The following is a 270,854-nucleotide window of genomic DNA, read 5'->3' on the forward strand; positions in this document are numbered from 1 at the left end:
CCCAATGCCACGGGGCCAACAACACTTCAATGGACATTACTCATTACTACATAGTAATTATGAGAAGGTTAGTGAATTTGTGTAGTTTACTAGTTGAACTATACTTTCATTAGCTCCGTGGCCCGCTCCCAGCAGTGGGATAGGAATGGTATTATTACATTTTATAATAAACTGGCTAACAGTTCAACACAACGGATGAAAAATTCGCTATAACGGTTCGATATAATGTATTCCGGTGTCAATTATTATAGATCCACTGGATAGGCCGATATCATTATAGCGATCGAACGCAGCGGCTGCTCTTCATCGCATTAGGCATAAATCTGGAGATAGACTGAAAAGGCAGTAATCCGTTAGGGGAAACTGTAATATTATGTATTGAATTTATCCATCAAATACAGATGCAATATGACATTTACCAAGTAAGTCAAACTACTACGAAAGGTTACAGAATCTGTATCAAATGGTTAAAACTTATATATACCTATAACGTAAGAGTGGAGAGCACTGAAAACTAGGATTGACCGGTGTTGTGTTACACTGCTCACTGTCAACATAAGCCGACTCCACTTCTTTGCCATTTAAAAATGATGTATTATATCTATATAGTTTGTAATACTGTATATAATAAGTGTCTGTAATTTAATTAATGGTGGCTATAAAGAAGTGTGTTTTTATTTATTTTATGGTTATTTGTTTTAAAGTACTTTAAAAACTGTGTCACTTTAATATTAAAGGCTGTAAATTTTTAAAAAATAAATAAAATATCGAAAAATCATTTTTACCCGCCGTAAAGAATCTTTTTTCTACTTTTCATACGTTTGTTAGATCAAAGATCGGCTTATATAAACACACCGGACTTTCGGCTGAGTGCTTTATACGCTCGCAATCCTTGGAAATTGAGTGACCATGCTGTAGGCATCCCACTAACGGGTTATGAACCTCGCGTCAAGACGTCCACTGGAAGATGCTGGCGACAACAACGATTATGGAAAACACTCTTTATAATTGCTCTATTTAAGTAACTAATTGAATGAAAAGAACGAACAGTTTATTTCGTACCAACGTACCGGCTATTCATATCAATGTTTACCAATTTTCATGTATCAGTAATACGTACTAAAACTATGTAACAAACTACATCCACCTTGCGAAAACTTCACGCGGATTTAGATTACAGCGCTGAGATAAGACCCAACATATGAAATAAAAAAATCTATGCATTATGTATTTTTCAATTTATGACGATTATTTTCTCTTATAAGCAATGTTGATTGATAATATCTCGTTTTTATCTATACTAATAAAAAGGAAAAGTTTGTGAGTTTGTAGAAACTAATATCTGGAACTACTGAACCAATTTTCAATTTATTTCCCTAATAGAAAGCTATATTACTCCTTAGTGTTAAAGGCTACTTTTATCCCGGAAAACCTTTTTCACGCGGACAAAGCCGCGGGAAAAGTTAGTGTTGCTATAAAAGCAAAACATTTCACCATCGAGAGAATTATTTATTATTGGTGATAGAAATAAATAATAATTGGGGCTAAAATCAGTTTTTTTAGAGTCTGGTTATTCAAATGGTAAAAAATTGCAACGTTTTATGTAGATTTTGTAAATTAAAAACACAAATAGTAATTTGAACAATCGCTTATTTATTTTTGGTCCCTTAATTTTAAATTATAAATCAATCTTATAAGATAGATCAACGTAAGATAAGATTTTTTAACAATATTTTTATATCACATAATATTCACTTAATAAGAACGAGCATATGTTAAAATTATTAAACGGTGTTATTGATAATTACTAATCAAGAAAAATAATATTAAGTAACATTATTTCTTAATAATATCGTGCTTCAAAACGCTCTCCTTACATTAAAACTGATATTTCTGACGCTACTTTTGTAGAATAATCATATCTACCAACCATTCTTTCATTCATAATCTGCGGTATTATCAATTAATTACACACTATATTCCCCAAAACAGCGAATCTACAACCGAAGAAACTAATACATTCGATTTTACCAATTATATTCTAATAAAATTCCAAGACCGCAGACACGCCAACAATATCACACCCGCCATTCAAAAACCACTCATCCATTCAGTCTTATAATACCATCCTTCCCTTTCGGCAAATCACGGCTGTCCTTACATCTCTTTCTTTCTTCAGCTCTTCTCGATAGGCCCGTACCGCTGCCTGAACCAGGTCATTCCGCTATAATCCGGCTCGTAAACGTCAGGGATTTCTTTGTCAATGGCCTCGCAGTACACCATTTTCACGGATGCTTCTCCGAAAAGCCGCTCCTCGAATTTGATGAGTTGCTTGAAGAAGCCCGTATTCGGTCGGATTTGGTGCCTAGAAACAAAGATTATTAATCTAATTCTGTGACTTGCACATCGCAACTATTAAAAATAATCGTGCTAAAAATATTATAAATATTTGACAGCACATTACGTGTTCCCCTAACAACTCTCGTTATGAGTCACGGTGATGCTCAGCTCGTTTTAAATATAATCTTAAACATTTGCAGACTGCTGGCAATTACGTCAGGTTTGTGTCACGATACGCGCCCAGCTGATTTCGCCGTGATCATCTAAATAGAATTTTTCTATAGTACTACATCTTTTAAGACAATTATTGGATTTCGTACCGTCTTTGCTTCATATGATGATAAGCGTCGCGCAGGGTCATTTTTTGCCACTTGACGAGGTACGCCAAGCAGAGAGTGACAGAACGCGACACCCCCGCCACGCAGTGAACCAGTACCACTTCTCCATTTGCGACCACCTGTACAGACGTTATAAAATATGAAATGAATATGATATTACAAAATAACAATCTTAGTCTTTACGTGTATTAATATAGAAACTTTATTTATAGCTAGACTGCCTGGCCTTATCTTAATATAATGTGGGGTCGGCCCAATTTACACGCAGGTTGCTGAAATAATTCCTATGCCAGGCCGCTTGTATGATTAACATTTTCTAGCGGTACCAATGAAAGCGCTTAACAATCCCAAGCAAATCGTGTTAAAATAAACTCAGTTAAGTTATTTCCATATCTAGGTATTGAACCCAGAATCTCAATGAGTAATGGCAAATGCTCAAGCAAACAAATTAAGAGTATGTTTCAGGTCGAAAACATTAACACATCCCTATATTATCTAATCAATGCTACGTAAAGTATTATACAAATCCGGATTAAAAATAAGGTTAAACACCTTACCTCATTAATCAGGTCAGCAACACGTTCCATAAACGGATAGATGTCTGAGTTGGGCGTGTCCAGGAGAGGTACAAAGTGTCGAGGCACGTAGTCTTCAGGAGGTGGGGGAAGTTCGGGAGCGGCGCTGACGATCAGCCTGGGATGCAGGGCCTTCACTGCACCAGGCAGGGCGTGGGCTCCACATACATACACCGACGACGTCACACGAGACACTCCGAGAGGACATCCTCTGTTAGACAAATTTAACATCAGAACAATCGTTGCAAATTGTGAAAAAAAAATAAGGAATGCTTAGACAGGATTAGGTCGTGTTTAAATTGTTGGTAATAATGAATAATTGGCCTAAACTTCAAACGTGTAAAACGAAGTATCAAAGCAAAAGAAGAAAGACATCGATCAAACTAAAAGGGCAGTCGTAAACATACACGTTGCCTATAAACAAGGTTTTACGTCCTTAGTGTAGTAATCGAATCGTAAACAGAACATAAAGTATGAAAACATTATTGAGTGAGAACATTCCTGTCCAATTCATGACAACAACGCGACTGGCCGGGCACGTAAACACCGAATACCACGAGGTTGTGTCACCCTGGCAAACTTCCAGGGCGGCTGACCTAGCGAACTTGCTACACTGCGTGCTCTTTTTGCCTAAAAACGTCTTATGGAATTAAATAGACGAAAGGATGACTGTGTGTATTTTCGTGCTTGTAAATACACTTTTTTATTTCCTCAATAAATTAAGCTACCTTTAAGTGCAGCGAAAGCATATGTGCTCTATCATAAAGCAATTTTAATAAAAATCGGTTCTACACGAAAAAATAACACATTACTTCTAAATAGAAGCCGATAAAAATCATTATTGTGTGTTATAATATAGCTATTGTTATAAAATCTGTCACCACTTAAATTCTAAAATAGTTTGCCTCGAGTAATCAGATTTAAATATTTAAATTCGTAGTGCATTTATTTTATGTGGATAGTTTTCCTAATTACCTGTTCAATTCCTCTCTAGCCAATTTCTGTGTATCGACCACAACAGTGGGCTCATTCTCGCCCCCAACACTCGCTACTTTATCGCCGACGGTGAGGACTTTCATGGCTACAATATCACTAACGATCTCTAAAATGTCGATTGTCACTCTTCACTATCCACAACACAAGCTACACTTTGTTTATTTTATCGTGTTCAGTTTCGATGTTTTGTGTTCGGATGTTCGGGACATGCGTACGCTCGGTGCGTGCTCTCGTCGCGTACTGAGCTACTGACTGAAGCTGTACTCCGCTTCAGCCACCTGCGGGTACGTGGCATGCCACAGCCCGTGACGGACGGATTGCAATATCCGGCATTCCATAGTTATTCTCAGCGGCGACGATGACGCTTATTTTGTTTACATGCGCCTTTCTGTTTTTGGTTAGTTGCGGATTCTTTGTTTCATTCAGTTTTGTTTCCATTGCTTATAGTACGTACTGTAATCTCATTTCTAGTTCAATATCACAATATAGGTTACTACAAAACAAATGTGTACATACACATGCATAATCTTTCAAATAAAAAACATTTCAGCATATTTCCATATCGCATGACCTTTATAAATGAACTTCGATTAATTTATTAACTGCTTTGATTAACATCTACATGAATTCTAATTCATTATTGATATCAGAATATCACTGGTTTAGCTCGTATAGTATTGACGATAGACTTATACCGACTCTTTCATCTACAATCACTATGTGTATATATTTAGTAAGTCCTCTTAACTCACCACTTTGGGTTCTAAGTCCTCCATAAATGTAATAAAAAATTTGCCTGCAAAGTAAACAATTCCATCTTTATTTTTTTATGAAACAAAGGACGTGCCTAAATTTTACCTTACAAATCACAACTCTTCACGTTGTTCTAAAATATAATATTGTGTATAATTATCTCTTATCTTCGATTTATAAAAAGTACGTATATTGTATAGTATATTATAATTTATCACATAAGTATATGTGTACTACTTTATGACCATAATATATCTATTGCACTAAATCTTAGATCTTTATAATGTAGCATAACGTATGAAATACTACCAAAATATTGTTATATTTACTTCAGAAGCATTTACATAATGCAATTTTTGTTATAATAAACAAAACAATGTTAGCCAATATTTTGTTTCGCGTAGTAATAGATAACTTGATGTTTTATTGCGGTAAACATGGCTATAACGTTTGTTCGACTAAAGATAAAAAGACATAACTCCGATTTATATTTCTTGATCGCAAATAATATATTTTCTTTCCCTTAAATTTTTTTTAGTTGCTTGTCTGAATAACATAAGTCAGACAATTTTCATTAATTAAATCTCTTACACGATTCATATGATGTTCCTTAATCTTACTTCCCTCAAGAAACAATGAAATTTTAATTCAAAGTTATTCGTTGAAGTTATAATATTCTGCATATACGATGTTTAATTGAAATAAAACACCCACGGGTCCGCTCCGTGACCGCGAAGGCTGCAAAATCTTCGAAACGTCAAGAGAAAATTATTATATAAATAAAAAACCGTGATAAAATCTGTAAAATAGTTTTATTACAATGTCTAATATTCACATAAATATAAGAAATCATTATACAATTTTTCATATAGAGAGGTAGGTCTACCCCGGGTTTCACCAGTTTGGAACTAGTCACTTAAATACCAACCACGTGCAACAAAACCACTAAGACAAAATAACTGTGCCAATTCCAAGCGTACATATCTAATTTTTCAAGCAACATCTCGAGCGATACTCATAAATATAACTAGTAATAAATCTCATTTCAAGAATGGCGAAGCAACATTGTAGGCTGGTTCGTTTCTATTTGCATCGCAAAGCTCAGGTGTCGTCGCTTCCTGTTACCTTGGATTGTATCATTTCGTAAAATATTTTGTGCACTTTGTACGAAAATATAGAGCGATTCATCTTTGTAGCTACATCTCAAGGGCGTTGATTCTGGGAACGGTTTGCTGAAAAAATATTTAAATTGTTTTTTATATATTCAATTTATTTTATTTAAATTTTGTAGTGCCCCTACAACAAGTGACCGTTGGCAGTCAGCTCAACATCATCCTTTGTCTTTTGCAATAACTTCTAGATATGTACGATTAAATTATGAGCCTGCCTCGGTGGCAGTGCAAGTTTGTATTTGCAGTGCTGTGATGTCGGGCTGATCCCCAGGTCGGGCAGTGATATTGGGTTTTCTGCTCAGTATCAACCCGGAGTCTGGAATTTGTGCCCGACAGGCCCGCCCCCTATCAGATCATGGGACGGAATGTGCACGGATATATGGTACTCGGAGCACCAATTACGCCTCTGCCAACCTCTTCGAAAATAAAAGGCACGAGTGTATGTGTATGTAAATTATGATAATTTATTTATAATGAGACATACAGTCTTCCGGTACTGAAATCAATTGTTGAAAAGTTTTGTTTGTTTAAATTGGCTTTTATAATTTATTTCCTATCAACTGCATTAATCCTTTTCAATATTATGTTTACAATACGCACATCCTTATCTTTTCACATAGTTTTTTAATTTCAATTAAAATCTGTATGTTGAAACTAACATAGCGATAATGTATATTTAACGCCAGATTATAATGAACGCTTTTTGTAGTAACAATAATTAAATACCAAAAAACAGACGAAGCGGGATAGCGACGCGACGCTGGCACTTGACTGTATGGAAGTCGAGCGCGAGCAGGACGACTCTATGTAACTCTACAGTAGGGTAGTATACTACATACTAGTATACTACAGTAGGGTAGTTGACGACTTTTTTTAAATACATTTACTAAAAATGTATTACATATAAAATCCCTCAGAAAAAGATTTTTTAAAATGCACGCAATAATAAATAGGTTATAAAGCTTTGAGATTTGGTGTAAAGGGAAGCTGTCAAATTACAGTAATAGTGAAATGTGACGTCACCTAGTGGCACCTACCATAACGCTAAGTGAGTGAGAAAAGGACAGCGCTATACCCCACCGCGCCTCATTTTTTACTTACACCAATATTTCAAATATGAATAACTTATTTAATTTTCAACCAATTTTGTTGCTGATTTCACAGAAGAATTTCTTTTTCATATTATTTTCTGTTACATATAAAATAATAAACTAAATCAAACATTGGAAACTAGCCTGTTCACGTCTCGTCAACGTCGCGTCGCCGTCCCTCCCCTACCGCGCAGTCGCACGCCATACTGCACGTAGATATGTCTACGTATGTACCTTGGAAATATGCGGTAGATGGTTTTCGTGCATTGTTACGCGCGCTACGAATTATTCATTTTGAACTTCGTAGCACAATACTACAAGCGTTCGGAAGCTACGCGTTAAAAAGTTTCCTAACCAACTAAACTCTACTACAATAACTAGTAACTGACTCAACTATAAAAATGGTAGAAACATTAAAGACGCTCTTCAACACTTTCACTAACAACACTCAAGGCAAATGTTGAATAATCACGTAGGCGGCATTTCATTTAAACTCTCAGCACGAAATAATTTCTTCCTGAAACAAAAAAAAATAACAGAAAGTAAACTGTGACATGGAACGAAACACGTTATACAAAATTTAAAAGTATTTTTTTGAAATGGTCGTATTAAAAATGTATTTTTAAAAGTTGTGCTGTAGGAGTATTAAAAACTATCTGCAGCAAGAAAGGGCCGGCTCGACCATGTCAGTGCCACAAAAAAACTGATGTGAAAGGACTACTTGATAGGACATTTCGTATAGCAAATGTGACTACCGGAGATACACGTCTCTCTCCCTTCCTCCTAATCATTATTGCTGATCATCTTGTTTCACAGTTAAGTAAATGTTTTATATGTATTCTTAATTCAAAATATCTAAAATTAGTGTTAATATGCCGTGTATTTTTTAACTAATTATTACTATCTCTGGATTGAACACACTCGAACAATTTGTTATGTAATACGATCATGTATGTTTTTCTGGACGACAAACGAGTAAATGAATCACGTGTACTACCGTAGTAAAGCTGACCCGTGATGTAAACAAATACATCGTGTCACTACACATTAACCGCGAATGAAACTGTCGGATCATGCAGCGTTAGTGCTTTAATTCTTACTTATATTTAGGAGATACTTAGGTGTTTAATGTCATAAACCTAAAATCCATTATTTCTTATATCTAAAAAAATAATTTAAATAAAACTATTTTATCGCGGTTTTATATATTATGATTTTTTCCCACCGTTTCGAAGAATTTGCAACCTTCACGATCACGGATGGACTATAAATAAATAAAATAATTTTATTTAACATTTGAGAACCCGAATCAAATAAACTTTAGGGAATATCATGCTACTTTTTGTCGTTAACTATGCACCAATCCCAAACCCGAGACAACATCAATTACAGCAATAATCCTTTAAAAAAATTTAGCTTAACGTTCGACTATCCAACACTCGAGCTGTATAAATAGCGCCGGATCATAAATGCATTCAACTGAAAATAAGAAATAATGTTATTAGTGAGAAGAGTAGGTTTGTGCCAATTTGCACACATTACGGTTTTCAACACTTTAATACGTATTTATTACGTTGATTCACGTGCTCTATGGGAACGATGTTGGTGGGCTGATTGTCAACAAAAGTAGTATCTCTAGAGATAAGACAAATTTCTACTCTAATAAGATCATATGGCGTACGGCACCGCACGATAGCACACAACTTCCCCTAATTATTGTATAAATTTGACGTCATCATTTCGTGTAACTGTTACAATAAACAGCACTCCTCTAGTCCGTATCATGGCGCCGATTGATCAAACACGCCCGCCTTCAATGCGCCTACCATAATATTAACAGCAATATTAACCTCGCTGCGTATCGAACCCATATCATAAGGCGTTAAGTTTTTAATAAAGATCTCTACTAACTGAAAATGTATTCTTAAGTACCTATAACTTTAATTTTAAAAATATACATATTCTAGCGATACTGCTTGTGTATAAACATGAATTATACACAAGCAGTATCGCTAGAAATTTCATAGATTTATCAGACTTAAATATAATAATAAAAGAGTAAAATTTAGAGTCAGTTAATAAATTACCTCCATAGAATTTATATTCGTTGACATGGATCAATATTTAGTGCAGAGCCTGCGCAGAGCTGAGATAGGCAAATTTCCAGTCAGGTTCCAGTTATGAAATAAATAATCTTTTCGGGGTTGTTTCATTAGTTTCCAGTAATCATTATTTGACAGTTATGGTATTAACCAGCAAATGTATGTAGATAGTATTCATTTTTAACCGACTTCAAAAAAGGAGGAGGTTATCAATTCGACGTGAATTTTTTTTTTCTTTTGTTTGATTGTTACCTCTGAACTCGCTAATTTATGAACCGATTTGGAAAATTCTTTTTTTATTCGATATAATTTCTCTCCAGATTGGTCCCATAAAAATTTTTTCAACATCGCTTCGTTAGGTTGGTTTTAAAATTAAAAAAAACTAGAATAATTATGTTGTCCAAGAAAACGAAATCGCGAATTTAGCTTTCCTGTGACGTATCTATACTATTATATAAAGCTGAAGAGTTTGTTTGTTTGTTTGTTTGTTTGTTTGTTTGAACGCGCTAATCTCAGGAACAACCGGTCCAAACTGAAAAATTCTTTTTGTGTTGGATAGCCCTTTGTTCGTGGAGTGCCATAGGCTATATATCATCACGCTATACCCAATAGGAGCGGAGCAGTATTGTCTTATCTCAGGAACTACCGGTTCGAACTGAAAAATTATTTTTGTGTTGGATAGCCCTTTGTTTGTGGAGTGCTATAGGCTACATATCATCACGCTATACCCAATAGGAGCGGAGCAGTAATGGCTAAACTCAGGAACTACCGGTCCCAACTGAAAAAATATTTTTGCGTTGGATAGCCTTTTGTTCGTGGAGTGCTATAGGCTATATATCATCACGCTATACCCAATAGGAGCGGAGCAGTAATGGCTAATCTCAGAAACTACCGATTCAAACTGAAAAGTTATTTTTGTGTTGAATGGTCCTTTGTTTGTGGAGTGCTCAAAGTTATATATCATCACGCTATGACAAATAGGAGCGGAGCAGTAATGTCTAATCTCAGGAACTACCGGTTTCAACTGAAAAATTCGTTTTGTGTTGGATAGCCCTTTATTTGTGGAGCGCTATAGGCTATATATCATCACGCTATGACCAATAGGAGCGAAGCAGTAGTGGCTAATCTCAGGAACTACCGGTTTGAACTGAAAAAATCTTTTTGTGTTGGATAGCCCTTTGTTCCTGGAGAGCTATAGGCTATATATCATCATCGTTTGGAGCGCTTCCGTTGCGTGCGCTGCGTAAACGGTTAAAGTTATGCAACAATGATGTATGACGGGATTGTTCCTCTTAAAAAGTTCTAAAAAATATATTATAAAACAAAGTCCCCCGCTGCATCTGTCTGCCTGAACGTGTTAAACTCAAAAACTACCCAACGTATTAAGACGAAATTTGGTATGGAGACAGTTTGAGACCCTGGGAAGAACATAGGCTCCCGGGAAACTACTACTTTTATAACGGAAAACTTAAGCCTGAAAAACTTTATAACGCGGACGGAGCCGCAGGCAAAAGCTAGTTTAGTTATATTTTTGCATTGAGTTTGGTTGACTGTACTTCTCACATACTTATACATATAGCATAACACCTTTTCCCCGTGTGAGGGGTAGGCAGAGGCGTAACATTTCATCGCGATAGTCGTACTGTGTGAAACATATCAGTTGTGTTTTTGGGTTGGGTTTAATTGACTCTACTTCTTACATACATACATATATGTATTTAGCATCACACCTTTTCCGCTTTTCAAGGATAGGCAGAGGTGTAACATTTCAGCGCGATAGTCGTACTGCGTGCGAAACACATTAGTTGTGTTTTTGCGTTGGGTTTAGTTGACTCCACTTCTTACATACATACATATATAACATCATACCTTTTCCCCTTTTCAGGGGTAGGCAGAGGTGTTACACCACAGTGCAATAGTTGTATTGTGAGCCAAATATATCAGTTGTATTTTTGCGTTAGGTTTGCTTGAATCTACTTCTTACATACATATATTTAGCATCACACCTTTTCCCCTTTTCAGTGGTACTCAGAGGTGTAACTCCTCAGCGCGATAGTCGTATCGTGAGCGAAACACAACTACGCCATCGAGACGGTCTATTTTTTACTAACACAAAAAAGCAAAAAATAAAAATAATTTTAACAAAAAATTAAACCGCCTTTATAAACCACTCAAAACCAAAAAATAATTTCACATAACAGGTATATATTGGATACCAATTTTGGAGTCGGTGCCTAATTAAAATTGATTGGCTTATAAATTTATGTGTCAAGTAGCATTTCCTAAAAAGTAGTGAAACAGACTCTTAACTTGTAACAGAATATAGAAGTATACATTTTAGACTATGAACTCTTTTATTTGATTGTCATTTCTTTCATAATATAATAAATCATCAAACATTTATGATATACCTAAGATTTGGGATACTTTCTTTCCAAGTCCCATTCGTTTCTTTTTCCTTCTGCATATGTTTTTTTTCTATTATATATACGACTTGTTTTTCTTTTTATTTTTTTAAATTTATAAATAAGACTATAAATTATGACCTCATGAAAATTCTATACGTATGTTATTGTTATTTTATGTTCTGCTCACGTGATAAAGAACCATTAATAGCTCGCGCCCACTCCTTACTTGATTGATTGATTATACTTTGTGTGCAATGAATATCTAATGTTGCTTATTTGTTAAAATTTTATTGATTAAGTATCAACAGTAGTTACAACTATGTAATCTATACTAATAAAATATGAGGAGTTCGTTTGTTTGTTTAAACGGGCTAATCTCAGGAATTACTAAATGTTTTTTTTTTTGCTAACTTATAGGAAGCTACATTACTTTTGAGTGCTATAAGTATATGCTATTCGTTATCCCGGACAAACATGCCCACGTGTGCGGAGCCTCAGGCTAGTGTGCTATAATAATATTCCTTTAATTAGACATATAAATTAAGGAATATTGGAGTGCTTTAAAGTACTTAGCCGAGTTGAGAATCGAATGACGCGACGTGATTGACGAAACGCTTCAACAAAACTCCAGATTGGTACACCGATCTATCTATTGTATGACAACATTTCTGCTATATGACCTGTGAGCTCTATAATCGGTCAGCCTATGTATTCTTCTCGTAAATAATCGGTTCCTAAATTGTATATATTTTTCCGCTAGACTATCGTCCTACGTCAATAGCATCCATGGAATGCATGACCTTCTGGATTTAATAGAGTTGTTGTTTGATACCTCTAAGCCAATTGTATTATTCTCTGTATACAATATACTTACTGTACTTAGTTAAAGATTACTTGTTGTTATAATCAACAAACACAAACACCACTCAACTTGTCTGATAAGATATTAATGTCATCAAGTGTTATCCGCCAGACTTTTGAAAATAAATATTATTGTCACTCGCGTCCTTGATGTCCAAAGAGGTAGGCAGAGGCGCAACTAGTGCACCACTTTTCGCGTATATTCCATCATGTGATGGGGGGGTGTGTATAAAAAAATGAAGGAAATGTCAATAAATATAATGACATAAAATAGCGATGGATAAAATCAGAACATTCGTTAGTAACCTCTATATGAGAACTCAGGTTTCAAGTGTACAAATAGGGTAACCGCAGATAATATTATAGACTTATTACGTATAGATATTTGTTGTTATAGGTAAATTAATAAGTATAGTTAAATACACGCTATAAAACATATCATTCTGGTAACATATTTAAATTTAGTCAACTGGTACTAGTGGTAATAAAGCGATATTTCAATAAACAATTTATATTATTTACTATCGTATGTGAGGAAATGGTGAATAAATTAACTAAAATAAGAGTCATAATACCTAAAATTATGGAAATGATTTCATGAAAATCATTACAATTTTGTCGTGGCACAATTTAACATAACTGATTTCAATTTGTGTTTGTAATATATATCTAAATACCACGCATTGTCGATGGCGGGCTGCCTTTTTATTGATGACTAGCTTTTGCCCGCGGCTCCGCCCGCGTTATAAAGTTTTTCGGGCTAAAGTTTTCCGTTATAAAAGTCACGCTATATATTTTCCCGGGAGCATATGTTCTTCCCAGGGTCTCAAACTGTCTCCATACCAAATTTTATCCTAATACGTTGGGTAGTTTTTGAGTTTAACACGTTCGGGCAGACCGATGCAGCGGGGGACTTTGTTTTATGATATATTTTTGTAGAACTTTTAAGAGGAACAATCCCGTCATACATTATTGTTGCATAACTTTAACCGTTTACGCAGCGCACGCAACAGAAGCTCTCAAAACTAATAAATTGTCCCCGTTTTTGCATCATGTTTCATTACTGCTCCGCTCCTATTGGTCATAGCGTGATGATATATAGCCTATAGCACTCCACAAACAAAGGGCTATCCAACGCAAAAAGAATTTTTCAGTTCGGACCGATAGTTCCTGAGATTAGGCATTACTGCTCCGCTCCTATTGGGTATAGCGTGATGATATATAGCCTATAGCACTCCACGAACATGGGGCTATCCAACGCAAAAAGAATTTTTCAGTTTGGACCAGTAGTTCCTGAGATTAGCGCGTTCAAACAAACAAACAAACAAACAAACAAACAAACAAACAAACTCTTCAGCTTTATATAATAGTATAGATAGAATAATATCCAAATTAAATAAAAACGTTTAGTTCCCAAATTTTATATTAGGTATTAAATAAATGACTACACTTAAAAGTTGTTACAAGAAAAAATATTGACTAAAGTATCGAGTCTCTAATGTGTGTTTCTCTAGTGTTGTGTAGTGATAATACATAACTAGCTTTTACCTGCGGCTCCGCTTGCGTGAAAACCTTTTTCTGAGATAAAAGGTAGTAAAAAAAAATCAAAATTTGTTTAGTATTTTCTAAGATCAACGCATTCAAACAAACTCTTCCGCTTTATATAATAGTATAGAAATAGATTATAGTTCGTTGACGGAACCATTGTATGGTCTATACTCTAGACTATTATTACTCTCTAGTGTCCACTTGAAATCGTAACCTTTTAATTAAAAGCATTGCTACGCCCTCAAGACATGACATTGGACCTTGCACTTTTCCAATTGATATAGTTACACGTTTCTTAGAACATACAATAAGTATATCTTAATCTCTACTACGTACAGGGTCCACTTCCAAAAATACTTAAATATTTAAAATTTACAAACCGTACAAATTGTTTTAAAAGATACAGCTGCAATGGAATACATAAACACGGCACAGTAAAAACAAAGTATTTTAGTATGGATAAAAGTGTAATTACCATTGCCGTATATTCTATATACCGAAGGTAATTTCCCAAATGATTGTCATAAGCATTTATTTGTACTACAATTCTCTATTAATTTGAACAAAGTACCAACAATAATAATCGTAAATAAATAACATATACATGTATGTAAATAATAATTCGCATTCCCAATTCTTTAATACCTATTATTAGCTGGTGCGACGTCGCGCCCGCGGCCGCCCTGCCCTTTAGACGCTCTGGGGTACCCCGTGGAGTTTGCACTGTTATGTTTGCAAGTAGTGCTAAACGCTCGTGCGGGCAAATGACATCAGGTCTGGCTAATTGCCATTCAGTAGACCTCGGCCCAAAGTGTAACTTCCAACTTTATGGCAATGGTAAAATACAATGTCTTTTATGATTAGAAAAAATACTTAGTAAAACATGGAGTCATTAAGATAAAACATTTTTATTTTTAACTAACAATATTGTTACAATTTTTATGTTCAAGTTTTGTTACTTTAATTGTTTTCTATCTGCCTTTATCCCCACGCAATGTGGGGGTTGCCGCATCACATTTTTATAAATTATCCTTTAAATTAATGAATATTGTACATACTTCCTACCAATAATTATGTCAAATACTTTACTTTTTATATATCCTGTTGTCGCTAGTACGTACCAATTATATTCAATTTGAATATTTAAATACAAATCATCATTCAATTAAAGTTAAGTTAATTTTTACATTGTTTTCTTAATAATAAATACTGTACGCACGACTAATATTAATATTCTCTTTTATCTTGTTATGTATACACCAGACATAGACAACAAGACAAATATAGAGTATTAACTAAACAATGCCTTCACAAGATAGATTATTCTAGAGATAATGCGGCTAATACGTTTTTAATTCCAATATTATTATTAGTATGAATAATCAGTATTAGTAGACCACCCGACTTCACTTTAATAATTACAACAGCTTTATTGGTTTCATTATTTTCACATCGAGCGCGAATGAAAACGTTTCTAATAAATACAATATGATAATTTAATAAAAAAAACTACTTTAGAAACTTCTTGAACTCACTAACCTTTTGAAAAAAATATATAAAATTCTGAATAATGGCTAATGATAATTAAGATGTAACGATTTGAGTGCGGCAGTTACAAATTAACATCGTAATAGTGACTCAGCAATATTCTGACCGTCAATATAATTACAAACTACCTGTTTACGTATGTCAAATGACGAGGCATATTTTGTTCAATATCACAACAATACGATGAATAATATGAGTCACTTAAATACTCTAAGATTTTCTATTTAAAAATCTCAAATTGACATTAATATTTTACTAATTAATTATTAATTAATATCTCAGAACAAAGTGCTTGTTATCGTTCCAAGATTAATCTGAGATTAATACCAATTCTTGAATGACATCACTAATGCTTTGTTGCTAAGAATTTAAGGAATAAAACTTTCCACCTTAACAATTCTTTATTTTTGCAAACATCATTCAAAAGGCAGTCATACATATTTGAAAAGAAAATTATAAAACTAAAAAGGTTTTGTACGTTACATCTTCACCATTTAATACTACAAGTCGCGGTAAACATAACATTCATGATAAACTAACAAAACTTTAAACATAAAACTAGTCTACAATCTACACCTTATAATTAAAGTTTTTATTTCGTGTTGACCTAACCGGATATCGTAAGGAATTTACCTTAGATTCCATCCTCTTGATTCCACAAAACCACTTATATTATAGCTTTATTATCTGACTCAACAGATTGGTCAGTACCAACATGGGAATGTCACTAAGAGTAAATGTTATACGATGATCAATATCAGGTTGGAAGTTGGAACGTCACTTCCTCCGCCGAACGAGGACAAGCCCAACTACGGCTACCATCGACCCATCCAGACCAGACCATGACCACAATACGATAGTTGATGAGATTTTTTTAATTACATTTATCAAAAATGTATTTCATCCAATATCTATAAGAAAAATAAATCCACGCAATAATAAATAAGTTATAAAGCTTTGAAATTCGGTGGAAAATGAAGCTGTCAATTTACAGTAATAGTGAAATGTGACGTCACTTAGTGCCACCGACCATAACGCTGCGTGAGTGAGAAAAGGCCAGCACGATAACCCCGCCACGCCCCCATTTTCGCTCACAACAATATTTCAAATATGATAACTGCTTTATTTTTCAACCAATTTTGATGCTGATTTCACAGAAGAATTTCTTTTTCATATTATTTTCTGTTACATATAAAATAATAAACTAAATCAAACATTGGAAACTACTCTATTGATCGACATGTCTTTTCACGGAGTAATTCCATTTAAATAAATGACAAACAACCTCGTGTTCGCTGATTATTCCTGATTGCTAGCCACTTTTCCCAGCATGATTGTTTTACAAACCTTACATCCTTAATTGAATTAAGTTTCCTTCTACCTCTATATTGCTGATGCTGAATGCTATTTGAACCTACTTTTGCATGTACCTGTTATTTATTTATAAATAATAAATATATTTTACATTAATTTAGTTATATTTCTGGGAAAATTATTTGAATGGTCAATACCAAGTCGTCTTACATTTAGATCATTCAGTCAGTTTTATTACAAGTGTGTGTTTTTAATAACTACACGGGGACGGAATTAATACATAAAATCATTTTTTTAATCTTAGGATAAAACATAAACAAATTAAAAATCACAGTTGTATGTATAAGGTGTTCAATTGTCCCACTTTTTTATTCGTTTAGGTTATAATTTATTTAGTGGATAATTTTATCTATTGAAAGACACATCGGCCCGAACTAAATGAAGCATACGTATGGTTTTTACTTTATGCGATATTCTCTCTACGTTTAAGAATAAGAGGCAACCCTCCCTCCACGCCTTGGACGATATTATGAGTGTGTTTCACTTGAAGGACCCGACGCGTGTTGGGTGCTGGCTCCACGGTGAACTTCTGCAGCACGGCCGCCAGGCCCGCAAGAGACTGCATCTCACCAAGACGAGCACCTGCAATAAGACATTCATTCATCAAAAATTTCCGAACCATCTAATGGTAAAATTAATACTGGTACGCGACATCCGAGAAGTACCCTTCACTCGCATATACCAGAGAAGTATATGTCCTTTTAGAAGAACTAATCAAGTGAGTTATTACTCACTGTATTAGTGGAAAATATTAGTTTTACTAGATTTACTTTATTCTACATCCTTACGTTGATTCCATGTAAAATTATAGCAGTAGGTACATCATTTGCGCTAGGAACACATAAGTACTTAAAATGTTTATCTATAATAATAAAAAGAATATAAAAGAAATAAATGTTTGTATACGCTAATAGGAGGATCTATTGTTCCGATTACGAAAATTATTTTACTAATATTTAGCTATATTATATCTAGAATTTCTTTTTTCGTGATCCGATTTTCTTGTGCGCTGAGTCACAAGCAGAAGTTAGTAAACAATATTACTAGATCGCCATGGTGGAATTAAAAAATCGGTTACAGATATTTTTCACATTTTTATAACGAGAAACTAGGTTAACGATAACATATCACCTTTTAAACAATGAAACTAAACAACGTGTCATTGAACTGTGTTCTAGGAACGTTAATGAGATATTATATCTATATTCAGCCATACATTTATCGGCAAATTAATTTACATGTCAATGGAGTAAATCAGCAAAGGCACTTTTAAGAAAATATTATTTTATCTTTTAGTGGCAATTGTTTTTATAATAATAAATGTATTTTTGTTAAAACTCATAAACTAGATTCTAATGAAATCACACATCATAATATGCTGATTTTTATCTCATAACTGGTGCACAGAGTATGTTTTATTCCGTTCAAAATATTTCACGTGTAAAAGATTTCATCATTAAAATTCTCATAAATATTTTGATAGACATTAAAATAGAGAAACTGACGGGATACTTTTTAGATTATAATTTGCAAATATTACCATAGCGGTAACAAAATGTCTTAATGTATTATGTACTGTTATAATAGTTGTTATTTGTAGCAGCTTTCAACCACAATAACATTTACGCGGCTACATACAAAAAATGATTAGCAGTCGCATGTTTTGGGGTCAATGGCATTCTCAGTGACCCAAGTATAACTCATCAAACATGGTTTCCTTCTATTTAAGAGCAAACAAATACGAGTTGATTTTCAGTATACTATTCATGGATGCTGATGGTAAGTTACCGATTGTCTTTTTCAGTATAAAAATGTATATTGCAAGGCAATGCAGAGGAGTAGCGAACTTTTGAAATTTTACGGGCGATAATAAGTACTTTATTAATTTCTAATATTAATGTAATAAAAAAGAACTAATAATCATAAAAAATAATAATTTGCCCAACTTTACCTTGTTGACCTTGTATCAAACCGCGTGATTGTTGCGACGAGCCCAAGTGGACTTTGAACTTTCAAGGCGGACGCGAAGTTATTACACACATTAGAGCAAAATTAAATCATAAAAGGATTGTGTCTATATTTTTATGATAACTGGGAGGACAAATTAACAAAATAAGAATTTGAGGTCGTTTGTACACATCAATTATGAGAAACTCTCATCTTGAAAAATTTTAATCCTCGCATCACAGCGATGATGTACAATTGACGGCACTTAATTACCACTATGCAACACCACATTCTACTTTCTATTTATCGCGTCACAATAATAATTTGTTTATGCAAGCAATACTTTTCACTAGCCGAAATTAACAATAAGCAATAATTTTATGTAACTATAATAAGAACCGCGACGATACGACGGTCGCCTTCTAGAAACCCTCTGCCTGAACGACTACTATGCATGTAATCCATGCTTATAAATGCGAATGTATGCTTGTCCTTCTGTTACGCTTTCACGGCTAAACCATTGTACAGATTTATCTATAGATAGTGTAAGACACTAAGGAAGGAAATAAGCTACATTTATCCCGAAAAAACGTTATCACCTGGTCGAGGCCGCGAGCTAACGCTATTAAAAATATTTACTTCACTTACCAATACAAGCTCGAGGTCCTTCACCAAACGCCATAAACGTGTACTTATATTGTGATGGCTCCATTCCAGCGAATCTCTCTGGATTAAACCGTTTCGGCTCGTCATAATACTTCGGATCGTTTTGTATGCCTTCCACAGGGATAATGATTTTCACTCCGGGATCTATTGTAATATCTAGTCCCGGTATAGTATACGACCGAGCACAAACCCTATGTAAATTTCCCAGTGACGGAAAAATTCTTAAAGACTCCTTAAAAGCCATACTTAACAGAGACATTTCTGCAACGGCATCATAGCATAATTCATTGTTGTATTTTGCCAAGACTTGATCTATTTCTTTCTGAATCTTAAGTTGTACGTCTTGATTGAAAGCTAGTTCATGTAAAGTGAAACTGGTGGCTGATGATGACGTTTCGAAGCCGGCAGCGAAGAATACGAACATTTGAGCAACAATACATTTGGTGTCCATGTCCATCTCAACCATCACCGGGGGCCCGTCGGAGTTCATTTTCTCTATGGACTCTCCCTGAATTTTCCCCTTCTGTTCCAGCTCCAACAGAAGATCCACAAAATCATTACGGCTTGAAGGCTTACCGTTTCTCTGACTTCGAATATTTTGATATATTGTAGTAATAGCTTCCTCCACGCCACTATCACCGACCTTCAAAACACTTCTTAGTTCTGGAAATATGTCCCACAATGCTACCACAACAAGTGACACCCAACTCCGTGAAAAAATTAACTTTCCCATCTCCCTGAAGCGTGAGTTCTCGTCGTTGATGGTGTCGGTTTGTATTCCGAAGCCGCAGGCGGCAATGAATTCGGTCGTGAAGCGCGCCATCATCTCTCGCACGTCGCAAGGGGCGCCGCGGTCCGCGATGCCTTCAGCCGCAGTCTGCATTTTCTTCGCGCACATCACCACCAGAGGGAACATGCGCTTCAACTTGGCGGTGGTAAAGGCAGGCGTCAACCTTTTTCGCAACAATCTCCATGAGTCACCGTCAGCGTGGAACAGGTTTTTTAGTAGCGGCTCCGCATCATTATTCCTACCCAATCCCCGGGGATAGAAATACGGAAAATCAACATTTAGAACATACCTTACTATGTCCGGGTCGCGAATGATTAATTCCGGAGTGTTTCCCCTATAATATCCAACCACTTTCTCATCGGGATATTTATTGTAGAGCTCCGTGGCTATTTCCGTAAGACTTTTTAGTCCCAGTATATTTCGCAAATGGTTACCGAAGATCGGTATCGGTCGGTCATGTTTCACATTACGTTTTGCCCAATAAGAATGATTCCTAGTGAAGTATGCGTACAGCACAATTCCCAGCACCAATAACAAAAACAGTATCATGTTGACTGCCCGCGAGCTGGAGCAACAGTACACTGCCGTTAGCGCAAGCTGTTGATGTATATATCTGGTAATCGTGAGCGCATTTTAAACAACGCCACGGTCAAAGTCCAATTCGCAAAGAGCCTATAGGTAAGTATATTCGAAAAGCAGTATTCAGTATGATACATTGTAGAACGTGTTAATAAATTGAGATAAAACATTTATAAATTAATTAAGGTTTGATCGAACGTATTATTTGAAAAAATATTACAAAGATAATTACTTATAGATAGATAATTCTAATAATACTTATAGAAAATTTATAATAAATAGTATTCAGAACTCTACATTGTAGGACGTGTTAATAAATTTAGATAAAATATTTAGAAATTAATTAAGTTTTCATCGTAAGTATTATAATATTTGTGCGAAAATTATTACATAGTATTTTTTTTTTACCATAAACAATATGATACAATAGCTTGAGATAATAGCATTGTCAACATTTTTATTTTTTCGTACGTCTTCAAACATGGGGTTGCTATGCTACGTAAAGATAGAACAATGAAATAATATATGGAAAAAACATAATTTTACTAGATAGTATAGCTAGACTAAATATTCGGAACCCTAAAAAAAATATAGTAATATATGATTTCTATAACTTTAAGACAGGACACGTTAAAAAGAATATAAAATGCTGCGCGGAATGACGTAAAAGGTTAGACTAGATCCCAGATGTGCATTACTCCCATGCACAATTATGCACATTTAAGATACTCCAGTAACATGTGCTGGAAAGTCATTCAGCCAATACATCTTCATGAATGGTGCGTGCTAATTCAATATCTAACTCGATATTGTTCTATGTTTTATATTTTCGACCAATAGTTAGAAATAAAAATATATTATAAATATAATATTTATAGTATTATTATACTAAGCTAAAGAGTTTGTTCGTCTGTTTGTTCGAACGGGCTAATCTCAGGAACTACGGGTTTGTATTGAAAAAAATCTTTTAGTATTGGATAGACCATTAATCGAGAAAAGCTATGTCATATCACATCACGCTATGACCAATAGGAGCAGAGCATCAATGAAATATGTTGCAAAAACAGGGAAAGAATATTCCTTTTGAGAGCTTCCGTTGCATGTGCTACGTAAACAGTGAAAGTTAAACAACAATAATGTGTAACGGACTTGTTCCAAGTAAAAGTTAAGTTCTAAAAAATATACTATAAAACTATAGGTATAAAATATACAAACATAAATAAATACTTAGTTGTTACACAACAGAAAATAAGTAACTAATGGTATTTAATGTCGCACAATAACTTTTTTATTGCCTGAGGAAGTGTTCGTTTACCATTTTTTTAAACTAGTAGTGGTTGCGCAAGTCTTATATTGCAGAACCTGACAGCGACAACAGTAGAGGATTTACAATAGATGTTGTAGTAAATATACAAAGGTATTATGATTTTCTCAGATGCTCGAAGAGATATCTCATGCGTGTCGTGAACAAATAGGAACCTAAACTTAAGATAGGTACAAATGTTCTTCCCATGGTCTCGAACCATCTACATAAGAAATTTATTCGAATTCCACTGGCTAGTTTTTGAGTATATCGCGTTCAGACAGACAGACCGATGCGGCGGAGAGTTTGTTTTATAATATATTTTTTTCCGATATACATGATTGATGTGTAACTTTAACAGTTTTTGCCGTGCACGCAATGGAAACTCTGAAAAGATATAATTTTTTCCCGTTTTGCAACATTTTCCATTGGTGCTAAGCTTCTATTAAGTAAACGCCTTCCTCGATAAATGGGCTATCCAACACTAAAACAATTTTTTCATTCGAACCAGTAATATCTAAGATTAGCGCTTTAGAACAAACAAACAAGCAAACAAATTCTTTTATTAATAGTATAGATATATTATTTAGCGACATTATAGCGCACAGCTACGCAACGTACGCCACACACTAGATAGTCGACTTATTCGAAATCATTTTCATAAGAATTCCTAGAAATCCGTCGCTTATAATCTGCGGCCGACGGCTGCGCTCTACGGCTCGTCTCGGGCTTGTAACTTTAAGCTATTACTTTGTACTGTTATTTTACGTCATTCATAAATCGTTCAAGAGATGTACAAACTTGTTACCTAATCTTAAATGGCTACTTGGTCTTAACTAAAATGGTTAAAACATTAGCGAAAAAAATAAAGTCGGAATGAATGACTCGCAATTCATTTATCATCGTACCCGTTACCATGATGCAAGTCTGTGATACATTACGGACATGTAGCTCTGCCATGACGTGTCACTCGCTGTGAAACATTTATGTGGTACCTCGCTTAGCTTATTGCAACGTATGAAGAAATAAAAGCTATTGTTTGAAGTTTACAAAATGGTCACGCCACTTTTCATAAGTCAGTACTCAGTATAGTTTGTGTGCTTATGTCAGAATATATTCAGCGCTACCTATATCGAAGTCTCGCGTTATAAGCGGGCGGAAACTCATTTGGAACAATGCCACTACTAACGTTGTGACTCGAAATCCTTTAAAATTAAATGAGTTCAATACTAGTTGTTTATTAAATATAGCAGATTATGTGCGGGCAATATAATTTGGAACAAGAGAAAATACATATATTGACCATTTATGGAAAAATCATTCAACCAAACTGCCAAAAATAAAGGGAGATTTTTAAGTATGGGAACATTAATGAAAAAATACGTGTCAAAAGATATTTTGACACGTATTTTTTCATAAATTTAACAGTAACTCTTAAGCAGGTATATTACTCTGTGACCAATAATCACCGTAATATTCACGTTTTGGATATATAATCTTCCAAAAAATAGTTACCAAAGTTCATACAACGTAAAATTATTTATTTTCGTATTTAGGCAGACACGTAAATGTGATTATCGACGTTTCATAAAAATTACAACATTTCAAGAGCTGTAATAGTCGCAAACATCAAATTAATTTTTGATAACTAATTTAAAATAAAATTCGATGTGAAAGTGGCAAATTCGACCGCTTCAATGTTATCGACCAACTTGTAATCTTACGTAGATTACTCAACAAAATATCATGTTCATAAAGTAAAGACGAGTTTTATTTATTGTGTACAGAGTACGGACCGATAACGTTAAATCCGAATATTTATTAAAGTAACAGTTTCTATAAAGTCGCGCTGCATATAGGTAGCATGATTTTAATTATTACATTTGTGTTATTTTTGTACGCGTTATACGTTTTCTCAACTAAAAATCACAACTATTGGAAAAAGCGGAACATAAAACATGATCCGCCGATACCGCTATTTGGGAACCATTTCGTCAATCAATTCGGGTACAAAAGTATCACTCAAGTCGCAACGGAACTGTACAACAGGTATCCAGAAGAAAAAGTGGTTGGTTACTACCAAGGTACTACACCATTATTACTAGTGAGAGATTTGGAAATAGTGAGACGGATATTGACCGCAGATTTTTCACACTTCTATCTGCGAGGACTCGGGAGGAATCCAGATGTAGAACCAATATTCACTAACCTGTTTCACACTGAGGGTGACTCGTGGAAGCTACTTCGGCAAAGATTAACACCAACGTTTACGACAGCGAAATTAAAAGCTATGTTCCCTCTGGTTGTAGAGTGCGCAAAAAAACTACAAGGAGTAGCTGAAGGTGTAGCTAAGCGCAATGAATCGTGCGATGTGAGAGAATTAGTTGCGAGATTTACCACGGAATTCATTGGAGCTTGCGGCTTCGGTATAAATATGGACACTATAAACAACGAAAAGTCAATGTTCAGAAACCTAGGAAAACTCATCACATCTTCCCGCTCTTTGGGATTAATAGCAAAATATATGCTATGGGAAAATTTTCCTTACGTGAGAAAATTTTTATATGTCGGCGATAGGAGAATAGAAGAAAGCATTGTAGAAATACTGCAACAGATACGTAAGAAGAGAAATTATAAACCGAGCGGTCGAAATGATTTCATAGATCTACTATTAGAGCTCGAAGCTCAGGGTAAAATAACAGGAGAATCAATTGAGAAACGCAACTCTGATGGAACGCCAAAATGCATCGAAATGGACATGGACATGAATTGCATGGTGGGGCAGGTTTTTGTATTTTTTGCTGCAGGTTTCGAAACCTCCTCATCAGCTTCGAGTTATACTTTGCATCAGCTAGCGTATAATCCTGACATTCAACGCCAAGTTCAAGAAAATATTGATGAAGTACTGAATAAATACAATGGCGAATTGTGCTATGACGCAATAGCCGAGATGAAACTATTAAGCATGGCATTCAAAGAAGCAATGAGAATGTTTCCATCTCTAGGCGTTTTGAGCAGAGTATGCGCCAGACGATACACAATACCCGAGCTTAATAACACAATTGATCCAGGAGTAAAAATACTAATACCTTTAGAAGGTATACAAAATGATGAGAAATACTTCACAAATCCAAAGGAATTTAGGCCGCAAAGATTCTCTCCTGAAGCGATGAAGGAACAACAAAAGTTTTCATACATGTCGTTTGGAGAAGGTCCGAGAGCGTGTATTGGTGAGTTTCTAATAATAATAAAAACGAATATAACTAATAAAAATCATGATTTTACAGGGTGTCGAAGGCGAGTGGAGAGGAGTGTCATTTTCTCTTGCATATTTGGCGCGCCACTCAATAGAAAATGTTCTCTTCTTATCAAAAGACCGGAAATTAGTAAATATTTTATCTGTTGTTAAAAAAACTTATTTATGTTGTCGACTTTCAAGAATGGATTTCGTTCATGATTTTATATACGAGTGAAGAAGCAATTAAATAGATTAAGTACAATCGAACTATAAAACCTTCTGCTGTTTACAGTTAGCTAGGTATATTTAATATATATTTGTGTTTTCAAGATCTTTCGTTAAACATAGATAGCGTCAACGGCTGCCTTATCATTTCATATAGTAACAAGTGACAATAAATTATATTGATATATCAGCTTATGAGAAATATTTATGTTACTATTTCACTGGAAAATTTCTTTGCAACTTAAATATTTACCACAAAATACACATACATTAACCTCTCGCCATTACTTACGAAAGGAAAGTCTCTACCTAGAGAAAACTAATGCCATCGGTTGGCCGACCGTATTTCGTCCTATAGTGGAATAGGGATACATCTAACGGTATATTGATACAGTATTATTCCCAAAGTGTAAATCAAAGCGAGAATGTCACGCTTCGCAATGCTTAAATATGTTATGCAGACCAATGCGATAAATAAAAGTGAATCTATCGTTAAGTCTACTGATAGAATATATTACTTCGATTATTTTTGTTCTCTATTACCGTTAACGATTATAGATAGACATTGGACATAGACATCTACGGCCCCGGTCTTCTTTGTCGTAATTAATTCCCTAACCAATAGATACGTCAATGCAGATAGGAAAAAATGCAAGTAGCAACAAAACAACATAATTGAACTAACTTTTTATCCTTAAAAATCTTCAAATTATCGAGTGTTTTAACATTACGCACTGTAGTCCTCACTGCCCCATACACGCTACGTTACGTTAGCTCACGATTAATGGCCGCAAATCTATATAGCGTTTGATATTTTTTTATTTTTTTAGGAGCGCGACTCGGTGAGATGCAGTCACTGGCCGGTCTGGCTGCGATCTTGCACAAGTTTACGGTAGAGCCAGCACCTTCGTCTCGCCTCGAGGTTCAAATAGATACGACGATGAACGTGATCCAGAAGCTCGAAGGAGGTTTATACCTGACTCTTAAATCAAGAAAAAGCAAAGATGAATAATTCTAATTATTATAATCTATGCTAATATATAAAGCTGAAGACTTTGTTCGTTTGAATGCGCTAATCTCGGGAACTACTAGAGCGATTTTGATTTCTTTTATTAATAGGAAGCCACATCACTTCTGGGTACTATAGGCTACTTTATCCCGGGAAAATATTGATTCCGGAAAAACTTTTAACGCAAACGGAGCCGCAGGCAAACGCTATTTTAAATAATAGTTCAACTTTAAACGCCTACATAATAAAATCCACATAAAATATGTACAAAATAAAATACATTTTCCCATACAGATTTAATGTCTTTTAATTTATCCTATATTTTGTTATTTGAACATCATTTTTTTGTTATCTGTTAATAGTATTCCGTCTGACCGTTAGATATTATCTCAAGGTGAATTCTGATGTCGTGTAATTATTCAAATTGCAATGTAAATTGTACCTTTGTACAAACTAAAAAAAAATAGACATACGCCACGTGTTCATGAAATAACATTAATTCTAACAAAAAAAATATATATATATTAGGTATGTAATATGTAACAGTATACCTCCGCAATGTCAAATGAAAATGTAAATATAATTATTAAAAAAAAAGAAATACCAGCCATAACATCATTATCATAGTCATAATAACGACAAAGTATAATACATACTTGAAGTTTCATAAGTAGATTCCCTATAGACACATAGTAAACAATATATTTGGCGTGTGAAGATGCATTTATTTAAAATGTTATATTTATATACAGGGTGTCCCAGAAAGTAGTGTCAACCGGAGGTCCAGAGATAGAACACCCCTTCGGGTATCCGAATCACCCCCATGTATGTTCCGCGATTTTTCATAGTTTTCAAGTTATGAATATTTTTCTGAATTTTTAATAATTTTAGATTTGAACGATTAAATTATTTCTTTTTAAAAAAAGTAGAAGACTTTTTCGAGATTTTTTTATTGCAACTAAATTTTCATTAGTTGTACTTTTTTACTAAAAACAATCAGCTTCGTAACTTTAATTCGATCATCAAAACCTACGTCTCCGTCTAGTCGTTTTGTCTGAACTAGTTTGTACTTACAATCTGGTGTAATGCTACCGGATAGAAAATGTAATTTGCTAAGAATGGATTGGTCTTACAGATATTTATTTACCCTATAGGCGATAACAGTCTTAGAAAAAATAAGTAAGTGGGCATCAGGAGAAAAATGTATGTATATAAATAATGAAACCTCATTTCTTTAAGAATAAAAATACTACGAAAATGTTAACAGACTTTTATTGGCAGTTCGCTACACGTGATTTATTTAAAACATTTATATTTGTGTATATTCTGTGGTTTATAATATAAAAGATTTGTATGAAAATATTTAGGGTATAATCTAAATCCAGGTGTATTTTTAATATCTGTTAAGTCAAATTCCTAAAATGTCAGTTCAATATATCAAAATTTACTACGGACCTTGTGATTCATTCCACACGGTGACCCACAAGCCGCAGAAGCTCAGAGGACTCAGAGGTTAGTAGTGCTATACTACAGCATTTATTTGTGCCAATACAACTTATTACCCAGTCATTGAAATCTGCAGATCGCCTCCAAAAACTCGGTTTTAGAGTTGATTTGGTGCCGGTGGAGTTTGTTAATTACTGCGTGCTGGAGATCTGCGGGCACGAAGTAAGTTTAATCTAATTTAATCTAATTAAGGGGTTGTAGCGGATATTTGTATATTTGTATCCGTATTTAACATGCGGTTTTTTTTTCGGATAGATTCATTACTTATTCCCTATTTTCAAAATATTCCTGGAATTAAATCGATAAATAACGAGAAAGATAATAAAAATTACTATTAATAGTTTAATATTTGAAAAATATTTATTTCGATTAATAGGCACAGTTCCACTTGCCGCAAACTCTCCTTCAATTTCCCACGCACCTTATAGTCCATTGAAAAGTTACATTTGGGGTTGCGTTTTTTAGAGGACGCAATTTTATTTTTTTGAAGTGTAGGGGGGGTCAGTCTAAAGCTAAAACCAAGTTTGTGGGGTCGCCACCCTTGTCCCACGGCCGCCATCTTGAAAATAGGGGTTGAAATGGTTTTTACGATGTATCTCTTAAACTATTTATCTGACAAAAAAAATGTATGAACATTTTTTGTTGCAAATTAAATTCTCTACAACTTTGGTTTAGTAACTTTTGTCGTAGGACTATAAATAAGAAAGTTATAAGCGAAAATGTTAAGAAATTCAATGTTAAGCAATGTCCATTGCAACGTCATCAGAACGTGTGTTTATAAGGTTCATAATATTTTTTTTGTACTCTCATTAATACCCAAATACCCAAGGGACCATTAGGGAACAAAAGAACATCTGCCTGCTATTATTATTATTATTTCTAACCTCTCTTATTGTAAGAATAGCTGATAATATCAATGGATAATATTGTGTTGAAGTTGTCGTAAGTAAGTTATTTATTAGCATTTTGACTTTTAAAAGTCTTTTAAAAGTCAAAATGCTAATAAAAAAAGTAGTTTTCACTAAAGTTAAAATCGTGACTAAAATCATTCGAAATCGTCTTCACAATTAAAAACAGAATAAAATACATCCGCACGTACAGAAATATGTAGCACAACTAAAAGATATAAGTTGAACGACAACTTCAACATAATATTATCAGCTATTCTTACAATAAGAGAGGTTAGAAATAATAATAATAATAGCAGGCAGATGTTCTTTTGTTCCCTAATGGTCCCTTGGGTATTTGGGTATTAATGAGAGTACAAAAAAAGTATTATGAACCTTATAAACACACGTTCTGATGACGTTGCAATGGACATTGCTTAACATTGAATTTCTTAACATTTTCGCTTATAACTTTTTTTATTTATAGTTCTACGACAAAAGTTACTAGACCAAAGTTGTAGAGAGTTTAATTTGCAACAAAAAATGTTCATACATATTTTTGGTCAGATAAATAGTTTAAGAGATACATCGTAAAAACCATTTCAACCCCTATTTTCAAGATGGCGGCCGTGGGACAAGGGTGGCGACCCCACAAACTTGGTTTTAGCTTTAGACTGACCCCCCCTACACTTCAAAAAAATAAAATTGCGTCCTCTAAAAAACGCAAGGTAAGGCCTAAAAAATGTAACATTTCAATGGACTATTAGCAAAGACAAGTTTTTAAAGCGTTAGAGGTATTTCTTGAATTTTCGAATATTTATCCTGTTTGGCATTTATTTGTAATACACGCACGAGTAATATAATGTATATTACTATTTGTGTTACTATGTTATATTCACATTAAATAAGTTAGTGGATTCGCTAAAATACTTTTTCCAATATATCAATGCGTGCCGTGGCAAGTAAAGGTAATGCATTTAAAATATTGTTAGTGATTTGTAAGATTTAATTGATTTAATGTAATCGCCACTGTTTGTCCTTAACATAAATAAATATATAATTAGTTTGTGCACTTTGTAAGTATATTCGAAATAGAAAATATCTAGACCGCTACCCTAATTACATCTATTCACATGCAAATTAAGTACATCTCTTAAAAATTACCTAATTCACATCAGCGGATATGAAACCAAGAATATCCGCACCCACATCTGCTTCTGCGGATGTCTAAGTTCTATGTTTGCAACATCCCTAATCTATACTTAGGATTCAAGCGATCATCACTTACCAGCTTAAGTTTTCTCCGCATTTGGAACCAAAAAAACAACATATCTGCATACCTATGGAACATGGATTTAACAAACTAACCTTACAATTATTATTTAAATAACCTTGTTGCTTTTTTGCCGTGTTTGACGACTTCTGCGTGACTTAAAACAATTTAAGTATGAGACTAATAAATTGTTGTACTTAATGGCCCAAAAGTCCATTTTTTGATCTTGCAATCATGCTTGTCAACAATCTTCAATATTCAACACTGAATTAGTAAACTATTTCTATCGGGCAGAAAACCGTCCTAACATATTAGTCCGTAAAAAATCGATTTACTCTATTCGACGGCGCTAAATGGAAACGCATTCTATTCTAACCCATCTGGAGGACGATGTCACTCTATTTGCCGTAAAAACGAGTTCTTAAAACTCACACACTTTACAAGACGGCAGTTCCGTTTTTACTGCCGAGGACCTCGCCGCGTTCCCCGTCCTCCCGACCCTTTTAGTAGTCCCAGCTCGCGTGCCGATGTATACGGTAATGAATAGTTGTTAATTCGCTCATCCTATACGGTAATGGTTAGATTGATGTCTCATCCTCTCCCAGTTGCCGTCGTGAGTCGATGTACGCAACCCGTTAGTGAGTTGCCCTTAGTATGGTCACTTAATTTCAAAGGGTTGTGAGCGCCTAAAGCGCTAACCCAATAGTCCGATGTGTTTGTATAAGTCGGCCTTTGCCAGGCTAACAAACGTATGGTCATGGTAAAAAAAACGCTCATCCTATTATTGTTGATGCCTCCATCCTCTCCCAGTGGCTGTCCCGAGTCAACGTTTGTAACTCATTAGTGGGTTGCCCTTAGTATGTTCACTTACTTTCAAAGGGTTGCGAGCACCTAAAACGCTTACCTGAAAGTCGTGTGCGTTTTGTATGAGTCACACGTGTGAGTCTAACAAACGTATGCCATGTCTAAAAAGAAAAAGAATTAGGAGGTTAACTCAGTGGCCATTTGCGATGATCTTACTAACCAAAAAAGTGAACAATTATAAATACTAGTCTTCTATAATCCACTCAACTGTGCAGGTGTTCCGCTGCAACATCCAGAATCTTCTATTTAACACCCCATACCACCTGGATCCTGTGTGCCAGCGTGCAATCCAAGCAGTGCTAGAGTCCACCGTGAAGTTCAGGCGAGCGCGCAACTACCTCTGGTTCTGGACGCTGATTGGAGACCAGATCTTCGTGAGGAACGAGTATATGCCGAAAGACCAGTGGCCGTTCAGCTGGGACACCAAAGACTACACATCCTGCTTGGAGTGTGCTAACTGTTGCGCTATTCTTGCAAACTGGAAGAAAAATGATTAAAGGTCTTTTTACGTCAAACATTGTATATTTAAGAAATAAAATTATATTTAATAAATACATTATGGAGCGACTGTCTAAAGTGTTTCGTCTGCTATATAAGTAGCGTTTGCAACGTGCATCTGTATCAATACAGACGCGCGAATTGTAACTGTGGCGTTCATATTGATATGAGGTGACCAACTTTGTAGAAATTTATTGCGAAACATTTTGTGTTTTGACAGTCCTTAGCTAAGGACCTTTTTTAGCTTACCACCCTGTTGATGGAAAAAGTAAATAACCTTACGATTTTTTTAAAATCGGGTACTATTTCACTCCCTCGGTGTACATAGCACATTGTTTCACATTTTTTTAATTACACATTATTGTCTCCGCAATGCGGTTGTCGCTGAGAACCACTTCCCGTTATTTTGGAAGCAGCTAAATATTTTCATCTCTTAAAATAATCAAATGAAACAATTATGGTTTTGAATTGTCTATATTGAAACAAATTACAGGGCTCTCGAATTAGTCCGCTAACAGTGCCGTAAATAAATACATCAGTGCGTTGCTGCAACGCGTTCCATTGATCAACCTCAACCGTATATACCAGCATAAAGTAGATATAAATGTTTATATCATGCATAGAATTTCAATAATGCCGTACAATTTAACGGACGTGTACAAATTGTGACTTACTTTCAGACAGGCTAAAATTAGTCGCCATGATAGTTATACCAACACCAAGAATTATAATTTTGATAATTATTATTCTTAGAACAAACAAATGACAGTTTGTGGCTTGAGTTCGTATAGAAAACATTTGCATCCGTTCCAGGCTGTAAATTATGTTCCCGATTATTTTGTTTATAAAAACATAAAGAAACATTTTTATCAGTTTTATAAATTGACCGATAAAATTAAATAGCGAATTCTGAAACGGATTCCTTGTTATAACATGCTATCGCGATTGTCACATATTGCAGCAATAAAAATGTGTGCAGTCATAATAACTACATCCCATATAGCTTTATGATAAATTATGAAATTACAGTCGCTGAATAATTTATCAAGCAGCGGTTATAATACATATTTTCCAAGTTGTACACAACTTGTTAGTGTGATGTAATAATTTAATTTTAAATAAACATTTTTGATATTATAATTTATTAAGCAACACTTAATTTTGCTCACACCGTTGATCAGTACTTTAACATTAACCATCTTACTTATAAATTTTGCAATAAGTTTAATAAATATTTTTTGTACTTTTACTTTTAAAACAAAATTCACTCGGTCTAAATACTGATTTATTCTTTATACAAGTAAGGGGGTTAATGTTTTTGCGCTTTATACAAAGCAAGTACAGTTGAAAATCACAAAAAATGTGAATATACAATATGCTTTAAACTTTGACGGCAAACAATATTATTTATCAACTGTAAATCATTGAGATCACGCCATTTTTATCAGTAAATTATATGGAATATTGTGTGCTCTGAAAATTTTAATCGATTTTATCTTCGCATTATTCCTTCTCAGTCTGGACTCTGGAGCTATAAAATCGCATAATAAATTAAACATAAGAAGGCTTGTAACGATACGCCTGCATAAAAAATTGCGTTGATGCGTCTTGATAGTTTGCTGATTCGATTTATAAAATTGCCATTTATAAGTCTTGATACTTTGCCGAGTTTGGTGTATAAAGCTCTTTTATAGTGCGACGAACATGATTAATAAACCGGTAAATATGTTTTTTAATTGAATCTGCTAAACCAGAACATACGCAAGCGCTTAGTTAAAGCATCATTCTTTGTCTGCTTAAATTTATATTCTATGTTGTTTTATTATCGTGCTATTAATGTTTCTTACGACTGGACTATAATCAGCAATTCCGATCGCAATTCTCAGAACTCAAAACATTTCAACAAAAATAAGTAACATACGATCATTATGACCAATCTTATTATGATGGGGTAAATTTCCGCGATGGATCTGAAGATATCGACAAGTTCATTTATTAATTTCGGCCTTACTAGCATAGCAAAATCAATTTATTACATAAAACATTTATTACATAATAAAAATGAATTTGCCAAAGACCCATGAGGATTTTTGTTCCGATCAAAAAATCACACGTCGCACAACACAAGAGTCGAAAGGCAGAAGCCGAAGGTTTCATTCAATATGAGAAATATAGTCATGTAATAGTCAATCCAAGCAAAAGAGTAATTATAGGCACTGATTTATTTGTGTGCGTAGCAAAGTACACATATATTCATAAAACAATAACTTGATGAACATCTAAACTCGAATATATTATCTGAACCGATAACGTTCCAGTATAAAACCGATATCTACCTAATAATTTCATAAATATTTTATGTTTAATTTACAATCGAACAGTGTCGAGTGCTAATACATACAATGAATTAAAATTATAAATACACCTTACACCGAAATTACAATAAAAATAAAGTTGTTATCTCTTTATTGCATTCGAACATATATTATGTGATAAACAACATTCCGCATTTACCGACACGCCCTAATAAACATAGAAAAATAATCTTACATGCATTCTGTACACAAAACTCAGTGACGTCACACAGAAGGTGCTCGTTATTGCTTAACAAATATTCGCTTCTGCTCAAATAACTGTGACGTAATATATCGTCAAGCCATTAGCATATACTAGACGATAATATGACCACGTTGGGTCAAGCCATCCATCATTACATTACAAATAAAATATAAATTTACAATAACGCAAATACTATTCACAGCGTTGATATAATAATTATATTTTTACTAAGCCAAAGTAATAAACCAAAGGTCACGTTGAAGCTAGCTGGCGTCATGGCAGCCATGTAACACCTGTTCTAATCATTTAATAGAAATTTTGCCTATTCGTGGTAGAAAATGACGTTAGAACAACCGCACCAGCTGTGTGACTATACCCTGAGCCATATCTGACGGAAATTACGTCGCGGTTCCTCAGTCGCGTAAATGTCCTCATTCTTCCATACGATTATCGTACATTTAACCTAGCATGAGTTAATAAAACTAACGACGAATTGCAAGAAACAACCCCAATAGCTTCGGATAAAGTCGAAAATGGACAGGATTGGTATGTTTGACTTTTTCTTTTTACGAGCGTGGCAAGGCGACCCCGCTGCACTTGAGCAGAGTGGGATCCATAGACAATCGACTATCGAGAGATGATTATCCTTCACTTATCGACACAGTTACGCCGGCCTAGTTGAAACCGGATATACACAGACAGATTTCTGAACGCGACACAATTACTTGAGCCACTATGGCGGGTTTTACACATTGTATGGCGGTCGATATCCGCACGAATACATATATCGAACCACAATCAACAGTATATTGATTGGTTTGTTCTCCTCGATCCGAAGTTTCGGGATTGAGATCATTTATTGAAATCATCCGTTTCACGCGTCAGATGTTCGACAACGTAAGTTCTATCTGATACAGCTCTACACTAATACACTGGACATTCACACGATTCGTAACAGGCACATAATACAGCCACTTACGCTACCTGTAAAACAAGTTAAATACCCTTATAAATAACAACCAATTTATTCGCAGAAACATTTTCTCCCATTCTAATTGTAACATTCTCTCTCGAGTTTCGAGCAGTTAAGAGTACTCGTCAGACAGTGCATCTTGCATATCGATAATGTACGAATATGGACAGTTTATCGATAAGTGTTCAATGTTTGCGATATGACATTTAGGAAACAAAAATTATCATATCGATGACAACCTTCGTCAATAATATTAATTTAAATGCGCAAGCAATTTAGTTGCTTATATTGTAAGAGCTGGAGACAGTATAAATATCACATGAGTTGGTTTGTGTTGTATATCTTCTATCGATACTGCACACATGTAAAGAACTACTACATAGATATCATAGTATTGCTTTTCATATAAAAGATAACGATTTTTATTCAATTTAAAACAATCTATACAACTGGCGACTATTTATTATTTTATTGTAAAATCCAATCTTCCACTGTTATGTCTAATGTTTTATTTTTGTTTACTATTTAAATATATTATGTTCTTAAAATGTATATTGTATACCCTCCAATCTATTATGATTAGTTAATTAACCATGTATGTATAAATTTAAATTATAACGGGCGTTTCGGATCCATGTCGCAAATTAAATTATTTTAAAGTTTAGAACCATGAATATCTGTATTTTAACAAATTCGACAATACTACGAGTTCTATTGTCATAAACCTTTATAACATAAACTGTGCATTCGAGTAGAGTTTCGATCGAAAACTGGATACTAATCTATGCGAATCAGTCATTCGGTAGAGAGACAAAGGACAACTATGTTTCATTAATGCCATTTATAACTTCATACTCTTGTAGCCTCATTTTAGAATATACTTTAACACTTTATTGTTCTCTTTCGATAAGAAACCAGCAGTTTCAGTCGCGCAACAACTATTATAAAATATCAACAATTCTCCCATTCGCCATATCGAGTTTTCTCGAATCTCGACATCTGAGAATGCGAATAAAAACCTTAATACACTTAGGGCAGTGTCGTGAGTCCGGTCCTTTGGCAATCACTTCACATTAACTAACACACACACGGCGCGAGCCGTCCGCACGGCGCACTGTCCCGGCCGACACTAGTCCGCGAGTCTCTCGCCACTCATTTCACTTGCGTTTTCACATGTTGCAGGAACTCGTAGTACGAGAATGCCGACTCGACTCTGTCGTCGACGAGCCGGTCCGTGAACAGTGTTTTTGATGGCGAATTGTCTCTGGAAATATTAGAACTCGATTAATAATAGTTATTAATTGTCATACAATTTTTTTTACAAAAACCACTCATTCATTAGAATATTTTCTTATAATATCTCAAACCGTCCAAACAATCGTAAATCTCACCTGAGCATGATAATTTCTGAAGCGTATGGTCGATCGTCGTTTAGTTTGTCGATGAAGGCGTGCAGCAGCGTATTGCCCTCGCTGTCAACGCGCGGGATGGAGCGCGCCTCGTCGGGCAGCTGGCTGAACGCCGCCACACCGAACATGTCGGACAGGAAGGCGGGGCTTACTGCGTGACCCACGTATACGATCATACATTCGCCGTCATCTAGTAGGTACGCTCCCGTTGAGTTAACTCTGTAAGAAATTAATGATTTAATAGTTTATGTATTTTTTATAAAACTCATTAAAAAAGGAAATTGAATTGACTTTGTAAATTAAAAGCCCTATAATGTTTACCGTTCGGCGGATAAATGCAGACGCGGCGGGTCAGGCGGCGTCTCCTCCTCCTGTTCGGCGTGTCGCGGCACGTGGTCGCGCAGCTGGTGCAGCGGGTACAGGTCGGGGTAGACGAGCCGCACGAGCTGCTGCAGCGGCAGACACTTGAGCGCGCACATGTCGGCCACGCGGTCGTCGAGGCGCGTGCTGGTGCCGGCGCGGAAGGCCCGGCGCTTGAGCAGCGCGAGCAGGTGCAGCGGCAGCAGGCGCAGCGCGTGCGGCGCGAGCAGCGCGGCGGCGCGCGCGCCGGGCGGCAGGTTCTGCGCCAGGCGGTGCGCGCTCAGCGCGTCCACGGCCACGTTGCTCAGCGCCTCGCGCGCCTCGCTCAGCGACGCGCTCACGCACCGGTCCACCGCTGGAACCAGACACAAACACTGAGAACACCCATCAAGAAAAAGAAGGAAATATCGCCTGTTAGCGAGGATAAATTTACACACACACAACAGCTAACCATGAAGTACAGTTAGTGTACTAGAATAAAAAAAAATATAATAAATAAAGTCTCACCCATTTTGCTGACTAGTCCTATGATACACTGTTGGTCGGCGGCGTGTAATACTTCAGTCAGATTTGTCGCTAGAGGCAGCGCGAGCGTGTGCACTCGTATCCGCCTCTCGCCTGTTCACAAAATACATATAAATACAACAAAAAACGCGTAACTTTGAGTGTACCTGTACCCTGCCCTAACCTGTAGTATAGAATATTAATAGTAATAAACCAAGAATGAAAATTATAAATGCGTCGTAACGAAGAAAAAGAAAATGTTTTCAACGCCGGAAACAACATGCAAGACTAAATAATATTGAATTAAGACTGGTCTTATTTCAGTACAATCCGCAAAAAGTATCAAATTAATGAATATTATCAGGTGTTGATACCTTTACTGCTGGTGTAGAGCAGAGCGGCCTGGAAGCAGACCTGTTGCAGATCAGACAGGGACTCCTCGATGGTGAGCTGCATGCCGAAGCCGGCGTCGGGGGACACGTTCGGTAGCGACAGCAGATCAGTCGAGCGCACAAAGAAATTGCCGTGGAACGTGTGTATCGCGATACCTCTGAAAACAGAATTTGTTATATATTTAGTGATGAAACAAACTCGATTGCCAGATGAATATGATAGTTCCCAAAATTAATACTGGTAACACCGGCAAAATAATTATAAACTAATTTTATGTATGTACTTACATTCAACTATTGGTATTTATTTCATGAGCAACTCTACTCGTAAAATACGTTTAATATCCATTATACATAAGTACCTCGTGCAGCGGACCCTCATAACGGCCTCGAAGCCGATCTTCCTGGTCAGGTAGCGTGTAAATATGCGCGTGAGATGCTCCGATTGATGCGCACGCGCCGCTTTGAACAAAGGTATGTGGTACACAGAGCCCGCGCTGAACTTGCTCATGCCACCTGCAAAATTTTAGAAAATAAGATTTTTTAAATCCGTTAAAAACATGAGTTTCCTTTGAAAATTAACAGAAACCAGGCGGTATAATTTGTGTTTGTACGATTTCACCCAATTGATTTCTTTCCAACTATGCAATAGCAATACCGTATCTAGGGCGCTGCCAGTAGTCTACAGTCACATGGCGCACACCCTGGTGGAGTGCAGAAATTATCAGATCACGACCAAGTTTTGGTCATGCATGGCACAGTTATAAAAGCTAGCATGAGGCGCATAAAATTCCCCTATGTATTATAGAAATCATCAGCAGAACCTTCTGCCATAAGTCATAAATTCCAAACCCGAACATATATTTTGTAAACTAGGAACTTTTTAACGCCAATATATACACAGAGACTCATTAGTGACATTCACTCACTGAGCGTGGCGAGGTCGGAATACTGAGAGTTGAGCAGGAACAGATCGACGGCGACCTGCGCGCCGCTGCAGTCCAGCGCCAGACGCTTGTAGAAGTCCGTCGCGGGGTTCAAATGCGCTACGTCCTTCGACGAACGAGCATTTGGATCCTCTCTGCAAACATCATACAATATAACCATGCAAAACTATTAAAAACTAAGTCCGAATTCGACTTTTCACAATCATTATGATAAAAAATTTAACAATATCTACCTCGGTTGTAACGCTCCCGGTCCAATATTAGGTAAACACGTTTGAAATACTGTGATCCTTCCTCCTGTAGGGGCCTGAAAACAAAAAAAAGATTTAATAAAGGCAAGGGAACAACTTGGAGCGTTTAAGGCCAAGATCACGTGGCTTGATAATTTTAGGTTTCATTATCATAATGTTCAGACTTTGAAAATCAGAAACAAAAACCATACATCTTAACTTTACCAAACATTGCGTTAGTGAATAAAACTAATGCGCAATAAAATAAACGCGACTATAGACAATAAAAATGTAGTGTCAATTTAACCACTACACCATGACCTTATTGACGGCAAAAAAATATAAAATCCAGTAGTGGCCATAAACTACGCGAGGCCCCGGTTTTAACGCTTTTTTTTCTTTTTTTTTTAGTCAGTACAATCCATCCATGGCGGCACCGGGCGTACCATGAGTTTGTAGGCGGCCTGCAGCGCGGCGCCGAGCGCGCAGGCGGGCGGGCCGGGCGCGCCGAACCGCGCCGGCAGCGCGCCCAGCAGCTCGCGCACCGCGCCGCGCCGCTCGCCCAGGTTCACCAGCAGCGACTCCGGCGACGGCAGGAACACGTCTGCAACACACTGCCTAATCAACGCCCGGCTTCTCATACACTGGGCCCTTATTCTGTATGATAGTGTAAACGCGTAACGCGGCCGTGTCATGTTATCTTCGAGAAATGTGCGTGGAATGGTATTCTGTAAGCCAAATTTCTATAGTCCTAAACACGATGCGTTGTGTTACGTGCTTGTTACGCACTGTCAAAATAACGTGCGGGATAGAGAATAAGGCCCCTGGACGAGCGCTGCACCTTCGCCTCGCTATCCATTCGCTTGCAATGAGCCGGTGTGATTAGACCCTAACTTTACATCAAAATGGAGCCTTAAATATAAAATGTCTATAGTGTCTTTTGGTATGAAACTAAGTTCAGATTAGCGAGTTCTTTGAGAAAGAACTTCCGGATGCACTAGCCGCAATGTTTCAATAATTATACATATTATATGCGGCTCATTGCAAGTGCTACTAGCTTCAAAAATTATCAAATTCAACATGCCATGATTGTTTACACGATAAAAATCACTTGCCGAAGATAATTGAAGATGAATTTAACAAGTTATCTTGGTAACCTAAACTTTAAACTTGTTAACATTATGTCAAAATATTGGTGTAGTAAAAAAAAATTATAAAAAAAATAACAGCAATTTGCCTATAAACAAGCAAAAAAGTTAGCCTAATAGTACGTAGTAGATATATAATACCCATACAATACCAAAAGAATCATGAGATCATTGTTTACTTGGAGAGGAAAGCAAAGGACATGAAAAAAATGTTTAAAGCTTTCCACAATACCAATAATTAAATTCTTTATATTGAATCAATGAACTATAAGTATTCACATAGTATTTTCGTTCAACAATTAATTTTATACAAATGTATGACTAGACAATTATATTAATATTATTGGTCAATCCACGATAAGGAATCGCCGTCCAGCAAAAAGGATTATAATCACAATAGTAAGGATAACAATAATGATGTTGACCATAATAACCATTAATAGTTATACAAAATAAACAAGACGCTGTTGTATGATCGTTCATTTGCCAAATTTGGGAAAAAAATGCTCATGTACGCATAAATAAAACTGTTTTATTTGGCACATTAGTGTGCGTAAAACAAATGAAAGATTCAGATTTATTTATGTGTGCGTGCATAACGACACGGTATAAATATGTGTATTGCGGTTTCTATCAGTGGCGAAGGATCAATATAACCCGATTGCTGCTGGCTCAATATCAGCCCTGTATTACATAGTTGCCCACTGCTGAGCACGGGCCTCCTCTACTACTGAGAGGGATTAGGCCTTAGTCCACCACGCTGGCCTAGTGCGGATTGGTAGACTTCACACACCCTCGAAATTCCTATAGAGTACTTCTCAGGTATGCAGGTTTCCTCACGATGTTTTCCTTGACCGTTAAAGCAAGCGATAATTCACAAAGAATACACACATAATTTTTTAGAAAAATCAGAGGTGTGTGCCCCTTGGGATTTGAACCTGCGGACATTCGTCTCGGCAGACCGTTCCACAACCAACTAGGCTATCGCCGCTGCTGGCTCACCTTTTGTAATTTATGTAAAATCGAATATTTTTTTTATTCCCTATAGTAAACACATGTCGTCCTTTTCAAATGTTCTAATGGCTAATAGTGGTGTGGTGCGTACCGTCGATGTCGATGACGGTCATCTCCTTGGGAAGCGCGAGTCCGTCGCTCATGAGGTAATAGTGCACGTGCGCGTCGTAACAGATGAACCCGATCTGCGTACGCGCATCGCCCGGCAACTGATCCAGGTTGTTCTTCAGCGTCTCACATACCACCTGATAACAAATATTCACTTGCCATTATAGCACAGATTACATTGGCTTATCTAAATCTAACAATAGATCTATTAATTGATATAGATCTGCAATTGATTATATTCAATTTTCTGAATATAAAGTGCTATTTATAACATCGCATTCACACGTCACGTTAAATCAGAAACCAGTTTGTTTTCTAAAAACTAAACCATTACAAACAAATATAAATATATTTTTATTAAATTAATATACAATCGATTACAGATTTTAAACGGACCAAAATCAGTCGCTGAGAGCTGATAATAAGTAACACACCTGCAGATATCCAGAGTCTCTCGCGATCTGCGACACGTCGAACAGGAACAGATAGACGGCGGGCTGCGGCGGGCGCAGCATGTACTCGCCGGGCGCTATGAACTCTATGGTGGCCGACTTGATCTCCGGCCGCCGCGACGGGTCGCCGTACGACTTGCTCACAGGGTCGTACTGGAACTCCTCGGGCACTGGAATTAAAACAATATTACAGATAGATGCCCATTAAATTGTAATTCCTTGTTCATTAAAACTTTACAAAGACTCAATAGTAGTATTTTGCTAAATTCTTCAATAATCTATTGAGGTTTTAGGTTGTTGGTAGGTAGTACGAATGTCAGCATCGACAATTTCTCATAGCAATAATGATGTTTATGGTTGTTGGTGACAACTGATCATCAAATGGCTACCCACTTGTTCTTTAATTTTCTCATGGAGTGAGGTTATTTTAAATCACTATTCCACCCACTCTAGGATATAAAATGATCCTTGTTCTGCTACCTAACTAGAATTGAATTTAACACTAGTTTACAAAAAAATAACATCTCGTTAGTAACTAGTGGCTTGGACATATTAGGCAATAAGAAATTTGTCCTTTATGATTAATCCTACATGACATGAAGACACACATTACAAAACTATTATAATAACACAACATGAGCGCATTACCGCTTACTGGAAGATTTTTTTTGTAAAAGCCCACCATGCAGTAGTATGCTCAAGTTGTTGCTGACTAATATACATAATATTGTAAATAAATAAAGAAAAACTGAATAAAATTTATGTCAAGTATCAAATATCCAATATGCTGAAACCAACTTTCACTCCCTTAACCCGAAAGGCATAGTTTTGGCAAAGCTCCACATTCAAACTAAGCTCTATATTAGGTATTCAAAGGATCGCTATTCGCTACTCAATGGCACACAAACCTTGACATACATAATTAATGTTATTGACACAATTGCCTAATCGTCAACCAGCTGACCATAAATTAAATTCAATGTTTTTACAACAATGTTTTTGTAACTATGTAACATAACACAAAGCTGTATGGCTCTTTAATAATTAAAATCGATATTCATTTTTTGATAACATCTAAATAAAAATTTAATAAGATTATAATATAATCTGATGTGGTTAATTTAAATTTCCTGTTAATATAAAGATAATATTAAATAACGTGTGAATTGATGTCTCGTAAATAGAAACAATGAAAGTATGTAAATATGAAGATGTTTGTTAAAAGTAAATGCACAAAGCGCCGAGTGGATTTTGATACGATTTCGTACTGCCAAGTCCTATATAATGTATAGGCTACATTTGTATTCCGTACAAGTCCCGTGGGACTTTTATTCCGGAAGAGGATGTTCTATCAATATAAACATTTACGCTGGCAAAACCATCGGAAAAAGCTAGAAGTTAATGAACTCACAATCATTCACTCTGTAACAAAGATTGCACTTCCACCGCTTGGCGTCCACGAAGTACACGAACGGATTTATGTAAGTGCGACACGAGCGACATCGCACTATCGTTGTGCACTGGATCACTGGAAGATGCTGGAAAACAGTAAATTCATTTTGAGTCACCGGTGATACACACATACACACACATTTATCTCCGAAGGGGTATGCATAGGCGCAGTCAGGGCACCCACTTTTCGCCAAGTGTGTTCCGCCCTATGATGTGATAGGGGGCGAGCCTATCGCCATATCGGGCACAAATTCCAGACTTGGACAAATAATGAGCAGAAACACCGCAATATCACTTTGCCCGACCTGGGATTCGAACCCAGGACCTCAGCGGTGCCGTACCGCGCTTGCAGTACAACTACGCCACCGAGGCGCCTAATATAATGCTTATTATTTTATTCCTTGGCAAGGAAGTCCTAGTCACATTGAAAGATTGTTTAAAAAAATATCAACTTTACATACCCTTTCTATAATATCATGTCTAAGGAAATATATACGAATTTAGACCCATTTTAACGCATTTATTTACGATAGGTAATATTATTGCAATTAGTTGCGTCGTAAAAAGGTGAACGAGTACGCAGAGGTGAACCACCAAACAACATAAATATACCCTTAAAGTTTTGATGTTTCTATTTTTTACACGCATGACGTAGTGGAACTGATTTAATTTATTTACTACTTTAACGTTGTTAAGGATAAACATGCTTTTTAGTGTGACTATGTATAATTACCTTTTTAAATATAATATTCTTATAATAAATAGGCAATCTTCTCATATTTTAAAGCTATGTTTCGGAACATATACATTGAATCCTTCAAAGTATGTTGACTGTCACTCGTTATAATTGACTTATGTATAATCTTTGAATGTTTACATTTACATTTCCGCACATGTTAAATTGATATACAAACACACATTAATTCTTTATCGTTACAACTTAATAATTTTATATGTTTAAAGTTACAGATTTCATTGTGTCTCAAAAATACATATATTCTTTTACATCAAAGTCCTTGATATTATTTTGTTTATAAACAACAAAACCGTCTTATTATTTTAATTATTGATAATAAAATTGATTGGTGTGTGTGACTAATGAATCACTTTATGAGTTATTCTGTCTGAATATAACGTAAACATGTACTTACATTAAGATCCTTGAATGGGTGAATCAATATACCGAGGGGTAATCTTGATTTTTGTAGCAAACTGTTTGTTTCTGGTATACGATTTAACGTACATCGGAATATTCTGGAAAAAACATACAAATTGAAAAATAAATTAATTTTATCTTTGGCGGAAGTCAACGTTAAAGATCTTCTAGCTGTAAAACTTTCTATTGAGTGATTCATTTCAGAAATTGTTCCGGAGATGTTGATCAATTTTGATGAAAGTAAAAAAAAATGATCTCCTTAATTAAATATTGGTCAATGTCGGATATTGAATACTCACTCAGGGAACTGGGTTCCTCAGTCCGAAAAATAGTTTTATTTCTAATAATCTCGCGAACATAGAAAATCATTATGTGAATTAGATATTTAATAGAAACAAAAAGTATAAATATAAACGATAGATAAAACTCATAACAATAAGCATTATCATCATGAGGCAGTTCAACACTATTCGGAAGCAGGTCGATCGCATCACGTTATCTAAAACGCATATAAGTTTAATGTTGCTGTTCGTGGCACGTGTACATGATACATCTGACCTTACTTCAACAGAAGTATCGTATCGCGGATTGTGTAAACGAACGCGTTTAGTTTTTGATAACGCGCGTCATTACTCACGGATTTGTAAGGAGATACACTGGAGTAGTTCAGGATAATCATGTGATGAGCGCTTTACTTAGGCCACTTAAAAAAAAAAACTATAATAATAATCGATCAAAACCCATATCTTCTATTTTAAATTGTAAAAAAATCTTCGTTTTTTTACTTTATTTGGTGCATAAATATTGACATACTATAGTGTATAATGGCCTCTAAGAAACAGATATAGTGATTTCTTATGTTTACGCGAATATAACATTGAATTAAAAAATTTTTCGTATTATATCGCGGTTTTTTATAATAAATCCGAATAATTATTTTATTTATACAGGTATAGATTAAAGAAAACTTATTTATTATGAATCATAGCCAATACAGCAAATACAATTGTTATTGATAACTGATAACATGTTGATGACCGGATTAGTCAAAATCAAATACCCTATTAACTAAATGATTACAAGTAGTATTAAAATAAATCCCAATAAAATTATAGAAACCAAAACTGTTTTAACTTAATTTTATATATTTAAACATATAAAGTGAATATAATTAAACGAGTTCAGAATAGTTTGTAAACTAAACTAATATTTCAATTTCCAAAATAAAAATCATGGCTTGGACTATAATCTTAATGATTTCTAGTCACCTAGTCACTTAGTGTTACCAGGGCATTATAAGATCTTAGACTCTTGATATTCGAATTTGGACGGTTGTATATCATTACTATTTGTCATCACATTCAAAGGTTATTTTAAAAATAAGGTTTCTCTTTAATGTCTCTCTAAATATTATATTTTTTTTTTTTATATGGGCTTGATAAAGCGACCCGACTGCACCTAATTGGAAATGGAGTGGAAACAAAATATTGTTGCTCGATAACAGATGATTATACTTTGTCAGTCAACACAATTTGAAATAAGACATATTTTGAAACCAAACTATACATAGGCTGATCCCAGAAAGCGACACTTATAAACCACTATGGTGGGTTTTAAACCTTGAGTACAATGGTCTCTATCCAGGAGGATACAAATATCCAAAACCAACATAAAAAAAAACCTGAATACAACTTATTTATTTGTGTAAATCAGAAGAATAATTATTCAATACATAAACAAACTCATTAACAAGCAACAAAGACACTCATTAGCGTTAAAACTAAATTTATAATAGTAATTCAAATTAGTAATATCAAAACAAATTTGCAAAGAACAATGGCCTTGCAAAAATGTTTGTCTGAGGACAGTGCTTTCCTTTACCGTTAACATTAGCTATACTAACCAAATTATTTCAATAATTTAACATTACACTGTTCTTGTCATCTTGAGGCATTTGATGTTATGTCTTAAAATATCCAACAACTTCTATCCCACAATGTAACAGTAGTGTCATGCGACTACTTAGTGGTGGAAATAAATTAAACACTAGACTCCACCTAAACGAGATCATCAGATCATCATCTCAGTAGGAACTGTTATTTATAATAATTATGTTACGAGATGAAAATATTACTAATAAAAAAAGTAAAAGACTTAGAGACTTACTCAGGGCTGCAATTTGGTGCATCGGCAAACTGGTGGGCCAATCGTATTTCTGGTGGATCCTCGGGATACTCAGGGAGTATTTGTCGACAGGTCAGTAAATCCACCATGTGATGGCCCCACAGCTGGTCAAATCCTTGTTTGGTCACACTTAACTGACCCATTTGTTGAGTCATTTTCTGTGTGTTATATTGTTGAGGGTATTGGTTAGCTTGCATCGCTGGTTGATGGTTGTAGTTACTCTGTGGCATCTGAGGATATCTGTTCTGCATATTTGTCTTTTGTGCCCCAGGTGCACTTCCACTTGGTTGAGGTCCCATTTGTTGCCCTATTGGTGCCACAGTCTGTCCCATTGGTGGTAGATTTTGCCCCATTTGTGGTATGTTTAGTCCTGCAGGAGACATATTTTGGCCTAATGGTGGCATTACTGGTGGAACATTATGACCACCAAATTGATTTTGTGCAACTGCAGGTCCAGGTTGGTTCATTGATTGATTTGAAGGAATTTGCTGGCCTGGATAATGCTGCAGTGGTGGAACACTGACTGGAGGCATAGATGGAGCATTAATCAGTCCAGGTTTAGCTGCTGCAGGAGGTCCCATTAAAGATGATGGTTGGGGTGGTAAATTCGGTCCATTAATCCCCATTCTTTGCCCTAAAGGAGGTCCAAGATGCCCAGGCATAGGTGGCCCACTTACAGCAGGTTGGGCAGGCAATGATTGAGGTCCAGATAATGGTGGCCCACTCACAGGCGGAAGGGCGCCCATTGGCTGGCTGCTCATAGGTGGTCTTATCATAGAAGGTGGTCCACTTACTGGAGGCCCTGGTATGACAGGACTATCTCTAAGTCCTGAAGGTGGCCCAGAAAATGGTATATTAGGCTGACTTGTCATAACAGGTGGACCACGAGGCCTCAGTGCAGGTGGTGGCATAAAAGGTGGGTTTATAGATCCTGAGCCATAGGCAGAGGTCACAGGTGGTGTCACCATGGGAGCAGCATAGACATTAGATGACGCTGGATACTGACTCGGCATAGATCCAGAAGGAAAAGACGGAGGGCCATTCACCATGGGTTGATTAAACTGACTAGATGGAACAAGAGGTGGTGCATTTTCATTTATTTGTCTCTGAGGTTGGTAATTAGGAGGAAACGGTGTTGGGGAAGGATTGGCATTGGTGACAGGTCTAGGACTGGATGAAGACAAAGGGTTAAACTGCATGGGCTTAGAATTTGATGGTAAAGATGTTTGTGGTCTGATTGGAGATGACTGCAATGTATTCTGAGATGGATTCATTACTCCTGGCTGGTTAAATGCAGGAGAACTGCTTGCACTTTGATTGTAGTTGTTCACATTTTGCACTACACTGTTCTGTGGGGACACCGCCCCATGCAATGGGCTGTTAGAATTAGTATCCTTCAGTCCTCCATAACCCGGCGGCAACTGGCTCATGGGCACTTGACTGAACTGCTGGTTGTGGTTGAAAATCGGCGCTGAGTTAGCGTTGGCCTGAGAAACCACTGGGTGGCTATTATACGGATTCGGAGGCAAATTCGACATGATTGAATCTGGAAACACATAATTGTTGTAAACGTCAAAACGAATGTAGCCACTTGGATAATACATTTGTGTCCCTTCCTAATGAAATGTTTGTGTCGAGATAAAGAAAAGTCTGATATCAACAAGAATTTAATTAAAACATGCTAATTCACTCGTTGTGTGACGGATAGTCTAGTGAAGAACTTTAAATAACACTTACCGCTTTATTAGACGAATTTTACACAATTAAACTTCACAGGCACTTGTATAATGCTATACCATTCTTACAGATTATGATGGTATGTAAAATAACGTAATTAAAATAATTCAAGAAAGAAAAATACGACCCTGACTTACGTGGCCGAGCAATTTAGAGCGCCCTCTGGATTGATTTTTGACATAACATGACAATTAGCGTTGTATAATAATCGATATTTTAGTCGATTTTTCTTGTAAAGATAAATAGCACTACAAAAACCGTAACAATAATAATTTTGCGTAACAGAATCGATATTTATGCATTTATAAATAAATGAAAAAAAAAACGATTTTAGTCCAAAGTAGCGGTGGAAATTCCGAAAAACAATGGAAACATAGTTTATGTCGCGGTAATCATTAATAACTTTAAGAATATGTCTAGAAATAATACCAGTGACTAAAAACTTCAAACGCGTAGAAAAAAATATAGGCGAACTGCTCACCTCTACTTCCCCTTCCTACGCTCAATGCGCTTTGAACCGTCACTGTGTTTGCTCGTGTTGTTATCTCTATTATAGTGTCATATTCTCTTTGTTGTTACCCAAAATTATATCGTTTAAAAATGTCTGTTTGTGTCTTTAAAGTGTGCAGAAACTATAAAGGTCGATCTAAAACAACGCATAATGTCACCTATCACCGGTAACTTAGATTATTAATAATTATAGTCACTTCCTGCAAAAAAGACCTTTTGAGATATTTCTTTCAATTCAAATAAAGTACTTAAATTTCTCTTTGTGAAATTAAAAATGTATTTCATTACACATAGGTAATGAATATATTTTTCAGAATACCAAGTGATCCTATAATGAGAAGCCGATGGACACAGATTATACAGAGAAGTCGCTGTGAGGAATTGTGGAAACCATCAAAATATTCTTTGGTTTGCTCTGACCATTTCAATAAAAATGAAATGTATTTTGTAAATAATGAAGGACGCCGAAGATTAAAAAAACAGCGGTTCCATGTAAGGTAAGATTTTTATTTTTTAATCTTGCTTTAATAATATTATTACATAAGTACTTTTTTGGTGATTATATTCAAAACGTTATATTTCAGGCTTTATTTTTATCGTCAGTGCAATCTGACGGCAGTGATATTGTCACCGATGAAGAAATAAATGTGAGCGCTTGTAAAAATTCTCAGAACAATGACAAGCATAGAAGTAACACTATGACATTTGAGTGTACTCTGTCTTTGACAGCAAGAAATTTAATTGTGTTGCGATCCCTTCTGACATCTTATCGATAGATGCTTTGTCTATCGGCTATGGTAAATTCACAGACCTGCTAAAATAAACACTTTTCGGTCAGTCAAGTACAAACCGTTGCAAATTGCTATTTTAGATAAAGGTTAAAAAAAAGATATCAAAAGCCTGATTTGGTACTTGAATATCAAATCACTCGTTAAGAAGCTGTTAAATTACAATAAACTATAGAACTACCGCCTTTTTTCGAGCTAAATTTTGTCCAATTTTCATTGGTAAATTTTGTCCAATTTACTGTCCCATTATAGTAGCTTCTGTCACATCACAAGAGGTGTGATGTGACAGAAGCTACTATAATGGGACAGTAAAATTTAAACACAGCGGTATCATTCATGTCACATATGTTTGATAACTTATTTCAATGTTAATAAAACTTTGTCAAAATGCTTAGAGCAAACACGGTGCTGTTTTTTCCAATGCCAATTGGGACGATCTATGGCAACGATCCATTTTTGCCGCATAGCATCATCTGTGGGGAATCTGCAATGAAATACATTGTATGAAACACACTATGAAAATCAGATAGTTTCCTCGACCCCAGCCTTCACGCACGGTTTCCAAGTGGCTTTTACCACTACACCACCGTATATTGAAAGTAAAAGGCAATTTATGCAAAATAGTAAAGTACAATATACTAACATCTATGTTATCGACAGAATATGCAGCACAACACTATTGAACACGACTACGTAAATTGGTAAAAATGAAAAAAACTTAATAATGACTGTATCGAATGGCCAACAGCAGATTATAATATGACTACAGCATAATAAAGTATAATTCATAACACTTTTTGCACTTATATACAGGGTTTAAGCAAATATATTAGGTTTTTTGTTTACTCACCGATGGAAGCTGATGATTTCAGTTTCATTTTCTTTACGAGAAGAATGAGATTTACACCCCACAATAACGCAGGCCATTGCTTGTTCCTAGGGCTATATTTTACTTAAACAGCACTGAGTATTTATTAAAATTAACAACAAAAATATTACTCAACATGTAGCCACTTTTGAAAAGCACGCGCTGAAGTATAACGTAACTAAATTGTGTGGGCGCGTTTATGACATTGTTTTGAGATTGGCAAGTTGGAACATTTGACATTTTATTTGCTTTTTAATTCGGCATCATAAAGATGACCAAAGGTAACCATTTGATTATTTTAAAGTGTACGCAAGCCGACCTTAGCAACATATTATTTGTCTCGTTCTTTTCAACGGTTTTGACCTATTTGAAAAAATAGGATAAGTATATGAGGGTAATTTAGATTCCTTCTATGCTTGTTCTTGTTCTGAGTAAAAATTATAAAATTCTCTATAGGTAGTAAATATAGAAGTATAGTTCTATAGAGGTAGTAAGTTAACCTTATGATACAAAAAAGAAAAAAACGATACAAGCCCCGTACCATTGCTACTCTGCTATTTTAAAAATAGTTTAAGTACACCACATTAAAAAAAATGTAGCTAGAAAGCCTGAAACAAAAAACCGCGTTTGTTGCTAATTACTTGAACTCTAAGTAAGTTTTAAACATTATCCAGGTAAGATAAAACCATTAAAAATCAATGTTCCTATTATTCTATTATTTCATTTTATATTATTCTGTTATTTCATTTCATTTCAATATAATCATCTACATCTATAGATTCATCCCAGACTCGACTTTACTCTGAGACTTTACTAGGTGTCCATCACTAGGATCGTTGTTCATTATTGGATGTCCATGACTAGTTGGAGCTGTCTATAACTGTTAAAAATAAATCATTTAAAAACTAAAATTACACTACCTTAAGCTTTTAATGTTAAAAAATCACATTAGTGATTTTTTTAAACTGCCCTGATTTTGGTGTTTTCCTAACATGTAAAATAATAAAATCTAAACAAAAATAATATAGATCCGTTCCGCAAATACCTTATCACGAAATTATAGCACATTTTTGTCGTCCTCCAGAATTCTTCCATAGCTTTTGATGCTGGATCTGGTATTTCAAGAGATAAACCACACATAAACTTCGTAGACATGAGGAACACATCAAACGCTCCAGAGAATACAGGTCATTGGCAACATACGAAAAATACTTCGAACGATACAGTGAGTAAAAATGTATTATTTTATATAATTATTATTTTTCAATGTTTACCTTCTGTTAACACGTATCAGTTTTTAGTAAAAAAATATTATGTTTTTCAGGAAATTGAGACTGAAGTCTATGAAGAATTTTCAGACCTCGATTCAGTTTTCGATACACCAAAGGAAGCAAAATTAAGACGGGATTTACACAGAAAAAATATTCTTCAAAGAAAACATATATTAAAGATACAATCACTTAGACGAAAAATTATACGATTGAAAAAGAAGATTACCACTTATAAAGAAATTATAGGAAACCTTAAAAAAGAAAAATAAAACGTACTAAGTATAAAACTATATAATCATATATGGGAGGGGATTAGTTAAAACAAATACTACTTTTCAAGTAAAGTGCTTGTTTAAGAATTTTTCAGTCTAGTCTTTTGCCCGTCGTTCCCAAACTTAGTCACACCAAACGTCGTTCACACTTCTGTCTTTTATCTCGCTCGCTTACGAACCTTACATTCCATGCCATGCATCACACACGTTCCACTACCACATACAGCCGTCCTGACATCATGACTATCCTCAGGAATACCTACAGAATATAACTAAGAAAGAAATTATATAAATTACTTATGTAAACCATCATCATATCCACTATCACTTTATATATTAAGTTGAAACTCGAGAAACTAAACTAAATACTCATAATCATAACATATCAAACAAATTGTAAATACCCAACAAACAATTTTTGCAAACTTACTAAGTGCACTAATGAACATTAAACACTTCGTATGTAAATCTCTTTCATCTATACATCTTATCTCTGAAATTACATCTACGTATACTTACTTACAAAAATTAAAATGACCTGGCATAATGTACTATACCGGCATAGTGTACGTTTACCTTAGTTAATTAGAAATCTATTGGAAGATCAGCTGTCATTGTCAATTTGTTTAAAACGATTTAACAAAGGCGTTAAATATCTTAGAAGTCTGAATAAATTTAAAATAGATGTGTATTTTGATAACTGATCTTGCCGATGCATTTTTAAACAATCTAACTTTCGTATCATTTTAAGCCATTATTCCTGCCTACTCAAGTGAAATCATAGGCATTATACGAAATATAACCGCCCTGTGGATTGGGGACGTTTGGAGAATTCCACCACGGTATCCCCTGCCTGTCATAAGAGGCGACTAATAGGGGCCAACGGGGGGTCGTCGGCGGGCAGGAGAGGGCTGTCCGCCCTTAACGTAAATCGTGCGCTTTTGCACATTCGGGTGATCCCCGGGATGGACGGCAGCGTGGGAAGGTAGGCCTCATGCTGCCGTTGATGGCGACAACGCCCTTCGGTGCGCGGGGGCTTCTGAGCCCGAAGGAGACGGGCCGCATTAAGCGGCACCGCGTAGGGACGGCTGTGGACGAAGACTTAGACACTTCCGTCAGAGGAAGCCCGCAGCCGTCCCAAATGCGGCGAAGAGTGCCATCGCAGAGTTTTAGTTGGTAGGCCGTGCGTAGGGTGCGTAGTGCGTAGTGTTAGGGACTCGACCCGGCGGTCGCCCGAAGGCCAACATCAAATCCGGGCGGCTCAACGCCAGGCCGTAAGGCACGGTTACCCCAACATAACCGTTCAGTTGCCCCCCAATGAAGGCTGGGCGGTAGTAATAATGTAAGTACTTGCTCCGCGACACAAAAATAAAGGCATTATACGAAAAATACGAATAAGAAAATATTTACCATGTCTGCCTATAAAAAAATCTGTGAACATATTTGTACAAAACTAACACTCACAATGGTGCACTTTCCACGACGCTGTCCATCGCAGTATCAAGGGTGGATCCAGAGGGAGGGTAAAGGGAGTCATGACCCCCACCTTGAGCTGGGTCCAGCACCTAGATGGACCACTAATTAAAATTGTTTAACATAAAGTTTTTATATATATTTTGACACAATACAGATTTTATTTAAGTACTTTCAGTATTTAATTAATTTGATATAATAAGTACATACTTTGTTTGACGGCAAACGAATTATCAATAAAATATCTACTTTTTACTTGTATTTATTATTATCCAAATAAAATTAAATTAGGTATAACTTCTTGTGACTTGTCCACGACTATGTGACACCCCACTGGCGCCAAAACTGGATCCGGGCTTGCGCAGTGTGCGTGTGCACGTATGCTACTTCGCACACTGTAACCGATTAGGGAAAGTAGTGTGACGCGTTGTCGTGGAAAAAACTTCGAAACCTAAGTAATCAAATTACCCCACTAAATATTAACGATGTCCATCACCAAGCGGTGAATAAGCACGTAGGTATAGGTTTTAAGAATGGGGTGGATGTCAAAAATCTTCAATGTTCAACCGATCCGACATTAGATCGGGTAAAACAGGAATGTATATAGTGAAAATGGATGGATGCGTTTAGATTTCCTTATACAAATACGCATCGACTTGCGAGATACGAAACAAAAATCAATTCAGATATATTTTTTAATTTAACACACATACCAAATTACAAACGAATGTATATAATAAACATCGGGTTTTAATTGGAAATAAAATGCGACATAAAAATTCAAACATCTGTATTTCAAATGACATTTCAAATCAAAGATTTAGTCGAAAACAATTTTAACAAAGTACTGCGTAAGTAATGTTTAGATTTGATTGGATAAAGCCACCCGGATATAATTACAAAACATAATAATATAATCTGAAAAATATAAAATTTATGTAAATGTAAACAATAACGGCCAAACTGGATGTACTACGCGATTCTTTCTCCAATCAACGATCTACGCAGATTACAGTCTAGCAGGTCTACACTTAACATTATCTCAACACTTCATTCTTCCAGCATTATAAAAGTATTCAAACTGATCACAATGGTATGGCAGCTCCATGGAACCCCATGCAACACTTAACATATCGTATGTACCGACTCAGCTCATACATGACATTTCTACAATCAGCTCACAAGTGTCCCGTGTCCTTCCCTGTCTAACTTTACGAAGCGAATTTATACTCTTAATTATTTAATAATATATAATTACATCGTAATCGTAATGATCGAAATACATTCACTACACTACACTTGCACCCTCAGATAAAATGTCACATATCGCCCTCATTATCATTTCATATAAAACATTTAATTCACTCATTCTTAATTAGTGAGATGCGGTTTTTCCATTGTCGGTAAAAATGCAAAAACAATCACATAAACAGACTAGTATCCGAAAACGCCATCGAAAATTACACAATTTTTATTTATTGCAAGGGATAGGCCACGAACGAAAGGCGACTACACGAGTACACAAGCTCAACTTCAAATCGCGGATTTCATAAATCCAAAAATAATCGAGCGGAGCGTCGGACGCAAGACGAGAGTCGCGCGCGCAGGCGCGGGGCGCGAGTGTCGGCGCCTCGCCTCCGCCGCGCCGCTGCATATCGATAAAAACTACTCAGTCGTTTTTATTTATAATAACAATATATCTTTAAAGGCTCGATCTGGAGCCGCCGCCGTGGCGCGGCTCTCACTGGGAACGCGTCGCTCGGTGGAATGTGTGCGGCGGCCGGCGTGGTGGGGCGGGTGCGGGCGGGCCGGCGCGGCGCGGCTAGTGCACCGGCAGCGGCTTGTCCTGCAGGCGCCGGCGCAGCAGCTGCGACTCCGCCGGCGGCGACAGGCCCAGCGGCGCGAACTCCTCCGCCTCCAGCAGCTCCGCCGCGCCCGGGCTCGGGTAGCACGACTTGCTGCAGCGCACCGCCGCCGGGCGCTCCATGTACGAGTAGTTCATAGAGAAGTGCTGCTGGATCACGCGGTTCACCGCCATCGCCGACTCCGCAAAGTTGGACAGATTGCGCGCGGACATGTTGCTGTGGAACAAGCAGACACGACTGTAAGAAAATCTATTGCCAATACAATATATTTCTTAAAACAAGAAACATAGCAGGTTTGGAGAAGTGTAACGTATCTTGTATCTTGAATCATGGTGTGGAACTATATTGTAATATCGTACCGTTTAATATTAAGAGGCGTGTGCAGGTTGGGGTGTATGGCGCGCGAGTCGGCGCGGCGCAGCCAGGGGTGCTGCAGCACGCGCTCGGCGCTGAGGCGGTGCGACGCCTCGCGCACCAGCAGCTGACGGATCAGATCCTTCGCCTCCACCGAGATGTGCGACCACTCCTCTTCAGGGAACGTGTACCGCCCCTCCTGACGACAAAAACGAAAGCCAATGTTCAACAAATTGCTCAGTTGCTATTAAGTCATGGCTAATAAAATTCTTAATTTCAATCACAAATAATTAAATTTTCGTTTATTCTCAATTATTTATTTAAATCGAAACTCGTTGCTTTGACTATAATAAGTCTAAATGTATTAAGTGTAACGATAAAAATTGCAATTACGGCAGGTGAAAACGTGATCAGAGTAAAATAATTACTATTTATGTATTCAAACACGAAGGATAGTAAAAGTGAAGCTAAAATGTGTGCACTCCTTCTATCATAGTTCTACGGTTAGTCCGGATAAATGTATTGTTTTGTAATAGAATGACTACTTATGTTTATGTAGTAGTATATTATGGTAATTTAAATATAGCACTCTCAAAAACATCAGGAAAAATTTAGTTCGGACTGTAATCAGTTTCTTATCTGCCACTTCAGATAAATAAGAGTTGTTATCTAGATAATAGATCATAAAGATATACACGTGGCTCAACTTCACTTATCAATTATATTATTCACATAATTTTTGTTAAATACAGACGCTACAATTAAAGGAAACACAAGTTTTGGTTTCCCTTACGAGTGATAAATATGAACACACATTGTCTCAACAAACATGACGTTAGTGTTTGCAAAACAACTACAAGAATATGCCTCACATTAGATATGATGCAGGCATATTATTTAACAACAAATGTATTCTTAAATCAAAACTCACCTGTATGGAATTGAAGAGGAGCTCCTGACAAGCGCGACAGTTCTCTCCGCGCTCCCATCCGCAGTCCGCTCCGCAATCCGCGCGGAACGGCGGATATCCGCACAGAAGAATGTACGCGATCACCCCGAGCGACCACAGGTCGCAGCGCTTGTCGTAGTGCGCCGCCGCCGAGCCCGCAAACAGGGACACCACCTCGGGTGCCATGAACTCCGCGCTGCCCACCTAGCGACAAAACAAAAGGAACAATTAATAATTTTACTCAAAACAACAAATCACACAGTTTAACACTGACCACTGCGGTCAGAAGCCGCAGATTCAACTTCTGTTTTACGGCTGAGGTCGCGATTATAGGAACAAGCTAATACTCCGTAGACTGACAATGGATATAAAATTGTCACTAGACGAAACTCTTTTAAATATAATAAGTTTATTCTTGCGCTGTGTACAAGCTTATTACTTTAATATTATAGTCCCAACCACCACAATAATTTGACAATTTTGATCAGGAGAAAAACCCGTCCATGGTAATGAATAATATCATAGAAAAATGCCAAAATCGGCTATTTTCCTATGTCATCGACCACGTGTCCCCAGTTGCATACGTATAAAATTACTGCTGTTAGTAAAACGCGGTCGGTAAAAGTGACCACGACACGACACGATAAGCAACAACGAAAAATGCATCATTCCAGGATCCGTCATAGTCTCTTTAGTTAAAACAGCAGATTGTGAAACATAAAACTGGGATAATAGACCAAAAAAGATAGATAACAATTCCTTCAGGAGTATTTTGCTGCGCCAACAATTAAAATAATAATGGCGTCACACTTATAATAGCTTAAGTACCAACTACCTACTACAAGTGGTATACAAACTTATATAACCATATCTTAGTCAATGGAAATCATTAATATCAAGTAGTAATAAAAGATATCACAAGTTCCATTAAAAGTACTTTTAAAACTACTTATAAATTCTAAGACGCAAAATCTAGTAAATTCAATTTTAACCGGTACCGAATTTATACTGTAATAAATAAATAAGCTATATATTATATAGGTTAATATGAACATACGATAGCACATGGCACCGCGTCTAGTGCCGGGGGTAGCTACTAGCTTCGATCGCAGCCCGTCTGCCTGGCCTATTTCGAGCCACAATTTTAACCCAAAATAGACATTCACATCACGTTTGAATATGACAACGTTTATCGACCACGGTCCCTAAGTAAAACGTGTCACGGCTAAAAGCATAATGTAATAAAAAATTGTAATGTTTATCAATTTATAGCCAGCGTATTCATGGTTTTCATACGGATATTATTCGAAATCAGTACAATGTGTGATGTATTTATTGCAATCTAGTGATTCTTTTATTTAGACAAACTGCACGAAGCCTCGACACTTATCAATAAAAGCAAAAACATAGCGAGCATCTCTAATAACGCTGACACCAGTTACTAGCTAAAATTTAAAGACAAATAACTCAAGGAGTCATGTTGTTATATTATGTTAATAATATACAGTATATTTCTAAGTTTTAGTCAGTACTACGGAGATATTTGAAATTACTTATTCTATTTTGAATATACTTTCTTGCCTTTTTTCGAGTGAACGGACTTAATACGGGCGGGAAAAATCTAGTAAACAATATGATAAAAAACAACCCGACTACCATATTATCACATTCGGCATCGGCCACAGCCACCTATATAACGTCCTATCCAAGCAATAATCATTTAATAACCAGCACACGTATCTTATCGGCATGAGGCTTCCTCGTGTTGTTTCGGGGACATGTATGACAATTGATTTATAATATATAATATTAGATACCTTAAACATAAAACATTGCAAACGATTTACATTATTATTGTTTTTTTTTATATTTATTGATGTAATATGTAGTGCTATTGATGTACCTTATTACAAATAAATAAATAAACATCAGAATTTCATAAGATTGAATTAGTTTATTAATGAGATAAATGCACCATGTAACTAGTTGGGAATAAGGCGGCCAATAATATAATTGCGAGGTAGACTGGCGGCGTAATGGATTTATTTTTGCCCAGTCTCACAGCCACGTCGTTATTACCTCTGATTAGTATAGTATACTCACATTTAAAATCATGTGAATATACATGCAACAATATATCAAATAAAATTAAATAACAATGAACTAAGATCTAGAAATACATATAAAAATTAAACTATTTTTCGGATTTTATCACGGTTTTAATATTTTTGTTTTCTCCCGATATTTCGAAGACTACACTGTGAATACATAATGTCTAACATTATAGAAATATGTATTCACGGTTGAGGATCGATTTTGAAATAATGCTTCTAATCGTCTGAACACCCATATCGGTTTATAAAGATCATTAGTCATACAGTAATTATAATATTGATAGTAATTTGAAACGCATTGTTTGATACTGTAAGGTGACGGCAGATGTGGTAATTCGACACACATCACCAGACCTATTGTTATCGGTAAAATTGTGTTTTTCACAATGGCACCAACTGTAATACATTTTTTCTATACATATATTTCTTTATTTCTCAAGGTCTTGTGAGACTTTCATACACAGTGCATATTATTATGCATTGCATAGAGTGTAATGGAAAACATCATGTTGCTAAAGTAATATCACATCGAAATAACACTTTAAAACGAAAATAAAAATCGTAAGGCTGGATTCGCAATAATTTATTATACCAGCTCTATATTATGTATTAGTCACGGCCATAGGGCCCCTATGGCCCCTCCTTTACTACTGAAAGGTTTTACGCCTTAGTTAATTAGTCCACCACGTTGGCCTAGTGAGAGTTCTAGGCGAAGGTGAAGTCGCCACATACCGTTAGATATATTTTTCTGCAATTCTCAATCATATATATAATTTTAATATTTTTTTTTGGGATTTCAGAAGCGTATATTATTATAACATAATACTTAAAAAGATCTATCTACATCGCTTGAAAGGACACTTTTACAAATTGAGCTCTTCACCCAATATAAAATAGAAACGTACCATATTTTATAAGGAAGTCCTACGGCACGGTTTTATAAGCACATATACGAAAACAATGATGCAGAACATCGGAACAGAGATCGAGGTGTCAAAACAATCCGCGTATGAGAATACGCGTTGTTACACCATTATAATTAACACGTACCGACATTCGTCAGACATCTTATTTACAAAATGGCGGCACACGCGTCCATTTTATATAACACTTCAGTTCATTGTCAATAAAGTTGTTAATTTCATCATCTGACATTGTGTCAGGGTCCTTTGTTTGTTATTAGCCAAATAAGTATTTGAAATTGAGTATTATATTGAAATCATTTTCCTATCCGATATATTTCTATTTACCACCCGTGCATCTTCGTCCGACAGACTTGGCATTAAATATAAGTGTCTATTAGATTAAATTTAGTTATAAATGTAATCAGTCAATGACTCACCGGTGTCATAAGCTGCGGTGTGGCGAGCGGACTGGCGAGACTGGAGGTGAAACTGATCCCGCTGCCCAGGTCGAAGTCGCATATCTTGACCGGGCAGAGCCTGTCGCGGTGGACGCACAGGATGTTCTCCGGCTTGAGATCGCGGTGCGCCACGCCCTTGCCGTGCAGGAAGTGCAGGGCGTTGGCGATCTCGCGCACGATCTCAGCCGCTTGCGGCTCTGAGAAGTAATGGTGCTCCTGTATGCGCGACAGGAGCTGGCCGCCGTTGATCTGTCGACAAACACATAATATTCAAACACATAACATATAAATAAACACATAATTATGTTGTGTGAAAATTAGCACAAAATAAACTTTATTCAGCAATTACCAACGACTGGCGGCTTCCAAAGTCAACTGAGACTTTTGGCGGTCGTCGGAGTTGTTCTGAACAAAAATATACGCCTAAAAGTGGACGTAAGGCAACATGGACGTCCCTAAAATCACTCGTGCGCAGATGTACGCATTCGTTTCCAAACAGTTCGTCGTAAAAGCTGTTATATTGCTAACTCATGTTCGCACGTGGCTTTGTTTATCTACCGACAGTTCGGGAATCAAACGGGCTGACTGAAATACATTTAGAGATGACTGCGTTAGGGCCTAGGTTACTCCAAGGTGACTGCTCAGTTTATCTTCCCTTTATTAGCTTATTACTATGCTTGCAAGCGTTGATTTAATTAGTACAATAACTTTTTTATACCTTTTTTTCTTAACATCTGGCAAGCGTAGCATTATTTACTTATACCTCTACATTAGTACATAACAGCAAATTGCTAATATCAAAATTAAATTAGATCTTATTACATCGAAAGCCCGAAATAAATTGAGTTCACGAGTTTATCACGCCACATTTGTATGTGTCACCTATCACAGCTATAATAAACTATGTAATATCAGACCACTAACCTGGAGTTTATGTACAAGCCGAGATTACGACGTGTCTACACACGCGATAACTTTAATAGATCGACTTACTCTATAATATAGTACTTGGAAATACATATAAGATATGCGTGACTTTATCAGAATATTTTCTTTTTGAAAAAAGTCACGTTACTTGGAAACTAGGATTGACGTAGACACGTTAATAAAATCGAAATTCAGCCGCGTTGCAATGAAATCATATATATTATAGCAGTTAAGTCATTTATAACATGTGAAGTTGTTTGATTGATATCAATAGAAACACATTGCTAATTTCCTGTACAATAATAGAATCAAGAACATCCGTATCTAGGCGTTATTGATAAATAGTTGTTTAGATTAGTATTGTTTCCTTAATATTGTCTCATCAGCTGAAAACAATGTTAGCTCTTTGATGGATGATCAGCAGCAGTGCGGTTCATAATTTGTTTCCTTCATACGTTGCTAACAATTTCACATCGTGAATAAGGGGTCATTATTTATACGTGATAAATTATACGATTGATTTACTTTTTTAATGAAATGAATTCTAGATACTTAAATATGAATGTAAAAATAAATGTGTGATTAAATTTGCGTTTTAGTAGTGTTTGGAAATCAACGTTTATAACTGCTAACTAATTGAGTTCTAATAATATTAAAATGACACCATACAACCAAGTTCTTAAATAAGCGCCCCTTTTGCATATATAAAAAGAATAAAGCCGGTTTGATTTTGGCACGTGACTTGTTTTATAAGGTCAGGGCTAAACGTGGTTCTTATATAACGTTAATTATGTATAACAAAACAATTGACAAGAAAATAAACCAGTCGGACTGTCGTCTGTAGATTATAAACATTAAGTTGTCCCACTTATTCATAATAAATGTTCGCGACCTGTTTCCTTATTATATCTGCGCAGTATTTACTCAGGCCCATGTCATAAATAAAACTCACTTGCGAGTTGTGACATGTCGCCCTTTTAAATGCGTTAAGTACATCGCGCATCGGGGTGAAAGTCAAGCATTATTGTGACATAAAGATAGAACTGATGATTGTCACCCTATCCTTTCGTACAGCTGTTGTTTTACCGCCATTTTGAATAAACGATCCCGATCACTTTTCTCGATCTATCTCAAAAATGGACCAATCAGAACAAAGCCTTATTGACATGCTTACAAATGAATTCTTTGATTGATTCATTATATAAATCAGATTGAAGGTTTTGATTGGGATCGTCTATTGAAAACTGCTGTTAATGCATCAAATTGCATTTACACGAAATTATTATATAGATAAGGGAAGATAAACTATGATCGTGTTACTCTCATTGAGCAGAGGGTACATGGGCAATCAACTTAATAACATCCTCGTCATTATCACGTGACACAACTCATCAAGAGATGGCGTGTTAAAATTGCATTATTAGACTATTGGCATTGAAATGCCTATTAACGTCTGGACTGACATGGCGATCTTCATGGATTAATTCCCTGAGTTACACGACAACCTTCCCAAAGTTAAAAAAAAAATTAAAAGGAAATTTCCGAGTTGCCAGTTTCTATATGGTTACAAGTTATATTTCTTACTAACACATATTTTCAATGAGTACAGTATGTGTTTTATAGGTATAGTGATAGATATTTGCTTCTAACGAATTATGAGTCACGTATTGTACCGCGAGATTGAATGGATCACGGCATGAGCTCACACACTTTGCAATACTTTATGAAAAATCGTACCACCGTTTCATCAGCCGATTAAAACCATTAACATACGTGAATATACATTGCATGGAAAGTGTGAGTAATGTGTGCGAAAAATGGAAATTCTTCAGGCGTGCGTCATAATTTATTAGTTCACCGACATCGGTGGTATGTTCACCAATTATCTGTACCCGTGTCTGTCTTGAATGTTGTAGACATGCAAATTATTTCACATATAGTATAGTTGAACATTTTCGTCATTCAATCGAAATTATGACTTGCAAATAAAATATACTCAATACCAAAACCATTCTAGAATGCTCTTTAAACATTCGTGAATAAATTATACTTAACATATATACTATCTCTATCGTCACCGTTGACGTGAAGACTTTATCTAAATCTCTTTATTTCTACATATTATTGTTTTCAATTAAAACAAAAGAAAGTTGCCTGTGCAAAATACTAAACACCGAAAGAAGACAAAAATAAATTCAAGTAATTTATTTGAAATGTTACTTCCTTTATGATTTCTAGGGTGCAGTACTAACGGGTTAATCATTAAACTCACCTTCTCGAAGACAAGATAGAACTTGTCCGTGTCCTCAAAGAACTCAATGAGCTGGATTATGTTCGGGTGTCCCTGGCAGTAGTGGAAGGTCTCCACCTCGCGGAACACCCTGGCGCGGGCGTGCCCCGGCACTTTATCAATGATCTTCACAGCGAACTCGTGGCCCGTGTATATGTTTACGCATGTCTGAACCGAGGCATAGGCGCCCTCGCCCAACACTTCGCCCGTAAGCTTGTACAGGTCTGTGGGCAACGGAAAATGATCATTATTACACTCATTCAAAATTCATATTTGTCTTTTGGTAGATTTATTGGATACAATATGTTGTTTTTTTAGTTTATAACTGTGCTTTAATATCGGCAATATAATTGGATCTATTGTAACTTTAACCTTGTATGCACAGGAAAGTAGTTCTTGAATGTCGCTTCCGATTGTTTGTCCTTGTTGAATGGTAATGTTGACAACAACAGTATTAGTTGAAAAATTTTACTCCATACTTGCAATGAATATATAAGACTCGGTAAACATAACATTGTTATGACTCAGAACGTATTATGCAAACCAAAACTATTAATTAAATGATAAAACTGAAGCTTCGAGATATGTCATCGTAGCGTGTAGCTAGATCCTTGATAACTCTTAACATACAACTGCTAATTTTAGAGGAATTAAACTATGCCATCATCACCATTCAATTCGTCCTTAAACCTTACAAGAAAATCCGCGAGAAATATATAAAAATTAATTGAATTGTCAAGGATCGGTACCTTGGAAACATGATGTAACCACGGAGCTCCCAGAGCGCTTCTTCCTGCGGCGCTTCCTGCGCGCCTCCTCCTTGCGCCGCTGCAGGTCCTCACTGTCGGGGATGGGCACCGGCGCGGACGCCTCGTTGCGCGGCGTTTCGTCCTGCTCGCGCTCGCTGCCCGACTGGCTGCTGCAGCGGCCCACGCCTGCGGACAAACAAATATAGCATACTTTATAATATTTATAATAAAATAATTTTAGGGAAGTGATATTTTATGAACTGATAAATTTTGTTTCCTATCATTGTAGAATTGATATTTACCAAGCCTTGCTATGGCTGTTTTGTATATGAATGCAAATCGGCCTATTACTTCTAGGTGAATGCCCCGTGCGTGTGTATAGAATAGAGCGTAATACTGGTACACCGCACCAGTACAATGGGTCAGGCTACTCATGACGGACAACTCTCACTTAGCATCTGTGCCAACAACAAGCCTATTGTTTCTTTCAAATTTCAATTAGTTACGTAATATCGACATGCACACCGTGGTCTAAAAGCAAAGGGATAGGACCAAAGCTTCGAACATCTTATTCCAAGGCGACAAGGATTATAAATATGAAACACTGTATGACAACACTACAAAAAAGGTAACTAACTAAATTCGGAGGTAATTTACCGCAAATCCGGAATAAAATAAACACAGAAGTTTCATCGGACTAAAAAAAATGACGACAGACGTCGATAATATACTTGTGACGCGAGTCGCGAGTATGCACGCAGCACGCTGAGTTGGCAAACAAAGCCGGTTCAACGACCCACACGGGCGCACCCAGCACGCACGCACGCCCACCGCGTTAGAGCCAGCGTAGAGTGCACACCAGACGGAAACTGCACATGTATGCCACCATATTTCTACTGATGATGTTAAAATATATATCGACCTTACGCGATTTCAATACCGATGGATAGAAGATAAATAGTAAAAAAATTCAATTATTATTTTATATTGAAAATAAAATGTATATCTTATCTAATTAAAAGAGTTGAAATTGTATGCATCAACTTGTATGTAGGCATGCGCTGGATTTCCTCCTAGTCTAAGCTAATTATTATGCGTCTCGACTTTTGACATAAAAACTAATTTGATGAATTATTTAATCGATCGATTTCTATATTACATCAATCAAAAATATCGTATCATCGATGTGGGCTTTAATGGTCCCGCATTCTTATACCAAATTTGGTTGACACACCATTATGAGAGGGATTAAGGCGTATTCTGCATAGTAGACATCCGAGATAATCCATTAGACATCAGTACAGGCTTAGTGTACTTACCGTAATTGGAACGAGTATTATCTGCCGGTAGCTACATAAAGATTAAGATAAAACCATAGCGTTGCGGAAAAGTTTAACTTTGTATTTTAGATTCGTACGTGACCAGTTAAGGCGAAATAGTCTTCCTTGTTAATATAATGCGTATTTTCGTTTCAACACGTTCAGTGGACGACAATGTTTACGCTCGTAATCGTGTTTGCGTACGATCCGTTATACTTGATGGTCAAAGCGAATTATCACACGCGATGACCTAAGCAAAGAGGCGCAGCAATAGACAAAACGCCGGTAAAATGCGCAATAACCACACGAGTGTAACAATCGCGCTGGAGGCACGCCCGTCGCCCACACAGTCACCCGTTTCGACACACTTCCTGTTTATACACAGAAATTGTTAATTCTAGATTAAAGTACTTATAATTTAATGTTTCGAAACATTATTGGCATTGGCGCCATGTTTGTAAACACGATTAGTTTTGCATGGAAACAAAGAACCATGTGCGGGAAGAAAAGGCGATTTGAAGTGACTCATTCATATTGAACACTTGTCACTGCCCACATTTCGCCTTGACGACTTAAAATGAAGGTTTTATATTTTTGTGGAATTGCTTTTATAGCATGAGTATCAAGGAAATGAAATAGGCACCAATAAAACAATCCCTAACGTGTAAGTAAGAATAGGTCTTGATGACGGTGATTCAACACTGGGGGGGTGTAGTAAACGTTAACATCAGAGTAATTGTACACTAGCAGACAGTATCGTGTGAGGCACCACGTGGCGCGGCACACGGCACTCGGCCCGCAACGTGGCCGGTTACGTAAACGTCTCAACGGGCGCGGAGTGCAGACGAGGTAGCCCTACAAACACGGGCATTCGCAATAAATATCCTCAACTCTTACGAAATCATACTAGTCTATTTTCAGATACAGAATTAATAACTGATTTAATAACAAATATCTCCCAAGGTTCTTAGGAGACGATAAAAGCAACAAACAGACACTTATCTCAACAGAAACATATTCAACACTGAAAAGATACCATTTATTTTCTATAATAATTCAGCCTTGATTACAATTGATTAAATAAAGAGCGATTACATTAACATTTTAACAATCCTATTAACTGGTTCAGCAAATACAATATTGAACAATAAGTAGTTACCGGCATGGTTTGGCAAATTGATCAGACGCTCACGCAATCCAATGTATATTTATGTATTGGCCATGCTTTATACTTCATTCGAGTTATGCCGAATCATAATGACTCTACATCGAGTGTGGCGCCAAAAAGCTTTGTTTAATGCTCAAATTGTCACCGCGACATTTGCGCCCTCAGACTGGAGGTTTCTACTTTCTAATCTGGTCGGTCGACGATCGGCATAAACGTTCGGCCGCGAGCGTTAGCGCTCTCTATTTTCTGTTTCTTTGGCCATTATATTTTTGTTTCATATTCCTTAAGGCTGGCAAGAGAAGTGACGCTTTCTGAGAAAATACTGCTGGAGTAACTTGTACTAGCTACTAACTACATGATCAATCATTGAGTGCTTCTAAGTTTGAGCAAACTTGAATTGTTTGTCGAACTTGCTAACCTGAATTCCTCATGCCACCTAAGAAAGCCAACAAACTTTACTTTGCAGATAACGAATTTCCAAAAAACGCATGTTAATTCCTTAGACGGTACATGCCAGTCATTGAGTTCAAGTTGAACGAATGCACATATTAACAGTGCTGTTAAACCGGTAAACATACGTGGCACGTTCTTACTGTCGTTTCTAAATCAGCGTCGCGATCAATCATAATCACTATCACTACGCCAGGTCGACTGAGGCGGCATTCTGGCATGATATAAATTGCCATTCTCTGACACCACCGAACTTAACGGATAACATCTAATGAAACTTTCAAGTAGGGCGTTCCAACTACATTACATGTCGTACTACTTTCACTGTTTACTGGCTCAACTCCTTTCCTAATGAACATGGCATAATCAGAACGTATACTTTTTGTTAACTCCAGAGACGTGTGAGCATTAATGGATTTCCAATTTGGTAATATCTAAACACAAGGATTCCTTTTATTTCAATTTCCACGAGTTCATAGCGAGCATTAAGCGGATGAGTAGGAATTATAAAGTCGGTTGCGTGGACTGAATAAGAAACACGAAACGAGACCAGATGGTGACCACCATGTTTGATAAAATTTTTAAGCTAAATGAATCATTACAAATGCTTTGAGACTTGCGTGACGCAAATGGTCTGCAATAAGTGGAATACATATTATTAATTATCAATTACACACTTAATAGAGATAACGCTTGCTTTTAAATAAAGATTATGAATAAAATAACGTGAGTATTCATTTGGTGTATTTTGAATTTACCAGACAACAAGCTGAAAGCACTCCTTTTATTTATAAAAGTCAATTAAGGTCTTGCTTTATTTTATTTCTTTAGTAACTAACTTCACGTAATTCATTAAAATTCAAATGAGAGGAGAAATTACAAATATTTTTTTAACGAACAATCAAAGTAGTAAGTACCTACAATATTTTTTCGGGTGGTTAATATTTTTTTTTACTCAGACGCGCAATCGTAATTCAGCAAAATTACAATAGTGACTATTAACATCTCGCTTAATTAGCAAACATAGCACTTGAAAGAGATACAATTACTTTAAATTGAGTAAGAATGCCTTATTCAATTCGTCTACAAAAATATTTTATTACGCGGCCAATAATTACCTACAAATTATTTAAAGGCATCACTTAAGTCTTGCTCCGTAACTGTAAGTAGTAAGTACCATATACAATGCAAGCAGATAAATATTCAACAAGTACACATACAAATACGAAGACAGGCCTGCGCTTCATGTCCACCACAGGCTCATGAAAAAAATAAATATGAGTCTATCTCTGCACCGTACACACGTATCAGCGCTCTCGCTCAATGAACACGCAAATCGATAGCACACATACAAGCGTTGCCGGTTGCGTACACCCCGGGAGCCGGTGCAACTGCGCCAGAAATCGATTCGGAAAATAAGGCGCAATGGGGTACTCGGGGGTTGAGGGCGATATAACGCCGACACAATATACCTACGCTCTCACCACTCACGGCCAAGGTTACTCGGCTTTACGCGATAGACACGGATGACTGCATTTAATTGTCGGCGAATCAAATTTGTAAGCATTATATAAGTTTCGAGAATTAAACATCGCGAGTGGAAAATGGAAAGAATGGCAGAAAATAAATTATAACAATCGCTTCACGTACACAGACAATGCTGTCACTATTATCCTGGTTTTTAATCATGTAAGTAGAGGACGTTGATAATTTTTTTATGAAATCTGTTGGCATTTCATAGATAAAATACAATATACGAATAATGAAGCTGTCAACAAACCTTTATAATTTATCAATTATCAGCTGTTATCTTTTTTTAATACTTCTCTGAATGACCAGGAATTGTTTTTTTTAAATACTAGAGCATGATCCGATTACAACGGACGGACGTGATGGGTGAAGGGCATCGCTTTAAAGAAGTCCATCTCTTACACTTAGTTCCTAATGTAATTATGATGTTCTGATAAAGTCACTTATTAAAACAGCTAACAAATAAATTTTTACATCAAAAGATGTTTAATCCAAAAAGATTTTGTTAATAGAGAAAAAACCCCTATGGAGAAAAACTTTAATTAAATTTTGAAAGTACCTACGCAGTTAGCCTAATGGTTGGTGGACAAAAGGTTTAACCCTTCTGTTCATTAGTGGACGCCGTTACCCAACGGCACGGCAAATTTTAAAAAAGGGGGAAAGTATTATTATTCATGTAAACACTTACACAGTTCCATCGTACGATAAGAATAAGAATAACAAACGGAGTAAGGTAGGTATATAATAATGCGGTAACACGAAACGAATGCGCAGTTTTGTTTTAGTTGACGACCTTGGCCGTGAACGGTGTGGGGCGACTCGCGTCACCGACCATGTTGAAAACCGTGGAGAGTAATCGAATTGCATTCAATTATGCACGCATTCCTTGCCAATTTAATATTCACTCTTATAAGCCAGTACATTCTATGTTATGCTATTTTAGTCATGATGACAAACTAGATAGGCTCCACGTGACTTAAACTAGGTTTTATTCGGGTCAATTTCCTGTAATTTAGGTAACATTTACAAAGTTTCAAGAACCATATCTTATCTTATAAGTATACACAATGCTAGTTTTATCGTGGGCATAAAAAAGCCAGTCATGATAAGCATATTTCGGGTAGAAAAACAGTGGAAAAACAAGTAAACAAATATCTAACCATTTTCCATTGATTTACCTTAGTAGGACAATTTGTGTGCAAATAACAGTAACTAATAATGTCACTGTATCTAAATAAAATACAGATTGTTTACATTTCATGTTCTCTTCCTGAATATAGGTTCACCTATAAGGATGACACGGAATAATTAGTACGACCAATTACTTGTAATATAAATTTCTTAATAATACTTATAACCTTGATCTGAAGATTCTGCCTTCATTTCCCAGCGAGGAAGCAGATGTACAGCCGTCGAAACTGCTTATTTCATCAGATAACGAAATACCACGTTCTATCAAACATGCTGCCAATAGACTTTACATCGATATTGGCAAAAAGCAAGAACATAAAGCAACTACTACTTCAAAGGAGGATGTCGTGAAATTTTAAAGCTAACAGATCGTACAGAAGGCAGGAAATTTGCTAATAAACAAAAATTTCACAAGCGATCACGTAAACTCTACTAGTATCTCAAGGACCATACAAAATTGTCTATAGTTTTTTTTACTTTTAAGAGCAATTTTTCGATCGTCAAATAATATTTATTCATCTAATAAATTATGACCACGGAATTAAAAGGTGAGACAAACTGTCAATTTTATACATAAAACTGTCATTTATAAATAGATAGGTAGTTATATAGAAAACAAATAACAACACAACACGCGATGAGTTTAGAGATCTCTTCATGACGAATGATGCAAATTCCAGAACATAACCTATTTCAAACGCAATAAGAAACGTGACGAAGAGTCTCAGAGATGTAAAAATCAATTACATAAGGCCTGGTGTACTTAATTGTCAAAGATCTCACATAGCAAGGACAGAGTTAGGTGGGCTTTGACGAAATGCGTCAACGATTACAACGCGAGTCTATTAGGATTCTTTTAATATAGCTAATTTGTTTGTATAATATAGTCTACAAACTTACAGTCCTAAAGTACTACAATCTATTTAGCTTGGGACATACCTATATATTTTGTAGTATGGTTTGATAAATCTACATGTGGAGTCAAAATGATAGTAAATATTGTCTTACGATGCATAATATGCATGTAAGGTTCCAGAAAACTGATTTAGCAAAACGCCGGTGCAATTAGGTGGGTGACCGACGACCGGTCAACGGTCGGCACTCCGTCGATGTTACGTGAACTTTGACATTTAAGACAATGTCCAATCGCTAGTTGGGTACCTAGGATGTCGCATTCGCGTGTAATGTTTTATGTAAGTATAAAACGGTTATTCTTCATTCATGGATACTCTCAGGATGGTTTGCCATAGTAAATACCTAAGGTATTTTATTTCTCATTGAAAATAATACTTATCCAGGTTAAACTTATTAGTTTTTTTGTAACAGAATCCCGCGAAACACTATCTATATAAGTATTACTATTTACTGGAGGGTTAGCATAAAAATTACGATTGAACGAATGACCGAATGAGAATATTTATTCCCTTCTGGGAAATTTTTAAACATTTATGTAATATTGATGAATTACTAAATACTTATTTCAAAATCATAAGTACATGTATAAAAGTTGCTAACATGATTATGGTTCTACAATATACCCAGGTATAACAGATGAGTTATAAATGTAAACTTGAAACGCATAACACAAAGAGCGATAGAAATAGCCAAGCCCTAGGCACTGAACTCAGAAATAATATCGCATCATACCATCGTAAACTTATAGGTAAGTACCTAGTTTGAAATTGTATTGAGCCTGGTCAGTTACGTATATTATTATTGGATTGTTTTGGGGAAACAAATTTAACTTTGTTGGAAATATATTCCAGCGGAAGTACGTTTGGGAACATGTAGAATCTTATGTAAGACACATCACTATTTTTTTAAAAAAGGTCCAAGATTGAAACAGCTCCTATGTTAAGTACTTACTCATTTTACACTACCCGCACAACACGATGCTTATATTATAAAATTATATCTAATCTAAATCAACACAAAAGACGGCTAAATCAATTCATAATGTATTAATAAACCTTGATAAGCTACTATAGATATCTAGATAATCTTTAAACGAAAAATAAAAATAATAGATCGTAGTTCCAGCTTGATATGAAGAACTGATTTACAAAACCCAGTAAAGAAGATCAATAAAGCTACTCAATACAATAAAAACGCCAGCAGTTATGTAAATGTAGAAGTACATACAGAATACTGAATATAGATCTATATTCTACACACAAAGCCGGCACAGAAGTCGAATAGGTACCGACGCATAATCGTATGATGTACACAGGCAATATAAAATGAATGAGCAGCCGTTCAAATTGAATGAAATTATTACTCACCGCTATCTACACTCTCTTCTGATACCTTCTTCACCATCCTGATAACTTGATGCGTTGTTACAGCGATATTTAGATTTACGACGAGTAGGTGTACTACTCTTGAAAAGCCGCTTTCAAACTTGTGGCGGCCGCCTTCTCGACGTGAAATCGGTACGACGTAAAGTTAAGATAAAAATACGACACCAAAATAAACTATATGTAAATATATAAAAGCACCACTGTCGAGAAGGATTTGCGGAAAGTGTGCCGGAAGGTAATAAACAAACACTGCTAGAAGGCGGAATTGAAAAAATTGCTGTTGTCGCTAGCGATCCATCCTACACACGCCCGCCCGTCCGATGTTCTGAAATCCAACTGAGGTCTGAGGAGTGAGGATTCGGCCGCGATGCCGGTTCGGCTCGGTGCGCACATACGTAGAACGGTTCTACCCCGCTCCGCACCACGCCGCACCTCACACCGCCGCGCCGCGCCGCGCCGGTCTACAAAGCTGTGCGTCGTTGTTGTGGCCTCTATCGCCCGCGCATGCGTATTCACTCGCACCACTGCTGACGTGTTTATATTTTTTGTCGTTTATTTTTTCTTACTTCATAGGCACACCGGTATATTATTATTAATATCCTTTAAACGATGTATAGGCATGAGGTTATAGGATAAAATATAACGCACACATCATATAAGTACGTACTTATTAATATTAACTCAATTAACCTATTGTCTCACTTGTTAGGAGAAATATACGTACGTAGGTATATATAAATAGGCAATAGAACCTAAAGGATATTTTGATTTGTTATGAATAAAAAAATATGTATACTTATACCTGTCTAAGTATCGTTTTCTCATTGACGTGTGAAAGAACTACTTATTATTTTTTGTAGTCGCTGGACTTATCTGTTTAAATATAAAATATTTACGTTAATAATTATTAAGGTATTGGGTAAGTACAGACAGAGAAAACAGATTAAAGAGTTACGTAGGTAGTATATTCAGTGACCGAGGCCCTATACTTACCTAGTTTAAGCATAGTAAAATCCAATAAAATCTATTTCAAATTAAGCAAAAACTTGTATCTACATATTAGAAGCCCAATTCTCTCTAACTATAAGCTACGCTTAAAAATGAAACAAAGAAAACATTGAATGAAAACAGCCGCGCACAGTTTATTGCATCATCATCCAAATCTAAATCTAAAACTACATAGGTACATACGTTCAAACAGGGCCATTAATGATGTAATATCCCTTTTTTATCAAATTATGCAATGGGGACTCCTTTGTCTTCTCTCTCCCCATGAATGACCTTCATAGGGCATTTGTTGACAAACAAGGCACGGGAACGGCTGTACGACGCAAAACGCACGTGGTATGGGCCGACCGGTCCAACCGGCAACCGGCTCCGCCATGTTTGTTGTCACGCCATTCTTACATCTCTTTCTAACAACAAGCGCGCCTGCTCCGTGCCGCCGCGTCACACTCGCACCAGCTATCTCACTCGCTGGCCTACGTGACCGACAATAACAATAACATAACCCAAACAAATAGTCATCGCGAGTCGATAACTAAGCATTACATAAACACAGAACATCATTTTAACTTGGCGTCATTACAATCAAACTTTACAACATTGGTGCATTCTAATTCTATCAATTAGCACACTTAGTTGCGTTTAAATGTATATGAGTATTCGGTGTATTTCGTGAGACCTTAGATTAGAATCAAGAGAAGTTACAAGGCGGTGGGTTGGCATCTCGTCAGTGAGGTGTATTATAATATTATTCCTAATTATATATCACTGGAAAACCTTTAAGACATCTTTATAAAAATATATTTATATATTATGCTTACGTAATACCTACCCCAGTAGCGCAACGAACTATGCTATGAGTGATCCAGTCATGTTTTTAATGCATTTAAATAACCAATTGAAATGACAGTTCATAATTACGTTATGTAGGTATTAACTACCTAGGTACATGTTTTTATTATTCAGGGAGGTGTGGCTGTTTATAAACTATGTCATTGCATTCCAGTTTGAATGGGCAAGGATTCCAACTCTGACATGACTCACGCTATGTCTCTGATAAAAAATGTTTAGTAAGTCCAATTTTTTATTAACCAATGCACGTCTGATACCAAACGCCACCCATAAACAATAGCAACAGCTCAGAAAACTTCGAATTATAAATTCTTATATAGTAGTTTACTACGTCTGTCACTCTAAAGACTGACATAATAAATATCTCACCAAGGTTTATAGATGCCAATAAGACATGCTTTATGTTGAGAGACGACGAAGTATGCTGCTACCTGACAATAGAAATTGACACGAGAGGTGCTGACTACCTTAAAGTGTCGTGTACAAGAGACTACTACCACTTAAGTACTCTTTATTCAAGGTTGGAAAAATTAGACATAAATAAATAATAAATAGCACTGCAGAGGTGGAGACGCTACCTGGTACCAACGTTTTTTACAGTTGGAAAATATGTTTGGACTAAAAAAATATAGAATATCGATCGAATAATTGAATATGTTGAAATACTGGATAATTTCCTCATCAGCTGTAGGTACTAGGTACTTTATTTGTTAAGCTGTTGGGTTATTCAACCATTGTATTTTAACTTTATATTTTAAAATAATTACTATAGAAACTCACTTTTTTCAGGTTGTTTTTGTCGCAAAAACAAATTTATTCCATTTACGGCCTCATTCGTTCATTAGGTTTCATACATTTGTTTTTTTTTTGCCAACCGTAAGGGGGCCAGTGCGGTGCGGCGGACACGCTGCGTGCTACCGTTTTTTTTACATTAATCAGAGGGGTTGTGTCCAATGACCATCGTACTTACGGTATCCTCCAAGAGAATATATCACAACACACTACATATTATATCACGCAGAACAATTTATTTGTACTGTTGTTTGTATCAGGATTTGTGCCAGACGGAATCTAAGTAATTACTTATACCTAATATTTTAAATTGAGTTCCTAGTAACAATTGTGTAAACACTAAACACTAAATATACTCGAAAAGCGACATTTTATAAACTCCCTATTTAGATAATTTGAAAGCCCACTAAGGTTTCCATGTCTACAATTTTATTTTCGTCGAAGTGCACAAATGAGGGGAACTGTTATTTCTGCGAAATATTACGCACCCTTTACCATTACATTTTTCAACGCACGTAGCCCTTCTATTTATAAACTGCGGCCACACTATCTATCCTTTTGTTTATTCCTTCATAACTTGGAACGAGATTTCTTAAGTTTACGCGAATGTTAGACATTTAAATTAAAGTATTTTACGAATTTTATCGCGGTTTTAATATTTTACTTTGGGAGAAAAATAAAATATTAAAACCGCGATAAAATTCGTAAAATAGTTTAATTGGAACGAGATGTTTATATACATAACTAAGTAATTGAAGCATAATTCATAATTATAGGTAAATGTTATGGAGGATATGTGTATTATTAATTATGAATAAGACACTTAAATGGAAATATGTGTCGGTTGGTTGGTACATATTATTTATTCTTTAATTTTTATGAATGCCGCAAGTCAGTTTAACAAATACAAAATCTTCTTGTAGTTACCCCAATGATAACGCAAAAGAAGCTTTCTGCGTAGACTTTGAAATGAATCTACGTGTAACTTTGAAAGCTTCCACAAGAGGGTAAGCGAAATTGCGCAACATTTTGGTACTAGTAATGTATATTTGCGTGTAAATATTTCGTTAACTTAAACGTTTCCTAATATTTTTGGTCGAAATCACAATTAACCAAAAGTAAGGTTCAGTTAGCATTTCATACCTATATGTATAATATTTTTTGTAATAATATGTATAGATAAATTGCGATTAATATGTTTGTATGTTTGGGAGGTTAATGTAATTATGACCACCGTCTTCAGACACAGAATCTGTTGATGGTTGTCTTTGACTTATCGAGCCCGAATAAAAAATATAATTTTTCCCTTAAGTAACTCAATATATTAAAATTAATATTTTTATCTTTACTTAATAAATCGTGACTTACACCTTTATTGATAGTTTTCACTTTTAATATATGACTCTTAACTAAATCGTATGTAACAGTATCATATATTTTTTTTATAAAGACGACATCATTTAAAATTGATTTCATATTATTGTTAAATATCTGTAAGTACTTACCTATTACGAATGCAGTTGGTAAGTAAACCCCAAACTCATTCCTGAATAAAAAAAAACTGCTATATCAAACTACTTTTTCGACAAACCTAAATCTACGCAATTGTTGAAGTCGTTAGTCAAATTTATTAAAACATAATACCCCCGTTTCATTGTTTGAGTATTCGGCGAAATTACGTGCGTCTCGTAATGGCCGTAGGCACTGCGCATTCGCGTATGTCGAGTCGGGAGCCGGGACCCTTCCTTTGTGTAAAGCCAGGGCCGTGAACACGCCGCGATAAAGGCTATTGTTGGCATTTGGATTATTCGTTGTTATGCAAATGTTCGTATTGGACTGTCAAATAAAACGCACAATATGCGACTATCAACCAAAGTTACATTTCTTTCATATTTCTTCTCATTTGTGACTCTACAATTTCATTCTCGTAAAGCTAAATTAATGCTAGAGGTTATTTTTATGTCTTTGTATGTCAAATCTGTCGGGATTGAAACCTGATTTTAATTTGATGTATTGTAAGTTCGGACAATCATAAAAATATTCAAGCGCTTTTCAAATATCTGTGTACGATAATTCAACGTAAAAACGTTTCCGATGCAATGCAAGTGTTTCAACTTAAAATAATAATATATAAAATTGAAAAACATGTTTACAATACAATTATACAACTAAGTAGAGACCACTCATCCTTGGGGAACATTTAAAGCGGGTTGTAAATTTATTTACTAAAAATTTATTAGATGTACCCTTACCTCACACGTATAGTAGAAAATAATCTTTGACTCTAGCATGTAGAGTTGAGTTTCGTTTACTTTGGCTACTTTTTATGTTAAGGTGTCCATTATACTTACAGAGAAGAGTGCACTGGGGTATTCCCAGTAAAAATTTTTCCTTCCTATTGTTTGAGTTTTTGAATATTGTGTTTACGTGTTAAATTGTACGACGCTACGCATATTCGTTTTATCGTAACAACCCAATTTTCGGTAGGTCGACGTTTTTTATAAGCCGCATCTGTGAGAGATTAAGATTTTTTTATGGAATGCGGTTGTAATAAAATTACTGTGGCGGTTTTGTATGCGTTAGCATAATATACTTTGTGACCAGAGAATACAAGGCAATAAATACGTTGGTAGATATTTTAAAATTATTTAATTCAGCGTAACGTTAAACTTATCTGTATAATCAAAAAACTCGTTATATCACATCTAAATTAAAAACATCGAACAGTATAAATGTTAAAATATGTATGAATTAATGTATTGCTTTAATAACCAATTAAGTAAGTATATTAAGACATCAAAGTAATAAAAAATAGAAATCTATCTAGTAGTAAATAGAGTACTACTTAAGAATTTGTAGTATAAATTCACGTTACGGGAAATGAAATAAGTTTGGAGACGTTTTCTGTTTGATTTTGCCTGTTAGAGTCTTTTCCTCATGTGGACCGATACTGATAGGGGTAAGTAAATAATGCTAGTCTGACTTAGATTCAATCCAAGGCACTTCGGAATGCACAGCTTCAGTACGCTGTAAATTCTGAGGCTGATTCTGATCGCTGTCACCAGGAAACAGCAATGAGGTAATAATCAGGACAATACCAACACTAACAAAACCACTCTTGACTTGATGCCTGGTCGGAGTCCAAATCGTGTTGGAAATCACAAAAAAAAACAAACATAGGCCACTTACCCGAGAGCCATGAAACTGACGCTCCAAGCTTTAATATGCTTTGTGCTGCAAGTGTTAGTACTACAAATGTACAATTTTACATAACATATTCTCGTATATTTGTTTTTGTCACATGATTCCTGAAGCTGACTCTTGCAGCGTAAATCGAACTTGCTTTGAGCATCAGTCTTGTGGTAAGGAAAGCATACGCCGTCGTTACGTGATCCACAAGATGCAAATGAATATATTTACTATATTGCAAATGAACACTAAAATATTTATGCGAAAGAGGGCTCTAAAATATTAGCAGTTAGTTCACTTCGTAGAATAAAACATCGTGTTTGAGATACACAAGATAGGTTTAGAAATGTAGAATGCATAATCAATGGCTGTACGGGTTTGAATACAATTGCATGTCAATGGAATGACCGGGGACGTATCTGGAAGTTCGTTTGGGGGAATTAAATATTAAAACGGTACTTAATTGGGGCCCAGAGAAAGATCAAAAGAATATGCTTAATTTTTCTTACAACTGCATTCTCATTTATTGAATGAGAAATTATAGTACATGGATTGAATAGTATCAGATTTATAAGAAACTTATAAGATTATTAGACATTACAATAGGGTTGATTACATTGAGAGACAGAGATAAAAAATTTACACATAGTAAAATTGAAAATTTAGTTAGTAGCAAGTTTAATATTCAATTTGGAATTTGATATTCTTTAAGTCTCCAACTTGATTCCGGTTTGAGAATAAGTGCGATGTAAACTGTTTTATGAGACAGTAAACATAGACTTATATATTTACTTATTGTATATCATTTTGTATGAGTGCGGGAAACACCTATAGAAAATTGTTATGTGCTTTGTAGTTGGTATATTATTACTGAGAGTATATTATTGGTTTCAGACATGACTTCTACATAATGACATTCATTTATATTATCTTGTACATTGACGATTGTATAGGCGTCCAAGAAATGAAGTTATTTAAGGTTATAGCTTAAGGTCCATTTTTCATACATTTTGTTTCACCTTTAATCTGGGTAACTAAACAAGTATTGACAAGTAAAGAATTTAAATTCACGTCTAGTTAGTGATTAGTTCTCGCAGTTGAAAGAAAAACGTAAAAATAATTAATATGCATGGATATTTCGGCCTTTAAAATTTAATACGACGAAATTTACCCAGATTAAAGGTGAAACAAAATGTATGAAAAATGGACCTTAAGCTATAACCTTAACGTGTTATTATGATGAATTGTACATCACAGAAAGTAAAATTTATGTTAATAATCATATTTGAACTTATTAACACAATTTTATTTTTTTGATTCAAAGTATATAGTTATTTATTACTACGCTCAATAAAAAGACGAACTTGATTTCATCACCTACTTTTGAATTATTCTGCAACACTGCATTTTCATTTTACATTATAATATCTTGAAGAACTGCAAGTAATGTTAAAGTACCTACGTCTCAACAAAGTAACATTAAACTACATTTTACTGTATCTGAGGGCATTCTATAATTCATATATCTCGTTCGTATTGTGATATACGGCATAAGATCTACAAAAAACGTCAGACCAACGGGTAGTTCTATTTTACATTTGCTTACAATTACGCGGGGAATTTAGAGAAAAATAAACTTACTAATTGAACACGCGCGGCAAGCAATTCCATGCTAAATGAGTACATTGGACCTTCACCTTCTATTTAGAAATACATGTGTGTAGTTATGCTATATTATGTAAATTACGAGCAACATTTTTTTTTATTGTTTTGAATGACGAGACGATCTTGCTGTTCGCCTGATGGTAAGCGATGCAACCGCCCATAAACAGTAGAAACACCATACCTTTAATTACAAAGTATTGTTTGGTATTCCACTGCGCTCGCCATCCTGAGACATAAGATGATAAGTTTTTTAGAAATTTTTAATTACTATAGCCCTAATCATATTATAAATTATACATATCAAAAAACATTATTTTGCATTGCGGCCGATTACCGAGTATCTATATGTCTATACAATACTTTTAAAGGTCTTCACGATAATTAAAAACTCCAGGATATGTTTTTATAATACACCACTTTTTCGCATAAAGACCAACAAAACATTAGAATTATGGATATGCTGCCAACTTTATAGGAAAGAAATAGGAAGAAAACGTGGTGTGTCGAGATGACTCACTACCACGATATAAAAAAAAACAGCAAGTTATAACTAAAAGCAAAAGACAAAGACGCTGGTAGGCAAAATAAGCTTGATAGGATAAAAGAATGGAGGCGCCATAGCCGCTGTCAATTACTCGCGGACTGGCATTATAGTAAGTAAGTACTTACAGTTTCTAGATAATAACAATTGACGGCAGAACAAATGGGCTATTTTTATGACATAAGTACATATGTTCGCTGCTCGTAAAACTGGCCACAGCTATTCAGTCTTACTTATAAAAATTTGGCAAAACTATGCTGAGTTAAAACACAAATTTACTTGATCAGCTGTTAAGTCAAAACCCGGGCTCTTGCCTTCTAATAAGGTGACTAGGAAACCGATAATGTTTTTGACAGCTATTTAAGCAATTCCTAACCACTCTTTAACAAGTTTATAAGTAAGACTGATTGTCTTTATATAATTAAGTAAAAGCAGACAATCATTTAAAAATAGCAGCTTATAACTACAAACAAAAATAAAAACAAAGACAACGTATCTCACAGCATTGTATTAATATATGCTATGCAATTTTATCTGTGGTTACAATGTTTACGTTGAATTTAAATATATTCAATATCAACCGAGTATACACAAATAAACAAACCTTTTCTCAATAAGTAATATTAGAATATTAAAGTCATAAACCTTTTCAATTGTTTGAAGAATGTTTTTACTTTATAAAAATTGGTTGAGTATTGAGAATTAGTAAAATAGAATACAACACTGGGTAATTATATATCTATTATATACAAATTGACTACTGGTGTTGTAGGATAATGCATGCATGTAGACAGGCGCTGATTTGTATGAAGCTATGTAGTCCATTGAAAAGTTACATTTGGGGTTGCGTTTTTTAGAGGACGCAATTTTATTTTTTTGATGTGTTGTACGTAGTGAGAGTGCAAAAAAAAGTATTATGAACCTTATAAACACATGTTCTGATGACGTTGCAATGGACAATGCTTAACATTAAATTTCTTAACATTTTCGTTTATAACTTTTTTATTTATAGTTCTACGTCAAAAAGTTACTGGACCAAAGTTGTAGAGAATTTAATTTGCAACAAAAAATGTTTATAATTTTTTTTGTCAGATAAATAGTTTAAGAGATACATCGTAAAAACCATTTCAACCCCTATTTTCAAGATGGCGGCCGTGGGACAAGGATGGCGACCCCACAAACTTGGTTTTAGCTTTACACTGACCCCCCCTACACTTCAAAAAAATAAAATTGCGTCCTCTAAAAAACGCAAGGTAAGGCCTAAAAAATGTAACATTTCAATGGACTAATGATGTTTAATTTCGTTTGGACAGTTCGACAGCAAGAGTCACAAGAAATCCTCACACCTTCCCAATTCCAATTCTGTTGTCTTAAATGTCGGCAATGCACCTTTAATTCTTCTAGCTACGTTGGTGATTATGGGCGGTGGTGATCACTTGGCTTCAGTTGACGCACTTGTATCTCTGGTTCCCCTTGCAAAAACAAATTAAACTAAAAGTAGATCAACAAGCTTTCAGAGCACCAAAACATTTTTATTGGAAATGCCTAAGAATTTTTGTCTCCTTCTATAACGGCGGGGTAAAAAAGATGATTTATATCCAATATTAGTCGGCGAAACCTAAGTTTTATTTCGATCATGATATGTCCCGCAACACCCAATTACTCTTGTATAACGCTGGAAAGGGGATGCGTCACTGGCTACAGAACCTTTATCCTTTTTCAATAATTTATACCTTTTTTCGCGGGTACCACCTCGCTTCCACCCACGCCATACTGCCAGAAAAACAATAACGAACCGAAAAATTGCATATCTTGCGAAGACTAATTGTTTTGCGAGAGTGTTTCATTTTATTGTAAGGCAGTGTATTATTATACGGTCACCCAATCCAAGGTTACGGAAAAACTATTTTGCAATGCTGATGTGAACGTTTTGCGCTGTTCTGTCGAGATGTTTTATACATATGGGGCTCGGATCGGTGAAGCCGTGTCGATCACCTCACTACGCTTAATGTACATCTTTTAGACTTTCATATCAATCCGTCTTTGAATGTTGATGTAACTTCGGCCACAGTACAAGCGTTATACAGGAGGAAAATCTTAGATCTGTTACAATATCGATTTTATGGAGACGAAGTTATACTTTTTCTTGCTTAAACAATTCATTGTTATTCTTCCCTCGAGGTGAAGTAACACCATTGCAGATGTTCTGCAATTTGAGTACCTATTCCAATTACAATGTACTACCCACTAATAAAGGTTATTATTCTCCGTGTTAATGCAATACCAACTGGATACGTGAATTTATTTGACGATGTATCTCCAAAAACATTACTGTAGTTCATAAATAAATACCAATATCTTATTCATTGAACACTATTAAGTTTAGACATAAGTTGACATAACATACTATCTAAGTTTAATTTAGATCTTGAGGGGTAAAATAAAATGAAAATATGATTAACAACATCCGTAACCATTCAGGGAAGCAGCATATGTCAATTACCTGGTTGAACAACACCTTACAATGTCGGAATGAAACGCAAACGGCATAACAAGTGCAAGACAGGACGTGATACAGCGCCGCTTAGAAAGGTTTAAGGGCCCTGTTTGATAAATCAATTCAATACTATATATAAATAGACAATTAACCACAGAATGCAGATATGCAAAAAGGTATGTATAGACTGAGGTACAAAATGTAATATTTATTAACGTAACAAGCAATTAACGTACCTAATTAGGTCGTGTGTTGTGTGGTTAACCGCAGAACGTTCATTACTAATTATTATGATCCATGTATACTTATAGTAGTAGTTACATTTATAAAGAATTGGTAAAATTCTTTTTTTAGACGAATCCAGGTGAGCAACGGTATGGCTGTCAGGGGCGAAGGGTGGAATTTTCCGAAAGAGAAGCCGACACAAAATATAGGAACTAATACTAGTTATAATTCGATTTTAGCCTACTACGTTGTAAATATTAATTATTTATTTATTAAAATTATAATTTATTTTAATATTGAAATTAAACAAATTTTCGGATTCTATCGCGGTTTTAGTATTTTTTTATTTTTTCCCGACGTTTCGAAGACTTTGCAGCCTTCATGGTCACGGGGGGGGACTGAGGTGTTATTCATCCGTAAAGTCAAAGTTACAATATCTACATACATTTTACAATTATACAACTTTTTTTAATTTTAACTGTTGGTGGTCCGATCTACGCAGAATGAGCTCACAGTGTCTTGAAGATTTATTTTAATAGTTTGCTTGCATAAATAACTTTTTGGGAAGCCGTCAGAAATCGGCTTATATGGACCCTTCGCCCCTGATGTCTATACCTCTGGCATTGCTTTAGGCCATGGGCGGCAGATGCTGCTTAATATCCAACCGCTCGCTTGTTTGCCTACTTAAGACAAAAAAATATAAACATTTAAAAGTAATTACTGTGTAAAAAGGATCTTAGTACACAAATTTAAGTACCGTTTGGAGGTTCAATCACTTGCAATGCTCATAGATAATATCTACCTTCGGAGAATTGTTTTATTACATGACACTAATAAATATGCGAATAGATAAGAATTAAATAATTCAAAAACAACACAAACGCGCGTGTTTACAAATATTAGTTTAGCAAAAACTTAAAGTAGGTATTTAAACTCGTCTTAAATTGCAAACACTTGCGTCATTTTATGTTCGAGGAGTAAGTAAAAAATTGGACAAATGCAAGTTAGACGCGCATCGAGGGTTCCGTACAAACTTGTAGGTAAGATATCTAGTAGTACTAGTAGATGTGTAAGTTCAAATTTAGCAAATTTATTTTACACTAGACACAGTATTTTTTTTAAAGGAAGTACACAATAATTTTTCATATCCGTGTGTAACCGCAAATATGGAAAAAATGAAAAATTTGAACTTGATATCTCTTCGCGTTCCTGAGAAAAAGGGTCTTGAAGGATAGATAGACAAACAGACAAACGGACGGACAACAAAGGATTACTATAAGGGTTCCTTTTGAGGTACGGAACCCTAAAAAATGTAATACTCAATGCAAAAGTGAATAAAATAATAATATACGTGTAACACTTTAGAATTAAAAAGCACTTGTTAAGCATTTAAAACTCATTATTTTTCGACTATTTGGTATCATCGTCGAACAAAAACCTTCTATTATCGAAAGCCATTGTTCTTTTCGGAAAGTATAAGTCTTATATTGTAGTGTTTATAATGAGGATACTCAAATTCTCTTACTGAAATGGGTATTGGTGAGTTTATAAATATGTGTGGGAACACAATAAATGCTTCCCAGCGGCAAAGCAAACATTTCCAGAATAAATAAGACCATTTTATTGCAATAATTAATATGTTGTTCAAAAAGTTCACTACATAATTTATATTAAGTAAATGAAATCAGCCCTCTATTGTCTAATATTTAAGTACATAAAAAAATCACGCACCTGTACGGTTCCATAGTCCACGAGGCACCGGAGGTCAAGGACAAGTGTATTAGAATTTCAAATTCCCGAAAAATACAACAATTCCATACAAGCAAGCGAAATCTTTGGGTTCGTTGCTCCCGCGCGGACGATGCCCATTCCACACTGACGTTAGAAAAATCTGTTCCAAATATATCTACGAATTATGTGAAAAACAAGAGCCGCTTTATGGTATTCGTTAATAAATAAATTCATGGCCTGACATCTCTTAAATATTGAACGAGTTGGCTGTCTTGCGGCTTCCATAATTGATTGACACTTGGTATCTGTATAAACTGGCTTGGTGTTTTGCCGATTCCTTGACTATCAATTCTAACGACAAACATTGTTTGTTAGCTTCATTCGGTTCTCGGATACGCATACTTCGATGACAAATGACATGATTTCAGATTCAGGTAAGCTAATTTAGTAAAATTGTATGCATTACTACCCAAAAAATAACAAACGCAGTATTAAACAAATTGTAGAGCAAATCATACTGCCATCACCGCTGGGAAATAATGCCTGTTGAAAATGTATTATTTACATATTATCTTGACGCGAGACTGGCTTCATAACAAGTTTGGCCAGATTACTTCGATACGAGACTCAAATGATGTCATCGGTAATACTGCTTCAAAAACTTTGTGAGTGAGTGTGGGTATGTGTGTGTACATTATCTAAACAGAGACACGTACAAATTAACTCCATAGTGGAGTGGAAAGTCCCATGGTGGCTGTATGTACTCACATTTAAAATTTTAAATCGACACTTTATTAACCTCTTTCAATGTATACTATTATGAGCCGATTATAATAAGAAATGAAACAAACAACTAACAAAAATCCACCTAAAATATTTGACGATAAAAACAATTTTTTTTTATGCATTGGCTTACTTACTATTCATTTTTTTGTTACAGTGAGTGTAAAAACCTATCCTTTCCTTCAGTCGAACATGATTAAATTTCGGTCAAGGATGATAAGTTGCATGCAAATATTATGTTCGCCGATTAAACGCAATGTTTAACGAAGAGAGAATTCTTTGCATATGAATGTAATGTGCGTCAGCAGCGATAATGTACTCATGTGACGCGTGATAATTTTTAATTTATAATATTGTATTCACTTATTACAACCTCTTGAATGTCACTATGTAGAGTTTCACAAAAATTTCTTTTTTAGGGTGGCTTTAAGACTTAAGGCAACTTCATTTAGTATAAGTTTGAGTTATAAAGAAACTTACCAAATTCATGCGTTTTTTTTGTTATTAAATATTTTCAAGATAATCTATAACTGAAATATATAATTACATATTACCTAATCACTAATAACGAAATCATAATAACTATAAGGGTAGACACAAAATCTGAATTCGAGCAAATGTGCCGCACGCGCTCTGAATACATTCAGTTAAGTGCAACTTTTGATGTCGCATAAAGTCGGGAGCTCTACGATTATTGGCACTTCAAATCGCTCCTTTAATATTCTTTATAATTAAGTTGTTTTAAACAAAAACACGGTATCACAACTTTAATTTGTATACTGAACAGAAACATACAAAATCTTAAACATGAGTCACGAATTTTAAAATAGTAACAAGAAAAGCAAGCTCCTCATTTCATGCAAGTCGCAGTAAACGCGTCCCACATTTCCATTGGCAAGTGCCGACAAAAGAATCTTTTACGAGCCCTCAGAGCGAAGTCTTCAAAACTAAAAGCGGGCCAACAACTTACGAGTTGTGTTCTAACGTAAGGCGGTACTAGTCGAGGTCAATAAATGTTCTACCCACGTAGAGCTAAGATGCGTAGGGGTGGGTATCTTCCTACTGGATTAACAATTTTGAGTTAAAACAGGCGCTCGAAAAGTTTGCCCCAAACTTCTAAAAATAAAATATCTATTATATAATCGATGGTATTTATAAATTTATAGATGGCATAGGACGATTCAAAGTTACATTATACTGAATAGAGCTCGCGCCTGCTACGTTATACGCCATTTACATGTTTATCACACGTATGTATGTTTAACTTAGCTATTTGCACGTGTTTGATATTTATAATGCCGTCTAAGTCCGGCTCTAAATTATATTTAGCATTGTATTATTTGATAAATATTGGATAATTTTATTATGTGACACAATTTTTCTCACATGAAAATTACATATTTTGAATAACTTCTTGTTTTTTCATGAAAATTAAACAAAGTATGCATTAATTATTAACTTCATAATTCCTGGTACTCACATTCACAATACGATGAAAAGATTTTGCCTGTAATGCCAACTTATCCGTATCGGTTGATGGATGCCGAGCATAAAAAACGTCCTTAACTCGCCAAGCAATTTAAAATAGCACGCCTATAGACCATCATGAAAAATTTAAAATAAGATTTTATAGTTAATTAATATTTAAGTTATATCTTTATTTATCTAAATCTATACTATGCTATACTATCTGGAACTATTCATTCGATTGTATCTACTGCTGATTGATCTTAATAATACGCAGCTAGGAAGCTACAAGTTTTAGTCTTCACAAGTGTTTTACGCGAGCAGTACCGCGAGGAAAAGGTAGTTTAAATATCCAGTTTAAAATCGATAGTAATAAAATTATAATATACATCAGAAACGGAAAATATAGATGCGGTTGTTATGGATACCGACTGGTTCGCCGATAAACGAATGAAAAACATAATAATCATTTCCTATGTTTTGTCACGGTGTTTAACCGAAGCAAATAATACTTATCGAGACATAATCTCGCATTCTTTACGTAAAACTGTTACTGATAACCTGAAACGAACGCCACGTCCACGATAACGGACAAAAACACTGATTATACAATCGTCTTATTAAAAAAACTCTATTTATCGCGGGTATTCAAATAATAAATGCGTCTTAATTTTTATATCCTAAGCAATAAGTTGAAAAACAACATAATAATATGTAAAATCGTTTTTCTTTGCGTTGCTATTAATGACATAATTAAATCCACTGGAACTTTCGAGTGTCTCTAGGTTGTGTAAAGTACATTTTTTATATTTTAAACCGTTGTAATTAGTATTATGCTAATAAGAATTTCCGATTTCAATGAAAAATGGTTTTAACATGTTTTTTTTAAAAGCATTGTTCTGGTCTCTACGTTGAGGAAAATTAAGAATAATCTTTTGTATTTAATTACAAATTACTTTTCCAGTTGCCTTAGTCGTTGCATCATTCACTGTAAGCCAAATAGGATTTTTGTAAGTCGCAATTCTTTTGGCTTCCAATCAAATTCGCGTGTAACAAGATTAGAGAAATGTAACATGTCTGTGTGCATCGTTAGACCTAACAATATAATAACTGTTATACAAAGTAGGTATTTTTTTATACAAAAGTATTTTTTTACTAAAGCTTATATTATTCTTTACTATCGGAAAGGTTGATTTTTAAACAAAAATCTTTTTTGGTAGAACTTTATACCTCCATAAGAACGGTATATGAATTTTCTATTTCTGCCAAGCTTAAAGGTTTTATAATTTTTGAGAATAAGGCACTAAGTAAGCCAGTGATGTTTTGCTTTTGCACATTGATATTCAAACAAATAAGTCAATACTTTTGCATTTTCTATTCATTAGTTTTATCATAATTTTTATTTTACTAACAATGCCTTTATCGACATCCTGCACAGAAAATGTAAGCCATGAATCATAATTTAATATACTAATGATAACCACGATTTCATTAAGTGTTATTGACAGATCTAGACAGTTCATATACATTGTTCTGGAATGTTCTGTAATATACAATAATTTGTCGTACCTTTGTACACTTTAACAGAGAGAATATTGAAGGCAAACATCAATTCAGATCACGAAGTTCATAAAATTCTTGAACTTACGTATTGATTTTATCGAATCTCTTTGCATTCCAAATTTTCAATTTATTTCTGAATAAGTAATATTATGCGTCCCACGACTTTTAAAACGTGGTGGACAATAATTTACTGAGCAATTATAATGTATCCGGGTTGCTTTTCCAAAGTATGTAAATTTGTAAGCACAGAAAATATTTATTTAGGGGACCTAAAATGCTTTACCAATAATTGACACTTTCAGTATTATATTATTAGATGCGTTTAAGCGCAAATTATACATGACTTAAATAGGATGTGGTGATCTCAAACGTTTCTTTACTTTCATTTTAGAACACCTACGTTATGAAACACTAATCAGTACGCGTCAAAAATCAATTTAACACATTTTGTAGATTTTACCATTCATGGATAAATAGTCTCCAAGCTTTCCATGATCTCTTACAATGTGTGTGAGTACTATGAGTGCACACACACGCGACTATTGATATCGTGTCGGCGTAAGAGATAAATAAACGTATATTATAAAATTAAATATTTTTTGGTTTTCGGAGGCCGGTTTTTTTTGTTAAAATATTTTATATTTTGCTTTTACATCATAAAGACTTTTCAAATCGGTTTGAAAAAAGAATTTTATAAGAACATAGAACCACCTTCATATTGAACTCAGTTAAAATTACAATAAATAATAACAAAAATACTGAGTAAAGCAAATTTCGTGATGAATTAAAGAATTTGCACATCGTGGAACACATTATACACTACTCGTGTCCATCGAACAGTGAGGCTTGGATCAGTCCTTTCACCCCGCAACACGCCGGCTCACAAAGTGGAGGGGCGCGTCTTCATGTATGAAATTACTTATAGTAAAATCATTTTGACAGAAATTAATTATGCCAGGGATGTAGTCAAAAATACACATGAAATGTATGTTTGAGCAAAATAAACACACATGCATACTGAATTCGATTCGATCGACGAGACAGATTATGAATAGGATTCGATAGATTATCCTTAATCAATCATGTATTAAAGCGCTTTGTAACAAAAATAAAGTTAATAAATAAAGTGTATGTTAATGTTAATTAATCTACAAACTACTGAGTATATTATTACGTACCACAACCGATGCAATAATTACGTACTTATTTGTTCTTCCCTAGGAGTTTTAAGATTACATAGAGCGGAAATAGCATTGGAAAGATTGTCAATCATAAATATTTTGCGTTTATGTGATGGTTACTGAATTACCGTGAAATAGCAAAACATCAATGTAAAATAATAGTATAATATCAGCACTGTATTATATACTGTCCCACTGTTGGGCACGGGCCTCCTCTACTATTGAGAGGGAATAGGCCTTAGTTTACCACGCTGGCCTAGCGCGGGTTGGTAGACTTCACACACCCTTGAAAATTCCTAAAAGACAATTTCTCAGGTATGCAGGTTTCCCCACGATGTTTTCCTTCACCGTTAAAGCAAGCGATAATTCACAAAGAATACACACATCATTTTTTAGAAAAGTCAGAGGTGTGTGCAATGTAAAATACTCCATATTTTTTCCATATCATCATTTGCATGGTTTTAATGCGGATATTAGCATATTTTCTGTAAATATATTATGTTTATATTAATATGTAAGGACGCTGTGACATCTTGTCATACGGACATTTCATATACGACAGCGACTTATTATCAATTGCTAATAACTTTTGGAGCAAACATTTGGCCCTGATATCAGGTCTATAACTTAATATACATTAATGTTTTTGGTTCTACCATAATAATAAATTTCCTAAACACGCATAAAAAATAAACTTACATCAACAATCTTGGTAAATTTTGAATGGATTTATTCTGCCATAATCATTCAATAGGCATTTCATAGTAATTACATGTCGCCCACGCGAGGTCTGTTGATGATTCGTGAAGTAAAGCCCAGTGCACACAAAAACAAGCATAGAGTTTTAGTAAGCAATCTACAAGTAACAAGCGAATACGCTTTTTGGCGCTAATAATGCTCACCTATTAGTGTCAATAAAAGTAATAACCAACAATATTATACGAAGTACTGGCTAGTATGGGAATTACTTTATCATCGCAATAATTATTTCTCCATTGTTGGACATGGGCTTCATTTCCAAATGCTCTCAGAGCTTTAATGATGGCGTTTTCGCATTAAGCTGGTCTGTCTACTTTTCTCTTAGCATTTTATTACATCAATAGTCACACAATGGTTAAGCATATTATCTCTTACACGAGCGATATTTAGTCGCCTTTTTATAGTTAAGCTCATCTCAATGTGCAATTACCCTAAAATCTTAGTTCATCGATTGAGCCGGCGCAGCGGTGCTTGTTCGAATCGAAGGTTGTATTACAATTATTAACGCTTGACAAAGATCTGACCCGTTTTCGATTTCGACTCCGCCTTAGATTTGCGCATTTGAAAGGAATTCGAAGAATAATTACGACAAGTTTAGTTCTTCAATTCAATTTTAGTAAATTCGCTACAAGGAATGGTACAGGTAAACAAGTTTTGTTTCACTCTTCTGCTAATTAACATAAAATTGAATGTTGATTGCATGCATTAGATACATTAAAATTAGCCATATCATTGTGCTTAACTACGCGCACGAAAAAAAAAAAAACGTTTGTTTTAAAAACGATTGAAATAGTTTTTATAAGATAAACGGCGTGAGGTATCGTAACATTTATAGTCCATTAATTTTATTGCTTCATTTCTCTACTACTGGTTACTGATTGATAGGCTATCATAAATATACAAAAGATCGGTACCTATAAGAAAATACGTAAACTTTGTCATAATATTGCGTCTTATTAAAGGACTTCGAATATTTACATACGTTTAACGCCGATTCAAGTGCGATTGTGGAAATGTCCAAATAGTCCATTGAAAAGTTACATTTGGGGTTGCGTTTTTTAGAGGACGCAATTTTATTTTTTTGAAGTGTAGGGGGAATCAGTGTAAAGCTAAAACCAAGTTTGTGGGGTCGCCACCCTTGTCCCACGGCCGCCATCTTGAAAATAGAGGTTGAAATGGTTTTTACGATGTATCTCTTAAACTGTTTATCTGACAAAAAAAATGTATAAGCATTTTTTGTTGCAAATTAAATTCTCTACAACTTTGGTGCAGTAAGTTTTGTCGTAGAACTATAAATAAAAAAGTTCTAAGCGAAAATGTTAAGAAATTCAATGTTAAGCAATGCCCATTGCAACGTCATCAGAACTTGTGTTTATAAGGGTCATAATACTTTTTTTTGTACTGTTCAGTATACTTTCACGGATAAAATAAAATATATTTTTTTGTGTTCAGTGCATTGTGTACCCGGGTTCTGCGATATCTGGGGTAAAGCTCTTTTTATAGCTCTATTCTTTTACATTCCCCGGCCGGTGCTTTCGCTTTTTTATGTTTGTCATGACAAGATTATGCATTTTCTTCTGAAGGTTTTTCTCCTAATATCGTGTAACAGGTTTTTTATTTATAGAGTATTATTGCCCTGGAGTGGTTTCTAGGGGTCAATATATTGTGTTCGTACATTACATTTTCCTTTTTATTTCTATCGAAACATGTTCTGATTATATCGCTAAAATACCTCGGTTAATGTCATATAAATCAGTAAAACAATTAAAAGATAATGTTATATAAGTTAAAACACATACAAGAGCGGCCAAACCAAAAAGTATATCTAAATCCATTCGATTAATTACAAAAATAGATTAATACAACTCAAGAAGGCACAGTTACTATTTACAATTATCGTAATGTGTTGAAGGAAGTCGCATTTCCTCGCAACTACAAGTATGTGTGATAACAATGTTAATTTTGCTGCACCATGTTAACATTCAGTGCAACATTGTGGTTGCACACGCAATACACTTCATGTTGTTTACGATCCATGACCTGCTTATCCGAGTTTAGTTGATGCCCTCACATTAATTTAACATGCAATGTTTATATTTTAATCGGACGATCTACTTTATAACGTTCAGTCATTTTACAATGTTAGCAGATTTGCGTTTATTGTTATTAGTCAATAAGGTTGGCTTACTCTTTCTTAACGCAGAGTATTTAATTAGACGGCCGTTTTAAAATATACTTACAATTTTCCGTGGCGAAATGCGTCTGAGTAATCTGTTTTTTTTTTTGTGAAAAATACGCGTTATGGCTACCACCACTGGAGCGATGAGTGGAACGGTTATATTGGCGCTACCGATTTTACGACCCAATGTTGATGGGAGTATAGCATCATCCGAACGAGTATTCGACCGAGTTCCTAACACTAATTACACACCGGAATACCGACCAAACTCACGGTAGACTTCTCCGGCGCACATAAAACGGCCCTGGAATGTCCTGTTGCACTAAAAGAATTTTAGCATTTTCATAATGGAATTAACGAAATAATATACACTTTATAAAACATTGTGATATATGTGCAATCTGGCAACACAGTTTTGACGTTGTCAATATCGCATCAATTCCCGCTCTCTCCACATTAAACGTTGAGTCTATATAACCGTGTTTTTCTTTCGTTCTCCGAATAATAGCAGTAATCCTGGCCAGAAGCATCGATAAATATTTATCAAACATTTTAAACAGCCAATGTAAAGCGGTTAGCGCACCGGTTTGCTGAAGGCGCCGCCTTAATTTACATACCGTATGTTTCAAGATATCTACGTAGTACAATTTAAAAACGCTTCAGATCGCATTTATGAAATCAAAATACTGTAATCTTCGTATATCTTATAAAACTTTAGCCAGTATAGTAGGTAGATATGTAACAGCATTAATAAATTAAATATAAGTCGATGATGTGATCAAATAATTATTTAAGATAAACACCATAAACCCGTGCATACTGATGGCGCAGCGGCGTGTTTTTTTCGCTCACTGGTTGCCATATAGGTGTTTATCTACGTGCCTAATGGTACAAACGGCCAGTGAAGAGTCAAGGCCAGCTATTATATAACATGGACTCACGTTGCGCGCGCGCCCCACCTTGCCACCGCCATGTTTTTTTCATTCCACTTTTAGGGTTCCTTTTTCGTGGAAAAAAGCTCTACGGCTGTATTTATATGTTTTTTACGCTCAAAATCAATATCCTACTTGATCAAGTGCCATCGAGAAATAATGTAAGGATCTGTAGTAAGATAACTGACATCTAAAGGTTCCAAACGCGCAAAATTATACACAACATATTCGATTGTGAAGTTTATTCAGTTCGATCAAGCTTATGAATGTTTACACCTATGGATGTGTGCTTCTGCCTAATAAAATCTTGATAGAAATAAATTGAACAAACAAGGTATAATAATGACAATTTTAGCGTAGGTAGGTTTAACTTAACCGATATTCTACAGCTACGGGTCGCCGAAGTAAACTCACACTTGACACTTTTAGTTAATATTATTACTGCGCTCTTCAGTCCCCAATCTAAACCGTTTATTATGGAGTTGTATTATTTTACTCCGTTGTTAATATAACTTAAAATTTATGCGTACAAAATTAAAACTACATTGGACTTTTTATCGGATTTCAACGTGGCGAATCAACGAGTTTATTTGTTCTAGATTCAACAAAGCAGCTGCATCGAATTACTTGTAATAAGGTAATGTTAAAACATATTGCAATAGTTTTTTTTATTTTCGCATTATTGTATGAAATAGCGAATTTAGTATTATAAGTTTAAAAAACTTTCTTTTTGTTCATTTTTGACAGTGAAAACATCCCAAAATCCTCCAAACATAATTATACGTGTAATTTTTTTTATTTTCGACATAGAACGACGAGACTAGCTTGCCTTTCTCCAGATGGTAACCGATACGACCGCTCATAAACAGTAGAAACACCATTCAACACCTTGAAAATATTGTTTGGTATTCCACTACGCTCGCCATCCTGAGACATGAAATGTTAATTTTTATTATGTTCAGTAGTTACATTGGCTACAATGTCCTTGAAACCGGAACACAACAGTGACTACACACTGCTGCTTGGCGGCAGAAATAGAATATTGGATGATATTATTCTCTACTTTGACATAACACGACGGGTGCTTAGTACTTTATTACGATAGCTAGACAAAAATTAAAAATAGTATAATAAGGTGTCTTTGTTTTGTCTTAACGGATAACGTAGTCAATATTACATGATTGATTGACTTTTGTAATAACAATCTTAAAAACATTTACCAGAATTCGTTTCTAGATGGTGTCATTTCTTATAAATAATGTATACAAACAAAAAACTTGCGATCATTTTACACTGTGATCGATAACGTCTTGTGATAGCGAACGTAAACAAAAACAAGCACACCACGCATGCGTTGTAAGGTATTATCTACTATCAACCTGCTATCATTGCTCAGTCTTATAAGTATACAAGAGTATATTACTCATCAACCTATTACGCACCTTATTACCTTCATGTTACATAAATTCGAATTCACTAGTACAATGGTTCCCTAAGTTGACTGGGCCGGGATCCACCTAATAACTTCAAAATTTTGGCCTCACCTCTTGCGTGTCAAGTAATTTGTAATACTTCATTACATACAAAGAGTGTTTCTATAAGAAATTTAGTTACTTTTTTCATCCATCATTGCGGTTTAATTGTTCGCCTGGTCGTCGATGTATTGTCCTATTTTAGGGCCCGCCCAATATTCCCTCAAGACCCATAGTTTGTAAAGAGTTGTACTAATATATTATAATGATAGAGAAAATTATAAACAAAGAAAAGTAAGTACACTTGCATTAAGCATCTTATTAATTTTTCGGGAATTGTTTAATATTATCCAACTGCAATATTTTATATTATATAAGTAATTCAGAATTTCTAAGTAATAATATCCGTATACGCGCAAGTGCTAACAAAAAATATAAAACTTGTTGGTCACTTTATTGAATTCACACATTATAGCACTTATGTCAAAGTAACCATGTATGTTATTTGTACAGCCAAATTTACTTTGGAACCGCATTTTTACTCAGTATAAAATTCTAACCATTCGACAGCGGCCTTTATTAAGCAAATAGTTATTTTATGATCAACGGTGTACAAAACTAGAACTGCTAGTGGACAAATAGTTTAGAGAACGGGTTTATATTGCGTGCATGTAGATTGGGCCGGGCCAGCTGCCACCGGTTGTCGAAAGCCAAATGTCGAGTTCAGTGGCGCGCCTTGGGCGAGACTTGGGTCTTAAGGCCTAGGTCCTTATCGATTTAAACCAATTTATAGCAACATTCTGAATTTATTCAAACTTATGACGTATATATTAGATTAATAACGGCAACCTGATTTGTAAAATTATTTATAACAACCACAATATTTTGTTATTTGTGAATTCAACAAGGCACATAATATTGTTTGGAATACGTTTTATAGATACATTATAAGTGGGTTTGGTGGGCTAGTCATGTTTAATTTTATCAAATATGGCGAGTGGTAGAATCCATTATTGCCTGAAATAATCACATTATAATAAAGTCACTATTACTATTAATTACAGTCCTTCCGAACATACATCGACTAAAACATAGAATGCCTATAGTTTTTAGAATTACTACTCTAACGTTCTTGACACGCCTTGTCATCCCTCGTAACATTACCACCAACACGATGATCAAGCAACGGGTACACTGTACAGACGATAAGACATAACTTAGATAAAAATATAAATACACACACAAATTCCATTACTTTTAATCCAAACATTGCATCGGACAGAAAATGCCGAAAATATTCTTTTGTATTTAAATTCGACGGAGGTGCTTATATATACATACTTGCTTTGTTCGCTCACAAAGCAAAAACAGGCGGAATTATAAAAATATGCAAAACATACAATGTTGATCCACAAAGACAACTTATTCATCCTGTACCAACGCGAAATTTAATAAAGACTTTATTTCGAAAGATTTATATTGCTGGTTAATCAAAACGTATTAGAAATGCAATTAAAAGAAAATATCTGGTGCACATGATTGCGGTAATCTACTAGTACTATGAATTACGTCGAAGAGAGCAAACTATATTCTATTTGAGATCAAAACGTTGCGGCGCGGCGTTTTATTATGTCTACAATGGTCTTTGCTTTCTAGGACAGAAAACCTAAACGTGGCCATTCTTCTTATAAGCCCTCAAAAAGTTTATAATTAAAATGTCACAATTTGAAGACATCAGTATAATTGATCCCTAGTGAATAAAATTTCAATTCAAAATATCAAATTCGACCTGGCTAGTTATGTGTTTAACAATAGTAGAGTCACGCTACCACGCACGAGATAAAATATTTGACTATAGTATGATTGGGTCAGCTCCACCGGGGTACTAAATCTATCTCATAGCGAACACCATTAGACACCTTAGTCTCGTATGACGTGTAAGATTCCAGAGTCCCAATCAAACCCCTCCCTTTCCTAAATCCCATTTTCTTCTTTCAAGGTCGGTATCGAATTGTTATTAACAAAACATATTATACTTTACTTATATATTCTGTGCTTCATCACACGGGACCTATTACCCCACTTGCCATCCTATGCTACAAAAACGAATGAACGCGTAAAGATTTGCAATCATAGTTATCTATGCTATATATCTATATATCCTTATACCAGATCTCCCCGAAATTGGAACCCTTGTCGTGAGAGAGATCACGATCCTCCTGTAGGGCTAGGCCCGTCTAATTGCCTAATGGCACTGGCCACCTTCAAATTCCCAGTAGGATTCCAAATTAGTTAACAATATAATAGAAACATAAAAGAAGTTGAATAACAATAATATCACACTAAATTTTGAATTTCGAACATAAATTTATCAACTGAATATAATGATGGGGCAGATGTGAACAACAACATTATTAAATGCTTAATTGCACGAATTCAAAACCGAGTTACGTAAGTCAGGTGAGACATCGCAATAAATTCAAATGTGTTTGATAACGGAATGTAAACAAGTCACAGACCGTTTTTACCTATCAAGATCAGACACGTAATCCGTGTAGGTAGAAATATAGTATCCTTGAAATATAATTCGCATTGACAGAATCGATATAATAACGGTTACATGACTAATGAATATAGAATATGGTATAGAGAACGTGTGACTGATTTTACACACAAAACATGTGAGCGACTGACTGTTTATTATGAGACTTATCGCGTTAAACAATATTACAATTTACAGACACTCACACATCCGTTTCAGCAATCACAAATACATTATTATCACAGCTCATTGTGCTGTAATTGAAGAGTAAGTACATCTTTCGCCCAATGTGGCCTGACGATGTCATAAAACTGAATATAAGGTAATGTTTGGATGGATAACAAAGTGAACGAAGCGTGGCAACCCTACTCCCGGTTTAGTTTTAAAGATAAAAAATGCGATAACACACGCTAAGTTGGCGCAAGTCGAATGTAAACAAAGACATTGATAAGTGAGGCAAGTGGGTGAAATCTCAGGGCTCGTGGCAACAACAATCAGTCAATCATCTCGTTAGCGCGCGGTGCCAAAACGTTGAAGGTCACGCGTATCTGCGCACAAATGTCGATCTACGCACTACGAAAAAATTACGATCAATAGGTAACTTCTGAAGGAAGTAAAACCAAGCCGTTAATAAACTCCCTTGGGTCTAAGCCAAACATGTGTTAGGAAATTCTTCGCAAATTGCGTAAAAATCTGCACAAACGTAGTTTTCAAATCTAAAAATACTTCTGCTACATTATTAAATGTAACTATAAACCATACATCATAATATTATAATGATAATACATGTATGTCAAATAATTACTAATAATTGTTAAATATAAAAAACATATAGTGTTATTGAGGGTGTCCTGACACGCGTTTCTGAATATTTTCTGGAATCCCTACACATTATAATTACAGGTAAAATAAACATATAATGGTGAAAACTTCTGCAATAGTACTAGCCCAGGCAAATCATAGATGTAATTAAGACATGTGTTAGTTTCGTTGTACAGAATTACATTTTCATTCCAAGTCAGGTGAGTTCTTTCACTACCAAGTTCCATATTGTACGAATTAATTTTGAAAAAAAATTAAAATCTTAAAGCAAAATTATACCTAGTTACTGCTTTATAATAATATACAAAAAATGAGAAGAATTCTCTATTAATCTCATTTGGTGAAGTCCATATAGACAAAAAAGTTTAGCATAGTAATGTTGTAACTACATAATGTTTGAATGTTGGTTTGATTGTTGATGTATCACGTAATATACTTACTATCTTTTGGAACGCTATTTTGGCAATATTAGTTTATAGTTTTGATAGTCATGATGATAAAAGACAAAATTTACTCACATTCATAAAAAATAACACCTCTTATATTTACGCGAATGTTAGACATTGAAATTAAACTAATTTTTCGGATTCTATCGCGGTTTTTTGTTTTTTATTTTTCTCCCGACGTTTCGAAGACTTTGCAGCCTTCATGGTCACGGGGGGACTGAGGTGTTGTTCATCCGCAAAGTCAAAGTTACAATATCTACCTACATTTTACAATTATACAACTTTTTAAAATTTTAGCTGTTGGTGGTCCGATCTACGCAGAATGAGCTCACAGTGTCTTGAAGTCTGGCAGCCGGTCTTTTGGGTTCCGATTTAATTAAATGTAGAACTGGATCCCAGGCTTGTGCAAGCTTCCAACCATCTTCCCCATTGAAATTAGGATGTGTTTTAATTTCAATAGCCTCGCGAATCATCCTGGGCAGGAATCGGTGTTCTTTGGCGAGGATTTGTGGCTTAAAAGTACCCGCGTAAAAGAACGTATAGCTGACGTGAAACACCGACGCTCGACGAAGTCTGCAGTCGCTGAAAACTCTGAAGGAGGCGCCAATCATTATCTGCGACTAGACAAGCCACAAATCCTCGCCAAAGAACACCGATTCCTGCCCAGGATGATTCGCGAGGCTATTGAAATTAAAAAACATCCTAATTTCAATAGGGAAGATGGTTGGAAGCTTGCACAAGCCTGGGATCCAGTTCTACATTTAATTAAATCGGAAACCCAAAAGACCGGCTGCCAGACTTCAAGACACTGTGAGCTCATTCTGCGTAGATCGGACCACCAACAGCTAAAATTTTAAAAAGTTGTATAATTGTAAAATGTAGGTAGATATTGTAACTTTGACTTTGCAGATGAACAACACCTCAGTCCCCCCCGTGACCATGAAGGCTGCAAAGTCTTCGAAACGTCGGGAGAAAAATAAAAAACAAAAAACCGCGATAGCATCCGAAAAATTAGTTTAATTTCAAATAACACCTCATAACTAAATTCTATTTCTATATCTATTAGACGTGCCGAATTTAAAAATATAGTGCAAATATTAATCAAATGCTGATTTTTTTCTATATTTACGGTGTTTCTTACATTACTTTTTTTTGTTATTATATATCTGATATAGGTACTATCTACACATACAATTTTTCACTTGTTTGCTAGTAGTACGATACTGCGACCGCGATCTCGGGCGGCCTTCGCTTCATCTCGCGAGAGGTTTTTTAGGTCACTAGTTTTTTGGCACGATAAAAATTTTGTAGTACAAGATTTTTTCATATATGCATTAAGTGTTGTGTAGTTCATGAGGCAGGTAACTCAATATTCATAATTGTATAAATATGTGAATTTATAAAGTTGTTGTTGTTAAAAAGGCATTGGAATTTTTATTTAGTGAATGAAATTTCACCAAGTCTGAACCGATTTAATAATGATTTAAAAATAAAAATCGCAGGAGGTCGCTAAATGCGGGCTGCTTCCAACGGGTCGATATGGAAATCTTTAGAGGAGGCCCATGTTAAGCAGTGGACATCGTGCGGCTGATGATGGGTAAAATAATTATGCTTGTACATAATGTAATATTTAAACAAAAAATTGCATCAATATTAAGCAAGCTGTATATTACGTATTAAATATAAAAAGAAAAAGGTTTGCTGTGAAGTAGTGTTACAAAATAAATATATAATTAATAACAAATTACAACCAGGAAAAAAGAAATAATTTAGACATTTTACGATGTAGAATTGAGAGAATAACACGCGTGTTTGATAGCGATAAATATACTTGTGAGTATTAATGTTGCCGGTAGTGCAATGAATTTACTAACCTTATTATTTGTACCGAACTGGTGGCTATTTCTACTACGACCACGTGTAGGATACGCTGATGCTTGGTGGAAAAACCGCCACAATAGCTCTTGCCGCCGAATTGCGTTCCAAGGTGGGTCGGTGTACACTGTACGTACACTAAGGTATACTACGTTGGCCAATATTATAACTGCACAGAAGATGAATAAGGGTAGCCACTATTGAATTTAAGCTAGAATATGTAGTGGAACTGTAATATACAATACGTAATCTATATACTTATCTATAATCTATATAGTTATTTTAGATATGTCTATCTAAAATAACTTCAAATGATTATATACTTACATAAATGAATGCATATATATTTAAGAACAAAATCAAGTAAAAAAACTTAATTCGTACTTATAATATTTGTTTAAATTCACTTTTTTTGTGAGGAATTATTATTTATAAAGCGGTTCAACATACAGCGTGACGGACTAATGCAATATTAGCATTAGATAATTAGCGGATGACAAAGCTGCCCGGCCGGCCGAGCGGTGAGCTATGGTAGCCGATTGACGGTCGGCGCTGCGCACGCGCATCGTCATTCGGGCAATCAACTATCAATTGTCCGACGCGTCACACGATACGCATGACGCATCCGAACCCGATTATTGTAAACAGCTCAGCGAACTAAACGTCTCCTCGCTTATGTTACTCGTGTTCCACTTTCTATACTTCTGTTACTTGTGCTGTAACTAATAAACTCTTATTGTGATTGTAACTTCTTCAGACTTAATCATTTTTATGTATCTGATACAAGTACAGATATAAAAAGATTATTGAATTATTTATTTTTTTAGACGTGCACGGCATAGTGACCACCCTGCACCTGATGGTAAGTGGAGTGGGGTCCAATAGAATGTCGACTGACGAGGGATGATTACCCTAAATAAATACCTATTTTATGTAAATGATTGGGTATTGCCGTCGATGCTATTGAATACTTATTCATTTCACACGAGGTTATTAAAACTTCATAATTTATACTGTAATCAAAAATTTTTAAGCAATGACAAATGGTATAAAGAAATACCGCCATGCTGTAACTCTGCCTATCTCTGAACTCTAAACGAATGAGTTTCTAACTGCTCTATCGGGTACACTCCTGGTGATTTATGTCGGCTCCCACTCATCTATAAAAAGATGTGCCATTTTTCCACTTTCCGAGTATTTTAGTAATATTCTATATTTCATTCTCTTTTTCCGGGTAATATTTGTTTTATAAACTACTTATTTATATTTTGAACAGCGGCCTGACACAGCAGAAATGCCCAATATCAGTTTGCGCGAGCCGGGATACCAACGAGTGATTTCGAAGCTGCGCGGCAGTCGCACCGCACATGCATTACAACTATGCCACCGAGACTATTAGAACTTGTGCCCGATTTGTAGGCTTGCCTTATCACACTATTAGACGGAGCACCAACATTTGCCGAAAAGTGGGTGTATGTACTAGTAGAACAACTGTAATTTGAAAAGCATTTTTTAAATTACTACATAATAATTAATTAGTAAGCAATTATTTGACATAGACGTTTATTCACAAGCGGACACATAGTATTTCGTAAGCAAACCGACATTAAGACATTCATCTTTATATATTTACACACAGTTCAAGTGGTTTGATGCCCTCACATTAAACGGTTACGTTTATAAATCGTCTGAATGGACCGCTCGCTGAGGGAATGTTGGTACTTCTTAACAGTCTGTAGGCGCTGTTTAAAATTCTCGTTATTACAACCTTGATGGTTTGGAATTCAAAACATCGTGTATAATGAACACTGGTAGAGGTAAATAAAACAGGTTATCTATTTCCGGCGTCTATGTGTATTTCGGGCTCTGGTTTATATTTCAAAATAAGCGTTTCGTACTGTATTTTGTAATGAGTTCGGCCATGAGTGGTGCTGCGATCTGTCATGGTTTTCCTGGCTTTGTCGTTTTTGGGAGGACATATTAAAATGGTCTGAAATGTAAATTATAAAAAGAAAACAAATTGTATTTTTTTTTTCATCAAGGAAGGATTATTAAAATACCAACGAGTCCAGAGAAATATTCATTTCACCCATTTTAAAAGTTACGGGCAGCGTAAAATTTTATTTTACTGTTTGGCCCAGTTTCATTTCGTATCCGTTCCGGAGTTTCGAGGAATATGAAACTCTACATTCTCGAGAACAAACAATGGCAATTTCAACGGATTTATATATACTAGTGGTTATACAATGGCCGAAAGTCGTCCACCGAATTTATTAATTATGTATATACTCTTTCTCTATACAAACTTTAATTATGCCAAATCTTACATTCCTCTGTGTGCGCTATATGCTGATAAGGGGTACAACGTTTTCTCTTCACGTATTAATATGTAGATCTTTATAATTATGTTTCACATTTAGTAAGACTTCACAAATTAATAACATGATACATAACAAAAGAAATTATTGATCCCTGACCAGAGTTAGCTAAACACAAAAGAGTATACATAGGTTTCAAATGTTTTATAGTGCTTGCAAGCAGGTTTCTAATATTTTTTTTATTCATTTAATTCAATATAAGTACTAATTTCACTAAATTAATTAATATTAAAGTAATTATTTTATAATTATTAGTAATTAATCCTAATTGACTAATATAATGACATAGAATGTTATCATCATCAGCCACATAAACTCCACAGCTAAATATAGGCCTATCCCAAAGATTTCCAGACAGACCTGTCGAAATCGGCCTGCATCCAGCATGTTCCTGCAACCTTTATAAAGTCGTCTGTCTTTGCCGGTGGACGTCCAACGCTGGTAAGAATGTTATGCTGTGGAGGATGTTAACTGCGCATAAATACCTACGTTGACAAAAACTACTGCGTCTCTATGTTAATTTTGATGCACGTGTTTAAATAAATGTATATGTTTTTCCTCATTTTCTAGTTTAAATTTGATATATATTTTTAACAAAAGGTAAATGGGACGTAGACGTTAATTAATTAACATGTGCGGATTGGTTCATTTTATGTAGTGTTGGATATTTAACATGATTTGCAATTTGGGGTACCATAGGGAGTCCAGCAACATTTTCGAGAGCCAATCGTGTACCCTGCTAGTTAGTAAATTCAGTATTTTAATGTCATAATATTTGTTATATAAATGGTTATTGATATGTATACTGGGAGTTATTCGCGTAGGTAATATAAGTGGCACTACTAAAACATTTTTACGTCGCGATGTTACAATCTTCCGAATTTTACACGACAAAGGGAGCGCCCCAGTTACATAACATTACACAAGAGATAAAGTATGAAAAACACAATAAAACAAACGCACCATATTCGCTTATCTCACACTACAGCGTAAAAATATAATTACACAATTGTGTAATTGTTTTTGTCGTTCCTATATACGCATAGCTTTTGCTCGCGGCTTCGCCGGCGTGAGAGTTTTCCAGGATAAAAGTCCTGCTATGCATGTTCCTGGAATAGAAATTAGCCTATAACCTTCCCAGGGTTTTAAACTATCTCCATACCAAATTTCATAAAAATACTTTCAGACTGAGAATTAGCTACAAACAAAAGAGTATACATAGGTCGAGTATATATAATCGATAACATATTATGTACAGACAGTCAGAAAAGGAGACTTTATATAGATTACATCTAATCGTAATGTTTTGGATACAGACGTGATTTCAGTAGAACAACACAATAGGTAATTTACAAGATTGTAGAAATATTGCAACAAACTATGAAAACTTACTTGCCTTTTGGTAATACATAAAAAACATTTGTATTTTAGTTGCAACTTAGAAATAATTCAAAATTTAACGATACAAAAAAGTTGTAATCTGTATAAAAACTGCCAATTGCTAGAATAATGACAAGTCATCAATGTTACGGTTTATGAATTATATAACTTAAAGCATCGGAAATAATAGCATGATTATGAGCAAACCATGTTCATTTTCTGAATTCAATGATTCTAATTTAAGTAAAATAAATAAACATTGTATTGACTGACGGCTTCACACTATCACACCACTATATTATTTTTCAATAGCAGAGGTAAAATACATTTGAGGTAGGCAACTAGGCAAAATTAAATATCGGGCTTTACAGTATTTTGAAAATTCATGATAAATGTGTGATACACATATTATTATTCTGTTTAAACCTAGATAATTTGGGTTTTTACAAACACATTTTTTTTTTCACAAATTCTCAGTATGCATGCCTTTATTTTTTTTATTTATTTATTGCACTTAATATACAAATGTATACAGGCGGACTTAATGCCATAGGCATTCTCTACCAGTCAATCTTAGGGTGGTGCAGAGATAATCAAGGTAGGTGCATCACGGTAATATGACATTGAGAAAGAAGGTATATATAAAATACCTATAATAACTATAAATACAATATAAGTAACATTGTAACTATCAAAATACATAAAATACATATTATAATTACATAAACATATACGTATAAATATACATATATACATAAGAATATAATGTAATATTATAAGTTAAGGTGGTGACTATTCCGCTTCATTAAAGTCAACACTTTTGATAACTATATACGAAGCTGAGATATAAGCGTTGTAATAAAAGCGGGTAAATTTCAATCCTATGTAAGTTTATAGAAGTTATAATCCGTCAATAACTACAAATAACAATAACCACGCGTAAGGTAAACTACATGTAATAACCTTCTTAATACTGTAATAACCTACCATAAAAAATAATTAACATTTACAAATACTCAAAAGTGTTACATAAACATTTCGCATTCAAACACCTTTATCAATCAACAATACTATCATACACGTTATCAATACTAATGAGTGGAAAAATTCATATGTAATAATGCAAGTTGTTGACTATTAACCGGCGACGTGTGTCAGCGTTGCGAAGTGGGTCAAACTCGAGATGCCTATATAGTGCTGTGTTGTGTACAACAGCTGACGTGAGGTCAACGACCGGCGGTGTAACGAGGTCGACGACCCCGCGCCGCACCCCTCGCTAAGGTGAATGGTGCGAGGGTTGTTTTGGTACAGTTACCGGATTCTGTGAATATGTAGGATTATGAGGATAAGAGATTATTTTGTTGGATATAGTAGGTCAATATCACGTCTTATTTCATAATGCAAATGTTATATGTGGCTATCAATACAATCTGACTACATATATGAAAACTATATAAACTTTTGGAGCATTACTTAAAGAAAAAAAAAGGTAAATTATTGCTTCTGCAATACACCAATATATATTTATTGGTAAAGTTTAAAATACTTCAAGAATTACACTTAATGTTTCCGGTTGTTACAAATTTTATTATGAAAATTAATATGATGTTTATTATTTATTAATATAGTTAGCTAAAGATTGGGCGCAGTGGAACTATCGTAGCATGACGACGCGCGAGTTCTGGCATTAGCCCGGGACAACGCCAGCAATAAAATAAATATTAGTTGACCTATATTTAGATAACTATGTTAACTGACAAAAGTGTACAGGAAACGTTAAAAAAGTAAAAATATGCGTGTTCCGAAATTACTATAACAACTTTGGTGGTTAGCCTTACTCGTGTCTTGAGATTTATTTATAAACATCAGTAAAAATAAGCTCCACGCACGTATATTCAAATAAACTATTAAAAAGTAATTACAAAGTAAAATATAAAATATCAATAGACCTACTCGAAGCTATTAACCCTCATTTAATAAAAACAAAATTCACACAAGTACGAAGTTTCTACAAGGAAAACGATTACGCACGAAGGGATGGAAAATTCTACTAATTAACAAATAACAAAAACGATTAAGTCCACAATGAATTTATCAAGGCGATGTAAATCGGTCGTGTAGTACCATCTTACTGATTATTGACGCGTAAACATTCCTGGTAGGTTATTCTTATAGCCGATTTTATCACGTGCGACATCCTTATCTTAAAAGATGTCTGAAGCCTTTATATCGAACCCTTTATGTGTTGAAGTTACTTTAATACGAAAAAACTGCATCGACTCTAGTCGCTTATATACTGCCGAATCTATTATACTTATCTTATGATATGTTTGGATTAAATGTAGAATAGTAAAAGCTTTTACTCATGTGAGAAAAAAAAACAAATATTTTTAACACGAGTTATAATTAAAATCAGATTACCGTTCAAAAATACTAGACATTCATCTTGATACACATTAACAAAATTCATGTGTCGCTTGTGACAAAACTCGAGTACGAGAATTAGAGCATCGTCGGGCGGGTGCGTTCTCGGGCGCACGTACGCACCACGCCGGCCTTGTCGTTATTTGTGACCAGACAATAAACAACCTTAATGAAATCTACTAGCTATCAAAATTAAATTACACACATTTTTTAAATAGCTGGGTAAATAACTAACACACGTACGAGCAACGTAGCAATCTAAGTAGAAAATGTTCCATTGAAAAAAGTATACTTACTTTAAAACTAATACTGGGTGGAAATTTCAAGCCAATGAATTGCTTTACGGTGGAAAATATGATGAAACGGATGAGCAAGGCTTTTCCGCTTGTTTTGGTTAAGAAAATTTCTGAAATCCATCGTTGCTATAGAATAACAACAATCGTATTATCAATCGAAACACACATTAGCGAGTACATGAACCACAAACATGTAAAAACACCTTCGCAGCATGACCTGTACATCACTCGATAATGAAGCTAAAACACAACGCAAATAGAAATGCGAATTAGCAACAGAAGAAGCAAACAAAATATTTCCATAGAATCGTACGATGCTGCTTTATATGGCGGTGTCAGAATTGATAGACAATTAGTTGCATCACAAACGACCTTCCGGAAGCATCAATCCTTCTGTATAAATATCTATAAATTCTTGTTTACGTGTTTTGTATTAATGTGTTATGTCAAGCCTATTTGTGTTAAGTGTGTGTACCTTATATGCCCTTCGCTATTGTGTTACGCATATATTAGTGCTATTTTAGTACTCAATCATGTAATGTCTTTGTACTAGGGATTTTCAATATCGTGATTGACGTGGTTTCTTTCAGCTCTTCGCATAAGATCATATCACCATTCAAGCTCATTTTCTAGATTGTAAAAGTGCTTTTCCATCGAATTTATTTGGTAAAATTGTTGAAATAAGAGTAAAGTAAAAACAAAACTGATAGGTAAATAATAAACTAACAACACAAAATCAACAATGTATGATATGGAACAGATATTACTTTAATATGCAATGTAGAATACACTTGTGATCACTGTGCCAAATACTAACAAAAGCTAACTGGATCGTTTTATTTTATTCGACATTCGAACAATGTGCATTACCGATGTCTCACGATGCTTCCACATACGTCAGCAATATGTCGCGAATTGTAAATAAGAATTACACCCGAGGCTAAATTTAGCGGATACTTTCTCGGTTATTTGGCATCGAAAGTGGAAAACAAAGTCGAATGTATCCGCCGAAAGTACACGTTTTGTTAACTTCCATATGTTGTTATGGTCCTGTTATTTTGTTTTGTGATAAAAGTAATTGAATAACATTTGTTGTTGAAGTGTAAAAAGTATTAGATTTTTTTTTCTTCACTCGAAAAACATATTCTTAAGTAAATTGCGTTCTCCAGAAAAATAATAGCACATGTTCCGAAGCATATTACAACAAACATCACACTGGGTATAAATTCAACGGTGACTTCAGTATCAAATTAACATATAAGAAAATTAAAAAGCAAAAACCCAATCTATTATATAAATTTAATACTTAATAATAAATATGAAATATTACACACACTTCTATCGACGAGCGTACCTCCATCTTCCCACGTAGGAAATCCAAATTTAGCAATTGGCAACTCTTTGCCCACAAAAGCATTATCGTTTATGGTTAATTTTTTTCCAAACACGCAAGCGTGAAATTCCTTAGGTGGCCCATTCACTCGTGGGTCGAATGCACTCACATGGCCAAGGCCCCGACCGCGTCGCACCTCTATATGACATTACGCCAGTTATAGACGAAGAACTAAGCTAAATTACCTTAGCTCGCATAGCTCAGCGTACATAGCCTTGTTTAGTTTGCGGTCTCTATAAAGTACTAACAAAACATCACAGATATGCAAGCTAAGCTACACTACTTAGCTTATATTTCGGTCTGCAACTGTCAAACTGCATGCGTGTAGCATAAACGCAATGATTCTAAGCCCACTACAGCAAGATCTGGCAAAACTCTAAATAAAACCAAACTGCTTATGATATACCAAAATGCTGATTACACAGCAATATCTGGATCGCCATTGGCTTAATTTTATATATTATTTACTTGTCTTGTCTCTAATTGAAAAGTTACACGGTTTTATATGTGAGAGTAGTCAGATATAACCGTGTAGTTAATTTTTTTTTCAAATTAACAAAATGTAACTTTGCCACCTGCTTCCCGAAATATACTATCGAATATTTTAAAACTTCTCACGTGCTTTCATACAAAGTGTAACTTTTTCTGAGTACCTAGTTATTAATAGCGCAGTGACCCCAATTAAGACATTGCGAATGGCGCGCTTGCATTGCATGTGTCATGACATAATAATAATTATATTGTATAGCTTTAAATTATATTGTTCACATTTATAATTGTGGAAGTAAACTAAAAATCTCTGAAGAACCTTTTGAAATCGTATATAATTCTTATAATGACTTAGTTTTGTAGAAGCCATGTTGATACGGCAGCATACTCTAACTAGTAGCATTATAATTCGGTGTTACATCAACAGCCTAAAATCATTGTTTATCCACTCACATAGACTCTAGCTTAATGATTTGCATATTTTATTAGCTGTATGTTCCGTGTCGTTACACTGAATGAGTTTAAATCCTATAACATACAGAATGAAGGATGAATTATTGAATCATAACCATTTGAACATAATCTAAATGCGATAAATTTAATTACATTACAATTAACTAAATACCGCTAAAGAAAAATTCTGAAAATAAAAATCATCGAGAACAACAAATAAACTTACGTATACTAAAAGAAAGCTATAAACGCCGGCAAATTGAAATCTTTAAAAAGATAATTCAACAATAACACGCGACAATTCATGTGGCAGACAAAATGCGAGATAAATGCATTTGTTGTGAAAGTTTAAAAACGTAACGTTCCGAGAAAAGGTTGGTGTTTTAACTCAGACATAATATTTTATTGTAACACGACGCTATCAGTGTTTACAGGCGCAAGGCAACTGACGCACGGCGGGTAAACTTTTGTCGGAATGCGGGATTGCACTGGGCCCTTATTCTGTATGATAGAGTAAACGCGTAACGCGGCCGTGTCATGTTATCTTCGAGAAATGTGCGTGGAATGGTATTCTGTAAGCCAAATTTCTATACTCCTAAACATGATGCGTTGTGTTACGTGCTTGTTACGCACTGTCAAAATAACGTGCGGGTTAGAGAATAAGGCCCCTGTAGGTTGATTCCCTATGCTACTCGCGAAAACACACCGTAAACGCGTGTTGTCAAAACAAGCTCTAAACACAAACGCGTTTCATACACGCGCCACGATGTGTAATTGAAAAATAGGTATTGTGTATGCCGTACGATAGGTTGTCTATGCTTAATATTTTTATATTACGATGTGTTAATGCGTTCAGAAATCTTTCATCCCCTCGAATCGGCAAGTATCGGTTTTTTGAAAAGGCTTTTTTGTTTGTATTCGTGATATTAAATGATGTAACTCGAATAAATCACTGCCAAACTTTATTTAATCCCATTTTTGTATATACTTAAATGTAAGAAACATGAAAGGAATATAAAAATAATTTAAAGAAATTTCTGTAGACTGTGATTGTTTTCAAACGAAAAAATATAACTTCAAAATGATTGTCAAATGTCAATGTCATAGACTTATTTACTTGATTTGTTTACTAAAGCCACATTTTAAAAAATTTATTGAATTGATATATTTAATGCTACTGAAGATTTTACACGAATGCTGTTATATGAGTAATAGTAAATGCTGTTGTGCTAATGCAGTTTGTGCTAAATTGGCGCTAACAACGTATATTAAGAGGAATTCTACGGACCTTCCATCATAAAATTTGTTGCAAAATCGTTAAGGCATTAACTCAATTTTTTTTTTTATTTAGTTAAATAATGTGACGAGGATGCCGTTTATCTGATGATAAGCGATACGACCGCCCATAAACAGTTACAATGCCATCCGGAACTTTGAATTGCAAAGCACTATGTGACGTTCCACAGTAGGTTTTCAGAATGAGACAAAGATTTTAGGTCTTATAAAGTAATTACGCTAGTTACAATTTCCTCTAAACTGGTACATATCAGTGCATGGACACAGTTTAACTTGGCTATAGAAACAGACATTGCCGTAGACACCTTATAACTATCAAGACAGACATTCACATATAACAGACTTACCACCAATAATTAAAACAAGTGTATATTGCCTATTAAACGTTATTTTTAAAAAAATTATAGCTCTATTACCTAGTAACTTCTATTAGCCGCTCAACCGGCATTAATCTTTTTGGAATAAAAAGTACTATATTCAATCCACAGCTCACTGCCTGAGTACCATATTTCATACACATTCATTTAGTTATTAAGGTGAAACTGATTAATTAACAAACATTCAAACTCATGTATAGAAATTTTACTTGTTATCTAAGACTGAACAACAAATAAAAAATAAAACAAAGATAATGTGTTGTTAAAACTGAGTATATTTTACTATTATTTATTTGGAATATCTTGCATTACATTCACTATCCTGTAAAAGTAAATAATTTTATTATTACATTTGATATTATCAGTTTTGTTAACATTAGTATTCAATGTAAGATGCCTTTGGTCTCCTAAAATAAAAAAGGAAGTGTTTGTACAACCAATTTTAGATTCAACATGATTACATACTTTTGTATGTAATTGTTTAAAATGATTGGGATTACCTACATGAAATTTTTGCTTTGTTTCCCTGGATCGATATTCATATTTTGAAGATTTTGATATTTAATTTAAAGCTGGCTAAGCCCTTGATTAAGATGTCTACCAATTACTTATAACAACAATAATGTATAACTAGTAAAAATTTCTTCAATAATCTTTATTGTTATCAAACTTTATAGGTACAAAACTTTCACCACAAAGAAACTACATAGTATTAATTGTAATGTACATAATTAATTAATACTTCATTAGTGTTTTATATTTGTTTGCCTATCTATTTACTAATAGAAATATTACATCGAAGTAATAAAAAATAAACTTGATTGACCTCAATTGTTGTCAAAAGTCGGGTTGCCAGTAGTAAAGTAGCTTATTTTTCACCGTTGAGCCCATAACACAAATTTGACTATCAAGATACAAAAACATAGGTTTGAATATTAATTCGATCATTTAGGATTTATGTTTGTTTTTGTTTCTGATAAGGTAGAATATTATATTTGAGTTTTCACGATGTAAAGAGGATACTATCGTCAATAGAAATTATACAGTCGTTGTATCTAAATAATTAATTTGTCTAAACGCGCATAGACGCGCTGGATTACCGCACGTTATTTTGACAATTCGTAACATGCCCGTAAGGCGGATGTGTCACACCTTATCGTGTTCATGAAATGTCAAATTAGCATCCAGAATACTCTTACACAGTCATAACGCGAAGTTAACGAAACACGCCGTGTTACAAGTTCGACATTGTCGTAGAGAATCATGCCCCTGTTGTGTTTTGGTGCAAGTTGATAAGATATGAGGGATATTAATACGACGGGGAAAGTAATTATTTATGGTTTTTTTTCTACCATGTCTCCTTCTGTAGTATTATGATTTGATGTGTATTGTACATAAAATCTCTCATTAAATTTTAATTATCATAGAACAAAAAAATCCCTGGCAATGTGTGGCCGCACTTGTTGTACTTCTGTTAGTTCATTTAAAATACTAACGTGTCTGCTTGTAGTAGTGTACATAAAACAATTTAAAAATCTTTTCAGAAAGTAATATGGGTCGATATCTCTGCTCTACCCACTGCATTTTCAATAAATAATTCTAATATATTTTTTCCAATCATCGCGATAATAGACCAATTAGAATAAAGGTTTTTCGACGTGCACATAAATGACATATTTTAATTGGTTTGTTCGCGGGATTGAAGATTAAGATGACGATCGTTTATTAAAAAAATACTCATTCCATGAAACTTATAATTTTAATCTTACTTAATCTGACCATTGCACCGGTGTTAATTGTTTATCAATTTCATATGCTTAAAATAACTTATGATCTTAAATATTCCCAAAAAAACACTCACTCCATTAATTATCTCCCTGAGTAATTTCCGCGCATACTTGCGTAGAGTTTTCTAACAAATATTTCTCCCACACAAGGTCATTTACCTAGAACAACGTCAGTAAACTCATCCATTTTATTTCTGAAAAACAATTTACCTCATAATAGTAAATTCTTATTCCTTAGTGTGTAATTAATTGCACGCTTGAATTATTTATAACTATACATATATTATTATTAGGACAAAACAATTCACCGCCGTTCACTATAAAATACCAGTTTTGTTAACAACTTTATTTACCATAACTACTTCAAACACAAAAAAATACGCAAATGTACTTGAAAATTTTACTAAAAACATTATTTACGAAGTCCAAACCGAAGACACACGAAGTGAAAAGTATAAACTTCGATTACAATAAAGCTGAATTGTAATCTACCAAAGAATACATAAGACCCTTAATTAATTTCATATGTTAGTTTTTTCCATATAAAGAGTCCGTCGATAAATCAGCTCAAGTTAATGACTTGGAGCCATGTGCCGCCTGTTTGGAGGGACATAAAGACATGTTGACAAATGCCGCGATAATATTGTACACGAACTGTGTGTACACCGATAACCAGATAAAGTAAGTGTTTTTAAAAATCATACGAAGCAGATATAATATCTTAATTTAGTCGTGGTAATTTGAAAGCATTGTTGAGCACTAAGAGGATCTTGAAACTTGTAGTTTTGATAACCAGTATAATAATTGTTTTGATTAGATTCTATTAGAGAAGCATTTGTGTATAATATGCTTTTCATTATTAGTTGAAAGAAACAGCACGAGGAAACTGCAAAACCTGAAACTTGTTGACAATAATTGCAAAGGAATATAAATCGTATAAGCACATGTATTATGGTATATAAATTACTATTACAATGGGGACGTTCGGAATCGGCCTTCGAATTGAAATGCATTCAAATAGCGTGGTGGACACAAGTGTTAGTAAAGAAGTTATTAATAGCTGTATGCATAAAAAGTTATGTTTCTAATATTTCAGATAACGGGAAAGTACTAATATTGTACGATACATTACATGTCAGAGATAGTATTAATTGTAAACATAATGAGGTGAATATAAATACACGGAACGCAAACGCGAACACAGGGACAGACAAACTATGCGTTACAGTTACGAGTGATTTATACGAGTTTTTACGAGAACAAAGATCTACTTTCCACATTGTAAAAGGAAGCTGGCGCGCGTTTCCAGAATAGTAAACCGCGAACAACGTTTAGTTGTAAACATCAAACAACTATACAACTAAAATAAAGGGTCTTACAATAATAGTGTTATTGCTGGTGTGCAATGTTTTAGTTTAAAGACATGATTTCCTTCAGATTGAAAATATTCTTGAAATATGTATAGTGGAATAAACTCCCTTTTCGATCGTGGGTTTTTTATTTAATTTTTATGGGTAATACAGTATCTTAATACAGTATTTTATATTATCAATAAAAACATTTGGGAAGTGGTTTAGGTTTTTACTGGTTTTGTGGATCGTCGCGCGGTTTCGCCGAACTTCCTTTGGTATTAAACGCAGAATAAACATGAGCTAACCTATATGCAACATACTTTATATATTTTGTCTACAAATAAGACTTCAATGTTACTACAATAAGTTTTGGACAGTAGACAAGTTTATTATGTATAAAAGATTATATGAAAGTTGAATTTAGTCATAAATAATGAGTAATTAATTACTAGAATAAATAAAGTATTTTTATTAACTAATAAATAATGATATGTCTGTATCCATGAAAAAAACAATACAAAGTTAAATCATTTTAGAGACAAATGCAAAAAATATTCTCGCATATTTGCTATTTATAACTGGGGAACATAGACATATTGCAGTCGTAATATTTAATTTTTATTTTGTAACATCAAGGTACAGTGCTCAGACTTCGAACTATAATAATTTCACAACAATTATATATGTGCAAATAATATATTATAATTGCGTTGCCAAGAAACGTAAATGGAATTTTTACTACATTATTTGTGTCCATTTGCCGTGTGGAAAGACAGACAAATTTCACATCCGCGGTATTGGTTAACGACTATAATAATAGTCTACTATAGGTTTGTGGCCATTTTTAATAACATATGTAATTGCATCATAATGTAATACTACAACTTTAGCAGACTAAACAATATCGTATCAATGTGTCGCTAATGAAACTGCTTCGGCCGACTCACACGAGGTTCAGCTGACGTGTCATTGCTCTTCTATCTATAGTGAGAACCTACGCGGTCGACCGCAGTAGCGCACGCGCCGATCCTGATGGCTGCACATTATAGTAAAGACTAAAGAGTATTCAATGTATTCAGTATTTGATAACTATTTTTGTTTTTTGTAAATAGAGCTGTTTGAAACATTCCAACGAATATTAGGTCTTTATTGTCTAGAAAACTAAAATTTTATTTACTTCATTACTTATCAGCTAAGTCAGAGCAAGTCTCAACATGCTTATGTAGAGCCTAATGCTACATTCATACAATTGACCGGATAAAACTATTATCGAAAGTGCGTAATGGAGTTTCCACACATTTCATCATATTTAACCGCTTTATGACAAAAAATGTCAAGTGCCGAAGTGGTGTATAATTATGACGCATCTGGTTAGTCAAATGGACACGTTCATCATTGTCATTATTCTATTTCAGCACACTGGTCATAGAACTTTCTTCCGAATGGTATTTTGTTACGGTCCATCAATACATACATAATGCTTAAGACCTAATAGTATTAATTATCTAATAGATATAATAACTAAACGTAGCCTATACTAGTATGTGGTTCAATCTGTGACTAGAATTGAGGACGATGGTTATGTCAGAACAGTGGACCGTCCCGGGGGATATTAATGCTAATGGCGTTATCAACACTATATTGTGGAGTGGAAGACAATTTAAAATAAATTACTTTGTTACACAATTTTTATAGTGATTAAAACAGACACGAAAAACATGGATTTTCATATACACCAATACGAGGTACAGTATAGAGTACAGTTAGGTTATGATATTATATATTATGTGCTTTATATGAGAGACAGGTGACTTGGCCGATTGAATGGGTCGAGGGCCTATGAACACCTGCAATACGCAGAACGCCGTGCACCAGTAGAAAGTTGATTAACGTCACCTAAATTTTGCACCTGACTACAAAATGCCAACACTGTTAAAATAGACGACAACACTAACGTGGTAGAAAAAAACCTCAACGAATGGCGACTGCCGCACAGTCGCGCAAACAACATACATACTTTTAGTGACTAAGTCATATCAATTTGAACGTGAATTTCCACGCCAGCTGAATCAATAGAGGCCAGTACAATTGACACTTCGAGAGCTTTTCATATAATAAAGCAAACATTTCAATAGTTCGACGTTTCGTGACTCATGGCTGAAGAGCGCCAACGCAGACATCTGTCCACGGTTTTCATGTACACATAATATATCCGCAATTTTGTGCTCTATTATCTTGAACATTGTTTATATAAATACTAAATTATTTTTAGGTATATTTATAATTAATTGTTAAAAGAGTACGTGATGGCACTCATGCACATTGATGTGTTTTATCATGATACATTTTTCGAGAGCTGTAAATTCGTCGCCGCATGAATAATGGTAGTACTTATTCATTAACTACTTTACAATACACTAGATTCACGCTATTAAATTAAAGGCAATGCAACTATGAATTACAATTACTATTAGTAAGAATACTGATAATACGAGATGATGCAATATCGTGAATTGAATTACATCAGCTGTTTTCAATACCACAATTATTCAACCTCAACCACTTAGTTAAATCAATTCAACAGACTATCAGTGACTTAAGAAAACTAACCGCTCTCATTACATTTTATCATTTAAGGGAACTCAAGGCCACCTAGGGTTTCCGAGTAGACCATCATTAATTAACAAAGAGAGGTAACGTAAAAATAAAATTATGTGATTTGTGCTATTTCATGGAAAATAATAATAATATACTACTTACTTCGTTTTCTTCACATCTATATTTAATTATTTTCCATCAAAAATTTCCCTTGTTGAGAAACGAAGATTTCTAAAGCATAACTCTGTATCCATTTATAAACAGGTGAGGTCATTTCTGATTAATAGGTCAAGCGTCTTTGTTAATAACTAGGTAATATATAGGTAATATAAATAACGTGTTATCAATTATAAATATATACATGTAATTTTTTGGATTAATCACAGTCTAGATAGCAATTACTAAAAAAAAATTACTACATTAACACAATCCCATGCATATTGTCCATTTTTCAACCTATTGATTAATATACATATATTTTCTGGCCCTGATTTACTTTGGCCGATACATGCGCCAGAGTAATGATCATGTACTTTACTAAAATTAGGTACCTGCAGATTTTATTTTTTTAAATATCGAACCAGACGATGAAAACATTGCTTCGTGCCATACAAACGGAAGCGTAGTCGAACAATTTAAAGATCTCAACAATAATTGAAACTAAAACTAGCCCTTACGTGTGACGCGAAGGTCGACGAACAGTGTATTTTTTGAAACCAAAATAGATGGGACTCAAGGGAAGGCCGCTGACCAAATTTTTTTATATTCTTTTACGTCAGTGCTACTAGTTACAAGTACAATAGTACGTATCAGTGATACATACCATACCACTAGCGATGACGAATAACAAGCGGAATCTCGTTCAGTGTTTAAGAGGTCAGTTTTGAAACTATAATTACGGTCAACACTTGCAAATTATATTAATATAACAAATAAGGTATTAAAAAGATAGAACAAAGTTAAATTTGCACTAAATCAAACTTATATAAAATAATTTATCTTATCAATATTGTTTAGATTTTTTATTTATTAGTGCAGGAAACCAAGCGCCTCATACTGGTCAATAATATAAACTATTCTATCCTACATACCTCTAAAGTCAACTGAATGATCATTAAGCACCAAGGTTCCGCTACCGGTGTAAAGTTTAAATTGCCCATTTCATTGTTAGTTGAGAATTGATTTGCTGTTGTATCACTGGTGGAGGGGCTCTCATATGTGAGAGTCTGTCTGGGTAGGTACCACCGTAACGTCTATTTCTGCCGCCAAGCAGCAATGTGTAGTCACAGTAGTGTTCCGGTTTGAAGAACATTGTAGCCAGCGTAAATACTGGACATAATAAGACTTAACATCACATGTCTCAGGATGGCGAATGGCGAACACAGTGGAATACGAAACAATACTTTGTCATTCAAGATAATTTGAAGGCGCCCTAAGACAAAGAGTAATTTATATTTTTGTATGCACCATGAATGCAATGCTTCTTTTGAAATAGACTTGCTATAATTGCTATCAGTAAAATTCCTTAAAAAGGACTTCCCTCTTCTCTTCTAATCATTCCTTTCATCTTAACATTGTGTCTATATTTCCATTGGAATTAATAATTGGTGGTGACGGTCTCTTATAGTCGAATAGATTGCTTGTTTACCAGACAGTGCTATAAAAACATATTACCAATCTTAATCCATTAGGAATAATTAGGCCGTAAGCCATCAGAGATATTCTGAAGCGCAGCGTGTCGTCACCGGGGCAGACCGCGTCACGTGCATATCAACTAACGTCATTGCCTTACGCCTGCGCATCAGGAAACGCTGGAGCCGCGTCCTGAATAACAACAGCCAGATGTTTGTACACAACGTGTACCAATCACAACAGCCGTTCACTGGCAGTTCACGACACTGCATGGCATCTATTGGCGCTTTGGCGATGCAGCAAGACTTTCGAAGGCGCAGATGAAATTGTGAGGAGTTTTAGTGTCGTTTGTATTAGTTAATGGCAGTGATCACGATGTCTTGTTATCACTGTAACGCACCGAAGTAATGAATGTGACCTAATTTACATTTCCGCTGCAACTCTATGCAGCAAAAAAAGTAATATTTCAAGCTCAATAAGTATTCGCTTTCACTTGAGCAGAAATTACTAACGTTCGAGAATAAATTCTACGCACGACGCTCAAATTCTCAAAACCACTACAAGATAAAATTATCAACTCCTAGAAAACTTTATCGCCGTCGGCCACGGCTCACTGTGAATTTCTAGCAAGATGCACATTAGTCACGAATTTCATTACTCCCGTGTTATGTAAACATTTGCAGAGCGAGACGTCGGCCACGCGAATAACGTGAGGATACCGAAAACTTGTCTACATGTTGGCCGAGCGCCAATGCCTTTCGCCAGGTCATTCTCTTAAGAAAGTCTGGAAGTTATGTACGGAACTGAACGATTGATGACTGACGCTAAAAATATCCAGTATGTTAACATCTTTAAATATATATTCAAAGCTAGGTTAGTGTGTTAACCAAAGATTGATTAATATAATATCAGCTCTGTATTATATATTGTCCCACTGCTGGGCACGATTGGTAGAATTCACACACCCTCTTAGATGTGTAGGTTTCTTCACGATGTTTTCCTTCACCATTAAAGTAAGGGATAATTCACAAAGACAACACACATATTTTTTTAGAAAAGTCAGAGGTGTATGCCCTTGGGATTCGAAATTGCGGACATTCATCTAAGCAGTCCGTTGCATACTCAACTAGGCTATCGCCGTTTTTTTAAGATTGATTACAATTAGTTATTTTAAACATACGTTACAAAACCAATATTTATTAATTGTCGTTAAGGACATTAGAGTATTTTCCTCGCGCGACGGAACTGCGTAGTATGCGACTAGTTGATTGTGTTAATTAACAACAACTTGATAATCCGTCTTGGATAAATGGATTTGTTTTATCGTTTGTTTGATTGTTTGCCTTGTAGTCCTATATATTGTGTTTACTGTCTGAGTAACGCGTCTAGTGACTAGATATGTCTTTAAACTAAAATATAATCTGACTCTAATATAATTTGGCATAGTATCTATTAGATACATTCTTAACATCAAAATCGCTTCAGTGGGTTGCTTTCACCCCTACCAATTTATTATCAACAATTCTTTTTAGATCTACGTTTACATTAAGGAGGCACTTATTTTCCATTTAATCATTTATGACTTAAAGTTACGCATGATCTTCCATACAAACTCTATCTAATTCATTTCCACTTGGGAGGATTTGTAGTAGTTTTTGAAATTTACAACCCACCACAGCCGTGAGCAAGCGCCTACTAAATTATATTCAAACATTTTTATCTCATTATAAGAGTGTCTTATAAGAATTTGACTTTCAAACTTTTAACGTTACCCACGGAATATTAAAAGCTATTTCTATATTCATGAAAGTAACAATCTCCATAAAATATAAATTAAAAGGCTCCAATAGCCCATTTAATCAAATTTCCTTTGATTAATAGTACGGCCCACAGTATAATTAACAGCCAGGAAATGAAGCTCTCGCAAGTATTAATTGAATTATAACATAAACATTAAAATAGATGCGTTTATAATATAATAATATTTATAATGAGAATTATACTATAACTAATAAATATTATAACAGGTGGGGTCTGTTTTCGTAAACATTTTTGTAAAATATAATAAGTCTAAGACAATAAAAATATTAGGCAAATTATTTGGATTTTATATCATTAGAATCTCATTAGTTTGAAAATAAATTAATAATGATTTCTTAAAAATTCGAGAATTTATAGGAACCACAGCTTTTGCAACACTTTTACCAATTTATTTTAATATCACACCCACCTACGGTGCATAAAGTTTTACATTGCAATTATCTCTTTACGAGATCCTCAGCCCTCTTTGAAACCGCCTACCTTGTGAAGTTGACTTTGACAATCATCTATCTACTTCTACAGGTTCCTATGTCACATGTTCAGCACACAATCTACATCGCCATTACATTAGTAATTATGTTGAATTCAATTGATAAATTTAGGTCGTAATAAATCATTTTAACTTCATATTGGCGTTTCACGTGACTAAGAAAAAAGAAAGAATTTTTAAAATACAGCAATTTTTTTTTAAAACAACAGAAGGATGAATCGATACAAAAACAATCAATAAAACAGACGTCGTCGAAACGCTACCGGACCTTAGGGTACTAATTCACTTTTATTGAAAATCCATACACCGATTGCTTCGGTGACGTAGTTGTATTACAGTACGACTGCAGTGCTAAGGTCCGCGGGCTGGATCCCTAGATTGGTCCAAGTGATTTTGGGTTTTCTACTCGGCAACAGCCTGGAATTTGTGCCCCAAATGGCGATAGGCTCGACCTCTATCACGTCTCGGGACGGAATACACAGCCTGGAAAGCTGATGCACAATTTTGCCTCTGCTACTCCTTCGGGAATAAAAAGCGTGAATATGTGTACTATGCAATAGTATGAGTAATAGTTTGAAAAACCATAAACAAAGCCTGGTAAAAGACTGTCCACAGGAAAGAAAACTGCAAAACACAACACTTGGAACACATAATATTTAAATGAATACCTCTCATAATAATATACGAAAACACGCTGTACACCATCCAAACATCTGCCCATTATAGCATGAAATTAATTAACAAAATAACGACGTCAGATATTATGTGGAAATTGTATGCGCAGACATATCGCTCAATTTCGTCGGGTAGCACTTGGATGCGCCACGCCGCGACTTGTTTTTTGGTACTTATATTTAACTTCGTTGCTGTTTCGGATTCATTCGATGCGCAGTTCGTTATTTCGGTGGATAACAGCTGACATAATGCGACACATTACACGGAAACAGTATTGGAATAGATACGGTATATAAATTTGTAGGTATATTCATGCGATAATTTAATAACAACAACGACAATTTTAGGATCTATTTTAAAAGTTATTATCAATTTGGGGGTCAGCGATTGAAAGTAATTCAAATAACTTCATGGGAGACGAAATATAATCAGCGGCGGTATTTAATTAAAACCACAAGATGATGTTGCCACCATTATCATAAAAAATATAATAATCAATAACATCCATAATAACCACAGTAATACAGCGACTACAAGAATTTTAGATAAGCAAGATTGTATGAAAAACCAGGAACACTTCCAAAGGGTAATGTCCGCATTTGCCCCAGGCTGGCCACGCACCAAGAACTTTCAATTAATGAAGCATTCAGAAATTTAAACGAAGAAGAACAATTGTTTGAAACCCATTATAACACCTAGGTACTTTATAAATATCATTGACATTAAATAATAAATTACAGTCCTTGATATGAGAAGAAAATTATTTATTTTCATTTGATTATATAGGGAAAATAAATAACATTATATTATACATTACATAGGGATATTAAGCAACGGGAAAAGCGGCACTAAATTGATAAAAGATAATATGAGCTAAAAATAGTTAATACTACTTATTAGAATCAATATCTTATATTGATCCGTACAATCCTTGATAAAGAGAAATGAAGCAAGTGTGTAGATTATATGGGAAAATAAAATATTGCTATTAAATTGTGAAGACACAATACTTACTTGTTAGTTTTCCTTGTTAAATAAGTTAATTCTTACGTAGGTAAGTACCACTTTGTTTTTTAAGGTATGTAGAAGTTTTTAATGCCCTTTTAAAATATTTAGACCTTCTATTGATATCACATATTTTGTATAGCAACTTCGTTATGCTGAGAAAGCGGGAAACTACTGCAGTCTAAGATTTGATTTTAATATTGAGGAATAATTTTATAATTTGAGTCAAAATAAGTAATAAAAGTTGATATAATTGTTTTCTGTTAAAATACGTCCGCAATTTTGTTTCGTAATTACAATTATTATCCGATATGTTAATACATTGGTCAACTGTCCCGTCACAGAACGGTATTAAGCTTGTCTCTTTGTCTAATCCTTTGGGTAGAAAGCGTAGTCATATTCTATTGTTAGATTCGACTTACATATCTACTTTTGACAAATAGCCACAGCCAAGTATTACATTAATTACTTTAGCTCAGCTATGAATGTGTGTTTTCCGTTTCGTTTATTGAATTATTCATAAACTGTTATGAGTGAGTAAACCAACAAATACACTTTAGTATTTTTATTATTTATTTTTACAGCAATGTGAAAACAATCGCTCAAGAGGCGCATGACGTGGCCTAATATTCTTTAAACACGTAAACCGTGCTAAATAACGTTAGACATACACATAATTGGCACATTAATAAAACCAGGACCGATTAGTAATTGCACATTCATAACGATCAGCTCTTTTAAAAGCAGTATTTCATTTTATCTGAGCAAAATCACATTGTAGAATCCATGAATCAACTGATACAAAATGACTGAAGTAGATGCGATTATACTACCGTGATGTTTGTTACTAAATACCAGCTGTAAATAAAAAAGGTTTCGACGAAATCATTGAGACAATCTCAAAAATCAGAAGTTCCAATGAAATCATCAAACTAATTCCTATTATCGAAACAAACAAACATATCAGACGTTGCGTTCTAGAAACACGGAAACAGCGATGATGATAGATAAAAACTATGCAATACAATATCAACATAAATCTACTTCCATATTGTTTTACACTATCGTTGTCATGTTCGCGACGGCAGCCAAGTGCCACGATTTTCGTGACATCGCATAATACAGGCGGTTAGTCATAAACTGCGGCTCAATAGTCACGTCCCTGGTTAATACATAAATCACCGGAGCCAATCGTCGAGCGAAAAGCAAATCATTGGAACTCGTGTAATTAACAGTACGGAACAAAGTTCGCTGTAATTGGCGAAACTTTCAACGGAAACGAAATTGCTCGTAAATATGACCTTTATTGCGAACCAGAAAGTTTTATATTGCCGTAAGGAGACGGTGTCAGCTCAACTGCTATTTTAAAAGCGACCTTAATTAGTCGCCTACCGCCTTATTATAAAACGAAGTCTAACTATAGTACCGGGTTTAGTACTAGGTTTAAACTATGGACTAAGAAAAATGGTATTACAAAACCGAGTTTATCGCTAGTCCGAGGATTATCTGTGGTACTAAAGTTAAACCGCCGTGACCCCTAGTTTAACTCCAGTACTAACCTCGAAACATCAAATTTCAAAGTTGATAATTGTGATTAGAGAACCAAATGTAAACTAAAAAAGAAAAAATGGAAATAAATTTGATTGATTTAATGGATTCAGAAGATTTAAAAGTGTTAGGAACAAATCAGCGGTTCAATAGACCCCGTTGTTTTCGTTAGTTAGTGAGTCGTTTAGTCTTAAAAATATACGTACATTTTACATAAGTCATGATAAGTAAATATTCATTACAAAAACAGCAAAATTTATTTACTTATTTGTAAAAATTTTCCATTCTTTCGATCTTAACATATTGGTACTCGTCTTGGTTGATTTATTATCTAATATGTAAACCGACTCGGAAATCAGTTAACGTAGTATTTCTTGGATTAAGAAGGAAATTTGTACTAATTGAATAAAAATTTAATTTATTACACTGCTTATAATCAAGATGGTTGGTTTTAACTAAGCTTTTCTTCAAAAGTCCAATATTCGCCTCGTTTGTTTTGATTTATTGCTCCATTTTTAATTTGTATAACTAAAATATAGGTCACGTACGTGATTCCACAACAAAAACAATTACACTTGTGATGCTGTTGCCGTGCCTAAATTGTTATAAAAGAACAACGTTCCTTTATGTTGCTTGAAGTTCTATTAATCAAAATCATAAATAAACCGAAATGTAAACATTTTGATAATGTTCAAATATGCGCGCCGCACACTTCATTCCAATATACTCTAGCTTAACAAGTCAACAGTGAATTAAAACAAAATTCAAGCCATTTCAAATTATTCAGCTTTAAGATATATTTAAATAGCAAAATAGTATATATTTAGCATCATCATCATTATCTAAATCACATTTTATTAAACATTTTGCCTTTCGTTTTATACATACTTGTGTTAAAAGGAACGGTGCGTCAAACGCGGAGTGAATGAATCAATGGATTACGGTAATTTTTTGCTTATACTCTGTGGATACTAATTAAATCAGGGACTATCTTCGGTACTAGATAATCCTCGGTTGGTCTTGGATTTGTAATAAGAATGAATTTTAGTCAGAGTACTAACTTTAATACCGTAACAAGCCTAGATTTTTTAGTCTTGGTTTAAACCCAGTATTAAGCTATCTTTTTGTAATAAGGCGGCTAAAGTTTTTAGACTAGCTGAATGAATAGCTCGTTGGTGTGGGTCTTTAGAAGCGCCTGTAAACCTGCCATAATTATATTAAAAGCAACGGGTAAATAAACAGTTTCCAACGCATGAAACGTTTATGAGCTACGAAATCGCCATATTGCTTTGCTTTCGCAAATTGGCTTTGGCAAATAATTTACAGTTCCACTCACTGAACAGGTTTTTTTTCTTTATATAGCTTTGAAAATATTACCAAACTGACTGCTGAGTTCCAAATTCAATAAGATTCCTTGCTTGTTACCTAATGTAGATGATATAGTAATACTTATTATTTAATTAACATTTTAAAGTACCAATTAATGAAATATCGAAACAAACTAATTTTACTAGACAATAGTAATATTTTACAATAAATCATGGCACGCGATAATTAATAAGCAAAAGTTGTAAGTAAATAGAACCCTTTCACTTTGAAAAGCATTGCAATTATGTATTTAACAGAATTAACATAAGTTTAGAGAGCCCCCTATCAACTCTCCCTTACAACTGCACATTTCCAAAGCGGTAGATTTAATAGCTTTAATTTGAGTATCTCGATTGCCTACACGTTAGTTATCTAACTACAATCTCCGCCTTCCTGGCCGGTCGGACAAGAACCAGTGGCCACTCCACCTCCAAACACACCGCACTAATAATTGGTTCCGCAACCTCCTATACAATTTCATCCATGTCTCTTAGCAGTTATTTCCATAGTTGATTCAGTCTTTGCAGTATCAGGCCTATCAACCACACGTAACAAATAATTATATATGACGCAATCCTCGTCCTGAAAACGCAACATAAAGGAACAAATCACCATCAAAAACCGAACGTTCTTCCGTTCATTATTCAAATTTATGATCACTCGAACTGTGCTCCGCATATTAAACGCCCGCTAATGAATTTCGCAATTATTTCAAAGCAAAAACGCTCCATCGGACGCTTCCTTTCACCACAACTTCGGTAATGTATACGTAATCTGGTGCATTTATCTCCCGGTTAAGGAAACTGAATGAAGTAAGGCATGCCCATCGGCCGGAGACGTCGGAATGATCTTGCATCGCGTACACGTACGTCGAGAACAAAATTGCTTTGCGTAATTGATGTACTATTTACGAATATGGTAAGCATGATTTAGTTTGTGGGTATAAAATGGTGATTTTTAGGAGTGCCTCGCCGAGTTAAGCAGTTTGTAACCATTGTGGTTTTGGACACACACGCAAAAGCGCTCGTTTTGGAAATGTCACAGCCGACCTCGCCACGTCTTAATCAAGCTTGAACTTATTATGATGCGTATATTAGATAATTTAACACAGTATAAAACTTTATATTTGTTTAGAAACAGATGGCCAAATTAAAAAAGTTAAACATCACTAAATATTTCACACATTACTGAAAGTTAGTTTGAATTATTCAGTATATTTACGCACTCCGACTGACCTGTTCCACATGTTGCTGAAAATTAATTACCTGTCCAAATATAACAGTATTTTAAGAACATAATTATGGCGTAGACGGACATAATTGCTTGATTATAACTTATAACTATTAAATAGCAGTTCATGACGTGCATTACGTAAACAATTAGAGAATGTAACACAATTTCATAGGCGGCAGGTATTATTACTCGCTGCAACTGGTTTCGATTAAAAACTTGCTCACAGGAAACCAACCGGGTCAGCCAACACAAAACATTTATCATAAACAAACGGATGTGCGTTCTTATTCAAAGAGAACTGTCACTGTGATTTATTAGTAAAAACAAAAAACGCGCGCCCCGTCAAATTGTATGAGGTGGCATAGTAACAACCTAATAAAATTTTAAGTACATTTATTCTGTGAATTAGACAGGTCTGGATTTACTGACAAACTTACTAGACGCATCAATCATTGCTAGCAATAATCGTACGCAATTATTTCTTAAAAAAGTTACTGCGATTGAACATGAGTTGACATGAACATTCTCATTGATATTCAAAAAACGATTATTGCTAGCAATAATTTCATCTGTTTAAGTAAACTTTAGTAAATGTTTTGGAAATTAATTCATATAAACCAAGATCTTATACATATTTCCAAACAATACCTCTTTCACTGTTATACGCTTGACACAAATCATGCTGTATATTATCAGTTGAACCAATTTGGTGGTGGTAGGATATATTTTATATCCGCCCGAAGCGACCACCGTACACAAGGTGTTAAAACCTTTTTTTTTTTTTTTTTTGGTTTCGCGGAGAAAGTACCTTATTACTACCGCCCAGCCTTCGCGGGGGGCGACTGAGCGGTTATGCTGGGGTAACCGTGCCTTACGGCCCGACGTTGGGCCGCCCGGATTTGATGGTGACCTTCGAGCGACCGCCGGGCCGAGTCCCTAACCATATGTACAACTTAACCTACGCACGGCCTACCAGCTAAAACTCCGCGGTGGCCCTCTTCAGCGCATTTGGGACGGCTGCGGGCTTCCTCTGACGTTGTAGTGTCTAAGTCTACGACCGCAGCCGTCCCTGCGCGGCGCCGCCTTGCGGCCCGTCTCCTATTGGGGGGGGGGGGAGGGGCGGGCTCAGAAGCCCCCGCGCACCAAAGAACGCCCTCGGCGTCTTCGGCAGTATGAGGCCAACAACACACTGCCGTCCATCCCGGGGGTCAACCGAAAATTGTGCAAAATGCACAAAAATGTACTAGGGCGGACAGCCCCTTGCTGCCCGCCGACGACCCCCTTCGTGGCCCCTATTAGTCGCCTCTTACGACAGGCAGGGGATACCGTGGTGGAATTCTCCAAACGCCCCCATTCCACAGGGCGGGAGACGCCGGTCAGTCGTCCTCCCTTTCTCGATCCCTCTCGGCACTCTCCTTCTGCGAGAGGACCACCTCGCAGAAGTGGGCCACCGCACGCCAGGCCTCCCGACTGCCGACCATGGAGGCGACCACGGCTGGCAGCGAGAGATTTCCTCCGACGACTGAAACGAGAGCGCTGCGCTCCTCGTCCCAGGCTGGGCAAGACTCCAACGTGTGTTGGGCCGTATCCCGCGGGCAGTTGCCACAATGGTGACACACGGCGCTTACTTCTGTGCTACTATTTTACACAGGTACTCACCGAAGCAACCATGCCCGGTGAGCACCTGCGTAAGGCGACAATGTCGCTGCGCCGTGGCGCCTGTCCAGCCATTGCGCAAAGACAGGACGCACTGCCGCGACGGCCCGAAGCCCCGCTGACGGGGCCTCCAGCCTGAGACGCCACTCCTCCACGGCGGCTCGCCGTAAGGAGGCCCTTTAGCCTCCACCTCCTTCGGGGCCGGACGCTGCCCGTTCCCGAACGCCTCCTCCCTCCAGTGAAAAGCGTCGGAGAGAGATTTGGCATCCAGATCCCAGGGCAGGAATCCGGCCAAAACACAAGCCGCCTCGTACGAGACCGTGCGGTACGCCCGTATGGCCCGCTGCGCAATGACTCGCTGCGGGCCCCGCAGGAGGGCGACAGAACGCCGCCCCAGGGCGTCAGCCCAGACCGGGCTGCCGTACAGTGCCATGGACCGCACGACCCCGTGGTACAACCTTCGGCAAGGGATACCAGGACCTTCCAGGTTGGGCAGCAGGCTAGAAAGAGCGCCCGCTGCCCTTGACAATCTCGTCCTTAACTTCTCAAAATGGGCGCGGAAATCCCACCGGCTATCCAAAATCAAACCCAAATATTTCATATTTTTGCCGATGGGAATCCGCACCCCCTCAACCACGATGTGGGCACCGGCCGGCGGCCCTCTCCGAGGCCCGTGAAAACAAATGGCCTCGGTCTTCTTGAGAGCCACCTTCAAACCTAACCGCCGGATTCGGCTCACTACGTTGCCGGTGCCCACCGCCGCCAGGATCGCGGCATCCTGGAAGGAAGGTGTTAAAACCTGCCATAGTGGCCACGTAAGTGTGTCGCGTTCCGGGATCAGCCTGTGTATATCCGATTCCAACAGGCAGGTGTGATTATGTCGACTGCTGAGGGGTAATCATGTATCGTCAGTCGACATTCTGTTGGACCCACTCCACTTACCGTCAGGTGCATCACTTTGCCAAACCTGTATAAAAACGTCTGGATTCGTATGACCACATAAATGGTTGCATTAGTGTAGTAGTTCATCATAATGAAAAATACAAATATAAGTTTATCATCGAATAATTTAAATATACGTAAACTAATACACCAGACACAATACATGACCAAATAATGCATAATCATAATCCGGCACTGAGTCAAACCTGTTATGACTGTACATATAAATGCTCTGTGGGAGGCGCACCTGTCACGGCTCGATCCTTCCACCTTAACCACTCGGGAAATTTTTAATTCAAAAAAAATTATTAAATAATAAAGTATTATTTTATTCACGTTTTATATAACAAAACTTAATATCTAATTAGATACTAGGCGTATAGATAGCCGTACTCAACCTTCTAGGCATCCTTTGTCTTTTTTCTTTGAATGATTTCTATTACCCCTCTGCGTTTTGTCTGTCATGCCATACGAAATATGCTCAACTTAACCAATCCTGCCACCCTCTTTTCCCCTGATACAACAGTTAGTAGGGCATATAGAATGTTACTGAAACATATTAAAATATTCAATTCATGTACATTTCGCGTAATCGCCGATCTACCCTAATGAACACGTTAAAAACTCCACGAGCGGTTCGAATGAACGCTTCTTTTAATGCCCGCTGAATATTCATTGGCAATGCTTGTCAACCTGTTATATCGAACTTTTTTAGTAGACCGCAAACTTGACGTCATTGTTAGAAAGGCAAGAACGCAAAACGATCCACTAGGATGCATAATGAAAAGGGCATAAAAGCAGTTAGTAAACACAGTATCAATTAGTCATTTCTTAATGCTGATGTAGAATATCGGCAGGAAATAATAACTTAATAAACATTAAGTCAAGTAGATATTTATGGTAATGTGATATTGGCAGGTTATTTTTCAAATATGCTATTATTTCAAATGATATGAGAAAAATATTCATGACACATGAATATTTTTCTCTTATCATCACTCTCACACATCTTGAAGTATAAATCACTTTTCAGTAAGTAATAAAATAAATGTTCTAAGTTATTGAAATCAGTAAACCGTTGACACTCCCAGTTATAAATCATAATGTGATGTATAACATTAATATGTATAATATCGTTTATGTTTCTTAACGATTTGTGAGATATAAATCACGAATTCGAACCATAATAATTAATTGAATGAACAGTGAACGTGTGGCTATTTCCCATTTACTAATCAACGTACGCTTCTAAAATGAGCACATAAAATCACTGCAGATGATAAAATAAAACTAGAAATACATCCGAACAAATCAACTATTCTCATCAATATACTTTTTTAAACGGGCAAGACAGTGTCCCCTTGCATCTGATGGTAAGCGGACTTGGGTCCATATTGAATGTCGACTGACGAGAGGTGACATCACTCGCCAGTCGACACAATTATGCTGGCTTGTTTGAACCAGATATACAGAGGATGATCCCGGAACGCGACATACTCACGTGGACCGCTATGGCGAGTATTAACAACATATGGTCGCTATCCAGACGGATACAAAATATATCTTACCACCAGCAAACAGCAAAAAGTTCTCCATTTCAAATCCAATATAGTCGAAAAACACAACTCATCCTACATTAAATAAGCGAGCATAAATTAAGGAAAAAAGAAATCAGTTCTACAAAAGATCAGGTTCATTGAAGCGGATAATCTGTACTAAACGCCGAAGAACATCTGAAATAAAGAAAAAGTTGTTCCTTTTACAGCAACTTTTTTTAAACACGTGAATAGTAGGTAACAAAGTCACGTAGTTTTCCTGATAGTGAGAGCAACGCTTGCCCTAAATGAGACGTTACGCTTCCCATAACTTACGTAACACACTAATAATATTGTGCTAATTGCGTTAACAGTTTCCTTAAACTTTTGGCAAACGACCAAGAAAGTTGAAAATACTATTGAACACTTAACAAATTAATAACGCGCGATTGGTACTTTAGCCGAGCGAGAGTATGAGGTTTTTTTTCATTTTACACGTACATAGCGCGATCTATGAAACTTTGGCAGCACGTACCTTTGCAGGAGACGCGCGCGCTATTCCATATCTATTTTATCCGGGAGAAAGGTTATTATTATTTATAGAACATCGCGTACTAACTGTTGGCAACGTATGCTCATAGGTGAAGGCCAAAAATCTCATAAAAATCTGTTTAGATTGGTGAACTTTACAAAAACAAATAAACATTGTAGTGTGACGTCAAACGTCACGTTATTTAAGCTGAACTTTGGAATTAATTGATAACCTCCGTCTTGGATAAATAGACTGCTATAAGTTCAAATTGTTTTTAAACTTGTAGTAGTCAAATTAATAATTCTTCATGAATCTCAACATATAAAAAAGTAAAATTCACTTTCGTATTTTACACGGAAACAGTAATTTTTTTTGGTATCAATAAAACATATTTTTATAAGATCTTACTATGTATTGGATATTAAAGTAATACAAAATACTATATTTTCTATATTTATCTTCCTGAACAATTCTAATGTTGAATTATTATCACACTCCAATTACAAATACGTTTAACATATTTTGTACACAAATGTAATTCCCGTTTACCAATTCGTCTCTAGATATAGATACATATAAATTGACTTTATTTTTATGACCTAACGGGAGGCCTGCGTACGCAAATGGATTTGACGCAAATTTTAAATGAATTGGGCAAAGTTCCAAGAAGGCGGAAACGTTTGAAACTATCACAAAAAGTTCGTATACACACGTTACTAGACTATAACAGGTGCATCTATACGGCTTGGAAGCAGGGGTCCGTTATTCAGCAACAACATATTACATACTAAGTAGAGGTCTCATCAAAAAGATAAGATAAATACATCGTAAATATACTAACATCTAGTATATTAGCTTAGATGTTATCCCCCATGCGGAATCATATAAATAAAATACACCAAACAAGCAACACTCATTTTCGAATTCATAGTATCAAACCTGACTATTGTGGGAGAGTCATGAAAGCTTCGAAGTTTGTGTGACGTGGCAGAGATTACAAAACATGTTACTGAAAATAATTTACTTAGTTTTTACGGACCGAAGAATGGATACAGAATGTACGACGATGTATGAATTCTGTAAAGAATACTTTTAATAGCCATGTGAAATGTACGCCTGTAATGGGTTAGCAATTAGCATATATGGGCTTCTGACTGCGAGGACCTAAGTTAATTTTCCAGGCGGCACAACTTTTTGTGTTTGCTTTCTTATACTGATTCCCTGAGATTGGATCCTAAATACAGCTGTATACGACGGCGAGTTTACTACGTGATGCGAGCACGTGGCGGTTGGCGGTAAAAAAATATTTCTGTGCGTCTAAAATCGGACCGCGTCCCGACATGAAATACTAGACAATTATCAAACTAAAAATCTTCTGCACCACGTGTTTCCACTTTCCCAAGAAATTGGTAATAATCTTGTACAAAAATAACTATTGCTAAACGGAGCTCGTCTTTCAATGACGTTCCTCATTTAAATCCCTACAGTGACTACTCCATTATACAGTATTTCAAGCCAAGAAAGAGAAAATGTTACCGATATAAATACAATAATTTAAAAACTATTACTGGTCGAACGAAAGAGCTTCCTGATCATAACTCCAGTGAAATCACCTTGCATTCAAAGCAATCCCACATGATATCACAGATTGTCCATATTGAAAAGGCTGTAATGAGGCCAGATTTAATAAATAACTCAGTATTGCGTATAAATCATTGGGAATGTATTTTCGATTGATTACGGATATTATTTTCTACGTAGGCGGCTGCGGTGAATATCAATGATTCTGAATTACACACTATGGTTTCAATTTTGAAGAGAGTTGGAGGTTTTATTTATGAAAAGTATGACATTTCCTTTTAAAATTCCATATATTGGAACTGCTAGTATTTCAATAAAAATTATCTACCGTATCAGCAAATTTAATGGCGCCTTCAAATTAGTCACGTGGCAAGTTTAACCTAAAAGAATTGCCACATTACCTTCGACGCTAAAAAAAAAATAATTTAAGCCCATTTAATTTGCTGCTAAGTTCCATGCAGCACTCGTTTTTTTATATATATTTGCCTTGCGACGCACGACTAATCTTGAAGCACCCCAAAATATGGAAACTATAAGTAACATCAACAAACATGAAATCATTTAATTACTTACTTATACCTACTAATTGTAATTCGCATGACATCAACCGTTTTTAAAGTGGTAGATTGACAAAAACAGCTGAAGAAAGAATAAACATAACCGAAATAAAATTCGTTAACTTACATGTTTCTGTAATAAAAATAACGAACCACGTCGAAGTTGTCACGTTGTCGCTACATTTTACTCCAATAAAAACACTCAACCATGACTTATAACTATAACCTATCAAACAACCGGGACGCAATAGAGCAGTGCTCTTTGACGTCCAGCACGTTAGTTGTCATTCACTCCTCATATAAATGACAGACCAGGCGCCATAAAATATTCTAGTAGCTAATGACCTCAACACGGACCAGCCGCGGCACGGAGGTGTGAGAAAAAATTATGTGACGCATCAGCAGGCCTACATATATCCACCACAACATTCGCGTATTCACGTTGTAAAAATCGCGTGCAGAAACAGTAAACATTGCAAAAATTGAGATGGAACAGGCAGCACGAGCGACCGCACAGATAAAAATCAAAATAGATTTTGGCTAGGCGCCGCGTGCGCAGCCGCTCTAAACAATGCTGGAAACTAGGTCGACGATGTGTTTACCGTGTCAAAAATGCGAACAATCCACATTAACAGACAGCAAAGCGTACAAACTTGCAATCGGATTGAATGTCCTTCCGACATTGAAGTGTTTCCATCGACTTTCTCGAATGTTCTTTTTATTCTACGACTCGTTCATTGAATATAGAACAAGAAATATCTGCTGCATAAAAAGACAGTGCACACTCGGATTATTTAATCTTCTTTAAATACTTTATGCTTTGATGTGTATATGTTTTTAGTACTTATTCTAAATATTTCTTCACTTTAAATGAAAACTAAATGCAATGGTTGAAGTTCTAAGATAAAATAAATGTATATGTTTACCTACGGATTTTTCTGTAATGATTCAACATACAAAACTTTATTCAATGCATTTCATTAATTCATTTTTAGTAAATAGCGTAGCGGAAATTCTAGTGAAATATTTGCATTCAAACATTTTAAAATGAATGAAATAAAATATAAAGGTTTCTGATGTAGTTATAAAATAAAATCTAAAAAATGCATAATATGTATTAAAACATTTTTAAAATTTTCTCAGCATTTTACCCAACGAAGCAAAGAGATACAAAGTTTAGAAGAACTTTTAATGAAAAATATACAAAGGTAGATACCATTAAAGAATGCAAATAATTCGACGCGATAGCGGAATTGCGAGTAAAATTCAATTCAACAAGGAACTACAAAGACGTCCTTGACTATCTTCCGTATTAAACCTCCTGCGAGAAAGTGGTGCTTGCCTTTCAGCGCTCGGTTACCGAATAAAATTTAAATGGTAATTAACGTCCGTCAGAATACTTTAAATGGTTTTTTTTTCCGCATGGTTTGATATGACGTGCGAATTTACCAGTGTTTACACTTTTGAATACTTCATTTACGCTGTCGGAATGCTGTAACGACTTCAGAGCATACATTTCATTTGCACATCAAATTGTCACTGTTAAAATCAGTTTAAAACATGGTATGTAGTATTGTCGACATAACATTTTAACATTTGAAAGATTTAAAGAACCCCATGAGTTGACAATATTTCAAAACTCAAATCATTTTGCGTAGGAAAAATAATAAAATATGCCTAAAGATTGTACATCGAAGGTACAGTACATAAATATATCATTCCACACCAAGGGAAATAGTAAATACGGCCTTTTTTTCCCAAAACACTTTGTACAGACCACACAAACCGGCTTTAACACATAGTTTACGACGGCCGTAAGCAACCAATCAAACTTGTTTACTAAACTGGCCTATTTCCATGCGAATCGAACAACATGATTGGCGTAATTGGATAATGGTCATGGTAAAGGAAATCATCATGGGAATTCGTAAAAACACCGACTACACCGCCATCTATCGAGTACACTAAGTGAAATGATCGTTGTTGCATTGATTATGGAGGTTCTTCGAATTCATTTAGGATGCATTTACAATATTAAAGCAATTCAAAAGCGTATCATTTATTTAACATTACCTACTAGCAATAAGATCATATCTGCCAAATGTAAATCTCTCTGTGGAATGATTGTAATTGGTATCACGTCAAGGTATAAATCTGTCATAAAAGACAAGTGTAAATAAACATGATTACGTTCCTAAACACCTTAAATTACAACGCGTCATGGTCTAATGATAATCGGACCGTGAGAACCAAAGTGACTCAACCCAAATATTGGACAAATTGAGTTAACTATAATATATAACTACTGTATGCCTGATGACTACAAGAGACCATAGATTCCCCACATTCGTTTCGTTTCTGCACTTACGAACCTCGTGAAAACTGTCTCGATTGTTATGCTAGAAGATTTAAAGATGCAATTATTTTGGTAGATAATCATCCAAAATTCTGTAAATTATTTAAAAAATTCGGAACTAAGGACCATACTTTATAAACAAAGACAATTTGAATATCACCCAAATGTCGTTTTAGATTGTATGATATAGAAATACGATTATTTATGTCTTATGTCACTTTCATCGCTGCCATATAACATCAAATAACTTTCAAATTATTTCTACAATACAATATAAAAATCGCTAGTTAAAAGGGCATGACCCCCACCGGAAAGAGCGCGTTGCCTCAAAGCCGGTTCTATTGAATCACGGCCGAGCGAACCTTGACGGTAACGTTGAACTTTCGTTTATCACATATAGAATAGCCTACATTGTGGTTATTAATGTGTCACGACGGTCTACTCACGCTCTGGATCATAATCTATTTGCAGATGTTACACGGCTTATATTTTTTAATAGTACGCTGATCTGATGATAATAAAACAGTGTACAAAGATATTCATTGCACATTATATCCGTTGGACTACAATTGAAATATTAAATGAAATGACATTTATTTCGAAAGACTAAATTTACAGTTTTTATAGCCTATGGTCTTCATATTGGGCAGGTCTGTATCCTGAGGACCCAAGTAAAATCTTAGCCTGCATGTATACATTTCTAATTGACACTGGTCTTCTCATAAAAATATATCATACATTTTAGCAAAATTCAAATTTATTCCAATTGATGATTCCTTCAAAATAAATGTAAGTAGGTAATTGTTCCTAGATCTAGATGAACGGACGGACATACCTTTGGGTTTCTTCATTTGCTGCAAAATTGGTAAACGTGGCTGTATTGGGAACACTCAACTTATAAACAGGTACTTAAATAAACAAGCCTAGCCTAGTGAAGTAGCTATAACTAAATATCTATCATAAGGTTTGCAACCCCTCATAAGTATAATGAACTCTAGTGGAACGACCTCGACTCTATATAATTACACCGATAAAGCATTTCTACTTTTTATTCTAAGCAGGGCAGTGATATTTAGGTTTTTCTGCTCACTATCAGACAGAGTCTGGAATTTGTGTCCGATATGGCATTAGACTCCCCTACCACACCATGGCACGAACGAACACACTTGGCGAAAAGTGGAATACCCAGTTCCGCCTATGCATACCCCTTCGGAGATAAATGCGTGATGTGTGTGTTTGTGTGTATTCTAATCGGTTACTCCGACTAGTCACTGTTCCGCTTGATATACCGATAGAGTTTTCTGGACGCCAAACGACCCCCTTAGCCCTTGGTCGCCAATACTTTCATTTTAGAATTATAATAGAGAACTGATCAAAAATCAACCTACTATCGATAAAATGATATTGGTGACCAACAAACATCAATACCTGGGAGCAATTAAAATTCTATGCAAGAGGTACAACTGCCTTTTCTCCATACTCTATTCGATACCAAAACCCAAAAACTTGAATGTCGCACATGTCAGTAACATATATTTTAATTGCTTGGTTAAGCATTATGGATTTGTATTAATTTATCATATCATTACTCTATGTTCTTAATAAAGAATACAAAATATTTAAAAAAGCTTTACCATTAAACTTTAAATTGTGTTTTAATCACGAATGTATATAAAGTTCTTTGGGGTGAACATCATACTCACGAGTACTGAAATGTAAAAAAAATATGGATACAAGTAAACAAAAACTAACAATGACTACAAGATATTAATAATAGTATTAAATAACATAATATGTACAAAAACCGATGGTTGTGTATAAAACATGGCGGCGTGTACTCGCGACAGACGCAATACACGTTCGTATTGTTGTGACTTCGCGAACCACACATTTTGCAATATTAGTTCAACCTTGAACATCTTCAGTCGAGTGTAGTGGGAGCATTAGCAATATATTTTCTGCTCAATATCACATAATACCTAGAGGTGGGACGAGGCTATTGGACTCGAGTCAAGACCCGATTCATTGAGTAGTGATCAGTTGATACGATCTCGATTCATTTAATAAATAACGTGATATTTATTCCAATAAAAATATCGATAAAGAAAACCACCAGCTCAATACATAAGTAGAATATCAATCTGGAGTATTCTAATATAAACAATGATCAGAAAGCGTAATAAATTATGCACAAAACATTCGAGATCTCGATTCGGAAAGTCACAATTAAATAAAGTAATGAATCAACAGTTGTTTCGATTGTGAGATCCAAGATAACCAATACATATAATCTAAGATACTTAAAAAAATATTCAATGAAACAAGAAATATAAAAAAATAATATAATCGTATTCGTCTTTTACACTTGTAAATAATGAATTATAATGAATATTCGAAAAAAAATCGATCAATGTAATACAGTGTTTGTAAATAAAATTGTTAGAAATGAAATCGATTCCACTCTACGCTACGTTCAACCCACGCAAAACAGTATTATATCACATTTTTTCGCATTCTAAGATAAAACGGTTTACGATTTTAAACAATATCTTTTCGCTGATAGACATTTACTAGTCTTTGGTAAAAATAGAAATGCTATTAATGATGTTGCATATTAGCTTAATACACTGAATATTTGAAGACGGAATACGATGGTATGTACAAAATGTTGCCAAGTAGGTAATAGAAATAAACAAAATTATGGCAGGACTCCTACGTATACGGAACCTCGCATTTCGAAAGGCTTTATATCTTTTTTTTTTTTTGGTTTCGCGGAGAAGCCCCCGCGCACCGAAGGGCGCCTTCGGCGTCTACGGCATTATGAGGCCAACAACACACTGCCGTCCATCCCAGGGGTCAACCGAAAAATGTGCAAAATGCACAAAAATGCACTAGGACGGACAGCCCTCTGCTGCCCGCCGACGACCCCCTTCGTGGCCCCTATTATACGCCTTTTACGACAGGCAGGGGAATACCGTGGTGGAATTCTCCAAACGCCCCCATTCCACAGGGCGGAAGGCTTTATACCTAACACAAGTAAGATGACAACACTGTAATTGATTCCGATGTAATACACTTAAATAACATCTACATTGACATGCTGGTAATCCACGTCCTGATATAATATTTTCTCGAATTTCATATTAATCTTACTGACAAAATACACAGAGGTCAAAAATTAACTAAACGTCCAATAAATTTGTACAGGATGCTATTACGACCCAAACAACCACATTCATGTATAAGGCTGAACACTGAAAGAGTCGTCAGATCATTTTTGTGAGTACAAATGGGCCTATGTATTATTAAGCACGTAGATGATGCAATCTCCATCTGGATATATGAAATCTTTATCTTATAACTTTTATCTGACGTATTCCATTTTGTCTATTAATAATGACGAATGTTTGCTTAATAAAAATAATAGCTTGCAGCATGCATGACTCATACATTAGTCATCGGATGTGCGTGAAAGTTATATTAAGTGATAGAACTGGGCTGTAGATGGTTTTGTTTGTGACAAGAGCACTGTCCGACCGGTGCCGCTAATAATAACTTTTTTGGTTGTATTTGGTTAGGTCTAGTCAGATTTATGGAGAACCAAATATTTAATATTATTTTCACAACTATTTACATAACATACATAACATCACGCATTTATCCCCGAAGGGGTATGCAGAGGCGCAACCAAGGCACCCACTTTTCGCCAAGTATGTTCCGTCCCATGATGTGATAGGGGGCGAGCCTATCGCCATATCGGGCACAAATTCCAGACTCCGGGCTGATACTGAGTAGAAAAACCCAAATATCACTTTGCCCGACTCGGGATTCGAACCCAGGACCTCAGAGCGCATTGTACCGGACATGCAATACAACTACGCCACCGAGGCAGTCTCTCAGTCAGTCAATATTATTTTCACAACTATTTAGGTATCGGAAAAGTTCGTAACTAATCATGAATGTAGGAACAGGTGTAATGTAGTCTCTTCCTAGCCAAAATAAGAATCCATTGGTTAAAGTACTTACGCTTTAAGCCCCATGAATTATTTCTGCTCATTCCTTTGGTTGTCGATACCTTGTTTATTTCCTTTTGCGGATAAAAATACTATTTCTAAATAAATACATAATACATACACAACTTTCAAGGATACGCATAATGTCCTAGAATGATTTAATCATAACATCCGGATCTAAAAGATCAAACAAACAAAACTGTTTTTCTCATCATTTAGAATATAAAAAAATGCAAATACAGAAACTGACGAACAAAAACTGCGCATAAGTATATACCTATTACACACAAATACCAAAAATAGTAATGAAGTCAAAATGACTATCGGAGGCGTGCCGGAAACCGTCTGGCTTGTCACGACATAATACTAATTAATTATGCGTATTAGATTCGCCAACATCAATTCGGGTCATTTTCGTACCGTACGCATCAACTAGCGCGTGGAAACTTGTTTTAAAACGATTTCTATTCAAGTCCACGTAGCAATTTGTGCCTCTAGAAGCTTCTATTATAATGAAGAATGTATAAACTGATCTATTGAATTAATTTCATTGTTGTAGAGGTATTATTTCCCTTTTTATTGTTATTGCAATGTATATGTTACACTTAATATTTTGAAAGTATGTTTAGGTAATTCAAAGCGCGTCAACATAAGGAACATTATACCTATATTATTTAGAATTAAATTAAACATATATTTGTAATTAATATTAATTATATTAGTAATTTTTAATATAAATAAGACGAAGATTTTCACGTTTATTGTGATATTTATTTTATTTTATATCGAAGGCTAAATGGAACCTTCCCAAAATGTTAAATCTTAAAACTTCAGTAATCAATAATGTAACATCAAAAATTAAAATGTATGCATAGTTAACCTTCTTGAGAAGCACAAGAGTTAATTCTCAGGAAATGGATATTTATGCTTAACATAAATTATTATGTTGCAAAATTAAAATACTTATAGCCTGACCAGGAAATTAAAAAACTTGCTTTGGGGGAGGCACTTTTGCTTTTTAAATTTCAACTGCATCCATTTTATTTTCTAACATGCGTGTCCACTTCGAGACATTCATTATTATAGTATTTATGCCGTTGGTAAATGAACATTGAACAAATAGGCTAAAGTTACCTTGCACAGAAAGACACCACTTTCCAAATTAGCTATCTAAAATGAATTTTATATACGCACAATATCGTTTACAATATTACAATTGTTCAAAATAGTTGGATCAGTAGAGAAAATTCTAATAACCGTTAATTTATTTCAAGGAGTTACAAACATATTAAATGAAATCGACTGGGCGTTGGCTGGAAGTGAAACTCGTAATCTGTACATTCAATATTCAATGCATAGTACTCGATGTTTATGAATAGACTAATAAACAATAATTACAGGTGGCGCAGTCAGATATAGAAAGTGTTGTCTACCGCACGAACTTGTCAATTCGACAGGGCCGGTACTTTTCATAACTGGCAGAGTCACTCTGTAGACACTTTCCCCTTATTCATAGACGTTATTTATCTAAGGACGGAGCATTGCTGTGATAACAAGTCTGTTTCTCATCTTTGTTTATTTGACGGATGGCTGTTTGATCAGCTTGCTTATCTGACAGCCAACTGAATTCAAGTTGTATCTCAATATTAGCCAATCACAACCGCCCTATGTCTACGCACTGCGTAGGCTGCCATGCTGTCTGCACTGAGAAACAGACTTGTTATCATAGCAATTCTCCTTCCTAAGATAAAAAATGTCTATGAATAAGAGGGTTTATCTACAGCATGAATAAGACCCGGCGACTCCGGTGATATCATTGTCTTATAGGAAACCGATGTTAGTGACAACTGGCTATTGCGTTCCGTAAGTATCAGTGAAATTGTCAGGACATTCTTAATAAAGGTCATCATAAAAATCAATAGCACAAATCCTGAGCAAATAAATAGATGACTCACTTACCATCTATTAATCTATCTACAAGTTTGTCTTTCTATTAAATGTATGTTTAGATACATGCATTAGAAACTCATATTTTGCCAGACAGTCAAAACATATATGCATACTTGTACTCCTTGATATAGAATAATAATAACCGTATGCTACAATTCTCAAACACACAGTATCACAGCTTTCATTACGAATGTGACAGGCTAATAAAATTTAAGAATACATCTCGAACAGACGGTACGATTCGAGAATTTTTAAACGCCACGAAACGGAATTTTAGAGCAAGAACTCTCGTTAAAATGCCAATAACTACAGTCGTTAGATGTTAAATGTCACACATCACCGTCACGAGAGTTGGGTCAAGGATTTTAGTAGATTTAGAACATATGCATTTTTATCTCACGAATATATTTTGTACTCACATCTTTTACTCAAAGTACTTGTTACTAGGCCATTAGAAAAGCTACTAATACTGGGCATCAACTACAGTATTAAATATAATTTCTGTTAATCAAACCACACCAAGATGCGGCGTTACAATCGTAAAACAAATGTAAAAAAAAGCGATAGCCGCGACTGGAGTTTGTTAACCCGAAGGGTCAGGTCAAACAGTCAACATTACTTAAAAAATGCACACGCTTTGTATTTGGTAACAAAATAAGTTCATATTATATTCATAGGAAGGTTCTAATACAAATGTATGAATCGGACAAGATGTCATTCGAAATTTATTGGAGTGAATAAGTATCGCTTGTTCATTATAAGGAAAATGCCGGAACATAAAGCACTAGCTTTTGCCCGCGGCTCCGCCCGCGTTATAAAGTTTTTCGGGCTAAAGTTTTCCGTTATAAAACTCACGCTATATATTTTCCCGGGAGCCTATGTTCTTCCCAGGGTCTCAAACTGTCTCCATACCAAATTTTATCCTAATACGTTGGGTAGTTTTTGAGTTTAACACGTTCGGGCAGACCGATGCAGCGGGGGACTTTTGTTTTATGATATATTTTTGTAGAACTTTTTAAGAGGAACAATCCCGTCATACATTATTGTTGCATAACTTTAACCGTTTACGCAGCGCACGCAACAGAAGCTCTCAAAACTAATAAATTGTCCCCGTTTTTGCATCATGCTTCATGCTTACTGCTCCGCTCCTATTGGTCATAGCGTGACGATATATAACCTATAGCACTCCAGGAACAAAGGGCTATCCAACACAAAAATATTTTTTCAGTTCGAACCGGTAGTTCCTGAGATTAGCGATTACTGCTCCGCTCCTATTGGGCATAGCGTGATGATATATATAGCCTATAGCATTCCAGGAACAAAGGGCTATCCAACACAAAAAGAATTATTCAGTTCAAACTCCTAGTTTCTGAGATTAGCCATTACTGTTCTGCTCCTATTGGTCATAGCGTGATGATATATAGCCTATAGCACTTCACGAACAAAGGGCTATCCAATACAAAATGATTTTTTTTAGTTCGAACCGGTAGTTCCTGAGATTAGCCATTACTGCTCTGCTCCTATTGGGTATAGCGTGATGATATATAGCCTATAGCACTCCACGAACAAAAAGCTATCCAACGCAAAAAAAAATTTTCAGTTTGGACCGGTAGTTCCTGAGATTAGCCATTACTGCTCCGCTCCTATTGGATATAGCATGATGATATATAGCCTATAGCACTCCACGAACAAAGGGCTATCCAACGCAAAAAGAATTTTTCAGTTGGGACCGGTAGTTCCTGAGATTAGGCATTACTGCTCCGCTCCTATTGGGTATAGCGTGATGATATATAGCCTATAGCACTCCACGAACATAGGGCTATCCAACGCAAAAAGAATTTTTAAGTTTGGACCGGTAGTTCCTGAGATTAGCGCGTTCAAACAAACAAACAAACAAACTCTTCAGCTTTATATAATAGTATAGATTATAGGACTATATTTGACTGAATAATATATCTAAAGATTTACACATTTTATACTAGGGCAATTTTTAAATTGAATACATATTGCCAATGCCATAATAATCACAAAACCAATTTAATACGGCACCAAAATACAGTTATTGCATGTGTAACAATGAAATAACTAAGATAGTAACATCGGAATAAAATATTTGTTCGCGGTTTTATTTTATAATTTTCTCCCGACCTTTCGAAGACTTTGCAAACTTCATGGTCACGGGGAGGACTGAAGTGTAGGTCGTCCGAAAAGTTACAATATCTATCTATATTTTACAATAATTATGATTAATTCAATGTCTAACATTCGGGTAAACACCAGAAACCGAATGGAAACATTAACTTTATCAACAAGATTCCTTGACGACAGCGAGCGATTCGCAAATAATCTGAATATTAAAATCAAAATAACACAGTAGGTCAATGCCACACGGACTATTGATTTCGGATGCGGATTGTAAATATTGAATCCACTTGTACTACTTATGTACCATGATAACGTATAGGTATGTTCGCGATACACGTGATTTTAAAAATAGTTTGCATATTTTATAAAAATCTTATTTCGACTTGGTACATAACTTTAAACAATTAGTAATTACTTTCTCTCGTTAAGATTAATTTGTTATAGAAAATCCCAACGCAGTATCGTAATTCATTTTGTCAACTGCCTCAATGTCTGTCAACCAAATATTTAACAAGCATAACAAGCACGGAATCATTGAAATATGATGTGAATGTACGAAATAATAACGCAATACACAAAATAAATTGACTGTAAACCAAAATTAATATCAGCAAAAGAAAATAATTTCAATTCAGGCCAAGGCTCGAAACCTGATAAAAGTGAGGTAACAATAAACAATATAGATTTAATCGAATTCATATATTATAGGTTTTTAAACGACCAATACAAAAAGGTAAACAATAAATACCATAACGAGATATATTTGGATTTTAATAAGCAATTGATAGCAATTACAGGGGTAAAGAAAATCAGTGAGGTTATTGCATCAGAAATTGCGACATAATATGCGTCGCTGAGGGCGGTCGCAGCAAATCAATAATAACTTTACACTTCGGGTAAATATTCGATACAACCGTTATCGTGGAAATGTGAACGCTAAAAGGTTAGAACATCTCGAAACATTCACAAATGAAGGAAACAAACAAACTGCGCTTTATTAAATCAGCTTCTGTCGGTGAACCGTTTGTTGCACAGAAAATTTAAATGTTTGCATGTCGCGGAGTCTGTTTGAATTTTAAATTAAGGGAATAGGTTACTGCCCCAGTTTTAAAGGCCATAGTTATACTTGGTCACGAAGGTAAACAGTACAATAGATGTACCTATGAAGCGTTACCGCGGCTCGGACAAGTTAATTCAAATAACCGACATTTAATTAATTCAATACGTGCACACAATAACGTCTTTGTAGTGACTAATGGAATTTGAACGAATATAAATTCTATATGATCTTGGGACGTCCTTGTAGAAGATGTTTTTAAATAGTTTTTGTTTTTAATCGCTTAACTATCTCCTTTGGTTGCTTACAAATATACAAGTGTGAAACATTTGTGTAAACTGTTTTATTCGTGTTTAACAAAGGCTAACATTAAAATCTACTGCAACGTGGAGGGTAAACCTACTCAACAATATTAAACGATGAATAAATGGTGGACAAAACGGCGTACATAATACGGTTTCAACTAACTTACTAAACAAATTTATTGTGCATTTAAGCACAAAAATAAAATAGTTTTGTAAACCTAAGTAATTGGAACAATAACAACGCTGAATTGCTTGTTACGACACTGCTAGATGGATATTAAATATAAATAGACTATTTGCCAATTTTATTATTGCACATTATTTAATACATAGCATTAAAATATATTTAGAAAAAATAAACCTTCATGTAAACTGTTTCAAAGTTGATTTTAAAATAAGGCAAGTGCATATTTTCAAGTTTGGAAAGTGGGGATGTGCTGTACAGATTTTATGTCCGTATAACAGTGACATTGTGTCAAAACACAATTCCTTTATCAGTTACATAGTCCATTGAAAAGTTACATTTGGGGTTGCGTTTTTTAGAGGACGCAATTTTATTTTTTTGATGTGTAGGGGGGGTCAGTCTAAAGCTAAAACCAAGTTTGTGGGGTCGCCACCCTTGTCCCACGGCCGCCATCTTGAAAATAGGGGTTGAAATGATTTTTACGATGTATCTCTTAAACTATTTATCTGACAAAAAAGATGTACAAATATTTTTTTGTTGCAAATTAAATTCTCTACAACTTTGGTCTAGTAACTTTTGTCGTAGAACTATAAATAAAAAAGTTATAAGCGAAAATGTTAAGAAATTCAATGTTAAGCAATGTCCATTGCAACGTCATCAGAACGTGTGTTTATAAGGTTCATAATACTTTTTTTGTACTCTCATTAATACCCAAATACCCACGGGACCATTAGGGAACAAAAGAACATCTGCCTGCTATTATTATTATTATTTCTAACCTCTATTATTGTAAGAATAGCTGATAATATTGTGTTGAAGTTGTCGTAAGTAAGTTTTTTATTAGCATTTTGACTTTTAAAAGTCTTTTAAAAGTCAAAATGCTAATAAAAAAAATAGTAGTTTTCACTAAAGTTAAAATCGTGTCTAAAATCATTCGAAATCGTCTTCACAATTAAAAACAGAATAAAATACATCCGCACGTACAGAAATATGTAGCACAACTAAAAGATATAAGTTGAACGACAACTTCAACACAATATTATCAGCTATTCTTACAATAAGAGAGGTTAGAAATAATAATAATAGCAGGCAGATGTTCTTTTATTCCCTAATGGTCCCTTGGGTATTTGGGTATTAATGAGAGTACAAAAAAAGTATTATGAACCTTATAAACACACGTTCTGATGACGTTGCAATGGACATTGCTTAACATTGAATTTCTTAACATTTTCGCTTATAACTTTTTTATTTATAGTTCTACGACAAAAGTTACTAGACCAAAGTTGTAGAGAATTTAATTTGTAACAAAAAATATTTATACATCTTTTTTGTCAGATAAATAGTTTAAGAGATACATCGTAAAAACCATTTCAACTCCTATTTTCAAGATGGCGGCCGTGGGACAAGGGTGGCGACCACACAAACTTGGTTTTAGCTTTAGACTGACCCCCCCTACACTTCAAAAAAATAAAATTGCGTCCTCTAAAAAACGCAAGGTAAGGCCTAAAAAATGTAACATTTCAATGGACTAACACTAGATTTGAATAGCTTGTTTCGAGATATTTTCTCGTTTAATTATATTCTTTAGTGTTTACTATCTAGTGAAACCTCATCCCGACCCATCAAGAGATCAAAGATCGAGTTCTAACCTTACTGACTCTTGTAGTTTCTAATGAAAATACAGTAATTTACACTTGAAAATGGATGTACCCGTCTATGTGATTCTGCACCAAACCAATTCAGCCAAACTAATTATGTTTTACAATTGCGTAGTAAATTATCCTGTATTTGTTATTCGTAATTATTTGTTTTGCTTTCATTATACTACCTTGAGCAGTTTGCTTTCATAAATTAACTTGAATAGACCATTCCATAATCCAACAAAACAATGACTGGCAAATTATTTTTGCCAATAATCAGAAGCAACTCATTGAATTTCAAAATATTACACGACACTGTACTGCGTTAATTAACATAAATGCCTGCATAAGCACACAATAGCTGAGTCACGTATTGCCCAATAATTGAGATATTTTCAATATGATCCAAGTCATACGCGACAATACTCACACTACTATTTTGTGACGCGGTTACTATGCACATTTCTGACATCTCCCTGAAAATAAATTTGAAATGTAATTCCAGAATCACTAGCAAATACTCCAACATTATTAAGCTGACCAACCCCCCCCCCCCTCCCCCCTTCAGGGAAATTCTTGTGCGCTCGGTCTCCATACCGAATGCACACCCATGCAGTTAAGTGAGAATACCTCATGGTAACCAAATTTACATTCAGGCCTATGAGGGCTTGCGAACATTTCCTGGCCTTCTCCCCTTCTCCGATACTAAGGGGTTCCTTCTCCTTCCCCCATACTTCCTTTCCCAGATATCCTTCCCAACTTTCCACCAGGGCTCTGCAGTCGCATACACAAAAAACATCCTTAAGCCATAAGTAACGACATTTATGTACTGTGCAAAGACTATAAACAATAACGTCACCAATTGACCAACGATGCTGAGAGTAAATTTGCAAAGGAATACCACTTTACATATTTGATGAAACGTTTTATAATGGAAAATACAAAGCAATACGCACACGAGTGTCCCGTTGCTGTCCACGTGCCTCCACCACTGGGGGATATTGACGTATTCGATTACAGCTCGAATACGGTTGATGGAAAAAAAACATGAGCGTGTTTAAAACTACTTCATTGTACGTTCGTGACTCACAGAGCAAGCAAAAAGATAATAATGAACTTATTTTTTGTAAATAACGGAGACAAACGAACAAATAGGTCACCTGATGGCAAATGCCTAACTTTTTTATTGGCATGGCATAATGACTAACTACACTAGACCGATAGTGTACATAATTCATTTATATTGTTAACTATCTAGAGTCGACGCGTCTTCTGATATTCGCCACATTTTGGCAGTCTACACTGACTGACTATCGTATTAGTTTTAATTGCAAATTAAAGTTACGTGGACTTTTGAAGAAGATGCGCAGAATCAACAGTTTTGGTGGCATTTTTGGAAATTAATGAAATAATATCCACATCATAACAAAAAAATTACAACCAAAGTAAAAATAACATATTGTAGAAATAAGATGTTAAATTAATTTTCAATAATTTGTATTATAAATTTCCAAAAAATAGCTTTTAAAAGGACGATTAGCGCGCCATTTCGCTTGGGAAACCTAGAAGTATTTTCTTTATGACTCTACTAATAAATTTTGATGGATTTCAAAAGTGCAACATAAAACCGCAAGCAAACGTCGTAATACAATTTTTTTCGTCATGACATCAGTATTGACTGATTATATTTGAACATCATTAACTAAAGCAAACGATTAATATCTCTTGTTGATCTTTCATGCCAAGATAATGTCACAATTTGAAGGCACGAAATTTCGATACAACACATTTTGTAACCTTCGCATAAAACAATTCACACATACCAATATGAACACCGATTAGGTATGAGAAATAAATAAAAACAAAAGATGTTATGTTTAATTGAAAAAGATCCGAAACATACAAGTTATGCATAATTGATTAAGTTGACGTATGCGATATGTATATGAAGGAAGATCAATGAATGGTTTGTGTTCCCTTAAAGCTAGAAGGACTTATCCGTACGATACTCTCGAAATAACAACCTTAAAATGTATCAAAATAAACGTGGTTACTTACACACAGCATTTCTATGGTATATTAAGAGTATATTCAGCTTAAGCGGCCTTAACGGATGCAGGACTCTGAACGAAATAATATCTTTGCGTGGTTTTATACCCGATAGCCTAAGAAGTGTAATTGTTTTGTCTTAGTGCTCCTTCTCAGCACGAGGCCCAGAGCCGTCGACCCGTTCGTCAACCCCTAAGTTCGCCACTGCCATAAACACCAGACTATAACAAAATTAAATAAAAATACATGCTCGGGGACCAACATAGCCTCAAGCTGTAGACTAAACCTACACGTCACGATTCGTAGTCTACGTAAACTAGGCCAATGATGCGATAAATAGTTAATTTGCTAAATCTATAATATTGTAAAACGACGTGACCAAACATAAATTAAATATATGAACAATTTGCAGACAACATGCCATGAATACTTTTCTGTATTTTTCCGTTATATTATACCATTTTTACTTGTAGACGACCTTTAGTACTATCGATAGCACTTATTAAAACTTGACATACTTACACTATAAAACTGCACTTTTGCGATAAGAAATTAGCCGTGCAAATATAACCAGCGGCGACCAAGCTCTAATTAGACGACAATGGAAGAACGAATAAACAATAGGTTGGACGGTCGTGAACTTCAGGCCTCTACAAACGTCCAGACGCGACCCTCGAACGTTTATCGAGGGCATGAGAGAGGGCTGCACTTCAATATAACAGCTATTTGCAAAGATAACTAAACATTAACTTATCTTTTTTTACTCCACAATAAAGTACAAGAGCTAAATATTAAACATAATTAGAATATACGTTTGATACAAATTGTTTCCTTCAATTAGGATTTACGGTTGGTCACCTCATGCCTGTATTATTAAATAACCCAAATCTTTTCTGCAACATGGTTGAAAATTTGTAAGACAGTGAACCTTATGCTGAAGATTTATAATAGCAAATAAAAAGACAGGGAATATTGTTTATTTTCTTACACAATATATTAAGAGATCGTACTCGTCTTCAGAATGAAGGCGGCATGTGATTCGTTCAAGCCTTTACGACGATTTATTAAACGTGTCATAGAAAGATAAACAGACCGGAGCTGCTCGGTGACAGAAACATGATTTATAATCATGGTCCATTACCGTGAGACATATGTTCACTGCAACACATTGAGATACCCACGTTGATTGAGTCCTCAATGCCAACCAACATATTATCTTCTTACAGAGCTTATGTTTTCATAGTCCAGATCTTTACATAGAGAGCAGAATGGATGTTTTTATTGACAGTACTGTTGTGAGTTTCTTTGTCAATTATTTATACGCACTTTTACGTTTTAGTAAAATTATATAAATAAATTTGACAATAAATATCTAAAACGTGGCCTTAAAATGGTTAATACAAGTAGTATTTAACAATCTTTACTTTTATTACATTATCAATAATTCGCAACCTTTTATGGCCAGCAACGCATTGACGATTCCTCTGGTGCTGTGGATGTGGATGATTATGGGCGGCAACGATCACTTACCCTCTGGTGACCCACTTTATTATTTGTTCTGTCTACTTAACAAAAAAATAACGAAATTACGAATCTATTTACGCAATTGTATTTACACCACAACTTTCATTTAGTATGTACCTTAGAAATTATTTCTGTTTTTATCTAGGAAAATAATTGTAATATCTTTTTATTTTTAGGTGTATAAACACAACCTTAAAAAAAAAATATGTCACTAAGTGACTTGAAAACAACCACAATATGATAATTTTGAAATATTTTATGTTGTTGAGAAAACAATTGCATCATCCAAGAGCTACAACAACAACCCTGCCGAACTTTGATAGACATATTTTTTTTCGTCAGTTTTTCTTCTGTAAAATATACTACCGTGTGGTTTTCTAAGAATTGTAACAAGACGTCATAGCAAAATTCTAATGATTCAAGGAAGTTGCTAATGTTTGCCAAAATTTATTTTTATTTTACAACATACTAGTGTTTAAGTGTCGCAGTTGTGTTGGAGGTCACTCCCATTTCGCAGATTAGAAGAAATATGGAATATTCGTTGGCCATGGGCTGTTCAACCATCATCATTAGCGGCCCACGCAATTACACAATATTTTATAAAAATATATTTCCGCTACATTACATAAAGTGGCTTGTAATACTAGGTATAATTTACTTTATTACAGTTAAATTGAAACATTTGGTTAAATTAGGTGTTTATTTGAGAATCGTTTTATATCCTACATAAACTATTATTTTTATTTCTTTAATTTATTTATATAGTCCATTGAAAAGTTACATTTGGGGTTGCGTTTTTTAGAGGACGCAATTTTATTTTTTTGAAGTGTAGGGCGGGTCAGTGTAAAGCTAAAACCAAGTTTGTGGGGTCGCCACCCTTGTCCCACGGCCGCCATCTTGAAAATAAGGGTTGAAATGGTTTTTACGATGTATCTCTTAAACTATTTATCTGACAAAAAAAAATATAGAAATTTTTTGTTGCAAATTAAATTATCTACAACTTTGGTTCAGTAACTTTTTGTCGTAGAACTATAAATTAAAAAGTTATAAGCGAAAATGTTAAGAAATTCAATGTTAAGCAATGTCTATTGCAACGTCATCAGAACGTGTGTTTATAAGGTTCATAATACTTTTTTTTGTACTCTCATTACGTACAACACAAACCCGCAGTTGTCGGCTTGTCACAAACTTGGTTTTAGCTTTAAACTGACCCCCCCTACACTTCAAAAAAATAAAATTGCGTCCTCTAAAAAACGCAAGGTAAGGCCTAAAAATGTAACATTTCAATGGACTAATAAGCTACGGAAGTAGCGGATGTCATTACGAGTGTGCAATCTAATACCGGTTATTGAGTTATTTAAACTGTTATGGAATATAATATTTTGTACACAACATTATGATAATATGATTATAATATTTCAGATAAAACCACAATTTAATAAAATATGTATATAGTTTAGTATTACAAATTAAATGCCCTAAAATATTATTCATTTTATTACATTTGTACGATACTTAATACTTAATACTTTGGACGATTATTTCTGAGAAGATGCAGATAAATTTAAAAGAACAATTTATAGTTTTAAATAATAGAGATAGAGGTCGATCGCCTCGAGGAAACGAGTCAGCCAAGCTGGTCTAATCTGGCAAATGGGAAGAATGTAAATAATGACAATATCGTATCATAGCACTTTTTTTATGATAGTTAATACAAATAAAATACACTTCATATGCCTTAATATGAAAAAAAAATATGTCTTATCATACAACATGAATTTTTGCAGGTCTAAATCAACGTCAACCTCGAGATAGGAATGAGGAGTTCTACTTTGAGGATTTATTTCTACAGATCCTGTTAACATTTTTAATAGAATGCGTGACATAAATTGTCAAAATATTATTATATTATGTTACTTAATAAAAGTTTGAGCGACATAACAGAATATCATAATTATTTACAAGTTTGATGACCTACGTAAATAAATGCCTCGTGTGACTTGATGACTGATGCACCTATAGCATCCACACATTGAGTTAATGGAAGATAAATAAACATATTTTTGGCATATCACGCATGATGTCGATCTGGCAAACGATCTATATCCGCGACAATACAGACGCCAGAATAATTAATAATTATATTCAATTACCATCGGACGTTTTTTTAAAAATAGAACCATTGATAAATTTGACCAGACTAATGACAACCAACTATGACAGTCTAACGTACGAATCAAATCTTCAAAAGAAGGCGCCTAATCGAATACACATCTTTACCGTACTCGAACGATAACTAATAAAGTTGCAAACGTATAACTTGTCTCCGAATCCAACTTTTTGCAACGAACGCCATTATTTAAACCCTTTATACAGCACGATTAGCAACCCTAGCAATTGCGGAGCTAGATCGCGTAGTCATCGAGCCCTTGCCGCATCCACCCGCGACATCGCCGCGTCAGCCGCGGTGCGACAACCGGCCGTGACCGCGTTATGTTGCCAGCGAGCAGCGACCAGCCGACCAGGCGTCCTCCCCACCTCACTAACTGCGCACTTGCGTAATAACATGCATCGTGTTACACGTTAAACGGTGCGTTTTATATGTGCATGCATTTATTATAAAAATGTCTGACTCGTATCACGTTGATATCTGCATGTTCTGTTGCACTGAAGGAAAAAAAGTGCATCAAGGATTGATTATTGCTAGAATTTAATGCGCCGCAGAGATATTTTCACGTGGATAAAATAAGTACAGAGCTACCGTCGCGATAATATGTATTTAGTTCCATAACAGAATGAATCAGCTATTTAGGGGTAACACTAATTGAAATAGGTAAGTAACAGAAATCTCTAAGCGCGCAATATATAGCTCCACACCCTATTCCCTATTCCTTACTTTTAATGAAGGCAAAGCATTCAAGATTCTTTTAGATCAGTGATAAGTTAACTATTTGGTTTTTATTAGCATGAATATGCTATGAAAAATTATCGTGCAATATGAAAATTTCGTGTCAGAGTCGCTCATCACAAGTTTTATACCTATTAAAACTTTCTTGTCCATTTTTTTTGGTCGCGAATGTGTCTTGTGATGTAATGATTGCTTCGATAGCTCAGCAGGGAATGCTACGGGCTGCCGAGATAAGCCAATTCGATACTTCTCCCTTGGACATGAAATTACGTTTGTATTAATCTGATCCTTAATACTAATGTTTCTATAGTACTTTCTACTATGAAGTTATTATAATGGCGACAGTTTATGAAAAGTTTGGATTTTTCTTACAGATAAATGCAGAAAAGGGTTTGAATAAAATTAGGCACATAATTAGACCCAGTCCTGAAATAGAATATTATATTTAGGCCTCTTTAAAGGAAAAATACAAACTGTAGCTTGAATTCTGGGGAAGGATTTTACTATTTAGAACAGAAACCATAAACTAGTTGTTATCTCTATAAATAATTAAGGAAAACCTTTTGAAAACACACGTAAATACTTGTACCTACTTAAAACTTGTCTATGAAGACCTATCATAATTTGGAACTAGTATAATAGGTAATGTATTTAAAACAAACTTCTACAAGATCGATCTGGTGAAAATACCCAATTAGGTAAAAAGTATTGTTACAAAACACGAACCAAACAACTAAGAAAGCGGTTTGCCACCCACTCATCCACAAAAGTTCTGGCATGTCGATCTCAAACAGCGTGCAGAAAGAGATTTGTTAAAGTTTCACCTTTACAGACACGGTCTCGTTATTGTGAAAAGGGCTCGGAAGATTACAAGCTTTAAGACTTTAATGTTCACGGTACAAGTTGTTCAATACGGTCAAATAGTTGGCTGGGCCGAAGTTATAGCGCAACACCCGCCCCGTACGAGTACATCCCTTGTCACCCGCTAGCCTTTGAAACAATTGCGTCATCGCCACTCTTAACTTTAAAACATTCATATCAGAGCAGCCGCACTGTACCGCGTTTATCATAAATCATAATGTTCAAATAGTTAACATGTTCATGTTGAAGCCTAACAACACAAAATGGTACTTAGGTATAGAGATTGCAATCTCTTAAGATACATAGTCTTACTTTGTAAATGTTGCATGCAACGCCATCTAGCGTTAAATACAAGTTACTTTGTCAAACTAAAACTTACTTGTGGGCATTGTTTTTCCTGAATATAATCACCTATCTACTCTGATTAGTCAAGACGTAAAATGTATGGTAAGTTCACGAGTTGGTAATTGTTTCTTTTAATATTTTTTTTTTTTTATATTGGTAAGTAAATAATCCGAAGGTTTTGAAGAAAAATATTGAAAATAATAGTTTCGCAGTCAAGTTCTTATAAATTTGTTGATAAGGGTAATCCGTTAAAATTATTAATCGGTACTTAATACAGCATAATATTAAGTAAGTACCTACCTTGTTAGTGCAAGATTTGTTTATAAAAAAATCCTTACTTCTCGGACAAAATATTAGGTAGGTATCTGTTACAATAATAAATGTAGGTAGGTATGTACTTACGGAAAATATTCATTTTTCTCCTCCATTAAAACACATCTTCACGGCGTCGAAGAAAACGCTGTTTTCCCTGAAAATAGGCTTATGTACACATAAAGTAGTTTTATTTGTGTCACTTAAGTCATTCGTTAATTTGTACAACACTTAAATACATTAATTATATTACATTGGGTATTAGATCTTATTAAAAAAGGATTTTTACCCTTTTCTATCCATAAAAATTTGAATTTACTACCATTTTAAGTTTGTTTTGACATATAACGTTTTGAAATTTGAATTAGGGACGTTCGTTTTTGATACAATATGGATACTTATATCGTTTCTAAACAATGGTCTTTACATGCTAAATAAAATTTATCTAAAATAAAAACCTTTATTAATTAATACTAAACATAATTTTGTGATTTATATTTGTAAAATAAGAACGAATGATTATTTATTTCATCATAATACTGTGCTTATATTATTTAAAAACCGGTAAATTAGTAGATTAAAATCGATTCCCAGTGACAGTGAGAATGCGTATTGTGTACAGTACATCACTAAAGCGAAATCAATGAACCGCTGTTTGTGACGATAGTAAATTCTTCTGAATTTTGTGATAACTCCATTAATTCTTCCCTTTAATATGATAAATTAAACCCTAAATATTATATTATGAATGTTCTTTCGTACATTAAACATGTTTAATTGCTTTCATGCCTGTAAACTTTTACTGACGCGATTGACTTTAGTATAGGTTAGAATAAGTTTGTGCAATTTGTAGTGACAATGAATAGTGAAAAGAGAAATTCTCGTGGTAGAGGTCGCGGTCGTGGCCGTGGCAGAGGAAGAGGTAGAGGTAGGGGTCGCGGTAAAAAAGTGCCTAAAGTAATGTCAAGTGACGAAGAAGATTGCTCGGTGGAAGAAACGTCGCAGGAGCAGGAGGAACCTGTTGTTGAGAATGTAAAAGAAGAACCTGAGCAAGTCGAGCCAGTTAAATGTATGTATATATGTTTTTCTCGTTTAAAAAATATAAACCTCTATACATATGCATAAAAACTAATAAGGTAGAACATTGTGTATCAAGTTTTTTAACAACATACAAATATGGAGCTATTAATTTTAAATGTACTCGTATTAATTGCTTTATGCAATTTTGACTTAATAATTTTCCTATTTTGGTTCTTTTAAAGGTCAGTGTAAGTAAACACTTAAACTTACATGTACCAGAAAAATAGTATCTGGTAAGGTCAATAAGACTTATTACATTACTGATACTGGCTATAATACAACTTCTATATTCTTTCTTCTTGTCTGCTATATTTAATAATGATTATTTAATTTACAAGTGTGTGTGATACTTGAGCACAGTTTGATTTAAAATAAATTATGTGCTGCTAATCTTAGTGGTTACCTAATAACTATGAATTTATAGAGTACACATTTTAAAATGCAACTGTTGCATATGCCACTGATTGTGTAATACTCTAATAACAATATTATGAAAAGTCTGAAAAAAAAATGCATATTGCATGGTTATTGATTACAAAATAACCATCTAGGCTCAAGTGTGTGTTTCATTGAATATCTGTTTTACAAATACCATAGTGTAACACATTATATAATAAAAATATTGCCATGTAACTGTTAATTATAAAATATGGTCAAAGGCAATAGTTGTAAACCTTAAAACCACATTTAAAGGTCATGTGTTAAATTCTGATATAGTTTTCTTGTCATGTTCATGATTCCAGTCAATTGTTTTAGTTAGGAGTGAAAATAGAATCCTTGTATGATAGAAATAGTGTTATTTCCATCAATCAATTGCCTTATTAAAATTTGATTATGTATACAGAAAAATGTAAAAGCAAAATATATTTAACCAAAAAATAAACTAGTATTGTAAATAAATAATAATGTATTATGAAGGACTCTATTTTAAATTTCAATGCAATAAATGATATATCAAATAGTATATTTGCACAAAAAAATAAAAAGCATTGAAATAAGGATTTGAATTAGCTTTATTCTGGACTGTTTATTTACCAAAAAACACTTCTCAATATTATACTGCTTAATAGTTGTTGCTATTGAGATTTATTTTTAATATGGAAAATTAGTTTGTTTGCTGCACTATACACATCATTTATAATATAGTAATTGCGGTGACTTTACAAAACATTATGGTAAGAACTATGTAGGTCCCTTCATATATTATTGTTGGCTACAATTTGAAATAGATTTGGGGTTACATAAGTTTTTAATGCAATAATAAACATCATTTCTAATTTTGTATTATAAGATATAGAAAATGGATGTTTGTCCACTTAAATATCTGAACATTTTTATATTTAAAAAAGAACTGTCAATATAATTGTGTACAATGATAGAAAATAAACTCAAAATGAAATCACTTAAACTGACTACCCATGTAACATGTAAATGAAGCGCTCCAAACACAAAATGTAAACAAATTTATGTCCAATAAATTTAATTATCAACATTATTATCAGCAAGTGATAGCGTTGTGTGGCCACTTATCACATACCACACACTCATGTATGCTCACATCATTATAAATAAGTGCTCTCTGTTATGCAAGTGTTGCTGAGTAAGTGATGTGACAGATGTGTTTCTTTAAAATTTTTGAGATTTCATTAATGTAGCCATATTTATTGTGTAACATTAAGACTTTACTGATTACAATGTTGCAAGACTCATATTTGTATAGGTTAACAAAATCCATGTGTAATTATCATTTTTCCATCTGTTTGAGTGTTTACCATACATAAAATTCATAGCCCTTTATGCCCTTTTCATTTTTGGTACATTTATAACTACAATATAAGTTCCTTGGTTTTAAAGTGGAAGTGCCGCAAGACATATCGCAGTTAGAGGCGCCGGTGTTCACGACGCTCCAGCGCGGTCCTCCAGAGCCCATGCTGCGACTCGACTGGAGCCACAGAGCCACGCTCATCGGAGAGAAAGTGCTCAACCCTATGATATATTGCTGTGATACATGTTCCAAGCCTATACTTATATATGGAAGAATGGTGAGAATATAAAATTTAATAAATAGCAATTTGTAGATTATTGAATAAATTCTTAGACTATGAACTTATGCTACAGAGAACACAATTTATTTGTCATATATTTATTAAGTTTGTCTCGCTTTATTTCAGATACCATGCAAACATGTGTTCTGTTTGTCCTGTGCTAGAGCAGATCACACCCATTGTCCCAGGTGTAGAGAAAAGGTAATACATATCATAATAAAATCATGTTCTGCTATGTGCTATGCAGAAAAGTTATTGTTATAGCAGATGCATACTACGATTTACCTTGCATATCTAAGAGAATTACACAGCAATCATAGTAAATTTTATCCTTTACACAATCTCTGATCTATACTCAAGTATGAAGCAAAATCCCAACTATAAAAGCTAAGCTTTTGTTGCTTAGTTCTTGGTCTGTAACTCACATAAAAATAAATAATATTTTTATTGTCGAATATTTATAAACATATCAACATTATTATGTATTAAATGAGACACTATCTACATCTTTCAGGTGCTGCGAGTGGAACAAACAGGTTTAGGCACAGTGTTCATGTGTACCCACTCAGGCACGCGCTACGGGAACTCAGGCTGTAGAAGAACTTACCTGTCACAGGTACACAATTACATAATAATAATTTAAAAAAATATACCTAATGATTTGAACAATTATTAGAAATTTCAAATATGTCTTATAAAAATATAAGAAAAATGGTATGTAACAAATCAGCTCACACAATTATATTTTGTGTACTTTTATTATCTTTAACTTTTTTAAATTAATTGTAGTTACTTTTTTAGTTTAATTGTAGATTATAATTTTTGTAGCTAATCTATAATGACATCATTAATACCAGACAATATATAATCTATAACATTTCTGGGTTTTCCAAAGGTTTATAACATTCATATAAATTTCCAGAGAGATCTGCAAGCTCACATAAACCACAGACATGTTTCGTCAGGCAATAGTGAGAGCAAGCAAGATGTTGAGCCGCCTTCAAGTTCGGTTGCTGTTGTTAAACCTTTGACTGTAAGCAACCTCAGATATTTATTAATTTTGATTTGGAGTATCGTTAAGGCTATGAGAAAAGAAATGTTTAAGTGAATTGTATGAGCTGTATAATCCACACGTGACGTGTGTGTCAGATGTCGGCTTCGTCGAGCGACCCGCGCGGGCACGGGCTAGCGCACGGCGCGCACGCACCGCACGCGCCGCACGCCGCGCACCCCGCGCCCGCCGGCGAGCGCGCCCGCACCGCGCGCTCCAACCTCATCACCGTGCCCATACAGGACCAACCCGACGCGCACAACTACTACAATTACTACCCTGTGAGTACACCAAGCTGACATGGCCCATTTCGGATACTGGTCACATTAATTTAATGTAACAATAAGCTTTATGACCACTATATCATAGTTCTCATTTATACAACATGAACGAAAAAGTAAAAATTGAAACATGATATAAAATATGAACAAAAATATTTTAACATTAGAGCGATTTTCTAACGAATTGCGCATTACAACAACTCTCTTAATCTAATATTAGTATCTGTGTAACCATTGTAATTAATCTTTTTACTATGACCTCCAGGCTACGGCGGGTGTGGGCGCGCCGGTGTCGTCGTCTGTAGGCAGCGTGCCGGGCGTGAGCGGTGTCGGCGTGCTGCCGTTGTCCGTAGCCGCACCCGGGTACTACGCGCCCGCGCCCGTGTACTCTGCACCACCGCCCAACTATCACCATCAACCGGGTAACAGCTTAAGATATATTCACGCACAGATTTGTTACCACTGAAAACTCTTAAATAGTATTGATGTTATCGATAATTATTTGTTATCTTGCAGGTACCAGTATGACAAGCACGGTATCAGGAGGTCCGATTCCTTCGCCGCTGGGGCTGGGCTCGGGCACGCTGGGCGAGGGCGCGCGCTCGTGGCCGGAGTCGTACCCAGCACACAGCGCGGCCGTGCAGTGGCCGCCGCCGCCGCCACAGTCGCAGCACCACTACTACAGGTAGCCCCACCGCTACTACAGGTAGCCACGACGCTACCGTAGGTAGTCACCGGCAGACTTACCGCTACACCTACGACGGCCAATTACTTGGGAACTCTTTAAATCTAAATACTGTGTCAGTATGTGCCGGCCCGTACGTAGTGCAGAAAATGCTTTTATATCGCAGTTTATGTTGTGCAGACGAAAACAGACACTAAATACCAAAAAAGTATTTTATGTAAAATTTACTTTTATCCTTATTATTATTGCCAAAACAGGAAATCGTTCTTCGAATGTTTAATTAATGTGAAAATATTATATTCGTAGTGGATTCAATGATATAACTTCACGAAATATTTTTATACATTACCTACTTTACAGCAAATATTTAAAACAATAAATCTTTATAAAATAAATGCAGGTTGAAAATTGGTTGAAACATGAAGTAAAAAATGAATCTCAAATACCTATGGTATCACTAGTGGGCGCAAAGGTTAAAAAAACGGTCGCGTCGTAATGGCATGGCGGATATTTCAATTCGTAGGCAATTCATTTTCTCATGTCACCTGACACTCTTCTCTTCTTCCACAAAATTTTATTCTTGCGACACACTAAGCGTATTTTTACAATTCTTCTATTTTATATGTTTGGTTTAAAATAACTCCATAATATCATATCTAAGGTTGGAAGAATAATAGATTTAAGCGACATGTTTCTTCGAAAAATTAGGCTTGGTTTAAAAATCGGAGAAAAATTACCTCATTTCAAATATACATAAAACTCAATGTCGCTCAAGTCTATTAGGCCGCTAACCGTCGATATTACATCAGTTACATTACGTCAAAACGACCCTGTATAGTATGTTAGAGAGGAAAACTATATTTCTGGTACAAGGAGTCAATTGTTTCAACCCCAAGTCGCAGTTCACTTGCGTCACTTCCAATTTTGATACTGTAAGATATATTATATACATTACAATTTACTTTTAGGTTATACATTGTTAGGCTGGTGTTACATTGGTTAGTTTTACTTACATAAATATTTTGCGTGAGTAACATGTAATTTAATTAAAACTTTAAAATGTTACTATAAATTTTATGTAGCACAAAAAACCCCGATATACTGACATGTTTGTTAGGTAAATAGTACTTGACGTGAGTGACTTATGTAAGTAAAACTTACAAATGTTACTATCCCTCTATACATAACACCAAAAAACCCAGTTACCATGAGACATGAGCCACAACATTTAGCTTTATTTGTTATTATCATCACTATAACAGACGAATCATTATGGCCATTAGTTGTACTTAAGCTGTGTAACTAGTGTTTATAAAATTATTACATTCTTTGATTATAATTCATATACTCTATAAAGTGATTGTTCCTTATGTCATGAAATTACCCCGAACCTTAGATGTGTTATTAAAATTCGCACCTTTGGATATATTTCACTATTATAAGCGTACATGCGGTTATATTGGCGTATCTTCATTGCATAGAAAAATATTTCTTAGAACTTTTATATTTGATAGATTTGGGTAAAATTGGAGTGAAAGCATTTTCTGCCATGTAGTGTAGTGGTTACTGACAGTGGAAAAAGAATGAAAGGCCTTGTGTTACAATAATAAGAGATAAATCGAATATAGTATTGCAAATGACAAGTGATTTGAATTTTATATTTATTGTTAAACTCCGTCTTTTTGCGCATACTTAATTATTTTTGTATAGTTACATTGTCTACTACTCCTTCTGTAAACAGTGCAATTCTTACATTGTGGTTTTACGATTACCTCTTTTTACTTAATGTCGGTCGTATGTTTTTTATAAATTATGAGTGAAGGCTGATTTTTTGTCCGAATTTCCGACTTTTCTAGTTGATAAGCGACTCCATTATTATGTTGTAAATATTTAGTACAGATAACGTATTGTGGCCGCGAGGCGACATGTTATAGATAGTTTCCAACATTATATTCTCATATATTTTGTGAAATATTACTATAAATATAGGTTTTCTTTTACTAAATAGAATATAAATAAATGTTTTTTCCTTAAATATATGTTTATAAATATACATATAAAAATATCTGGCAGCAATAATTGTTGTTTTTTAACATGATCATGTTGGTCATGAAAAATAAATATCTCCAGATCAAGATTGTTTATTATTTATTTATAACTATAATCAATATCATTTATATTTACAATATCTCACATCACTCACACATTTCAACTAGATACAATCAACAAATGCATTAAAATTTGCAAAAAATATTTCCCTTTTTGTAATACATACACCATACATTCAACTATAAACATACTGTAAAGATATTGGATTTATTTAAACAAAAATAAATACTATTCCTGTATACATTCACAGTGCCACTGCAGAAATTCTGTAGTTTCACAAACATTGGTTATGTATTTTGTTAACTTATTATACTAAGGTTTTATGCTATCGTGGGAAATAAACACAGTATAAAAACAACACAGTACTAAATCATGTTGTTGACGAAAATGGACATTGCGCAGGCGCCTGTAAACAATTGAAAATCACCCTGCAGCGTAACACGATCGCTTCCTCTACAATGTTTCAATGACATAAATACTGTGTACATTTTTATACTATATTATAAGATAATGTTTAAGCTCAAACAGCCATATCAGGTTTAGGCAGTGAGGAGACTGACTGCTGTTGTGAAATAATAATAAATTTAAGATATTAGAGTTGACCATCACTATGGAATACGATTTGTTGTTGAATAGCATTGCCTATTATCCTGGCATGCATTTCCTGGGAGAATACTGCCAAGACATTGCTTGATTTTATGGCTTTCTGGGCTTTTTAGGTCTGTGGTGTTTGCACTTAGCCAAACCCTACCAGGCTGTTGTTAGACATGAAAAGTATTTTCTGCTTAGCCACCACATATTCCGACAATCCACTAAACCTAAACATTATTAATCACCTTAAGAAATGTTTGTAGTAAACGGTTTTATATTAATAAAATGTCATAGATTAAATATAATACAAGGAAGTGTTATCAATAAATCAGAAAATGGAACAAAGTGTTAACAATGAAAACCCATTATTCATTACATAAATATTTTTTGAACCCAAATGATAAACATTGATAGATATTTAATGTCTGAAATCGCTACATTTTCAAAAAAAAATGTTAATGCATGAATGGTCTTTAGAATAGAAATAGTCAAAGAGGCTTTAACTCTTCTATCTAACTTTAATCTGGTCTTTAAAGAGAATATTGCAGATAGGACACCTTGGTATTTACAATTCAATCAGAAACAAATGTAAATAAGTACTGCATTTCTACTGGAGATGAGATGTTTTATTACAATGATATTATTTGAATATTCCAGCTCATCTCATCTCCGCACTCACTCTGTTCAGTTTCAGTGGAAATGCGTCCTTAAAAATCCAGTATATTACCAGTCATACGAACATAGTATACATAAAATTAACATGTTAGGTACAAGTTTAGGAAAAACTATTTAAGAACAAAAGAATTAAATAGGAAATTGATTCAAATACATTATATTATTTTATTCTCATAAAATGAAACCTACAGCTTCCTAAGTTTGTGATGTGATCACACGCACAACAACCATTCCTGTTTCTACATTGGTTCTGTGAACAGCCTTATTATTTAAATTACCTCCAATAGATATCGCGTAACACAAACAACAATCGTCGCATACTGCATGTATGTGCATTTGCACAATACAATACAATTAGGTGCATTCTTGAAATAGACAATCAGATTGCTTTCTTTCTGTCCCAGCAATCTACGCTTACCTCTAATTTTGGAGAGCTATGATCAAAATATCTAATAACGCGTTGTCTATTGTTGGTAATCTGGTTCCGACGTCATGATTGGCTCCGCGAGGATCATGACTGTTTGGTGGTGGGCGGAGCGGGGTCCGTGCCGATATCCACGAGTGTCGCCTCGGCGGGCGCCGCCGCGGGACCCTTACTCGTCTCAGGCTCGGAGAACTGCGGTATCACTTGCGACGACTGCATCTTCCTCACTGCGTCCATGTTTACTTTGGTCGATAAGTTCTTCTGTCTCGTCTGCTCGGACGTTTTGGATAATCTCTCGCTCAAAGCCTTGAGCGCGATTTGCCTGTTAAGAAATAGTATTGTATTGTTAAATAGCATACTAATTTCGTTGTTTCGCGGATGACAGAACATCGTTGGAAAAAAGGTTATGATACAAGATAATTTTGATTCTTAATGGATTATCTTATCTAACCAAAGTACCCCAGTAATCACATTTCTTACAGATTAATTACTTATTAATCAACCATAATTACAGGAAATTCAATCATTAATGGAAATTAATACCTTAAAGCCATTTATCCAACAAGTATAATGTTATCTACAAACATCTTCCACAACAAAATCTAAACAAAAAACTATTGTGCTGGATATTCAATCACTTTTAAAACATTACCTTCGCCGCTCCATGTCTTGCGGTTCCACACCAGGCATAGATATGGTGACACCTCTAGGACTCAGGGCGAGATGAACACGACGAGGGCTCGGGGAACAGAGGCCCATTCTTATAAGACACCGGTGTGGAGGACCAAGTATTCCACGTACAACAGGCTGCAGTACCGTTGGGAAAAAGCTGGTGAAGGATGATAACAAAACATAATATTGGCAAGGCTGTTTTTAAAACAAGTTGGATTACATATTTACCATGTACGTCTTAACTGCTTAACATCTACTTATCACTTCTAGGCCATTGTATATGCAGGTACGATTATATATTATTTACAAATAATATGACAAAACACTCACTTATCAAAACTGAAGTTATCTGCCATGTCACCTCTGGTCCCACTGCTGTGCCTTTGCCAAAACCTGAGGTATATCCATGAGAGGATGGTGCCACTGCCCCACATGCATGGATATGTGCCCTCAAGTGCTCCAATAGCCCATAGTATTATCGCAACAATCAGAAGGAGCAAGGGCAGGGATCGGTTGGTTAACTTGCCTAAAATTAACAAATCCACTTCATGTCAATTTATATCTTGATTATATTATATGTAGTTGCTTGTTATCTGTGCTCATATAATATTACTAGACTCTAGACAGACATGGAAACTTTGCTGTCAGCAAATTATATTTTCTCTAACATACATGAAAAAAAGTACAAGGTGTTTTGTAGGAGCATGGTGTTTCTACTGTTTATGGGTGGGTCGTTTACCATCAGGTGAACAGCAAGCTTGTCTAGTCATTCAAGAAGCAATAAAAAAAAAAGAAATAAATTAACTAAAAAAAGGTTAAAAATTTAATTTTACTGGTACAATTTTCTGATCATATTTAGAAAATATCAATTGAATATCACTACATAGTATAAAACAAAGGTGCTTTCTCTGTCCCTATGTCCCTTTGTATGCTTTAATCTTTAAAACTATGCAACAGATTTTTATGCATTTTTTTTTAATAGATAGAGTGATTCAAGAGAAAGGTTTATATGTATAATAACATCCATTAAATAGTGGAGAAATACTGTTATTTTTGAGGTTTCTAATGTGATGTCGTTAATTATCATTTTTTTTCTGTGGTGTATTTAGTATCAGCATTGCAAGCATGCGAAGCCGGGGCGGGTCGCTAGTAAACTATAAAATGAATCTGAAGCACCTAAATGATATATTTATTGCCTCCAAAGAAATTTTAATCCTGTAATATATTCAGCGTGTTATTTGTATGTGGTTGTGAGTGTGTTTTGATAAAGGTTAATAATTGTATATGGTTTTTTAATACATGTGTACAATGAAAATGTTTGACTGTTAGATCTTCTGCATGAATATAGATATCAGTATCTGGAGATAGATCAAGCCCTAGATTAAAATAATTTTAGAACTGAAAAATGCACACTGGGAGTTCTATTTCAGAAAGGAATTTTACTGCAGGCAGAACCATGTTCAATACCTTGTATTGAGTAAAATGCAATGGCTTGAATTTCAGTAAGAGAGGTAGTCAATACTCTCAGAACTGAGGCTGTTCAATATTGGGCAAAATAAAAAGCATCCAAGCTGGATATTCAGGAATCATCTGGCACTAACTAATGTCACGCAGGAAATATGATAATCTGGTAGCCATCTTTACAGGTTGTAAGTTCTGGAATTCTGAGTTCATTACCAAGTTGGGCAATGTTTTTATTGTTAATTTTTGTCTGACACTCAACTCATACAGACTTACATACATATTACAAATATATTATACTTTAGTTTTCATATAATATGAATAAGTGTATTATTATTCAAATGAGTCTTCTTTAAGCGCAAACATGTTTAATGTTTCTGAGGCAAGTAACTGTTCAATGATAAATATTCTCAGTCACATGTTAAGCAACAACAGTCACTATATCGAAAAATTCAATAACATTATATTATTATTAAATACTTATCAAACATTTCGCACCTAATGGTGTTCTTATCAGCAGATGGTCGGGCATAATCTGCTTGACTGCAACACTCACCGCGGCCAGGTAACCCGCCAGCCCATGTACGTGTATATCAAATAAGTACGACGTCTGCTTAGTACACGCAAATATTACTAAATAGTAAAACGTCGTCAAAAAAGCTACGCCGACGTTCGTCAACACAAAGAATTTCATCATCTCCATCTGACCCCATAGTGGCTCGATTAGCTTCCCGCACAGCCCAACAGTCACTATGTCAATGATCACCTCCCACAAGTGGATTTCCAGAAACCAGAACGTGAAAGTAGACCACAGTTGGAACGAAGGTGGCAATAGATAGCCTGGCGTCACACTCAGAACGTCCACAACGTCATCGGAGAACGACAATATATAGCCTATTATTACAACTACACAAATGAACTTTACTGAAGGTGACGTGTTCCCTAATAAAGCGGCAAATTGTTGTCGTAAATATGGCAAATTACGACTGAACACCCTGAGCGCAGCCATTTTTGTGACGGATGATTAAACTGACAAAACAATGTTGTCACTTGTCAATTGTCGTTGTCAAAGTGACAGCTTCGTCTCAAAATTATAGCTTACGCAGAAAATTAAAACAATCACGGCTATTTGCAGTAACAATAAGAATTTAATGAGATAAGACTTAAGCTCTAGTTACCGTATTCAATTTTTTTTTTGTATACTTATATTTATAATTTATTTTATCAAATTACCTTCATTATTACCATTCATGTGTAATCACGATCTTGTATTGTATATCTGTTTGATATCAAAAATTGGCAGCATGGTCTTTGAACTTAGCCGGATCTCCAAGACACTAAAAATACTTTGATATTTAAAGATGAAAGTCAAATAGACGATCTTTATGATAAAAAGTAATAAAAAAAATATTTGTTCAGCGAAAAGTTTAGTGATAACCTAGTACATTAAACATTACATATAACAATAATATCTGCATTCTATCTTTTATAACATTTAAAACGAAGGATTTAAACTTTGAACACCTGTTTATAGTTATAAAAACTTGTGTATAAATGTTATTATTCAGGTTGTTTGGGAGCGCTTTGTTGGTGAGTCTGGTTGTAGGTAATAATACAAAAACTGCACTCCCTGAACACTGTGTTCATTAGTCACTCATGGCTGTAGTATCAAAATTTGAGGAAACTGGTTAGAGTAATCCTTGCTTAAAAACTAGTATAATTGATTGCAGTTACGTGTGGGAAACGTATTCGGTGGAGGCATAATGACTGGAAAACAATGTTCCTCTAGTTCAATAAGATATCTCAACCAGTCTGAAGCAGTGGCACTGGACCAAGATCTGTTTAATGAGTATAAATTTAGTGTAGATCAGCTGATGGAGTTGGCTGGTTTGAGTGTCGCAATGGCTGTGGCTAAAGTTTATCCCCCTTCTCTGTGAGTAATTTTTCTATTAGGTACAATTTTAAGGTACTAAAATATTTACAATCTTTGATTTACTTTTTTGTAAATTATGAGTAATACATATTACATATACATAATAAGTGTTATACCCTGTTCTAGTAGCAAAAAAAACACTTGCTGAAAAATGGGCATTTCAAAAAGTGTTCTGATGGGAATATAAAATTACAGATACAAGTCATCATTAATTGTATGTGGTCCTGGGAACAATGGAGGTGATGGTTTAGTTGCAGCCAGACACATGAAACTTTTTGGTTACAAAGTTGCTGTACATTATCCAAAACGTACACCTAGGCCACTCTATGAAAATTTACTTCATCAATGTAAAAATTTTGGAGTTGACATTGTGGAGCAATTACCACATCCTAAAGATTTGATCAATGATTATAACATCCTTGTTGATGCACTGTTTGGGTTCAGTTTCAAACCACCTGTCAGGGATGAATTGAAACCTGCTTTGGATGCTTTATTGGATTCTGGGTTACCTGTATGCAGGTATAGTAAAGTTATATATTTATTATTTTGCTGTACATAATAAATACACAATAAGCTTTATCAATGTATGAAATTATTTACTGTGGAGGATGACACACACAATTCTAGGAACTTTACTGCATAATGTTTATAACTTATGCAAATACATTGGTTTATTAGGAAATTTCTTAATACTATAAATTTCATACACAACATGAAAAATCATACCCATATATATTTTCAAATAGAAGACCACAAAAACCACTGTCATGAATGCTAGATACAGAGCAACAAACATACCAATAATTATTTTTTTTATTATAAGATAGATAAGCATGCCCATTTAAGTTGCAGTGAAACCAGATAAGCATAGCTTTAATACTTGAATTTTTTATTGCAGTGTGGATATACCAAGTGGTTGGGATGTAGAGAATGGGCCAAATACTGACAGGGCATTAAAACCAGCCCTGTTAATCTCTCTGTCTGCTCCAAAATTATGTGCTAAGCCTGAATTCCTAGGAGATGCTAAACATTATTTAGGGGGACGATTTTTGCCCCTAGGAATAATCACCAAATATAAATTAAACTTACCGCCATATCTAGAACAAGAGCAAGTTGTGCAGTTATCTTGTTAAAATATAGGAAGAACATGGGAAAGTAAAAATATAATGTATATTCATGTTAATTAGTTAAGAGATCATAAAGTTGATTTTTATAATATGGTGGTGGTGATTCCTAACCGAGGTTCGGCCATGGCGGCCAATCTCAACGGAGATCAGCCAAGCACGCGGGAGATACTATAGTGCACAAGTGTGTGATGCAATACACAGATGCACTCTCAATTCCTTCACTCTTATAGTCCGGTGAGACGGCAATTCGACATGACCAGATAGAGACCTGGAATAGGACTAACGGCTTTACGTGCTTTCCGTGGCACGGGGGCATCACACCGCTAACTTCCCGACTCCGAACTGCGACTGAGTAATTTTAAAGATGTAAAAACTCAGTCACAATTTTTTTGGCCCGACCCGGGATTTGAACTCAGGATCTCAGCGCGGTAGTCGTACTCGTACTGTGTACAATTACAACTACGCCACCCAGACAGTAAATTTTTATAATCTATACTATTATATAAAGCTGAAGAGTTTGTTTGTTTGTTTGTTTGTTTGTTTGTTTGTTTGTTTGTTTGTTTGTTTGTTTGTTTGTTTGTTTGAACGCGCTAATCTCAGGAACTACCAGTCCAAATTGAAAAATTCTTTTTGCGTTGGATAGCCCTTTGTTCGTGGAGTGCTATAGGCTATATATCATCACGCTATACCCAATAGGAGCGGGGCAGTAATGGCTAATCTTAGGAACTACCGGTCCAAACTGAAAAATTCTTTTGTGTTGGATAGCCCTTTATTCGTGGAGTGCTATAGGCTATATATCATCACGCTATGACCAATAGGAGCGGAGCAGTAATGACTAATCTCAGGAACTACCGGTTCGAACTGAAAAATTCTTTTTGCGTTGGATAGCCCTTTGTTTGTGGAGTGCTATAGGCTATATATCATCACGCTATACCCAATAGGAGCGGAGCAGTAATGGTTAATCTCAGGAACTACCGGTCCAAACTGAAAAATTCTTTTTGCGTTGAATAGCCCTATGTTCGTGGAGTACTATAGGCTATATATCATCACGCTATACCCAATAGGAGCGGAGCAGTAATGCCTAATCTCAGGAACTATCGGTCCGAACTGAAAAAATCTTTTTGCGTTGGATAGCCCTTTGTTTGTGGAGTGCTATAGGCTATATATCATCACGCTATACCCAATAGGAGCGAAGCGGTAATCGCTAATCTCAGGAACTACCGGTCCAAACTGAAAAAATCTTTTTGCGTTGGATAGCCCTTTGTTCCTGGAGTGCTATAGGTTATATATCGTCACGCTATGACCAATAGGAGCGGAGCAGTAATGAAACATGATGCAAAAACGGGGACAATTTATTAGTTTTGAGAGCTTCTGTTGCGTGCGCTGCGTAAACGGTTAAAGTTATGCAACAATAATGTATGACGGGATTGTTCCTCTTAAAAAAGTTCTACAAAAATATATCATAAAACAAAGTCCCCCGCTGCATCGGTCTGCCCGAACGTGTTAAACTTAAAAACTACCCAACGTATTAGGATAAAATTTGGTATGGAGACAGTTTGAGACCCTGGGAAGAACATAGGCTCCCGGGAAAATATATAGCATGACTTTTATAATGGAAAACTTTAGCCCGAAAAACTTTATAACGCGGGCGGAGCCGCGGGCAAAAGCTAGTATAATAAATATACCGGCGACCGGCTGCGATAGCCTAGTTGGTTATGGAACGGACTGCCGAGACGAAAGTCCGAGGGTTCGAAACCCAAGGGCACACAGCTCTACCTTTTCTAAAATATTATGTGTGTATTCTTTGTGAATTATCGCTTGCTTTAACGGTGAAGAAAAACATTGTGAGGAAACCTGCATACCTGAGAAGTTCTGTATACCTATAGGGATTTCGAGTATGTGTGAAGTATAACAATCCGCACTAGGCCAGCGGGGTGGACCAAGGCCTAATCGCTCTCAGTAGTAGCGGAGGCCCGTGCCCAACAGTGGGACAGTATATAATACAGAGCTAATATTATTATTATTAATAATAATAAATATTCAAAATAAAACTGTGTTTCTTTTTTATTTTCCATCAACGAAGTTGCTTTATTAATAAACGATCGCGACATGCGGAGCTGTCAATTTTCAGAGCTGTTCTTGAACCTTATGCGTCGACGCATAATAGTACTTATATATCCCTCTTATTATAGGGTCCTGTCTATGTTATTATCGGGTCTGCACAGCATACTTAAAGCTTGTTGCAGAAAGGTCTTGCTTAGTTTTTACAAGTTGCCCGTTTGGTGCCAATTTCTTTCAGTTCCTCTGGTGTAGCCTAACCTCCTGTATGTAATAAGTTTTACTCAATAACCCGTATGTTTCGGATGAGGTGTAAATATATATCTTGTAATTTCCCCTATTATTATATAAAATATTATTATTATTAATTTAGCATAAGTATGACACCAATGAGGTTTATGTCTAATTATAAATATATCTAACAATGTAGTGAATTAATTATATTAAGAATTATTATGTTGGTAACTCTCAATTGTAATTGTTTATTTAATATTTTCTTGTTGGCAACACTGCATTGAAATTGTTTATAAAATAGGGTGCAACAGTCATTTGAGCTCTCTTGTATTGTGGATCGCCTAATAAACAACACCTCTTGGCACTTCGTGTTATTCGTGTCATTCATTCGAAGACCCGGACCAGACCATTCCTCGCATCCTGCTCGTCATATTTCAGAAGTGGGATCAGAAAATGCCGCCGTATTACACAGGACTGCATAAGAGGAAACTCAGCAACACTTCTACTGAAGCAACTAGTGAAGAAGAAAACGATAGCAATTTTTTTTCTTCTTTTGCAATACCACCCAATGAAGGACTGCTGCCACGTTCATCAAGAAAGAGGAGAGTTACCCATCTTGATGCTGAAATCATCCCAAAATTCGATCCGGGACAGAAGACAACTAATGTACAAGGTTGGTTACACAAAATCGATCAATTAGGAGATTTATATGAGTGGGAAGAGCGCGATAAAATCTTCGCCATGCAAATTCGTCTTCGTGGAGCAGCCCGAGAATGGTATGACGATCTAGATGATTACGGCGCTTCTTGGGCCATCTGGAAAGACAGATTAACAAAAGCTTTTCCCCGCTCCACTGATTTTGTTGACCGTCTCGAAGAGATGTTGGCACGAAAAAAAAGCAATGACGAAACTATGACCAAATATTTCCATGATAAGATTTCTTTGCTTAAGAAATGTAGTTTGGAAGGAGCAGCAGCTATATCCTGCGTAATCCGAGGATTGCCCGTGGAGTTACAAGCAAACGCAAAAGCATATAGTTGTGATACAGCAGAAGAACTTTACTATGGTTTTTTATCATCTCTTGAAAATTATAAAAGTTAGAAGCGAAATCATCCGATTCTAAATCGACCTGGCAACGAGGAACGGCAACCAACATCGCCCCCAAGATTTGCTACAACTGCCGTAAGACTGGACATGAAATTCGGGACTGCAAATCCGTGCGTTGCCAAATTTGTCAACGACTGGGCCACTCTGCCACGTCTTGCTGGTATGCTGCCGGGACATCTCAGACCGTCCCTAGGACAGCACAATACACCACGACTCAGCAGCAAGGAATACAGGCACCTCAGCGGCCAATGCAGGTGTGTAATGTATATTTTACCTCTTACAAACCTTTATCTCAATTGTATACGAAAACGATATCTATCAATAATCATACAGCATTGGCTTATATTGATACAGGTAGTAGAGTAAATATAATAACCTCAAATATTAAACAGAAATTGAAATTAAATTACTTACCATCAAATATTGTAATGCGAGGCTTCGGTGGTTTGCATATACCGTCATTAGGAAAAGTACAGTTTAACCTTCATATAGATGACGTGTACATTACAACTTGTGCTGAAATTACCGATGCTAATCTTAGTAATATAGATCTCATTATTGGACAACCTGTGCTTAGCCATCCAAACATTAGTCTTGTGGTGACGTCTCGAACAGTAACTTTGTTTACAACCGACACTACACAACACTTATCAGGGATCTCACTAAATAGTAGTGATTTTATTTCAAAAGTTTCGCTATTTACGTGCAATGACGTTGAGCTGTTTCCAGGCTGTAGCTGTGATATAAACGTTTACACCAATCACAATATGAATACTAATATTCTCCTAGTTACTAGACCAGTTTTATTCATGTTGGGAAAAAAATCATACCATATACCACAAACTATTTTAACACAAAAACCATATCAGTTACGTATTATAAATATTGGTAACACAATTATACAATGGCAATCTGATAAGTTAGTCACTCGCGCCGATGTTTACTGTTACGACGACGTACTGACAATTTCTGGCGAACCATATTTCGATATACCCACAGAGAACCCGAAAATGCATTTAAATCTTTATGATATCGATGTTGGTGAAATAGATAAGTATAATAAGTCACGTTTACATGACTTGTTAAATAAATATAGTAAAACATTTGCCGAGTGTAGTAGTGATCTCGGTACTAGTGATCTGATAGAGATGCATATTGCAACCACAACCCCAAATCCAGTTTATTGCAAGCCATATCGTTTATCGTATAAAGAAAATGAGATCGTTCAAAATAAAGTTGACGAACTTATTTCCGCGGGTATAGTCCAGGAGTCAATATCACAGTATGCTAGTCCAGTCATCTTGGTTAGGGAAAAAAGCGGGCGACTACAGACTTTGTGTAGATTATCGAGCATTAAATGCTCGCACAGTAAAGGATCGCTATCCTCTTCCACACATCGATGACCAAATAAACCGGCTTTCAGGAAAAACAATATTTACAACCCTAGACTTAACGCAGAGTTATTATCAGGTTAAAATTTCGGACGAATCAATTTCAAAGACTGCTTTTGTTACTCCGAGAGGCCAATATGAATTCCTGAAAATGCCTTTTGGTTTAGCTAATGCTCCTGCTGTATTCTCGCGTTTGATTCGTAGGGCTCTTGGTTCGCTAGAAAGTAAAATAGCTATTTATCTAGATGATTTGACAATTCCATCTACAAGTATTGAGGAAGGAATAGATCTATTAGAAGAAGTTTTAAATCTTTTGACAAAAGCAAATCTAAAACTGAATCTAAAGAAATGCTCATTTTTAAAGACAAGCGTGAGTTATTTGGGCCATGAAGTCACTGCAGGTAATATTAGGCCTGGTCTGACTAAAATAAATGCTGTTTCGGAATTCAAGCGACCACAAAATGTACACCAGATTCGACAATTTATAGGTTTAGCTTCATATTTTCGTAAATTTGTAAGGGGATTCGCTGAAATAGCTAGACCCCTTACATATCTTACCAAAAATAACACAGAATGGGTTTGGGGACACGACCAGGAACATGCATTCACAACCATCAAAGCTATCTTAACAACACGTCCCGTGTTGGCCATTTATGACCCACATGCTACGACAGAAGTACACACCGACGCTAGTAAGCTAGGCCTAGGCGGAATCCTATTGCAATACCAGACAGATGGCCTTTTAAGGCCCGTTGCTTACTTTAGTCGTGTAACAAACCAAGAGGAACAACATTATCATAGTTTTGAACTGGAAACTTTGGCAGTAGTTGAATCCTTGAAACGATTTAGAATATACATTATGGGTATCCCAATTAAGGTAGTTACAGATTGTGCCGCGTTAAGAACAACTTTGAGTAAAAAAGATTTGATACCGCGTATCGCTCGATGGTGGCTTACTATCCAAGATTTTGACATAGAAATAGATTATCGTCCTAGTGCCCGCATGCAACACGTGGATGCTCTTAGCCGTAACCCAGTAGATACAATACCAGTTTTACAAATTGATGACGTAGATTGGCGCCTAACGTTACAAATACAAGATAAAAACGTGCAGGCCATAATTAATCAACTGAAAGAAGGAACAAGTAATCCAGATATTGTCAATAATTATGAATTAATTGATGATTGCTTGTTTCGTAAAACTTTAAATGGTAGTAGATTTGTTATTCCAAAACTATCGAAATGGGGTTTGCTTCAGAAATATCATGACCAAGTAGGACATATTGGTTTTGATAAATGTGAAAAGGTTATAAAATCACAATTTTGGTTTGCTGGGATGACCAGGTTTATCCGAAAGTATATAAAAGCTTGTTTAACCTGCGCATATGCCAAGGGTAACTACGGCAAAACTGAGGGAGAACTACATCCGATCCCTAAAGTAGATATTCCTATGCACACAATACATGTTGATCATTTAGGTCCTTTTTAAAAACAAGGAAAGGGAATTGCTATATATTAGTTGTTATAGATTCCTTTACCAAATTTGTGTTCGCAAGGGCGGTTCGAGGGGTAAGTTCAGTTGAAACGATAAAACATCTGCATGAAATCATTTCTACTTTTGGTAATCCACACCGAATAATTACTGACCGTGGCGTTGCTTTTACTAGCAGATATTTTAAGGAATTTGCTTTACAAAAACAATTTAAGCACGTCTTGAATGCAATCGCATGTCCGCGGTCAAATGACCAAGTAGAAAGAGTAAACCGTACGATAATAAATGGCCTTAATACCACAGCGGAGAGCGAATGTACCTGGGATGATAAGTTAGATGTCATTTGGGGAATAAACAATACCACACATGCAGTCACAGGTGTAGCTCCATTCAATTTGATGTTCTCTCACAAAAATTCTCTTCTCCCTGCATATTCAACCACATTAAATAGTGATTCGACTTCAACGGCACAATTAGAAGAATGTAGAAAGGCTGCTAAGTTACATATAGATAAAAATATGACGGTCATGAAAAGTCGATATGACCGACGCCATAAAAGTTGTAGGAAATACCAAATAGGAGAATTAGTTCTATGGAAAGGAGGCATTTCTAGGGACAAGACCACCACGGGAATAACCAAAAAATTAGGAAGTCTATTTACAGGACCCTATAAAATTACTCATGCTGACTGTAGCATAGATCGATATACAATAAATAGTATAAAAGGAGTGAAAGGATATAGAAAATTCAGTGCTCTTGTGCCTAGTGACTCCCTTCGGCCCTACAAACCTACCGTTTCGGATAGTTCATCAGAATCCGATCGGGAGGTAGACAGAGACGATCTTATCGATTTATTAGAAAGTTAATGTTTTGATGGCTACATGACATTGTATTCCACTACGAAACTCAAAATAGAAAATAATTAATATTCTTATGTAATTAGTTATTACCCATCCACTTATTCTAAGGTGGTCATTAAAAGAATGATGCATCCTAATTTCTAATAATTTAAATAAATCTAGTAATGGGTACGTCTTTATTAAACTTCTACTGTATGTCACAAGACTTAATCCATACATATATTATAATATTACCATATAAACATTGTTGTAAACTGAAATAATATTTAACATTGAATCTATACTATAATAAATAAAGATATTATTATAATACAATATCTAGCCACTAAGCTATGATGTCTAGATCTATGTGAATATCTAGGCTACAAAGCTATGTGGTACTGTAGTCTAGATCTATGTGAATATCTAGGCTATAAAGCTATGTGATACTGTAGTCTAGATCTATGTGAATATCTAGGCTACAAAGCTATGTGATACTGTAGTCTAGATCTATGTGAATATCTAGGCTACAAAGCTATGTGATACTGTAGTCTAGATCTATGTGAATATCGAGTCTATAAAGCTTTGCAATACTGTAATCTAGATCTATGTGAATATCCAGTCTACAAAGCTATGTGATTCTGTAGTCTGGATCTATGTGAATATCTAATCTACTTAACTATGTGAGCCTACGTCTGTTAATTTCTAACTGTGAATTATAATTGTTATCTTAATTACCAAAATTAAACTAATGCATCTTATAACATTATGTCGCATTATTACATTACGTACAAATATAATCAATCAATTAATTAAAGTATGTAAAACACAACACTATAAGAAAAGAATATATATATTTTTTTAACACAAAACTGCGTAAAATATTTTTTTGTTAAAGCTCCAAAAAATGGGAGACAATCCGATTGATCGCCGTGGGCCACGACAGCTGCAGGATGGCCGAATGTAATAAGTTTTACTCAATAACCCGTATGTTTCGGATGAGGTGTAAATATATATCTTGTAATTTCCCTATTATTATATAAAATATTATTATTATTAATTTAGCATAAGTATGACACCAATGAGGTTTATGTCTAATTATAAATATATCTAACAATGTAGTGAATTAATTATATTAAGAATTATTATGTTGGTAACTCTCAATTGTAATTGTTTATTTAATATTTTCTTGTTGGCAACACTGCATTGAAATTGTTTATAAAATAGGGTGCAACAGTCATTTGAGCTCTCTTGTATTGTGGATCGCCTAATAAACAACACCTCTTGGCACTTCGTGTTATTCGTGTCATTCATTCGAAGACCCGGACCAGACCATTCCTCGCATCCTGCTCGTCATATGTATATCTTGCATAAATACTGACATAAAAGGGCCTAAATGAGAATCAAATCTATAAACATCTGGTTAATAGTCTATAAACCTTTCCACTAAACCAAGAAGGTGCCTATTCTAGAATGTATTATAGAAATTCAATGAAGTTTTACAAACGTTAATAAAAACATCTTAGTGGAAATTAGGGAATTGTTACATATTTTACTTAGTACTTAATTTTACCTATTTTTTTTCCAATCATGTTATTTATTAACTTTATTGGTTTGATAGTGTTATGTGATGTATAGTTTATACAAACATATGAGTAATAAATCTGTAGATTGTCAGTGTCTGATAGTCATTAAACTATATAAGTAAATGTTAATACTTTTCAGTTATTTAAGTAAGTATATGGTTTTAGCGTGATACGCTAAGGAACATTTGAACTCACAAAAAATTTTTAAATGCTAACTTATGATCTGTTGTTAGCTATTTTTACGCCTTTTAGGTATTTTCCATGAAATTCCATCCTATTTACTTATTAACATTTATATTGGAGGACACGGACGGCAAAATGTTTAGCACAAAACTTTGTAAAAACTACCTTTTATTGCAATTTGTATATCGAGGGGCCTATTAGATAGTTATTACTGCCTAACCCACATTTTATCATCAAAACTGGTAAAACGCCATGTTTTTTAGTCTCTACGGCTAAGTACATGGGTCACAGGCCCCCGCAAAGAGAATATAATCACTACGTTTAAGGCCCCCGTGCGAAATAACTAGCTACGTTCATGTTTCCAGCGTACGTTCCGAAATCAGATCAAGCCGATGTAATGTGTCAAGCTTTTGTAATATCAAATTCAAACACATAATAAATTATAATTATAACTTTTTGTAATAACAATAAGTCTTATTATATAAACAGATTTTTAATTTTTAATTACAGACTTTCTTATTTTTATTTATACTACAACTTATGCTGAAAATAACAACATTTATAAAGTTAAAGTTTTGGCGCCTTTTTATTGCTACCGGCTGTCATTTTGTTTCTTTCGTGAGGTCAGCGACTTGAACGCTTTGTGTAAATTATTCTCCAATTTCTTTCTCAATTCGTATTATTACTTTTAATACGTAAGTATTTTATACAATATTGAACTAAGCTCATGGTTTACGAAGAAAATTAACTATTATTGCAATATTAAGTTAGCACGTACTAGTCAGATAGTTGCTTATAAAAATTGCTTTCAACGGTTGTAACCTTGTTTTATATTGTTAATTATTATCATAAATTGTATTAAAACTAAAAAATATTAGAAATTTTAACCGTATTATGTGAATTTTAGATAATGTTCGAGGCACGCCTACTCCGAAGTTCTATACTGAAGAAGGTGCTGGAAGCCATCAAAGATCTTCTCACGCAAGCTACATTTGATTGTGATGACAATGGTATTCAGTTACAGGTAAGTTTCTTTAGCAATTAAGCTCTTAATGTGGAAAATATTATAGTAATGGATTGTCACATAAACACTACATATTTATAAATGGCAAACCTAAAAAGGTTACTCATTCAGATAAAACATACCCTATCTATTTATACAAATACATAGGAACAAAGTACTGTAATACTCTGGATGTGCAACCTACAGTATGGGTATTTGAAGACATGCTTAGGTTCTTTTGACATGTAACAGTCTAACCAGTAGCTAATATGAATTAGGTATTACAGCTCATAATTATTATTATGGTATTCTCAGTGTACAATATAACCATAGGTAATTAATTGTAGTTCATCCTGTACCGAGGCCCTGCTGTGCATTTTAAATATGCAAATTAAGAATTTACCTATGTGTATGATATAAATTTATAAGCAGAAATGTTATGATTTAATTCCAAATGTTCAATAAATATTATGCTACTAATCAAGACAATTTTAAATACTTGTGATTTTTATAATTAGTATATAGTTTTTGAGACAGTGTTTTCTTTTTAATTAGCCATACTAATATTATATTTTTATAAATTTTTGTTTCTATGTGCATTTTGAAGATGTTTACGAAACCTAATTTTTCAAGGCTATGGACAATTCTCATGTATCCCTGGTATCTCTCACACTCCGAGCTGATGGGTTCGACAAGTACCGATGTGATAGAAACATCTCCATGGGCATGAATCTGGGCAGCATGTCCAAAATCCTAAAGTGTGCCGGAGATAAAGACACTGTGACAATGAAGGCGCAGGACAATGCTGACACTGTTACATTTGTGTTTGAGAGTCCAAACCAGGAAAAAGTGTCTGATTATGAGATGAAGCTCATGAACTTGGATCTTGAACACTTAGGTATGTTTATAGTAGTCAAGTATTGGAAGGAATACCAGTGTCCTATAAGGCTGCATATTTAATTGTCCAATTATGTATATTTTATTTTTTGATTAATAATTTTTATATATTGATAAATCATATTTTCTTTAAAAATGTTTTCAAATCTATGTTATCTTTCCAAAGATATCTTATTGAAAATTAAAAAATATACAAAATATTGTAAAATTTATATACAAACAATTTAAATTATTTGAATGTTTTTATTTTAAATGTACTCACAATGAAATTAGAATTTAACTTACTATCCATTTCCCTTTATTTTCCATATTAAATCACTTATCCTGAAATAGGCACTGGGTTTTGTGGTTATATAATTAAGTTAATCCTAACAAAATAAAAAAGTTAGTGTTTTTCTGTTAAGTTTTGTTTCCAACAAATAATTTAAAATTGGGTAGTTCTATCAATCTAAATACGAGTATGCATGTTTTATTGTACAGGTATCCCAGAAACTGAATACAGTTGCACTATTCGCTTGCCCAGTGCAGAATTTGCAAGGATCTGTCGGGATCTCTCACAGTTTGGAGAATCCATGGTCATCTCATGCACCAAAGAGGGTAAGGTATTTAATTACATTCCAAAATATTATTGACAATTACAAATTGTCTGAACCATTTACCATTAGGTTGCCTACTTTTGATATATTAAAAACTAAATTAAATACCTTCACAAAGTTCCTTTTGTCTGCTACCATAGGAAGGAGTCTTGAGAAAATTGCTTGTCTTTTTTTCTTCCTTAATAATTATGATTTATAATATAAGGCATATGAGGAATTGAAGCATCAATATGCTTAATTCATTGATTGATATATCTAGGTGTGAAATTCTCTGCTACGGGCGACATTGGTTCAGCAAACATCAAGCTCGCTCAAACTGCTTCCATTGATAAGGAGGAGGAAGCAGTAGTTATTGAAATGGATGAGCCAGTCACACTCACATTTGCCTGCCAGTATCTCAACTACTTCACAAAAGCGACTTCACTTAGCCCTCAGGTAAGTACTTCAGTAATTTAATTGCATGCAGCAGTTGCAAGAATTTTGATAATGCAACACTGGTATAGAGGGTTAAATATTCTCCAAGACCCCCCCGAGGCAATTCTTGTGCGCTCGGTCTCCACACCGAATGCACGCCCATGCACAGGGGGACATTATGTCGCGGACCTAGGCACACTATAGTCGACAGCGGGATCAGCCGCTTAAAAAAAAATATTCTCCATGAAGAGTGTGATCTATGTATTAGATATCAGACCTCGCTCCCTCCGACACCACATAAGAAACATAATTGTAATTTAGTGATTAATTAAAATACCTGTGTGGACACATTTCGTAAAATAAGTTGTATGTTTAATCTCAAGGGGGTGATGGTGTGACAAACACACGATGCATCTTAATATTAATACTTCAACAAAATACAACGGTGGCTTTACTATATGAGTGAGTAAACACATCAGAGGTGTGGCAAGGTGCAAAAGTATAGTTTTGAGACTCATTTAATGCCTATTGTTAGTGTTATTATGCAGTCTACCCAATTTGCATAGTTAGTCCACCAGGGAGTAGCCATGAACATCAAAGAATTTGTCAATTATTTAATGAGGAGTGTGTTAATATGACCAATGTATGAGATTTTCATCAATAAAATATTAGTTAGATCAATTCATTGATTTAAGTTTATTATATTTTTCAGCACAAAACAAAATTAGATCTTGTTACTGGTAACTTATAAGTTTGTTTATTATCTTTCTCCAGAAGTTGTTTTCAAAATATTTTATTACTGATGAGTATGTAGTTATATTAGTCCCAAGATTTGAAGTTTTTTTTTTTTTATCAATAGGTGCAGCTCTCAATGTCTGCAGATGTGCCTTTAGTAGTGGAATATCGTATACAAGATATTGGTCACATCCGCTACTACTTGGCACCGAAGATTGAAGAGGACGACAGCTGAAAATTTACTGTATGGATGATCGATTATGTTTCCAATATTACTGTGCATTTGTTATTCTCTTTATTCACGTATCATGGTCTAATCCTTTTATGTCAATACACTGCGTGTAACAGAATGATTGTTATAAGTATAGCTGGTAAGAAAATAAATATTTTGGTCAAACTGAAAAAGTATAATTGAATACACCAATCACTTTTAAGACTTTATTACCACATACATTTATAAAAAATAGCACAAACCTATTTCCAATCGTGCTCATGTTTAACATGAAAATAAATTAAATTTTCTCCACACTGACTATTGAACTAGACAAATTACGTAAAAGGAATGATGAAATTAAAGCTATAATTCTGAAACTTAAAAGTATCTCTACTCTTTAAAAGTATTAATCGCATAACTAAAGTTATATTTACTTATTTACAAGACTAAACATGAGTTTAGTTTTAGATTAATGTAAATGATACATTAATCCATGACATTAAATATTTGTAGGTAACAAATAATTTTATTCAAATAAATCTAGAGGTTTAGAATGCCTTACATATTATTACCATTAATCAAATGACTAGATGTCAATATACTTAAACATACAAATTAGGGAACATAGAAAAATAATTTATTTAAGAAATATATTAAAGGGAAAATAATTATTACGAAAGGAGGGTGGGCAGGAGAACGTGAACGAACGATCATTTCCGACATCGCTACAAATTTCGATAAAATTAATAAAACACTCATCATATCCAACAAATGACACAAGTCAGTTTAAAATTGAAGTCTGCATTATATCGTATTAGTGCAAATGCTTGTGCAACCTAATGCATCATCTGTTGGATGTAATCAAGTTAAGATTAACATAAAATAATGTAACGAAAATATAGTAGCGTCTGGTCGGAACGGCGTTTTTCACTGTTTCCACTTCTTGGCCGAGAAGAGCACGGCGCGCTGCTTGAGGAACAGCGAGTAGTTCTGCTTGCGCGGCACGCTAGGGCCGTCTGCCGGCTGCTTCTTGCTCGACGTCTGCTCCGCCGCTGCGCCGGCGCATGTGCGCGACCCGCGACCTCTACCTGAGACCACAATATTCATACTTCATACCGAGTAATCCTTCTCATTGACCGTTAAAATCGTGACAAACAACTGGCGTCATTGCGTGTTATTCAGGTTTAATATTATGCCGCAATAATGTGGGACGATCCAGATGCGTACCTGCCCGCCCTCCTCGTCCTCAGGATTCGCGCTTGACATCTGGCGCGGCGCCGACGGGTGAGGGCGGCGGAGGTGCAGAGGGTCCCGGCTCCTCTTCGTCGCCCTCCACCTGCGCGGGGCTGATGATGTGGTCGTGCAGCGTGCGCAAGTGCCGCAACAGGTTCGACTTCACGTTGAAGCCCTTGTTGCACAAACCGCACACGAACGGACGTTCACCTGGCATTTGAATAATTATTTTAATATCGCATATCAGCAAAACAAAAAGTCACAATAATAAAAATTGCTGTTACGGATTCTACTAGTTACGAATAAAACACAGTCGAATAAATCGAGAAACCGGAATTTGACTCTTTACACCTGCTAACCAGTTTTTTGTGTTATGACTGCTTTGAGTTGATGTGCAACAAAATTTTTAAAATTAAATCTATGTTCATTTTATATTCGCTCAATTCATTGTTTATTTGGCCTCTGCTGTATTTGAAACTCAATCGTTAGCTCGTTAAAAACGATGTGTGGGTAATTCCGAAGTGTTGTTTGCCGTATTATGTGTTTCATAAAAATTACAATCCGTATTTAGGTACATAGTCATTCTTATAAACTTCGCCCGGGTTATAGAGTTGTTCCGGAATAAAATTCCCGCTAAGTATATATCTTTCCGGGATAAAATTGCCTGGATATTTCGGCCTTTAAAATTTAATACGACGAAATTTTAAAGGCCGAAATATCCATGCATATTAATTATTTTTACGTTTTTCTTTCAACTGCGAGAACTAATCACTAACTAGACGTGAATTTAAATTCTTTACTTGTCAATACTTGTTTAGTTACCCAGATTAAAGGTGAAACAAAATGTATGAAAAATGGACCTTAAGCTATAACCTTAAGTATTTATTATTTTCAACGCATTTTATATTTTGCTATAAGATACCAAGAGGTATAAAAATACTTCAGGGGCCTTATTCTCTAACCCGCACGTTATTTTGACAGTGCGTAACAAGCACGTAACACAACGCATCATGTTTAGGAGTATAGAAATTTGGCTTACAGAATACCATTCCACGCACATTTCTCGAAGATAACATGACACGGCCGCGTTACGCGTTTACACTATCATACAGAATAAGGGTCCAGGCTTGGTTATTCAAAATTGACGAAACACTTTTAAACGCTTAGATACGATTTTTAAATGTGAACTCATTTGTCGTTATAGAACGAATTCAAATCAACCGGTATTGCACTTGTAAAATATTGCAAGTGTTTGTCAAAGTTTACACACGGTCTTCGTGTGTGTGCCATTAAGTAATTTTTAATCTTTTTTAGGCTCCGGTGAATAGCTCATTTTGTAGCATTGTTATACATTTACATGTGTAGATACGTACTATTTCGTCATATATTTTTTAAAATATCTAGAGAGTTACTTGTAATGGGTAAGATCGATTGTCAAACAAAATAACCTTTTATAAAAAAAAACAGTATATCAATTTATATAGACATCTGATAAAAAATAATTCAATGTTCAAGACCTTGAAACAACGAAGTACCCTACACATCCACATGAAAATCTTAACTCTGACAAAATAACATAAGTCGGACTATACTGCAGGGGACAAATGATTACTAGTTAATAATTAATACTTATTTCTTAATACTTACATGCACAGAGGACTTTCGTTGTCGCGTTTCTTTATCATTATGGTACTAAGATGATCAATGATACTTCTTCCAGTCTTTTAGGAGGTATAAGTCTTCGTGATAGTGAAGCGGGAATGGTTCGCGTTGTATGATATTATTGTCCCTCCCTGGCGTAATAAAGCCGGATCAAGCCGAACTTATAGGGTTTGTTCCGGATTGTTACCGCCAGAAAAGGCAAAAGGTACGATATGCAACTGGCACGGCGTTGCAGGCGTTGGCTTGTCATTCCTGTCTTGTGGTCTGTAGATCCGCCCGACATTACCACATGTTGGCGACTTTCATGAAAACTTGACTTCGCCGACCGATGCTGTTGCGAGCATGTCACAGAGAGGCCTCTGATCCCTATTTACTGATACGAACATCTCTAGTAACTAAACAAGTAGACGTGTGCACTTACCTGTGTGCGTACGCATGTGTATGAGCATGGACGCGTGCGATGGGAATGTTTTCTTGCAGTTGGAGCAAGTCTTGTTTTGGGCGCCCTCTGTGAAACGATTGTGACGTTTTGGTGGGGCACTGTTGTTTGATATGGCCAATTCTAGACAATCGACATCGGAACGACATTTAGAATAGGGTTCAGTCACAGACGATCACAAGGATGCAACGCTTTGTTTGGCACACAGTTCGCGGATGCGCGAGCCCGCCGCTACGCGGTGTTGGTATCCAAACAAAGCGTTCCAATGTAAATATCATTAGAACATAACTGAAGTGATTATCATGAGTGTAGCGAGATACACAGTGTGGTGTAACAGAGCAAGACGATAAATAAAAAAAACACTACACAGTTAAAATGAAAGATACAACCCGAAACCTCGAACGCAAAATCATCCTCAATGAGATAAAATGATATAGTGACATGATGTCCGTTTGTCGAGAATTAGCCACATACATAACAATCAGATTTCAGCTATGTTAGAAAACACATTAAGATTAAACATTTATTTTGCGACTAATCGTCATGCTAAGAACAAGAAAAAAATCTTTAACATGTGATAACAAATTGGCGTCTGATCATTATGAATATTGTTATAGGGAGGCGTTATTGTATACACAGAATTAAATATACTCTAACTACCCTGCTGGAGATATTTCTTAATTACAGGACATCACAGGAATACATTAGTCTACACATTAAACTATGCACTGATAAAGTAGTAACAGCAATTGCTTTAGAACCATAATGTGGACAATATAATATAAACAACTGAACGTTAGTCGTGCAGAATTTTTGGTACTTAATAAAAAGATAACTAAATAATAATTGTGAAATTTTGTTATTTATTAATGAATTATTTATTTCACTATATCAGTAATTGTTCAGTTTCCTCATATATTACAAAGGCCACAAGTAAGCGAAGGAGGGACAATCAGATGACAAGCATTCATCATAAATTTGTACTGGAGATTATTAAATATTTTTGAGTCTTTGGCAATAGGAAATCGATGAAAACAGTATCAGTAGTAGCGACATTAATAGACGCGACGGCCCACGGAAAAGCGAAAAAAAAAATACGAAAGGCCCCGGGCGCAATAACAAAAAAGTTCCTCGATTATAACTGTTTCGTTGGTAAAATCGTGAAAAAAACGCTCCTTCAAGGTACCGCGAGGCCCCGGGCGGTTGCTCGGTTGCCTTTGAGTATGGGTATATCCGTCATGATAGCCTTTATGTTTTTTGGGCCAAGCGTGAGCCCATGTTACGCACAATTACGTTTATTAAGCGTTTCTTGTTTATATCAGTTCTAATAATTAATCAAATTTATTATAAAACCAACAAATAATCCACATTATGCTTCCTATTACAGTTATCAATAGTGCCGTAACTAAACAATAAATGAATTTAGGCAACGTAAAACTCAATATCTATAGCAATTGGAAATATTTGATAACAGAATACAAATATCAACATTGAAAAAGAATTTTCTAGGATTTCCCATCCCGCGTCAATTTCTTATAGTGGCCAATTTAGTATACTTGTAACCAGGCTCGATTTGTCACTTAGTTTTTAGAGGCACGCTATTTCTCGAAAGTTGTAAGTCGATAATTTTTGTACCCATTTTTTTCGATATTTTCGTAGTTTCCTTTGGCCGCACTGCGTACTTCCGTGCCCCCACATAAAAGCACTGTGTATAAAATATATTTTACAAAAAAAAAATCTGCACCCTATATATGAACTTTAATTATGTCAAATACATTCCTCAGTGTCGCAGTGTGCTTAGAAAGACCCCTTTTTAGATAGATACTCCTTAAGTATCTACAAAGGTTTTTCTTCACGTATTAATATACCTATAGATTAACATAATATGCCAGCAATATTGCTTTAGTTACGGCACTAAACGTGAAACATCAAGTGTAAAAGCAAACGCGTGTGTACACAACTGACCTGACTCTGTGTGCGTGCTCTGGATGTGGCGGACCCACTCCGCGGGGTTCGGGAAGTGTTTCTGGCACAGATCGCAACGCAGCAGTGCCATTGTTTCTTCGGTGTCGTCGCTCTAAAATTAGGCACAGTTTAAGCATAACTTCAATAATTTTGCCAATGGAGGAAGGATTGTGCATCAATGGGATATCAAGTAGAAAGTAAAGGTAAGGAAGGAAAAAAGTAAATGTAAACAAGCAAGTAGGTATTTTGTAAGTAAGTATGCACTAAACTGAATTTATAAGTGAAATTAAAGAATTAGCCATGACCATGACACAATTAGTCTGTTTAATTTGGGCGTATAACTTGATAAGTACATTGTAATCGAAATAATGTCAGCCAAGAAATGTTTTGTCCGACGTGCCATAATTATTTCCGAAAAGTAACAAATAAATATTGGTCACATTTATTAGGGTACATAGTTAGGATCTCTGGCGCTACTTGGACCTGCCCCTCCTCTCTCGGTTTTTCCATAAAGCCGGTAAGTACTTATGTTCTGTATTGCTACTGTTTATGGGCGGTCATAACGTTGACCATCAGGCGAGCAGTACGTCCGTCTTGTATTTAAGTGCAATAAAATATATAATGTAGTGTTACTGACGGCGGAGCGGCTCTTCCTCTTGCGCGGCTGGTGGTGGTCGGCGCGCGCGTGGTGCTGCACGTGGCGCACCCACGCCGCCGGCACCGTGAACACCTCCGCGCACAGCTCGCACGCCAGCGGGCTGTACACCTGCACACACACGCCTTTACAACCAACACCCAGCGTGCCACCCAGGGATATGTCTTATGTTAATGATTCCCCAGCAGCCTTTCCCTTGCCTATACGGGAAGAAAGAAGGATAACGAAAGGCAGAGGGATGTGTTTTGGGCCTCCGTTATTTTCTCTTACCTTCCCCATCACTGTAATCAAAATGACATGCCTTTTATTTCTGATATTGTGGATATTGAGCCCGGACTGGATATCTCATGATTAATAAAATAAATATATTGACCATATAAAGGAAACAAATTTCATAAGATTTGTTAAAACAATTTCCACAATTCAGTCAGTTCTGCATATCGGGATAAACGCTGAAACCCTAAGAGTACTGTATTCGTTACTCACTAAGCTGTCCTCTTCTATCTCCACTTCGTCAATGGGTTCCGACTTGACGCTCATCTCCGCCTGGAACATCTCTGCGATGGAGCGCTCTTCCTCCTCGATGCTGCTCGCGTCCCACTCCGGCTCGTCCTTCACTTGCACCTCTGTTGCGGTTTCTAATACGCTTTGCGAAGATTTCTCTGTTACAAGAAAATAACACTGTTTAAATTTTTCGGACAAAATGCTACTTCTGTACTCACGTAGTCTTTATTTTATTAGGTGGGATGGTAAAGTTCTATATTCTAGAAACTATTTGCGTTGTTTCAGAATTTATTATGATTGAGTAATTTTTAAAGTGAATTAAATAACTACATGTGACATTTTAGTATATTAATCTTTTCTTTGTGCTAGTATAGTCAATTAGCTAGATGTAGTTTATATGGAATCAATGCGTAAATTAAGTTGTTTCGTTTAATACTTACTAGACGACTCCGATGCAGTATCAGGTTGTACTTCATCGACAGTCTCCTTCACCTCCTCCTCTTGCGGGACGTTGTCAGTCTTTTGTCGTTTCCCATACTTTCTCTCAGCAGCATGTCTCCGCAGTATGCGCGGCGCCGGCGCATCGTCCGAGTCGTCCACCACTGATGACGAGGCCAGGCTGGTGACGGACGCGGAGCTCATGGATATTGGCGCGGTGAGAGTGGTGCCCTCGGGCGAGGGCGCGGGCGCGACGAGTATTGTTTGACCCCTCGGCCCGCCCGGTCGTAACGCCGCTTGCGTCGAGCCGTCCGCGGTCTTTATGAACACCAGCTTCGGTGGTCCGATTAACATTGGCCTGCGTGATGAAAAGTAAGTTTCGTAAAATAAGATAGAATAAAATAAATTCACAACTTTTTAGAATGACGCAAATTATAAGGTAAATCAATTTTTTTTTAAATATTGCATTGATTGTCCTCACAGCCTTGCCACATTCAGGAATCGAGAAAAAAAAATAATAATATTCACTCTTAATATACCTAAAGGTCACATACCTTGTAACATTCTGCGACTGAACGGGACTGAACGCCTTAAGTAGTTTATCATCTTTCTTAACAGTTATCTTGGGTTGGACCTCGTCTGGTTTCTTGGACGCGCCTTGTTTGTTAATGTTCGCCGACGTGGTCTGCATTTGCGAAGCCCGTTCGTTGGGCCCCGTGTCTGCGCCGCCATCATCCGTCTGCCTCCACAAACCTCGGATCTTGAGCACCTCCCCGGCTTTTAGAACTGTGTCGAGAACTTCATTGGATACTGTTGTTTCACCTGAAAAATATAAAAATAAACTCACTTAGTAATTTGAATTTTATCTCGTAGCGAAAGGTTTGTTCCTTATTACATCATGGGACGCAACAGTGAAAATGGGTCCTTTATTTACACCTCGGGCTACCCTTTCGAGGATAAAGGTGTGAGTATACCTATACGCCCAGCCTCATTATCTGATAAACTGTAAGTATATTTATTACACATCTGTATATACCATCGACGATATAGACGTAATCTATATATATAAAAGAAAGTTGTGTTAGTAACACTATTTATAACTCAAGAACAGCTGAATCGATTTGGCTGAAAATTGGTAGGAAGGTAGCTTAGAACCAGGAGACGGACATAGGATACTTTTTATCCCGTTCGGGAACGGCACGTGACATAAAACTTGGTATAACAAAACGAAATTTATTATGGAGATATTTCAAAACCCTGGGAAGATTAGGCTACTATCTCGGGAAAATATATAGTGGGACTTTTATCCCGGAAAACTCCTTCACACGGGCGAAGCCGCGAGCAAAAGCTAGTAAGTCTATAAAAATATAAAAACGTGAGATCTATGTTAATTTATAATATGTAGTTTAAAATTCACTCACCCTTGTACATATACTCGACTAAGATCTTTAGCGCTTTCGTAGATATTTCCGACGGCAGCACCACATACAGCATTCCGCCCATACGCGTCACCGACCGCTGGCCCTCGAACAGATTGCTCAGGTACACGCTGCACGAGCTCAGTATGAACTTGTGCGCGGGAATCTGCGACCCGTCCATTGTACACAGCACTACATCCGTGAACCGCTCCGAGCGGAGCAATGCCGCCACAGAGCCGTTCAGGTGCGAGCTGTGCGAATGCCATTTTAACTGGTATGTGTCCGTTGAAGTCATCCCTGCAATTGGCTTTACACCATCTGCAAAAAAAAGCAATTTCGATTTCATAGTTGTGGTTACTACGAGTCCTAAAGTCGTAGATTGTTATACGTCGTTAGTGGTGTATTACTAACATGAACACCGACATCTGGCTAAGTATAAAAGGTAAAAAAAATATATGAACCTTCTTCGCTGTTCTGTTATTGTTAAGATAAGTGGTGTTTTCCGTTTTGGTATACTTGATATAGGAGACACGATAATAGCACGCACATTTTATAACGCTTTCGAGAACATAGTGAGTTCGACAATCTTGGTACGGGTACGGCTAACCGATTTAAAAACAAACAAATCACGGAACCAGGAAATAACACCTACACCAAAATATGAAAAATATTTAAATTTACGTTCGTTGTCAAACAGTCGTTCATTTGTTTAAAAGTCTAAACAAATGAATAAATAAAAATGTCGATAAAATTAAATAAGGCGAAAATAAATATCTAAGTATATATTATTATGAATCAATATGGATGATTTATAAATAGCTTACAATTTATACTTATTAAATCAATAAATGATTAGAAAGTAAGTAAGGCTACATAGAAGAATATTGTACCTATTAATAAAAAAAACGTAAAAGTATTTGTTACCTTAATATATTTGAATTTCAATACACAAATCATTTATCTTCCTTGCCGTCACGAAAAATCACAATTAACAGTATAGTTAAACATTTGAATAAGTTTGAAACGATACGATGCGCGCACCCACCGCGTGCGACACTCGGTCCTATTGTGCGGCGGCTGCGGCTGCAAAAATCGATAAAGTTTGTATTGATTTAACTCGAAAAGCGGGGTTGCGCGTTTATCAGATCGATCCACGGCAGGAACGCTGAGCGTTGGTTACGCGGCGGATGGCGGACGACGTGCGGATGGCGGTAGGCGGCGCGGCGCGCGCATGCGTCGTGTGCGCCGCGAGGGGTGCGCGCTGCGCTGCCACGACCGAGCCGCCAGCGACGCCCGCCCTGCCGAGTGTCGCAGCGCCACCCTGTTCACGCGCAAATCGCTTTGTATATTTATATAAAAGTATTGCTATGCTTTTATATCCTTTAGTTACGCTGACTGCTAGCTAAAAGAATATTTTATATTTGATAAAATGCAAATGGTATAATTGCTGACATGAAGATATAAATACGTCTTCCTAATAACTGACCCACACAATTATTATTAACATATTAATACATAGCATTAGAAAAAGGATTGAATTAGCACTAGCTAATAATAACTATAATAATCGACATATACTTACTAAATTACATAATTGACATTTGACACATTTTTGTCCGAGGTCAACAGCCCTAACAGAATTTCTTATACTTACTTATATACTTAATACATGCATTTTAAATAGGTTTCTTCTACCTACACCTATACAGGTACGGGTTACTTAGCTTTGCATTGGAGACGATTGTAGCCCCCGTAGATTTTTAGCGATTTTCAACAATATTCAAATAAATATAACTTATTTGGAGAATTTCCGGCATAATTTCATTGTAGTACTTAAATCCTTCATTATTTGGATCTATAAAAAGGGCTTGCCCCCGACAATATAGCACCGAATACACATGTGACATGACATTAGTTGCACCTCTACCTACCTTTTCTTTTGTCTTTTTGGGATAAAAGGCATGTGTATTTAAAAAATATTAGAACATATTCAAATATGTAAGTATATATTCTTACTATTTGATACACCGGGCACATTATATACAGGTTAGAACTATTATTTTCGTTTTGTTTAGGTACCGAATTTTTTATTTCGACGTGCACGAAACTTACGAACACGTTCCGTAGAACTTTCTGCGGTTTTTTAATCTTATTTTTCACTTTCATTCACCACTCCTTTAAGCATCAGTTTTCGGCATACCTACCTGCTAAATTAATTTATTGGTGATAGTAAAATATTCATTTAAATAAAAATACACAAATAATACAACACACTTGCTTTATACAAGAATTTTATAAGTAATACGCAGGTGCAAACATATTATGTATTAAACACATGCTAACAAAAGAATAAAAGGATGCAAAATGTAGGCTGATTGTACGCAGTTCCTTTTTCAAATATCGTGACGCAGTTTCGAAGTTTCAAATCACAAGATTTTAAAGTTTCACTTCAAAAAGGCTGCTAGATTAAAAAGGTTCGTCAAATGTTTTTACCTCGGGTGCCTGGGTAACAAAGCCGGCCTTAAACATATTTATCTTCTATTTAATTTATTTGGGAAAACAAACAATTGTTTCTTACAAAATTATACATAAAATAAGTATGTTAATTAAGATGACTTAAAACGGCAGTGACCATATAGAATAGGGTATGTCACAATATTTATAGTGTTTTCGTCATAATAATGTCATTACATGCAAGTTATGGTAAGTAAGTTAAACTTTATAAATACACATTTATCGGGAGATTTAAAATAAAAGCGGTTCTCCGCAAAAGCTACGGTCTCCAGTGATTCTCTGGGATAGGTGATTACCTATAACACGATTAAAACTCGAGATATCAGAAATTTTCAGTTATGTGCCTACTCACCAATTTTTTATACTTATTTAAGTAAGTAATTATTCTCTTTCATCCACGATTAATTAAATAATATCAATATCTTAATGATATTCCAGTCAACATCTTGTTCCAACTGCGCAGAAACATGGCGTAGTCGTACTTATCTATTTCATTTAACTTGTGTAGTTTCAATAATACTTATAGGTAATAGTCAACAATACATAGCCTTTGATATCAACAAACCATGAATCGACCTTTGTGTTAGGACTAAGAACATAAACATCCGTTCCCACGCATCTGAGTTATTCAAGCGGCAACGGTTCGGGACTCGGGCAGTCCGTACAGATAAAAATTCTATGTAACCGGGAAACAGAGTCTAGCCGCAATAGTTCGTGTTTCGTATGCTTTCATCGATTCAATGGGAGTGGTGATGCGCTCGTTTGTATTGATTATGGTATGCAGAACTCGATGAAACAAGAAATCACTGGATTTGCACTATGCCGTAGGTTCAAACTGTTTTATGTTTAATGCTATTTGAGCATATTAACATAATGAAAGACCGTTATCATTCGAAGCTATAAGAATCTTGAATTAGGAATTAATAAACTTCATTGAACTTTGCAAGTTTTGGTCATGCCTTGTTAATATGACACTTTAATGTTTAAAAGCTCATAACATAACATAACGCAACATAAAGCACAAGAGCGGTAGGTAGGTATATATTATCTCAGAAGTTATAATATATTAAGTATCCAATAATTAGGCATGTGGTAACTCTTTTGGGAATGGAATCCGAAACAGTATGGTATCGGTTTGCATAATTAATGAAAATATCAATTAATTTGAGTGCGTAGCAATTAGCACACACCTTTGGAGTTAAATAAATAAATTCTTGCTATTGAAAATTTTATCTTAATTTATTGTTTATGTTATTTTTTTTAATATTTATAGAATAAGCAATGTTTAAATATGTGACCTTATGAGGCTTTGATGACGGCTGTGCTCGGGTCAAAGATATTTTCCGGGATGATGATGATGTATGCTATGTATGCCCTATGATGTACTTACTACTTAGGTACTTTTCTAAAGTGAAGCCAGTTGTCTATCTGTATGCCAAATCTGTACAATGGTACCTAAGTACTTACTTTTTTTTATATACTTAAGTAAGTACTAACTTAATCTACAATCTGGGCAAGTGATCTATTACTTTTTAATAAATTAGGTACTTTAGCGGGCTGCGTCGTTCTATAGACAATGCGAATTGCGCCTATAACCTTGCTCGTAGTTGTACACCTTAGGAATTATTAATATTACTTCCTTAGGCAGAACATCCTCCACTTCAATGAAAATGCAGAAAGCAGCTTGTCGTATTCTATTATTGATCTAATGCGCGTTGGGGTAAGATCGTAGGAGGTATAACATCGTATAAATCAAATAACTCGTAACTGTGTTATAATTTTTGTTTTCGGACAACACTACCTGCGACCCCATCTTGTACCCTACGTTCCACTAGTTCACATGATTGAATCCGTCAAGTAAATAATGTTTACGGTGCTAACAAACAGAATATCGATGTTTTGTCGTTCCCTGGCAGATCCGGATTAACCCCATGCAAGAATTTGCCTAATTTTAATTGAGTATTTACTGTTTTCAATTAATTTTCTAGGTATATACTATCATAAAGGAAATAAATCTTGTGACTTGTTTATTGAAATTTGTCGAAACACGTATATTCCCCGAGATCCGATCTTTACCCATACAATTATTTGTCGTTAAAGAACGGATAAAAATCGTTCGATCTAGCACTTGTAAAATATTGCAAGTTTTTATCAAAATTTATACACGAAAACGTCTGAACTCAGTAATTGTGTATTTTTTTAGCTCAGATGAATGGTCGATTTGGTTAATTTATTGTTTATTTACACGTGTCTGTACTATTTCTTCGAATACTTTTAAAAATATCGACAGTGTCACTTATGTGGGTATGATCGTATGCCTAGAACTATTAAAAACAAAGTTCGCTTCTAAAATATCTTACGAAATTTATAATTTTTTTGAATGTTTATAAATGAATATCTAGATCAGAATATGCTCTTTTTATGGATTTTAGAATCCCTGTATCATAGACGATTTTAGATAGTAGTCCGAACTATACCTGTGAAGGTCCTATCTTTCTCACACATTTCTAAAAGTATGGTACTTTTTTAAAGCCCTATAAAACATTAACTGTTATATATAAGGGATTGAAAAAATATATACCATTTAGTATATTTAATAACATATAGCTAAGTTAATGATTCATTATGATAGCTCTTATAGAATTATTGTAAAAAAATAATTCGAGAAGACTGTTTAACACGTCGAAAAAGCGTCCGATTTTACCCCAACGCACCTTATTATGCCCTAATTTGATGTCAGACGATAAGTACTATAGTAAATAATTACCTACTATGGTTCACAAAGCACGAGAATACTGCGTAGAGATCGGCAGTTATACAAGCTAGTACCTACCTACTCAGGTAGAGTTTGGTGAAGTTAAGTTTTTTACCTCATTGTTAAGTAGTTAGAACTTAAGATTTTTAGTTAGAGTAATGTTCATTTAGAGTCTGCTTTATTATTTCTGAGAAGAACCACCAAATTGTTTGCAACATGTAGTTAGTAAATAAATTAAAGTGAATATCATCAACACGTGGCTTACGTAACAATGTTCCGCAAAGCACGTTTAATATTGCTATAGGTGCATCGCTATAGGTACCTATATCCTACCCTATTTTCCTACGCTCGGGGCGGCTGGCCGGCCGGCGCGGCGTGGCATGCGCTGGGACGCGTTGGCAGCGAGTTTGCGCTCATCGCGTGCGCACACATTATTGATTTTCTTCCGGCCACCCCACGCTTTAGCATTTCATCCCTTCGTCTATTTAAGTTCACTATTTACGTATAAAAACACGTATGCAATTACAAAATTGTACAAAATATTACTTATATATTCATTAAGTCGTGTTTTAATTATTTTCGTTGATAACGAAGCAATAAGGTCAGATTAGCATAACGGTTTATTACCTAGTATTTATGATGTCCGGTATTATTATTACTTTCCCATAATAAAGTTCATTGACCTAATAAGTGTATGTATGGGGATCAAATAAAACGAAGGAGTTGAAATTATTACACAAATTTTGTTATCATTTCATAAAACTGTATGAAACATAATTTTAATTAGGTTTAAACTACTATTATAAAATAAATTTGCGTAGATATGTATTGCGTATATACATACATACCTATCGGGAATAGGGATACCTAATCGGAAACTATTGTGAAATGTACAAGTGGAAAACTCTTTAATATCTGATATTTACTAGTCTATATGCAATTTAATAATTATAATGGGCATTTTGGGTTATCTATAAGTATAAAAGGAAAATATTATTAGTTGTTAATACTTACTTATTATAAAATTGAATAAATGTCCAATAGAATTTACGGGTAGTGTGCACTAAACACTATTACTTCTACATAAAACTTCCAAAATCTAAATTTTATCTACTTTTTCGTTAGAATTCTTTACTACATAGGCTCTACACGTGCTCTTTATTGCAATATCTATAGACCAAACAACATTGGCACAAAATTTTATTACTAATATATGTATAGTAGCTCAGCTTACGTTAGCGCCACGCCTGGCCATATTAATTATTTCAGTGATTAAGATTTATACCGGCACTAATTTCAGTGCGCTTTAAACTTAAATTTAAACGCACCTTTTACGCATATGATTTTGGGGATAGAAATGAATTCCTGTAGTGAAGGTAAATATACTTAGCTTTATTTTTCTTTTTTTTTGTTGTCGCGAAGAAAGTCCCTTATTACTACCACCCAGTCTTCGCGGGGGGCGACTGAGCTGTTATGTTGGGGTAGCCGTTGCCTTACGTCCCGACAATTGCAGCGGTCCGGGACCCTCGGGCGGCGGTCGGACCGAGTCCCTTACCTTAACAACTAGTCCCTATGCAACTAAAACTCCGCGTTGACCCTCTTCGGCGCATAAGGGACGACTGCGGGCTTCCTCGCGACAGCAGGTCCGAGTCTTCGTCCGCGGCCGCCCCTGCGCGGTGCCGCCTTGCGGCCCGTCTTCTAAATGTGGGGGGCTCCTAAGCCCCCGCGCACCGAAGGACGCTCTCGGCGTCAGCGGCAGCATGAGGTCAACACCACACTGCCGCCCATCCCGGGGGTCAACCAAAGTGTGCGATGAACGCACGAAAAACGCACTGAAAAGTGCGCTAGCACTAGGGCGGACAGCCCCCTGCTGCCCACCGACGACCCCCTTCGTGGCCTCTATTATTCGCCTCTTACGACAGGCAGGGGTTTACCGTGATGGTATTCTCCAAACACCCCCATTCTACAGGGTGGAAGGTAAATATACCTATTGTTTTGCGCGTCAAAAAGTTTTTCCCTGATAAAAGTCCCGTTATAAGTAGGTTTATTTTTCTAAGATAGTAAGTAGCCTATGTCCTTCCCAGGGTTTCAAAATATATTCATACCAAGTTTCGACGAAATCCATTGTCTAGTTTTTGAGTTTATAGCGTTTAAACAAATAGACAGATGTGGTAGGGGGCTTTATTTTTAAATATATTTTTTAGAACTTTATAATAGGAACAATTCCGTCATACATTATTGTTGCGTAATTTTAACAGTTTACACACCGCACGCAACGGAAGCTCTCAAAGGAAGAAATTTTTCCCGTTTTTACAACATTTTTCATATACGCTTACCGCTCTTATTGGCCACAGTGTGATGTTATTTAGGTGTATCCTCTAGCTTACCTCGATAAATGGGCTATCTAAAACTAAAAGAATTTTTCACTTCGAATCAGTAATTCCTGAGATTAGTATGTTCAAACAAACAAATCAACTCTTCAGATTCATATAATAGTATAGAATTTATAATGGAAATGAACAAAGTACCTTCCTAGTGCTTGTGGTACTGGCGGTCTCACTATTGTAAAGAAGGTAAAAAATTCCGCGATTGCACTCGCCACTGGAACTCATATAAGCCAGTATAGGCAGTGGCATGCATTTTATGGCACTAAACCTTGAAGCTAGGCTAATTTTTAACCAATAATAGCTCAGCACCTAAAAAATTTGTCGCCAGAAAAGAGACATAAGAAAATATTTTTGGCCTGAATGCCTGTGTACCTAACGCGATAGGCCTATATATCGATCCTATCACATCATGGGAAAGGATATACGTGGCCAAAAGTGGGTGCACCGGTTGCGCTTTTGTCTACCCCTTCAGTAATAAAAGGCGTTAGTAGGTATGTGTAATAAAAAAAAAAACAAATTGACATTCGGCTGAAGGACATGTATCCATCCCTATGGTAATTAAAAAAAAACCAAATGTCATAACATTTTGACAGATTGTGTTTTGGAGACGACGTTGATGTATAAAATATTTTTTAAAACATTATTTACATTATACTGTGCAATACTTACTGTATAAAATGTATGAAAAATCCCGATCTATGTGGTTGTCTACCGACTTAACCAATTTCGTGGACGGTGTATCAAGAAGGAACGCACAAAATGCGCCGGAACTTACTAAAACAGGCTTAAATTTATTGAAGAGTTTTCCAGCAGCTAGGGATGCTGTTTTAGAATACTTCGCCATGGTATTTCATGATGCTGTAAACGTCGCTATTAACCAATCCGATTATGAGGTAATTTTGTTATTATTATGCTATAACCTAAAATAATAAGGTATGTAGGCCTACTTCTGCCAAAGTTGTTACTATTAAGTATAAAGGGAGTCTGGCATAACATTTTAGTTAAAAGAATTAAAAAATATAACCCACCCGAAACTTCTAAAGATTGTAAACTTTTTAATGCTATCATTTGTGTTTTACCCCTTATAATGTTGTTTATGTATTTTGTTTCAGGCCGATTTAAGTTCAAATGGATCAGTAGAGAGTGTGAGCATGATAGGCCCTGAGCTATGTAACTTGGGCCAGTCCTGGGCACCTTTTATTGCTCCGTGGTGTATTAATCTAATCATAGATATAGCCACTAAAAAGTCTAATGTACCAAGTGAGTGAATAAAATTACTTAAGCAATAGTTTGGGGAGAAAAGTGTAAAGTACAATATGTTATTCCACTCATCTAAGTGAAATATGATGTGTTATTATATTTAGAAGCTTTTTTAGCATGTTCTAAAACTACGGAGCCAATTGCTACCAGCAGCATTTCTGGACAGATACAACCTAGTGACCTTAAAAAAACAGTGTATTCTCACTTAAAAAGCCGTTGGGGCAACTCTATGCCCCCCTTGTATTACAAATGTTCATGGGTAGTGGATACCATTTATCATAGCTTTTTTATCCCTATCATAATTAAAAAAAATCATATAAATTAATAAAGAAATGACACTGTTTAGTCATTCAGCACATTCAACATTTTCTGTCAACAAGTAGTTTTTAATCACTGTTTTGTTGTATATTAAATTAATCCCATTCTTTGACTTGTAACTCAATGATAGGACAATGTTACAAAGCTCTAGAATTGCAACTCTTTATAGGTTATTGTGAGGCTAATTTAGCTTGACTCAAATTATAATAAAATTCAAAAGAACAATAAAATTGTTTCTTCGTAGATTCCACCCTACAGAGTGCTGATCCCGTGCGAGTGTTATTGGACATAACAACACAAAATTTGACATTATTAAATGCGGAAGAAAGAGCTAAATGCATTGACATGATGCTTGGTAAGTAGTTGTAACTTGTAAGATATGAAACTTACTACATATAATATATTTCTTTAATTTTTTATATGTGCGTGGCAACGTGACCACAGTTCACCTGTGGGTAAGTAGAGTTGGGTCCAATAGTATGTCAACTGACCAGAGATCATTACCTCTCGGCTGTTGACAAAATTATGCCAGCCTATTGGAACTGGACATACATAGGCTGATCCTCGAACGCCACACAATATGTGGGGCACTATGGCAGGTTTTAATTGCTCTATGTGTTAGTGGAGAATTATTTAGTTTCTAGATTTCTATACATTGTGTTTCTCGTCCTTACCATAAATATTATCCAAATAATATTAATAATTTATTTGCATGAAAAAGTACAATAAAATAATACAAACCAGATTTAATAAATGGTATCATTCTATGTTTACAGTAGTAGACCATTGTCATTGTTATCTTTCAGAATGCTAACATGAAGCATTAGTTTCACCATTTATTAATGACCAAATAATGTTGATTTCTGGCTGAGGCTTAGACCTCAAAAGATCAAAGAAATTTAGTTCAAAATTGCCTATGACTTAAAGTTGATAATATACAGTGGAGACTTCATTAATCTGAACGATCTTTGTCAGAATTCTGTGAGATCACTAAAGATCCACAATTATTTACCAACACATAGTAATCACAAATAGTGATTTGAATCTCTATTATTCCGAATTTGATTATAACATTATATTAATTTTATTTAATTATCTTTTATGTATTATTAATTTGTTTTATTTTATGTGAGTAGAAAAATAACTAGATTTAAACTTAAATGGTAAATGAGATACATGCCTATGATTTGTTCGCTTCAGGATCGTGGGCTTGCTCATGGGCCGTAGGCTGGGTAGGTCGTGCGGAGCCGGCGCTGGTGGCCCCGCGTGCGTTAGCTCTGTGCGCAGACGCAGCGTGCGCTGTCCTCGCACATCTTGCGCACCATCCGCCTGCATTATTTCATGTGCGAGCTGCGCTGTCAGATCTATTTCAGGTAAGAAGTGGTAAATGGTGACTAACCACTAGTTTTAAGCATTTTTTCTATGTATGATTGTATTTTTTATGGAGATGTATATTCAGTGATCAGTAGGAATTTTGTATTTTATCTCAGCATGTGTGTCTACATTCTTTTGTTTCCAGGAAGCCATAAAAGAAGACAGCAGTCCAGAAAAGAAGCGCGATGTTATACCATATTTATTAAATCTGGCTTCAAAGTCGGAAATAGTTTTAAAAGCTCTCACACAGGACATTGAACAAACGTGTAAGTTAAATAATTAATACATAATTTATATAAAATGAATTAGCTAATTTATTATTATTATTATATAATATATTTTTAATATCATGAAATTTCAGTAACATCAGTAGAAAACAATTTTTAGTGTTAATGTTTTGTTAAATATATCAGAATTCATTTGGCAATGTAAGAGTACAATTATTTTCGATGGCTATATTCGCGCGCTTCTGCGCCCACGCACTGCGGTGGCAACATACCTGCTGCATGATTGGGCACTTTTACAATTTACAACAAAGTGTGTGACTAAGTGACTGAGACTAATTTACTTGTAATTTCCTTGTAAATAGTAACAGGTTATTTTAAAACATCCAGTTGTAAATTATGAAAAAAAAAACAGATCATGAAGCCGCTTCTCCTAAAGTTGGATTATACATGAACTGATGTTTTAATTCACAGTGACAGATGATGTGGTGGAGCGATTATGCGCTTTATGTGCATCGCAGCGTTACACGCCGGCGTGGGAGGGCGTGGGGCCTGCCTCACTGGTCACTCTCTTATTAAACGCCGACGTACATTGTCTTCTGCTGTTACTACGACATGCGCAGAAAAACATGTTCTGCAGACAATTGTTGGGTGGGTGACAGTTTCTGTAAAGACTTTTTTACGGTAATTTTAAATGTATTGACGTCCCATATTTGTTACTTGTTCTTATACAAGACGTTATTGCATTAAACATATTTATAAGTTAAAGGAGAATAATGTTTTTAAGTGTCCGAAATTAAATACTCTGTATTGGTCTGAGTTAGAAGTAGTTCAAACAACATAGCAGATTAACTTTTCAAAATTATTAAAACATTCAAGACAAGGGGTTTTTAATACAATGTGAATTTTTATGAAACTGTTTCTAAATTTCAGAATATTTGCTGCAAAAATTAGAATATGAAAGTCTGTTACCGGATAAAACGATACCATTGTTGATGAGCGCCGCGGAAGAAATAAACATTGTGAGAGAGAAGTTTCTGGACGGTAACCAACTTGAGAGGTATTCGCTAGCTCGAGTACTCATTTTAGTGTGTAAGTATTGTAAACATTTACATATTATTCATTATGATCCAACACGATTCAATTAAGTTCGTTTTTGAAATAAAACTTATGGATTTTATCGTGAATTTTTATCAATAATTGTAAAACGTAATGATATATTGTAACTTTGACTTTTCGAACGACTAACACCTCAGGTCTTCTCGTGACCAAGATGGATGGAAAGCCTACGAAATGTGGAAAGAAAATTATATTATAAAAATCGCGATAAAAATAGTTTTATTTCATTTTCTTACATTCGGGTAAACATAAAAATTAATTTAATCGGCTTTTACTGCTCTTATAGCTTTATAATAGTTTCACAGCATTTGTTACAAGATAAACATGTCTTCGATATAAGAAAAACAGTGAAAAACCCATCAAAACCTGTCAAGTATTTTTTTATCATCTAAATAGTACAAGTCATCATTAATAAATAGGCAAAAATGAGCCTTCTTATTAGGTTATCTTGCTATATTTCAGGTTATAACCAACCATCAGAATTTGTAAGCACAATAAGCTATTTCCTTCAATATTCGCGAGATGACCAGACCTTAGCCCTGCTAGTGCGGATCGTTTCTGGAACAATCACCATGCACACACCAAACGACTCGCCCGATATCAACGCGGACACCGAACGGTACCAAAACTTCATAAAGACTGGCGTTGAGTACGCACTGAGGGACGCCATGCTGTCAGATACGACGATAAAGCGATACTTCGTCGAAGGCACCTCTACCAGTGAACATAAGACGTATTTGCATTATCTGTGCTTGAATCTCATTACTTTGTTGAGGTAAGTTATTGTACGGCTCGATTACCGAAAGCTGGCACGTTGAAAGTACTCACACAAAAATTTACAGGGTGTATAAAAATTATTCATATTATAATTGAAGGGACAAGCATAGGTGTCAACAAAACATATTCTTTTTTGACTTTGTTGACGGGTAAGCTAAGTGTCGTCATAACATTAATTGATAGAAGTTACACACGCGCAGCTTCTGAATGTGTTTTACGCGCTAGTTTCGGTAATCGACCAAGAAAACTAGAAAAGTGGCAGGTCGATGCAGACATTCGAAGTGCATAAGTATAGTAGAACAGGTTTCAAAGCAAGATCTTGCAGGATTTCGCAGAAAATTAGGTTTTTGAAGTTCTTTCAAATACGTGTGTAGTTAATCTGTTGAAGTTTGTGTTGAATTCTCTTGATATCATTTATAATACATATAATAATATCAGCCCTGTATTATATACTTGCCCACTGCTGAGCACGGGCCTCCTCTACTACTGAGAGGGATTAGGCCTTAGTCCACCACGCTGGCCTAGTGCGGATTGGTAGACTTCACACACCTTCGAAATTCTTATAGAGAACTTCTCAGATGTGCAGGTTTCTTCACGATGTTTTCCTTCACCGTTAAAGCGAACGATAAATTCACAAAGAATACACACATGATTTTTTAGAAAAGTCAGAGGTGTGTGCCCTTGGGATTTGAACCTGCGGACATTCGTCTCGGCAGTCCGTTCCACACCCAACTAGGCTATCGTCGCTTTTTATATCATTTGATATCATTTGCTTATAACTTAATACATAATTGTAATATTAGTTAGGTGATTGTTCTAGTGTAATCTGTTGAGTTGTTATGTGTTTACGTACGTGATTGGAATGTATTTGATATGATTGTGCACTGCACAGATGGGAGAACTCGACGCGCGTGGTGCAGCTGCGCAGCCGCTGGGTGTCCCGCGCGGTGGAGGCGGCGGCGGGGCGCGCGGCGGCGGCGCTGTGCGAGCGCGCGGCGCTCGTGCGCGTGCGCGCGCCCTGCACGCCCGCGCAGCTCGACCAGATGCACACCTGCCACGCGCTAGCAGAGGTACGCCATACATGTGGTTCCATCCACAATAATATATTATTTGCATGGTTCATTGTATTGGGGCATTCCACGTGAAGCGGGTACGAAAAAAAATTCGATGTCTCAGATTTTCGTAATATTTGATTATGTTATACCTGTATACGTCCTCGATCCAGATACAAAATATTTTTAAAGTATAAAGTCTGGTTAGCGAGTTAAAGGACTTTGAAGTTTTGACTGGCCGGCTGGTATACGCCACTTCGATTCCAATTATCAAGTTTTTAAATGTTAAATTAAAATAAATAAAGCAATGAAATAAATACTTCATTTAATGATCTTTTTTATCGTATTTTTGGAAATTGAAAAAATATTTTTTTTCTTTGAAAAAAATATGTTTTAAAGTTTCAAATCCCTGCGAAGTTTCATAATGGGCTGAAAAGTCGTTTAGGAGCTAGACCGATTACAGTGCCGAAGCGCGGCGGTCGCCACAAAGAGCGAAGTAGTAAAAACTTTCAATTAAACTAAATACTTTAGATCAGAGTATTTTATCATGTTTTGCATTGCTCTAAGGACTCAATTACATCTGATTCTAATATAAAATAATATATTTATATTACTGACGGTGCACAACAACATTTGAAACTTGGCAAGTTTTATCTATATACAATATTGGCTATTTTAGTAGAAAAAAGTAATTATATGAATATGCCAACTTTGTGAAATACAAGTTTGAAACATTAAAATATATATGAGTAATAATAATAAATAGTTGTAGTAATAATAAATATGAGTTTGTGGCATTGATGTTCTAGCCTATATGTATAAGCGGTCGGGTGTCGTGATGGCTTTGTTTGATGGGTTATGTAAACTAGCTTGTGTCTCCAGGCGTTTTAGGTTACCACCGAGACCGTCAAATTGCCCTTCTGCCATGTGAAATGGCACGAAAATGAAATTCTGCATCTTAACTAAAATCCTGTTTGAAATATAACAAGTTAATACAATTAAATATTTTTAAAATATGTTGATGATGTTCTAGCTCATACATATAGGCTAGAACATCAATGCCACAAACTCATATTTATTATTACTACTACTATTTATTATTATTACTCATATATATTTTAATGTTTCAAACTTGTATTTCACAAAGTTGGCATATTCATATAATTACTTTTTTCTACTAAAATAGCCAATATTGTATATAGATAAAACTTGCCAAGTTTCAAATGTTGTTGTGCACCGTCAGTAATATAAATATATTTTTTTATATTATAATCAGATGTAATTGAATCCTTAGAGCAATGCAAAACATGATAAAATACTTTGATCTAAACTTCTAAAGTATTTAGTTTAATTTAAAGTTTTTACTACTTCGCTCTTTCTGGCGGCCGCCGCGCTTCGGCACTGTAACCGGTCTAGGTCCTAAACGACTTCTCAGCCCATTATGAAACTTCGCAGGGATTATCTATACAATAGTAACTATTTTTATAAAAAAAATAAAAAATATATAAATATGCCAACTTTGTGAAATTCAAGTTTGAAACTTTAAAACATATTTTTTTCAAAGAAAAATTAAATTTTTTCAATTTTCAAAAAGACGATAAAAAAGATCATTAAATGAAGTATTTATTTCATTGCTTTATTTATTTTATTGTAACATTTAAAAACTTGATAATTGGAATCGAAGTGGCGTATACCAGCCGGCCAGTCAAAACTTCAAAGTCCTTTAACTCGCTAACCAGACTTTATACTTTAAAAATATTTTTTATCTGGATCGAGGACATATACAGGTATAACATAATCAAATATTACGAAAATCTGAGACATCGATTTTTTTTTCGTGCCCGCTTCACGTGGAATGCCCCTATTGCATTATGATTCCGATTTTATTTTAATCATGACGTAATATGAATGTCACATAATAATTATAATAAATAACGTAAGTAGGCAATGACGGCTTATTTTAATAAACGGTCGCAATTTTAATCTTCGATCCGGTCCCAGGAATAAACCAATCAAAATAAGTCATTTGTAAGCATGTTACAAAGAAACTGATTGATCGATTTTTGGAAAGATCCATAAAGAGCATTTGATAACGTTTATGCATTTTTAGTAAGTTATATAGCTGCTAACATTCAGAAATTGTATGTTGTAGGTGTTGGACAGGATAGACATGTCTGGTACAAAGTCGCCGCCGCCGAGTGTGGAGGTCATTCTGAAGGTGGTGCAAGCTACCGTTAAGTATTTCTTCAGGTGTCTACATGAGAAAGGTAAATTTCAATTACTATTAATTGTTATTTTATATTGTGTTTTTTACAATTGTATTTAATTTCTCGAATCCTATTCAATGAAGAACCTCAGGTATAGGTCGATTATCTAGAGCTGGCGCGTAAAACACATTCGCATGTGCATACGAACATATTATGTGATTAACATATGTCAATAATCATGAAAATCCAATCCGAGTAAACAATCTGCACATGTGACGCATGTACAGTTTTATTGTACGTTTGCGCAATAGTGATGTGATTTTTGTATTTTTTTTGGGGTAACCGCTGCTTTCGTTTACGGGGGTACCGTGCGAACGCTATACTGGCGATTCCTTGGTTTATCAATCGCAGCAGCACCGATGTAGAGTCGTGAAAGAAGTGTGGGGAAAGGTTGGGAACATCCTAGGATGGGCGGAGGGGAAATATTCGCGGGCCCTTTTAGGCCTTAATGTTTTATGCAATCAAGAGGTATACTATACTGTATAATAATATCTAAAATTAGAACTCCCACTGCATATGCAAATATGGCAAGAAAGCTACAATTGGTTTTACCCTAATTCTCCATGACAGTACTTCACTCACGTCAAGGTGTCCCATTAAATGCGAGAGATTAGCTCTTACCACTTAAAACATGTTGCAGATATAATGGACAAGCTCCGAGGAGTTCAGACCGCCTGCCGGCTCCTGCGCAAGTTGTGTATACACAGCAAGTTGGCTCGTGCGGTCGCGCTGAGGGACCTGCTGGAAACTGCCATGTTTAGAGAGGAAAAGGTGTTTGGGAGTCGGAGTACGGTCGCCAATGCAATCACAGCGGGCAAGGATTGGACCAATGAGGACCTACTGATACATCTTAATCAGAGACATGTGAGTAAATATAATGTACAAGAATTTATTTGTTTTGTGTTTGATTCCAGTTGGTTTGGTTGAAATCAAAGGCCCGCGATGCAATACTTCTTTGAACAAAATGTTTACATTAATATAAAAATAAAATGTATAAATGTGTTACTTTTGCAAAAATTCATTCTTTCAGAAAACTTTTTTAAAAAACTTAAGTCATTCGCATGTCGCAAAATATTAATTATAATTATTGATGAAGCCTGGCCTAGAAATTGTTATCCGAAAGTAATTATTTCGATAACTATTTTTTAGTATGTATAGTATAATTTTCGTTTGCAATCCTTTTTTATTGAATCTAATGTTTTTCAGGGTCCAATGACACAGCTCACTCAGAGTCACACGTCAGTGTTTCACGCGGGTGTGATCGGGTCGGCGGGGCGTCACAACTCCGACAACAGCGCGCCGGTGTCGCCGGCGCTCTCGCATCACACCGAGTTGCTCATGGGCGCACTCATGGCGTGCATGGTGAGTATTAACTCATTCACTTTATTACTGAAAACCGATTTTAAATCGATTCAAAACTTTAAATCGATTTTGCTTAAAAATGTCAACCGTATTGTGGTGAAATCGATTGTATTATATCCGATAGTAATGCTCATAATTTCATTACGATATGAGGTGGTTGATCAGTCTATTTAAATTATTTTCTGTTTTTTACTGACGTAGACTTGCACATGGTTGATAGTATGGTTTATTTTGCTTAGCTTCAAGAGAAAACTATTTTTAATGTGTCGATATTTTATCTGACGAAAATCAGAAGGCCGGTATTTTGAGGCCTTTATTTTCTTCTTGTTTAATAGGATGGCGACACAGGAATTGCAGAAGGTGCGACGTCCGTGTCACTGCTACTTGTGGAATTGGTTTCCCCAGACGTCATGTACAACGGGCTACCGTGGCCAGATGAAGACTTCACCAAGGTATTTTGATGTAGTTAATTCGTAACCTTATTATTATGATGCATGCATGAGGATTGTAATGGAAATGAAATTATATATTTTCGCCTTTGATAGGTTAAAATACCTATAGACTATAAAGAATATCACACAATAAAAAGATTTTTGATATATCCTATTTGTTAAGAAAAAAAATAATTAGCTGTTTATCTTTAAGGTGTATATCACGCAAGATGTATTTTTGCGCGAAAAATGAATAATAAAGATACAGTATAAATATAGTTCGGTGTGTGTTGCAGCAAGTGAGCATCGAGCGCGAGCTGTACATGCGCGGCGCGGTGGAGCGCAGCGCCGTGTGCCGCGCGTGGCTGTGGCGCGCCGCCTCCGCGCGCCCCGCGCTCTGCGTCGCGTCCGCGCTGCTGCGCGCCGCCGCCGCCACGCTGCTGCACCGCCTGCGCGCGCATCTCGGTGCGTACCATACTTAAACATTACAGCGCCGTGTGCCGCGCGTGGCTGTGGCGCGCCGCCTCCGCGCGCCCCGCGCTCTGCGTCGCGTCCGCGCTGCTGCGCGCCGCCGCCGCCACGCTGCTGCACCGCCTGCGCGCGCATCTCGGTGCGTACCATACTTAAACATTACAGCGCCGTGTGCCGCGCGTGGCTGTGGCGCGCCGCCTCCGCGCGCCCTCGCTCTGCGTCGCGTCCGCGCTGCTGCGCGCCAGCGCCGCCACGCTGCTGCACCGCCTGCGCGCGCATCTCGGTGCGTACCATACTTAAACATTACAGCGTCGTGTGCCGCGCGTGGCTGTGGCGCGCCGCCTCCGCGCGCATCTCGGTGCGTACCATACTTATAATTATAATTATTATGTGTCAGTCATATGTTATGAAATATGTTTATACTCCCATTCCATTCTTTAAGGCTGTCCCCGGGAAAATGGCGCGCTGACCGCTTTTCTAGACGCTATCTATTCGGAATTTATATTGCGGTGATTTAATATTTTCAAAAATACTACCTTAACTTCATTTTTTTAAGAAATTATTCGTAAACCTTTGTATACTTCTGCCCGTAATTCGTAGGCTGTAAATGTGTGGGACGAATGCTCAAGGCCGTTATCTTGAGGAAGCGCGTTATGATCATCAAAACATTTAGAATTCCTTGACCTTATGGGTTTTCTTTATGATATGATTAATAAATTTTAAATCTTAGCGTCAATAAAAAAAGTTGTAGTTCTCAGTTCTAATAAAGATTGAAGCGTACGGTATTAATAGAAATTACTGTCCAGACCGGCACACGAACTCAGCGGAGATGGCGCGCGAGCGGGCGGCGCTGACGGAGCTGCTGTCGACGATGACGCTGGGCCAGCTGCTGCCGCACCCGCTGTGCCACATGCTCGAGCTGGCGCCCGAGCTCTCCGCCAGCGAGGTACCGACACCATGCACACATTGTTGTATCTTGTTTATTTATTTATCACATTTCCCGTCTTACATAAAAAACCTGAGTGCACCTGTTGCACTTCTACAAACTCCTTGGTAAATAAAAGGCGTGGGAGTGTGTGTATGTGTATTATGTGGGTGTGTGAGTGGTAAAAGAGAATTATACTTTTTGAATAAACTTGATTGCAATTTAAATCTGGACGCAGACTACATGTTGTGTTATTAATGAACTTATTCGTGAAGTTTTATTGTTACAGTTAGTGCAAGTCCTGCGCGACTGTTTGTGGAACTACACGAGAGACCATGTGCCTTCACCAGCCTTGTTTACGGGAGACTCTTCAGGTATATTAATAGGATTTTGGTTTGGTATTTGTAGTTATTCAGTGCTAATAAGCATATTCTCTTGTGTTTTTCCATCTTACCAAAGTCATTTGCGTGCTATGATTGTGAGACTATACTAGTATTGGGGATAATCTGTTATCACATGTAATAAAGTCTATCTATTTTAACACTCTTTTCCCTGCGGTTAATTTTCGATAAGATTTTCACCTTATTAGTTTTTATTAGGGAAATCATATAAGTACTATAAATCTCACAGATTCTGCACTGTATATGAACACTGCAAATGAGATAATTCTACTTTATTTGTTATGAGCCTTTTCCGCTACGAACGTCGCTAAAACACGGACGACACCAGCGCTACCTATTTAGAAGACCCAATTAAGTAATACCATAATCCATGGGAGTAAATTACTGGGATAAATAGTACCCTGTGTATTTATCCAGGATATTGTTCACCTGGTGTCCAAATTTTATCAAAATCCATTCAGTTGTTCCTTTGTTTACTTCTAACAAACATAGAAACATTTTCACAAATATTTAGCATTTATAATATTGGTAACATTGTTGTAGGTATACATTGGAGAGATCCTAGCACTTGCAAACCACCAGCTACTTACACCGACACATTGAGGCTGATCATACAGAAGAAAATATCAACTCTTGGACATCTATATCCTATCATGTTCTTAAATCTTGAACAAGACGCTGCATGATTTATAAATTATGTATTATAATAAATGTAAATATAATGAGAATGGAGACAATAAACTGCCTATTTTTATCTACTGTAGTTTGTTTTTATTTTCATATTACAAAACTTTTATATGTGAAAGAGTCTTAATTATAATCACCATCGGTCTCGCTTTCCATATATATTATAATTCTCTTTGGGTCTCGCCGTCTGGCGTATGCTGCTCACCGTAGGCCTATACTGGAATTATCTGCGTATGCTTCTCCGATCGGCAATCAAGACTGCAATATAATTCATTCATAATTTTAGCCTTTGGAAGTTAGTCACGTTATATTCAAATCAAATGATATTATAATTTTATAAACAGTAAAGTTTCATAAATTCGTAATGTTAAAATGTTACCAGCCACTGCATTCATAAATTAGAATGAGCTTTAGATAATATTCTGAGTAAAATTTGTCTGAAAATTTCTGAAATCTAAACTCTGTTGCCAACCTTATAGATTTATCACTAAAACTTGTGGTTAAACGCAACTCGTTAATGAGAGAAAGAGGAAAGTTCACTAAAATATTATATTCATTTTGTAATATAGTACAAAACTAAGTAACACTACGTCGATCTTAAAATAAATTACTGGAAAATAAGATTTTTAATGGTTTTTAATTAACTGGATTGAAGAATATTTTTGTGAATTCGATAAAAAAGTGTTGGCAACAATGAATTAAAAGTACCACTTTTAAAATGTCAAAGTCACCAACTGTTCGGTGTCAGTCTGTGTTGTGTTTGTGATCAACGTTGATCAATTAAGTAAATTATAATACTGCGACATTGAATATTCCTAAATTGTCAAAAATGTCAGCCGCTACAAGTAGTGCAGAAGTTGTAGGTGAAGAATCTAAGAAACCGGTGTGTTTAATAATTTTAGGTTAGTTGTTTGTTTGGTAAAATTATTATGTTTATGTTCCAACTCTTATCTAATAAATAATATCTTGGTTGTATCTAAATAAATAAATAAACTCTTGGATATTATCCACGTTCAATAAATAATGTTACATCTCTACATTACATAGCGATGGGTAGTGGATGATAACTAATATATAACTTTGTGGATTTATTCTTTAGGCATGGCTGGTGCGGGCAAAACATCTTTCACACGCAGGCTAGCAGGGAACAGTTACAGATGGTGCACGGCCATATCTTATTAACTTAGATCCGGCATGTAGAGAAGTGTCATATCCTGCTAATATTGGTATGTATTTCAATGGACTGCCAAGGCAAATGTCCCCATGTTAAAAACACAAGAAAACACATGACTGACTTTTCTAAACTTATGTGTGTGTTTTTTTGTGAATTATCGCTTGCTTTATCGGTAAAGAAAGGCATTGTTAGGTACAAGCATACCTGAGTTCTCTGTAGGAATTTTGAGGGTATATGAAGTCTGCCAATCTGCGCTAGACTAGTGTGGTGGACTAAGGCCACAGCACATAGCACTGTGCCATAGCACATTATATGCTGTCCCAGTGCATGCAGTAGGACAGCATATAATACAGGATTAATATTATTACTATTATATTAAATAAAACTGAAATATTAAAAATTTTGATTAGTATTGCAATGTCAAGATTATATTATACTTGTTGTAATTGGGTTGTAATGATTTCAGATATAAGAGACACAGTTGACTATAAAGAGGTAATGAAACAATATGGTTTGGGGCCAAATGGAGGTATTGTTACAGCTTTAAATTTATTTTCAACAAAATTTGGTCAAGTTGTGGATTTAATTGAGAAGGCGGGCAAGAAACACAAATACTGTGTTATTGATACACCAGGTAATCATTTATATTGGAATGAATAAAGGGTGTTATATTGCAGTTCGAGATTAATTAGAGACAGTTGTATTTTAACTGTTATTAGACTTTAGGACTTGATTCATCTGTGTACCAAAATTCATTCAAATCCATGCAAACATACTCATATCTTTCACATGTGTGAACATGTGTTCACTGTTTTTGAACTTATTAATAAAATGCTCACAGCTAGTAGCCAATTAAACAATTATATTTGTTTTTAAATTTATTAAAAATAATGAAAACTTTTACAGGTCAAATAGAAGTGTTCACATGGTCTGCATCAGGAACCATCATAACAGAAGCACTGGCCTCATCTTGCCCCACAGTTGTTGTATATGTGATGGACACAGTCAGAAGCGTATCCCCAGTTACTTTTATGTCCAATATGCTGTATGCTTGCTCTATATTGTATAAAACACGATTACCATTCATAATTGTGATGAACAAGGTACCTTCCGTTATTATTTTTTTTAAATGGAATGATATATACAAGTTACTTGCATACTGCTTATTAAAAGATTGTATGGCTCTTGTAGTTAATGACTATGAAAATACATTGGATATTTATTTTCTACATTATTATATACTTTCTAGATGAGATTGTAATTATTTTCAGACAGATGTAGTGGATAATTCGTATGCAGTTGAATGGATGAGAGATTTCGAAGCATTTCAAGATGCGTTGGATGCTGAGGGCGCTGGCGAGACGGAGGGTGGGAACACATACATTGGGAACCTGACACGCTCTATGGCACTAGCTCTCGACACGTTTTACGCAGACTTGAGATGTTGTGGCGTCAGTGCTCATACTGGAGAAGTAAGTAACGATTGATTAAAAAATCAGATGATTGAGTTGCCTCCTCCGTTTTTTGAAGTTGGTTAAAAATTATAGTTGATTAAAACAAAGAAGCAACAGTGCAATAGCCATGCTATCATATACATATAAATTTACAGCAATGTAATAATACAATTGAATCCGTTTTTATATCATTAATGCCATTCGTCTCTTATCAGGGAATTGACAATTTCTTTAAGCTGGTAGATGAAGCTGCAGAAGAATATGAAAAGTAAGTATTTTTCTAACTTCTTAAGGATTATTTTACAACGGAATATTTAACTAAGATTTATATTGTAGAGAATACAAAGCTGATTGGTTAAAAATGAGAGCCGAGAAGTTGGAAGAACAAAAGAAAAAGGAAGAAGAATTAAAGAATCCTAAATCAGGTATAATCTTTCTTACTTATATCATAAATGCGAAAGTTTGTAAAAATGATTATGTTTTATAGAAGTGAATACATGAACAGCAGGATCAATTTGGATGTAATTTGTCATACAAGTAAACCATGTCATGGATTGCCTCATTGGTGCTATTTAGATAGTTTTTTTTTCATCTGATTAGATGGCTCTTGCGTTAGGGACTTGTTGTTCTTCTTGTTGACTCTTGGGAAATGCTTTTCCTAAACATCTAGAATTTTATAGTCCTTCAACAGTCAAATGTTCTAAAGTTTAGTAGCATAATAACATATTACGCTACTTATATACTGCTATATACAGCTTTTATAAGCTCAATTTTTTATTTTAAGAATTCTTTTAACTTTCGACGTCAGCGTAGTTGTCCATTATTTTCAATCTAAAATCTGTATCAAAGATAACTAACCAACAGAATTTTCTATTACAGTTGATGTTGATGCGGTGATACACAAAAAGAGTTTGATTGACGAGGTCCCAATGGGCAGGGAGTTCACCGACATGTACCTCAAACATCCTGCTAACGAGAGTTCCAGTGATGAGGAGGGAACAGAGAGGGAACCAGAAGTTGGTGAGTTTTGAGTTGAAGATCTGAAGGTTCATTCATGATGTGATGAAACTATTAATTATATAAAACGTTTGTGAAATAGTTCTTAAAATAGGTTTGTGATTCAAATGGGACACAAGACATATTATAGGTTGAGATAGTGTTATGGTATTTTTTTTACTGGCAAGACATTGTAATGATTTACTATTTGTATGATACTTTCAGATGACAAACCAGAAGATGTGGCGATGTTCCAAGAGTTCATTCGAAAGCACGTCAAACCAAACAACACGAGCAATACAAGTTAGACTTAGATATTTTCCACGTAAACTGTACATATAGAGATAAATAAAATAAACATTAATTTAATTAAAATATTTTATTGAAACAATAAAGCAACAAACTAAAATTGTATCACAGAAAAAATAATTCGTGTCTAACATAATTATCTATCAAAAAAGTGACCATAAAATAACGAAACATTCCATAAACACTCGGGTCTCGTTGGTCGAGAAGCTTGAAAATTTTATATTCAGATCAGACAATTAACTACATATAACGGATTTTATTCCCTCATGGGATAAGTGTGGGGAAGGATTTTTTAGTAACCAAAACATATTGTGTTGGTTTTTGAAATAATACATAAAAGTAAAGGCAGTTATATTTTATATTCGTGTTTGCAAAATTAAGGAATGTTGTAGATGTGCTAATTTATAAAAAAATAAAACAAAATATAATTGTGATATGAACATTAAATAAGTGAATAGAGACGATATTTTAAGGACAAGGCATACAGGTTTTTTGCTACTAGGTCTCCCCCGCCTACATTAGCTGGTGCCAAGACTTGACATCTAGGTTTCACTGGTAGCCATTTTAAGCTGACGAGCAGTGTGGTATGCAACACTATAATAACATTATTTTAGTAAATGGAGAATTTTCAACATCTGATCTCAAATTTCGCGGATATCGTGATAATTTGATAATTCATACAATGGTTACATTCGTCCACCGAGTGCACTCCAACGATATCAGCTGGATAACGTATTTTTTGTATATAAGTAAAAAATAAAAAAATGTCATACAATAATACAAATTTTAAATATTGTTTTATTGCCAATTTACAATATAATAAATAAATAACAATAACCAATGGACTAATTATACTAATTGTAATTTACTTTAAAAAAATCCATTTAGGAAAAAATTATAAAGAAAGCTGTTCAAAGTAATTACTCTGCTGCATTTTCAACTTCTCCTAAGAATATTTATATTTCGATTCTCTACTTCTGAAGTATTCATTTAAATACATCGTTTGTTTTTGGCAGATCGAGTGATTAAGTACATGTAATTAAGTTTAAGATCAGCACCATGTGCATTGAGGTGAAAAATGATTGACGAAACAATCTGCTTCAAACATTTAAAATCTTGAAGCTCTTTAAAAATGTGCTTAAATAAATAGGTATATTACCTAGGTAGGTATGTTAATAAGTAAGTTTACCTAGTAAGTACCATTAATATGTTCTGGATCTTTCTCCTTATTGGTCCTAATATATTTTCTCTACTAGACGCTGATAAGTTTCATGTAGAATTAAAAAAAAATCATGTATCGTTGACCAATCGAAATTTTTCTTAACATTTTCACGTACTTATCCAAAATTATATACACATTTAGACTCAAATAGACGTATATGTATAAACACCAAATATAATATATACTTCAAGTCATTAATAATGACTTGAAGTAATATAGAACCTCTTCCTCTCAACGTATACATATTTTGGATATTGAACGTAAGTGCATTTTTAAGGAAATGCATATACCACCGTTTTCAATAAACGAACCCAATCGCTGTTTTAGATCCATTTGTAAATTGACCTATCAGAACATTTTTTTTTGACATGTTTACAAATTACTTATTTTGATTGGTTTTTGTCAGGATAGGATAGAAAATTTAAATTAGGATAGTGAAATACCGCGTAGCTGGTATTTGTAAATACCGTCTAACAACTGCTTTCAAGACTCAAACCTAATCTCAATCTTTAATCCGATTTTAAAAATGATGCAATCAAAATGATTCATTTGTAAACATGTCACAAAATACTTTGTTCTGATTGGTCCATTTTTGAGATAGCTTGAAAAAAGCGATTGGGATCGTTTATTGAAAATGACGGTTCGTGTCACAACAATATAAGTATTATTAAAAGTTTTAAGTATTAATTTCAAATAGGTTTTTTCATCACTTTCTGTTTACCAGTTCTGGTAAACAAGGTACTGCGCTATATGTCATATAATTATTTTATTTTAAAAGTGGCAGTCATGCGAAACATGTGGTTAATTTGCATTATTGCCATGTTAATACTTGATAGAAAAGTGAAAGGATCACATACAAATCTAAAAATATACAGAAATAAGTTTGCAATGAGCACATAGATGTCGTATTATGTTGTGCACTGTGCTCATAAACGAGTTGTTATTCACAATAAGACGTATCAACTGTTTTTTAAAACATGGCTATAATGCAAATCAACAGCATAAATTTACTATTAGTTAATTGTCATAATGAAATCCGAAACCAATAAAAATAAAAGAATTTTGAACTAAAATGTCAAGTTTTGGAACCAAGTTCCAAATACATCCATCAGGCACATATTAAAGATTCATGCTTTGTTTCTTAGTATATTATCTAGGATATAAAATGATTTTCTACTTGGTTTACTATCACATATTTTTAAAAATTATATTCGTCAGAATTAAGATAGTGGAGAGTGGACACATTGTCAAAAATAGCTAAAGATACAAAGCATTCATCTCAGTAATTCAGCTAATTAATTAGTTAATTATTATATTATATCAATTCGATCTAGTGTTACAAATCTGCGTTTTCATTCTACAATGACATTTGAATGGTGACCATTCGAATGGTGACTGTTGGAGTGGTGACCATTTGCGATAATGTTCGGTGGGTGTGTGCCGCGACCCGCGCGCTCCTCGGCGGGGTCCTTCAGCTGCCACGCGGGCAGATAACTCTTATACCCGCACTCGTCTGTGTATGCTAAGGAGGGATTAGGCCACGTGTTCATAACGCTGCCTATTGACGTGTATCTGAAAAATAAGTTTTAATAACTGTTACGTTAAGGTTTAAAATATCTAACCAATTGGACACAGGATCAACCATGACGTTTAGATTGAATGAATCGAAATCATAGTCTCAGGCTCAGCTTGTAGGTATGTAGATAAATAACAGAGGCGAAAGGTGAAATTTACCGAAAAGTAACCCGACACAACATATAGGTACTCATATTATGCATGAATGCGGTCTGCAAATCGTTCTGATAATAATTAGATTCTACATAAATCACTACATAGTATAAAACAAAGTCGCTTTCTCTGTCCCTATGTCCCTTTGTATGCTTAAATCTTTAAAACTACGCAACGGATTGTGATTCGGTTTTTTTTAATAGATAGAGTGATTCAAGAGGAAGGTTTATATGTACAATAATAACATCCATTAAATAGTCAGTATTGCACCCGTGCGAAGCCGGGGCGGGTCGCTAGTTGTAAATAAAGGGCAGCCCACAGAAATCTGGTTTTATGGACCCTTCGCCTCTGAAAAACAATTTCAGAGTTTTGTTGTGTAAAGTTAAAAGGCCTACACATCACATTCACCTAAATTTTGGCATACGATACTGCCATATACACACTTTTGAGATTTTTTTAGAGTGACTTACCCCCTATCATATAGACTGCAGTAAGGCACGTTCCGTTGCAATATATAATTCCATATTTGGTGATAGGACCAGTCGAGGAGGGGGGAGACACGTATTATCTGCGGCCAGTTGGAATCCGTTTTCTGTTGACAAAGTTACAGAAAATAAAGTAAATAAATTAACTGTCTTCCTATAAATAGAATTGTTGATAAATAATTTTATAATTGGCTTATAAAAAGTATGAAAATTACAAATCTGGATTACTTTGAAGCCATAATAATACATAATTATCTTGTGTTATGTGTAATATTTTGTTCGACATATCGTAACTTAAATATGATTATGTTTCATATCTAGCATAATAATTGTAAATATTAAACATTCGATAAAAACCGACAACAATGAAGTATACTTCGCAATTAATTATATAAGTAACTAGTTGATTCGACAGACGTCACGTCTTAACTATCAATTTGCAGCGCGCATTCTGTCAATCGCTGACAGTTATTTCAAATAATTGACAGTTACATAAAATTAATATTTTCGTTAAGTTTTCTTAAATTTTCTAATTTTCCGCGCATTTTTAAAAAAAAATTCTTTCATTAACCTTCTCCTGACAATAACAAACACAATAAAAGAAAAATAGTGAAATCGGTCCAGCCGTTCACGCGTGATGGCGTGACCAAGGTAAATATGGATTCATTTTTAAATATATAGATTTCATTCTGCTATTAGGTACCTACTTGCATATATTCCAACGTGTGACTGTACGGATCGGTTCGTCTGGTTCCCATGAGCACCGCTTTCAATCTGCTATCTTCATCCAGAATATTTTGTAATGTCGTCCTCATTTCACCCTCTGTCACAATAAGTCTAATGCCATAATGTTTTTGTACTATATTCACGAAGTCTTCGATTTCTCTGAACGGCCCTTTCGTTCGTATATAAACAACTTTGATATTTTTGGCCACATCGTTCGCTTTGTGCATGTCCTTTAATATATTTAATGTGATATCTAACAGTACCGTGCAGTCTTTTCCTCCGTTGAATGAAAGAAACACTTCTTCTAGTTTGTATTGTTGGAAACATTGTCTGAGTATCTGGAGAAACATTTTCAAATATCATTATCTTCAGCCCCGTATTATATAAGTACTGTCCCACTGTTGGACACGGGCCTCGTCTACTACTGAGAGGGATCTGGCCTTAGTCTACCACGCTGGCATAGTGCGGATTGGTAGACTTCACACACCCGTGAAATTCCTATAGAGAATTTCTCAGGTATGCAGGTTTCCTCACGATGTTTTCCTTCACCGTTAAAGCAAGCGATAATTCACAAAGAATATACACATATTTTTTGTTATAAAAGTCCGAGGTGTGTGTCCTTGGGTTTTGAACCTGCGGACATTCGTCTCGGCAGTCCGTTCCACAACCAACTAGGCTATCGCCGCTGTGTTTCAAATATACTTACTATAAATTAGCCTTGATAATCGAGAGGGCAGTAAGTTAGAAAAGGTGGTTCTGTTCTATTACATGGTTAACTGGATTATCTTATCGTTCTTACCGCTGTTTATAAAAGAAAATGCATTTATAATTTCGTAATGTATGAAACTTAGATAGAAAGAAAGTTCGTTTAACGTGCATTCCAAATCAGTAATAAAAAAATGCCCGCTTTTGATTTACTGCCCTCTCAATTACCACGGTATTTATTATAGTGTGAGTATTACTTAGCACTTCAAACAGCCTCGGCTAAAACCATAGAGTTGTTGGTGTGCTTTTCCGACCGGCAAGTGACTACGAAATGATATTGAGTACTCAAGACCGGCCTAGTGAGACTATGGTTGTAATTCATAAACATATGTAGTAATTATTCTATCAACATTTTTTCAGATAACATTAGAAACAAAAAAAACATACAAAAGTAAAACAGTAACTACATTTAAAATTAATGATTATCGCGGCTTCGCGTCAAAGCCGACATTCACGTTACATTAAACTCAATTTTATTCAATTTAAAAAAAAATATTTAGCGATATTTTACTATTTTCTTATCGAAAAGAAAAAGTGTCCTGTATTAATTTTAATTAAATAGGTAAAAAAATGCCTTGAATTTCTTTGATATTTAAAAAATAAATGCAATTTTTAATACCTCTTCCGTCTGTTGTAATACGTCAGTGTAGTCTGGTAAGTCCATGTCGACCCTCTCGCACTTGGGCTGCATCGCGGGATACTGAAACAATCGGCCATTATATTATTCTCATATACCTACATACAGTTCGTGTGTCTGAAACTATAACATATTGTATGTTCAAGGATGTACGTATATAAAATTTTACGTGAAAGTGTCTTATTTATAGATATTTTAAAGTTTTATATAAGTATGTTTACTGCTTATGTTTTTTAATCATGAGTTGTATCTTAACATTTACAAATCGATTGCCAATGACGTATAAGTATTTTATCTATTAGGTATTACGCCTAGTTAGTTTAGAAAAAAACATTTATTGTCTGAGTCGTCATTAGATACATTAAAGTGTATAAATCCCACGGGCGTTTCCTTCAGTTGCATATAGAGTTTATTTTCACTATCAAGCTCACATAAATTTTACGTACTATAGACCTATGTATTATAGATAACATGAATAGTCAATACAGTGTAACAAATATTTTTTTACAGCAAATTATAATTGTGATATTTGCAATAAACCTTCCAATACTCTGAAATAAACAAAATTATCCGTTACGTTAATTTCACAGTAAAACATAACAAATAAAGGTAATTGCGGGAAATTATTAGTGTTAAAATTATGTTAATTAGGCACAGCAATTACTTTTAGAAACTCTGTCCGATAGTGATGTTAATGAGCCGAGTAGTTCAAATGAACGCTGTGGTACCGTAAACCGTGTTTGTGCAGGTGCGCGCTGATAAAAAATAATTAGCTCCAGTGTATACGTTGACAGGAAGATATTCTATATTAATTCATATATTTTGTCTTTACAATTACATTTATTTGAGTTGACTTTATGTATAAAAAATAACTCCTTTTATTCATATACGTTATCTAAGGACGGAGCATTGCTGTGATAAGTCTGTTTCTCAGTGCTGACGGCATGGCAGCCTTCGCAGTGAATATTATAACATTGAGATACAACTTTAATCTAATTGACTGTTGGATAAACAAAGCTGAGAAACAGACTTATTATCACATGTAAATTTAAATCTCCGATTGTTTAACATGGTTTAAACTTTAAACACTGATAAAAGTTTACAATTTAATTACGAACAGTCGGCCACAAAAGAAGAAGCTAAAAAAATAAATACTTATTGAAATCGCTTTTAAACTTTTGTTCGTAATAATCATACAATTTGCAGTCATGAAAATGGCGATGAATTATTATTTTATTATTATTTTATAATGTTAGTAACATCGACCGATCATGGGTTAGAAGTGGTGGTCGCGTTAAAGGACGCGAGGCCCTAGGCGATAGAAAAAATGGTCGCGAAAGGGGGAGTACAAAAAAAGGTTTCCTGGTTTAACAGTTTCGTCGGTAATATCTTAAAACGGTCCTCCAAGGCACTGCCCGAGGCTCGAAGTCGTTCCCGGTTTCCTCTCTCGCTAAAGCCGCCTCTGCCTATAAGTTTGAAATAGTTCATAATGGCGGATACTACTTATTCATATATTTGTTTTTTATTTTATTAAATTATCCATATAAGAAAATGATGGTTATGCTACATATTAGCATTTTTATGAATTAAGATTAAGTACCTACAAAACTTTCTTGCTTTTGTGAATGATATATTTAAATATAATAACACTCAATTGTCGGTATATCATTTTGATAAAATATTTTATCTTAAAGAAAATCAAACATTTTCTTTAATGTAGATTGTAGAACTATTATCATCACTATAACCCTAGTTGTTACTAGTGACACAAAGATAAATTTTAAAATATGCTATCGCATTTCATGAAAAGACAAATGGGTGACATAAGCGATTGAGAGAATAGTGCTGATTCATGTAAGCGGTGTCTCCTGCGCATGTTGTTTTTCCTACACAAAAACAGTTACATTATTTACTTACCTATATGCGCCCGCGCGGTACTTAGCGGTAAAGGCGTCTAAGGCAGATTGCGCTTTGATCACGTTTTCGTATATTGATCTTGAATTCGTACGTTTACCGATGCCACTTTCTGACTGTCGATTTTTTATAGAAACTAGTATATTGGGTATGCTGTTGTGTTACGCACGTAGTTACGTTATCCCACATAGATTCCATTTAATTGTATTATGTGTACGAATACCACCGTCTTTACTTATACTTAATGCTGTTATTTTTGCCTACCGTAGTTTACCTTAATTGAGGTACGAGCTTTTGAATTTTGCTGACTTTAGCTACTAATCTGTTGATTTTATTTATCGTGGTTTTAACTGAAACACTCATTGGAAAACTTGTGCTACTAGTGCGCACATGCGATTATTATGACAAGAATCATACATTTTTTATTTTTATATGGGCACGACAAAGGACCTGATGATAAATGGAGTGGAGTCCAATAGAATGTCGACTGCCGAGAGATAGCTCCCTGGCAGTCGACATAATCATTACGGCTCGTTGGAACGGATATACCTACATAGACCTATGCAGTTCCATGCGTATGTTTCAAATTCATATCTAAGTGCGTTTGGTTTGCTTTGGTTGTTTAAAGACGAGCAGTATTTTTGGTTTACGCTACCACAACTAACTATATATTTTTAAGTAACTAAATATAGGAACTCACCCTCATTTTGACAAATCTCAATATTAGTAATTTATTACTTGAATACTTCTATCTGCAGTAACGAGTATGAGAATACTGATCGCAATAATGGAGAAACAAATCGAATGCTGTTATCATTCGTTAATTATTCCATAATTACATAATGATGGCATTAAATTATCTAATTATTGTAATGAGTAAATATCTGTGTCAGATAAAGTTGTTGCGTATTTTTTGGATGTTGACTTAACCTTACACCGATACTTATAAAACATGTCATAAGTCACTTATACATACATATTCTATCAATAATTGGCTAGAGAATAATGCAATCCAAAATGGAACATTAAAGATTTCTATCAGAGATCAACGAAATCCGTAATGTACGGAAAAAATTGATTACCTACGTAGATAAAACATTTACTTATATTGATTGGTCTTCAATTTTTTTCTCACATTAATCCCACGTGGGATTGGTGCAAAACACCCTTTAACGTGGGCCGCGGAAACAATTTTAAATAGAGGACTAATAGCGTTTATTATTCATTCTTAGTAGTGGACTTGATTGTCCACCAGAAATGTTAACACGATCTTTAGGAATGCAGCAACATAGTAAGCAAAACAAATACTTCAAAGAATCTATCCGCACTTACGTCAGTTTCCATTGAAGGCGAAACACGAGACAGCTGCGGCCTGCGTACTTTAGTAACCGACAGCGAAAGTAGCACTCCATTGGTTTCGGTATTAGGTTCGCTAGTGAGAGAGCGAAAGTGTTTTAGTGGTCGATTTCGAATGCACTAGGTCAATTTGACCTCGATTCTTCGCGAACCTGCCATGGATGACGTCTACGTCACACTTTCCATACCTATACTCAGAACAGCGGTATAGTTTCTGCCGCCCGGAGCGTATCGAAATTTGCCGCCACTAGGCACCAGACGGAGCAAGAAAAAAAGGGGTCAAATAAAAAAAATAAGCATCACGTGCGCCTTTGGTCTACCTATATGCAACAAAAGTTAAAAAAATTAAAGGTTTCGTTTTAGATATTATGCCGCTGCGCTAAAAGTTCTGCTCAGGGTGAGCCTCCCCAATTACTGGTAATTCATTTGTTGTGACTAAGTCGTCACTGTTAGTGTGTTTGTGTTTTGTGTGTGTGAGTGTTGTAGCGGACCATGTAACTTGTAAGCCATTACGCACTTGACTATAGGCTACAGGCGCATCACCCCCGATAACATCTCAGGCAGTCTTGTGTTATTCTGAAGAGGTTTTTAACATCAATATGTATTATGCAGTGGCGGCCTTAGTGGACGCGAGGCCCTAGGCGAAATCAACAATACAACGCGTTGCCCCGGATTGCGCAAGAAAATTCCCCGGTTTTAACAGTTGCTTGGTAAGATCGTAAAAAAAAGTCCTCCAAAGTACCGCGCGCGAGGCCCCTGTAGGCGCGAGGCCCTGGCGGGTGACCGGTTCGCCTTCCCCTAAAGCCGTCCCTGGTATTATGTATGCTCAAAGCTCATTTGCGCCTCAAGTGTCGCATATTGCAAGATGTAAATATGTATTAAAATATTCTGTATTTGCTACAAAGTCGCTTTTATTGCATTATCATGAGCATTTGTATCATGGTTTATCTTTACAAGATTAGTAATATTTATACTGAGATATAACATACGTGCTCGGTTACTGTTTTATCAAACAAGTAAACCCATGAAATCAGCAGAATACATATTAGTTGAATCAAAGTTCGCAACGCTAAATATTGACAGGAAACTAATATTGAATTGTAATTTATCATCAAATATGACGGAAATTGTACTTGCCATATTATCTTAAAAACCACTAGTCATTTGTTTGGGTACAATATAATCTAAGTTTCGAAGTTGTTTTCTCTAAACTTAGAAAACGTCAGCTATCTACACAAGACAAATAAACAATTGGAGCGTTATGTAATATTGAAAGCACATACATTTTTTAAGTTGAACATAGTTACTTGTGAGAAGTAAAAATAAGGTTTTTTAAAAAATGTTTTAAGAGTGTTTAGCCATTATATCATAGGTATTTTTTTAAGTGCACATATATACTCACCCAAGTAAAATTGTTGCTACAAAGTCACTCAGGTGTTTATTGTTTGACATTCATCTTGCATCATACTGAAGGGTCCTTTGGTCTTCATAGCGATAGTGGCAATACTTTTAGCCATATAAAATATGCTCAACCACCTGTCTACTACCTCCTCCACTTTAATATGTATATCAAATACCTATAAAATGGTATTTCACTTCAGCGATTGTGTAAAAACGCAACAAATATTGCAAATTATTAACACAGCAATATTAGCCGATATTGATATTAATTTATATTGTTACCCATCACCATAAAATGTAGGTTACGTATTTATTAAGTAGAATAATTAAATTACTTAAAAAAGTACATGGAAAATATATTGAGGCCAAAATTGGCCTTAAGAAAAAGCAGAATTTCAATAAAAAATTTATTGTTTTAGATCTTAATTGACATTCTTCAAACAATCTCAAATTATATTTTTTGCAATACAATATTAACATAAAGTATTTATTTAAGAAAGTTACTCAGGGATTCCATAAAAATTTACCAAACAAAAATCATGATTAGTTTTCAACACACAGTTTCTTACTAGGAGGTTCACTTAGCTCTAACTCACTTTTGTTCGATAATATTTCATCACTTAGATTAAATGTCACACGCATCATTTCTTTATTTGGTCCAACCTTTCTCACAAATGACACATCCTGGATTTTATCTGCCATGTTGTATCCAATACTCTCACTCACTAACTGCTTTGCCGAAGCAACACTGTCATCGCCAGGAACGAAACAGTACACATAAACAATTATTTCATTCTTCAAATTGTTGGCAATATTTCCTTTAATTAGGCCTTTAAAATACTTTAAGAACTCCACAGCCATAGCTGGCAAGTTCATTGTAATGTGAATGACTGCTTTTTCATCAATACTTATTTTGCCTTCACATAATTCTTGAATATAGTCTTTAAATACAGAGCAAATGAAATCTTTTCCATCAAGATTATAAGCATTAAAAAATTCAGGTTTAATCTTATTGTTTTTTGCATTATGTTTCAGCCATTTGAACGACTCTGGATTTAAATCATTTGCAAATACAGTGCATTTGCGTTTTGCTGCTGGTAATGAGAACGGTCCAACTCCACAAAAAACATCAAACAAAACATCACTCTCATTTAAATAATTTAGGATTCTTTCATGTTCTTTGCCCAAGCGAGGATTCCAGTAGACTTTTGAAAAATCAAATTGGAATATGATATTGTTTTCTTTTACTGTGACAAAAAAGTCTTCATCCCCTGCTATTACTTCCATACTAAAGTTGCGGTATGTGTTATCAATTATGTTGCTTTTATTTACAACAGTTCGACAAGTCTTCACTTTGTCTACAAGAACTTGGCCAATGAGAGGACGATAATCCAATAAATGATCTCTTAAATTCAAATGGATAATGTGACCAATTTGTGAGAAACCACTTACAATTTCTTCATTTTCGGGTAGAACTGCTTTGAATATAGTGTCATATGTCCAGTTGTTATATGTTAGCTCTAGTTTCATCTTGAAGAAATTTTTCTCGTCGACTCCTATTTCGATCATTTTCTTACGGTCCTCTTCTAAAAAGCTAGTCCATTCATTAATTTTGTCTGGATTAAGATGTATATTTTTACTGAAAGGAGAATCTTCATTTGATTCTACGTCAGCGATGGGCTTGAAGTTTTCAAGTTTTAAGAAGTAAGGCTTGCACAACTGTGTTATCTTCGCCAAATTTTCTTTGGTGACCTTCAAAACTGGTACTTCTATATGACGCAAGAATTTTTCGCGGTCTAGCACTTTCATACCGCGAACATTGTTGGGCGTTAACACCGAAATTATCGACGAACTCATTTTACGGAATAATAAATGTATACAGTTTATAGTCATATTAAATACGAGAAAAATGTATTTTCACTACACATCGTTATACTAACCTACAAGCAGGTCAGAACTGATGTGGTCTTGTTCCTTGAGGTAGTTACAATGTTCCTTTCAACGTTTTATCACTTTTTAATAATAAAGTCTGTGAAAAACTATAATTTACAAACTAAATAACATAAATATTTATTTTAAATTGGGAAATATATTCGAGTTTCACTTGTCAATTTGACAATGCTTATGTCACAGGTAATAAAATTGTCATTTGATAAGTACACTAAATACCTCAGAATAAGAACAAGCATAGAAGGAATCTAAATTACCCTCATATACTTATCCTATTTTTTCAAATAGGCCAAAACCGTTGAAAAGAACGAGACAAATATTATGTTGCTAAGGTCGGCATGCGTACACTTTAAAATAATCAAATGGTTAACTTTGGTCCTCTTTATGATGCCGTATTAAAAAGCAAATAAAATGTCAAATGTGCCCACTTGCCAACCTCAAAACAATGTCACAAACGCGCCCACACAATTTAGTTACGTTATACTTCAGCGCGTGCTTTTCAAAAGTGGCTACATGTTTTGTAATATTTTTGTTGTTAATTTTAATAAATACACAATGCTGTTTAAATAAAATATAGCCCTACGAGCAAGCAATGGCCTGCGTTATTGTGGGATGTAAATCTCATTCTTCTCGTAAAGAAAATGAAACTGAAATCACCAGCTTCCATCGGTGAGTAAACAAAAAACCTAATATATTTGCTTAAACCCTCTACATAAGTGCAAAAGGTGTTATTAATTATACTTTATTATGCTGTAGTCATATTATAATCAGCTGTTGGCCATTCGATACAGTAATTATTAAGTATTTTTCATTTTTACCAATTTACGTAGTCGAGTTCAATAGTGTTGTGCTGCATATTCTGTCGATAACATAGATGTTAGTATATTGTAGTTTACTATTTTGCATAAATTGCCTTTTACTTACAATATACGGTGGTGTAGTGGTAAAAGCCACTTGGAAATCGTGCGCGAAGGCTGGGGTCGAGGAAACTATCTGATTTTCATAGTGTTTTTCATACAATGTGTTTCATTGCAGATTCCCCAAAGATGATGTTATGAGGAAAAAAAGAAACCCAATTGGCATTGGAAAAAACAGCACCGTGTTTGCTCTAAGCATTTCGGCAAAGTTTTATTAACATTGAAATAAGTTATCAAACATATGTGCCTTGAATGATACCGCTGTGTTTTAATTTTACTGTCCCATTTTAGTAGCTTCTGTCAAATCACACCTCTTGGGTATCTTTTAATCCCTAAGAAAGTCAGAAAAGAACAGAAGGGGTGCTGGCTTTCTCCTAGACGAAATTCTTACCGATTTCTTGTTTGTTACTTACAGCGGTTTCCATTCCTTCCGAAATTTCTAACATTTGCTTAATTTAATTATCTAAATGCTAAACCATTTTTGTGTGAATGACATTTCGGAAGGCATGAAAACTGCTGTAAATAGCAAATGAAAATTGGACAAAATTTTGTTCGAAGAAAGCCGGTAGTTCCATTGTTTATGTAATTTAACAGCTTCTTAACTAGTGCTTTTATATACCCAGACTTCTTCTGGTACTTGAATACCAAATCAGGGTTTTGATATCTTTTTTAGCCTTTATCTAAAATAGCAGCAATTTGCAGCGGTTTGTAGTTGATTGACCGAAAAGTGTTTATTTTAGCAGGTCTGTGAATTTACCATAGCCGATAGATAACGCATCTATCGATATCGATAAGATGTCAGAAGGGATCGCAACACAATTAAATTTCTTGCTGTCTAAGACAGAGTACACTCAAATGTCATAGTGTTACTTCTATGCTTGTCATTGTTCTGAGTTAAATACTGAGCTAAATACACAGACATTAATAATCGGTTATGATTTCTATTTTTTTTATATTCTCTTTTTATTTTTTTGTCTTTGTTTGTACATACCGTATAATATATTTTCTTAGATTTGTGATTTAAAGAAAGTATGAAAGGTAGAGGCAACGAGTACCATCTCTTTGTAAAATTAGGGTGGCGCCACGGTGGCAAGTGGGAAAATTTTAAAGATAGCGCCAAAAGTCATATGCGTAGGATGTTGAACTAAACACATAAAATAGCATCCGCTTTATTATAATTAAAGTTCTTCATATTGCAGTTTTATCAATTTCCATAAATCAACTACACTAAACACCCGATCGTTTACAATGATTACCGTAGATTCATGTCATACCCTTTCGCTACATCAGCGCTACCGTGGCGACACTTTTTTGCTTGTCTCTCATATAAAATGATTCTTCTTGATCCTTCTCTTTACTCTCCATTAATGAAATGTGATAAAATTGTATTTATTATTTATCTACTTACACAAAGATTTAATATCAGAAATTTAATTCAGTATGAAAGAGCGTGATGAACATGCTCTTTGGGATGAACTTCCCACAGGAACACTCAAAAGAGTGACCACAGACAAAAAATAGTGAGGGAACAAAAATAAACATTTCCGAAAATACGACTAATAAATATAAATACTTAATATATAATTTTAAAATTTTTCGTGAATAGTTTGTTCTATACAAGTTACTGTTTCTATTTGTTATTTGTAAGTTACGGTGTAATTTTTTCACTGTTCCGTGATTTTATATTTATTTTTTTCATTGTGAGGAAATGTTCGCTGTTTCTTCTTACATAGCAAGTGGGGTCTAAAGATACTACACAGTGTATGTGATCTGTATATTATTATGTAATTTTTTGAGAAATCATATCATCCACATTCGTCAAGATCCACGTTCAGTAAGATTGCTAATGTGTATCATGTATTGTGACCAATAAACATTTATTTAGATAGTATAGTAAACATTTATTTGGTTTAGAATATTATTTTCATGATAATAATATATTAAGTAAAATAATTCGTTTTTTTGTGTCGTCTGTTTCGGTATTTGGTTTGAGCATGACGTGTTTGGTTATACTGAGGGTTGAGCATGACGTGTTTGGTTATATAAAATCATAAACAAGCTGGAAAGAAAATACGTAGAGTCGATGACTTTCCACTGGGGAGTTTTCCAGCAGATTTAGCATTTTTTCCTAATGATAAAATAACTAGAATGATAACTAGATAGATATTCAGAATATGCTGTTAAATTAATCAACTTTAGTTTCCTCATAAAGTTTTTTTTGTTGTGTTTGTTATTGTCAGGAGAAGGTTTTTATGAAAGAAAAAATTCAAAAAATTGCGCAGAAAATTAGAACATTTAAGAAAACTTAACGTAAATATTAATTTTATAAAACTGTCAATTGTTTGAAATAACTGTCAGCGATTGACAGAATGCGCGCTGTAAATTCATAGTATAACATCTGTTGGATCAGCTAGTTGTATTATAATTTGCAAATGATTTCAATTAACAACGTAACAAATTTTAGTTATCGATAATTGATTGATACTAGTTATTCTTTTAGTGTAATGAACAAAATACAGAGGAGTTCTGGAATGACTGCCTCAGTGGTGTAGTTGTATTACGGTAGGACTGCAGTGCTCAGGTTTGGAGTTCGATCTCTGGGTCAGGTAAAGTGATATTAGGCTTTTATACTCAGTATCAGCTCAGAGTCTGGAGATTATGCCCGATATGGCAATAGGCTCACTTCACATCATAAAATGGAATACACACGGCGGGAAATGGGTTCACCAGTTGCGCCTCTGCCTACCCCTTTGGGGATTAAAAGCGTGAGTGTGTATATGCCATGTAAAGTTCAAACTGGCAGGCTGCTTACATCAATAAGTTTGTTCAGCATAGTATAATAGGTACTCAAAAACCGATCTATTAACGGGCAGTTCCTTATATTCCGAGTAGTTATAGTGTACTAGATAAAGTCTAAAGATGAATAGGTTTTCATATTGTTTCCTAATCAAGATAAGTAATCGATAAAAAATAGATTTATCTAGAGTTGTAGCTTTGTGGAACTAAATTAGATATTTATAACAGTGGCGTACCTTGAGTCTTTGGGCAGACCAAAATTTGCCGCCCTATCTCAAAATAGTTCAGTATTTATTATCTATTCTCTTGTTTAATGTATAAATTCTATGTTTCTTGATAATCGTATTTTATGTGCCATAGCATTCATCTGGTTGTGACAAAACTTTTTCAAATCATTGATTGCATTTGTGATCTTGTAGGAATAGAAAAAATAATTTACAGTAGGTGAGCGCGTCTACGCTAATCTCCGAAACCACGTAACGGACTTCAATGAAATTTCGAGAATGTGTTTAGTTAGTCAGGACATACTTATTCCATAAAAATTGCTTGCTCATTGCAACATGATTAATAAGGTAGTAAGATAGGATTGTTTGATTAGTATGGAATTAATTACAACTTTTAAAATTTATTCGGTCTGCTTGCGCGCGTTTCACGCAAAGTTAGGTTACGATGGAAACTAAAATTACCCCCAATAAAACCCACAATAGTGTTTTAACAAAGACATTTATTGAGCTTAGGGTTGCCATTTGATTCTTTTCCTAGTTAACGAACGCATGGCTAGATTTTTTTTCCTTTTGGTTAAAGGTATGAAACATCAATTTAAAATCATAGCATATATTTTTTTTACATAATAGTATTATTATATGGAAGTCACTATGATTTTTATATAATTATGCCTATAGCTATTTGCTCAATTAAACTGTAACCTAAGTATAGTTTTAAAATTTTGTTCCTCGATTACAACGTTTTGATCAGGGGATGGTTTTTATTAGTAAAATTGTTTTGTACGTTTACTGTCCACACATGTAAAGAGTGTAAAGAGGATGTAATCAGCCAACCAGATGAACATTTTTTGTGTCCAATTATACAATCTGGCAGCCCTGTTTAAGCTGGAGTTTGTTTCGAAATCTCGTTTCTTGTTACGGTTACCGCTTGTTTAAAGTTTTATAATTTAAATTTGTATCCCCGAGCGCACAATGCAACGCTACATTGTTTGTTAGACGGTTCGGTTGATGACGGACTTTTTGGTGTTGTGGTCCTTTCACGTATGCTGCATTCGTTTTTCTCATCAAAGAGTAGATCAAGTTTTGAATAAAAAGTGTTTCTTTAAGTAAAACAAGCAAAGGCAAGCAATTTTGGGAAGAAATATGTCTACTAATACTTAACGTACTCGTATAATATTTGGCTTTTAGTAGCAATAATTAAAAAATCCGCGTTAAAATAAAAAAAAAAATAGTTTAAAGTCGATAAATAATATTCGCGTAAACATAAGAAATCATTATACTATATTACTAGTCCATGACACGACGAATTAAGAAGTACAAGTATCAACCTAAAGTTAATAATAAAACAATAAATAACTCGCATTGCATTTGTTATTCAGGCAAATACGAAACTCCAGATAGGTAGAGTAGGTAATATGTAATCATTTATCCATATTCGAAATGTTTATGCTCATTCGAAAAGGAAAAACAAATATGGATGAATTAACATGCTAACTGGAAAATAAACATAAAGCACGGAAGTAATTTCATAATTTACCAACGCATTGACTTTACCAATTTGTTGCGTTGTCCATATGGCGCGGGTGTTCGGAAATTTTCAAAAAATAAATATTGTATCAGCGGTCCACAACAAACAGAGGACCTTTCGCTTGCGAAATAAATTATATAAATTGGTATAATTGTTCAGCGAGTTTGGTACAAATCGAATATCCACGAAATGTGAGGGATGATCTACATATGAAATAGCGGAATCTTGTCCCCCCTGACGTCCTAATTTGTGAAAACACTAGTTAGAATAACAATTAGCTTAGAATTGTCTGCGAAAATATGTACAAAATTGTGTATTCATTGGAAAAAGTAATGGCTAGCTCATACTTGCTATCATGTACACTGTAGAGGAATGGTTAGAGTACAAAGGCCTTTGGGAAACTGCGTTAGACCTCGTCGGGCGGTTACCCCAGTGAGAATTCAAACTTAAAGCTTTAACACACACACACATTTCATACCAATATCCCCCGAAGGGGGAAACATAGGTGCGACCAGGAAACTCAGTTTTCGCCTGTGTATTATCCCATTATGTTGTAGGGAGCGTAGGAGCGAGCCTATCGCCGTATCATTCACAAATTTGTGGAGGAGTCAGTATCTACTGAGCAGTTTAATATCACTGTGCTCGACCGGGGATTCGAAACCGGGACATCAGAGAGATTTCGTTCCGTGCACGCAATACAACTACACCGAGGTAGTAGCTTTAAGTATAATTTCATACCGTCGGCTCGTAGTTCCGTCGGGGCATAAGTCAATTGCCAGAATAAAAAGGATTTCTATTATTAAAGGATTTTTTGATGCCAAAAAGGTAATAATTACACTAGTTTAGTCTTGTAGACAAAACAAATATGAACAACCAAACGTATGAGTAAATAGAACCGCAGATGGTTTTTATTCGGACAGGTGAAAGTACGACGTCACAATTTATAATCAAACTGGAAAACGAAAGTATCTGCCATTACTTTATTAACATTCGCACGAGTATAAATTATCGGCAAGACAGAGAGACAGGGAAGGATCGCGGCGGCATACCTGCTCAGTTATTTATGAGTCGCCTTCGCATACAGGGTGTTCAATTCGTGTGAAATGTGGGCGGTCGTTAACAAAAGAGTTTTTGCCGAAGCATCTCCGCTCTCCAACCTGGCTCACGTATTTCACGTCTACAAATGTCAATGTAATCACAATATATCGAAGGGACAGTGCGGGTCCTAAGAGTAATTATAAGTTATGGCATTGGATTTATAATTTAACAGTGCTAATGCGATGGTTGTCGCAATTGCGGTTAGTGAAGAGTTTTATTCTACGTTTTAGGACTAAGATGGGATGTGTAATGATATATTAATAGCGATTGAGGTTAGCTGATGATGATGTTATTTTAACATCATCATCAGCTAACCTCATGATAAGCTAACTCCTTATTGGGGTACGTTTAACTGCAATTATTGTAATGCATATTAACTACATACATAGAACAATTGTCAATTATATTAACCCTCTAACACCCCCCACGTACAGTATACATTTTACATCTAATCGAGAGTCGACACGTCTATACAGTTTTAAAAGGAATCATAATAGAAAGTGTGGGGTGTAAGTCGCCCGCAAATCGTTTTAAAAGCCAATAACACCCACACGAGCCATTGTGTTAACTGCGTAACGAGCTTTGGTTATAATAGAGTCTTAACTATAGGAGTTAAACGAAAGCAATCATTGAGGAAAGTAGTTTCTAAGAATGGAGAATATAGCACTGAGAGTATAGCAGTCTATTGTAAGTGCTGAAAAAAAGCTTCATCGCTAGTAGGTCTCTCGTATGGGAGGAGCTATCTGGGTCTGTAAACCCGCAATGTCTGTTTCTACTGCCAAGCAGGTGTGTTCGTACCCTGTTATGTTTCGGTTTTGTAACCAGCGTTGTGAGAGTTAACATCTTATATCTCAATGTACGAACTCTCGAAGTGCTACGTAGTAGTCATTTATCGCTATTTACCTTCAATAAAAAAGCTATTTATTTATTTATTTTTAGGAATATTTACAGACAAATTATATCAGTAGGGCTTAAACACGAAATATAGTATATTATAAAACAAAGTACAAACATAATTCGTGTAAAAAACAAAATAAAAGTCTAAAATAGACAAGGTTTCAGTTACGGACGCAAGAATTTGAAAACTAGAGCTCATGGAAAACTAGGATTGATAATTCTGTTAAAGCATAGTAAGTAATATTGAAGGTGGTAAGTACTTTTAATAATTTACGAAAAAATTATCACTTTGGTTATGTAAAATATTTGGTCACAGACGGCTTGATACAATTCGTAAGGCCGGGGTAGTTGGTACTAACGATGGACAATCTACCTAAATTTATCTTAAGATATTATTACGTATGCGTATACAATATACATAGTTTGTTTGTTCAAGTTGTTAGGATTGGAATTACATTTATTATTATTGCAATACATGCTTAGTATATGAGAGTGGGAAGCAACAAGTAAGTAGTATAAAAAACCTTTGATTTTTTTAAGTTTATGCAGTTTTGCAAGACAATATCTTGACAATTTAAAGAATCAAAAATTACAAATTCTAATATAAGGAGAACCCAATTTAATAACATAACTGATACTTGATGGTTAGTCATGGATTGGATTGGCACTATGCGTTATTAATTGTTTATTATAATTTAAATATAATAACTTACTTTATTTACCTTAAAGAAACTAATCTCATTATAGAATTATTAAATTCACACGATTCTACAATATGGCAATGTTATCATTGTTTCTGTATCAAATATAATCTTCACTGTACGTAATATCTAGAAAATTATAGCCTTTTGTTATAGAGCATGCGTTGGAAGGCCGAAGCCCGCTTTTGTGTTATACCAGCTAGGAATGTTGAACAGTATTATTGGCAAAATTATGTTCTAGGTATGTGAGAGTTTTTAAGGCAAAGGAGGTGCTTAAATTAAACAGATAAATTGACTGTCGTATTTTTGTAGAACTGCTAAATTGAACTCCAGCAGCAGTCTGCAAGAGCTGACAATGCAGTTGGCTCAGAAGAGGTTGCTGAGACAAATTAGATTGACATTTATTTATTTGAAGTAGTAACAGATTATGATGACAAAAGTGGCTGCTTTTACTTCTTGGGACATGAAATTGAACAAATATCATATCGAAGGAGATAAATGAAGTTTTATTTATCATTTCACCGACGAGACGTTTTGTATAAAATAAGCTATTTTCCCAGTGGATAAACACGTCTGTGAGATGTTCACACCATCAGTTTCCCTTCAGCGTGATCCCGCATGGCTCAGTTAACTGCCGTGTAATGGTGTTTTTATGATTTCTCCCCTAACATCAACGTCGTAGTGGTGCAGTTGCTAGAGCAGTAATCCAACTTTATGTTATACTGTTGACATGTGATAAAAATGTTCCACGCTGCTATTATGTTCTGTATCGAAGTGTATGTCAGGTTTAAAGATTATGTACTATAATTGTAAAGCAAAAGAAAGATAGAAAGAACAGAGTATTATTATTGGCACAGTGCAGTTATAACACATAAAGTATTTTTTTTATAGACAATTAGATATGTGCCAACAGTGGGCTACTCAATTAGCTTAATGCTACAGCAATACAGCTGCATCACTGGTTTTTAATGAGAAGCCCAAGTGTCGCACGGATGTCGATTCGGTATACAAACTAGAAGACTAATACTACTGGCCTGGGTTGAATTAGGGAAACTACTTATAGTTAGAGCATGCGGATTCTGTTGCCGTTTCATTAATATTTTGTTGCTTGGTATAATTGTTCCAGCTGTTGTTAGTTACCCAAAGTTTTGGAAATTTTCATATTGTTTCGACACTAGCAATCTTAATTAGGACAATAGCACTAGAAGAGAAGCGACAGAAGAGAGGGAAAAATATTAATTACTTTACCTATTACCTTTGTATTGACTGTATGGAAGCTCCGTTGTTTCAGCCATGTGATTTATTTGCACATTGGCAAATATATGAGGTGTTTAGAGGCGCGGGATCTTGTGGCGTTTTAACAGAGCGGGGAAATATAGCTGTGGGTAACAAAAATAAGAAGAATGCCTTTTTTACAACCTGCGCTCATTTTCTGCTGATGAGTTATTAGAATTGTTGACTCTATAGCCATAAGGTTCAAGCTCAATTGTGATCTACCCTCATTTTATCTTATAGGTATCTTTTACTCTTATGAGGTGTTTTTTTCCGTGTTCTACTAAAGGTTTTGGTTATTGCTTTTATGACCTTATCTTGGACGTTGGCAGAAAGTTGTTAGAAGCTTTTATTTTCCGTAGGTAACTCGTATTTTGACTTTTATGCCGGATTGCTAAAGATTCGTATCATCACGTTGATAGCAAGAAAAAGTTTAATGTGAACACGACAAACTATTAACTTACAGAAGATTTTTTTTTCGCACAACACGATACTATCTAACCAGGGAGCAAAGTAACAGAGTCCGAAAGTGAAAAAAAAGATCACATCCAATTTACTAACTCTTATATTAACTACTTAATGAAAAATACGGAAACAAATCGAGAGGCGCTAAGTCGCCTGTACATAGAATGTAAAGCCCGTTTGTTTAAACGCAGACAGGCTTGTGAAAACTCATCGCGCCATTTGTACAGCGGCTGGCTTGGGCAAATGTTTGCATGGCCCGATATTGCACGCCACATGGTGCTTTTTGCAACCCCGCCGGCTCTGTTTGAAATCATGTCCTGTTTGCAGTGATAACTTTCATCTCCATTTGATGCCTCGTTGCTAATCGTTTGAAAGCGACATTTGAAATTAATTTCGATTCGTATTTGGTCTGGTCCACTAATGTTTATTTTCGTGTGGATAAATGTTTGAATCGGTGCTGTTTGTTTTGTACGATGTGGATTTCATAATTGGTAAAAATATAATCTATACTTCTATACTGTTATATGAAGTTTGGGTTTTTTGAACGCGCTAATCTCAGGAACTTCAAGTTTGAATTGAAAAAATATTTTAGTGTCACTTAGCCCATTTATCGAGGAAGGCTGTTAGGTTATATAACATCACGCTATGCCCAATACGAGCGGAACATTAATTAAAAATGTCGCAAAAATGGGTAAAATTTATTCCTTCTGAGAACTTACGATGCGAGTACTTCGTAAACGGTAAAAGATTTTCAACAATCGTGTATGACCGAATTGTTTCTCCTAAAAAAAATAATTATAAAACAAAGTCCCCCGCCGCATCTGTCCGCCTAAACTGATCTGAATGCGATAAAAGCAATAACTACTGAAAAGATTTCCATAAATTTGGTATGAAGATAGTTTGAGACCCTGAGAGCGACATAAACCACTTTCTATTCCGAAAAACTACGCGGTCGGAGATGCGACTAATAAAATGATAATTTATGTACATTTCATCCAAATGTTTGGTTTCATTAACGTTATTATATACCTACGTTATTTTTCAGTAGTGGTAGGTACTCGCTATGGCATTGGGACATAACATTAAAACATGGGCAATAAGAAATAACTAATAAATGATTACGTTCTAAGCATTTCAAGAAGAACCGGTGAAAATTTTAAATTGAAAGATACTGGATCATGATGAATCTAAATTGCAAAAACTTTTTTTAAGAAACAGTTGCGTTTTTAACTCATTTAATCAAGCCAATGACACACACTGAATATAAAATAAAAATATAAGTTCTATTAAAAAATATAATATGTCATTCTGTCATACTCAACAACTCAAAACCAAACCAAAATTAGCAAAAGACACATTAAGCAACAAGTATAATATATTAAACAAAATACAACCTAAATCAATCAAATACAACACACCATATTTATTTAGCCATGTCTTCAAAAGTAAAAGTCCTGTACCAGCACACGACTTCTTCATCATCGGAAGAGCCGCCCATGGACGAATGGTCATCCCTGATCATAGCGCGAGCTACTGACAACCCTAAAAGAGCGCTTTACGAAGAGGGTCTGTACGACCCTGGCAGCGGAGAGATATGCACCAAGTACGTAAGCCTCTCAGCCAGCTCGGTTCTGCGACATGCTTATTATAATTACCCGGGTATTACAGATCCGGGAATTGTTAATGCCTTATTGAAACCAGGTGAGTAGATATTTTTATTTATTTGTAGTTGGTAGAAATGACTGCCTATACTATCTCGATCATCGACGTATATTCTACTATATATATCGATGACCTCGATACTTATGAAGAAGTACAGCGATGTATTTAAAAAAATAGTTCTAATAATAAAATCCTGAATTTTATTGACGTTTGATACGTGGTGAATCTCCGGGAATGTCAAGATGCTGGTGAATCATCACCATCGGACTTCAGACGATTTCAATGAATAGGAAGTTAGGATTGTTCTCAACCCCTTTCTGGATTCTCTCGTGTCTCCTGTCAGAAAATTTATATAACCATTATCTTCAATTTTATATGCTAATACAAGCATTTTAAATTTAACACAAGAACAAAAACTCGATAACCTTTTGTAAAGTTATTATTAGAGATTTTAGAATTTTTGAATTCAAAAACTTAAAAGGTACATAACATATTTGTTAAGCAATGCACTAGAAGATAACTATGTCGGTTAATTTTCAGAACCGCTAAAAATTTACGACTACGATGGTCAAGAGCTGTATTTGGATTTATGCGATCAGATGAACGTGTGTCCGGTGAGGGATTTCTACAGGGGATTGGTCAAGGAGGCCATTGATTTGAAGGTAAAGGACTGTTCAGTCTCTTTAGACTGAACCTTAAATATCACGAATCACTACCAACTTTCTGGTTTTTAAATGATGTATAATGAGATGTGACTTTGTGAAAATAAATAACCCATCGCCTTTGTTTTTGCTGGTGGTAGGATATATTTTTTGATTTATATTCGCCCATAGTGGTCTACGTAAGTTTGTTGTGTTTCGGGATCAACCAGTGTACTCGTATATCTGGTTGCAATAAGACAGCAAAATTATGTCGACTGCCGAGGGGTAACCATTTCTCGTCAGTCGACATTCTATTAGATCACACTCCACTTATCATCAGGCGCAGTGGGGTCACTTTGCCGTGCCCGTATAAAAAAGCTCCACGATAACTAACCTAATCATTTTTAACTTATAATGTACATAATACAATGGCGTCGGGCATTAACTGCTTACTTCGCCATAGACAATTAGTTTATTCTTCGCCAGTATTACGCGGTAAATCCGAGAGGCGTGAGGGCAATGGCGATGGCTCTGAGCAATAACAAGTACGTGAAGAGATTGGACCTCACCGGCAGCTTCTTGAACTTGGACGCGTGCTATCACCTAGGCCAGTTGCTGGGCGAGAGTTTCGCCTTGCAGGAGCTGGTTTTGTGCAGTTGCAAGTATGTATCACATTTTGTAGTTTACATTCTTACCACCTTATTAATAAACGTTTTTTATCTAAGGACGGAGTACAGCTGTGATAACAAGTCTGTTTCTCAGTGCTGACGGCATGGCAGCCTTCGCAGTGTGTAGCCATAGGGTCGTTGTGATTGGCTAATATTGTTGTATCTCAATGGCTGCCATGCCGTCAGCACTGAGACACAGACTTGATATCACAGCTTTACTCCGTCCTTAGATAAAAAACGTCTATGAATTAGGGGGTGAGATTATATATCGACGGTTGAAAGGCTTATTTACGTAACCGATATTTTTTTCGAAAAATTTTAATGTGTTCAAAAAACAAAGAAAGGACTGCTGATTATAAATATGTATGAAACTTAGTCCCGCAAAAATGTCAATATATTGAGAAGTTCTAGAATGATAGCTATTCCATATTGTGAATTTTATAATTTATTTGAAGATTAGCTTATGCAACAAGTTCTGTAAGAATAAGTATACTTTCTCATAGTGATAGATATTGAAGTAACTTTAAAAACAACGGCTCTAAAGTCTTGTAGTGATTACAATCTAAATTATTTTGCATACTAGTGACATACAGTTTAATTTTCGTTGTTCTGTTTTTTGATACATCAACTTTATCTACACACATAATATTTTTTTTTGTAATTTATTGTAACACATAACCTCTATGGTGTATTACATTAAGCTACTCTCAATAGATTACAACCAGCAGGCCTAAGGAGCCTCGTTGTCATGCTGTCCAAGCGCTCAATGGAACTCCTCGACTTATCCAGGAATGATATTACAGACAAGGGCCTTATGTTTCTCACCAGACAGATAAGAAGAGGAGCTGTTATTAAACGGTAAACTGCAGTCATTATAAAGGAATTAAAAAAAATATGAACATAATTTCCATTAGCCTTAGTATAATTTAAATAGTTCCTTACGACTCAATCACAATGACTATGTGCCATTTTTAATAAACGATCCTAATCGTTTTTTTCTATCAATCACAAAAATGGATCAATCAGAACAAAGTTTTTTTGCCATGCTTACAAATGAGTAATTTTGATTGGTTCATTCTCGAAATCGGATTGAAGATTGAGATTGGTGTCGTTTATTGAAAACGGCTGTTAATTACGTTAAAGATGTCGCAGCGGGTATTTGCATATAAAAGTTATATTCAGATATGCTGTGGTTGCGTTTGGACTTTTTAAAGGGAAATAGTTACACCTTTGTCCATTTACTTTCGTCCCACGTTGTAACAGGAGACGAGCCTATCGCCTCACAAGGCAAAAATCCAATTTAGTTCGGCACGAATCTAGTTCGTGTGTTGACTTCAGTATTTTCTAGAACTTTACACAAATTTAGTAGTATCAGGTGGGTTTTAAATACTAGGCTATCGAATAAAACTAATATTCAATCATTTAAAGGCTAAGCCTAAGTTACAATGATTTGGGCGCCGATGGAGCCGTGGCCCTCGCTGAAGCGTACGCGATCAACAACAAGGCGACGCATTTTGATATCTCATGGAATAAAATATTTCCACCGAGAGGTTAGCTTATAGACTATTGTATTGTTTTATTACTTTGATGACGAGACGAGCTTTCCGTTCGCCTGATGGTCAGCGGTACGACCGCCCATAAACAGTAGAAACACCATCCTTGAATTACAAAGTATTGTTTGGTATTCCACTGTGCTCGCTATCCTAAGACATGAGATGTTAAGTAGTTACGCTGGCTTCAATTGCTATATTATTAGGTGTTATATTCAACTACTAGCTTTTGCCCGCGGCTCCGCCCGCGTTATAAAGTTTTTCAGGCTAAAGTTTTCCGTTATAAAAGTAGTAGTTTCCCGGGAGCCTATGTTCTTCCCAGGGTCTCAAACTGGCTCCATACCAAATTTCATCTGAATACCTTGAGTAGTTTTTGAGTTTAACACGTTCAGGCAGAGAGATGCAGCGGGGGACTTTGTTTTATAATATATTTTTTAGAACTTTTTAAGAGGAACAATCCCGTCATTCTTCATTGTTGCATAACTTTAACCGTTTACGCAGCGCACGCAACGGAAGCTCTCAAAACTAATAAATTGTCCCCGTTTTTGCAACATGTTTCATTACTGTTCCGCTCCTATTGGTCATAGCGTGATGATATATAGCCTATAACACTCCACAAATAAAGGGCTATCCAACACAAAACGATTTTTTCAGTTCAAACTGGTAGTTCCTGAGATTAGCCATTACTGCTCCGCTCCTATTGGTTATAGCGTGATGATATATAACTTAGAGCACTCCACAAACAAAGGGCTATTTAACACAAAAAGAATTTTTCAGTTCGAATCGGTAGTTCCTGAGATTAGCGCGTTCAAACAAACAAACAAACAAACAAACAAACAAACAAACAAACTCTTCAGCTTTATATAATAGTATAGAAGTATAGATTCCAGTTGTCAATAAAATGGTAGAGGCATAGTTTGCAGGCGTTTGAGATTCAGTATAGTAGAAGTAGATGTATAATTTTGACAATAAGGGCACCAAATCCAAATTAGATAACTTTACTACTTGTATTCCTTTGGAAACAATAATAGTACTTTAAAAAACAATATCCTAACCAGTATATGCAGATAACTAGCACACAACTAAGCACTACACTTATTAAAACGTTTTCAGATCACAAAGGACATTATTGTGTTATCGGTAATGCGATGAAAGTTAGCAATAAAATTGTTGAGGCGTAGTGAGCGTCGCTCGCGAGCGTTTTAGAAACGTTCACCGGCTGAAAGTTTCTGTTGGCTATTTCATTCGAGTCGCGCGGGCCTTCGAGTTGCTTTCATAAATATTAAACAGTACACGGGTTCGGCTCTGTGCCGTTTTATTTTGAACATGTGCGACGTGCGTTCTGCCTTTTTTATATCTATAATGTTATGGCGTTTGGTTGGAATTGAAAAAAATGTCGCGCATTCTTCGTTGCGGTGACTTGATGTGATTTTGTTATCGTTGGCTGTGTTGTGAATTTGGTAATGAGATTGATTTTTGGATTTGGTACGTTCTTTAGATTAGAGGATAGTTAGGTTACTCTATCTATAGATAACAATTAAATATAAAACATAGTCCCCTTTTTTACAAACAAACATGTTTGTTATTGATTTTCTCAAAATCGGCTGAACGTTTTTTATGAAATTTGATATGGAGATAGTTTAAAACCCTAGGAAGGTTATAGGCGACTTTCTATCCCGGAAAACTCTGTCATGCGGGTGAAGCTGTGAGTAAAAGCTAGTTGATGATAATCCTTCGGTATACATTGTGGTGTATGCATATATAATTATTATACAAAAAATATTTGTCCATCAAAATTATAATAAAAATATTAATTTTATAATTACTAATCACAGCCCTACTTGTATATTAACGTCAAGCTGTACAACAATCAATGTAACTGCGTAATCCTCTGTCCAGGTGCAAATCTGTTGATAAGGACCCTGGGTGACAATAAGGCCCTAAGGGAGGTGAACTTATCTTGGAACGGGCTCACCGTTGGAATTCCTCTGAGGAAACTGCTCACTGTGACTACGCTGAAAATATTGGACTTGAGTAACAATAAGTATGAAATTTACAGTTATCTGAGAAATTCTCCAAGAATTTTGAGGGTGTATGAAGTCTGCTAATCCGCACCTGGCCAGCTTGGTAGACTTCGGCCTAATCCCTCTTGATAGTGGAGGAGGCCCATGCTCAGCAGTGGGACAGGGTTGATATTATTATATTAATTTAATCCTTTATCCAAGGTTTGGCAAAACTAAACGTACCCATCCAATATATTCCGCTTTATGAGCAAACTTTTAACCAACATCCACACACATGTTCCAAATCCACGGTGTGTTAATGTACTGCTGTAACGAACTGCTTCCTTTTTATCTGTTAAGGACACGTTAATTTCGGTTTTCGATCAAAGTCCTTGTCGACGTATGCTGGTGGGCGAGCGATTGAATTAGTGGAAATGTAAAACGACGTTCTCATGGAATGAACAGAGTCATCATCGTTCTACACTTCTATACTAATATATAAAGCGGAAGAGTTTGTTTGAACACGCTAATTTCGGGAAGTACTTAATTGATTTTGATTTTTTTTTCACTAATAGAAAGCTTACATTACTTCTGAGTGCTATAGGCTATTTTTTATCCCGGAAAAACGTTTTACACGGGCGGAGCTGTAGACATATTACATAAAATATCTGACTTCACGACACAACTGTTATTTGAAAACTTTGTATGACTATTTTAAAACTAGATCGTGATTTTGATTGTGAGATTTTGGATTCGAATTCTAGGTTGAACAAAACTTGTCTAAGTTTTTATAACATAAATAATTGCGTTTTGAATCCACCCAGTCACCATAAAGGCTGCAAAGTCTTCGAAATGTAGGCAGAATATTTAAATTAAAAGAACCGCGATAAAATTTGAACGTAGTTTTATTTAGATGTCTAACATTCGCGTAAGCAGAGTAATCATTCTAAATTGTCTGGTGATTGCAAATGGATTTTAAGGATAAAACACGTTGAAGAAGAAATAACTTTCTCTCGTCGATATGTAATTTCTCTTCTTATGTTCTAGATTGTCAACCGATGCAGCTAATGCCATCGCCCTAAGACTACCGAACGCCACTGGCCTGAAAACATTGGACTTATCCAACAATCCTTTCCGACCGGCTGATGCTTTGATCGTACTCCTCACTTTGAAGCAGAGTGAAGTTAAACTTCGGAAGCTATTGATGGACAATATTGTAGTCAATAGGGCTTTTATTGCAGTAAGAATTATGTCGATGTTAGTTATAAAAAAATTATGCAATTAAATGGTAGCAGAAAATAGAAAGATTGTTGAGTAATCTCCGTTCGAGTTTAGAGTAACTGAATACTCTGACCGGTACCGACATTAATTAGAATCGGTGTGATGTACTTTTCGCCCTAGGTAAGGTGGACACTATTGATGAGTGCTATTTGCTACAGTCAAGTGATGATAATGAATACATTTGCTATCGACGTAGTCTTTTTTTGGTTGCATTTTTTTTACAATCTTAAACAGCTTTCAATGTGAATTTGCTGAACTTCATTGTTCTTCCTATTATTATATTATTCATATTTTTATATAGGGATATGCTAATAAATTATTCGACGTAACCACTATTTTCTAGGAAAAGGAAGAAATATTAAACCTACCTTTTCGTGCTAAAACTCGCATAACCCACGGCCCCGTGACCAAAAACTACACCCTCAGTGTGCCCGACATGAGGCTCATTGTGATGAAGAGGATTGACTTTTTGACTTCGAGAGCTACTAAGAAGTGCAAACTCGATATTGCGTTAGTGTGTTTATTTAATAAAAATACAAATATCATAATCTGACGAGCATATATTTTTTGTAGTTTAAATTAGTCAATAGGAGAAAGATTAAAGGTGCAGGAAATCTTTAGAGTTTTCCAAGAAGGTGGTTTGGGAAATATTCGGAAAAAGGGGAGGTTCTCTATTCAGTATTTGATATCCTATTGCTGATTATGATGATTTGAAGTCGGTCTGGAATGTGCATTCTAGATCAGTTACTTTTAACATCACCTATTAATTATACAAATATTATACTTAGGATAAGTATAATATAAAGTATAGTATAATATTTCGAATTTAGTTTTCAAAATTATCATGCGATTTGACTTTAATCATTGGAGATCAGGTCGAACAGTAACAACTATATTTCAGACTGTATTTCTTGAGGGCGCGGAAAACTAACGATGGACCAGACATGATGACCCGAGAATTGTATAAAAGTTTGATGTATGCGGGCGCTCCAATGGAAATGGGCCTAATTGAGGAGATGGCCAATGTATTCCCAGGAAAGCCTGGCGATAAAGGTGCTAAGACTATTAACCTCCCCAGTGAGTACAAAAAAGAAACATTACAATCGGTCAATAAAAACACAAATTTTGGAAATAATTTAGGAGATAATACATTTCGCCATGCGTTGGACTTGTGTTTGAGTAGCTCTTGATATACGGGCTACTCACACTGACTATATCTAACTTCATCGTCCTATAATAATAACTTATATTATTTGCTATTGAAATAAATTGTCTGGGTCGTGAATTTTTTCCGTTGCTGTACGAAAGATACACAAATGATCAAAAAAATATCGAACAGGTGTGGTGGAGTACGTGCGCAGAATGTGGCCTGATAAACAATTGCCGCAGGAGCCGCCGCCGCCGCCGCCCACCAAGGGTGGTAAGAAGGGCAAGAAAAAGAGATAACTTGAATAACACTCGTTTTGACTTATTTATTGGGGTGTGGTAAGCAACATAGATCCTTATTGTCATTGTTTTTATATTTTTAAAGATTTTTGTCTATGTTCATCATAATAAAATACTGGCCGATATTACGAATAGACCTAATTTCAGCCAAAGCTCATAAGAGAAATCCATTTATATCTCCCAGCGTAATTTAAGAAGATAATGCCGCCGTGTTCTCATTGAAGCCCAATTTAGTTGCCTTCACTGAGATATTCAGAATAATCCCCTTGTTATCTTAAGTCGTCTGGTTCATGCAATTTACTAGAAATATTTAATTCACTTTGTGAAAACTTTGCGCGTAAACTTTTGTTGCCGCTCTAGCTTTAACTAATTTTATAAGACGTTACGTTTTTAAGATTGATTATTGTGTTTTATATTGTGAACGTAGTTCCAGATAATTTTAGAGTAATTTAAGTCGAAGTTTATATTTTGTAGTAAATAAAGTTGGTATAGTAAAGACGATTTTTATTTCTTAGTAGTAAAACCGTCCTGCGAGTGTTTTAAAGGGCGATAAATAAGATATTTAAGTGTTAGTGTAAATATTTCCCGGCGGCGGACGCAAGCCCGGGATTAAGGCGCTGTAAATAATTTAGAGCGAAGCTTGTGCCGTTATCGTGATCCTTAGACACGATTACTCCATCAAACTTGCTCATTTTGGATTTCACTTCACTCGCGTTATACGCCGGGACTCCGGGCCATGCTTGTGAACATTTTAATTTTATGTTTGTCACATAGAGTTTAAAAATGTAAATAATACATTGTTAAACGCTTTTCTTTATAGTATTAAGCATTATATTAGGAAAAATAGAATAGTCACTGCGTGACATATCTTCTCTTCTGCCAGCCTGCCCAAGCAGCTGAATACTTCCGGAAACGCCCGATATCAATCGGCTAGGATAGCTGCGCGTAACAACATTTTTTGATACTCTTTACCGGTTATTTTATAGCAGAAATCCAGCAGAATAGCTAGCTCCTTGGTTCCTAATGGGAAATGATCAAAGCAGCACATAAAAAATCGCTACAATTATTCATGTCTACTCAGTCCACCCTGTCTGGATACCATTGTGGTTATTTTTAGGCGCAGTGACTTCAATTTAAAGTGCTCATATAAAGAAACTGGCAGGACGAAATTTTCAGAAAGGGAGGCAGGTGAAGCGATACATCAATGCCGGCGCTATTATCCGCAATTTTCAATAAACGATCCCAATCGCTTTTTTGATCTATCTCAAAAATTTACCAATCAGAGCAAAATTATTTTTGACAGTTTACAAATAAATTATTTTGATTGATTCATTCTCGGAATCAAATTGAAGATTAAGACTGGTATCGTTTATTGAAAACAGCTGTAAGTCGGATTAAATGGGCTCAACATTGTCGATGACCCGAGTAGCACTGCTCTTAGACTTAGGCATCCTTTCTAGGACCTGGGGATCTGTACTATCGTCTACAAGATGGTAGGAGTACATGCTAGACGTGTTAAAACAATTGCTACAACAATCAAAACACATTTCATAGTTTTCAGTAACCCAGTAGCGAAGATTTTATATAACACGATTTCTGTAGGCGTTCCTTTCGTAATCCATGCAAAATCAAATTATCATTAGAACGATTTGCAGACCGCATTTCTGCATATTATTAGTAGTGCCTATGTTGTGTCTGGTTTTGTTTCGGAAAATGTCATCCTTCGCCATTGGTGTCTTAAGAATCCTGTTCTGTTAGCCGTATGCTTGCAGCGGTTATTTCTGCACGGGTAGCGTACATGTACAGCATTGGGACTAGGAGTCAGTATGCGGGTGATATGTCATGTGGTATGCCATGCTAGTGGATTATAATTTTTTTTGCCCTGCACAAATTCCTCCTATTCAATAATGAAAAATTCTCTTATACTGACATAAGCAATACTGTCTTCGAGATCGTCACCTGCAATATCTCGTGCTAGATAGTTCTCCCTTAAAAATTTCCCGACCGACTTGTGGGAAGCGGCATCGATCCAGACACTACCATGGGCCTTTTCAGGTTGTCTGTTCATCTGCGATACTACGAATATAGGTACAAATTATAGTTAAATTAACTTCTGATTATATTAGAGATGAAATAACGGTAATTAAACGATTTTTTTCAACATGAGAATGCTTTAAATTAAACAATCAAAGTATGTTTCGATTTAAAATTCGTTGAACATTGTATTTCACCCGTAATTGTTAATTAATTATCGACAATACTAGCACCGCAACATTTATTCGAATAAAATGCATTGAAACGGAATATTTAGATTGATTGTTGGAATCATTATTAGTTTGACCAATTGTTAAAAAGGGTTTTGTATTTACATCTGTAAATATGTCGTAATTTTTAAACCATAGCTACATTTTCAACATGATTTAAGGCCCTTTTCCCCACTTTGGTTATTCAGGGAAGGGTAATTTTATCGAAGAAGGTCCTCTAATGCTTAAGAAACATGCCCCTAAATAACTTTAAACAGACTCAACAGAAAGAAAGAAGAGAAAGAAAGATTTATTATTGAGATAATAACAGTATAACATGTACAATATAAGCAGAGAAAAACAAAACATATAAAGAAAAATACACAATTAATCCCATTGTGCCACAATGGGAACCCTCATTCAACTTCTTGCTGCAGTACCAGCATGACTGATACTGCTACCATAGCGGTGATTTGACTTATACTGAACAGAAATAAATTTTTTCTTCGAAAATGTAAGTAATCACTTCCGAATCACAAATCTGTATCAACTATGCGAAAAATAGTACCATATATTAATTACATGGTTTTAATATAATTCAGATGATTTGACACCAGTAAAACCTTTTTTTTTAGAAAATATAGGCTGGTAAGCTACTAAACCCAAGATTTATAAAAGTAGAAGTAATCAATCAAGAAAAAAAGAATTGTCAAAAGACTAAGCTATAATTAATTTAAAAATTACATACGGAAAAGCTGTGGAAAAAGCGATATTTTGCTAGATGCAAAGCAAGCATAGATAGAACTATAATTAAGTTCTTTAGTTTTAAAAAATATACAATAAGCATTAATAAAAACTAAATATCAAATTAATATACGCGTATAACTTTAGTTATGGCATCCAAAGTCATGGTTAGTAAATCGGTGAGAATTCTGTTTGAGAATCTGGGATCATCGTCCTCAGAGGATCCACCGATGGAAGAATGGTCATCTATGATCGAAACGTTGCTTACTGACAACCCTAAAAGGGCAGCGTACGAAGAGGGTCTGTACGACCCTGGCAGTGGAGAGATATGCGCTAAGTACATAGAACTTTCAGATAGCACGGTTTTACGTCATGTTTATTATAATTACCCCGGTATTAAAGATCCGGGTATCACTGATGCATTGTTGCAACCAGGTAAGATCATGTAGGTACAAAGAGTTAAGTAAATTATTGTGGGTTTTTTATTGATCGTAAATTGCGGAGTGACGGGATCTGATAGTAAGTATATAATAGTCAAAATTTACATAACATTGGACAAGGCAAGATGGTAGGCTAAAGTGGTTAAAAAGTCAGAGATTCGAAATTGTGCATCTTTTCTGTTTTTAATTTAGATCCTGTTGCAATGCAATATAGGTTTCAACAAGGTCAGGATGCGCACTAAGTTACAAACTTGTGTGACAGATACTCACAAATTGCAAACACTTAAGACACTAGTCCGAAGTGAGCATTTTATGAAATAAATTTGTAGAACTAAAATACAGCAGATTTGTTTATTGGAAATCCCTGTTTTTAATAAAAAAAAAATGTTATATTCAATCGTCAATAGCAGAAATATTTTATTTTATTATCAGAACCTCAGAAAATATACGACTACGACGGTCAAGAGTTGTATTTGGATTTATGCGATCAGATGAACGTGGTTCCTGTAAGAGAATTCTACAGGGGATTGCTCAAGGAAGCTATTGATTTGAAGGTAAACAATTGTTCATCCATTTCAAGTATTAATTGAATTTTCAATATTACGAATAACTTTGCTTTGAGTAATTTCCATTACTTTTAATTATTTTTATGTAAGTATAATTGAATGAACGTTGTGATCTTATACGCAGTTATTGCTATTGCTATATATTTTTTGTTCTATTTTGACATTCTACTTTTCTTGTTACTTTACGTACAGACACACTAAGGACAATTAAATAGTTATAAGAAATCGTAACCATGTTACGTATATCATTTATTAAAGATCAGAATAATATTGATTGAGTTGAATATCCAGTGATTTTAAATTCCATTGTCAGTACTATGGCGTGAATTCCGTGGGTGTGCGAGCAATGACTTTGGCTTTGGCCAATAATAAGTACGTGAAGAGATTGGACCTCACCGGCAGTTTTCTGAGTCTTGATGCTTGCTACCACCTCGGCCAGTTGCTGGGCGATAGTTTCGCCTTAAAGGAACTGGTTTTGTGTAATTGCAAGTATGTGGTAGTGTGTTACTGTGATTCATAGATACGTTTTTTTTATTACCATAGTAGGCAAACGAGTCAGCTTGATGGTAAGCAGCATCCGCCGCACATGGACTAAAGCAATGCGAGGTACAGCCAAGCCGTTGTCTACCAGGAGCTGAGCATTCTTTCAAACCCTCTTTAAAAAAGGACAAGTCATAGCGCACGGGTAACAAAGATGCGGGGAGTTCATTCCAAAATTTAAGAAGAAGAAGAACACACCGTGCTACTACAGAGTTCGGACGGTTTCAACGTAGTACGGATGAACTCCACTGTGACGGCGAGTGGTGCCATATTAAAAGTGTAGATGTATCATTGTTACTGATGATGAAAATCATTTTTCACTTATTATGTCGATTTCTTTCACAAATAAGGTTTAAAATGACTAAAAAGTAATGAAGTTTATTTTTTTCATTCTTTTGCTCAGAAATGTAGTGACCTAAATCTAATAACATTTTTAATTCATTTTAGTACCACAGGTTGCATAGGGAGATGTTTTCCCGTAATAATGTAATTATGACTTAGACTTTATTATATTTATTTTAAAACAGATTACTCAGTGGAGGCGTTCAAAACCTAGTCGTGATGTTGTCGAAACATTCATTAGATCTGCTAGATCTGTCCAGAAACGATATTAAAGATGCAGGTTTAATGTATCTCACTGCACAGATAACAAAAGGAGCTGTTATTAAACGGTAAGGGAATACTTTAATGACGTGTATTTGAGGAAGGTCTCTACTTAAATAAGTATAAGGATACTTATTTAATCATCAATTAAAGTTGGTCTTAAGCCAGAGTCATATTAAATGAATACAATATATTTACGAGAAATTGACTATCACTATTAGATAATATACCATAAGATGAATTGCCGATGCATAATATCAATTATAATTATTACAGCCGTACCTGGATGTTGGTGCAGATAGTAATCTCTGTATTTTACTACAATCCAATTTAGTTTGTTAAAAATGCAGTTTCGATATCTAAATTGTACTCTTGGATTTCCCAGAAACGATTGATAATTATTTATTAAAAGCTATGGGCAAAATATAATCGCACAATATGAATATTTCGTAATTTTAAGGTTAAATTTGAGTTACAATGACCTTGGAGTAGATGGGGCTATTGCTCTTGCTGAAGCGTATGGGCTCAATAACAAAGTGACGCATCTTGACCTCTCGTGGAACAGAATATATCCAACACCAGGTGAGAAACATTTTACGAAACAGATATAGAACAAGATGGATTAAAACGCAATAGTGGCTAATGCTCAGTGAAGTGATGGCCCGTCATAACGAAAACAAAGACTATTGACTGCAACTCTAGAAGTGACTGTTCCTTTGCTAATGATGATTCCTATGAATATTCTGTATGCCACAGCTAAAAATATAAAAACAAAATTGTTTAAAAATGACAATTTATATTTTAAATATTGTTACTTGCGTGGTGCGATTAGTGTTGGATTTATGTCGTTACACAGTTTAATGGTTTGTTTTAATGTTTTGTTTGGCTGTTTTTTGATGCATTCATTTGTTATATATAGTGCTTAGATTTTATAAAACTGATATTGCTAAATAGAGAATGCATGATAGCATTCGTAAAATTAATACAGTATACAAAATGCGTAAAAACTTACATCTTAAAATAAGTCGGGAAATATGGAATTAGAATTATTCTTTTAGTAGATTTGCTTATAAAACATATATTATAAGATCCACGCAAAATATGGTATGATATTTTGCTGTTTTAAATCTTTTTAGGTGCAAATTTCTTGATAAGGACACTGGGTGACAATAAATCGCTAAGGAAGTTAAACTTGTCTTGGAATGCTCTCACCGTTGGAATACCTCTGAGGAAACTGCTTACTGTGACGACATTGAAAATTTTAGATTTGAGTAACAATAAGTATGCGATAGTCTGTTGTTTGGTAGTTTTAGTTACATGTATAATGTAAATCTACGTCAATGAGATTAATCACAAGTCGGACCTGTAGCAGGCATGCATCATTAAGATATACAAAATATAATATCATAATGTAATCCATCATAAATATTTGAGCACTCATTCTACTATAAAATAATACGCATGGATAAAAATAATTTAGTGCATTCAAAATTATGTGATTAAAACTGATTACTTAGGTTTTCTCTAATAGTCGTAGAATAGAATAAAGATATTACAATTCCTCATCTTACTATTGTAGATTATCAACAGACGCAGCTAAATCCATCGCTCTAAGATTACCAAACGCCACTGGTCTGGTAACTTTGAATATATCCAACAATCCCCTACGACCAGCCGACGCTTTCATGATACTTACCGCTCTGAGGCAAAAGGCTGTTAAAGTCCAGAATCTACTTATGGATAATATTGTCATTTCTAAGGATTTTATAGCTGTAAGAAATTGCAAAATTATATTTTATAAAAAATAGAAAATAATTTGTTTTATACATTAAAAGCTATTACCTAATTATTTCATTCAAAATTTACCGGGAATTCAGAAACAAGATTCTACAATAGCCGACAAATTCCTTTACACCTTTAAAATTTTATTGTGTTGATAATCAAATCGGATATTTGTCTACAGGAAAAAACAGCAATATTAAAACTGTCATTTCGTGCTAAAACTCACATCACCCACGGTCCAGTTACTAAAAACTATACCCTCAGCATGCCCGACATGAGGCTAATTGTGATGAAGAGGATCGACTTCGTGAGTTCAAGAGCAAGCAAGAAGTGTAAAGTGGATATTATGTGAGTGCTTTTGTAAGAATAAGGGGTTTGTTAGATTATCAACATTGTTCTATACCTTTCAAGAATCTGGTTTTGTCCATTCTCTATTTGACCTAAAGACAAGACCTTTTGGCAGATTGGTACTGAAATTGAAGCTGAACATTATATCCGAACTTCGAAATTCTCATTGCCGTATTTATTACCTTAAAATTATTAAATACCTACATTTAAATTAGTTTTCTTTTCTGACACTAATATACTTGAACTTGGAATTCCTTCCGTAGGTTGTTCTTCTTAAGTTTGCAAAAAACTAACGAAGGGCCGGACATTCAGATTCGACTGTTATACAAACATTTGGTGTTGGCTGGTGTTCACGTAGACATAGAGTTGATTGAGGAGATGGCAAACCTTTTTCCTGGACAGCCGACTGATAAAGGAGCCAAGACTGTAAACCTTCCTGGTTAGTAGAGCTTAATATAAGACTGTAAACCAATGTATGTAGCGTTGTCATTGGCGTAGCACAACAACACAGTGCTTGTAGCCATTAAAAAAGAAAAAAATGTATGTAGCGATGTGGACTGAACTCATCAACCATACGGCCTAAACTGAACTTCTCGCATTGTCTGAGCTGTTGAGTAAGCCGTAGCAGATGACTTTGGTAATGCATTAACGGGCGGAAAACTATCTCTGTGCAATCCACTTAATTTCGTATTGCTTTGTATGGAGCTACGCTAATATTTTATTAGAGGCGATGGATTCCACCACGTTTAATGCGAGTTTACAATAAAGGCTCTGACCAAATTATTAGTTAAAAGGACCATTATACATTTTTGCGTACAAAGACAGTGTGGACATATTAAGTGAGATTTTCTTAATTAAATAATTATAAATAAAATATAAGTTTATTCAGTAACAAAAACTCAGTTACATAATGTTTTTGAGGTTGAAGCCTTCTATTATTTCTATTAAATTTATTATTTCAATACTTGAAATAATAAATTTTGTTTTTACCAAAAGTCATCCACCATCATTTAAAATTTACCGTGTTACGCTTGAAACATATTTATAACTATGCAAATAATGTAGAAATGGTCAAATGTCACAGGTGTGGTGGAGTACATGAGCAGACTGTGGCCTGACAAGAAATTGCCACCAACGCCGCCGCCGCCACCGCCACCTCCGCCACCCCCAAAAGGCAAGAGCAAGAAGAAAAAATGAGTTTATTCTGACTTAGTAACTATACTTAATGGAAGGTTAAGGTATTCTGCTACTGTAGGATTTGTTGTTACTGTTTGTTTAAGTTATTAGGGCTAATCACTACAATTGGTCGAGGAGTCATTGGTTGTTTTGAAGGCTTGCATTTTTTTAATTTTGATGCAGAAGGTCGGGCCTTATATTTAGTTTCTTTTTACGCTGTAAAATATTTGTAAAATAAAACTGTGCAAATCAGGCAATTGGACTAATTTGAGGCAAACTTACTAGATTTTCTGTCGGCGTAATTTAAAATGATAATGCTGGACTGTTCACATCGCAGGCTAAGGTTGCTATCAGACTGCATGCAGTCGATATATTCAAATGCATACAGTTATCATATTTGATGAGCTTAAGTTGTTCAGCCTTCTTCCTTAAGCTGGGCGTGTGTGCTACCATTGTCTTCGCCGTCGCTGTAGTACCCACGCAGATTAGTATCTAAGAATGTTTCGAAAAACTTTTATTGCTACTTGTTCGGCACCAGTAAAAGTAACTTGTTTGGTAAACTTCTTCCTTTCCTTCCCTAGTCCTCTCTTCTTTTCCCCTCCTCACTTCCCTTGGCTCCCTGCAGCCGTTAAGCCGGGAGGAACCAGTATACCGTTCGCAGGTTCCTCTAGGAGATGACTGCAGGATCAACTTTAAAAAAAAAACTTCACGTAGGTAGGAATGTATGATTTTTTTACCAAAAACTGTGGGCAAAGATTGATTGTTGGGTTTATTGTTGTCTGTTAAGTAATTTAAGTCGAAGTTTATATTTTGTAGTAAATAAAATTCGTATAGTAAAGACGATTTTTATTTCCTAGTAGTAAAACCGTCCTGCGAGTGTTTTAAAGGGCGATAAATAAGAAATTTAAGTGTTAGTGTAAATATTTCCTGGCGGGCAGACGCAAGCCCGGGATTAAGGCGCTGTAAATAACTTAGAGCGAAGCTGGTGCCGTTATCGTGATCCTTAGACACGATTACTCCATCAAACTTGCTCATTTTGGATTTCATTTCACTCGCGTTTACACGTGGGGATTTGGGACTCTGTGTTTTTCGGAACATCACCAGGACTTTACCAATGATTGGGCTGATATCTGATCGCCCTTCTACAATAAAATACTAGTATTTCAAATATAATATTGTTTAATAATAAATATAGGTATGTAATTATATTACACTATAATGGTGTATGAAAAGGTCTAGGGGTCCTATTCCGTCTATAGGGGTGAATTCGTCTTTATGTAATTACGGGCGTTCTATTCGAAGGACAGCTTCGATAAGGTTATAGGTAAGAGAGTCAAAAAATCCCGTTTACCTATACGGCCATCAAAGTTATTCTTCGATTAGAGCGCCGGTGATTGTAAAAAGACTGATATATCCTCGTAGGCGGAATAGGGTCCCCTGACCTTAAAATGAAACAATAAATTATTTTAAGTAGATGCTCCACTGTTTGCTTCACAATATTTACCGTCGAGGCATTACGTTCCCACAATAACACAGCCCTTGACATGCCAATATACTCAGCTTGCATTGCTGCCGAATTTAATTATCGAACAAAAGCATATCCGAGGGTAGACAGTACATCGCACTTAGTAGACTCCATCAACCTATATGGGAGTTTCCATTTAAGCGCGTGCCCTTTGGATGCGATTTTATATCTGAAATACGTGAAAATACTGTTACGCGCCGCTATCCTAGTCGATGACATCGGGCGTTTCCGGAAGTATTCGGCTGCGCCTCAGAACAATGACAAGCATAGAAGTAGCACTATGACATTTGAGTGTACACTGTCTTTGACAGCAAGAAATTTAATTGTGTTGCGATCCCTTCTAACGTCTTATCGATATCGATAGATGCTTTGTCTATCGGCTATGGTAAATTCACAGACCTGCAAAAATAAACACTTTTCGGTCAGTCAGCTACAAACCGTAGCAAAATGCTATTTTAGATAAAGGTTAAAAAAAGATATCAAAACCCTAATTTGGTATTCAAGTACCAAATGAGGTCTGGGTATATAAAATCACTCGTTAAGAAGCTGTTAAATTACAATAAACTATAGAACTACCGGCTATCTTCGAGCTAAATTTTATCCAATTTTCATTTGCTATTTACAGCAGTTTCCATGCCTTCCGAAACGTCATTCACACAAAAATGGTTTAGCATTTAGATTATTAAATTAAGAAAATGTTAAAAATTTCGGAAGGAATGGAAATCGCTGTAAGTAACAAGCGAAAATCGGCCGGAATTTCGTCTAGGAGAAAGCCAGTACGCCTTCTATTCTTTTCTGACTTTCTTAGGGATTAACAGATACCCAAGAGGTGTGGTTTGACAGAAGCTACTAAAATAGGACAGTAAAATTAAAACACAGCGGTATCATTCATGTCACATATGTTTGATAACTTATTTCAATGTTAATAAAACTTTGTCGAAATGCTTAAAGCAAACACGGTGCTGTTTTTTCCAATGCCAATTGGGACGAGCTATGGCAACGATCCATTTTTGCCTCATAGCATCATCTGTGGGGAATCTGCAATGAAACACGTTGTATGAAACACACTATGAAAATCAGATAGTTTCCTTAACCCCCAGCCTTCGCGCACGGTTTCCAAGTGGCTTTTACCACTACACCACCGTATATTGTAAGTAAAACGCAATTTATGCAAAATGGTAAACTACAATATACTAACATCTATGTTATCGACAGAATATGCATAACAACACTATTGAACACGACTACGTAAATTGGTAAAAATGAAAAATACTTAATAATTACTGTATCGAATGGCCAACAGCAGATTATAATATGACTACAGCATAATAAAGATTAATTAATAATACTTTTTGCACTTATGTACAGGGCTTAAGCAAATATATTAGGTTTTTTGTTTACTCACCGATGGAAGCTGATGATTTCAGTTTCATTTTCTTTACGAGAAGAATGAGATTTACACCCCACAATGACGCAGGCCATTGCTTGTTCGTAGGGCTATATTATACTTAAACAGCACTGTGTATTTATTAAAATTAACAACAAAAATATTACAAAACATGTAGCCACTTTTGAAATGCACGCGCTGAAGTATAACGTAACTAAATTGTGTGGGCGCGTTTGTGACATTGTTTTGAGGTTGGCAAGTTGGACCTTAGCAACATAATATTTGTCTCGTTCTTTTCAACGGTTTTGGCCTATTTGAAAAAAAAGGATAAGTATATGAGGGTAATTTAGATTCCTTCTATGCTTGTTCTTGTTCTGAGGGCTGCGCGGTCAGGTCGGCAGAAGAGAAGATATGTCACGCGGCGACTATTCTATTATTCTCTCTGGTTGGACGTTGTCAAGAAATGTCTAAAATTGAATTCTGTAAATATTTTGCTAATACAATGTTTACTGTAAAAAGAGCGTTTAACAATACATTTATTCTGCAAACCATACGTATGAAGTGCATACAATCCGCTGTCTCCACACATACCTGCATGATTTGTCACACTTGTAACTATCTCTTGTATTTATACATTTAACGCCAGATCAAAGCAGGAGGGTATTAAATAACCTTCCTAGTTTATCGGCCATAGCTAGTGTTGCGTAAACTGATTGCACATGGCACCTGTCGAAGCAATGGCCACCTCACGCGCTGTGACAAGCGCATGGGACGTTGCATTGTGTGGCTAGATTTTTGAGTTTTTATCATAGATTTATAAGAAACTGATTTGATTGCCTGCAATTATGTGTAAACTAAAAGAGTAAAAAGGATCTATTCCATTAAAATATAAAGATAAATTAGTAAGCGTACATGTCCAATTTAGAGAATTCCAGTAGTGGAACTTCCCTTATTTTTCACTTTATTTAATTCGTATATTCATAATAAGGAATTTCATACTAAACGTCACAACATAGCTATGATCTAAATGGCATTGTTGTTGAAATTAAATTTAACGAACAGTCATACTACTTGAATGTTTTTGTCGCAACCATTATTTACAATTTTAAAATTATCCCCTTTTTGAAATTAGAATAAAATATATATTTTCAATTTCTAATGCCTTAATCCTCATATTATAAAAGTACACAGTCTAAGAACATGTTTATCTTTTCGTTGTTTATTCTGTCATTTCTGAGAAGGAGTGCTAGAGAGATTTAATAATATTTTTTTTTCTATCCACAGGCATAAAGTAAGAAATATTTCATATTATAATATACCATAGCAAATATTTTCAGAGTTTACGTCATACACCAACTATTCACTGAAAAGTACCGCAGGGCGTCCATTTGGAATTCGCCAGTGCGTTCCCGTATTATTGTTTACTAGTTTACAGCGACGGAGAGGCCAATATCGACTGACCGCAGTAAAGCGCCGGGAGATGGCGCCCGGAGCCTGGAGCTGGGGCCGGGAGCCCGCAATTAGTATTGAATCACGTACAGTACACTGCTGGCTGGATTCATTCGGTTTCACATTCGCCCCTTTTAAGCCTACGGTTGAATGGGGCTGTGTGATGAGCGCTGATTAAGGGGTATTGACGTCATGTTGTGCGTTAAACTTTGTTTCATTCTAGTCATTTGTATGTGAAACTTGAGAGACGGTACAAAATGTTATCCATGATTATTATTGTGTAGTACATGGTTAAGTAACATTTTTCTCTCGTCATTACAGAAGACAGTTTTTATGAGAGTCTAATTTGCGTTCTCTAATGTAGTTTATCAAGATTATCACCAAAGTCGCGTCATAGAATTCGAAATAATGTGTTGGAGGTTTTTACTTTCTACAGCAGCGGGGCGGAGAAAGGATTTGCATTTCAAACAATCTAATTGGATTATTTTGCATATTTCGTCTCTGCCATTATCGCCTCCCTCAAATGTAAACGCAACCTTACACCTATCTTCTGTTCATCACATCCATTTACAGCTATTCGCTTTTTGAAAGCATCCTTTTCACCAATTTTTCGCCTCCGTTTGAAATTGGCCAGTACGGACGATTATCGGTTGTTAGCCAAATGTGGCTGATGCCATTTCTACCCATCCGGTTAGTAATGACGATATATTGTGGTCCATTTTTCAAGAGATAATTTTCGTACGGTTTGCGCCGACGTGGGATGCACCAGATGTCCTACTGACATAGATTATAGTGTAACATTCCGCCTGCCTTGTAACCATCATGTTCTACTTTTCATTTCCCCTAATTTAAGTTAATAGATAACTAGGCTACGACAAAAATGTCATAAAAAACATCTTATTCAGATTTCATTGTAGGTGTGCATGACAACTGTTTGAAAATGGAACAAAGTGATAAAAATAGTTGAGCATCTTTTTTTTAATTCACAAGAATTTTCCATGCCAGAATTGTAACTATTGTTCATAAAATTCACGAAATGACATGTCCTAAACTTTTGAAATTAGAACAAAGTGATAAAAATAGTTGAGCAATTTTTTTTTAATTCACAAGAATTTTCCATGTTGGAATTGCAACTATTGTTCATAAAATTCACGAAATAACATGTAACACCTCTATTGAATCCTATTTTAAGCCAACATTATATCGGTGATTGTAACGTTATCCATCAGCTTTAAGGGGCTTGTATACGAGTGCATCGAAGTGAATTTGCATTGTTTGCATCAATATATGTATGTATACGGGCGACACAGCATCAATTAACTCGGACAGTTCAACTTAATCAACATTATTAGTCCGTCGGTACGTCGGGGTCTTGTAGCCGTGTGTGTCATTAGACTAGCCAATTGTTTCAATAACGTCAGATTGGTATGTGACGATAGATTCGAAATTAGGAGTGTGCGGATCAATGTCGTAGCATAGGTTATTTGAAGTTGTTAAGATTGATTTCGTATAAAATATTATAATAAATAAGATAGGTTGTATTGAGTTTGATAACCTAGATGGCTTAAATATATTGTAAAATAATTGTCAATTTAAATAAATAGCTACGATTATGATATATGAACGTGACTTAAACATAATAAGATTTGTGATTTACGGTGACGTTGTATTTACATATCTACTAGTTGATTCTATTCATCATTTAAGACACGGCAATTGCAACTTGATTAAGGGATTTGTCTGTATTGTTTATGAGCGACAAAAATACCTTTGATCCTATTCATGCTATAAAAAATAACATCAAATTTCAAATTTCACCAAGCACGGACGCTGTTCACCGTAAAGCGGTATGAAGTAGCGGAGACATTATAAACTAGGCACTTTAAAACCGTATTTTAATAAAGGAAAAAAGCAAGCAAACTCATTTTGAAATTTAAATAACGCTATAGAATTTTAACGAGTTAACATAAAACTGTGGCCTTTGAACTTGGTGAGGACTACTCTGAGTAATTATGCTCGGAGGCAAAAACTTGCCATAATCCGCAGCATCGGGACATGCTTCTGAAAGTAATTTTGTTCGTCTTTACTCCTTGTCTTTGCTTGGCTAAACTTTTTAAGTATTCTTAATGGTCTAATTAGTTTGGATTGTGGAAGTGTATTATGTATTGCATATAGGAAAATAGACGTCGAATTGGTAACCTACTTCGTTTTGCAGTCGGTTAATAAGTATTTGATCGTTAAAAATTAATCGCAACAAGTTTTGGTCGGATTAAATAAAAAATAATAATATAATGAGAATGAATAATGATGACAATTTTAAATATATTATATACAATATACCTATAAACTTAATACTATTATATAAAGCTAAAGAGTTTGTCTGTTTGATCGCGCTTATCTCGGGAACACTGGTTCAAATTGAAAAAATATTTTATTGTTAGATAGACTATTCATCAAAGATGGTTATATGCCATATTATATTACCATCAATATTCTCTATTTGTTATCTACCATCAATTAAAAATGACAAGTCTATGATGGTTATATGAATTATATTGCAACCGAATTTGCTTTACCCATAGAAATAATAAATTCTCGCTTATTCCTGTCGGTTTAGCCTTTGTGTTTCACTCTTGGATCTAAGGCTACTTTTCAACGCGTTTTAATAATCCCCAATCTTTGGGAAAATTAAAAAGTTCTATATGTAGATAGATATTAATCTATATATATAAAAATCAATTGCTGTTCGTTAGTCTCGCTAAAACTCGAGAACGGCTGAACCGATTTGGCTAATTTTGGTTTTGAATTATTTGTGGAAGTCCAGGGATGGATTAAACGGTGACGAACATAAATAATAAATAACGGAAAATACTAAAAACGACAATATAAGTTTTCAATACAAAATGTTCCTACCTGTCAAACATTTCATGTCTTTTCTCTTTTTAGAAATAAAGAACTGTAACATAGGTATATATAGATGTATTCAGAAATAAGTCTGTTTCATAGTTGTATTATGAGGTCCGATTTCTTTGGTTTATTTTGTTCAAATACAAAACATTTCAGAAATAAATAAAGTGTAAAAGTGTCAGTGGGTTCTTAAAAATAGAAAATAAATAAATAAATTTCAAGACTATTATTAAAATCTATCATCAATTTGTCAGTGCGTGAGAACTTTATTTATCGTTATTGTCGCAAAATGCCACGGAGAAGATGACTTAGATAGTCGAAGTTAATCAAATGTACGACGAGCTACTTCACGTGCAAACCGTACTCTCGACTAGCGAGAGACAGATAATGATAACATACGTATTGTATGGCAAAATTGTGTTTCACAATAAATAACAATAATAAATGTATGTAGGTGATACGAAGTTCACCGGGTCATCTAGTAACTTATAAAATAGTTTTTTTATAATTTACATGTTGGACAAACTTCCGCTCAGTTTATAATACTACGGTCTATTTTAGATATTGAAGATAATAAATCGACAATATAAAGCCATTACTATAATAAAGTTAAATAAAACCGTCTTGAAAATATCTATAAAATGTACTCAACAGTTTACAAAAACACATGTTGCTAGCTCTGAGATAAGACTTCGAGTAAATTTATTTCGCTACCAAATATAAGTTTAATACAGAGTCCTACGTTCGTTATTCAATTTATAAATGTTTGATTTACGAATACGTTTATTTTCTCATAATAACGTCCAATCAACAACCGGGGATGCCGTAGATTTCATTACACAGTGAAAATTAAGCCATTTTGCCGTCCATTCGTCTCACCTTTGAGGTCCATTTTTGCTTGTCCATTTGCTTTCGTCTTTCGTTGATGGGATTGTGAACTTTAATCCGTTTGATAGTGGGGCCATATTGCTTTACTTATTCGTTGGTGCATATTCTTTCTCTGTAGGAAGGAAGTCCAGTGTATCGCCGTCGAGATACGAGCCGCTGTTGTGCACTTAAGATATCCTTCTAGGGTTGTTAGCTTATAAAAATTAATTTTATGTATTTATCGATATTTTTCAATTGTCGGTTTACGTTGAATTAATAAATTTTGTTACGTTTAAAGTTAATGTTGAGCAATGTTTTGTACACATTTCATTAAATTGTTATTGAGAGTAATTATTTGTACATTTCGGAAATTAAATTTCACAATATTTTATCTTTATCGCATTCTTAAGTACGGATTTAAGAAAAAAAAATCTTAAATCATACTTATGAATGCAAAAATAGCTTTGTCTGTTATCCTTTCACGATTGAACTACTAAACCGATTGTAATGAAATTTGATATGGAGATAGTTTGAGATCTTAGAAAGGGCATACACTACTTTATATCCCGGAGAAATATAGAACGGGACTTTAATCTCGGTAAAACTCTTTATGCGAGCGAAGGCGCGGGGTAACACACACACACATGACGCATTTATCCTGTATACAAATACCAGGGGTATGCAGAGTCGCAACCAGGGCACCCATTTTCGGCAAGTGTGTTCCATCGCATGATGTGATAAGGGCGAGCATATCGTTACATCGAGTACAAATTCCAGACTTCGGGCCGATACTGAGCAGAAAACCCAAATATCAATTTACCCGACCCGGGATTCGAACTCAGGATATCAGAGCGACCTCAATCAGTCAGTCTTTACAGCGAGCTAAAGCTAATTAAATATTAAACTGAATAAGTCACAGCAAGCAATGATCTAGATTAAATTACTATTTCTAAACAATTGTGAGGCATGTTTCGCTTGTGGTGGGATATATTTTATATCCGCCCGGATAGCGACCATCGTACACAAGGTGTTAAAACCCGCCATAGTGGCTCAAGTAAGTGTGTCGTGTTCCGAGAACACCCTGTGTTTATCCGGTTTCAGCAGGTCGAAATAATTGTGTAAACTGTCGAGGGGTAATCACCTCTCGTCAGTCGACATTCTATTGGGCCCCCTCCACGTACCATCAGCTGCAGTGGGGTGTCTTTACTTTAGCGTGTCCGTATAATTATAACAATTATTAACATAAATCGTATAATTTTTAACAACGCCCATTTTTGAGTAAGATAGCTGAGAATGCATGTCCTGTTATAATACCTTGCATTAAGGTTTATCGGTATAAAGGTCGGCAATAATCGGTATAAACATGGTGCAGCCCTGCAGGCGGTCTGCAGGAGCGGGCCGAGTGACTCGGCTCGTTTTTCAGTCGGATGCACATTACAGTCTCACGGCGATCCTACAAACAACATTAAACTTTTTATCTTTATGTACGTACCTGGCTGTCTACTCACATAAACAGTTTACGTCTGAATTCCGCCGGGAACGAATTCACTTTGATAAATCATATAAAACTTGTCAACTGGCTTGTGAACGTAAAGCGTTTGCCATATTTGTTTTATAGTTTGAATTCGGTGACTTGATGCTATTTAGTGTCTAGGTTTTGTTAACATTTTTCATTCTTATTAATTCTTTTTCTTTCTTAAAATTGATAAGACATAGTATACTAGAATACTGATATATTATATAAAGCCGAACAGATTGTTTGTTTTAACGTGCTTATCTCAAGAACTACTTAATCCATGACATTAAAAAACACCAATAAGAACCTACATGAGTCCTGAGTGCCCGAGGCAACTTTTTTTCTGACAAAATATTTACTCCGGATTCACGCGGGCAGAGTTGCAGGTCAAAGCTAGTATAAAAATAAACTCAGTGCCTTCATACCAAACCTGGAGGGTATTTAGTAAGCGTTTACCATTTGCATCCATATTATATAATATCTCAAGTTACCCTTACATGATCCAAGGGTAACTAGAAAATTATATGCCATATTTTCTATCTATAGTCAAATATTTGCTTAAACATGAAATTGAAATGTATGCTTATTCCACAGTGCGTTTATCGTGGATGGAGAAGTCGACGGACCATTTGAAATTGACCTAGTAATATTGGTTCAAAGCATAACATCTTGCTTTGAATGAAGGCACACAGCAAGGGTACGTCTATATATCTTTGATGATATAAAAAAATATATAATACACTATGCTTTTATATTACGATGAGCAATCGCTTACGACATCGTTCGCATGAAAGGCCTTTCCCTCTACAAGTCTCTAAAACAATGTATGACGCCAATGCTCTCTATTTAAAAAATCTGAATTTACAGAATCAAAGTCAGAGGAATCTAATATTAATGCAATTGTAAACACGAAAACTAATTTTCACAATATACTTTCATGATAAACGGCGAGTTGATGGAAAATACCGTAAGAAACAAGATTAGGTACTTATAGCTAACATAATTCTAGTGCGGATCGAATTTTATGTAATGTTGGGGGCATGGTGTAAATTCTGAGAGCGGTGGTCTCGCCCCGTGGCCATTGATAGCACTCGTGTCACCTCGCTTCTACGTACGATTTGTATGGATCTGTTTTTTACAGATATATTTTATGCTGCCCGTGGTGTGACGAGCAAGGACTTGATAGTAGTCAAGTATTGTCTGACTGTGAAAAATAGCAACAAAAGCCAGATCGTTGGATTTCAAAACTTTGAACTGAACTCTTAATTCTGGTTTAGAGTCACATGATGTCCAGCAATTTCACTTAAACCGGTATACAATACAATTCCCATGAATTGGGAAAGTATTACAGTTACGGAGATATTTATCTAAGATATATAAAATGAGTAACAGTACCTAATATAGGTATTTCGAGTTTAGATAAACATATCAGAATAAATAAAAATGCGTAAGTTCCTTACGGTTGGTTCGAATACATATTTATATAGATGGTAGAAAACGCATGTCAGCAAAACATTTCTTCGATGTAATCAAATTGGGAAACCACACATCGGTATGGGAGTCGATCTGTACGTATATAAAGACAAGATATATTTGAAACAAATAACAGGAAAATACTATTGATGTATTGTATTTTCATATCATATTTAGGGAAAATTGCTATTAGGTACTGCAGCATTCAATCTCATTTACACAAATAAACTTGAAGAATATGTAGGGAAATGAGCAGGCAGTAATTAAAGGGGACATATGAAGTTAAACAGTCGTGAGCTACGACAAAGCACCTTAAATCAGAATATGAAAAAAAATACTAATTAGGAAATACTGCTGTCAAAAAAGTCTCATTTAGGATGTGCAAAAAATTACTAATTAAGAAATGCCGCTGTCAAAAAAGACTCATTTAGGATGTGCAAAAAATTACTAATGAAGAAATGTTGCTGTCAAAAAAGAGTCTTATCCACCCTATTGATCGTGGTTAGCGGCGTATATCCACAGCAACACCTCCCCGGTCTCATCCCAGCCGCGTCGACCGCCAGACATTATTTATACGCCGGCGGCACCCTAACGTGACATATTTTAAAGCGACCGTTTTAATAAGTCGCCTTTAACCTGCCATTTTAGGAGATAGCCGTTTATTGAAGTGACTGGTTGACTCACTTTGTTCAAGTGAATTGTGTTGTAATATTGGAATAAAAATGTCATTTTAGATGCTAATTTTCTTTATATAATACATGTAGGATTGTGACTGGGAAATACCTAGTCTTGCCATAAATATTGTAATAAAGAAAAAAGAAAATTGTTAACTGCAAATAACATTTATTACTTTTACAGTGTGTCAGTTTAATACATAAATATAAAACAATTAAAAATATAAAAAGCTTATTCGAAGTGGTCTCCATTGGCTGCAATACAGTCCTTTTAAACGATGAGGCCAGTTATCAATAGAAGCACGCACTCTTTCCATGGGAAAATTCTTCACTGCCAATCGTATAGATTGTTTTAGGGACTCAAATTATCATGGCGTTTAGAGCAAGCTGTACTCTCTAAAACTGACCACAAATCATAATCCAGCGGATTAAGATCGGGACTAGACGACGGCCAGTCTTCAGCTCTGATGAAGTCCGAAACGTTCGATTCCAACCAAGACTGCGTGGACCGAGCTTTATGACCCGGCGCCGAGTCTTGCTGGAAGGACCATACTTGGTTATTGAACATGGTGATGTTAAGGGGCTTAACTACCTTCTCAAGAATGGTATCTTGATACACTTGTGCCGATGTTTTGATACCTTTTTCACAAAAATATGGCTCAGTCACTCCTTCATAGCTAACACCCCACCAAACCATCACTGAAGTCGGATAATGTCCACGTTGCACTCTGTCGACTAATTGGGAAGCTTCCTTAGAGCTTTGAGCATAAATACGGTCATTTTGTTTGTTAAAATGTTGCTCAATTGTAAAAATTTTCTCATCCGTAAACAAAATTTTTCTGTGACCTCCCTTTGCGTACCGCTTCAGTAGTTGTTTCGATTTTACCACCCTATTCTTCTTTAAATTATCAGTTAAGAAATGGCCAGTGCGTCTCTTATAGGCTGCAAGTCCTAAGTCATCTTTTAAAATACGCGACATGGTTCTAGGTGCTATCTTCATTTCCCGAGATAAAATCTTTTGCTTTCGGACAGGATTTCTTCGAATTCTTTCCCTTACTGCTTTGACCACCTTTTTCGTACGAACACTACGTGGACGGCCAGATCTTTTTCTGTCACAAACAGAGGAGGTCTCATTGTACCTATTAATAGCCCGGTACACAAACATTTTACTAATACCAAGTGTATGGAGAGTTTTAAAAATTGCATTTGGCTCCATACCTACTTTGTGTAATGCTATCACAGCGATTCGGTTCTCTTTATCACCCCACACCATTTTAATATCGCAAAATATTTTACAATGTATTGGCGCCAAAATGAGAAAACACAATGAACAATCGTATAAAAATGACAGATTCGAAATTCAAATGTAATATTTTTTTATAATTAAGTGTAACAGTATTTATGGCCAGACTAAGTATACTTATTTATGTGGGATTGCAGTGACTATCCATAACAGTTCTTAAAAAAAAAAAACTATGTTCAGATGACCATTGTGTTAGCATGTAAATGCCCTGATGGAAATACATACAAAATATGCGTAGCTGTAAACGCGTCCTAGCATTAATTGTCATCTGAAAGGTTTCTTTTATTTGATGCCGAAGAGCGCACTGTTTTTCGATCGAATGCGGTATAATAGGCGCGGGGTCTTTATTAAGCCTCAATTGTAATTTCATTTTAAATATCGAACTTTTTATTATTTTACATTTAAATTATTGAAACATATGTAAAATTTTCGTCCATTTTTTAAACGAAATTGGAGGAATAAAATTTAAATACAAAATATTTTTATGCAGCCAAAAATCCATTATGAAATAATGGCCTAAACTATTGAATGGTAGAGTCAGTCTGCCGGGAATTGTTCCAGCTGTTAAAAAGCCAAACAGTAGCTCGCGTAAAAAATAGAAATATAACAATTATGTTTCAATTTTGTTGAAAAGAAAACAAAAAATGGAAAAAAATGTGAGGTTCATCTATTCTTTGTGTATCTGTGTGCGGTCCCTGGACGGTGCCTATATAAGTCGTCGGGATTACCCTCGGCACCTCCTAAAATCTAAAGCTAGTAGCATATGTTACTAATTGATGTGCTCCGTGGGGAATAAAAACTGCTCCATTACGAATACCACGAATATATCAATATCAAATATTAATCTATCGACAGGATTGTGTTTTGTTTGGAAAAGAGATGTTTAAGCGTCGATGTGTTAGAGTATTTTTAGTCTTTACTTATTAGTCTCGTTAAGGGGAGATAGTTGGATTATGTTGTAAATAATTAAAACAACATACAATACAGTTCACTAAATATTTGTTAAAAGTAAGTGAAGTAACGCTATAAACAGTTTTATCCGCAGCATAATTGGTTCGGCTTGACTAATGTGGTTCAAAAATCTTACAGAAAATCCTTGTAGACTGATTTAAATATTAGCGTTCTGTATGATCAATAATCTTCCAAAAAGTCCAATAGCGAAGGAATCTTTTAAAAACACCTCGTCTTATCTTAGTTATAATATCTGGAATACTTGTTCCGAGATAACTACTATCCAAAGTAATATTCAAAGCAAACTAAATTTTGCAGATGAAGCACTCCGAAAACAAATATGCATACAAGTTCATATCTCTACTTAGATAATACCAAGTGTATTAGCACACATAGTTATTACTTTAACGGTATTAAAACAGTTCGTAGAAGCCGGAGTTTGTCGTTCAAACATCGCAGTGCACACACTACGGATCCACTAAGAGCGTCGGTGTTTCGCCTCCGCAAACTTCGTTTTTGGTTTGCATTGTTTATGGTCACAATAACAGCCCCGCAACGGACCAATCCTCGACAACTGCGATAAAATGTACGCAAATTAATGCGTATTCCGATCTTTGTTTACGTTTTGCAGTTTCAATGAAATTTGTTCGGAATTTCACAACTGATAAATTAAGGCTTAACAGGTATTTCCCGCTAAATCTTGTCCGCGCGAAATCACAGCGGTTTCGCGTGATTTACACAGCAATAAAGTTTTTAATTTCAAGTGGGAACATTCCATTATCGCAGTTTCGTTTTTAATAAGCGAGGGCAGGAGGTGGACTGGCCAATTTCGCTGTGAAATTGAAAAAGTTAAACGGCAACATCTACAATTGGTTCGAGGGCGTGTAATAGAAATTTGAAACTGTTGTTCTGACTAGCGACCCCGAGTGTCTGGCGTTACTTTTGAATTTATCGCTCTGGCGTTCAACTTTCTTCGTAATTGACATGTTGCTAGGAAAGTATGCTGAATCTTCGTAACGAATACAATGACTGGTAAAATATATATTGTTCATTATTGGGGAAAGGAATCATTCGTCTGTTTTGAAAAGTCTTAAATACTTAAAAAAAGCCATAACTAATATTTAGGCGATTACTAAGACCTAGAATGTTCTATATTGTCTCTAATTGTCTTCCACAAACTGTATTTTCATTAATTCATCAAATAAATCATTATTTATCACAAATCGTTTATCGTAACCAAAACTTACCGGGGGACCATTTGCGTGAACAATTTACGCGGAGGTATGTACACGGAGTGTTGGTTGACCAGATTCTAGCTCCAGAAATTCCCGAACCTCACACAATGCGATCTTGAACTGTATTACATCGGCATAAGGTATCAAATAACTGGTGAAGTTACTCGGGATTGTTAATAATTCCCAAGTGGACACCATCACCGTTGGCCGTAAGCTGGTTATGTTACCTTTAGGGATTCGCCAGTGACTGATTTCTATTGGAGCGTTCTGAATTTTGATGGCGCCTCTCGCCGAAGATATGATTTCCGGAATGTTGCCAGTTTATAACATAAAAATGTTTTGTTGTGTGACTTTATGAAGGTTTTAACGTGTATTTTTGGATTAAAGTAGAGATTGGAGATCTACGTGTCCAAAAATTATTTATGATTTATTATAAAATACTTAGGTATTTCTTTTATAAAATAAAGTACACGATTGTAATTTCGATAAGTGTTTAACTAATAATTGTATGAGCTTCTCCCAGACTTTAATATGTAAATAAATTATATTAAAAATTATTCAAACAAATCGTATTTCTTAAAAACTTATATGATTTGAACACGGCTTTATCTTTGAGGTTAATAAACTCAATTAAAATAAAAAGGATTCGTGTAACTTTGACTACTCAATTAATAAAATTACGCACTGACTGGAAAAAGTCAGCGAGTTCTTTAGTGAAGAATTGTTCAAGAGTAAAAACCCATGCACAGGTATTGTTTAAGTCCACACCCGCATGTCGAAGCAAATCACTCCCTAGATATTTGGATCCTTATCCGTCTACCTTCACATCTTTACTTAAAAGGTTTGTATAGGATCCTCCATTCTTGATACAGATTTGCCTTTTTTGTTTGTATAATCCGTAAGACATTTTGATACAGGTTTGCTATTTTTCCCTGCATTCGTATGAGCCGCAAGGATACAGGGCGATTGGACATAAATTAATAATCAGTTTAGTGCATTGGCTTTGCACTCGGGATAGGAATTATTAAAGGCCTTTAGAACATCACGCTAAGAACGTAGCCCTATGCAGGTATTTAACATAGAAAAATATTGTGAATCATTTTATT

General features: G+C 35.3%; 20 protein-coding genes across 35 annotated transcripts; 12 read left to right on the forward strand and 8 right to left on the reverse strand.

The window, feature by feature from the left end:
• Positions 1 to 1,630: 1,630 nt before the first annotated feature.
• On the reverse strand, positions 1,631 to 4,518 carry LOC115453030 (dual specificity protein phosphatase 14). Its single transcript, XM_030181662.2, has 4 exons — positions 4,229 to 4,518; positions 3,236 to 3,464; positions 2,661 to 2,797; positions 1,631 to 2,365 (listed from the first exon to the last, which is right to left on the reverse strand). The coding sequence occupies exons 1-4, from the start codon at positions 4,330 to 4,332 to the stop codon at positions 2,176 to 2,178; spliced, it is 660 nt and encodes a 219-aa protein (XP_030037522.1). The 5' UTR covers positions 4,333 to 4,518; the 3' UTR covers positions 1,631 to 2,175.
• A 10,555-nt stretch (positions 4,519 to 15,073) lies between these two features.
• On the reverse strand, positions 15,074 to 21,100 carry LOC115453029 (cytochrome P450 6B7). The gene is made up of 2 exons (XM_030181661.2): positions 19,702 to 21,100; positions 15,074 to 17,688 (listed from the first exon to the last, which is right to left on the reverse strand). The coding sequence occupies exons 1-2, from the start codon at positions 21,056 to 21,058 to the stop codon at positions 17,510 to 17,512; spliced, it is 1,536 nt and encodes a 511-aa protein (XP_030037521.1). The 5' UTR covers positions 21,059 to 21,100; the 3' UTR covers positions 15,074 to 17,509.
• Positions 21,101 to 23,845: 2,745 nt separating this feature from the next.
• LOC115453031 (cytochrome P450 6B2-like) lies at positions 23,846 to 27,158 on the forward strand. Its single transcript, XM_030181663.2, has 2 exons — positions 23,846 to 25,621; positions 26,685 to 27,158. The coding sequence occupies exons 1-2, from the start codon at positions 24,256 to 24,258 to the stop codon at positions 26,864 to 26,866; spliced, it is 1,548 nt and encodes a 515-aa protein (XP_030037523.2). The 5' UTR covers positions 23,846 to 24,255; the 3' UTR covers positions 26,867 to 27,158.
• Positions 27,159 to 27,776: 618 nt separating this feature from the next.
• LOC115455251 (UPF0728 protein C10orf53 homolog) lies at positions 27,777 to 31,965 on the forward strand. The gene is made up of 3 exons (XM_037443228.1): positions 27,777 to 28,375; positions 28,446 to 28,531; positions 31,609 to 31,965. The coding sequence occupies exons 1-3, from the start codon at positions 28,285 to 28,287 to the stop codon at positions 31,888 to 31,890; spliced, it is 459 nt and encodes a 152-aa protein (XP_037299125.1). The 5' UTR covers positions 27,777 to 28,284; the 3' UTR covers positions 31,891 to 31,965.
• A 384-nt stretch (positions 31,966 to 32,349) lies between these two features.
• LOC115451744 (protein transport protein Sec24A) lies at positions 32,350 to 72,682 on the reverse strand. 2 transcript variants are annotated; one of them, XM_037443223.1, is made up of 15 exons: positions 72,250 to 72,682; positions 46,762 to 48,325; positions 44,591 to 44,693; positions 43,399 to 43,525; positions 41,970 to 42,157; positions 41,519 to 41,672; positions 39,712 to 39,869; positions 39,269 to 39,342; positions 39,018 to 39,169; positions 38,451 to 38,604; positions 38,071 to 38,246; positions 37,700 to 37,810; positions 37,154 to 37,547; positions 36,815 to 37,051; positions 32,350 to 36,687 (listed from the first exon to the last, which is right to left on the reverse strand). In XM_037443223.1, exons 1-15 carry the CDS (start codon positions 72,284 to 72,286, stop codon positions 36,576 to 36,578), a joined length of 3,741 nt encoding a protein of 1,246 aa, XP_037299120.1. In that variant the 5' UTR covers positions 72,287 to 72,682; the 3' UTR covers positions 32,350 to 36,575. The 2 variants fall into 2 exon arrangements, with proteins under 2 accessions (XP_037299120.1, XP_037299121.1); XM_037443224.1 differs by lacking the exon at positions 72,250 to 72,682 and adding an exon at positions 48,517 to 49,244.
• LOC115451743 lies at positions 49,031 to 52,314 on the forward strand. 4 transcript variants are annotated; one of them, XR_005113071.1, is made up of 5 exons: positions 49,031 to 49,193; positions 49,341 to 49,523; positions 49,611 to 49,673; positions 51,767 to 51,907; positions 52,007 to 52,314. XR_005113071.1 is itself a non-coding variant. In XM_037443226.1 (5 exons), exons 1-5 carry the CDS (start codon positions 49,117 to 49,119, stop codon positions 52,220 to 52,222), a joined length of 675 nt encoding a protein of 224 aa, XP_037299123.1. In that variant the 5' UTR covers positions 49,037 to 49,116; the 3' UTR covers positions 52,223 to 52,314. The 4 variants fall into 4 exon arrangements, 2 of the variants coding, with proteins under 2 accessions (XP_037299123.1, XP_037299124.1); XM_037443226.1 differs by having other exon boundaries at positions 49,037 to 49,193; positions 49,341 to 49,518; XR_005113072.1 differs by lacking the exon at positions 49,611 to 49,673.
• Positions 54,472 to 155,350, reverse strand: LOC115451742 (MAP kinase-interacting serine/threonine-protein kinase 1). The gene is made up of 7 exons (XM_030180118.2): positions 155,323 to 155,350; positions 64,310 to 64,495; positions 63,543 to 63,784; positions 60,323 to 60,592; positions 56,849 to 57,070; positions 55,923 to 56,116; positions 54,472 to 55,779 (listed from the first exon to the last, which is right to left on the reverse strand). The coding sequence occupies exons 1-7, from the start codon at positions 155,333 to 155,335 to the stop codon at positions 55,521 to 55,523; spliced, it is 1,386 nt and encodes a 461-aa protein (XP_030035978.1). The 5' UTR covers positions 155,336 to 155,350; the 3' UTR covers positions 54,472 to 55,520.
• A 494-nt stretch (positions 155,351 to 155,844) lies between these two features.
• Positions 155,845 to 163,900, forward strand: LOC115451738 (E3 ubiquitin-protein ligase Hakai). Of its 3 annotated transcripts, none has more exons than XM_030180112.2 (8): positions 155,845 to 156,301; positions 158,167 to 158,354; positions 158,484 to 158,558; positions 158,872 to 158,973; positions 159,280 to 159,390; positions 159,507 to 159,689; positions 159,955 to 160,111; positions 160,206 to 163,900. In XM_030180112.2, the coding sequence occupies exons 1-8, from the start codon at positions 156,091 to 156,093 to the stop codon at positions 160,376 to 160,378; spliced, it is 1,200 nt and encodes a 399-aa protein (XP_030035972.1). In that variant the 5' UTR covers positions 155,845 to 156,090; the 3' UTR covers positions 160,379 to 163,900. The 3 variants fall into 3 exon arrangements, with proteins under 3 accessions (XP_030035972.1, XP_030035973.1, XP_037299122.1); XM_030180113.2 differs by lacking the exon at positions 155,845 to 156,301 and adding an exon at positions 157,437 to 157,912; XM_037443225.1 differs by lacking the exon at positions 155,845 to 156,301 and adding an exon at positions 157,921 to 158,049.
• Positions 162,506 to 167,337, reverse strand: LOC115451739 (transmembrane protein 115). The gene is made up of 4 exons (XM_030180114.2): positions 166,805 to 167,337; positions 165,176 to 165,371; positions 164,826 to 165,002; positions 162,506 to 164,495 (listed from the first exon to the last, which is right to left on the reverse strand). The coding sequence occupies exons 1-4, from the start codon at positions 167,313 to 167,315 to the stop codon at positions 164,261 to 164,263; spliced, it is 1,119 nt and encodes a 372-aa protein (XP_030035974.1). The 5' UTR covers positions 167,316 to 167,337; the 3' UTR covers positions 162,506 to 164,260.
• Positions 167,338 to 167,654: 317 nt separating this feature from the next.
• Positions 167,655 to 169,572, forward strand: LOC115451740 (NAD(P)H-hydrate epimerase). Of its 2 annotated transcripts, none has more exons than XM_030180115.2 (4): positions 167,655 to 167,896; positions 168,037 to 168,239; positions 168,435 to 168,758; positions 169,138 to 169,572. In XM_030180115.2, the coding sequence occupies exons 1-4, from the start codon at positions 167,861 to 167,863 to the stop codon at positions 169,370 to 169,372; spliced, it is 798 nt and encodes a 265-aa protein (XP_030035975.1). In that variant the 5' UTR covers positions 167,655 to 167,860; the 3' UTR covers positions 169,373 to 169,572. The 2 variants fall into 2 exon arrangements, with proteins under 2 accessions (XP_030035975.1, XP_030035976.1); XM_030180116.2 differs by having other exon boundaries at positions 167,659 to 167,912.
• A 9,243-nt stretch (positions 169,573 to 178,815) lies between these two features.
• On the forward strand, positions 178,816 to 182,298 carry LOC115452362 (proliferating cell nuclear antigen). Its single transcript, XM_030180871.2, has 6 exons — positions 178,816 to 178,951; positions 179,164 to 179,280; positions 179,893 to 180,157; positions 180,637 to 180,753; positions 181,012 to 181,187; positions 182,026 to 182,298. The coding sequence occupies exons 2-6, from the start codon at positions 179,167 to 179,169 to the stop codon at positions 182,134 to 182,136; spliced, it is 783 nt and encodes a 260-aa protein (XP_030036731.1). The 5' UTR covers positions 178,816 to 178,951; positions 179,164 to 179,166; the 3' UTR covers positions 182,137 to 182,298.
• A 27-nt stretch (positions 182,299 to 182,325) lies between these two features.
• Positions 182,326 to 191,685, reverse strand: LOC115452361 (zinc finger protein 69). 2 transcript variants are annotated; one of them, XM_030180869.2, is made up of 10 exons: positions 191,354 to 191,685; positions 190,433 to 190,747; positions 189,566 to 189,833; positions 189,014 to 189,369; positions 188,556 to 188,731; positions 188,052 to 188,180; positions 187,415 to 187,526; positions 185,432 to 185,572; positions 183,343 to 183,558; positions 182,326 to 183,203 (listed from the first exon to the last, which is right to left on the reverse strand). In XM_030180869.2, the coding sequence occupies exons 2-9, from the start codon at positions 190,722 to 190,724 to the stop codon at positions 183,362 to 183,364; spliced, it is 1,671 nt and encodes a 556-aa protein (XP_030036729.2). In that variant the 5' UTR covers positions 190,725 to 190,747; positions 191,354 to 191,685; the 3' UTR covers positions 182,326 to 183,203; positions 183,343 to 183,361. The 2 variants fall into 2 exon arrangements, with proteins under 2 accessions (XP_030036729.2, XP_030036730.2); XM_030180870.2 differs by having other exon boundaries at positions 185,432 to 185,518; positions 191,354 to 191,684.
• A 6,967-nt stretch (positions 191,686 to 198,652) lies between these two features.
• LOC115452363 (integrator complex subunit 5) lies at positions 198,653 to 210,825 on the forward strand. The gene is made up of 17 exons (XM_037443569.1): positions 198,653 to 198,978; positions 199,198 to 199,345; positions 199,908 to 200,018; positions 200,864 to 201,036; positions 201,183 to 201,303; positions 201,736 to 201,912; positions 202,195 to 202,353; positions 202,843 to 203,155; positions 204,050 to 204,227; positions 206,362 to 206,476; positions 207,117 to 207,340; positions 207,683 to 207,838; positions 208,174 to 208,290; positions 208,566 to 208,734; positions 209,547 to 209,686; positions 209,955 to 210,039; positions 210,610 to 210,825. Exons 1-17 carry the CDS (start codon positions 198,763 to 198,765, stop codon positions 210,750 to 210,752), a joined length of 2,745 nt encoding a protein of 914 aa, XP_037299466.1. The 5' UTR covers positions 198,653 to 198,762; the 3' UTR covers positions 210,753 to 210,825.
• Positions 210,826 to 211,465: 640 nt separating this feature from the next.
• Positions 211,466 to 214,747, forward strand: LOC115452358 (GPN-loop GTPase 1). Its single transcript, XM_030180862.2, is given in 10 exon segments — positions 211,466 to 211,655; positions 211,853 to 211,902; positions 211,904 to 211,979; positions 212,394 to 212,561; positions 212,834 to 213,030; positions 213,199 to 213,399; positions 213,597 to 213,649; positions 213,718 to 213,806; positions 214,261 to 214,401; positions 214,603 to 214,747. Coding segments are annotated over 10 exon segments (1,131 nt in total). The 5' UTR covers positions 211,466 to 211,582; the 3' UTR covers positions 214,686 to 214,747.
• On the reverse strand, positions 214,742 to 227,070 carry LOC115452360 (FAD synthase). 6 transcript variants are annotated; one of them, XM_037443155.1, is made up of 7 exons: positions 226,861 to 227,063; positions 224,922 to 225,096; positions 223,496 to 223,595; positions 220,232 to 220,312; positions 218,829 to 219,185; positions 218,107 to 218,228; positions 214,742 to 217,480 (listed from the first exon to the last, which is right to left on the reverse strand). In XM_037443155.1, exons 2-7 carry the CDS (start codon positions 224,969 to 224,971, stop codon positions 217,261 to 217,263), a joined length of 930 nt encoding a protein of 309 aa, XP_037299052.1. In that variant the 5' UTR covers positions 224,972 to 225,096; positions 226,861 to 227,063; the 3' UTR covers positions 214,742 to 217,260. The 6 variants fall into 6 exon arrangements, with proteins under 6 accessions (XP_037299052.1, XP_037299055.1, XP_037299056.1 ...); XM_037443158.1 differs by lacking the exons at positions 223,496 to 223,595; positions 224,922 to 225,096 and having other exon boundaries at positions 226,861 to 227,070; XM_037443159.1 differs by lacking the exons at positions 223,496 to 223,595; positions 226,861 to 227,063.
• Positions 218,758 to 246,515, forward strand: LOC115452365 (leucine-rich repeat-containing protein 74A). Of its 3 annotated transcripts, XM_037443154.1 has the most exons (11): positions 218,758 to 218,772; positions 238,200 to 238,469; positions 238,971 to 239,092; positions 239,558 to 239,733; positions 240,454 to 240,597; positions 241,168 to 241,289; positions 243,189 to 243,333; positions 244,340 to 244,532; positions 244,917 to 245,083; positions 245,475 to 245,650; positions 245,913 to 246,041. In XM_037443154.1, the coding sequence occupies exons 2-11, from the start codon at positions 238,202 to 238,204 to the stop codon at positions 246,017 to 246,019; spliced, it is 1,620 nt and encodes a 539-aa protein (XP_037299051.1). In that variant the 5' UTR covers positions 218,758 to 218,772; positions 238,200 to 238,201; the 3' UTR covers positions 246,020 to 246,041. The 3 variants fall into 3 exon arrangements, with proteins under 3 accessions (XP_037299051.1, XP_030036736.1, XP_030036734.1); XM_030180876.2 differs by lacking the exon at positions 218,758 to 218,772 and having other exon boundaries at positions 237,718 to 238,469; positions 245,475 to 245,626; positions 245,913 to 246,515; XM_030180874.2 differs by lacking the exon at positions 218,758 to 218,772 and having other exon boundaries at positions 237,722 to 238,469; positions 245,913 to 246,515.
• LOC115452359 (tRNA (guanine(37)-N1)-methyltransferase) lies at positions 225,314 to 226,861 on the reverse strand. Its single transcript, XM_030180863.2, has one exon. The coding sequence runs from the start codon at positions 226,811 to 226,813 to the stop codon at positions 225,464 to 225,466; it is 1,350 nt and encodes a 449-aa protein (XP_030036723.2). The 5' UTR covers positions 226,814 to 226,861; the 3' UTR covers positions 225,314 to 225,463.
• Positions 246,516 to 248,971: 2,456 nt separating the features above from the next.
• LOC119190696 lies at positions 248,972 to 250,532 on the forward strand. The gene is made up of 3 exons (XM_037443102.1): positions 248,972 to 249,441; positions 249,879 to 250,000; positions 250,326 to 250,532. Exons 1-3 carry the CDS (start codon positions 249,156 to 249,158, stop codon positions 250,530 to 250,532), a joined length of 615 nt encoding a protein of 204 aa, XP_037298999.1. The 5' UTR covers positions 248,972 to 249,155.
• A 550-nt stretch (positions 250,533 to 251,082) lies between these two features.
• LOC119190780 (leucine-rich repeat-containing protein 74A-like) lies at positions 251,083 to 252,506 on the forward strand. The gene is made up of 3 exons (XM_037443571.1): positions 251,083 to 251,223; positions 251,616 to 251,737; positions 252,292 to 252,506. Exons 1-3 carry the CDS (start codon positions 251,114 to 251,116, stop codon positions 252,483 to 252,485), a joined length of 426 nt encoding a protein of 141 aa, XP_037299468.1. The 5' UTR covers positions 251,083 to 251,113; the 3' UTR covers positions 252,486 to 252,506.
• A 231-nt stretch (positions 252,507 to 252,737) lies between these two features.
• On the forward strand, positions 252,738 to 255,032 carry LOC115452364 (transformation/transcription domain-associated protein). The gene is made up of 4 exons (XM_030180873.2): positions 252,738 to 252,927; positions 253,119 to 253,285; positions 253,549 to 253,724; positions 254,370 to 255,032. Exons 1-4 carry the CDS (start codon positions 252,841 to 252,843, stop codon positions 254,480 to 254,482), a joined length of 543 nt encoding a protein of 180 aa, XP_030036733.2. The 5' UTR covers positions 252,738 to 252,840; the 3' UTR covers positions 254,483 to 255,032.
• The last annotated feature ends 15,822 nt before the right edge of the window (positions 255,033 to 270,854 follow it).

The sequence above is a fragment of the Manduca sexta genome, chromosome 26 (genome assembly GCF_014839805.1).
Source record: "Manduca sexta isolate Smith_Timp_Sample1 chromosome 26, JHU_Msex_v1.0, whole genome shotgun sequence".
Taxonomy (NCBI): Eukaryota; Metazoa; Arthropoda; class Insecta; order Lepidoptera; family Sphingidae; genus Manduca; species Manduca sexta.

Bases quoted from the DNA above. Each gene is read 5' to 3' on its own strand.
- LOC115453030 (XM_030181662.2), bottom strand. From the start codon at position 4,332: ATGAAAGTCCTCACCGTCGGCGATAAAGTAGCGAGTGTTGGGGGCGAG. The intron at 3,465-4,228 runs GTAATTAGGAAA...TTTGTCTAACAG, and splicing joins GCTAGAGAGGAATTGAACAG to AGGATGTCCTCTCGGAGTGT. The intron at 2,798-3,235 runs GTAAGGTGTTTA...ACGTCTGTACAG, and splicing joins TTGCTGACCTGATTAATGAG to GTGGTCGCAAATGGAGAAGT.
- LOC115453029 (XM_030181661.2), bottom strand. From the start codon at position 21,058: ATGATACTGTTTTTGTTATTGGTGCTGGGAATTGTGCTGTACGCATAC. The intron at 17,689-19,701 runs GTAAGTGAAGTA...GTCTTATTGCAG, and splicing joins AGGACCTCGAGCTTGTATTG to GTGCTCGTCTTGGTGAGATG.
- LOC115453031 (XM_030181663.2), top strand. From the start codon at position 24,256: ATGATTTTAATTATTACATTTGTGTTATTTTTGTACGCGTTATACGTT. The intron at 25,622-26,684 runs GTGAGTTTCTAA...TTATTTTTTTAG, and splicing joins AGGTCCGAGAGCGTGTATTG to GAGCGCGACTCGGTGAGATG.
- LOC115455251 (XM_037443228.1), top strand. From the start codon at position 28,285: ATGTCAGTTCAATATATCAAAATTTACTACGGACCTTGTGATTCATTC. The intron at 28,376-28,445 runs GTTAGTAGTGCT...TGAAATCTGCAG, and splicing joins GAAGCTCAGAGGACTCAGAG to ATCGCCTCCAAAAACTCGGT. The intron at 28,532-31,608 runs GTAAGTTTAATC...TCAACTGTGCAG, and splicing joins TGGAGATCTGCGGGCACGAA to GTGTTCCGCTGCAACATCCA.
- LOC115451743 (XM_037443226.1), top strand. From the start codon at position 49,117: ATGTCTGTTTGTGTCTTTAAAGTGTGCAGAAACTATAAAGGTCGATCT. The intron at 49,194-49,340 runs GTAACTTAGATT...TATATTTTTCAG, and splicing joins CATAATGTCACCTATCACCG to AATACCAAGTGATCCTATAA. The intron at 49,674-51,766 runs GTGAGCGCTTGT...GTCGTCCTCCAG, and splicing joins TCACCGATGAAGAAATAAAT to AATTCTTCCATAGCTTTTGA.
- LOC115451744 (XM_037443223.1), bottom strand. From the start codon at position 72,286: ATGGTGAAGAAGGTATCAGAAGAGAGTGTAGATAGCG. The intron at 42,158-43,398 runs GTGAGTTCATTA...TTTTAATTCCAG, and splicing joins TTGTTACAGAGTGAATGATT to TGCCCGAGGAGTTCCAGTAC. The intron at 39,170-39,268 runs GTAGATATTGTT...TGATGTTTGCAG, and splicing joins CCGGGAGCGTTACAACCGAG to AGAGGATCCAAATGCTCGTT.
- LOC115451742 (XM_030180118.2), bottom strand. The intron at 57,071-60,322 runs GTGAGTCATTGA...TTTTGTCGCTAG, and splicing joins CACCGCAGCTTATGACACCG to GTGGGCAGCGCGGAGTTCAT. The intron at 56,117-56,848 runs GTGAGTTTTGAT...TTTTGTCGTCAG, and splicing joins TCCTCTTCAATTCCATACAG to GAGGGGCGGTACACGTTCCC.
- LOC115451738 (XM_030180112.2), top strand. From the start codon at position 156,091: ATGAATAGTGAAAAGAGAAATTCTCGTGGTAGAGGTCGCGGTCGTGGC. The intron at 156,302-158,166 runs GTATGTATATAT...TTGGTTTTAAAG, and splicing joins GCAAGTCGAGCCAGTTAAAT to TGGAAGTGCCGCAAGACATA. The intron at 158,559-158,871 runs GTAATACATATC...TACATCTTTCAG, and splicing joins GTCCCAGGTGTAGAGAAAAG to GTGCTGCGAGTGGAACAAAC.
- LOC115451739 (XM_030180114.2), bottom strand. From the start codon at position 167,315: ATGGCTGCGCTCAGGGTGTTCAGTCGTAATTTGCCATATTTACGACAA. The intron at 165,372-166,804 runs GTGCGAAATGTT...TGTTAATTTTAG, and splicing joins GCTGATAAGAACACCATTAG to GCAAGTTAACCAACCGATCC. The intron at 165,003-165,175 runs GTGAGTGTTTTG...ATCCTTCACCAG, and splicing joins GATAACTTCAGTTTTGATAA to CTTTTTCCCAACGGTACTGC.
- LOC115451740 (XM_030180115.2), top strand. From the start codon at position 167,861: ATGTTATTATTCAGGTTGTTTGGGAGCGCTTTGTTG. The intron at 168,240-168,434 runs GTGAGTAATTTT...ATAAAATTACAG, and splicing joins AAAGTTTATCCCCCTTCTCT to ATACAAGTCATCATTAATTG. The intron at 168,759-169,137 runs GTATAGTAAAGT...TTTTTATTGCAG, and splicing joins TCTGGGTTACCTGTATGCAG to TGTGGATATACCAAGTGGTT.
- LOC115452362 (XM_030180871.2), top strand. From the start codon at position 179,167: ATGTTCGAGGCACGCCTACTCCGAAGTTCTATACTGAAGAAGGTGCTG. The intron at 179,281-179,892 runs GTAAGTTTCTTT...TAATTTTTCAAG, and splicing joins ACAATGGTATTCAGTTACAG to GCTATGGACAATTCTCATGT. The intron at 180,158-180,636 runs GTATGTTTATAG...TTTATTGTACAG, and splicing joins CTTGGATCTTGAACACTTAG to GTATCCCAGAAACTGAATAC.
- LOC115452361 (XM_030180869.2), bottom strand. From the start codon at position 190,724: ATGACTTCAACGGACACATACCAGTTAAAATGGCATTCGCACAGCTCG. The intron at 188,732-189,013 runs GTAAGTATTAAA...TTCTTGTAACAG, and splicing joins TACTGCATCGGAGTCGTCTA to AGAAATCTTCGCAAAGCGTA. The intron at 188,181-188,555 runs GTGAGTAACGAA...GTGTGTGTGCAG, and splicing joins AGATAGAAGAGGACAGCTTA to GTGTACAGCCCGCTGGCGTG.
- LOC115452363 (XM_037443569.1), top strand. From the start codon at position 198,763: ATGTATGAAAAATCCCGATCTATGTGGTTGTCTACCGACTTAACCAAT. The intron at 201,913-202,194 runs GTGGGTGACAGT...TCTAAATTTCAG, and splicing joins GTTCTGCAGACAATTGTTGG to AATATTTGCTGCAAAAATTA. The intron at 208,291-208,565 runs GTATTTTGATGT...TGTGTGTTGCAG, and splicing joins CAGATGAAGACTTCACCAAG to CAAGTGAGCATCGAGCGCGA.
- LOC115452360 (XM_037443155.1), bottom strand. From the start codon at position 224,971: ATGTCAAACAATAAACACCTGAGTGACTTTGTAGCAACAATTTTACTT. The intron at 223,596-224,921 runs GTGAGTATATAT...CTCTCTCACTAG, and splicing joins GTAGCAACAATTTTACTTGG to CGAACCTAATACCGAAACCA. The intron at 217,481-218,106 runs GTAAGTCACTCT...CTTATTTTTCAG, and splicing joins TGCAGTCTATATGATAGGGG to ATACACGTCAATAGGCAGCG.
- LOC115452359 (XM_030180863.2), bottom strand. From the start codon at position 226,813: ATGACTATAAACTGTATACATTTATTATTCCGTAAAATGAGTTCGTCG.
- LOC115452365 (XM_037443154.1), top strand. From the start codon at position 238,202: ATGTCTTCAAAAGTAAAAGTCCTGTACCAGCACACGACTTCTTCATCA. The intron at 238,470-238,970 runs GTGAGTAGATAT...GTTAATTTTCAG, and splicing joins TAATGCCTTATTGAAACCAG to AACCGCTAAAAATTTACGAC. The intron at 241,290-243,188 runs GTTAGCTTATAG...TCCTCTGTCCAG, and splicing joins TAAAATATTTCCACCGAGAG to GTGCAAATCTGTTGATAAGG.
- LOC119190696 (XM_037443102.1), top strand. From the start codon at position 249,156: ATGGCATCCAAAGTCATGGTTAGTAAATCGGTGAGAATTCTGTTTGAG. The intron at 249,442-249,878 runs GTAAGATCATGT...TTTTATTATCAG, and splicing joins TGATGCATTGTTGCAACCAG to AACCTCAGAAAATATACGAC. The intron at 250,001-250,325 runs GTAAACAATTGT...TTCCATTGTCAG, and splicing joins AGGAAGCTATTGATTTGAAG to TACTATGGCGTGAATTCCGT.
- LOC119190780 (XM_037443571.1), top strand. From the start codon at position 251,114: ATGTTGTCGAAACATTCATTAGATCTGCTAGATCTGTCCAGAAACGAT. The intron at 251,224-251,615 runs GTAAGGGAATAC...CGTAATTTTAAG, and splicing joins AAAGGAGCTGTTATTAAACG to GTTAAATTTGAGTTACAATG. The intron at 251,738-252,291 runs GTGAGAAACATT...AAATCTTTTTAG, and splicing joins CAGAATATATCCAACACCAG to GTGCAAATTTCTTGATAAGG.
- LOC115452364 (XM_030180873.2), top strand. From the start codon at position 252,841: ATGATACTTACCGCTCTGAGGCAAAAGGCTGTTAAAGTCCAGAATCTA. The intron at 253,286-253,548 runs GTGAGTGCTTTT...TTCCTTCCGTAG, and splicing joins AAGTGTAAAGTGGATATTAT to GTTGTTCTTCTTAAGTTTGC. The intron at 253,725-254,369 runs GTTAGTAGAGCT...CAAATGTCACAG, and splicing joins CAAGACTGTAAACCTTCCTG to GTGTGGTGGAGTACATGAGC.